Source organism: Phaenicophaeus curvirostris, chromosome Z (genome assembly GCF_032191515.1).
Source record: "Phaenicophaeus curvirostris isolate KB17595 chromosome Z, BPBGC_Pcur_1.0, whole genome shotgun sequence".
Lineage (NCBI taxonomy): Eukaryota > Metazoa > Chordata > Aves > Cuculiformes > Cuculidae > Phaenicophaeus > Phaenicophaeus curvirostris.
The window spans coordinates 34,010,925-34,285,974 of NC_091431.1; the positions used below are offsets into that span (position 1 = coordinate 34,010,925).

At 38.8% G+C, this 275,050-nt stretch overlaps 4 protein-coding genes across 10 annotated transcripts; 2 read left to right on the forward strand and 2 right to left on the reverse strand.

The window, feature by feature from the left end:
- Positions 1–424: 424 nt before the first annotated feature.
- PPIP5K2 (diphosphoinositol pentakisphosphate kinase 2) lies at positions 425–50,672 on the reverse strand. Its single transcript, XM_069880413.1, has 33 exons — positions 50,565–50,672; positions 46,499–46,576; positions 40,133–40,169; positions 39,383–39,782; positions 37,664–37,859; positions 36,933–37,023; positions 35,990–36,075; positions 34,509–34,663; positions 33,753–33,854; positions 31,844–32,005; positions 30,631–30,752; positions 28,979–29,080; positions 28,349–28,435; positions 27,390–27,465; positions 27,191–27,300; positions 26,118–26,203; positions 25,377–25,502; positions 25,166–25,287; positions 21,737–21,919; positions 19,826–19,967; positions 18,527–18,750; positions 16,882–17,009; positions 16,569–16,683; positions 15,174–15,281; positions 14,972–15,088; positions 14,022–14,195; positions 11,552–11,725; positions 10,241–10,310; positions 8,028–8,147; positions 7,081–7,143; positions 3,140–3,271; positions 1,472–1,600; positions 425–813 (listed from the first exon to the last, which is right to left on the reverse strand). Exons 4-33 carry the CDS (start codon positions 39,527–39,529, stop codon positions 734–736), a joined length of 3,729 nt encoding a protein of 1,242 aa, XP_069736514.1. The 5' UTR covers positions 39,530–39,782; positions 40,133–40,169; positions 46,499–46,576; positions 50,565–50,672; the 3' UTR covers positions 425–733.
- Positions 48,268–75,262, forward strand: GIN1 (gypsy retrotransposon integrase 1). Its single transcript, XM_069881160.1, is given in 13 exon segments — positions 48,268–48,381; positions 51,135–51,952; positions 59,635–59,780; positions 61,591–61,655; positions 63,674–63,682; positions 66,698–66,805; positions 70,432–70,463; positions 70,465–70,729; positions 70,999–71,197; positions 71,291–71,377; positions 71,380–71,447; positions 71,895–72,186; positions 74,961–75,262. Coding segments are annotated over 13 exon segments (2,505 nt in total).
- Positions 75,263–83,990: 8,728 nt separating this feature from the next.
- On the reverse strand, positions 83,991–199,918 carry PAM (peptidylglycine alpha-amidating monooxygenase). Of its 7 annotated transcripts, none has more exons than XM_069880415.1 (26): positions 199,782–199,916; positions 167,740–168,255; positions 166,543–166,663; positions 163,376–163,433; positions 150,624–150,711; positions 143,535–143,620; positions 137,436–137,519; positions 124,448–124,496; positions 123,967–124,034; positions 122,234–122,314; positions 122,043–122,119; positions 121,653–121,756; positions 117,250–117,437; positions 116,545–116,613; positions 105,987–106,289; positions 100,994–101,123; positions 97,258–97,374; positions 96,745–96,817; positions 96,107–96,314; positions 95,279–95,479; positions 92,416–92,534; positions 91,343–91,442; positions 90,139–90,192; positions 87,590–87,793; positions 85,313–85,369; positions 83,991–84,793 (listed from the first exon to the last, which is right to left on the reverse strand). In XM_069880415.1, exons 2-26 carry the CDS (start codon positions 167,829–167,831, stop codon positions 84,612–84,614), a joined length of 2,913 nt encoding a protein of 970 aa, XP_069736516.1. In that variant the 5' UTR covers positions 167,832–168,255; positions 199,782–199,916; the 3' UTR covers positions 83,991–84,611. The 7 variants fall into 7 exon arrangements, with proteins under 7 accessions (XP_069736516.1, XP_069736515.1, XP_069736517.1 ...); XM_069880414.1 differs by having other exon boundaries at positions 96,101–96,314; XM_069880416.1 differs by lacking the exon at positions 90,139–90,192 and having other exon boundaries at positions 96,101–96,314; positions 199,782–199,917.
- A 16,358-nt stretch (positions 199,919–216,276) lies between these two features.
- LOC138733693 (skin secretory protein xP2-like) lies at positions 216,277–216,966 on the forward strand. Its single transcript, XM_069881161.1, has one exon. The coding sequence runs from the start codon at positions 216,277–216,279 to the stop codon at positions 216,964–216,966; it is 690 nt and encodes a 229-aa protein (XP_069737262.1).
- Positions 216,967–275,050: the final 58,084 nt, after the last annotated feature.

Genomic DNA, 275,050 nt, shown 5'->3' on the forward strand with positions numbered 1-275,050 from the left:
TGATATACAGGTACCTGTACACAAGCATGTACACTAAACAACAAAAGAGAAGGTGTATTCAAATGTTACAGGTCTGATGTAAACACAGACTAAAACTGAGGAGAGTTAAAAGTGAAAATAGATTAACTCATATCATCATGCCTAATTATTGCAGCTTGTATGATACAAAAGAATTCAAATGCAGAAAACATCTGCTTATCTTCAAAACCAGGCAGAAGAGATCTCTTTGGAAATGCAGTTAAATTAAAAAAAGCTTCTGTCAAGATGTGTTACATTTTAGCCCACAAAAGAAGTTCACAGGAAGATTATAAACTCCTGAAGTTTATAATGACAACAGACTGCCTTCATTACAGTGACATCAACAGAACCACTGTAACATCTGTAACGTATACCAACCACTACACCAGTATTTTCTTTTTGTACAAGTTTACAGTAAATATTTGAAGACACTGAAAAGGTTCATGAGCAGCTTTTCCATGAAAGGTGTGCAGTTCATCAAGTTGATAAATAAATGTTTCCTGTAATGTTTTAGAAAATGAGAAGAGACATTTGACATAAGTATGCAGTGTGCACACTAGTTAACCATGTATAAACTAAAGTGCACTATGAATTGCAGGCATGAATAGCTTTTGAAAGCTCAGTGATTTAGTTTGATGCACTCTAAGAATTGTTTAAGAAGTTGCTTCCAGTTTTGTCTGATCAACTTCATTTCTTCTCAGAAACAATTTCATCTCTAAGTTCTTTCTACATCTACTGACGCCTCGCCAACAGAGAACTTAACATTAGATACACAAACAGAAGATCCAAGGGTAGCTATACAAATAAAGAAAAAAAAGTATTACGTTTTACACTTAAGAATATCCATGTTAAAAAGCATCAAAAGCAAGAAAAAAAGCCATTTATCTCACACAGAAACACATACAAAGATACATAATATCTAATGAGATCAGAAATGCAAAGGGATTTTGTTCTAGAGGCCCTCAAAACACCAGGACTATCCAAAAGCAGACAATGTAGCTGGCTGACAGTTCAGACTGAATGTACTGATGACTATATGCCGTCATCATGTTATTGGCAGCTTTAGTCATAGCCTGGTCACAGAGCTCTGTGGTAAATGTTTAGAAAACCAGAAATTCTACCATTTAAATACATAAGTGAATGTCCTGTGCTTGAAGATATCTGGAAATACTGTCAAAAAAAACCCCAAAACGCCATGAATTTTCCAGCCATAGAAATTCTTTAAAACACTTCAGAGGATAAGATAAAGTAACTATTAGCACAGTTTTACTGCTAAAACTATTTGTGAAATGCTATTGAGTTCTCACTGGCCCATGAAATGATGCCACTTGCATAGCTAGGGAACGTTAAGAAACAGTTGCCCTAAGAAATTATGCGACATATAAGAAAGAATCCTGCTGCTGAAAATAATGTAATGAAGTTAGCCATTCTGCCTCTGACAGAAGTTACTTACATAAGTTTGGTTTCTCTGTTGATATCCTTTCAGGCAAAGTTTCAAGTGGTGTTGGCTGAATTTTTGCAGGTGTATATGTATTTAAAGAAATTTTCCTTCCTGACAGTGGAATCATGTATGTTGGAGAAGCTGAAATGAGGCAGGGAAAACATGATACACATCATTAATAATAAAAATACTCTCATCTGGGCAAAACATCCAAAATAGCAGCCACAGAACTTCGTAACAGTCCAGCAATGCAGATGCCATAGTTATACAATCTGCAGCTCAGCTACTGATTGACTGTTGACTCTAGTGTCAAAACTTCAAAGCAGGAAAGACAAATCAAAAGATCTTTATGCCTCAGGAAGTGATGTGATAACTTCAGGCTTCTCAGGCAGCTAACTTATATTTCAGTAACAGCTGCCTTGACAGAAGACCGGCAAAAGCACTAATGCTACTTCTCATAGGTTATTAAGATTGCACTGGGATCCATAGTGCATACAATAGATTATTCTGTAGAAAACTTCCACGTTATAGGAAAGCAGTACAACAAAGCACCTATGGCCTCAGTTATATCAAGTCTAATTTCCAACCACTCCTTTGTATAAAGGTGGCAACCGGACCACCACAGAAGTATAACAGTTTTCTAAAAATATTTTTTCATCTTTTGTACTCCAAATTTTGAACTGATTTTGAAAAGACTGGCTTCCTAATTACTGTAACAAAGCATTTTAAATAGCTAAGAACTTTAAAATACCTGTAAGCCTCCCTGAATTCTTTTCATCAGTATAATCAATTTTCTTCTCTTCCTTGTCAGATATAGGAGGCTCACCATATCAAATTAGTTGCTGATTAAAATCTAAACTATCTAAAACTAGAATAACTGAAAAAAAGGAATCCTATAACAGGAAAAAAAGGAAAAATTCTAACCTGCATAATGTTTGTATGAGTTCTAGCAAATACAAATTTTCTGATCAAAGCAGGAACCTTTAGACATTTCATCAAAAAGAGTAATTTTCAATCACTTGACATATGAATTGTAAGTGTCCTAATACATGGTAAATCTGACCTTACTAAAACTGTTTCCAAAGACAGCAGCAGGATCACAATGTCTTTTCCTAGACACAGGCACATGGATAGAATTCAGTTTGCATTTCATTTCAAGATCACTTAACCATTAAACATGCAGCACTAACTACTTCAAAAAAAAGTAACTGCAAGGTACTCCAAGGGTGAAATCCCAAGTAATATTGAAAGAAACAGGAAATAACAGTTTTAAGATGTGAAACACCTGTAAAAGGCAAGACTGCTCTGCTGAGATTACTACCCAGATAACAGTACAGTATGAAGTTGGAAATACCTCATGCTTACTTAAAAAGCATTCCTTGCCATTCAGCTAAGCACACTACAGAGAAATTCTTTATGTGAGGAAATAAACAAATTATGATTTTATTAAATCCTTGATTTACTGCCCCAGTAAACAAAGACTTTACTTCAAAGAATTATGACAGCATCCATACTACAAAAGGATACTGTGAAAATTAAAATTATGATTTAGGGACATACTTCAGGTTGTTTTTAAAGTAGTAGGCTTTAGTTTACTTGTTAGCTGTAAAATACTGGAAAGATTAACTAGATAATATTCAACAATTTTAAATTAACATAATTATGAACTAAAATCAGTACATGTCTCCTGTAGATTTTCCCTTGATGGAGCAGCAACAGAGGCAAGAAATTCATCCACCTGCTTCAGAGACAAGGAGTTGTGTAGAGTTTCCAAGGGGCAAATAGAAGGCACCATGGAATACAGTTCAAAACCTGAAAGAAAAATTAAAAAAAAAAAAAAAAGAGCTTTCTAAACATAACACAGGATTTATGCAACTGTATGGGAAGTGTGCATTATGTAATACATGATAAAAAGTACTTATTTTAAATCAGCACATGCAGACATAGTAGTCTTAAAATCATGAACAGTAAATATTATAGGAGTTTAACATGATGTGCCAGGGTATACTAAACTAAAGGTACCATGTAACATACCATGGCATTCAAACCCCTGTACACATAAAGTGATCTTAAAACATCAAAACTGCTCTCTACTCCCGAATCAGTTCATGAAAGATCACTTTTCTCTAAGACAAACTTAGGAAATCAATAAAAAAAGAATAATCGGGAAATGCTTGTATTTCTCCTAATCATTCTCATATCTGGCACAACACTAAATAGATAACTCACTCATGCAAGTAGAATAGGATAACTATGTTGTCAACTGTTATCAGATAAGAAGTAAAAATGCTACAACTTCCAAGAAATAAATTTGCAGAATTCACATATTCTATCTTCAGTATTCTGTGAAAACAAACTGTTGCTTTAGAAACCAAAGGAAAAACCACTGTTAGCACTTTTGTACCCTGAGGTTACATTTGAACTTTGTAAGACAGTTTTAGACCTACCTTTAGACATTTAAAAACAGTACTAAAAAGACTAGAAGTTTCATATATTAGAAGTTATTGGACTTCGCTTTTCTACAGTAAAATTGATCATACACAAACTGTGCATATCCATATTACTAACATACTAAAAAGCACTTAAACATCTTGGAAAAGAACTGCAGTTCTCTTAAGTGATGCAGGTTTGATAACTCTATGAACAGCTCTTCATCCAATTGCATTTCAGAAGAGGAAAGTATGTCCATTCATGTGTTCAACATACAGCTGTAACATTACAACTTTGCAATTCAATACCACAAATTTACAGTTGCTACATTTCTCTTAAGATATTTAAATGAAGAAACAATAGTGAGTGAAATAATGTTTAGAATTTCAGTTCAAGGTTCATTTATTATTATGGTCATTTATTATTATGACTGTGAACTGTTCCCTCCCCTAAAATAATAAGCGTCAACATTCTAGCATTCCCCATTCACTCCTCATTTAGTATTTCCCATAGACAAGTAACTCAAAATTTCAACCCTCAAATGCCTGTATTTATTTGGATCCGTCACCCTGGCCATACTCAAATCTGAAGGACAGTTGCTTCAAATATACAATCAAGTGAAGTGTACTTAAGTTGGCTTCATTTACATAACAAATAAAAAGTTGCATTTCATGGAAACTTCGTTTTCATATACAAAAGAAACATCACCACATACTTAATTTCTTGTTTCCTATAGAGGCAGTAGCTAATCTTCAGTGTAAGCACTATGATGTTTGGCATACATATTAATATCCTAAATAACTACGCACGCATGCAAAGCGCAAACCCTTTCTTTGCATTACAGTAAAATATAAGATTTATCTCTTTACTCTGACAGAAGTCACTATCACTTGAATGAGAATTTATTTTTTTAGTTTTTCAAAGAACATAGTGGGACAATGTCAGGTTTTTAGTAACTACTACTGTTATGGAAAACTAGAAAGGACTTTCACAATACCCCCGTGCCTCTTAAAAGAAGAAAAGGAAAAAAGTTTTCTTCTTTCAGGAATTTCCTCTCCGTAGGTTCTTGTTCAGTTAGGAAAAGCTGCTGTCATACAGCCATATCCCAGAATGTTGTAGTATCTTTGCATCTAAGGGATATGACCCTAGAAATCTATCTGCATTGCTTTATTTGAATATTTGAATGACAAATATTTTATGATGTTATGAGAAATTTTAATTTTAGTGATGAAGAAGCCTGACGGTATCCCTTTAAAAAAACCAATTTCCTGTAAACTAAGAGCCCTTGAATTTTGGTAATATATATTCTTAAAGCACTGTCCCCATAAAAAAGGCAAGACAATGAAAGGGTTAACGCAGCATCTAAAAAGCCACCCTGCTGCCTTACATTTAAAAGCTACAGAGACATACCAATGGAGCCTAGAAATTCCACAGATGAAAGGGACCAGCACCTAAAGAGGTGTGGGTATTCTACACAGAGGCCCAGAAAATAAGGTAAAGCACTGTCAGAAGATACTTGTTTCACCATGTTCCTTGAACTAAAAAGATGGTGGGGAGGGTAGGCTGAAATGAGCCAAGAGGGTGTGATAACAACAGAAAAATAATGAAAAACAGAGTGAAAGGGACAAGGAGAATCAAAATGATAGTCCAGAGGACAGACAAAACAACATCAATATGTACTTATGTTAGTACAGAACCCTTGGAAACCTGAAATATCCTTCGGTTTCACCAAAGCATGCATGCTCACACAGCATGCATTAATGTTGTAAAACATGTGTGGTAGCACTGCTGTATTAAATGAATCAAAACAATCGATGCATTCATTAAAATCAATTTAGATCATTTTTTACAGAATACAGTCACAAAAAAGATAGTGCTAAATGGAACATGATGTAATCATATTATTAGATATTGATACTCAAATGCAATTCTTACTTTCTGACCTTGAATGTTTTAGAATATTGTTTGCTTTGAGAGTAAAGATAAAAAGTGGAGTCCTAACATTCCTACTTGGAATAGGACACTAGATAAAATGCAACCTTGATGGTATTAATTTGGCCTTCCTATAGCAGTTTCCCTTCAAGACGCACTGCAGTGCACAAAGTCACCGTGGATTCCAAATGAATATAATAAAGGACTACTTTGCTTCTCAGCAAAGGCAAACAAAAACTCAGTCTTTTTTTTTAAGATCTTGTTTCTAAGTGAATACATTTTGCATCTAACACAAAAACGCTGATGATTTCCACTGCAGTACCAATAATATCACCATCACTGTACTCAGCCAGCAGTCACTCACTTTTTAAAACTGCAATTAGGAAATCTGGAAAAGCTACATTAAGATCTGGTCGATGCTGAAGGCTGGATCTGGTTTTCATGAACAGGATACATTTTGGACCTATTTAATCATGTAGAAAGTTAGGCACAAAATATTTTGCTGAGGAAGAGAAAGACATACCTCTGTCCTGTGCGTTAAACCAGATTTTTTTTGTAACTATGGTAGACTGAAGACAAGTTAACTCTCACTCTTGAAGCGCAAGAGGTCAATGTAAGCAACAGGCAGCTCTCTTGCTGTGACTTTTAGTGCAATATTTAAGTAATTTGCACATCTGATGAACAAAGAAGTATGATAAAGTAAAATCAATTTTTGCCCGATGTTAATTGTAGCAATTTAGCAGGAACGGAACCAAAGCTTCCTCTTTAGTTTTTTTAATTTAGCATCACTTCAAGAAGATATTAATAAACTCTCGTTGTCAATTCAGTCAATTCAATTTTAGAATCAGGAGACTCCGGGAAACAGCTCAGCAGAAGAAAGATAATGAAGAAGCAGCAGCTATCAAGAACTGTATGCTCAATAAAGATCAGATTTAACTCTGTTCTTATCTTTCACCATATGGTCAGATCACACAAGAAACTTGGGAGGATAATTTATTACAAAGATCACAATTAACAGTAGCACTTCAATTTTTTCAAGGATTTTTCTAAAGAATGAATTTTGATGTTGTATTTATACTAATGAATCATAAAGAAGGGATTTAGGATATCTAATGATTACAAATATATTTGGAGTTGTGCTTGAAGTTAGGAACGACAGACGGCTGGATGATACTATACACCCCATATTTGAAATAAAAATAAAAGGGATGAGGCAAGGAACCTTTTGTTTTTGTTTTTAAAATAAAAGCAAAACGTACCATTGGTTGGGTGTCGAGCAAATGAGATAGAAAACCTTTTAACAGCAGAACCGCGTGTGGTGTCTGAGAAAGAGAAAAACAGGTACCTGAAATTTGTAACAGCTACCAAAAGAGGGACATTTTAAAAAAGGAAAGGAAGAAGAAAGAAAAGATGAGAAGGTATTAGAACTGAGTGGCATGCAGAAGGGACCAAGGAAAAGGGCTGAAGTCTAAGCAGAGGTTAAAAAGAAGAGGATTTGGACTGTGGTAACTACAAGATGTGTCATGAAGTGTATGAAAACAAGCAGAATGAGCTGGTGATTCTGGCATACAAGGTTATATCAGGTTAGAGTTGAACACTGAATAGTGAACTGGAGGGGCAAAACAGCATGAATACTGTTTCAACTCAGACTTATAAAGGTGTGCTTTGGCATCTTTCCATTCTGAAAACTAGTGAGAGAGTTTCTTCTTTACCCCAGATTATCCAAATGTGAAAATCCGCTCTTTGTAATCCAAACCCCACCAAAAAAAGGTCAGGAATCCTAAAATTTTCACCATCAGTATTTAAGCTGTTAGTATATAATTTCTGTCATTCCTTGTATGTGCTCCAAGTTATTTCTTTCATTTCAAGATCAATAAGTAATGGTAAATCCTGAAGTTTAAAATAAGAAAAGAATTTAAACCCCAAAATTTTGGTTTACCTAAACAATGCCCTTGCTGAAATCTCCTGGCATGTATTACAAGCCTGTGAGCTAGTGTTCAATTCAAGACAGAAACAAGAATTAACTATGCTATTAAGTTAAACACAAGCAAGGTACGGGCAGTAAAGAAGCAATAGAAACTCATACAATTAATACTAAGGCAAAGGATTCTAGGATTCCATTAAAATCAGTAACCTAGAATTTATCTTTAGAAGTTTCATGTGGCACATGGGATTTGTGCGTGCATGTGCGGAAGTGTGCACATACCATCTATGAAGCCAGAAGAAGTCAGCTTTTTACGATGAGTACGAGCATAATCCTGTAGGTTAGGTGCACTTGAAGAACCCCCGAGCACTGAGGTGCTAAACAGGCCCGCACAGTGAGACCCTGATGGGAGTTAGAGAAAATACATACAACAAACCAGGTGTTTGTCCATTCACATTTGGGATGCATGCAGCATGCAAGCACATGGCTCTTACCACACAAAAGGCAGCTTTTGGCAGTGCCTTGGACAGGTTCACAATATGCTTGTAATGTCAGAGTGGTACTTGTAGGATGAAACTATCATAATTTATTATGCTTCTACTCATGACATAGCACCCTCTGCTATATGTGCAAAGAGAGGACTGGCTTTAACAAAGTGAGTTCTTGTCCTGTTTTCACTTTTGGTAAAGAAAAGTTACCAGTTAGCATCAAGGTAAACATAACCAAAACAACAGAAAAAAAAAACGAGATGATGATGATGATGACGACGATGATGTTGAAGTTGTGTCCTTTAAATTCTGCACGTCTGAAACAAATATAAACTGGAAAAATACTGCTTATTGCTTTCATCCAAATCAACCTTTGAGATGACAGGCTGCAATGAAGTACTCCTATGTTTCCACAGTCTCAATATGGAAATATTTCCCTTCTAACCCCAATAAAATGTTAACCAAATTGGAAATACTCTATTCATATTTCAGCTGCCGTAATTTACAATATTGCAAACTGAAAATACCTAAAAGGTCCGTCAAGTTGAGCTTGTCTTCCTTTTGTAAGAAGACTTTTGTACATCTCCATGCAAGTGAGAGTACTTTTGTTACAAGTCATACATTCCTGCCACTAGGATGGGAGTTTTAACATATCACTGAAAGCCACAAACAGAAATATAAAAATAGCTTTTATAATCATCGACCATAAATGAAATTTATATACAACAATGAACACAGCGGAAGAAAATGTTGCATTTTTTTCCCTTTAGTTTTTACTATTAGTTGAAAGGAGAAACGGTTTTTCAATAAGAACATATCATTTACATTTTAGATAAGTAGAAGATTTTTTTTTTAGAAAACCAAATATCTATCCAGTGATATTTCCTTTCACTACTTTTAATGACCCATTAAGAGGAAACATTACTAGCACATGTGATCAATCACAGCCAAAATAAGTTGGTGCCTGGTTTGTGGCAAAAGCCTTTCACACCAAGTGTAATACCTTAATCTATGCACAGAAATACATCAACTTCCACATTGTGTCACACTGGCAAAAGAAAAGTTGTTTAACTTTAGAAAGCACGCAATAAAAAACACGACTTTGATAAACAAGAGCACCTGATGTATGCATTTTACAAAGGGAAAAATACAACAGGGAGGAAAGTATCACATAAGGATTAGACATACAAAAAAATACAGATCTTAATGAAGAAAAGAAAAGCGACTTCTAAGTTTATGGATATACCTTATTCATTTTCTACACTTCATTTTTCTCCATGAAAAGACACATTTACAGAAAAAAAGTGTAATATTGATTTACAGTAGTGCAAAATTTCCTATCTTTGCCTATCAGTCATACATACACCTGTTTTAAAGAAGCAACACTGAAAGCTGTTCTTTTAAAGAAGAACAACTGAAAAACACTAATTGAATTAAAATAATTTGAAACAAATCATTGAATTATAGCATGACTTACTCTAACACTGAAAGAAAGAAATGGATTTTAGGAGAGGAAATGTCTGCAAAACCCCTGATAGTTTCAAGAAACTCGAGGCTTTTTCTCCATCCCCCTACCCTCAGTAAAGCACCTCCAATTCCATCAATTGCCCACAGTAGGAAACATTAATTTTTCAAGAAAAGTGTTTTAACAGTTTCCAGTGCAGGTCATTTCAATCCAAACGATTCTTGCAAAACCAAAAACTCAAGTACTTAACTACATTATCTTAAAAAACTACTTTATGTTAAAATAATCCTTTGTACCTGTTGCAAGCACAGCCAGTAGTCTGGACAGTCTCAAATAGTTCACTCTTTTCAGTTACAATTTATTTAAAAATGTTTGCTGCAGAAAAACTGTCCAGTTCATAAGCAAACACTCAGTATATATTACAGATTACAAGTACTATCGGGTCCCATTAACATAAAAACTATTCAAAGAATGTACAACTGTGCAGAACAATGGACAAATGAAACCTGCTAACAAACAAAATTTCAATTGTAGGCACGTACCTAGACCACTCTGCTTTTGTTCCAGAATAGTTCTTGGTGTTCGTAAGTTACTATTGCTTTCTGATAGGACCTGAATATAAAAAACAGAAAAATATAAAAAACAGAACAGCAGCATGAAACATCCATTTAACTTGATACAGCAGCCTGTTTCAGACAGACAAGTGTTAATAAGCTGTATGATAAGTGTTAGTAAAAATATGTACAGGAAACACAAAAGATCATGCAATATCCCCTTCTGAAGGGAGTCCATTTCACATGTGAGTTCCTTGCAATGAAGTGGTGCAAAGCAAGCATTCAGAATGAGAAAGGACGCAGACCAAGACAGGTATGAGAACAGGTATTTGAGACATTTTATTTCATTTTACCGAATGCACTCTCCTAAACTGCGCCTGTATTGAAAAAAGGAGGGGAGGGAAGGAAAGACAGACAAGCTATTGAGGACACCATACAATCACTGATCCATGCACGGCCTCAATCAGTGTAATCTTCAGATGCTCACAGCCTTTACTGATATAAACTTTTCCTATGTAAACAGTTTTAGAAATTTCCACAATAAAAAAAGAAATTATGAAAATCTTCAAATAAAAAGGATATGGTTAACAGAACACCATCCATTGTCATACACGTAAACAGTATCTTGACATAATAAACCATGTTTAGGTCTTCACTGGTACTTCAAAAAAATTTACAGTTTCTTCTTTTTCCCTGCCTTTCCCCCCCAGATATTTAGAAAAACCCTCAAAATATTGTACAAGCCAATGGATGATGTACTGTGTTAGGAGTTTCAGATACCTCCAGACACAGAAGGCAAGAATTATTAGTGCTAGAATTTGTTCCCTGCAACAGTTAATACCAGGCCACTGAAAATATGATATATGCAAAACAAGTTTTGAATAGCAATATGAAGTACAAAATAAATTATTTTTAATGGTATTGGTTGCAATCATTAAAAAAAAAAAAAAGTTTTTTCAATTTACCTACCACCAAATTAAGCAATGCTGTTTTTAAAGTCTTAAAGGACAACTAAACCAAAGCAGAAATCTGTTGCATTAGGCAGTAGACTAAATCTTTTTTACTGCAGTAACGTTTGAAATTCCTATCAAGAAACCAAATTTTTAGGAAAACATGTAACGCATTCAGTGGAAAAACATGCACTTGCTCTTTTTCCCCCAAACATCCTCGGGAAGTAATTTTAAGAAGTGGAAGAATTTGCTTCAAACATAATCCATAACACGGGATTAGATGTCCTTAAAGACAGTTGGTTGCTGCTTGGAATGCATAATAACGTTTAATGAAGTAAAGTTTAAAAACCTGTTGCCATGAGCCAAAAATACTGGATGTGAAAGCCAATGATTTAGGGGAGACAGGGGAAGAAGTGATTTGTTCCCCTGATCTGCGTCTTCGACGCCCAGTACCCACACCACTGGTGTAATGCAGCCAGGTACCAATACACTCTGGGCTAGACACACTCAGGGGGCTCTCTTCCTGGAAGTGAGAAAGGGGGCAAAAAACAGCAAAGCATGCAAAGTTAGATTCAACAGAGCCAAATGAACAGAAAAGAAAAAAAAAAAACAAAAAAACCCAATCTTCTTGCATCCTTCTATATACTGCCTTGAAAACTATTAAACAGCGAATAGGGAAGAGTAATATTACAATATTAGAAGTTATCAAATCCACTTATATCTTTTAATCCAATTATATCTTTTAATACAACACTTAAATAAAATTTCTAGTAGACTTAGATATGAGAGAAAAATAATTGCTATCAAAAACTGATTAGTAAGTTTAAGAATTTCCCATATGTTGGAAACAACATCTGTGACCCCTGACATACTGTTTAATAGCTTTCCCCCTCTAAGTACATTAAACTTTCCTATTTCTTACTTAATAGTTTTCGTTTTCAGTCTATAACCTTATCTAAAAGATTCTCATTTTCCTAAGTGCCTTTGAGAATTTACAGCTAACTCACTAGTAGTAGTACCAAACTGAATAGTCTTAAAAAAGACCTAAAAATTATCTGATGCAGGACACCTACTAAGACTCCAAGGGAGGACAGTGTCCGGCTGAGTCCCTCATGCCCTACATCATTAGCAATCAACACATTTTGCAATACAGAATTTGATTACCAATGCTGCTGAGCTTTACTTTCTCATTTTAATTTTCATTACTCAGTCACAGTTGCAATCTGTCTGTAAATATTTTTGACGATACCCCAGATTAAACCTTCCATATGATATCACACCTGACAAGGATACTTTCAAATTAATGGACATAGGTGAAGAGAGAATTGCCTTACAGGAAAAAAAAAAAAAAAAGGTTCAAAGCAGTTGCAGTTTAAGCTGCAATGACTTTTTCTGAAAACTTGTAGATACCATTTGGCTTAACTATTCCAAGTACAGGTTTGGCAGATTTCAGTAGGCCAGACAAAACTTTCAATTCTACTTTTTCATAGTACATACTTTCTTTAGATGGGCTATTTTCTTCCAGCAAATAAACAGACAATGAATGCTGAAACATATTCTATCTAAGTGTATTTTATCTACGCAGTCCAAATTTAGCAATGTATGTTACTGGTATCTTTTGAAGATAACTTCTACATAACTTAAGGAAATGAAAACGGTTAAAAATTTGAAGTAACGGACTACGTAGTTGTGTGCAAGTGAACTCATAACTAGGAGGGGAGTTTGCATGATCATAGTGAAAACAGCTTTTAAAAATCAAAATTACTGATGTTGTGAGCATTTGTGTATGATAAAACTTGGAAATAGAAAATGTAAGACATTCACATTTATTATCTTGGTTAATTTATGGAAGTCACGTGAAGTTACACACATATCCTTACAGAAGGGAACCATGCATCTTTTTCTCTCCACACTACCAATAACTAAGTTATATGCAAATCTTCAATACTTTCAGTGCATATGAACAACCCACTCCCAACACAAACAGGAAAGGAAAAGCTTTTGTTGTGAATCTTCATTTCTGATGGTTCTGAGCAACTGAAAATGAGGCAACAAGAAGCTGTTAGTCTGCTTCTAGCATTAATATCACAGAAGTGCCACTATGCACCATCTGAAGCTTTGCCACTTCACCTTACAAATGATTTCAGTGATTCTGCTGTGCATTCCTCCACCTCTGTGACATTAAAGCCATACCTGAGAAGCGCACCTACATGTCATGGCCTTCAAGACAGGAGACTAGACTGTTCCAATGTTATCTAAACAATTCAGGAAACATAAAATCCCACCCCTTTAAAACAAACCTTCCAGTTTATTCTCTTACCTTCAGATGCTTGACAAGTGCAATCATTTTCACCCCACATGAAACAAATACAGCTGAAGACATGTCTCTCAACTGCGGTACCTCCCCTACCTCCCCCAGTCCCCCTCTTCCTTCCCAGGATGATCACCCTGAAGGTTTGCTTAATTCCCAGTAGCAGGTGTCTTGTAAGGATGAATACAAAAGCAATGTATGTTAGTTTGAAGATGTAGGCTTAGAATGAAAAGGTCTTCATTTTCAAATATCATCTTTTCTCAAATGGCTTAAAAAGGAAAAAGGAAATAAATCTAACGCAAAACAGTAATTTCTTTCTTTCAAATATTCCTCCAGACAGATTACTGCCAAGGTCGATTTCCCACGGAAAAAAAGCAACCTTTTTGTGAGGCATAACTTCTTACTGGTTCTATGTAATCAAAAGCAGAGTTACACTTGTTTCTGTTTTGTTAAAAGCAAGCAAAAGTTAATTTCTGTGAAAGACATTATCTGGAACATTAACACTTACTTCAACTGAACCAATCTTCCTTGATCTTGGAAGGGGTGACTTTCTGTGTATGTGAATCGGGTCCGATACCAATGGTTTGAACATCACTACTGACCGATCTGTTTCATCTCTTCTGGAAGCATGTGCCTCCTCATCACTATCATTTCTATGAGAGGTTTTCTTTGAGCCTTCATTCTACAAACCATACATAATTAATTTTTATTGTAGCTGCACACCTTGCAACATATCGACAGAAGTGGTGGTTAAATAAATCTTCCGTGAAAAAGCAGAGCAAGCCAATTTTGAAAATACAAGATGTAAATCACATTTTATTGAACAAATTGCTCTGGACTTCAAAAATCTATGTGTATTTGGCCCTAACCAGCCACTGGTTATGATAGTGTGGTCGTAAGTAACCATACTGTTCAGCCAACATAACCTACTCCAGATTTCTAAAGTATATTTTTCATACTATTTATTATAATAATAAAATTCTTGCCCCACTAGTCAACAGAAGAATTCCAGCCAAGATTTCCTTTCATTCACCTCTCAAAAAGCAGGTGGTTAACTCCACAGAGCTTCCCATACATCTTTGAAAATATCAATCCTTCCTCAATAATCTGAATTCATAAACATGCCAAACTACTTCACTTTCTTAAATATTTTTCAGTTGCCAAAATATCACTGATGTGACACTGATGTTGGTATCACTTTTCTTAAAACGACTACGTCATATTTCTAGTAAAAATTCTGGCAAAGCAACTTAAGGTCCAAATTACCTGTGCCCATTAACTCAGTGTCCATTTAAAATGGAATAACACAGTGATACTGTCTATTTTACTAGATATTTTTCTACCAAAATAAAAATCATATTTGTATTTTTCACTTAACATCTTCCCAGTATTTATTTTAATATATCCAAATCCAGAAGAACTAACTTTTGTTTTAAAATTAATTATAATAATTATTACCTCTCTGGAGGCAGGCCTGTATCCATATCCAGCTGGTAAATTTTTATCTTCCTCACAGCCTTTGGCTCCTGGACTAAAGTGCAGCTCTACATGAAAACGTTCTTCCGAAGAAAGTTCCTGCAAAATATTATTAAATAGGTTTACACTTTAATACACAGCTTAGTATTACTTGTTTCTGAAGATATTTATCCATTTTAAATACCTTGTTTGGATCCTCATAAAGCATGATAACAATCTGTGTCATGTAATTGAGTTCATTGACAACATTTAAATAATCCATAGCTCGTTTCCATTGTTCATCTTTTGACTCCTTATGAGAAAAAAAAAAAGAAATCAACAAATAAAACCCAGCTATTTTCTTTAAAAAGGCCGATGATCTCCCTTTTCCCCCCATTTACATGGATTATACATTCACAGAAGTATGGAGCTTTACACAGCTAAGGAAAAAACAGATATACAACCAGAAAAAAAAGTGACTTAAGTTCCTCATCAAATTAATGAAAAGTGGAGATCAGAACTTTTCATATTTTATTTCAGTGTATCTTTTGCCAATGATGATATACATTATGTAGAGAAAGGCATCATTTTAAACTCTCTTGATGGGAACTGTTAGTTTTTGCAGTAAACTCATTTCAACTAGTATACTGCGGAAAATGTTTCCAGATACAGCTCTACTAATTAAACAGATAGTAAGTAAAGGCTTCTAGCATACAGAGTAAAAATCACCATCACAGCCTGAACTATTTAACACGAATATTCACCTTTTTTCATACTGTAGAAAAAATATATTTAGTAACCGACCTTAAAGAAAACTTAAAAGTTTACCAGAGTAAAACTAGCAGTGTATCTTCTTTAGCACATGTCAGAGATCTAGGAGTAAAAATGCTTTTGCCATCAGTGAGTTTAGTCTCCATTACCAGAAGAACGCACATCAATACAGCCATTTCAGAAGTTAGTATACTAATCAAGCAGCCATGCAGCCACATAGGCTTTGTGGTGCTGCACTTATCCTCTCCAATAGCTCAGCTAGGTAATTTCTGAATCTGGAGACCTTGCCTTTTTAAGTCCTTGGTTTCAAAGCTGATCAGATGGAGAATAATACACCACCTTCAAGGCACAGTAGTACAGAAACTAAGACAATCCACTAAACATGAGAAACTTTGCATTACATGAACATTCTTGAAGTCATGCAGGGAGGTCCTGACAAAAATACCTAACCAGTCCAAAAGTGAATTCAAGAGAATCCTGAATGATAACTTCAAGGAAAAAGAGTTGGAAGAATTGCAGGTGACAACATAAGACAAAAAAAAAGGATTATCTGCCCTTTTCAAATCTCCTTGAGAGCATAACATACAGCTGAAAACATCAGTGGAACTTAGCATTGTTTTAGAGAGCATGATTTCCACCAGTGTGCACATGAACAACCTGAAATACATCTCTGCACATACAAAACAAAATCAAATGTTTGAAAACATGTAATAAATTTCAAAGCCACTTAAGAAAATTAAGCTTTCAGTTGATACAATTTTAGTAAGATGAAGTCCTTTTGGTTCCTCTCAAAATATGAGAGTTTCAACAGAAAAAATGTTCAACTTACATCACACAAGGCACCATAACGAAGGGTGGATAACAGGGAGTGGACATGAGACTCACTGGTGAAATATAGCCGTGTACGAACATGGCGTTCAGGGGACATAACACCCCTGGAGTAACTTGAAAGAAAAGCAGAAAGTCTCATTAGACCATAATTAGATGTGACTGTATTCTAGAAATAGTTTTTAACAAATAAATACATCACATTTTTTAAATTACTATGAGTTAGTAAGACATTTCAAATACAAAAGCTATGAAATATCCCCCTTAAATCTTCCAGAAATTAATTTAACCATGTGAAAATGTAAAAGACTTACAGAGGGTGGAGCTTATTTACAGTATCATCATCTTGAGTCCTCTGAAGGTCAGAACGTATTTTTCTAACTAGAGGAGTGCAGTAACCTTTGGCAATCTCTAGTTTCTCAGCCTTAGAAATACCATATTCCTGTGCAAGAAGAAACTGACTTAAAAATTCAGTAAAGATTCTAATTCAAAGCTTGTATATGAAAGCCAATTACTCATCTATTAGTTTGCTCTGTCCGCAAACTGTTGTGGTTAACATTTTCATTACATTTGATTCCTGATGCACCTACAAGCAATAAGGGGTTGCCTTTTTGTTGTTTGATTTGATACAGAGAAAGAGTTTTGCATTCACTAGTTAAACCAACAAAAGTAGATTCATCTTCTGGTATAATGAAGCTTTCCTCTCTTCTCCCCCCACATTTATAAATACATGATGAATATAATCACACCTGATTTCAAGTAAATTTGGGGTTTTTTTTTTAAACCGTCAGTACAGAGACACAGACATATTACCTCTTTCATATGCCTACTTTAGTGTGGGGTAAATCACCCAACAGAAGATCTCCTCTTTACCTCAAATAATACCAAAAATGGTAGTTAAATACAAATGGAAAAATACTATACTGGTTACAGTATCTACATTGTTTAAAAATCTCCTCTTCCAGAAGCCTCATGCTTCTTGGTCTCAAAAGTATTCTCATCATTATGATGGATCTTTTCATTACACTAGAAAGTTTTCCTATGCATTATGCAGGCTTATCAAGTTTTCTTTGGTCTTCTTCCTTCAGTATGTGTCCTCATTTTTACCTACTCAGTACTCTTAACACTCTATTCAAAATGTAAGCTCAACAGGCCCATGTAACACAACACATACTTAGTACTATTGATCTTTTTGCCTTCCTTGATGCCAGGGGGTTGTCATAGATTGTGAAAAGAATAAGTTCCCTCACTTGCTGCATACAATACAAGCAGTAGGTCTCTCACAACAGCACTCTGTAACTGCATGGACACTTGAGGAAAGCTTTAATCTTTTCTGTCCTGTTATCACAAAACAATTTAATATCCTGCAGCCCACAACATCTTCGAAGTAACCTGAGATTAACAGTACATGGAAGTTTAACTTCACTGATTCTGGTCTGAAATTCTATAAAATTTAATGTGTCCATTTTTTTCAGGGGCTGTTAGCATTCTGAAGCAATAAAAAGGTCTTTTTACACTTAAATTGTTTAAAATAAGCGAAAATAAACAGACTGGGATTAACACTGTCATTTGCACAGAGCCTGAAAATGAAATTCCTACGAGCAGAGAGTATTAAATTAAATGTAATTTTAGAATACACAGTTGTTCAAAGGGACTCCACTCAAATCTATAAAGGATGTCTGAGACGAACCACTTTAATCCATTGTAGTGAAGGAAGCAGACATACTTACAGTTTAAATTGCTAGAAAAATTCACTTTGAACACAAATTCATGATCTATGAATCAAATCCGCTTTACAAAAAACAATCAGCTAGCTACCAGAAAATAAAAGGTAATGTTAAAGGCTTCTACTGCAAAACACAGGAACATTCAGCAGAAAAGACAGCCTAGAAGTTTTCACAAAATACAAAAAAGTATTTACTCTACGATTTATACTATCCAATAACTGAAAATGGTTACCTGAGGGATTACAATATCAGCTAAAGCCTTTGAAAGCCTGTATAATTCCATTGTGTTTTCTAATTTTAAGGAGCCATTGTGCTGCACATCGTATTTTATACAGTCGTAAATATCAGGAATTTTGCTAATATCATATCTTCCATTTTTTGTTTTGAAGTCTTTTTCCAGCTTGGCCCATCTGCGCAGCATCAGTTCCAGTGTTTCACTGTGGTACAACTGAATATCTGGGAAGATATATATATCACATAAGCAATAAGAAATCAACTGACAAAAGGGCAATTTTAATCACATAGCAGTAACAGTTAAATACAGAGGGATAAAATGGATCAAGTAAGTTAACTGCACTATTCTAAAAGAGTGAGCAGGAGCGCACACGGTCAATTTTGCTGCCGAAAGCATTGCAGCAACATAGCTAAATTAATATAGTAGAAAGCTACGCAGTGCTAACAGCCCTCTAAACAAAGCTACAGCACCATTAATGAAGCGTTCTATGACAAAGATCATGTACAAAAAAGTTAACAAGGAACAGCTGTAAGAAAATTCTAGGAGGAAGGAAGAGGAGCAGGACAACATCTTGGTTTTAGAACTGACCACTTATTCCATTTGTCTCTCTCTCAGTCTCTCTCTTGCTTGTGTCAACAACAAGAGCCAAAAGACTGGTAAGAAAGGATGCCCCAGGACAGAAGATCAGACCACACAGGCAAAACTCACTGATGTTTTCTACAGGTGACACATGGACTGCTCAACCTCATAACAGAAGCTGTTTACATGCTATACATTGCAAAGAACACTGAAAGCAAATATTCCAGCATTTAGCTAGTACAAAAAATGCACTGTTGTCACTTCCAGCTCTATTTTTCCAGTGTCACTGGTTCACCACCATTAATATTAGTGAACCATCATTATATGCAATACTACGACACATCATAAAGCAAGCAACAGATCTTCAGCAAAGATACTTAAATATAAAAATGCACCTATGTAACTTAGCTTTGCTATCATCTGCTTTTTCTATTACTTTTGTTCTGCTGAGTTTCAAACAAGACAAGAATTTCTGCAGACATTTGAGGACTAGTCTGGACATCTGAATGCCACAAAGAGCCCTTGCCTGCAATACGACCATGTTTTCCTCCTGTTTTTTACATTTTAGTAATGCATACAGAATCAGACTGTGAAAATTCCTAATCCACCGTTGGTTCTGCTAAAAGTGAGTTTAACGAAATGAGTTTAATTGTGTCACAATTCTCTCTCAGATACAAGCAAGAGAAACTAAATACATCTATAAAAATGTTTAAATACCTGCAGACTTTGGATCTTCCATTCTTTGCCTGATCTGAGAAGTCAAGCTCTGGATGAAGGAATAGACCTTGTCACATGTCTTTACAGGATTTTTAATAACCTGCATTGATTTTATCAATGAGATGCTCCCAGATGGAGTAAGCTGCAATTTGAGATAAACACAAAATTATCTAAACAAACTGACTAGATTTGAAAGAACTGGGGAGATAGGATGGAACATATGAAAGATTCCAAGTATTGCAGAAGAAGCATTCAGGCAGGTGGCTGTTAATTTTTGAAACCATTTGTCAATAATCTGCTCCCTTTGAGGCATTAGGAAAAGAAAATATATCGAAAGGTAAGATTTCGTAGAGATACAAAGGTGACAAGAAATTCACAGGGCAACTAGTTCTATATAGTAAAGATGAACATTTGCAGGAGTTGCTAAAACTCCTTTTTTGTTACAAGACAGGAAAACTGGAAAGACATTTAAAACTTTGTATGTATTTAGCAGCTTTCCATAACCTCCTTTCAAGTAACTATTGGATTCAAAAGCCTAAGAAATATTCTGTAAGAAATGTTATTATAAGGCTACATGTCACACAAAATAATTCCCTAGTCCTGCCAGCCACACCATTTTTGATACAAGCCAGGAAGCTATTAGCCTTCTTCTTCATCACTAAAACAATACAGTCAATATCCATGAAAGTAAGGCTTAGCCTCATTTTTTCAGAAGCCTGCATAATCCAAAGTAAGCAAGTAATGATATTAAATAACAGTTTATATACATAACAAACGTAAGTATTTGCACTTTCTCCAGTTTCCTCAAATGCATAGGATAATTAGGATATGGAAAACTTCTACATTTTACCTAATGGTAAGTAGTTCCTACCTCCAAATTATGACCAAGTAAATCAAAAGGAAAAGTACTGTAGCACAGAAAAAAAACCCATATTGTTTTCCCAAAGCAAAAAAAATTATTATCACTTTATAATCTCAAAGGTCAGTTACTTTCAGTAACTGTCTTGGAAAAGCACGTTCTACTATTTTCAGCCACACTTAAGATCCTATTATATCCATTTAGCAAAAAGAAGAGGGAAAATAAATAAATCCTTGAGATCTTGCACCCTTGCACTTTTTCCAAGTACTGCTGAATCCACTGCTGGCCATGGTTTGGATGATACTTTTTATCTGTATGTTTGAACAAATCCACATGTGGCATACATGCAGGGTGGTAAAGTTACTTTTCAACAATTTGCCCTCAATACCTTTTTAAAAACAGCATCTTGAGCTTAAGGCTCATCTGAAGACTTGTATTTAGTTGTTACAGCAGACTGAGTAAGGACAATTGAAAGAGAAAGAAGTTCCTTAACAATAACAAACATTACTTACATTCAAAATCAGGAACAATCCTGTGTGCTCTGTACTAAGTCAGCATAAACTATATTAATAAGCACTAAAATAGCATATTAATGAGACATTTCCTTTCATGATTAGAAAGCATTCTACTGGTTTCAGCATCTTAGTATTGTTAAAGTTAAAAGGGCCTTTTAGCAGACTAATTATTGAAAAAACTGCAGTGGGCAGGCAATGCATTTTATAGTACCTGACACTGTCAAAGTAAAGATTACAGAAAGAGTAAACAGTACTTTCATTTCTTGAATAATTAAAACATTTTTACTGGAATAGTGAAAAAGATTAAAGAATGAGGTCCATATCGACTCCTACTTAAAAGTTTGTAGCTATTCTGATTACTCAAAATGCAAGACAACTTAAAGTACCTAATTTCACCATTTCTACAGTTTCCTTTGCAAACTATTTGCAAGCACACATATAATTTTTCAAAATAGATACACAAACCCACTGCTCATTACTTTTACAAAAGAATTTCTAAGGCTATTTAATTTCATAGGAAACTAATCATATGCTAACCTTATCGTAGTCATCAGCAGTAAATTCTCTGTCTCTTTGGAGAATTTCATGGAGCCTTGCTTTAACACGATGCTGACAGCTGCTTAAAGAATCACTGTCACTGTCCAACAGACCATTCATATTAGCACTTTTTACCATCTGGACAAGAATAGGAGTCAGCTCACCCTCTAAGGCCAATAGTCCCTGAAGGAAATAATACAATTAATCAGGCAAACAGACAAAGATGAGAGTACAGCAGTATCTTGGAAAAAAAACCAACCAACCAACCAAACCACTAATTTAAATTCAAGATTCACTTGCCTATGGGTTAGATAAGCTGAGACTTGGCAGACAATGCAGCTGTTTGCATAGAAATGGCCCCAAAACTCTGCCTTGACGTGCAGTATTACTACAGCTGGTGCAATAGTGACGGTGACATGTCATAAAGCATGCTCCCCAGAACCAGCTTAAGTGACCCTAGCATCTCAGCGGTGCCTACATTGCTCCTGGGAGGGTACAGCTGTTCAGGCCTTGGGCTGCAGTGGGTGCATGGTGCCTTCTTCCTGAGGCTAGGGGCAAAGCAGCCTGACTTGTGGGCCACACAGTCTTCTGAACACATTAAGTCACCAGATAGTAGTTAATGGAAGAGTTAACGAACCTAACATCTAGGAGGACAAACAGGAGACAGATTGAGTCTTTGTAAAGAAATAAATGGAAAAACATGAGTCTGAATACTTGCAGAGCTTTAAGTTCAATAAGATGACAGAGATGTGGTGGAATACCTCACAAGAATGGAGTTTTGCAACAGCTAGATACAGGGCCTTTAGGAAGCCAGGAAGGCAAGGAGGCAGAGTTGGCCTCTATATAAAGAACAGGTTTAAATGCTAGGACTTCTGCTTTCAAACCAGTGACAAACAAGCTGAGATCTTATTATCTTATTTGCAAGGATCAGAGGACAAATAAACACAGCGGTGGGTGGGCCTGTGCTACAGACTACCTGATTTCACAAGGAAATAGAGGAAGCCTTCTTAACACAACTGGAGAAAAACTTGTTTTCCATGGAGGCACTTAGCTGTAGGTGCCTCATGCGTGGGCAGTATTACAGTGGACAAACAATATGGATTCCTGGAAAACATCCAGGACAATTCTTTGACACAGGTTACCAAAGAACGTATCAAGCATTCCATTGGAGCTCTTTTCTCAAGGCATCAGGAATGTGGAGGTCAATGGCAGCCTTGGTAATTGAAACCTGATACTATGACAGATCTTTGGAGAAGTATGGAAGACAAACATCTGCATTGAAAGCTCTAGACTTCAAATGAGCAGACTTTAGTTCGTTCATGGAATCCTATGCAGGAGTGTTCGGAAGGACAAAGGTGCCCAGGACAGCTGGATGATCTCCAAAGACAACTTTCTCAAAGCACAAGAGTAGTCCACTCTGATATACGTAGTTACAGATAAGGTCAGCATAGATGGAAAAAAGAAAACACAGAAGGTGGAAGCAAGGATGGGCTTCTTGGGAGGAAGAGAGACATGACCTGAAAATGAGGACTGGAATTAAAAACCTGGAGAGGCTGTGGAATCTCTGTTATTGGAGACACTCAGAAGTCGACTGGATATGATTCTGAGCAACCGCATCCATACTAGCTCTATGCTGTGTTGAGTTGGACTGGATGACCCACAGAGGCCCCTTGAAATCTAAGCTTCTTTATCACCCTGTATTATTACTGAAGCTCATTCAACTAAGAACTATTTATGTAACACTTGCACTATGTCCTCTCAGAGAATTGAAAGATTTTTACCACTGCAATGAGAAATAAGTGAACAGATTATTAATAAGAAGTATTATGCATGCAAAGGGTTATTTGGAAGGAGCAAAAGAGGAACTTGCCTAGCACAAAGTGAAGCAAAAGAATACTTTGCCAAGCATTATAGACATGTGAAGTTCTGAATTTCAGAATTTCATGGTTTTTATAAATAGTTCCTGTAAATTCATGTTTGTACTGAAGAAACTCGAACAGTTCATGCTTTATAAACATCACCACAAATGTTTATAGTTTCACATAAAAAAATAAACGTAAAATAAAGTGCCAAGATGTAGCACTGCTACCATGTCTTACTTATTCGATACTCGTGTTGACAAGCCCGACGTATAAAGTCTCCTATAACAATTCAAAAAATCTTTTCTATAAATTTGAAAAAAAAAAAAGAATGTATAGTCTGTACAATTTTTCATTAAAATATACGTAAATTAATTTATCAATTACACATTTCTAATAGCTTCAAACCCTATAATTTCCTCTATAAAGTTACAAATCAATGAATGAAAGACTGTTTCAGTGAAGAGTGTGGCCTTTTGAATTCCAAATCTTCTGGTACAAATTGCTGAAGTGAATGAAAATTGCAATTTTTGCTCATGTAAAATGAACACATTATCTCAAATCAGTTCTAATGTCTGTGCTTTAATCAACATACAGACACAACCGGTCACAGAAATTTGACAAAATCTAAGGAAAGTAAGCCCTAAACAAATAAGCAAGGTGAAAACTAAAAATGTTGCAAATCACATCCTGGGCTGTATCAAAACAAGTGCAGCCATCAGGTCGAGAGAGGCAATTCTGCCTCTCTACCCGACTCTTGTCATACCCCACCTGAGTACTGCATCCAACTATGGGAAGCATAATAGAGACAGGGACCTGCTCCAGCAGATGCAGAGGACTGCCATAAAGATGATCAGAGGGCTGAAGCACCTCCCATACAATAAGAACAGGCTGAGAGAGTTGGGGATGCTCAGCCTAGAGAAGAGAATGCTCCAGGGAGACTTTAAAGCAGCCTCCCAGTACTTAATGTGGGCCTACAGGAAAGATTGGGAGGGGTTCTTAATCAGAGAGTGCAAGGATCGGATGAGGTGTAACGAATTTAAGCTGAAAGAGCACAGACTTAGATTAGATATCAGGAATATTTTTTTTTCTGTTAGGGTGGTGAAAGAGAGGGTCAGGTTGCCCAGAGAAGTAATAGAAGCCTCACCCTTGGCGGTGTTCAATACAAGATTGGATGGGGCGTTGACCAACACGACCCAGTGCGAGGTGTCCCTGCCCATGGCAGAGGGTTTGCAAGCAGATGACTTACGAAGTGCCTTCCAACACAAACCACTGGGTTAGATTCTATAATTTTGGAGGTTATTACTGGAAAGAACTAAGGTACATTGGTAGGTCTGTAGAGTTAAAATCTGTCTGCACCTGCTCAAAGAACTTCAAACGCTTGGCATAGTAATTGGATATTTTTTCACTTAACTAAATATTCTTTGAAAATACACTTCTTTGAAAACACAGCCTCATAATACCCTGTGGACTCTTAATAAACCATAAACCTTCCCCCAGTATTCAAAATAAAAAGCAAACTTTAGAACATCAAAATTTTTAAAATTGAAAATACAATTTCTCATATTACCTTTGCAAAAGCTGCTGCAGTCATCTGAACTCGTCCCTCATCAGAAGCATAGATTTTGAGATCATGTCGGTAAGTGCTATGTAATCTAAGTAAACCACATCCAGGAAATCCAGCATAATCTCCTACCAAACAAACATTTTGCTTAAACTCCCATTTTGCACTTGATTAACTTCAAAAAACACATTGTTTTTTTCTTTTTTTTTGTTTTTACCTTGTCCACCTGGATACATACACCTGAAAGCCCTTCCAAGCTCCTCTGCTTGAACCCTGCCTGCAGGGGTCAATTCTCCTCCCCATTTTAGAACCAGAAGCAAGGATGGCTCATTTCTTCTATTATCTAATTGCACACAGAGAGAGGAGATTAGTATTAAAGTATATTGTAAATATTTTTTCCTTTTTTTTAATATGAACAAAAATATTTCAGCTATGCAGGGCTTCAGTAAATACTCAGAAAATATAGAATTGGAAAACTAAATGGGCACATGAACAGAGAAACCTAAAGTAGCTGAATTACAGAGAAAACATAAATGAAAGATATTTACCATGAAGTCTGAAACAAGTAAATTGAGACCGAAAAATTAAAACAAATTGGATGCCAAATACCCTACAGTTATTTCAGTCAATAACCACAGGTCAAGGTCAATGAAAGCTTATAACATTTTTAAAGATAGCAGTAAATTATTTTTCCCATCCCAGCCCCAAAACACTGTTTTTGGTGAACCACTTTTTACTTTACTTTTCTCTTACAAAAAAAGCAGTTAGAATACAAATTTATTACACATTTTCAAGTGCATGATTCAGCAGATTAAGAGAACGTGAATGTCTGCCAACAAATACTCATTCAGAACAACATATTCCTTTTTTTTAAACATGAAGCCATGTTATACCACTAGGCCGTGACTATTTAAACACACGTAATAATAAGCAATTAGGTGGAAAAGTAATACAGTACCTTCCTCTTCACTGGAAGTCTTTGGGCAACCATGAGGAAGATACGTTAACTGAACTTTGCGATTTATGCCTGAAAAATGCCCATACCTGAAGTAGGAACCAGGAAAAGTGAGAGGGGAAAAGGGAGAGAAACACTGTAAATACCTTCCTCCAAACCTTTTATGCCCCCATAATAAGACATAATAAATGTATGCTGGTCATTGATTTGTGCATTTGACCACCATGTATTGAAGCAGTGCTTAGAACAAACCTAACTCAACAAGCACAAAATGAGTACAGAAACATGAACCATTTTATAATGAACCACTTAAAAATATTACCTACGACTTTTTTTCATAACACTGAATATAAAGCTGGAAAAAACCCCACTTGCAGATCGCATGAGTAATTAATTCATCTATTCAGATCCACAACTACAGTAGCTATCAGCATCCAGAATCAGATCTGTCAGCATAGTTAACTGGCTAACAAAATAATGTTTAAGTTCTCAAGCAGGGAATGCAATAACTGTTTTAAATTTCAGTAACTCCTCTTCGCCCTGATTTTTTTTAAATTAAAGTTATCTACTACTGTTTAGAGTTCCGAGACCCTAGATCTTTAATAAGCCTTGAAGCCTTAGGTTTTTGGTTTGTTTGGGTTTTTTTTAATTATTAAATATTTCAGACTTAATAAACAAAGCCATAATTACTTGCTGTAAGTAGACAGCACACATGGTATACTATCTGGCTCCATCAGACTTTGTTATGTCACACACTGCGAGAAGCAGACTCTGCACTCAAATATTTGAAGTTTAAAAGACAAAATTCAAGATCAAAGAAAGCAACCTTTTCATGTAGAAAGTACGAGACACTACAGAAAGCAGCAAGTGCAATTAAAAAGATGAGAAAAACAGAGAGTTGTCCCAACTCTCCTTCATAATCAAATGTGATATCCTTTCTCTTGATAACTCCTGTGATTGAATTAATATATCATTACATATTTGATAATCATTGCAATCCAAGCAGTAACTGGTTGAATAGGTCAAAACAGCAGATACAACCTTGTTGCTATGAGGCCTGAAAATTACACACTCACATTTCTAACACAGTCTTTAGCTGTTCCAGTTTTGCTTTACTTTCTTCAATTTCAGAATCATTGTTTTGCCCAAGTTCTACAAGGAGTTGTCTTGCTATATCAAGCACTTCCTAAAGAAAGGAAACACAGGATTTACTTAAACAAATAATACTCTACTTAAAAAATACCACAGAAAGAAAAAAAAAAAAGACAAACTTGCCTGCAACTGTTTTGGTTTTTTCAGTTTTAGTTTTCCAGATTTATATCCATCACATTTTTCAAAGAGATCAAAAAACCTTTAAGAGAAAAAATATTGATTAAAAAACACAGTTAGCAAGTTAAAATATCACTTGAACAAGTGACTCTTAAAGTGGTCTGAAATTAACACCTTTACACTATTTCAAACTCACATTAAGATCTACACTAGAGGTCAAACCAACATTTATTTAAATCTCGTTTCCCAAGAAAGTCTCTAATACATTACAGAAATAAGAGCACTAAAAATGTTCTTACTGACTTGCTAAGAGTTTAATAAAACCAAAAAGATATTGTATCTATCAGATGACATAGTATTTAAATATAGACCTATGTCTATTCTTCATCTTCAAGAATGATGCTGAACAGAAGTAGGGTACCACATGAGCAGTCCTGCAGATTTACAGCATGTATCTCTGAATGCAAGAGTCTAGTACCAAATTAAATAATTACTTTTTACTGAAACTGCACCTAATTCCAGGTCAATTATGTAAGCACTTTATGAATGTTAACATAAAAATGGTATCTACCAGAAATTCAGAGTTAAAAGTAAAAGATGAAAAAGTGGTCAATGAGGTGAGAGTTCACACAAGGACAGTTATGATAAAGAGAGAAAAGCAGAAGGCACGGTCAGATGACGAACCACAAATATTCTCTGCTGCATTATTTTGAATAAAGACATCCACAGAGACAAATACATTTTCATTAAAATCAAGCAGACTGTCAATAAGGCACAGCACGTGACGAAGGAACTCTGCACAAATCTGACAGTCTTGTTAGAAAGACAGGTCCATGCTTGTTAATTAGCTGCAACATCAGTTAGATTTAAAATACAACAAAACAAAAAAGAACTTGCATGATGCAACTCCTATTCAATTCATTGTCTGCATATGCCCAAGAGGAAAGCTCTCTGATTCTACTTACTTCTGATGTTTTACTTCCATCTTCATTTTTTGTTTCGGTGTTCGGTCCCCATGGCGTATTACAGCTATAACACATCTAAGCTCCATCCTGAAATTCCAAGAGTTATATTTTATAATTCTACATATGAGGATCTTCTATTTAATGTTAAAACCACCACAAACCGACTATCGATGAAATTGTAGTTATCTGACATAACTACAGAAGTGATGGAAGGATATGCAAGAATACAAGGTTACAAGGAAAATTATGTAAGGTAAAAAATATAAATATTGATTTTAAGAATCAAGTAACTACAGAAAATCTATTTAAAGTAGTTTTTAAAACAAACTTGAGGTTCATTAAATGAAAAAGAATGTTTATTAGAAGCACATATTAAGTTGGTGCAGGAACAATGATTAGCAGTTAAGGAAGCTAGCCATAAAAAACTACACTTGAAGATCTGCTGTTCTATACTCAGCTTGACTAACTCTGATTGCTGGTATAGCAAGTGTGATTCCTTCCTTGTTTTCATCACACAGAACAAGTGTTCACAGGCCAAAGTGGGCATACCTTGTAAAAAAGAAAAAAAAAATTCACACAAAAGTTACATGAGGAGGTCGCACAATTCATGTGTAGCCATTACTTTCTTACATTGTTCCAGAAGTGGTTGGTACAATAGGGATGTCTTCAGCTTCCAAAGGAATTGACCATGGTATCTGAAACTGGGGAGCAAGTTCTCTCATTATGATATTTCTAAAAAAAAGGGGTTAAAAAAAACCAAAACAAACACTTGAGTTCAAAGCATAGCTTATACAACACACAAACTCTAAAGCAAACAGAGACTATACACGTGCACTTTTATCAAAGTGGTTTTAGAATACTAGCAGTCATGAGTCTCTAGATGCATATTTTTCTTTTAATTGTATAATTAAAACCTACTTAAACAACAATTTAAAGCTACTAAAACTGCTACAGACACAACATTAGCCTAATGGCCCTGGTCTTGTAAGAAACCCATTTTTCAACTCCAGTTCCTAGAAGAGTTTCTTGGATAAGATTTAGTCTTGTCCACTTAAATATACAGATATCTGACTCCACTGCTTGACTGAAAATCCCTGATAATCAGCAAGCCATTCTCATCAAAGGGTAGCTGGTGCCTTTAGTGGTAATGTCCCAAAAGTTTCTGTAAAAGAACTGGCAAAATAGGTAGTCTCTGGTGACAACTACAAAATAATAAAACTGCCTCCACCTACGGAAGGCTGTTAAATCTTGCTAATGTTCTGTTTTCCAAGTATTTCATCAAAATATACCTAACTTCAGACTAATAGACACATAAGAAGCAGTAACACTGAGGAAAAGAACTGTGATTCTTTAAGTAGTGTAAGTCAAAATTTGATTTCTAAAAAGCTCAAAAACAATGTGCTGTTACTTAAGACTGCAATGTAAGGAATAAAGCGTAAGGAAAAATATTATGAGGTAACTTTTTCCAGAAAATTCAACAGCTATAACAATTTGAATAAAGAGAAATGAAAACGTGTCTGAGAATTGTAACTTTAACTCAAAAAGTGGCCTAAAACAACTGGACTGCAGCTGTTGCCCAGGATTTCAGCTTAGCTCTTCTTCCATTTAATAAGATCCCAGATCATTTGATAATGCAGAAAGTCATGATCTATCTCATCAGTGTAATCTTACTGTAAAGCCAACCTAAATGGCCAAAATGGGATCAGCCTAACTGGCCAAAATGGGATCAGCCTACTTGGAGGGCAACATTTCGCTGGCATAGAGCTACTAACACAGTTCCATAAGATCCCTCATTATATCTCTTTTTGCTCCCAGTAGCAGAGAGAAGACAGTATAACAGAAAACAAATCAGTTTGGATTTACCAGTATGAAGTCCATAAATACAAAAATATACAGCTTCAGATCAAGGACAATGTACATAAATTTGGGCACACGTTAAACAGCAGCAAGCATAATCATCTCATGGTGCTTCTCTGTTTCAAAAAAATCTGAATTACCTTTAAAAACTTAATCTGGCTTTCAAAATACTTATTCAGTTAGCTTTAAGTGTTAACAAAACACTCAGATTCAGAGGTTTTGGGTTATTTTAGAAGTAAGTAATTTATTAAGGATTTATTTATTTATGATTATTTTTAATATTTTATTATTTAATTTAATGACTTATTCTATGTGATATTTAATTTTAAATAGTTAATTTAACAGTAAGAAGTAGTACATAATCTGTAGCAAGATAAAATAGAGTGAATAGGCAAAACTCCTGAAATAAATCAGTAAACTCTTACCCCAGTATCTTAGCACAATCATCATAGTATTTCATGGAGTTTTTCACAAAACTGAAGCCATTGACATCACAGACGTAGGACTGTCCATTAGCACGCAGCAAATCAAAGCCACAAACTGTTTGCTGTTTTTAAGAATACAAGTTGAAGTCACTGATCACCTTTCTTAGGACTGTTTATTCTAAATAAACTTTATATATTAACATGGCATTCATCTAAAAACACGAAAAAATTATGACAGATTTCATACGAAATACCTTTCGCCAGTTCTGTGTTAGGTTTGCTCACATCATGCAAACTTCTTCCTATTTTTAACTTTATATCCCCAGTTTGATATAACCTTTCCTACATATCCCTAGCAGTATTGAAGGTAGAGTTTATATGTAAACAATCGTAACCTTGAAGTCTTACAGCATAAGCAATGATGTGCCTACATATTCCTTATTGTGACAGTGTTTTCCACTACACATAGTTTAAGAGTGGGAGGCAAGACGTGACAAAATAGCAACAAAAACATTTTTGTCCAAATTTGAATTTGACATCAACATAATACTGACTTTATTAGTACAGGATTCTAGATGCTATTCCAAAAGATTACTTTTTTAGATCTCTTAAGCCTGCTTTGCTAGGTGACAGATATTCAACCCCATAGGCTCCAGAATGCCGTCATAGTTACACACAGGAGACAGACTGAAAGACAGCCTTTTAGTAAGACAGGTGAAAGAAGGGTAAGAGACTAAATATTTTGAACAATGGTATCTTAAAACAATACAAAAATGGAAACTATAAAACACTTCAAATAAGGACCTAGTCATGTCACTAACAAATTAACATTTCATTAGGCCCGAAGTAAACATTAGGTAACAAGAGTTACAAAAACTCAGCTACTGAAATGAGTTTTGCTAAACCTTTAACAAAATGTTTGAATGCATTATATATAAAACAAACACATCATGAACTAGTAAAGCACAATAGCAACATGTGAATTGAGGAAACTCATGCAATATAATCAACCCATCCAGAATTTTTCAATTCATTAAAGGAAGAATTCTTTTAGGTTAAAAAAACATATGTGGATAGGGAAGTTCAAATTTTCACTTCCCTAGGAGTGCAGCAATTATCACTGCTAGCTCTGTGCACTGAAGACACGCTGGAGTTTCATGTAATAACTGATTGACACCAAATGCTGAATCAGATACGAAAGTAATCAGCTTACTTTAAAGGCAAGGCATACTTTCCAAGCAATTAACTTCTCTCTTGCATTCAGGATGACTGGATACCTCACTTCTTTTCCTTCACTATCTCGTTCTACCTTGCCATCCAGGGCTGGAGACTTCCGAGCTTCAGCATGTGCATAGTCTGGACCTACTGTGTACACCTTGATTGGAAAACAGGAACTCTTGATGAAGTGTAACTAATTTCTATTACATATAGGCATAAATTTTGCTAAATTTATCTCAAAATGTTATAATGACTTTAAATGATACTAGCAGCTTTCATCACTGAAAAGGTCACTCCAAAGTACCCTCCTCAATGACATTCTCTGCCTTCAAAGAACACACATAATTTACTGACAACCTAAGACAAACCACAAGGAGAAAACAGGTGAAGCACATGTAAAGAAAAAAAATTATTATAAAACTTGATGAATAAAAATTATTTAATAACTATGGTGGTAGAGAGGTAAAGAATAATATTTTCCTCTCCAAAACACCTGCAGAACTTGGAGAGGAGGTTAATTTGAGAGTTATTTCAGTTTACTTGATTATGGAAATCTGGCTGCAGGACTACCTGATTCTTTTCATTAAAAAATACTCTCATATTTAAGCAGCATTAAATAAAGCAAAGATCTGCCCAGTTTTAGCATGACAATGCAGGGGCTTGAGACAACGACCATGTTATCGACTCTGATGCAGTTTCGATGCTCACTGAAACAACTGGGATATTTGCTAGACAAAACTTGCCAGCAGCTCTCAAAAATAGGTTACTGTCACTTTAATTAAAACCAAAACTCTATTCTTTGATAAAAAAGTATTTGACTAAACCGAATGACTGCAAATACTGCCAATTTTGTCAATTCAGGTAAGAGGACCAGTTGAATGAAGCTGCGTATTATAAAGCTGAAGTCTTGTTCCTGGAAGAAAAAACATTATCTATTTTGGGTGTTAACAAGTTCTCAGCTTCTGCTTGAGGACTACAATACAAGTAGTTAGAACAGTCTCCACCCTCAAGTAATTTGCATCTCTTCATGTTGCAAGAAATTTTTCTTTCTGGAAACAGTTTGTACAGCCCTTACATAGATATCTGTAAACTCAGAATAATCTATGTTATACTGTGCAGCACCCAAAAATCTTATGAGTGTAACTTATGGAAACACAGAAACCTAAAGAATGGGGAATTCGCCTGCAATCATTCCCCTCATGTATCACCAAGTGGAAGAAGTTGACTGCAACAGGTAAAAGGTCTCTTTGACCTAAGATTTCGTCTAAAGACAGTGACCTCTAATGCATATTGCAAGACAACTGTTTTATCTTTTGTGATGGCCTTTGAAACAGCCATAATGAACATAAAGGGCAAAAAAGCAATCTCCCTACATAGCTGGCTTAACATCTATTCTGTTACTGTCCTACTTTAGCAATCTTCCATGATACCTAACCTTTACATAAACGAAGAGTGAAAACAATTATGTATAAAGTCAATGTATTATTTTCTGCAACTTCATATAATTCTTGTAAGTAACTTTTATTTATTAATTAGAATACCAAAATAGTTGGTAAAATCTATTTCAATTACAGATTTCCTTGCAACCTTCAGACAAAATAACCTAGGTGGCATCTATCTGTTTACACAGGAAAATACATGCTGCTCTGCCACTAGCACAACACAAAAAAGACACACGATATCCTGGGCAATAAGCCTGCAGTAGCTGACTAACAACATAACTGAAACTACTTTACAAGAACTGTGTTTAGCTAGAGTAAGAATTACATTTTTTATTTATGAACTCTATCAAAACTTCATTAAAATTAATCCTCATGGCAAAGATATAATTTCACCTTTAGAAGTACAAGCCCTTGGAGCACTTGACAGTCCTAAATATAGATATGAATGTGCACTTATCATACCTTCACATCAGTGCCATCAGTAGGCATGAATTCTTCATAAATATAGGAGCCTGTTTTTCTCACACTGCTTTCAGGGGAATAAACGCTGCTTCTGCTGCCAATCTGAAATGAATACCTTTTATTAATAAATTGTTAATAGCTTCAACTATCAAGCCGCACCAGGTAGATTCAGATTAGACATCAGGAAAAATTTCTTCACTGAAAGGGTTATTGGCACTGGGACAGGCTGTCCTGGGAAGTGGTTGAGTCACCATCCCTGGAGGTATTTAAAAGACGGGTAAATGAAGTGCTCAGGAATACGGTTTAGTAGTACACAGGTATGGTTGGACTTGAGGACGTCTAATGTCTTTTCCAAGTAAGGGTTTCTATGATTCTATAAAACTCATAGTCTACTTTCTGGGAAACTTAAAAAAAATACCTTAAAATAATACACCTGTACTGAGAAAACACTTCTGTACCAAACAAAGCAATGTTTTGATCATCCCCAAAAGTTTTTGATAAGATTCTACAAGTGCAAGTAGTGTATGCTTCTTTTGCCTCTAAGAATCTGCAGTCGCTGACAATCTACTACAAGGAACAAGGGTCTTCATTTAATCTACATGTTCTCCAGAAATTAATTTCTCTTATCTGCCACTATTCCTACACAAGCAGGACATGACAAAACAGGTCCCAGCTAATATATAGATAGGACAGAATTAATCTACAGTTCTGCTAGACATCTACAACTTCTCAGTAGCATTAGTATAATACCCTCACCTTTCGAAAGAGCCTCTGGCTTCCACCTCCAGCAGATGTTGGGTAATAAATGTAAACATTGTGGTCCTCAGCACTAACTGGCTTTTCTACAAAAGGCTTTTGAAAAATTTCTCCATTCACTTCCACATGATCTTCTCCTTCAATCAAGCTGCACTCTGGAGAAAAAGTGCAAACAACAAGAGATGTTATAGTATGTTCATGGAATGAACTTATTAGAGATTTGGAGTAATTCTGTACATTGAAATGAAAAGATTATATTAGGTTTTTGGTTCACTGCTTTGTTACTGACTGCACAAAGACTTGATGAGCATGTGCTGAACATGTCTGCTTTACCATGTCTACATTATGTCACTTTGATACTGTGTTCCAGGATTTCTGTTGATTCCCTTCGTGCCAGACAGGAAACCATCTCCTACAGATGCATAAGCGTGAACAGGTGAAATTGTTTTGGAAATGTTCTGAAGGCGGGGGTGTGGGGAGGCTCTTAGTTTGAAATATCAGAGAGCCATCACATGGACAGTGAACATGATGTGGTGTCAGATGCAACAGCACTTCTAATAGGCTGAGAATTCTCTCATACTGTGTGACTGATGCACCTTGCAAAGAGAATTAGGTTCTCTGGAAACAGAAATCTCTTCAATACTGATGAGCTGTATGCAGCTGCTTTTATTTGACTCTTGTAGAACAAACAAGTTCTTTATCCCTTAGATTATGCAGACATTTTAACCTAAAATTCTCTACCTCTTAAGATTTACAACACAGTAATACTTCAATTTTCCTTGTTTTTTCTTCTCTCTTACACTTGTGTCTTGACCTGTTGTTTCAATCTCCTGTTGTTGCTGTAAGCTTTCCTTTTAATAGAAATCACCATTGCATTTGTTTTCAGTTATAGAAAAAATTAATCCAAATTTATACTGAGAGCAACCATCTGCAGATCTGTCTGGACTAGATTTTCCTTAAGTGACTGCTTGTATTTAGAAGACTAAGTATTCAATAGTGTGACTTGTTTCTGTCAATATTACTTTTTCTAAGTGGAATTACTAATTATTGTGGGTAATGTAACATCATGCATGCTGCTGTCTTTGGGACTCTCAGTTTGATTTTGGAGACTATAATGGCTACAAGACGTCTGTGACCCCAGCCTTCAGAATCATGCTTTTCACATGCATATTTGTGCTGCCTTTGGCTGGGATTGAGTTAATTTTCTTCACAGCAGCTAGCATGTTGCTACATTTTGAATTTCTGACCAAAATAGTCCTGATGTTTTAGTTATTACTGAACAGTGTCAACTCCATTTCACATGCTGCCCCTCCAGCCACTAGAGGTTTCCACAACACTGGAAATAAATACTGGAGGAGGAACCAACCTCTGCACCAACGAATTAATTGTCTAACAAGTGAAATTCAGTTTTCCACTATGTATGTACTGTTCTCCAGTGGAAACAAAGAGATGCCAATGATACTTTAGTCATAATTTGTTACCTTGGGGATTGTTTGGATCACGGTTTAGAACTGCATAGCGAGGAAGTAAAATGCCTTCAGCTTTAAGAATACCATACACTTCTCTCCTAGATGAAAAGAACAAAAGCTGCATAGTAACAGTAAACACTGCCAATATTTCTTTTTCACAGTCCATGCGTAAGGCAGGAAAAAAAAACATAATTTTTTTTCTTTAAATCACACAGGATAAGATTACATATATAACACTCTCCTTACTAATATAATGCTTTAAAAGTCACTGACACAGCTAAATCTTTGTAGTGATCTTGTCAATATGGGTAAAATGTAATTTTACCTATAAAACGTCTAGCAATTCAGCAGCAATTTACATAAAACAGTTCTCTTGTTACCAGGAAGACGTGAAAAAGTTTATACAGGAGAGCAGCTGGAGGAATCCAAAATAGCAAGTTTGCTCACTGTGCAGAAAGCTCCAGTGTTTGTGTATTTTGCTCACTATTGTCTTGTTAATATTTTCTATGCATGACTACAGCTCCAGAAGAAAATTTGAATAACCACAGAATCTTTTAATATCAAAACCTTCTGTTCCACTTAATAATAAAAACTTCTTCCACTTAACACACTTCTTGTAATTCTACAATTATAGGAGACTGTTGCTATACATACCTATGCTAAGCATATTTTTCAGAGTTTAAAGTTTATTTGCTAAGGTTTAGACATATGTATCATCAAGTTTCTAGTTCAGTAAATCTTCAGATGAATCAATACAGAAAGAGTAGAAGGAAAAAACACACCTAAAGACATACCCAAGAAAAATATGCTTGCATTAATAAAACATAACATTCACTGTAATTTAATTTAGACTATTGTACTATATACTGGAACTGTTGCCATGCAATACCAACAGATTCTCATAGTCACCAACTTAGAAGTAGCTTGCTGTTTACAGGCAATTAGCATTCCTTACCTGTCTTGTATGTGATACTGCATATTCAAGTCATTGATTATGAATGGATTCCTGAGTTTTGCATAGGCAACTGCTTTGTCCAGTGGAAATCCTAAAATATTTATTAAGGCAAATAAAGTAAAACTACAAGACATAACAACACAACTGAATAGTTTAGAATCTTCATATTCAAGCTTCAGAGTAAAACCAGAAATACAGCTCAAGTGGGAGCATGCACCCTGAACTACAGACATACATAACATCAGCTGACGACAATCATCAAAGTACAGCCTAATTTCAGTATAAGCTGACAAAAGCTGTGGTCCTGTCTCCAGTTCCCTCCACAAACACCCCATTTCCATAGGGCCAAAAAAAAGACTTTTATTGTCTACCTGAAAATACAACTTTCAGCTTCAACCTGCTCAACTCTGTTTTACTGCCTAGCCCCACAAAAACCCCTAGGTATTTACAGATCTAATGTATTAGATCACTATTTCCACTAACTCCATAAATATTTACCAATGGAATAGCTATTTTAAATACTATGTCAGGCACAACTTTGCCAAACAATATAAACAATATCTTTTTAAATGCTTGTATTTTAAAAATCAGTTCAGTTATATTAAACAAGACAGATTAATCTCTTCCTAGGAAAATCCAGTATAACTACAAGACAAAACGAAAAGAAAAAAGACCTTTGATTTATTAAAGTATTTAAATGTAAAAGCTATTTAATGTATTATTACATTTACCTTTAGAATGGAAAGAAATGAGACAGTCACATAAAGGCCAGTTTTCTACTGGCTCATTCAAGATGACATCCTCTTCAAATACTACCACAGTTAGGTATTTAAACATGGAGAGGCGTTCAAGAATTTCTTTCATTGGTTTGGACTTAGATTTCTTAGCCATTGAACAAATTCCAACTGCAATTTGTCTTTCTGGTGGCTGAAAGGGTTGGAGGGGAGATTATTATTTTTAAGCTTTCTCAAAATACAACACAGTTTTAGCAGCATAATACTACAGCAGATATTCTCATAGTACCTTTAGTTTAACTTTTCATCAGGTAAATTGCTAGCAAGTAACAAAATGCAGCATGACAGCACACCACACTACATCCTTAAGAAAAATACCTCCAAATTTAATCAAATAGCTCTACGCTACTTTTTGCGAGTATCATTTCAGGAACAAATATACAAGATCAGAATCTAAGTGGGGAATGTAAAATCTCAATGAAATAATATTTATGGCTTACTCCAAAATAAACTAGCAATTTGTTTTTAAACTATTTAATTTTTCTACATCTACTTAGTAGTTCCAAGACCTCTCATCTTATTACCTAATATTTAAAGTGTTCTTTCTTGTTTACTAGTTTTCCTTTTCAGAATTCTCTCCTAGATTTCAGAGCTATTTTGTGAATAGATAGTTTCATTTTTCTTCCATATGCTCTGTATGTTCCTTCAAGTAGGAAGCCTTTAAATATTTCCTGATCCCAACTGCATTCCTAAGTACAACACCCAACTTACTCCTCTGTCTACCAAAAAAACAAACAACCCTCAAACCAAGAACAATCCGTTAGTTCAACTTGTGGGTTTTTTAAAGCAGCCAATTACCTTCTCTTGCTAAAATACATTGACTGAATTGAGCTCTCTGAGGAACTAATTTTGTACTACTCTGCATTTCCATTTTACCTTTAACCACGGCAGTGTGTTTTATTAACACCTCCTTTCATTTACATTTTTTAGACATGCTTGCAATCAGTGAAAATTTAATATGACTATTCCCTAAAGTGAAATGTTACAGACTAAAAGAACAGCAAAATACAACTAAAAAAATTACATACCATGATGACCCATACATAATAAAATCAAGCGTGTGCCTTAAAAACCCTAAAAACTGGTAAACACAATACTAAAATACAACTCAGAACACTCTACAAGATCATAAACTAAAGTTTAACTTAAAATTAATTTAGCCTGCACTTTCTACACACCAAGACAAGAAAGAAGATTGAAAACATGTTGGATTTTAATGAAACCAGCATTCAGACAAATAAAGAAAAGCTGACAAAAGAAGAAAAATGGAAAAATCAAAAGTTAAGTCTGTGGCAGTTGATAACACATACAAAGGAAAACTGCTACTAATTTTCCAAAATAATTATAAAAAGGCTTACACAGTCAATTTCATTCAAAAATCCAAATCAAGTCTGCAAAGCTGGCACATTAACCTCAGCTTCACTGAAACTCTGTATTAAGGTCAAGCATATCTACTCCAAAGTTCAAGTTACACTTACTTTCCAAGCGTACTGCGCTCCAAACATAACAACTGACAGATCACTACCTGAATATAAATAATTTCCAAATTCAGAACACCATTTAAGTATTAGATTTCAGGTGATCTAATGCTACTTCAAAGTGAAATAACACTGGAGAACATACAGAACAGTACAAATATGCCTCTGCAGTACATACAGAGTCATACTCTTCCTCTTCTTCTTCCCCATGGTCATAGAAGTGTTCATAATCTGTAGATCTGGCTGAATCCAGTAATTCTTCTCCATCTTCTCCACCCACGAAGAATCTAGGAGGATCGTTCTCTGTTGCATTAACAGACATCATTACAAGATCTACAGAGATCTATGTAGAAACTGCAGCCACTTCAGCAACTGAGATACTGGGCATATTTCACGCTGACTCAGGAACATAAAAGTTCACTGCTCTTTCATGTTGATTGTGTGGTGTTGCCACTGCGATGGCGTTGTCTGCTAGACACTGTTTAACTGGTATCATCTGCTCATTACTGGCTTGAGTTGCTGGTCTAGGAAACCTACAATATGCCACTGCTTCCCCTGAGATGATACAACTTTTTAACCTAAAAGAAATATAAAAACAAACAACAAAAAACCCACACTTGATAAAGGTACATAAAAATAAACCCTTCTCATTTAGATAAAGCATTTGGACATTTACACACCCCTGAGTAAAGCACCAGAAATAAAACCATGCACATTACATGCAGCCTACACCTCTATCTGTATGTTTAGAGCAGGAGGAATAATTTTAAGATATTTCCAAACTTCTGATGCGGACAATAAATCTCACAAAATTAAGAACTGTCAAATGCATTATTTGTAACTTAAGAAGGGTAAAGTGTAGCATGTAACTTTTATACAAAAATTAAAACAACAAAAATAACCCCCAATATTACAATATTTAACTCACCATCACTTTCACCTGCTGTTTTTTCCTCAAAAGTTTCCTGATCAAAGGCAAGGAAACAAACAAAAAACGCTAATGAAAACTTTACAGCCTCCACTAGGATTATTCTTAAATAAAAACCTATTCTTTCAAGAACTGACTGAATCTGTAGTGTGAAAGCAGAATGTATGTGCCAGCTTGATGTTTGCTCGTTTACTTCCAACAAAGCATTGCTTTATTTTCACAATGAAAAATTAACATTTACAGAGATGCACACCAGCATTGCCTTTTGTCAAAAGTACTTCTAAGCACTAATATACCAGTGAAGTAAGCACATTTTAACCTTGTAACCAGTCATGAAAAAAAGAATAAATCTTGGCCAAATAATTTCTATACAGAAACAAAGATTCACAGCTCAAGTCTTCTTCGATTTTAACTACTAAATCATTCTTGATCTAATTTTTGTGTGGCTTTATACCACTAATTATAATGTATTTGAAAATTAATAAGCAGTTACTTGTTTAGAAGCTCATCTGACCAAACGCATTAAGTTGTTCATTAGTCAGATCATTATGTAAGTGCCATTCAACAATGATGTCTCAGCAAAACTGAATTTGTCTGTCAAAATGACTGGCTGTTCTATCAAACAAAGTGAAGCAATAGTAAATTCCCAATGGTGATCAACCATTCAGCTTCTTGTGAAAGAAGGTGGTAAACAGAGCAAAAGTTACCCAGAAGAATTTGTCCTAAGTCAGAGAGCAATAGGTTAAGCGTGGGTAAACAATGCAGCTGTTTCAGATCTAGAAGCAGGAGATGAGGTCCACACGACAGACACATAAGGATTCTGGACTGACAGCAGAGGATTAAAAAGATTCATTTCTTAAACATATCTGTTATGTATCTGCTCTCCTTTAATTCTTCTCATGAAAAATTACTTTCCCTTATAACATCAAACTGCAGCCACCTGTCCTTCAATCAACAAGGAAATGAAATTTCAAACACCTAATTCACCTTGCTTGTACAGGAGTTAGAAATTAGGTACTGAGAAAAATCAGTCCTGCTTATGAAAGGGTGGAGAAAGAGTACTTCTCAAATCTTATTTCTAGCAAGCTTCAGAAAGGACAGAGGTTATTGCCAATATATGCTGACAACTGAAACTGAATTTTGAAATTGTATTCAAAACAAAGACATCAAAAAAACTGGTAGGGCCTGAAACAGAAGTTTAACAGTTCCTCTTTCATCACCTTCCCCTCCAACTGCCCAAATTAAGCAAATTGGAAACAAGTGTCTTAGCAGCTTTTTAAAACCTAATGTTTTCTCATAGAGAAGGAAAAGTAACCACTTAAGGCAGATAAGCAGGTCATCAAATGACCAGGGTTTTTAAGCTTTCTTTCCCCTACCTAGTCCTAGAGTGCACTTTGTAAAAGCAGCAGAAGTTGTCAAGTTTGTGTCCCATCACTGACGAGTTATTTCATGAAGACCTTTGGCATGACCTGAAGCTCTCAGGTGGTTAATTACCAAAGCAAGTAGAAGCCATACAAATACAGACTGAAGGGAAAGCACAACACATCTGTCTACAAATGACACAACTATATAACCTGACAAGATTAATTCCCTAACAAACCTATCTGAAACTGTGTTTTTCTACCTTCTTGACTCAAGAACCTGGAGGCTGTTGATGTTATAGTGAAGTGACAGGGCCTGATCAACAGGACTGAAACTATACAGGTGACCCATGGATGATTTCTATTTAGACCTGTTAGACAATTTTTACATCACACTTAAGATTGTGAATGAAGGAATTAGTCAGGACACGAATCCTCCATGGGTCAGAGGATCGAATCAAGCTACAGGGCCCAGTCAACAGGCCTAAAGTGACGTGGGTGATCCATGGATGTTTTCTATTGCATTACCATGTGTTCTCTTCAATCTGCAACTTTTCACATTACTATTAGCAATAGAATTGTGCTGTGCTATTGTCAGTGCAAGAAAGGGTGAGAAAGAGAGGCAGTAAGTAGCTGGGGCCAGAGACTGCATTTTTGGGGTGATGCAAGTTGTTTGTTCAAGCCAAGACCCTCACAGCAATAGTGGGGCGACCTCACCTACTAACGGACGCACTGCATGGGGTTCCCAATTGTTGAGGTAACCTCGCCAAATCCACACTGTGAAAAAGGAGCACACCCCCATATCCCCAGCAACTGGATCTGGATGACAATAAGAAAGCAATGAGTGACGTATCTTTCTTAATCGCTATACTAACTCTCTTATGGTAATGAGAGAGTTAGTATAGTGATTAAGAATGGCTGTTGGATGAGGGAAAGGCTGTGGATGTGGTCTTCCTGGACTTCAGTAAAGCCTTTGACACAGTTTCTCACAGCATTCTGCTAAGGAAATCCTCGGCCTCTGGCCTGGACAGGCACACACTCTCCTGGGTGGAAAACTGGTTGGATGGCCAGGCCCAGAGCATGGTGGTAAATGGTGTTAAATCCAGCCGGAGACCACTTACAAGTGGTGTTCCCCAGGGCTCAGTGCTGGGTCCAGCCCTGTTCAATGTCTTTATCAACGACCTGGATGAAGGCATTGAGTGCACCCTTAGCAAGTTTGCGGACGACACTAAGCTGGGTGGAAGTGTTGATCTGCTGGAGGGTAGGGAAGCTCTGCAAAGGGATCTGAACAGCCTGGACCACTGGGCAGAGACCAATGGCATGAAATTTAAAAAGGCCAAATGCCAGGTCCTGCACTTCGGGCACAACAACCCTGTGCAGTGCTACAGACTAGAAGTCCGTCTAGAAAGGTGCCTGGAGGAGAAGGACCCGGGGGTGTTGGTTGACAGCCGACTGAACATGAGCCAGCAGTGTGCCCAGGTGGCCAAGAAGGCCAATGGCATCTTGGCTTGTATCAGAAATGGTGTGACCAGCAGGTCCAGGGAGGTTATTCTCCCTCTGTGCTCGGCACTGGTGAGACCGCACCTGGAATCCTGTGTTCAGTACTGGACCCCTCACCACAAGAAGGATGTTGAGGCTCTGGAACGAGTCCAGAGAAGAGCAACAAAGCTGGTGAAGGGGCTGGAGAACAAGTCTTATCAGGAGCAGCTGAGAGAGCTGGGGTTGTTTAGCCTGGAGAAGAGGAGGCTGAGGGGAGACCTCATTGCTCTCTACAACTACCTGAAAGGAGGTTGTGGAGAGGAGGGTGCTGCCCTCTTCTCCCAAGTGACAGGGGACAGGACAAGAGGGAATGGCCTCAAGCTCCGCCAGGGGAGGTTTAGGCTGGACATTAGGAAAAAATTCTTCACAGAAAGGGTCACTGGGCACTGGAACAGGCTGCCCAGGGAGGTGGTTGAGTCCCCTTCCCTGGAGGTGTTTATGGCACGGGTGGACGAGGTGCTAAGGGGCATGGTTTAGTGTTTGATAGGAATGGTTGGACTCGATGATCCGGTGGGTCTCTTCCAACCTGGTTATTCTATGATTCTATGATTCTATGATTAGATGCAATGCCTATACAAGCTGTTGCTGTTAACTTGTTGTTGATCACTACTAATAATTTGTTTTCTTTCTTGCTGTAATGACTTGAGTAAAATTTGATTTCACAGACTATTTGAGAATTTGCGCTTTTTTGATGATTTTTACTAAAAGCTCCTGTGGTAAAACATATTGGTGGCAAGTACATGTGTCAAGTGGATCTTCCACTGTGGAAAACAAGACTTTGAACAGTCACATAGTCTGCTTAGAGCTAACAGATTATTTTCTGCAAGGTTTGTTATGTTGTTCGCATGTCTGAAGGTGGATGAATTACTAGATTGCTGCTCCACGCAACTGTCACTGGGCCCCAGAATTTACAAACAGTTTCTAAAAGTAAGACCAAAGACATAGGATCACAAAAAGATACTGACACTTTTTAGGCTTGTGAACTACTGCACGGACTCAGAGAACTGCATATAAATTGGTATTCTGACTGATGATGGTTACCAGCTTACCTCCCAGATAGCAGGTGCCATAAGTTACTGTCATTAGCCGCATAAATTTGAGTCAGAATATAATGAATAAATAAAATACAAATAGGGCTATGTTTGAATCACAGATTTTGGTAGCCTCCTAAGCACTCCAAGTCCAGTGTTCATTCCAGCAGTGCATTACAGACTTTTCTAAAAGAACATTTCTCCACTTTCCACAAATATATTACAAAAGAATTCTACAAGTATATTACAAAAGAAAAAAACCCCAAAAATGTAGTCCTTACTAAGTGTTAACAGATATTCCCACATTTTTCCTGGCATTGGTTTCAGCATTTCCCATGTTTCCCAGGTTTACTTAAGACTATAAAGATTAGCATTCCAGTAACTGTGAGCAACAGACCCGCTCAACATAGCAGAAGTTGTCTTGAACAGTCATGTAAAAGGGGCTGCAGGTTTTAACAGAATGCTATTAAAAACATACACAACTTCTCTATAAACAGAAGCATTTCACTAGGTTTTCTTTTGTGCTGCTACAGCTATCAGAACAAATACACACTGCCTCTACTGTACTGTAATGCAAACTAATGGAACAAAGCTAGAGTAAAAATGCTTTACATTTGTTATTTCAAGAAAAAAAAAACCAACATCATGCATTAAATAGCTATAAAACATTCTTAAATTACAAACCAAAATCACTTAGGAAAACAAATTTTAGAAATGCCATTATAACAAAACCAAGTACAAAACACTTTGTGACATTCACATTGTGGAATTTAACAAACAGGTAATTGTACAGGAAGTGTGATTGGTACTCATCTGTTACAGGATTCTGCAAATATATATATCCATAACAACAAAAAAGGCTAATCTCCTGCACCTTCTCCCCGTATTGCTTCTGATAGGTGGCAAATTTTAAGTTAGTATGTCTCATGTGCATGTGCCTTGAGAAATGGTTTTTTTGAAAGGTTTTTTTTTCTAAAAGGGGACTGATGAATGGCAAATGTCTGAGCTTGTGTCTTGATAGGTAGAAATTGTCTAAGCTTGTATGCCCTATAGTGGCATGTGCCTTGAGGGATGTTTACCTAGACGGGGACCTGCTATGCAAGGAACAGGCATCCCACAAGACAAGATAAGGAAGCCTGGAATCCACATTGCTGCTCCAGCAGAAAAAGGATTGTTTTTTCTCAAAGTTTGGGCTACACCCTCTTACTTCCAGACTTCACCTTTGGACCTCAGGAGGGTGTCCTCAGACCACTTAATGGACTGACTGTGGATACCAACACAGTGTGAAGATATATTAATGACTCTTCGAAAGGGAATCATAGAATAACCATAGAATCATAGAATAACCAGGTTGGAAGAGACCCACTGGATCATCAAGTCCAACCATAATGAATATATAATATCTATTCGGGTGATTAAATGAATATGCATTGATCTGTAATATAAAAGACAAACAGTTTTCTTGCTTGGCATGCGTGCTTTTGGAAGATCAATCCCCCATGCATCCAGCGCTGCTAATAATAAAGGGAATACCTGATTAATAATGAATAACCAGTTGTTATTGAGTTATTATCTTGGAATCCTTGCTCAGCCGCACCTAGACTCCCACTTTAGTGAGGAGTGTTAGAAAGCAAGGGGGCTTGGAAACTCTGTTCTTTGAATCACTCCTTTTAAACTTTTAGCTCTTCCTGCTGCAGGGATATTCGAATTGCATCCAATATCAGTTTCTCCTAATTCAAATTAAGTAGTTAAAACACAAATGATTTTATTATTTTTCAGGTAGCCTTTAGTGAGATGACAAAAAACTTTCAACATCTTCCTGCTATACCTAACTTTTTTATTAGCAGTACATTTAAAAGCAAAAATGTTTGCCTTACTCCTGCTGAGGCATTTTACTTGTTTTAAAATTCCAATTCTGCAACATAATTTATGGTATAACAAACCACCAGTGACAGCCAGTTTGTTGGTTTGCTAGTGAAGCAGAAAGTATGGGGAGAGAACATGGGGTGAGCAGAGGGGATCCAGAAGAGGGAAGAAGAAAGAACTCGAAGTCTGAACTTCAAGAGAACGGACAGCAGAAACTGCAATACCGAGTGCTCTGCACGGATGTATAACAGCTTTCTAGAGATGATTAAAAGAAACCCAGTATTTCAGATTTAAATGTGAGACTCAAGGCCCATACTCAAGAACCGCATTTCCTCAGGTCCAACAGATGACAAGAAAAATAAAGAAGACAGGAGAGGCAGAAGGTAGAAAAAGAGTGAAAGGATGTCAAAAAACAGAAGCTGCTGAAAACAAGACTGAGTAAACCATACATGACTTGTTTCTTGCTGTACCTTACACAGCATAATATACATATCCTCTCCAACTTACTTAAATATTTAATGTCTGCTAGGTCACATAATCAGTAATACAAGCCATTAAAGTTTACATACAAATGTTGTTCTTCTCTACCACATATCCTGGGAGGTGGTGAGTAGCAGCTGTCAGCACATTACTGAGATGGACTATATCTAAAAAAAAAAAAAAGTAAACATGTAGAGCAGCTCTATCCCAATATCTTTCAACAACAAAGAATATTACTGTTTTAACCTGATAATACTTGGTAAATAACAACAATAAAAACCCAAACCAAATGAAACAGGGATTTAATAAAATAAGAACAACTCTTATCTCTCCCCCAACTCCATTCAAAGGCAGTTGACTTGATTCACTTCACCCAGGAGGCTGCAACCCATTCAACTCTCCTCCCAGGCTCTCCCAGGACACAACAACTTGCTTCACTGCATTCCCACACAAGGACAATCACATCTTCAAAAGAAAAGATGAAGAGTAGCCTTCCTTTATTTGTCACTCTTAGACAGCCACTTGGTTGTGCCTACAAGCCAAGCACAGCTCTCAGACTGTCAGCTGAAGAGCCATAATCTATGCTAAATAACAACTATGAACATGCTATGTTCCTTTTGTTTGCAGGAACAAATATTTTGTACGCTATTCCAAAAGCATTACTATGTAGTACTTCATGCATTACTCTATAATAGAAAAATTATAGCAACTCCCATTCCAAAACAGGCTACTCACCTTTCAGTTTTGCTCTGAGGCTTGAAGAAACATTCTGAAAAGGAGCTGTGAGTCTTCCTTGCCAGGTAAGTGCTTGTATTGTATTTACATGGCAAGGCTTTGGTAGCAGAGGGGCTGCAGTGATGGCTTCTGTGAGAAGACACTACAAGCTGCCCCCGTATCAGACAAAGCCAGTGCCAGATGGCTCCAAGACGGGCCTGCTACTGCCTAAAAGCTGAGCCTCACAGTGATGCCAGCGGTGCTTATGCAATAATATATTTAAGACCATTGGGTTTTTTTTAAAGGAAAGAGCTTGCTGCTCTGGATTCCAGGCAGAAGGCAGGCACCCGATGTGCAAAATCTTACCAGAGAGACACTAACAATCTCAAGCAACAGGAATCCAGAAGTACCCACCTTACTGACACTTCCTACTGAAAAAAACTCTCATAACTGTTACTTATAGGGACACTTGCATTTCTTGAAATATTATGTAGCTAGGCTAACCAACTAATTGCAGTTGCCTAAATCTTGTCTCCAGACCCGAATTATTTTCCAAGAACTGTGCCACCTAAATGTTTGTGCTTGAAGCAGGATTTCAGTCTGACCCTCCATGGTACAGCAGCTTAGCCCAGGGGACTAAAAACGTAAGGAGTTGTACTGTGCGTGAACAGGACTAAGTTCACAAATCAGCTTTCAGTGAGGAAACATGCCTTTTAGATTGTTGATGCCTGAGTTTTCTAGTTTTAAGCCACAACATCTACAGTTTTCAAACAGTAATTACCTGTCTCATTTCCCCACACCTGCTTTCTTTCCTAGTAATTATACAGTTAATTAAGCAAAATATTTCCAGTCATTTAGAACTGCCAAACTTAAAGCAAAATACATTTTCAGTGCAAGTATCTTAATTTTTCACTTATTAAATTCTTTGTTTGTGTTGTAGTTCGAGGTAAACTAGTCAGTTTTGAGACTGAGTTACTGTAAGCAACTGCATTTCTCTGAAAATTAACTGCATGTTTTTGAGACAGTATCCTTCTCTAAAAGGATAACACAGGGCACTGATATGCAAAAAGACCAATGCTTATACTTAACCAAGGCCGTCCTCAAGGTGGCAGGAAGGGGGCTGCAACTGCACGGAGAAGCGATTATGGCAGGTGAGCCTAAACTGACCAACAGAGTGCTCCATCCCATATACGTAATACTTGGTATAAAATTGAGAGACCACGAGGGTCTCGCTCTCTTCTGCGATGGCCGATGTCCAGTAAGGACCTCGTTATTCTTGTTGCTTCTGATCCTGGACCCGTGTGTTCCTGAATCTATTTCCTGAGTCCCTCCTAGCTGTGGATCATTCCCTGGTGTATTTGGCTCTGCAGTATTTGTGGTGACATACAGTCGTCAAGGGGTGGGGGCGTGATCTCATGTATTTGTATATACTTCACTGTTTTCTAATTATTTTCATTGTTATTATTACCATTATAATTTAATTAAAGCTGTATTTCTAGTTTTCAACCCCTTTGGGTCTTTTTTCTTCTCGTATCCCTCTCCGTTTTCATTGAGGGATGGGGGAGAAAAGGATTTTGGAAGCTCAATTACACAGTTTTTAGCAGCTGAAATTTAGCTGGGTGGGGCTCACCTGTGACAGCTTCCAGAATTTGTTTTCCCCAATATCACACCAGCAGAAACATCACTTTTCAGCACAAGTAATGGCATCTGCTAAAACTGTCACTATCACAAAGCATCTTTCAACTCTTTAGCAGTCACAGAATATAAACTGTAAAATGAACCATTACCATTACTCAACAAATATGTCAGAACAGCCTTAACAGTCTAGAAAAACCTAGATATCATTGTCTTCCCTTCAAGATAAAAAGACAGTATTTTTTTAAACTGTCAAACACTACTAAGAACTGACATCTCACATATGTTAAAAGTGCCTCCTGCAAAACCACAGAACAGATAAACATCACATTCATTAACCTCCAAGGTCCTTTCTAAATCAAGGCATATTAAATACAACACTTATACTTGTGGCAATCTTCACAGAATCATTCAGGTTGGAAAAGACGTCTAATGTCTAATCACCAGTTCAACATCACCATGCGTACTAAACCATGTCCTGAAGTGTCACATCTACACGCTTTCTGAACACCTCCATGGATGGAGACTCCACCAGTTCCTCGGACAGCTTGTTCCAATGCTTGACCACTTTTTTCGTGACGAAATTTTTCCTCATATCCAGTCTGAACCTTCCCTGGCACAACCTGAGGCCATTTCCTCTTGTCCTATCACTTGCTACTTGGGAGAGGAGACCAGCACCCACCTCTATGCAACCTGCTTTCAGGTAGTTGTAGAGAGCAAGAAGGTCTCCCCTTGGCCTCCTCTTCTCCGTGCTAAACAATCCCAGTTCCCCCAGCTGCTCCTCGTAAGAATTGTGCTCCAGTCCCTTCATCAGCTTTGTTGCCCTCCTCTGGACAAGCTCTGGCACCTCAACGTATTTCTTGTAGCAAGGGACACAGCATTCAAGGTGTAGCCTCACCAGTGCCGAGTACAGCAGGATGATCACTTCCCTAGTCCTGCCAGCCACACCATTTTTGATACAAGACAGGAAGCTATTAGCCTTCTTGGCGACACAGGCACACTACTGGCTCATGCTCAGCCAACTGTCAATCAGCACCCCTGGGTTCCTTCCTGCCTGGTAGCTTTCCAGCCACTCTTCCCCAGGCCTGGAGTGTTCCATACAGCCATCATGATGAAGTGCAGGACCCAGCTTGAATGTTTCAAAGAAGGCTGGCTTCTAAGCTTTTAGAAATTCCACTCAGATGTCAAAATAGCTTTTCCATATTCTCACAAAGAATTTGCTACTTCAACTTTATAGCGATGAGAAAGTTTCCATAAGATAAGAAGTTTTTTGCAAAGAAAGCTTCTGGAGGCCTGATCTGTTCTAACCACAACCACCAGAATGATGAAACTCTTCCACAGAAAGAATCAGACAAGACAAGCAGTATAAAAATCAGTAGTTCTCAAATGTTGAATAGTAAAAAGGGATAACATCAATCAAATCCTTATGCCAAAATCACTTCAACATAGCAAGAATAGTTTTGTTGTTGGTTGAATCAAAAATCGTTGAAAGTGGTAAGGTTCAGCTTCCCCTTGTCATTTAAAATTGCGTAAGTTTTCACCACAACAAAGTAAGATTTAATTGGAATTTCGATACCCCAGGCAAAAAAAAAATGTTTGACTTGCTACTAGAGTAGAAAAATCATGTATAAGATATGCAGAAAAGATGGAAATGGTGCAGCTTAAGCAGATGAAGAGGACAACACTTAGAAAGAAGGATGCAACGTGACGTAGAAATACTGTAACAAAAACTATAAAGTGTACAAATAACTTTCCAGCTTAAGGTACTTGCTACAAGTGGTTTAGATAGGACAGGAAATCACTTACTTCACGGTGGTTGCAAAACTGATCTCCTTCAGTCTGCCTGCTTGGGTGAGGAGAGGCACGTTACAAAAACAACTACTACGGGGCAACAACAAAATTGCCAAAACCCTCGCGTACTCAGATGTTTTCAACACTCAGTCAAGTCTGCCAATTCAGGAAAACAGCACTAGAACAAAGAGAAATGTTAGATAGGCCACTCTATCTCTACATCTCTCCCATCTCAGCTTCCAACAGGTTATTTTCTAGTTACTACAGGTAAACAATCCTCAGCTCTTGGACTGCTGCTGCTTTCCCTTCCTAACTTGATTACAACGTAGGCAGCAATCTCCTTTTCTCCAAGTAACTTTACACTGAATTTATCATCCGTTTTTGGGATGTTAACAGCGTATCCCAAATACAGCGCTTTTAATAGCTACCGTATCACACCCCCGCACCACCCTGCCCCTGTTTAGGAACGCTGCCTCTCACTCCACACACGTCTCTGTACTGAAAAGCTTCACCTGCTTTTACGACAGCGCAGCACGCTGCAAGCACTAGTCCCCGCTGTTTCAGTAAAGCGGTTTCCGAGAACAGCACAAAACACGACACGAGATCCGCGGAAAAGCCGGACCCGGTTACGCGCCACGCCCACCACGTTCCGCCGACGATCGCGGCGCACCGGCCGCGCCTCAGGTCCGCGCGAAAGACAAAGGGCTCTCCCACCCCGCCCTCGGGCGCCGGACGGGCCGAGCGGCTCCCGGCCCCGCTCGTCGTGGGACCGCCCGCCCCGCCGCCCGCCGCCCCGGCTCCGCAGGGCCTCGGCTCGGCCCGCGCCGTCCCAAAGGGGCCGGTCCCGGCGGCGGAGGGCAGGCACGGGCCGCGGGAGCGATCGCCTCACCTACCCGCGCGTCCGACCGAAGAGGCGCCGCCGCTCGGCGCCGCCGCTCGGCGCCGCGCGGCCCCGCGTCGCCCCCTCCGCCACTTCCGGGGGCGCCGCGGCTCCGGCGGGAAGGGGCCGAGCAAGCGCCGCATACCTCTGCCAGAACAGGCGCGCGCCCGGGTCCCGGCGGCTGCCGGCGGCCTCGCCGCAAAGCCGGGGAGGAGTCGCGGGGCGGCAGCGGCGGGCAAAAGATCGCGCCGGCACACCTCCGCGCGTGCGCGAGGCTGGCGGCGCCGGGCGGGGGCCGCGCCCGCTCGAGGCTCCCGCGCGCCCCGCCTCGCCCCGCGCGGTGCACGTTGGGGGCTGCGCTCTTCGGGACGGGGGTCGTTCTGGATCGCTGCCCGGGTGGGGCGGTTGGTGTCATCCCTGAGGGAGGCGGTTGCCGGCGCCACGGCAGTGCTTTTACTTGCTTGCCTCTGTCGCCAAGGCAGCGCTGCTGCCATCTGCAGCACGGCTTCCATCCTGACCGCCTGTGTGTGGTGCTCTCGTGATGCCAGCCAGTGGCCCGTTGGGTGCTGTCTGTCTTGAAAGTGGAGATACCAAAAAAAAAATCATAGAATCATAGAACAGTTTGCGTTGGAAGAGACCTTAAAGATCATCTGGGTCCGAGCCCCCTGCCATGGGCAGGGGCATGTCCCACTGGATCTGACTGCCCAAGGCCCCATCCAACCTAGCCTTGAGCACCTCCAGGAATGGGGCAGCCACAGCTTCTCTGGGCAACCTGTGCCAGTGCCTCATCACTCTCATGGTAAAGAAGTTCTTCTTTATGTCTAGTTTAAACCTGCCCTTCTGCAGTTTATCCCCATTGCCCCTAGTCCTGTCATTGCAAGCCTCCCCAGCTTTCTTGTATGCCCCCTTCAAGTACTGGATCTCCTCAGAGCCTTCTCTTCTCCAGGCTGAACAACCCCAACTCTCTCATCCTGTCCTTGTCTGGGAGGTGCTCCAGCTGTCTGATCATCTTTGTAGCCCTCCTCTAGACCCGTTCCAACAGTACCATATTCTTCCTATGTTGAGGATTACAGAACTGAACAGAATACTCCAGGTGAGGTCTCACAAGAGAGGAATAGAGGGGGAGAATCACCTCCCCCAACCTGCTGGCCACACGTCTTTTGATTCGGCCCAGGATACGATTAGCTTTCTCAGCTGTGAGTGCACGTTGCAGGCTCATGTTGAGCTTCTCATCTGCCAGCACCCCCAAGTCCTTCTCTTCAGTCTTGTAAAACATGGGACAAGGCATGGTAAAAACAGTAACACAGCAAGTACACGTAATAAAAAGAAGCCTGCTTTCTTCCACCAAGCTACCTCTAAGAGATTATCCCACCACCTGGAGTCTAACATAGACTTCCATTTCTGCACTGGTGTAAGAGTCAGTCAAAGGATCGATTTCTGTCTCAACATTTTCTCATTTTTAGCCTCAGAACTTGACTGTATGAATCACAAATGCAGGCCTCAGAAAAATGGCCAGAGCTGGTACGGAACGAATGCTTTGTACCTAACTCCTTATCTCAAAAATGTTTTGTACTTGTCTCCAAGCCTCCCTGCTCCCTACCATTGTGAAAGATCCATGAAGCAAGGAGGAAAAGACAGGAAGATTAATGACGGGACTTACCACAGACCTATAGCCAACAGAGCATGTGTGCAAGGTGATGATGACTACTGGCCTTCATCAGGAGACCCCAGGTTGACCACTGCCACCAAAAGGAGCGCATGGGCAAGGGGAGGAGACCTGCAGACACTCCTCTCTTGGCATGTGTGGAGATTGGCACATCCCCACAGGCAAAGGTGGGTCACAGGCGTATTGACTAGCATAAAAGACAGCTCCAAAGCAGCTGAATGAGGGGGAACAGAAGACCAAGACAGAAGAAGACCCCTCACACACCATGGGATCACCTCCATCAAAGACTGAAACAGCAAAAGGCTTTCTGGACCAGGACTCCCAGAGACGCCGGACATCTCTGGACCCATGGTGGTAGCTATAAACCCCTTTTCCTTCCCTCTTCTCCCCCATCTCTTTCCTTGTTCTCTGTCTCTTTCTATCGTAAGTCGCTTTATGAGCACAATTAATAAAGCGCCAGTTTAGATCGAAATTTGAGTCCTTTGACTCTTTGAATTATTTGCACTCTGAAATCGTAAATGAAACGAACTATCACACATCCACTTATGAGTGGACCATGACAACTGGGGCGTGCAATTTTTTAAATTTCAGTTGCAAGGTTCATTACTGGTTGGCCACTATCACCTATTTTAAGGCAACAATCAGAAGTGTTCCATTTTCCACACACAACTCCTTCTGCCAATAAATAATCTAAAGCCAGTCTGTTCTGATGTATTGCCCCTCTCATCTGTGTTTCCTGTTTGGCCAACAATTGGAGGTCGGCTGCTGTCCGATTACTAATTAATTCTACTACTGCCTGTAACCTAATTATTCTATTCAACATATAAATAGGTGTTCGATAGCCCCAACTTCCATCTTGTGCCCAAGTGGTGGGTCCATACATCTGGTTAAGTCTTTCTGGGGACCATATGTCTTCTTCCCAGGTTTGGGTTCTTCTGACTGTTTTTCCCTCTTTAAGTTCTCGAACAAGGGAATTCCTAGCTCTCCCCCCTCCTCCAGGGGCAACATAAAAAAATCCAGTTGAATTATCCCTAATTTACAACTCCCTTCCCAATTTCCAGGTAGCTTCAAATAAGATCTTTTACCACAAATCCAGAAAAACCCATCAGGGGCTCTCCACCAGTTCCTAGAAGTGTTTCCTGTGTTTTTCTGAAACTTCAGGATCCTTGGTAACCCCTGGAATGGATTATTTCCAGTACAATTAAAAACTCCTTCCTCGGTGGACTTGGTACAATTGTTATTATCTTTGGAGAAATAACATAGGGGTTTTTTCAGGCCACCAGGTCCCATGTGTGCCATTGTGGCTGTACACCTGTTTACAGGGGGTCTCTTCTACCCACTCTCCATATCCTATACAACTTATGCACTCTATACCAATTACTTCAGAACTTAGGATCCACCCCAGTGGTCTCATCCTTTCTTCTGAACTGAGTGAATGATTCCGTTTTAGTATTTGGAGAGGATCCAGACTGGTTCCTTTCCAGGGCCACTCTCCATTCATTAAAGGACCTCCGCATACCCGACAACCATACACATTTAGTTCCTTGGCTATTCTTTCAGCCAGATCTACAAATAAATTCTTGGCAAAAGTGGGGAATCCTCGTTGCATTTGCAATTCCTCTCTGATTTCATTATATAATTGCTTACTGTCTTTTGATTTTCCTTACTGGACAGAGTTTGCTAATTGCCATATAACATTCTTTTCGAACTGTTCTTTGTATTGATTTTGGATTCCCCCACCATCTGATATGTCCCAATGTCCTCCCCTGGTGAAACATATCCATTCTTCTCCCTTAGGACACCCTATTCACAGCCTTGCTCCTCCTTTTCTCAAGTTTCTTTCCACCCACAATTGTATTTTCCCCAACTTACAAGTGGTTAAGCTTCGTGAGTTGTAAAAATACCTACTTATGTGAGTGTGGTAACTAAGACTGGAAGCCCCCCTTGCATGCAGATGTTGGTAACATTTACAACATTCATTTGGAGAACATGTGGTGCAACTGGAGGTGAGCATAACCCAAAGTAGTAGAGTCCAGGCAGCCATCATAAGCCAAGGGCTGGTATAGCATATATCTCCATTTCTCAGTGCCTATTGGATTGCAGCCAACAGCAGAGTTTGAGGTGCTTCTTAGCAGCAGATATAGAGGCTAACCCAGTCTTGCCCTTGGCTTAGTGCACATTATATACCTGAAATCACCTTTTAGATTTTCAAAGGGCTGCCACTTCCAACACACTCTACTGTACCATCAGTCTCCCTTGTGGTTATTCAGTTTAGCTAGTCCCTTATTATTACAACAAGAAACAACACAGGTAACCGTACTTACAGATTTCACAAACCAATTTTACTCGCCCTTGACTTGTTCTGACTTATCGCCTAAATGTTAGCTTCAAAGGATCACCTCCTGGTTTCAGAGTCCACTCTCTAGAAAGCAAGGCCACTGGTCCCTTCACTCTAGTGACATGAGTCCACCCCTTCCCTTTAGTCCTTATGGCTGCTTCCGTTGTCAGTAGTATCAGGAAGTAGTATCCTTCCCACTGCGGGGACTAGAGTATTCTCCTTCCAGGATTTCACTAGAACCCAGTTCCCAGGCTGTATCTGATGTAGGCTTGTGGGAGTGGGATGCGGACCTGAGTAACGATGAAATCTCAATATGAGTATAGTTGTTCTCCTTTATTCATAAACACAACACTCCTTATATACTTATTCTAGCAGAGCACAAGCTAATAAACAACTTACAATTGTTCCTACTGTACTGTCCACACGCCTTAAGTAGTTACAAGATTGGTTAAAAGATGTTAAGCACTCGAAGGGGACTGGTACAATGGTCTTGACGTTTTAGGGACTTTCCAGGCTGAGTTCAGTGCTTTTGTTACGCACTTTCTTCTACCAACATACCAAGGTCAGCTTAAAGGGGAACGCCAGGCTTAATCACAAGTGTTGAACCCTGGATTATTCATTGCTATCAAATCATGTCCTTGGTCGTCGAGCCATCCTTCCACATAGGCTGAAATATGGGGGTGCTGTTTGGGGCAGCAATCCACTCTTTCTTGAATCTGCGAGAGACTGAGTTATTCCACACAAATAGCCTTTAAGGTACATATCACTGATTTAAGGGATCAGCACACACTCTTCTCTCTCTAGATATGGGAGGCCGAACAACATTTCGTATGGAGACACCACCAAGTCTTTCCTTGGGACGGTTCTGATTCATAATAAAGCTAAAGACAGACACTTGGTCTATGGTAGTTTGGTATCTGTCATTAGCTTGGTAATGTGTGCATGTTGCCTCCTGACAATTTCCCAGACCAAGCTGGCAGGTACAACAGTTCATAGAGTCATAGAATCATAGAATCACCAGGTTGGAAAAGACCCACTGGATCATCGAGTCCAACGATTCCTATCTGCCCCTAAACCGTGTCCCTGAGCAGCTCGTCTATCCATCTTTTAAATACCTCCAGGGATGGTGACTCCACCACCTCCCTGGGCAGCTTGTTCCAGTGCCTGATGACCCTTTCTGTGAAAAATTTCCTTCTTATATCTAGTCTGAACCTCCACTGATGCAACTTGAGGCCATTGCCCCCTGTCCTGTCCCCTGTCACTTGGGAGAAGAGGCCAGCTTCCTCCTCTCTTAAACCTCCCTTCAGGTAGTTGTAGAGAGCAATAAGGTCTTCCCTCAGCCTCCTCTTCTCAAGGATAAACAACCTCATCTCCCTCAGCCACTCCTCGTAAGACTTGTCCTCCAGTTCTGCCGTCTTTAAACTGTGCCCACTTCTGGGAAGAGACCTGTCCTCCAAGTTCTTGTATTAATTCCCAATCACAGTTGGAGTATCTTAATATCTTCCTGATTTTCTAAGATTTCATTTCTGTTACTTAGGATTAGAGCTAAAGTTTGCTCTTCTTGCATTCTTTCTGCTGTCTGTTTAGCCTCATAGTCAGCCAATCTATTACCTGTTTCCTAGTCAGTGTTCCCTCTCAGGTGCCCTTGACAGTGCATGATTGCAACTTTAGTTTGTAGTTGTACTGCCTCCAATAGGTGAAGTATTTCTTCAGCTTGTTTAATCAGTTTTCTTTGTGCCATCAGTTACCCTTGTTCCTTCCAAATCACTCTGCGAGCACGAACAACTCCGAAGTCATATTTAGAATCTGTCCAAATATTTATCTTTTTCCCTTTCACCTGTTCTAAGGCTCTGGTCAAGGCAATAATTTCAGCCTTTTGAGCTAGAGCCTTAATTAATTCTCACTAAGTAGGTTAGGTATTGAGGTGACAAAATGAGTAGGGACATGGGAAACTAAGTATCCAGGAAGGAAGCTCACTTAATGTTGTCTTCTTGGGCAATTCTCTAGCACACTGCTGAAGCATGTAACAGTTTGTTGGATCAGGATTTTGATAAATATATTAAATGTCTATGTCTATGTGTCTACATAATGACTTTTACTGTAGAAACTGCCATTGCAGGACAGAGGATATTATTTCTGTTCAGTTGAAGTATAAATTGTGCTTCTGTGCAGATGTATCATACTGCTGTGCAGTTAGAACCAATAACTATGTACTATGTTATGAATGTTCAGTGTATCAGGCAAGAGTTTCACAAGCAAGAAGTACTGGAAGAATAATGATTGTACCAGAGCATCTTTTCTTGCTGTGTGTAAAATTCTGTATCGTGACAAAATGGTCTGTCCTCCCAGTGGTTAACAGGCAGTTTTGACTTCCTGCCATGCCTGAGTGACTGGAGTAATGGCCCTCAAGAGAGCCCTGAATGAAGCTTGAATATATCCTCAGTCAGATAGGATGGTTTAATTGCTTTTCACCTGCACTCTTTTACTTCAGAAATGCTAATTATTTGATTGATTTGATTATTTGATTGACTTGATTGTTACTGAACAACAGAAAAAATTAACTTTGTCACGGTGGCCTCACTTTCCTTTTTACCATTTGTTACCCAATTTACCAGCTCAATGGGTTGCTTTAGTTTGTGTTACCAAATGTAAATTTGCAAGCAACTACTGTGCCAGCCAAGACCCCCTAGAAACAGTACTCTGTTCTGGCTCCGCTCCTTCCCTGCTCTGAAACATGTTTTTATCTCATAGACAGGATTGTAGTAGAGAAAAGTTTATCTGTGCTAGTTCTCTTAGGTATGACAATTTTACTTTACCACACTAATGTTGTTATGACAAGAGACTTGGCTGTTTTTGAAAGCCAAGTCTAGGATATGCAAGATGAAGTACTCAGCTGGGCCAAGGTCTTGCCACTGTTTGAATGTGAAGCTCCTGGCATGCATTTGACATTGATAACACATATGCCTGGCTTATGTAGAATATGGTATTCTATAAATAACAACATTTTATTTTGAGGGAGAAATGGAATAAATAGAATCAAGTATAATCACTCTTCAGAGCTCTTTATCTCCTTCCCATCCCAGTATAGTAGACATGAGTGAGAATCTACAAATTGAAAAATAAATATCCTAACTTACACATCTGACTTCCAGATAGCGTCAGTGTATAATGAGATAAGGCGGATTTCAGATTGACTGGATGATGTCACTTTTCCATAATTATATGCCACTTAGCAGATACAGCAGACAAACTGATTACTCTTTTTAGCAGGCTGTACGTTGTTACATTGTCTAGTCTTGGGACACTGGTAGGATAAGGAAGAAATTTGCTTAATGCTGTGGATAACCAGCATTCATTAAGAAATTATGACATGGCAGACCCCAAGCCTGACCCCACTCTTGTAGATGTCAATTTGAGCATGATCAAACTGCCATTCCATCTACATCTTCATTGCTGCTGGAGCAGATTTGTTAAAAATAAATCACTGAAATCACGTAGAGGTTGCATGAATATTTCTGCCTGTGAATATTTGTTCTTGTCGTTAATAGCTAAGTATTTTGCTTCTATTCTTGCTAGATTTAAACTTTTCCTGTACTAATGACGCATTTTACTAATTACATCTTAGTTTACTAATGTGATCTCTGAAGTCAGCCTGTGTCAAGGAATGAATTGTTGCCTTACATGCAGAGTCTGGTTTGGAGTTTCAGAATCTTAATTCTCAGATGAATAAAAAAAGCAAAATAAATTTATATCAGCTTCTATATGGGGAGTTATTTTTTCCTATTTGTCTGTGGGGATTTTTTATCTAACTAGGGTGGCTCTTTGACACATCTAACCTCTAGCACACCTGCATTTGATAGATACCCAAATGTTTAAGAATGAGAAAAGCAATTTCTTTCTCTCTGGTGTCATTCCCTGAGCTCCTTTCCTCAGTGAATGTAGCAAGTCCCCATTGCTTGGAATTTTTAAAATATAGGTTGACAAAAACAACTTTGCATAGAACCAAAGTCATGTTTCAAGTAGTGTTCCTTATTGCTCAAATTGATGGCATGGGGATATGGTGCTGTGCATTGGATAGTGTAACAGCCTCTTAGGTGTGATTTTATTAGGATACCTCTCAACTACAAAGAAACCAGTAAAAACTGGAAATGTGTTACTGTGATAACTGCTTTATCTAATAAATACTGTGTATCTTGTTCAGGTTAGCAGTGGTCTGCACGGATAAAAATGGTGGCCTCCACCTGAAGCAGACAGCATACTACAAGTGAGCAGGGGAATATCATCCCACAACATTATCAAGTGAAAAAAGTGGAACCAGGAGAGGAGCCAAAAAATTTGTTTTCAAAGGTAAAAATAAGACTCTCAAACTACTTTGAAAATAGATTTTTAAGTGAAGATTTACTGGTATGAAGAAAGAAAGTGGGGTCTTGCACTGCAACATGCTGCGATTTTGATATGCAGTCTTTATGAAACAAACATCCTAGTTAAGTCTTGTTAATGTGTAACAGGATGTTTACATAATTGGAAACTCAGTCTGCTTTAGTTCTTTCTAGGAGGAATTTGTGTATCTAAAAGCCATACCTTGTTCTCAATACCAGGGAAAAACATAGTGTCACAACCCGGACCCACGAGCCACACACTCATGTCCGGCCCTGACAGAGGGGAAAGTGGATTCGTTTGTCTGTGTGGCGATCCGGAGGCCAGTAAGGTCACTCCCAGGGTGACTATCAAAAGCACTATTTATTTCTGGCTCCAGCAAGCATAAACATACCAACATACCAACATACCAGGGCGCACAACAAAGACATGAGGGGGTGCAACCACCCAAAGTTACAGAAATGAATCCCCGAAAACAACCCAGGCTTTTTCCAGGCTGCGTGGTCCAGGCTGGTCTGATCAAAGTGTGTGAGAGCGAGCATGGAGATGAGAGTGAGACTGTCCCCCTGGTTCTTTGAGAGTCCTTTATAAGGCCAGCCTGACCCACATCTGCACGCGCCTCTTTGGTGCCCCGGAAACGAGCAGGTGGGGGGTAGCGGGGGCAGCAGCCATGGATCATACCCTCCCGCCACTGAAACCAGCTCTGGGGCCCGACTTCATCCCTCGCTGGGGCCTGACTTCACCCCAGCGAGGGAGAGCTGTGCCTGCTCCTACGTTGCTCCCCCGGCTGAACCTCAGCACTACAGACAAGCTGGTGCCACAAGTGGGTAGTCCTCAGACAAAATGTTTAAGGCAAAGAGATAAACATAGTCTGACTTTACATTCCACCCCGTGGAATGACTTAAACATTCGTCACAGAACTCAGATTGAAAACTCGGGTCCATGCTGTCCGTAGTGGTGACACTTAAGGGTGCAACTTGCTCAGTCAAACCCGCTGCTGCATCACCTCCACTCAGCCACAGCCAGCTCTGGGTCTGGAGCCCAGCCAAGCAAGGAAGAGCAATGCCTGCTCCTACATCATCCTTCTGTTGAACCCTACACACAAACAGGCAGTCTTCAGGCAAAATGTTTAAGGCAAAGAGATGACTTTACACATAGCCATTGCAATTCTTAAATCAAAGCACTAGAAAAAGGGAAATCCAGGTCTGCAGCTGTAGACAGGGAGTGTTCAGTCCATTTGGAAGCTCTGTGTGGCTGGGCAGAAGTGCCAGAATGGCCATCTGTCACCTTAGAGTCTCCTGGCTCTTCCCAGCATTATTACCTCCCTGTGAGGAAGCATATGAACCTTTGTAGTCTGCTGCACTTTCTCAAAACCATCAAACCTGCCAAGCCTATGTATAGAGAAGACTGGGAAGAGCTAAAGCTGCGAACTGCAACATCGGTTTGCTGGCAGGAGAGCAGTAAGTCTCATAACGTGACCTGCCTTTCCTTTCTAACCCAGCATTAGCTTGTGTTTCAGGCAAATTTTCTGTGGGAACATTGTTTGCATTCTGACTTACCCTTGTAATGCCTCATGCCTGGATTAATAAACATAGGTGAACAATTGCCTTTTTGGAGGAAATAATTAAAGTATTTGTAAACAAAAAGCTACATTTAAGAAGAAGAGAATTTAAGTTGATTTAATAAATTCTGTACTGAAGCACGCCCAGAAGTTTAGTAAAATAAACAAACCACTTGCATATAGCTTGCTGGTACTTTTCTTATTTCAGAAAATAAATGCTCTTTGTTGGAAAAGACAGAAAACAAATGCGCCTGGTGATAGTTTCAGATGAAGAGAAGAAAAAAGTTGCTTGAGAAATGACGGAAGAAAACGGGACAACACATAACGATCAATGTGATCCAAGTGAAGCCGTTTTATTTAGGGTTCGTAAAACTGTTTAACTTTAGCCCGCCTTCAACAGTTACCTTCCTAATTTGCATAACACAACAGAGTCGTTGTAACCTTTTATAACCTTGAGGACCCTGGCTATGGCTTCCCAGCTCCACCCAGCCACAGTGCTTGGGCTGCTCGTTTTATGTTGCTACCCAACAATTCCCCCGTTTTCTTTTTGAGCACCCAAGCACCATTAAAAGCATCAAAATACTTAATACAATAATGGCAATCAAGATAAACAATCCTTGCTTTAACGCTCCAACGAGCCATTTTCTTGACTTGTGACACAGCTTCAAGAGCTGCAACTCCTGGGGCTAATAAACCGGCAAAAAATTTTTCCTCAAAACTCCAAAAACGTATTGTATACTTGGTGTAAACAACGTTAACTTTCCCAAATAACAAGGTCCACCAACTGGTTTGCTGGGTATTCCACCCCATGCTCTGTCACCACAGATTAGAAAATATCCGGGTTGAAGAGCCTCTTCAGAACCGTTATTCCAAATTCCCTTTTCTGTCAAAAGACCACCCCAGTTTCTTTTTCCGATGTGAGGTCCTCTTGCTCCGTCATCTTCCTTTCTTTCCAGGGCTTGATCCACTTTTGTGGCACCCAGCGAGGTCCAGTATGTTAGGACACAAGCAGAACCTCTTCCTGTCATTTTTAGTTCAACAGGTCCTTTCCATTCACCTGAGTCCCAGTCTTTGTATTGTACCTTGATACCTTGCTGGTCCTGGTTATTCAATCCTGATTCCAGTGATTGATGATGAATTACGATTGGAGGGCTATTCCTAGTTCCAGTAAGGCGCAAAAAATTTAGCACATAAGTCGCTTTTGCAATTCTTTCACTAGGGGGCAATACATCTCCTCCCCTTTTTTGTTTTTGCAAAAGGGACTTCCAAGGTTGCATGAGAACGCTTAATGATTGCCTGACCCGTTGGAGAATGTGGGATACCCGTATTACGACGGATTCCCCATTGAACACAATAATGTTTAAATTTTTGAGAGACATAAGCTGGCCCATTGTCTGTTTTTATCATTTGAGGTATCCCTAATGCCATTACAGCAGCATACATGTGTTTAATTACGTGTTTTGCAGATTCCCTGGTCTGTGCCATGGCCCATATGGCCATAGAAAAAGTATCTACTGAGACATGCACATATTTCAATCGCCCAAACTCTGAAATATGGGTCACATCCATTTGCCATAACTGTAAGGCTTGAAGCCCTCTGGGGTTTATTCCAAATCCTAATCCCATACCTCGTTTTTGACAATCTGGACAAGAATTGATTATACCTTGTGCATCAGACAGAGGAATATTAAATTGGCGTTTAAGTACTTTAGCACTTTGGTGAAAAGATTCATGTGAGGCTTTGGCTTGTAAAAAGAGATTTGTTCGAGGATCATTCCAAACTGCAGCAACAAGGCGATCGGCATGATTATTCCCGATTGCCAGGCCAAAATTAGGTTGATGGCTTCGTATATGAGTAATAAAATACTTATGCTCTCGTTGTTCCAACAGGTACAGCAATTGTAACAATAAGGCATACAAAACTGCATTTTTAACTTCTTTTATCATAGCCCGTTCTATTCTACAAACAGTACCTACAACATATAATGAATCAGAAACTATATTAATAGGCTGTGATGTATATTGTTGAAATACCCAAGCCACTGCTTGTAGGTCCATAGTTTGTAATTAATCACCTGGCTGTGTAAATATTAGCTTCTGGTTCCATTGTCCTCGCTTTTGCCAGGTAATAGCAGTCCTACCAGATTTCTTTCCTGCATCTGTAAAAAAATGTAATGCCTTTCACTGGCGTTTCAGATCGCATCAGTATCTGTTCAAAGGTTTGGTTTTGTATCAAAGGAATCAATTTGCTAATACGTGTTGCTAATTTCTCCCATAAAATCTGCTAATGCAATCCCAATAGGTTCTGAATGTTCCATAAGCCAATCCAAATATCCTTTATTAATTGGCAGGTAAATTCGTGAAGGTTCAGTCCCAGACAATTCCAAACATCTTTTCCTGCCTTTCATAATCAATTGACCAAACAGCTCGAGTCTAGCGTTTATAGTATTTTTCGGTTGATAGGGTAAAAATATCCATTCTATGATTTGAAACTTTTATTCTGTCTGTCCCAAAAGGCCAAAGGATGTTTTTGATCTTGACCAGAGTTAACAATACTAGCTCCAAAGGCTTATCTGCCACATAACGAGTTACATTAGCTTTTAGAATTTTTTCTATGATTTTGTCCAGCTGCCCATCAGTGGCCGCTCCCCAAAATTTGATACCAATCGTGTCCCCATTTGAGACAACATGTCTTGTCCTAATAATGCTACCAAACACCGTGTATTTATTTTGTAGTCCTTTTCATGGGCATCGGTGGCTACCCATGCATATAGATTAAGTGGGGTTTGGGGTTTTTTTTTGGGTTTGGTTTTTTTTTTTTTTTTAGTAAGGGATGCCTCTCTGAATTTGGGAGGCTCCCCTGGACAGGCTGTCCTGGGCAGTATTTTGATTTGCTGAGGGAGAGAGTAGCCAATAAATCCTCTTGTTTGGTTTTTTGTGAGCAGTGCAAAGTAAACCCAGTAGCTGCTTTTTGGCTAGGCTAACCATAGCTCCACTGGTTTTCTCAGCCTGGGGGGGCTGGTCCTCTTTCTAACACGAACTATAGTAGCAGCTATTAGTCCCTTTGTCAAAGCGGTTACAGGCATTTTCTTTTCTCGAACCGGGGGGCAGCTTTTGTCTGGGGGCTGCCGCTTTTTTGCCAACTAACGTAGGTCAGATGGGGGCAGGCTAGGCATTAAATATCGGGGAAACCCCTCTCCTATTCCAGGAATAGGGATTTCAATCTCATCATTCTGCTCCCAAAATCTATTTCCTCTACCCCAGCAGAATCCTGCTTGAATCACAAAGCACAGCGCTCCCTCAGGCTCCTGCAATCCAGCCCGCTCCCTTAGGACACATGCATTTGCTTTCTCCCCCTTATCAATAACAATTGGGGGTTGGAGTTTGAAATCAGGATCTGCACCAAGAGCAAGATCAGGTTCTGCCACCCCGTCATTAATAATGATCAGGGGTTGGAGTTCGGGATCAGAATCGGGAATAGGATCCGATTTCATCACCCCCTCCGCCCCAAAACAATGAGCCTCATGCTGCGAACTAGAAAAACCCGTCCGACAACACCCCCCACTGCCGTTCGAAAGCGGCGATGTGATGCCTTCTGTTTCACCAACAGGACCCGCTCGAGCCACCCGCTCGGACTCTGGGGCTGCATCCAACGGACTGTAAGGTCCCTCAAGTTCTTGCTGAGAAACTCTAATCCTCTCCTCTCCCTCATAAGCAACCTCTATTTTAAACAAGGGTCGGAGCTCAGGGGCACGATGAGGCCGCATCCTCTCACCCCAACAATAAGTGGCAGCTTCCTGATCACACAAATGCTCCCAAGCTTGATAAAAGGCAAGGCGCTGAGATGGGGATAATAGTAACATAACTAATTGCCGAATATCTGCAGGACAAAGGGTATGACCCGTAAATATAAAATCTAATAAACCCTGTGTAAATGGTGATTGCAAACCATATTGCGTACAAGCAGCCTTGACTTCTTTTAGTAATTTCCAATCGAAGGGTTCCCATTCACTCGCCCCTGTCTGTGTATTTAACAATACAGGATACGCTTCCACAGTTACCCCTTCTAGAACCGCGTCCCTAATTACCCCCTGCCAACGCGCTCCCGGTCCCCGCCACCTGGTCCCCCCAGTCCCGGTATCAAACCCCATCGATGGTAGAGCCGGTGCAGTCGGTTCAGGGCGTGGCTGCATTCCTGGGTGATCGGGTGGAGGTGGTTCAGGTGGACGGCTCTCCTTTTCCTGGCGAAGTCGAATTTCTTCTAGCTTTGCCAGCAGTTTATCAAATTCTTGTCTGAAATTGGAGCACTCAGGAGAGGGCGACACAGGACGTTCAGAGTCCTCACTAAACGAATCCTCAAAGGAATTAATTGAAGGACTTTCTGGAGGAGGAGGCCAAGGAGGACCTTTATGTCCTTCACCTTCGGTAGCGTGAACCTCCTCATGTTCTTCCACTGGGGGAAATGGGCGAGAAGGCCAGTCTTTGGAAGGTGGTGGTGGTGCCTTCGTGGGTAAATTACTTTCATGGAACGATAATGCAGATGCAAATGAACCACCACTGTTCTCTTGATTCCTATGCAGACCAGCATAAGCCGATGCTGCAACTTCTCGCTCGACTTTCATATCACACAATGTCTCTTTAACTAACCGCCAAAGAGTAAGATACTGCCAAAGGCTCTTATTTCCTTTCGAGCATTCATCAAACAGTCTTTGTCCCATTCTCTCCCAAGTTTCTTCTTCGAATAGGGCAGTGGTCGTTGTAACAACGCCGCTTCGATAAGCCCATGTTAACACAGACTGCAACGCAGTTTTTTCATAAGTAATTACTCTCAGTGAGAGCATATGTTAGAGGAGCTTCTGCGCAGATTCTATCCGCGCCTGCCCCATCTCCTCCCCGACCGCTCGCCTGGCCAGTGGCGAGTTTCCTCAATTCTTTAAGCTGCGCAGCCCTTAAAAATTTTTTCCCGAGTGCCGGGGACAGCACTCACCTACGGTCCGCTTTTCTGTACCCTCTGCCGCGTCTTCAGTCGTTCAAGGCAACTTCGGCAGGCCATCTGAGGGTCCCTGTTCGGGTGCCATTTGACGGAAGAAAACGGGACAACACATAATGATCAATGTGATCCAAGTGAAGCCCTTTTATTTAGGGTACGTTCTGCTTTTATAAACCTGTTTAACTTTAGCCCGCCTTCAACAGTTACCTTCCTAATTTGCATAACACAACAGAGTCGTTGTAACCTTTTATAACCTTGAGGACCCTGGCTGTGGCTTCCCAGCTCCTCCCAGCCACAGTGCTTGGGCTGCTCATTGTATGTTGCTACCCAACAGAGAAATGCCATGAAAATGCTGCTGGCATTCGTCATGGTATATCAAGGACACTGAATTTAGTGGACTCTAATTACTACTGGACCTCTGTAACAAATGATGTCAAGCAGTGGGTATGGTCTAATAGATACAGAACTTTTTTTAACGTAGTCTGTTACAAAAATTTTGTAATTGTAAGACTTTGATACAGCAAGCACACACATCACTTCATGCTGACAAAATGAAAGCTTAAAATCAAACTTTAAATGGTCTTATTGCCAAAACAGTGTTTCTTTTTTTTTTTTTCTTCCTTTTGCTACAGCCCAGATGTCTTGCATGTTGCTATGTGTTACCCAGTGGCAGGGAGCCATACTGACTTTAAACATACAGGGCACATCTGCTATTTAAGAGGGATTTCTCTTGCAAGGACTCATATCTTTGCTAGGATACAGTGTACCATGCCAAGGATGTGTGTCTGGAGTGGCTGCTGGCAGATAAGAATATGAAAATGGTTCCTCTACAATTATGTGTGTTCAGGAAACAGCTAAACAAATGACTGCTTGGGAAAGTTCTTCCTCCTCCTTCACTCAAAGATATATGGATACGATCCCCAGGCAGAATCTGATCCTTGAGGGAACTGCATGTAAATGTCCTTTATGGCCATATTACTGTTGCTATCAGCTGGCTGCGTCACCTGAATAGTTTGAATTCATGCGTAACTGTAACATAAACTGAAAATGAGTCTTTGCTTTCAATTCAGACTTAGACAAGTAGATAAAGCTGATCTGTGTTATGCATGAAATATTACATGTACTACCAATATTTTTCAGCCACAGCATACACAGCAGAAGCAAAAGGGGACTTTCTTTGGATCCCAGCTGCCTCATACTTCCTTTAGTATTTATAGGTGGTAATGTATGGTACTGTTCTCCTGGAGAAACTGGCTGTTCATGGCTTGGACAGGTGTTCTTTTCACTGGGTAAAAAACTGACCCAAAGAGTAGTGGGGAATGGAGCTAAATTCAACTGATGGTCAGTCACAAGTGGTGTTTCTCAGGGCTTGGTTTTATGGGCAATTCTGTTTAATATCTTCATCAATAATCGGGATAAGGGGATCAAGTGCTCCCTCAGTAAATCTGCATATGACAACCAAGTTTGGTGACAGTGTTAGTCTGCTTGAGTGAAAGAAAGCAATACAAAGGTATCTGGACAGGCTGGATCAGTGGGCCAAGTCCAGCTGTGTGAGGCTTAACAAGGTCAAGCACCTGGGTTACAAAAACCCTATGCAATGCTACAGGCTTGGGGACAAATGTCTGGAAAGATGCCTGGTAGGAAAGGACCTGGGGGTATTGGTCAAAAGCTGCCTGACCATGAGCCAGCAGTGTGCCCAGGTGGCCAGGAAGGCCAATAGCATTCTGGCTTTTATCAGAAACGGTGTGGCCAGCAGGACTAGGGAAGTGATTGTCCCCTTGTACTCAGGACTAGTGAGGCTGCACCTGAAATACTGTGTTCGGTTTCTGACTCCTTGCTACAAGAAAGACATTAAGGTGCTGCAGCATGCCCAGAGAAGGGCAATGAAGCTGATAAAAGGGGCTGGAGAAGTTCTGTAAGGAGCAGCAGAGGGTACTGGGATTGTTTACTCTGGAGAAAAGGAGTCTGAAGGGAGACCTTATCGCTCTCAATAATTACCGGAAAGGAGGTTGTAGTGAGCTGGATGTTAGTCTCTTTTCCCAAATAGCAAGTGATAAGACAAGAATAATTGGCCTCAAGTTACAGCAGGGGTGTTTGAAATCAATATTAGGAAAATTTCTTCACATAAAGGATTGGCAGGTATTGGAATAGGCTGCCCAGGGAAGTGGTTAAGTCACCATTCCTGAAGGTAATTTAAAAACATGTAGATGTGGTGCTTAGGGACACATTTTAGTTGTGAACTTGTCAGTGTTAAGTTTGCAGTTGGACTTGATGATCTCGGAGGTCTTTTCTAACCTAAACAATTCCATGATTCTATGATTTATGCTGTGGACTTGAAAAAGCACAGTACATTCAGGATGAGGAAAGTTCAGCTATGAATTCCTGCACATAGTCTTCTTCTGGCCTTAAGTGTTGTTTGGTTTTGTTTTATTTTTATGCTGGGGCTGAAAAACCTAACATTAAAAAATTATAAGAAAGGTGGTAAAATTAATTTGTTTTGCATTGCCTGGTCGGACATAACTTAGGAATGGTAGAGATTTATGATCAGAGAATTACAGAATCACAGAATCACTAGGTTGGAAAAGACCCACCAGATCATCGAGTCCAACCATCCCTATCAGTCACTAAATCTTGCGCCTAAGCAGCTCATCCATCCGTGCCTTAAACACCTCCAGGGAAGGTGACTCAGCCACCTCCCTAGGAAGCCTGTTCCAGTGCCCAATGACCCTTTCTGTGAAAAAATTTTTTCTGATGTCAAGCCTGAACCTCCCCTGGCAGAGCTTGAGACCATTCCCTCTTGTCCTGTCCCCTGTCACTTGGGAGAAGAGGCCAGCACCCTCCTCTCCACAACCTCCTTTCAGGTAGTTATAGAAAGCAATGAGGTCTCCCCTCAGCCTCCTCTTCTCCAGGCTAAACAACCCCAGCTCTCTCAGCCATTCCTCATAAGTCCTGCTCTCCAGCCCCCTCACCAGCTTGGTTGCTCTTCTCTGGACTCGTTCCAGAGCCGCAACATCCTTCTTGTGGTGAGGGGCCCAGAACTGAACACAGGATTCAAGGAGCGGTCTCACCAGTGCCGAGCACAGAGAGAGAATAACCTCCCTGGACCTGCTGGTCATGCCGTTTCTGATACAAGCCAAGATGCCATTGGCCTTCTTGGCCACCTGGGCACACTGCTGGCTCATGTTCAGTCGGCTGTTAACCAACGCCCCCAGGTCCTTCTCCTCCAGGCAGCTTTCCAGGCAGACTTCTCTTAGTCTGTAGCACTGCACAGGGTTGTTGTGCCCCAAGTGCAGGACCTGGCATTTGGCCTTTTTAAATCTCATGCCATTGGTCTCAGCCCAGCGGTCCAACCTGTTCAGATCCCTTTGCAGAGCCTCCCTACCCTCCAGCAGATCAACATTTCCACCCAGCTTAGTGTCATCCGCAAACTTGCTAAGGATGCACTCAATGCCTTCATCCAGGTCATTGATAAAGACATTGAACAGGGCTGGAGCCAGCAGTGAGCCCTGGGGAATACCACTCATGACTGGCTTCCAGCTGGAGTTAACTCCATTTACCACCACTCTCTGGGCCCGGCCATCCAACCAGTTTTCCACCCAGGAGAGGGTGTCCAGGCCAGAGGCTGAGGATTTCCTTAGCAGAATGCTGTGAGAAACTGTATCAAAGGCTTTACTGAAGTCCAGGAAGACCACATCCACAGCCTTTCCCTCATCCAGTAGCCGAGTCACTTTGTCATAGAAAGCAGTCTGGTTAGTTTGGCAAGACTTGCCTTTCATGAACCCATGTTGACTGGGCCTGGTCATCTGGTTCTCTTGCATGTGCTTCATGATAGCACTCAAGATCACCTGTTCCATGACTTTCCCTGGCACTGAGGTCCGACTGACAGGCCTGTTGTTCCCTGGATCCTCCCTGCGACTCTTCTTGTAGTTGGGCACATCAGGCAGCCTCCAGTCAAGTGGAACTTCCCCAGTCAGCCAGGACCACTGAAAGATGATGGATGATCCTGCTGATCTTCTTGAAACTTCAGCATCGCTTTTTATTTATAATGTCTTCCTTGATTTTTGCACTAGGTATATGCTTAACAGCACTGCCAAGTGGTGAACCTCTACAGCACTGAAAACACGTCCTGTCAAATCAGAGGTCCCATGGACAGCAGTCACTATAGACCTAATGGGACCTTTCAATGGTACTGACAGAAGCTGTAAGTACATCATAATTATGATAGATTTGTTTACAAGATGGGCTGTTATCTTGCCACTGCATGACCCTTCAGCAGCTGAAATTGCTAAAGCAATCATATATGTGTTTTCCTTTTATGGGCCACCTCAAAAAATGCCTGTTGATCAAGGGAAGGAGCTGGTTTATCGGGTAAGTCTTTATGTGGCTGATTTCCTTTTTTTTCCAAGAAAAAATTAGATTTTTCTGTGTGTTGGATTTGAATTTTAGACTATTCTTGAGAAAGACTGTACATTTATTTTTCTTTAATTAAAAAATGAGAAAAGAAAAAAAATAGCACATACAGAAAATGACAAAGCAATTACTTGCAATTGTAATTGGATGGAAAACTGAGTTTGTTTATTTGATCCATGACACAGAAGAGGGAAACCTCCAGTAATTGCATTCTTTTTCTTTTCAAGATAAATGAAGAACTGTTCGCACTGTTTGGAATGAAACAGATTGTGTTATCCTACCCTCAGACAGATGACATTAATGAAAGAACATGCAAGACAATCAAAGCTTTCCTTAACAAATACTGCAGTGATCATCCAAATAACCAGGATGAACATTTGTCTGCTATTGCCTATGCTTTCAATTTGACAGATTTGGTATGTGAAGGTTCTTTCCCTTTTGACTGAAGTACAACAATGTATCTACAAAGCTGTATGCTAAATTTCCTTCCTTTTTGGTCCGCATTTAAATGGGAGATAGATCAAAACACCCCCTATTTTCAAATGTTTAATCATAACCCGCATGTTGTTGAGACTATGAATACATGCATGGAAGGAGAATACAGTATGGCAAAATCTTTGAAGCAACTAAAAAAGCCAGTCAAACACTGTAAGAAGAGAAAACCTCGAATTGCCACGTAAATGTTATATGTTCATATTTTACTAGTAGAAGACTGAAGGTGAAAAAGATGGAAAGGCTTGAAATGTAATGTGTAACTAACCTTTTAAAGCAGTGTGGGGTTTGGGGTTTTTGTTTATTTGTTTTTTTGTTCCTTCACCTGTGATCCCTACATTCCAACATACCAATTCTTATGCATTTGGAGGCAGTAACCTTAACAGAGACCTGTTGCCAAGAGATTCATATCTGACTTAGAGGACTGCATACCTATGGAAGCTGAAAACCATTGCCTAGGGGCTGTTGGTTTATGAAGATAAAATCAATTTATTTCTCCAGTCCTAAGTATGATGAATCATGCACATCCAAAACTACTTACTGGCATGCTTCTGCATTATTAACCACTGTTATTAAAATACATGAATACTTATGGAGAAAGAAAGTGTAATTCATATGTGTCTATGCATAGGTTGAGAAAAGCACTTCAGATGAACAAAAAATCATAAACAAAATCACTGTCAAAAGGAAGCCAAAGCAATTAAATATCCTTCAACTTAAAGTTGGTCATGAAGTCCTCAGGCAAAGAAAAAACTGTTGGAAAGGTGGTCATTACCAGTCAGAATGGGTTGGTCCTTGTGCTATAGATTAAATCACAGATAATGGCTGTGCAATATTAAGAGATGTCACAGGATCCAGGCTGAAAATACCTATCAAGATGGCTCACCTCAAGCTATACGTAAGAGGGTCCAGTGAAAAGGTATGTATACGTGTCTGTGTTTTTATATATACAATTTTGGTGTGGGTTTTTTTTCCTAAATTTTGAGTCAGGTTTTGGTGTTAGGTTAGGTTAACAGAGTAAACAAATATTCACTTACCAGCGTGAATCAAACTAACACTGGTAGTAGTGAAATAATTGTAGTTTTCAGTAGCAGGAACAGTGAGTGTAAGTGGCTTCAATCCTATGAGGAGCATGAAATAGAGCTAATGAATCATGGTTAAAGTCCACTAAAAATCAGATTCCATTAAAGTTGCTTCTAATCTGTCATTTGGCCCTGTTCATACTGGCTGGTGAAAACTTGCCAGAAATATCATCAGGCCAACCTATATTCAAAGAGCATTTTCTGACTGTGTTTCTGTTTTGATATAAACAGGATTCACATTTATTTTGCTTTTGCGGTGGAAACCTAATGTGTGGTTTGGGTTTAGTGGGTTTTTTTTTTTGCATAGTTTGATTGGTGCAGATGGTACACGTTTAGATTTTTTTTTTTTTTAACACCAAAAGCACCAGAAGCTGGTGAAGGGGCTGGAGAACAGGCCTTATGAGGAACGGCTGAGAGAGCTGGGGTTGTTTAGCCTGGAGAAGAGGAGGCTGAGGGGAGATCTCATTGCTCTCTATAATTACCTGAAAGGAGGTTGTAGAGAGGAGGGTGCTGGCCTCTTCTCCCAAGTGACAGGGGACAGGACAAGAAGGAATGGCCTCAAGCTCCGCCAGGGGAGGTTTAGGCTGGACATTAGGAAAAAATTTTTCACAGAAAGGGTCATTGGGCACTGGAACAGGCTGCCCAGGGAGGTGGTTGATTCGCCTTCCCTGGAGGTGTTTAAGGCACGGGTGGACGAGGTGATAAGAGGCATGGTTTAGTGATTTATAAGACTGGTTGGACTCGATCTGGTGGGTCTCTTCCAACCTGGTTATCCTGTGTGATTCTGTGATTCTGTGAAAAGAATGTCCTCCAAAGCCTTAAAATAGAAGCACTACAACAAAGAACCAAAGACTTGGGTAATCAACTGCCACTTTTTTGTTACATATTCAGTATGTCCTGTTGCAATGCTGCAGCATTAATCAAGCAGTGGCAGGTGGTTTTGTTCCATTGATTCTGTCTTTGAGTTACTGCATGCATTTTGAGGAAAATGAGTACTTGGTGTTTAGGATATTTCTGTCATAAAACAAACTGCTTTTTGGTTCAGGGTTCCTGAAAAGTAGAACAATTCCCACCCTTTGGGCATGTATTGTTAAGCTTTGGTTCTTCAAAGTGCATAAACTGCCTTAAGATTGTAATTTCTTCTATCCACTTTAAAATGGAGGCATTTACAAAGCTGAAACTAATTCTGGAATTTCATGTGAGAAGCTAGTATTTATGCAAGTTGTCAGCTGCACATTTTGTAGCCAAGACGCTGGTATCATGGTACATTTCCAGGACGGTACTTGTACTGTTCAATGATTACTGTGTGGCTTCAGTGGGATAAGAGGAGAGAAACTGGGCTGTGAATGATGTAATGAATTACATCTTTTTAATCTGTAAAGAAACATGTATATCTTTGTAACAAAGGGCTTTGCTTTATTAGCAGGGATGCACTTTTTTATCTGCAACTTACTTATTGTTCCTATTGCTGTGGTAGAAGTTTAGTGGCTGTCCCACCAGACCGGTGGCATAACCTTGGATGGGAACAAAGCAGTTGCAGTGCTCTCTCTGAAATAAATGTGGAAAAAGTTCGTCTTAGATGAGGATGTTTGTGGTCTTGCCTACCAACTTTGTAAGTCTTGAGTGTTTTGCTTACCTTGCTCCAAAATTCAGAATTGTATTTTCTGTATCATTCTTTAGATGTGTGCATTTGGGAGTTTCAAAGTGGAAAGGCAAAGCCTGAAAACGGAGTGCTCATTTTTCACATGAGGAAAAAATCATTCACAGGTGTGAATCGGCAATCAGAAGCAAGGTATCTTTTCATAGCCTTTTGTAACACTCTTCACATAAAGATAAACCCTGAGTCAGTGCACTAATAGAGCCCTTAGAACAGGTATCACAGTATTCCAGCCTGAATGTACCTGGGTTGCTTGCTAACTGGGTGTCTTCACAGCCAACCAGAAACCACACAGGACACCTTATGCATACTTACATTTATGTGTCTGAAGCAATGTTTTGTTTTTCTTTTCTGTTATGGCTTAACCCTAGCTGGCAAGTAAGCACCACACAGTTGCTCATTTACTTCCTCCAGTCCCAGTGGGATGGGGAGGAGAAGGGCAGAAAAAAAAGAAACTCTTGGCTCAGATGAAGACAGCTTAATAGGACAGAAAAAGGGAGATAGAATAATAACAGCAGAATACATAAAAAAAGTGATGCACAATACAGTTGCTTACCACCCAAAGACTGATGCCCAGCCTGTGCCCAAGCAGTGATCACCTGCTCCAGCCAGCTCCTCAGTTTATATACTGAGCATGGCATTGTATGGTATGGAGTATCCCTTCAGCCATCTCAGGTCAGCCGTTCTGCATATATTCCCTCCCAGCTTCTTGTGCACCTCCCTACTGGCGGACTGTGGAAAGCTGAGAAGTCCTTCACTTAGTATGAACATTACTTAGAAACAACTAAAAGCATTATGTATGTTACCAACATTGTTCTCATACTAAGTCCAAAACATAGCACTGTGCTACCTAACATGTAAATTGTTCTGAAAAGTAAGTTAGCACCTCATGAACATTTTGAGTATGGCTTTTGGTAAACTAAAAGGGTCTAATTTAATGTCTACTTTTCTTTTACAGACAAACATTACTTTTTACAGGGTGCAGTAGTTGTTGATCACAATTATATTAGCTTACCTGAAAGATCCCATAATCCAAGCCAACAAGACTCTGTTGCTGAAGGGGAAATAAATGCCTATACAAGATATATGTCTTCTGGGCAAATGCCACCTGCAGCCTGCAAAGACCATGAATCAATGCATGGTAAATATCAGCCTAAGCTGACAGAAGATCATTGCATTGAATCAAACAATGCAAAGCTGGAGCAATGGCCTTCACCTTGCTGGACTCTTCAGACCAAGATAGAGGATTCTTCAGCATAGTCTTACATCACACTTCATTGCTGAATGATTTGTAACTTCTATGGCAGACCAAAAAAAAATTGTAACAGCTCCAAATTCCTTAGCCAAATCCATTTTACTGCTTTATAAATATAAGAGGATTGCAGGTTAATTTTTATGCATGTTAAGAAGGAGTTGTTCTGTTACCAAAAACACAGGCACAACCTAGTAAAAGCACATGTTCTCATCATGCATTTGAATTTCAGATTTTGTTGTAGAAGGGCAGTGTCACCATGCCTTACTGTTAACTCCTCAGGACACAACACATCATTTCACTGTGATGACCTTTTCATTAACTCTTAGATGACTTATTCCTAATGTGCAGAGATACTATGGGATGAATGTAATTTAAGCAACTTCATGTGAATTTTGCCTCCACAGTTCTTTTCCTGTTATAAAACAGTTTCCTGTTCTGAGAGGCTGCAAACTGTGACTTTTATGGCTTTTGATGCCTAGTCTAACCTACAGTTCTGAAATTTCACACAACAGTAGAACTGCCAAAATCAAGTACATGATATGTTTTGCACCTGAACAAACAAGGCCTTCAACTGCTCTTCACTTATCAAATCCAGTTTTAATTTCTTGAGCAGTCTTGGCCTTGGGCCCATTCATCATTCATTTGTGCTTTCTTCACAAAGATCTGTTTTCCCTTATGTTGCATCTTCCCAGAGCCAGTACAGATTTGGAAATTTCCACTGACAGTGGTCTAGGAAAGTTGAAGCACTGCTGTAACTTGTTCTTTGGATTTCCTGATTAAGTTGTTACTGGTCTGTGGAACACTGATGAATGCAAATCAATTGTTTTTTTAGATGACTGATGGAACGAGGAATTTAATTTAGAAATTTGACATATTCTATCTGATACTGTGTAAGTTTTGCTTATCTCACTCTCTGAATGTGTGCATTCTCTCTCATCTCTGCTGCTGAAAACTGTGGGACTTGTAACACAGGTAGCAGGGAGCTCTTTTTATTAAGAGTTTTCAAGTAATCTTGGGTAACAAGATGGGATCCTCAAGGCTGATTAGGCATGAATTTCTCTACAGGCTCTGTACCTAACGTACAACATGCCTTTAATATCATGGGCCACAGCCGTGTAAGAAAAGAGCTTTGCACTGTGACAAGTTCCTGTCTTAAAATACCTAACACTCAAAGTATTTTGTGACCTCTGAAAATCCAGTCCTACACAAATACTTTTTCTCTACTGAAACTGTTTCAGAAAGAGTCCTGAGAGGCAGTTGGGGATGCTGGCTTAAAAGGTTTCTCCTCTTTATCAGCTGCACAAAGCGCTTGGAGATGAACAAGCCAACACAAAGCTGGGGGTTGACAAACATACAGAAGCTAAGAAGCCTGTCTTTGTTAACTACAGTTATCCCCAAATGGTGCTGTCCTCTGAGAAGGGCTGACCTTCATAGTCCTCAGACTAGAGCAGTCAGGGAAGCAAAAAAGTGGGCTAGGTGAAATGGATTGTCTTTAATAAAAAAAAAAATGCTAGTAAATTTCCTCAAACTAATTACAGTAGTAAACCACCCCCCCCCCTATATCCAATGACATAATCAGTAACTGTGCACATTGGCCTTACTTTAGTTTAATTTTTTTCCCAATGATGAGGACTGTAGCCATGCAGTTTTGTTGTTTTTTTTTTTCCCCTGGAATTAGCTTAAAGACAGTAATCTATTTGGATGCTGTGTGCCACAAGTGCTGGAAGTGTATTTCATGATAATGACATGACAGGCTAAATTGTTCCTATGCTAATTCTTAACAAAGGCCTAGGTTCTTTAAGTCAACTCCTTCTTCCCTGTACATACCGTGGTTTCTTCCACGATGATTATTGCCTGATCTGACATCTGGTAGAATGGAATTTTTTAGGTATATTGTGTGTGCACATGCATGCTATTTGTGTGTGTATATATATATACACACACACACACACACACACATATATATGGTGTGTATGAAAAAATAGTGTCAGGAATAAAATCAGAATATGAGATCTCTCTGCAAGATTCTTTTCTGCTTTGTTAGGTGTAAAAGAAACTTTTCTTGCAACTGACTTGACCATATGCAAATAAGAAACTGCAGAGCCATTTTCTGGGGAAGCTCCATGGCAGCAGAAGTACTATGTAATTGTTAAAGCCAGAGTGGAGAGAAAGGAAGTGGAATGGGAAAAGAAGCATTTAATATACAGTTTACTGATGGTCATTCAGGCTTCCTCCAGATTTTGATATATTGTTCTAACAGGCAGGCATTAGTGCCTCTTCAGTCTACTTAAATGGGGGCCTTATCTGCATATGGGAGACTCACTGAAATAAAATAAAGGGGTTGCAAACTAATGACGTGAAAATAAATAGAAACTGAGAAAAATCCCACCAGGAAACCTGAGAAATTGCAAGCAACACACCGTGTGTGTAAGCTTAGAGAAACCCCTCTCAGACTTTCCACAGCAGAGGGTTGTTTAGTGTATCCTTGTGACTGCGTTGAGTCATGACTTGCCTACTCTTGGTTTGTATTTTAAACAATCTGGATAAATACACCAATGTCCATCTGCAGACTTTTTCACTGGCACACTGGTTTGATTTATGACAGAACGGTAGCAAAAGAATGTTGTATAAAGGATTGCTTAGAAATTCTGTTTTCTAATAGACTTTGTGCCCCCTTGTGGCAAGTTGTTGAGAGGGGAGGACTGGAAGGAAGTACAGCATGAAAGAAAAAGTGCAAGTTTCCTTATACCTCCCAGCACAGAACTATGAATGCTTATCCTTCAGGCTGCTAGTGCCGCTAACTACGAGCTCACAGTTTGATGAAAAACACCATAAAAAACATCTGCTATTGAAAACACTCTATAAGAACACTCAGAATGTTTTACCGTGGAATGAAACCCACACCTCTCTTGTTTTCAATACTTCTCAACTTTTGAATAGCACTTGCCCATTCTGTGTTAAAAGTGTTCTTACTCTCCAGCTACAGCTATTTTAAAATTTATTCGCCTCTCTAGACTGAATGTTCCCTGCTGGAGGGTATCAGTGAGATATGATTTGTTTTTCACAGCAAGCAGTTAACAGATCTTCTGAATACAGCACTTTTGAGAGCCAGATAAGCTAGTGTCAACATCTTTGCATAGTAACCTTCTAGGTATTTTTATAATATGTAATGCAACATATTTTTGTGGATTGGAGTGGATGCTTTCAGTTAACTTACTGGACTAGCTGAAAATATAACTAGCAAGCCCTAGAATGGTGGAAACTCAGCAAGTCACATCAGCAGCTGTCATCGTTTGTTGGCCTGAGGGTATGCTGCCCACCTGTGAATTCAACAGAAGGAAATGCCATGTTGAGACCAGATGATTTTTTAAAGTAGAAGGCTAAAATTGTCATAAATAAACAGGATTTGGCCATGTCCTCTGGAAATGGGTATTACACATTTCTACACATACTAGAAGTTCTGTTGTCCTGCTGTGGAAATCTTGGTAATCAAATTATGTAGACATGGCCAAATCCTGTTTATTTATGACAATTTTAGCCTTCTACTTTAAAAAAGGCTTTAATTTGAAAAGGAAAGCTCTTACAGATACAAGTAACCAAGCAGTAACTTAATCTCAAACAATTTGATTCAATAACTATTAATCCTGAGAGATGCATTCCCCAGTCAGTTTTCCTTTTGTCCTTTCTACTTGTACTCAAAGACCACATTTGCACTCAGGTTGTCTGAGCTGCCATATATTTGTCCCATTATAGCAGGCATTACTACAGGCTCTGAGGACGGGTCCATGTGCTTATCATTTTCCCACAGGGGTCTTGGCTGCAGTAATGTGCAGTCCATCTTACCTTCATGCTGTGTTACAGTGATGATGGAGGCAGGAGCCTTGCTGCATTGGTAGCAGAAATGGGTAGACCATTAAGTGAAACAGCCTGTAGGAAACATAGTACTCACAGTCTGCCAGGTAGTGCTGGCCCACTACAAGTTGCTATTGCGATGGTCCACAGATCGCTTGGATACAACATCCGGTAATTTGCCAGTTGTTCCTTGTGTGGTCCTTTTCTGGACAAGAATCTGACAAGCAGAGCTGGAGTACTCAGAGCTTCAGCTGGAGGCAAGCAAGCAACATTGCCTTGAATATATAAAGTGATGTGTAAGTGACTGGATTAAAAGGGAATAAATCAGATTTCTTAAAACTGGTTGATGTTATTTGACAATTTATGCCTTTAGTCTCTCTGTGCCTCACTACCCGCTTCTGCACAAAGTGAATAGCAACACATTGGTTCCCAGACATACTGAAAACAGTATTGCTGGCTGGCATAGCAATGAAAGCCTCAATAGAAAAGCCCACCAGAAAACAAGTTATCTATATTTTGTGCAGAATTTCTGTGATATGCAATGAATAATACTCAGGTTTTCCCACCATATTGATTTTGAATATTTAGTCAGAGGTGTCATCCAGCACTTCCACACATGTTAGACTCAGGAAAAGGAGAGCGGACTAAATAGAAACAGCGCAGGATTTGTTGTATAGTTATGGTATTGTAATGGCAAACTTAGTTTTTTAGACTCTTAACTTCCATGTATTTGGCGACAGAGACGTTACGGATTTACTGAGCCTTGACTTTCCCTGCCTGCTTTTGTGGGCACACGGTGGCAGCCTGTGGGCGCAGGAGCGCACCCTGCACACCCTGCCTCAACCATGAGCTCTGCTTGCAGAAGGTGCTGCCCAATGGGTTGTTTCTCTGAGTCTTTCTTTCCCAAACTGCATTCTCAGCAAAGTTATCTACTGGTTACAGCAAAAGGCATAGCCAGATGATAATTACAGAAGCATAAAAAATTTTCTGAGAGCAACATGACCTGCATTGTGTGAAGGCAGCATGACTGACCTTTCACATCAAGTTAGATACAGTATAAAAAAACCCACCTGCTTGTACATTAGGTAGCTGATACTAGAGCTGCCACCTGTGGCAAACATTCAGTTCAGCTTTGCAGCCTCCTAGGAACGGTTCACCTTTCATTACTCTTTGAACTTGGTTGTTGTGAGCTGGATTTCATATACTGGCAAAATGTCATCACTTCAGTTCTTATGTGTGGCTCAGGGTCTGATCTGAGACCCAACTCAAACACAGCAGAATTGTGGAATTCAGTCCTTTTTAACACAAATGATTTTTGTCTTGTGCTGAAATTTTAGGTTGCCATGGCTGAAGAATGTAGTAACTTATTAGTTACTACATAAGTAGTAACTTATGGGTGGAGTATATCAAAGCATTGAGGAATGCAGTGAACAGGGCGGCACGCTGCTCTTAAAACCTACATAAGTAGCATCAGGTTTAGCCTGTATGGCTGGGTGTGTGGGTTGCCCTATGCTCATTCTGACACAAATCTTAAATTCTAATTAAAAAAATTATTAAAATATTTCTCATATATTTCAGTTGGAAAAATAAATGTAGTTGGTAATCAATAATTTCCTTAGTTTGCTGAACTGTTACCACTGACTATTTGTTAGGAACAAATTGCTCTGCTGCAAGTTGTACAATAAAATTAGACAGATCTTCATTCGCAGATGCCATGCTTCACATGCAACTAATTAATAGGAGACACTAGTGGAAAGGAGATAAAGAAAGGAGCAGTGTCTTCATAACCTGTAGTATTTAGAAAATTCTAGTGTAGCTTCCAGGTTGACCTGTATGCAGCTCTCCCTTGTATGTCTTCAAATATGTGTGTAACAAATCCACCTGGATGCTCCTTCAAGTTTTCCAGCCACCACATCCCGAAACAGCAAGGTCATGTTTTGCTTGGGTAAGTAGCTGCCACTGGAAATTTTAAATCCCCCTCTACACTGTTACCTCTCATCATATCTTCTGCCAGTAATGTTTAGCTATTTAGATAAGTCTAAATTTTTCACAGGTATTGGAGAGGAGTTTGAGGACGTTATAGTATAAATTTTGATAGCAAATGTTGATAATTCACAATGGAGAAAAAACAATTTCACATTTAAGAATCAAAAAACAGGTAAAGGAAAATCAGGATGTGACAGAGGCAGGGTTTACTAGCATCTGTTTTACATAGAAAATACAGTGGTCTAATTTCAGTCTTTACTTTTAATTGACCTGGACATTTAATTCTGTTGGGTTTAGTTTTTGGTTTGTTTGTTTGATTAGTATATTATACGAATCCACACAAATTGTGAATTACATCATAACACAATTTTTCAAATTTAGAAGTATAACCCATTTAAATGGTAAAGCTGCTTTTGAATTGCTCAGCAGTGATCTGCTTCCCAAAACCTGTATTGGTAATACATACGTAGTCTTTCAAACAAGTTCCCATATGTGTGTTTGAATGGCAAGATGGTGCAGAGATTACTGACCCATACTTAACTCCCTGTAGCATGACAGACATTACAGACCTGAAAAATAATATTTTTCTGATAAAACACAAATAAATCTAGCTTTCACAAGGAAGAAGCTGTTGCAATTTACTGATCTATAAATCCTCATTAAGCACAACAGTGTACTGCTTGATTAGAGAACTCTGCCTAATCAAGATGCTTCCCATGGAATTATTTTATACCTAATGATACTTGTGGCATGGACAGCTGCTTAATTGGGATGGCAATTTCATTTAATTGGGACATCTTCAGCTGACTTGGGTGACAACCTGCATATTATGGTTCAGCGTGTCCTTCTCATAGCAGCTTGAAGTTGCCCCAGTCTGCCCTCACAAACAGTTCCTCACCTGTTCCAGTGTCTCACCACCCACAGAGTAAAAGAATGTCTTCCCCAAACATAATCTAAATCTACCCTCTTTGAGTTTAAAACCATTGCCACTTGGCCTGTCCCTCCAGGCCTCAGTAAAGACTTTCTGTGTCTTTCTTACAGCCCTGCTTTAATTATTGAAAGACCAAAATAAGCTGTTCCAGATCACTCTCTTCTCCAGGCTGAACAATCCCAACTGTCCTAGTCTTCATAGGAGAGGTCTTCCATCTCTCTGATAATTTTTACGGCCCTCCTCTGGACCTGCTTCAACAGGCTTCCGTCTTTCCTGTGCCGAGGACTCCAGAGCTGAACACAGTAATTCAGGTGAGGTCTCACCAGAGCAGAGGAATCACCTGCCTTGACATGCTTTTTATGTCGCCCAGGATTACTGTAGAGACTGACCTCTGAATTCCAGAGAGTAGATTATTACTTACGCTGAATTAATCTGTTTTACCTTTCAGTTAAACTGTGTTGAGCTACTTTCACCTCAACAAAGCATTTTTTTTAACCAGAAATAATCATCAGGAGGCAGATGCATATTATCTTCATCGAGCCAATACCATGGAAGCAGAGTAAACGCAACATCAGATGGATATTGTATCAGCTATCCAAATATTAGGGAAATATACATTTACTCATCACTTCTGAGGAAAGCCTGTGATCTTTTAGAATCGATGCTACATACACCACCTATGATAGCAGTGCTACCACAGGTTTCAATTTCTGTCACTGAAAACTTCCTGTAAACGAGCAGGGGATCAAGGCCACAGCTAAATATAGCAAGGTCTTGCTTTCAAAAGTGAGACAGAAACAGGCCATTCTGATTGTAGCATTAGGAAAACAGAAATTAGCAAGAAACTTTAAAGAGTGCATACTATAAATACAGTCAAATGAAACTGAATTCAGCAATTTAGAAAGCTATCCTGGAGAATTTTCTATACTTCAGAAAAAAACAACGTGAAAAAGACTTAAATTTTTGTTCCAGAAAAAAGGAGATTTCTTAAAATGTTGCTGGGGAGGTAGGGGAGGAAAATCATATCTTTTGCTCCCCTATCATTACTCATATTCCCTCAAAAACCACCTTCTAAAACCTGCTGGAACAAGAAACTAAAAGCGTGTTTTTCAAGCTCAACACTGGCAATAGCCTAAAACTTGCAATGATGATAATGAAAGCTGTTTGTCAAGCAATAGAACAGGCTTCCCAGGGAGGTAGTTGAGTCACAATCCCTAGAGTTGTTTAAAAGATGAGAGCTTGTTGTACCTGGGGACACGGTCAAGTGGTGGTCATAGCGGGACTGGATTGATAGTTGGACTCAATGATCATCTTAAAGGTCGCATCCAATAGAAACCATTCTGTGATTCCGTGAAACTTGCAGTAATTACAGCTGTGTACACTCTGTTTGTCATAGGGGTTTTAAAAGGAGATTAATCATGCTCTGATCCTCAAACTATACTGATAAATCATGATGTCACACAATGATTCACACTTCAGATGACTCACAGCCTGAATAACGGCCTAGCAGGTCTTCTGCGAATCTCCTGTTCAATGAATAAACATATAATCAGATTGAGAACTGCTGTTGTATGAATGAAGAACGAAGTGTGGAAAAGCAGGAAAATCAGTACTACAGATCAGGTATATTAGATGCCTGCCCTGACTAATTTGTGTATTTAATTTGAGACACAGGCTCCACGTTTTACTAAAGTAAATGCTGTGAAGTTTTACTTTACAAGTAAAATTCCTCTTTTAACGTTTAAGGTTGACTTTGTATATGTATGTAAATTATTAACCTTTAAAGAAATCCTTTGTGACATAATAAAAAAAAAAATTCCAGTTTCCATACAAAATAGCACTTCTTCTCTGCTGGTAGAAGACATGAATGTTTTTACTGTTTTAAGTGGGCTGAGTAACTTCTACAAAAATTTTATACAAAAAACTTTAAAGTGTAAGAAAATTACAAAGTACACTACAACAGCTAATGCTCTGCGAATACTTTATTACACAAATTACATTCAGCTTCTGAAAATAGTGTTCTAACAGTGATACTATCTAAAAATAAGACATCCCAGAAACACATCAAGTTAGGAGGAAGAAAAAAAAATTAAATAGAGACTTTTATCTTTCCTTCAATGCAATATAATGTTAGTGATTTTAAAAAAATAGAAGATTTAGCAGCTTCATATTCTTGTGGCACTGTATTTTCTCTGCAACAGGTTAAGGACAGAATAGGAAAGGCACAAAACAGAAACTGGCAACTCAATAGTTGTGGGAAAAATATTTTGATGAAGCAGATAGTAAGACTTATTTACAAGATCCCCAAATTCAGATGAGAAAACACTACTGCTTTAAATCAGTGCTGCAATTAGAAGACTGTTTTCTGAATTAAGATGTTCACATAAAAAACAATGGCACTGATAAGGAATTTCTATACTTAAATAACCAGAACTGAAACCAAACAAAAATTAAAGGAACTAGTGTACAGCCCCACATAGACTAGTACAGTTTACAATTAAATACATAAAATCTTAAACGTGCTTAAGGGGAAAGGAATCTGACATTCTGTGTTGAACATATAATGGAGAACTCAAAGGCTGGTTTCAGGATGATGAAGGTGCTGGTGGGAGTGGAGGTGCTGAACACTCTTCCTCTGAATCTGTGCTGTCATCTTCATCTTTTTCTTGATCACTTCCTTCAGTGCTCAGTCGGTCAAACCCTTTTCGGCTGTAGCCTTTGTGACTTGCAAAGAAGTTCCCCAGGTTAAGGCCACCACTGCCTTTCCCTGTGGAAAGGAAAGGCTTGTCATAAGATTTGCTTTACTGTACAGGGGGAATAAAACTCTATCTACTTATTCAGTAGAATAGTGGAGATAATATTTTAAGTGTCTTTCCAGAAACTGTTTTTACAGATCAGCACATGAGCCATAAAAGCTAAGTATAGAGATTATGAAAGAGGAAGGAAATTAATCTTTGAAGCAGAAGCTTCAAACTATATTTTCAGCAGCCACTGTTGTATTAAGTCATTACACAGGCTTCTTGTGTTCCCATCAGTCCTTAGTCTTGAAGAGCTTAATTTCATTCACTCATTATAACAGATACTGTACTCCCACACAGCGTCTCCAGCAGACAGGTAATGGTGGATGAAAAGTATTGTTAAAGACAGTTCCACAAAGCACCTGACGTTTGCCTCCAATCTTTCCTCTGAGAGAGTTCTATCAAAATTGTTATTCAAAGACAAGTGAATATAGGAAAAACCCTCCAATTACTGCATTCTGGAAAGATCTCCAATGACTTAGACTTACCTTTAAGTTTCCCTAAAATTCTGCCTGAACTTGGATCAAGTTTGTGTTCCCCATCAGCTGAAAAATAAGGTAGATTTCAAAAATGAGCTAGGAAAGTCATTCTAATTATCTGTATTGTCTCATACAAAGCACAGACATTCAATAAATTGGTACTTTTCAGCTTCTTGATTAAGATGAAATTATAATTCCTAACAAAATTAGCATACCACAGATGTTCAATTTATGCCAATTCAGCCACTAAGATTTGTATGCAGGTTATTCCTAAGAATTTAATTCCCTCAGCTCTTTACTTATGTTGGTGTCAAGACTTTATAGGAAGTACAAGAAATTTGTCAGTTATAATGTGCACAACTACATTCCAGAACATTGCAAAATATAGCTTGACATTTGATATGCTGTTATTTCCCTCCAGAGAAGACTGACTTTCTGAAGCACAGTGATCAGTAAATTTCTTTATATGTTTTGCAGGAACTTTCTCTCCCCTGTTATAAACTACATCCTTCTCCCTGGTAACTCTTTACCTGAAGGAAAATTAAATGCCACAATCAAACTGTTTTGTCCAATATACCACATAGTTTCCACAAATCTGTGCCAGAACCTTACCAATGTAACGGTATCATTCTTTTTGATACAATAAATTCAAGCATTGCTTGAATCCAAATGGAATGCAAAGACGCTTGTACAGATCATATCCACTAATGACAGTGCTCCAGTAGTCGAGACTGTTAGCACATTTGATATGCTAAACATGTTTGAATATAAAGAGCCAAGATGCTGCATATGAAAGCTGCAAGTAAAATGCATTCAATCTAGTTGTGCAGTTAGAATCATAGAATCACAGAATAACCAAGTTGGAAGAGATGCACCAGATCATCGAGTCCAACCATTCTTATCAAACACTAAACCATGCCCCTTAGCACCTCATCCACCCGTGCCTTAAACACCTCCAGGGAAGGTGAATCAACCACCTTCCTGGGCAGCCTGGTCCAGTGCCCAAGGACCATTTCTGTGAAAAATTTTTTCCTAATGTCCAGCCTAAATCTCCCCTGGCAGAGCTTGAGACCATTCCCTCTTGTCCTGTCACCTGTCACTTGGGAGAAGAGGCCAGCACCCTCCTCTCCACAACCTCCTTTCAGGTAGTTGTAGAGAGCAATGAGATCTCCCCTCAGCCTCCTCTTCTCCAGGCTAAACAACCCCAGCTCTCTCAGCCGCTCCTCGTAAGGCCTGTTCTCCAGCCCCTTCACCAGCTTTGTTGCTCTTCTCTGGACTTGCTCCAGAGCCTCAATATCCTTCTTGTGGTGAGGGGCCCAGAACTGAACACAGTATTCAAGGAGCAATCTCACCAGTGCCGAGCACAGAGGGAGAATAACCTCCCTGGACCTGCTGGTCATGCCGTTTCTGATACAAGCCAAGATGCCATTGGCCTTCTTGGCCACCTGGGCACCCTGCTGGCTCATGTTCAGTTGGCTGTCAACCAACACCCCCAGGTCCCTCTCCTCCAGGCACCTTTCTAGACGGACTTCTCCGAGTCTGTAGCACTGCACAGGGTTGTTGTGCCCCAAGTGCAGGACCTGGCACTTGGTCTTGTTAAACCTCATGCCATTGGACTCAACTCAGACAGTTAGATCATCGGAGTTACTTATTCTATTATGGTATGTCCTAGCTAGTGGACAAACAATGACTCTGTTATTTGTCTATTCCATGTAGCTTTTCTTCTCTTATCTTCATAAAAGTATTCATACCATACAAAATAACAAGTGTAATAATTAAACTCCCACTGCAGTCTACAGGTTTCTCGAAAATAGTATTATATATTAATACTTAAGAACACACTGCAAGTACCAATTAAAGTTCTTACAGCAACAGATGGAGGTGCATTTCTGACTCACAAAATGCACAAGGTAGTACTGAACAATAAGATATAATCTCTTATAAATGTTATCTGTTTGCATTTTGCTTATACCTTTATAATACCTATAAAGTCCTTTGTTTGCAACAATTTAAAGAGCCCAAATTGAAAATCAAACTATGCTCAGACTATTACAATTTATTCACTTTAGACAATGTGAATATTCTAGTTATTTCTGAGATATCAATTTTCAGCTTGACACCAATTAATGTACGCATGCAGCTTCTTAGTTTGTATGAAGCATCGCGGTAACTGTTTAGAAGGGTAAAGAGACAGTAGCTCTCTCTTCACACCCTTGTCCATCAACATACAGTGATATTTTGAACCGGAATAGTAAAAGCCTGTTCTCTAGAGCTATTCATGATTACCTCCACACAGAGTTGTCTTCCTCCACCGAATAAATACTAAAATTGCCAGCAGGACAACAACAGGGATAATTACAAGAGTTGTAATAAGAACAAAGGAAACTCCAGTGCTGGCCTGTTGGACCAAACGTTGCTTTTCCTGCTTCTTTAGAGGGCCTGTTGATTCTGGGTTGTTTTTCAATCTGGCTTCTACAATTGTTTCTCGTTCTTTAAAAAAGAAGACAATTTCAATATGTAAACCATATGCATCAAGCAACACAGAACAAGGTGATATGAGAAGAACAAAGTAGACCACCTGAAGCATTGAGCAAAAGGAAAACAAAAGACAATTATGGAGACATTTTTAGTTCTTGCTGATGTTTTCCTGAACATAAGGCAGAAAGAGTCTGAATGATACTACTCACTAGCAAAGATGCCCTCCCCATTTCTCAAATGGAGAGAGGAGAGCTGTCAGGGAGAGTTTTGTCTTAAAAAGTATCTATCACTTAAAAGACAGGAAAATCCCCCAAAGATCTATTTTTACAAATAGGTGTGTGATGTAATAGCAATTAAATATCTCCTTTGGATAATAACATTTGCATAAGAAATACAGAAATCCAGTACACACTGCATAAGAAATACAGAAATCCAGTATACACTGTATTGCCATACAACAAAAAGAAAAACATGTAATGTTCTTTCTAGTAAACTTCTGACAAAGGGTTGAATTTTCAAAACTGTTACATTCTGTAAAAGAACTTGGGCTCCGTAAATCTGGAGAGTTTTTGAAAACTGCACTCAATCATTCCTGACTAATTTGTTACCAGAAGAAAACCAATTCCAATAAAACTCTCTATTGTTGTTTTGTATGTGCATAAAAGATCACGTTTTTTTGCTAACTTTTAATGAGTAAAACCATCCACCTTTGAAGTGTGATTTTACTCCACCTCTTAAGAAGTAGCTGCATCAGAAATACTCTGAATCAACTCTGTTTTGATCCTGTATCAAACTTTAAATGGTATACTATTCTGAAAGAATAGTAAATGCTTCAGTTTACATTTAACACTAATACAATGATAACAATGATACAGTGGTAACATGCTGTCTGTGCAGCAGTTATAGCCATTTTCCTTGCCCATCTCTGCCCATCTCTCTCCACACCCCACTTCATAGCAGTGCAAGCAATAGTAACAGTCTGTCATCAGGAGGCTGTGAAAGTGCAGGTTATTACTATCCATTTATTAAGCAGAGGATGACACAAAGACCATTTGCTATCTGTTTTCTTCAAGTGGCATCGAAAGACGTTCATTTCAATCTACGAACTCAAAGCATTTTCAGAGATTGTTACTTTGAAGTCCTTTTGTGATATGATTGCATTTTTCTCTGTAACAGCAGAAGTGTGAGCTAGCATGGCACCTTGCTACAGAAAGCTGAAATGCATTAATATATACCTACATTTGTTGTACTGTGGATGCTGTAATGTCAACACTTCCCTTTTAAGTACTTCAGAAGGACTGATGTACCAACAAAGATGAAACAGAAAGATTACTGTTTTGATGATAAGGATTTCATTATTTTATAACATCAGCTTCCTTTATTTTACTTTTTACTATATGCTTGTAATTGGCAGTTGGGACCTTTTCATATTTGTCTGCATATACATGCCTACAGCAAACCACACAAAGTCTGAATTCAACCAAAGAAAACCAGTCAGGAACATTTGAACATTTTCTAAAGACCTCTCCATACCCTGGACTCTGGTACTGTTTTTCTGGAAGGCAAATGAACTTCTCCTTTTCAGCATAAAAGACCTACTACTTTCACCATCCTGAATTGCTATTTTACCCTTTTCAATCTTCTCTACATGTGTTTTTTATTTCCTTATATTAAGCTTCTATATATTTTTAGTTCTTTTACCATTTTTTTTAAGGTTTCCTGCAGGTAAATTGAAAAAAGAGAAAGCAGCAAATCTAGGGAAATAAACATAAATAGAAAAAAAAAAATTATTTTTGCCATATAGTGTGACTGGCAAGGCTGTGTGCTGAAAGACTATGCAGAACGATGAACTAGCTGGCCTCTTCTCTGAAGTGACAGGGGAGAGGACAAGAGGGAATGGCCTCAAACTCCACCAGGGGAGGTTCAGGCTTGACAACAGAAAAAAAATAAGCCTTTTTTGGTGGCTGAAGGTTGTGGAGCAGGCAGAAGGGTGCTGGAGAGTATCTATCAGTTATATTTCACAACTGTGTCTGCATCTAAGGGAGCTGACACAGATATCAATCTGGACCATACCAGATGGTGGTAAAGAATTAAGCCACTAGCTAAATTTTTATCTTAGTATCTGTGAAGCACGTATCATCATTAAAAATGAAATGTTTAGATTAGGCGTAAAATAGAACCTACTAGATAGCACTGTTACAAGCTGCTTTCTAGTGCTTTTTATGCCACCTATTTTAACTATACCTACTGTATAAAATGATTGTGAAAAATAAAACAACAGTAAAACTAATTAACAGTTTCCCATCTAACTAGGTGAAAATATTGGTTCCTTCTTTTCCATAATGAGTTAGACTAACCTTTTATCTCCTGTACCTCAATACCAGCCTTTTTAACTGACCGATGTTCCATTTCTGTAAAACAAAATTACTCTTCAGGACAACTGACATTTCAGAAAAAACACTCAGTGACATTTTACCGCTAGCTTTCTCAAATGTACAGTGCAATTCCACAGTAAACAATCCCATCAGCATCTGAAATTCACCAAGGAGATTTTGTGGGCATGTAAAGGTTCAGGAATTTCCTCATCTAACATGGAAGTGATTAATAATTCCATTATTTTTGGTTCTCATGTTTCTTTGAATAAAAGCCTTGAAGCATTCTTTTTCAGGTTCCTATATGCAGAAATTGCCATATCTAGTCAGAATTACAATTCATCTGGTTCAGTTTCCTGTTACTAATAGTAGCTGTTACCAGATGTCCCAAAGGAAAACCCATGAATTATAAACAGACAAACATGGAATAACTGAGTTAGTCAGAAGTTCATTTATAACAGTAGGCTCTTACTGGTTGGCTAACACCCTGAAGCCTGAGGCTTTACCCCTCTCATGTATTTAATCCAATATAATGTACCAGTGGATTATATTCTTATTCCTGCAAAATACCTAATCTCTCTCTAAATCCTACTAAATTGATGTCTGATTAATCAGGTCCCTCTCCCTGAAGTCAGGCTCCTTCGCTTGGGGGTTACGAGTTTAAAACTGGGAAGTGTTTCCAGCTCATGGAAACAGAACTTCAAATTAGACCAGATTTATTTTCTAATGATGAATACTCCCAATTAAATGAATATGAACTTTAAATTGTCTTGTGCTTTTACTTTAGCCCCTGTGAGTTTCCTGTATTATAACGTAAAAGAAAGCAACTGACTTCCCAACAAATGATATGTTAAAATTACTAATATAGTAAAGAGTCATGCTTTTGTTTAAGAAGGTACTGACACAACAAGTGATTGATCTACCACGAGGCAAATGCATTTTGATTCCTTTTGTGACAGATGAACCCATGCGTTCAGGAGTCCCCTTTGACAGAGCTTGCAACAATATTGAAGAATGCTCTTTTAATGAAAACTGAGCAGTAGCACACAACTTCTGCAGGCAGAGCATGTAGCGTACTTATATCACTGTCATTAAGCCACCAGGTTCTTTTCCAGTGGTACCAGATAAGCAGTACTGATGCAATGATACAAAATGTGAAGTTGTGACATTAAGGACAAAAAGAACATACTTTCTGTGGATGCAAACTTCCACACTGCTCTGGCATGAACATCTCCAATGAATACCGTTTTATCTTCTGAAGCAACAACATCATGTGGCATCTCAAAGCTCTGTGGAGATAAGCAGTCACAGATTACTCTTAGGTGTCTACACATTAATGAAGCCTCCTTCACCCTACTTGAGACTGGTCATGTTCAGACCTTAGACTGGTAAACGCAGCAGTCACTGGCATGAAGGTCTAACATAAGTGAAGAGAATGGAATTCCATTTCTATTGCATGTTTGCCTTCTCCAGGGATGACACTTAGATTATTAGATGTAATAACGCTAAATAGTTATGTTCTTGCATTCAATCTTATCCTGTGAAATAGATACTTAAAATAATGAACCTTGGTTTCAACACCACATATTTAGGTTTTGTCAGAGTTTGTATGCCACACAGCTATTTGCAATACTCAAAAATATAATGCTTTCTAATACAATTTAAAACTGGGCTGCAAATAACAGAGCATACATAATACCTAGACACTGGAATCTTAGCACTAATTCTTTAGTCTAAGATAATATATGGAAAAATTTTTTTTAAATATACATAATTTTTATGTATAATACTGCATGAATGACATTTAGCCTTAACTTCCACACTTTTCTTCTCTAAAGAAGAGATGTAACCATACAGTTTAATTTTATTTCTGCTTAGGAGATAAATTTCTACTTTCTGAAGTATTACTAACATCTAAATATACGAAAATTTCAAGTCATTCATTCTTCTCTTAATTCAGCTTTCAAGAATCACATGCTTGCAACAGGGTAGATTTACCTTAACTGAATATTTGATCTGTAGGAATCACCTTCAGGGTAGAATAATTTTTGAAGTCGTACCACATGTAGAACTAAGACCCCAAATTCCAGTGTTTTTATTAAGTTAATATTATAAACAATTCCTTTTAAATTATAAATTAAACCTTACATTATAAAACATCTTACTTCCTGTTATAGTCTTATGACAATTGGAGAAGTAGGATGTTACTGACATTCTCATATATATAACTAAAAGCACCAGGCACGCTCTGCAGTACTCTACCTTTCTAAGTGGAATGAAAGTATCAATTATTTCTCCAGTAGAGAAGTTCATCACAAATCCTTGCACTGGTTCTGCCTCTCCAGGATAAGGCATTCCATTAATTGCAAAGAGTAGACCACCTGCAAAACCAACAGATTTGCTTTAACAATTCACACATCGCAAACTACAATGAAGATAAATTGTAATAGTATAGATGAAAAAAGGATGCTGAGATAAAGACAGACAAACAGAAAAGTATCTTAATGGGAAACTAAATCACAAAAGAGTAGTAAGGTATAACAGGTGATAGTTAAGAGATGCACACTTTGTCGAAATGAGAACAACAAGGGAGGCAATATTTTACAGATTGTTTAAATGAAAAAAGAATGTGAATGGGTTAAAAAAATCTGAAGAATGCTTTGCTTAATCTGATAATGGAAATTTCCTTAAATTCACCAAAAGCAGAAAGTACGCTAGGGAATCAGTGGGACTACTAGATGATCTTTAAGGTGGGAACTAGATATCTTTAAGGTCCCTTCCAACCCAAACTATTCTATGATTCCATGACCACAAAAGGAAAAGGTATGAAAAGAAGATGCAGGGATGAGGGATCTGTGGCAGAACAGTTCAGCTTTTGTTAGTGTTTTTCTGTTGAATATGTTGGGAGGTTCTAACACTCAACTTTTTTTTTTTTTTCTAGCAAAGAGGTCAGCAGAGCCAGCTTGACTGGAAGAAAATACACAAAAGGTCTTAGACAAGTTGCAGGTTAATACACTAGGGCTGGATGGCATTCACTTAAGCTGAGAAGGAACTTGAACGTGGAATTGCAGACCTCAGGGCAAGCTGGCAACCTAGCACTGCTAAAAGCCTCTCTTCCAGAAGACTAGCAAACTGCAAAAATAACATCCATCTACAAGAAGGGCTCAAAAGGGTGCCTGGGAATCACACTTCAACACATCTGGCTTCCACCCCCAGTAACACCGTAAAATCCATAATGAAGAATAAGAAATGTAGCCTGTTGGAAACAAGTTAGTATGGCTTCTCAAAGGGCAAGTTGTGCCTCACCTCCTAACAGGAAAAAAAAAAAAAAGCATGCAGATAGATGAGATTTTGTAGACATATTTGGATTTTCAGAAAGTTTTTGAAATGGTAGTGCATCAGAGGTGATTACAGCATGTGAGTTGTCACAGGGCCAAATAAAAGATCTATTAATGAACAGGAAGCAAAGAGCAGAGCTTGAGGGCAAAGCCTCTGATTTTTCAAGATAGAGAAATCAGAGCGTAGGGTGATTCTGCAGGGATCAGAGCCAGAAACAATTTCAATAGTCTTCATCAGTGACCTGAAGAACAGGGTGAATAGTGACATGTCCCAGTCTGAGGAAAGTACTGAGTTCTGCAGAGTAGCCAAAAGTCTGATGATACTGAGAAAGTCAAGAAAAACTCTTCGTAAGAGTAAATTAGTTGTTAAACAGGTGGCATCAGAGCTTTATCAAATACAAACGTAGAGCGATGCTTCTGCAATAAAGTAACCTAGATCATGCCTATGTGATATCTAGCTTGAAACTGGCAGCTACAACTCAGGGAAGACATTACTGAGCCATCACTGACAGGTACCTGAAATCTTTGGCTCCATGTACAGTGGCAGCCAAAATCTCAACAGAGTGTTGGGCATCATCAAGAAGAGAATTGGGGATGGAGGGGATAGTTATGCAACTATGCAGAAGCTCAGCATGTCTGCATCTTGAGTAATAAGTGCTGTTTTACTCTGCATCTCAAGAAAGTCCTAATAAAGTTAAAGATGCTAGAAGAAAAGGCAACTATAATAGTCAAGGGGATGAAGCAATTAAATGGCTTACAGAGAAAGACTAAACTGGCTGAGGTTCTGTGGTTTCTCACCAACTTCCAAAATATGGGGACTGAGAAGCCCTCAATGAAACTAAGTTACATTTTTAAATTAAAACAAAAAAAATGGTAGTGAACTTCTGGAGTCTGTAAATGCAGGAGGTCAAGGAGGCAGACACTACAGGCCACTTCGAAGTGGGATTAGGAAATCTCACAGGCAACAGGTTTATAGAAAGACAATGTGAAGAAGAGGTCAGGAGCTATTTCCTAACACCCTTAAATAAAGTGCTTGTGGATGCATGGCAAGGAGGAGAGGAACAGATCAGAAAATGCAGCCAGGCTTACACATTCCCCATTGAGTGCCTCTCAATGCCAGTGTCAGACAGAGCATTGGGCTGTAGGTATCAAGTATGTCATCCATTACAGCTTTCCTATGTTCTTGGCAGATCCAAGAGACATAACCCCAATATTAAATTTGATAGCAACTACAGAGTCAGAAGATTGACATTCCTTGTACAGTTCTTAACATTTACATTACTGCCAGTATTGGTATTAGAAATCTAATCCCAAAACATAATACAGTAATTTTTAAACCAGATTGTGCTATTAAAGAACACAACTATTTCAAACCATATGCTTTCAGATTTTTTCTTTTGTTTTATGAAACCCAAAACTTTGCTAGATAGACTGAAAGCTCTTTATCTGGCTTTCTTCAATGGAGCTTGAAATGAGCATTTTAAAACATAATTACTAACCAATTACTGACAGTGCAATCACTAGCAAGCAAACGTCATCTACTTGTTGACATTGCATTTACAGAGTCTAATCAGTCATTTCTCAGAAGCAGAGATTATTTACAAGCTTCCCTCATCCTGCAAATAGGAAAAAAGGATAGCTCTAAAATTTTCCATTACATCAGCTCTACTTTGAAAGAGAATAAATATTTGGCGTTAGATAACCTAATAGCACTCTTCATGAAGTAACACTGTCCTGTGACACAGTGGCATAGAAAACGAAATAGGAAGAACAGGCAAAAAGATTACCTGGAACATATGAAACTGCAAACAACTCTCTTCCAAATGATTTGTGCTTGATCTCTCTTACGAACTCCCCGGTCCCTAATCTGAAGCACTGAATTCGACCATTTTCCCTGTCTGCAACACATAGCTCGCTGAAGTCAGGGATCAGGGCTAAGCTGTGAGGGATATGAAACTGTCCAGGTCTGGCTCTGCCTAAAGATGTCTCTGCAACACAAAATATCCAGGTTTGTGTTAAAAATACACACGGAAACCACCGGTTTTGCTTACAAACAGCAATATGTCACATAACACACTATAGCATTGGGAAAACTATAAAGTCAGCTTGGTAGCTAGCAAGGTTTACTCATTTAGGTAAGTAAACCGTGGTATTCTTTTGTGTTGACTTTGTAAATCCAGAATTTATTAATTTGTGAACATAAATCTGAGCTAGGCAGAAATGTTATTACTCACCAAACATAAAAAAGATAGAATGTTGGCGTAAATCCTGTAAAAATGGTAAAGACTTAAACTACGTGAACAAATGTTTAAGAAGAAAGAAAGTTTTTTGCATCAGAATGTTTTAATGATAACCAATACCTTTACTGAAAGCATGCTAACAAAATCCCTTTTTTAAATTTTTCAGTGACTACGTAACTACTACAAGTAGCTGTACAAACAGAAGAGAGGAAAGTGGAATGCAACGACAAGGCTGAAATTCTACTAGGGCCTGGAAGGTATTTTGGTAATAGAAATTTATAAATAGAAGTAATAAGAACATCAGCAATCTCACGGTTCATGACGAGTTCATGAAAGCAGCAGTACAGATAAAGTACTAAGAGCTCTAACCTGTACCTTCTCCCCACTGCATCATGTACAATCCATTTGGAGAGAACTGAATGACTCGACTGTTACAGTAGCCATCAGAGACATAAATACTGCCAGTGATTGGATCCACAGCCACGTCAGTTGGTTGACAGAAATGATTTTTGTCACTGCCCGGTTGCAAGGCCATTCCTAAGATCAGTAATGGTTCTTTGACATCTGCTCCCAGTTTGAAAACCTTGTTTTCATTCAATTGGAAAAGAGACGAGATTTCAGTTATGAAAGGTGAAATATAAGAGGGATGACTCCCTATGGAAAAATATCTATTACTATGTGTAAAATAATTGTACACACCAAAAACAGCCTTAATATATTGACTATGACATCTACTGCCACTCTTTCAACAGTGCTGATTCTAGGAAATTTCTGCATGAAATATAAATTTCCTGTGATTACAACAAACAAGTTAGTTACACATTATGAGCTTAAGTACATAGGAGAACTGATGAACTAAGACACAGCAGAAAAAAAATTATTCTTTTTCAAAAGAATCATTGTTTTAAACCAGACACTTTCATTTCTGAATACTGTATGCATGTTGCAAATTACTCAACACAACTATGTTCCATGAAGGCCACAAGGATCAATTTCTGTACGCAAAAACATACCTGATGGAGAGCTACATCAGTGACCCAGTAGTAACCATTTTTATCTATACTCAAACCATGTGGTAAATAAAATCTGTAAGCATAAATGTAAAAGGAACAAGTTAAAAACACCTTTCAGGTAGAATGATGTAGATGTGAGTGTTTCACTTTTTATCTACAGATTAGCAAATGCTTTACATACTAACTACCTGTACTATTTTATAAAAAAGATAATTTCACAGAATAGAATTTTCTTGACAGTAGTATCTCAGCTCTGAAATTAAGTTATCTCCGGTATCACACTCAGGCTAATATTTAGTATGTTTAAGGACAATACACTACACCCATAAGCTCTTTGCAGAGACGGTAAAGATGGCAAATCATTTCTATTTGTTGTTGATCTTGTAATTTTTATTAATTTAGATAAATCCAGAGGCTACAATCACACAAGACAGGTGAAAATGGGTTTGGGGGCTTTTGGGAGTAAAATATGCAAAAATGCTAGTTCTACTGATAAAAGCAAAAATAACTTACAGTCTTTTGCCCATGGAATGAAGGAGTTTTGCATTACTTGGATTCAGGACAAGAATTGTGTTCTGTTCAATTGGTCCAAGTCCTCTTTGCTGATAAACAAATTTGCTGTCAAAAGAACTACACAGAAAGATTGGAACAGAAAGTCAGCTTTAGAAGATTCCACTGAAGAACAACACACACACAATTTAAACTGAGTTTTGTAATTTAATTACAGTGTGAGCTTACTGGCTTCTTTTTTTCTTTAAGTAAACCTTATTACGTTACTGTGCGATTGTAAGAGTAACAGTGTTAGATGCCTGCATTTCCTACTGAGGTTATGACTTCCAAACTAAAGGAGTTCTAAATCAACACAGCAACAATTAAGACAATCCTAAAGGAAGAAAAAAAACCTCTTTTTTTTTCTTTTTTTTCTTTTCTTTGCTGTGGCAAATCAGAAATGGGAAATCAAGCAATACAGTATAAGTAAAAATATAGCTAATAACCAGGGCATAATTGACAGTATGAACAGGTGTACTTCATGCTGTCTAAGGTATTGTATGCATGCTAGAGTGTCTTTTTTAAATTTTTTTTCCAACACAATTTTATATTTAGATATTTATACAAAATTTACCACTGTAAGATTCAGCAATTCACGTTCTTATCCCTTTCAGAGTGTGCTTGCAGGAGACTATACAATATGATATGTATTTTTCCTAACCCTATAACTCGACATTCAATTTTCACGGTACGTGGAATGTTTTAATAAACAATTTTAAACATGTCATTACTTCAGGCATTAAGAAGCAGATCAACTTTCCAGAACACATTTACTCTGCATAAAATCATATGCTTAAAGAATAAAAAAAATACTGCTGTCTGTACCCTTGTGGAGAAGCTGGCTATTACTCTAAGTTGTTGAAATCTAAGTTCAGGATTTGATGAAGGCATATACAGTATAAAAGTTAGAAAACAGCATTTGACTTGAATGAAAAACATGTGGATACAAGACATGCTCTACCCCTCCTACCTTGTATTTTTAAATCTGTTTGTTAATCCCCAGAGAAATCCGGCTATGATCAATGCAACTTGGTAAAAAAGAATATACTTCATAGTCACTGAGAAGGCTATGAATAAAGCTATCAAAACTTTACTTTACATTGTATAGTCTAGCAGCCTCACCTTTTCATAACATTAAATAGTTACATGTCTAGAATTTTCAATGTGGAAAAGCAGTGGCTTCATATATAAGCAGGAAAATCTATGACAAAATGTGCTTAAGATTCAGCACGAACTGACTAAAAAATAATATTTCGATACTGCCATTATACATGGTAACTATCTGTAACTAATTTCTGATAGAAATCAGCAAATGCTTTTCACTGTGCACGGCTAAGCAAAAAGAGAGTTACTAAAACTCTCTGAGTCTTCCTAAACGCTCTGTCACGATGCTATAGAGAGATGTAGGGTAAATAGTAGTGGCACACAATGGCCTACTGATATAGACTTGACATGATCTGCTTGTTTGACTATGGTTCACAACAAGTGTTTATTTCTTTACCATTACTGCCAGCAATCTTCCATAACAAGTTCTCTTGGTTTTCAGCAGTTTTATTCAAAAACCAATGTAATACTTGTAAGGACTTGATCTAGGTATGGATGACCACAGCTGGAGAACCAACACTGGACAGTCTGAACTAATGTTATTATTAATCACCACAGCTAATAACAGAAAAGAATCTTAGCGATAATAAATACTGTACAAAAAAAATCCACTCAAAAAACAAGAGTATATCTGTGGAGAATTGACTAACTAGACAACTTAAAAAAAAAAAAAAAATCAGCTTTCCTTATTCTGATTTTTGGGGTTTTTTTTGGTGACAGTGCTGTCCAGACTTCTATGTATTCCCTGTCTAACAACTACCCAGCTCTTCTGGGAACTGAGTGCTTTTAGTGTAAATCAGAGATTGTATGGTATTTTATGCTAAGGAATCTTAGTGAACTTTGAAATCAGCTTATAGGAGTGATCTTCCATGCATCTTCTCCCTGTCAAATATTGTCTTCTAGGAGGAAGCCTGCTGTGCTAGAAAATCACTGTTGCTCTTTCCTTCCCAGGGTCTGAGACTAGTTTCCCAAGTACTCAATGTTCCTTGGTTTCAAGTGATAAATGAGGACATAAGCTTAAAAGAAACAAGACCAAAATCAACCAAATAAAAGCCCTCAACACTTATTATATGACACACTCCTATGCAGGATGGTTTTCTAATAGGTTCTGCAGTTTGTCATCAAAGCACAATTAAAAAACACTGCATATGTCACAACTTCTAGTTTCAGCTCTGATCTTACACACCCACACCATAGTAAGCTGAAGTTCAATCTGTGTCTCACCATGGCATTATGAGCACTATGCTCACTTGCTGTTTTAGGGAACACTGATTTTGTTTGTTTTCTTTAAAATTTGCAGACTCTCCAAATACTGCTTAGTCTCCCACTCCAGATTCATGCTCTAGGCTGTGGGTGTATCTCAGATGCCAGGCACTCATGAATACAAATTTCAGAAGTAGGAAATATATACAACTGTCAGTCCATTTGCAAGTATTTTTTTCAATTTTTCTTCAATGACAGAAATAACAGCACTTATGTTCATGTGTAGGAGGATGAAAAAACCCAATGCCAGCTTTTACTGGAAGCCTGAGTAATACAAGTTACAGCATGCGTCATCCTTTCAAATTTCACAGTCTATATTTATATACACGTCAGACTGATACAAAGCATGAGACATAAATGATGACCTTATCTTCCACATTATGTTATTTAGCTAAATGCACAAAAAATTATTTTCCTCCATAAAACAGTATTCTTAGCATAATTTGTTATTATAAGATTGAGAAAAACTGTCCCTTCTAATTTTCAGAAACTGTTATCTTAAGATGAATTCATCAGGAGTGGAAAAAAACCCCTACTGTTTATTCTTATAATTACATATGTGGAGAACAGAAGCTTAGAAAGAAGATTATAAAAGCACATAAGTACTACAGGTTAATACTCTCTGTCTCCAGTGTTACGTTACAATTTCATGGATTTTTTTTTTCCAACGTGTCCACTTAAACAGTTAGACACACTCAAAAGCTCAAAAACATAAGGACACTATACTTTATTTGGAATGTTCTATTCTTAAAATAATATATCATGGAGTATATTACTTTACAAGCACTGGAAAAATGGCCACTATGAAGTTTGGACATTTTTGTTTGTTTGTTTGTTTGTTTTGAATGACACTAAATGCAGAAAATCTTATCAAATAAGTACAACAAAGCCTGTTTTGAGAGAATGCTTTATAACAATCAAATTTTGTTCAGTCATAAAGACAAAAAAGAATTAGGATACATTGCAGCAGGTATATCATACCAAACCACCATGCTCCCAGGCTCATACTCCTGCTAAAAAGCATAGAGAAGCAGGTGTAATTAATTTCAATGAATATCATACTAACACAGTTATATAGTTTAAGGACCTTAATGTACTATGTTCTTTTGCTGCGGAGACACAGTCTTACTGTCTAAAGACCTACTAAACCCATCACCTTAAGACTGTCAGTCACCACATCCATTCTGAGTCTCCTGAAGGCAGTTTCAGGCAAAACCCTGAATTTTAAATGGACAAGGAACTGCTATCTATCTTTTCTCTCCTCGAGAAGATATACAAACACCACGCACCAATTTGACCTCCTAACATGCCATTTGGCAGATTATCTACTTACTTTTCATCCCAAACATGATCACCTCTGTGGAAGATAACCAGGTTTTTTTCAAGGTCCAGAGCCAACCCAGAAACTTGACCTAGTTTCAGGTCTAACCCAGGCCACTCCACAACCTCTTCTATATGGAAATCTGACCAAAGAAACAAACAGAAGACAAACATTCATGTAGCATATTTACAAATTACATAGTTAACTGGCTTTTGCTATAGACTGTTGGGAATTACAGCAACATTTTCTTGCATGCAGTATTTCCAATAATGCATTGCAATTTAATTCCAAGCACAGGTTTTTTTTAAAAGTAAAGCATGCACAAGCACTGGTATCCCGTTATATACAGGACGACAGAAACTTCAAAACTGTTATTGACTCCATTCTTTTCTCTATCATATAAGGATACAGGTACACTATAACTTTTAGGAGACCTGTGAGTACCTTCCACCTTGAAGGAGTACAGAAACATACAACTACTACTACCCAAAAATCAGCAACCAAATTTAAATACTAACATATCAGTGTTTTATTAAAAAATGTGTAACAAAGACAATGAATCACTAAACCAACTACATATCAGAAGTGGCTAATTAAAGACTCTTTTCCCAAAAAACTTCTAACACTAAGAAAAAAAAATATGAGGAAAGAATAAAAACAGCAAGGAAAAGTAAACAAAACAGTTATTCCATGAAGTTTGCCTGTGATGTTTCTTACAGCCAGCATATGCATTAGTGCTGAATAGTGTTCATATCCTAATGTAAATATTATAGGCATGAATAGGAAATAGATGTGTAAATCTGAGAGAGATGAAAAACGTTATAATATCTGTCATTTTTTATGCCATGCATGCTGTTTTCAAGAATACATATTCAATAGATTTTTTTTTTAACACAAATCTGACTTTCACACTAAATCAACACCATAGAAGTGCTGTGAAACAACACTAAAATGTCAAGATACCTCTGATATTTGCCTTAAGTTGTAAAACTCCTCAATTAAAGGAAGCAAATGTGGCTTCAACTTAAAGTTACAATTAAAAATACAAAAATATGTTTACTTCAATCTCTGTTTTATGTAAAAATAAACACTAATTAAAGGCATAAACAGCCCCAAATTTGAAAAAGTTGCAAAGCATTGTATAAAAGGATTAATTTCTTATAAACAGACTGCTTAAATGCTCTTTGGAAAAAGTTGGTCTGTGTTACTCTGGCAGTATCAAGAAACAATTAAATAATATCCCCAAAAGCAAAAAAATGGAATGGCAAGAAAAATGGCACTAATTCTGATTTAAAAAAAAAAAAAAGAAATAACCTAAAATGCCTTCTACATGTTAGGAAATCTATTGCTCCTTCCCTTCTGCAAGTAATTTATTCAGCATAATTCAGGTACTTCTAAGACGTAGACTTTTTATGTAGGTATCTATGGCTAAACTGAAGGTGAATAGAAAGCATATTGCTTTCCAGTTATGTGAAACTAAAGCTGTTTCACTAGTATGCAATGTGTTTGATAGTATCACTAGTGTACTTTGCAACGCTCAGTTCACCCGAATTTTCTATGTTTTGAAGCGCTCCTAAAATCCAGTTATCGAGGTGTCATCTAGCTAAGTGAAATGCATATCCCTATGCACAAATTGCCAGGGCATCAGTGCTTTGAAAGAAGGTAGATCACAGACTTTAACACATAGCTCCCAAAGAATCTGAGGGAGTTCAGCTGGAAGTGATCTTCTAATGAAAGGAAAAATGAGGAAAGAAAAAAATGCCCTAAATCTTCCAGTGACCTGTGCAACCCAGGTGTTCTGATAAGCACACCCACCCCTTCCATTTCACTTATAAGGATAAGGTAGAGGGAAAATAATTTTCTACCATCTACATAGCAGAAAAACACTGTTGAAAACCTACTAGAGGCTAGGAGATATTTTACATTTTAGTTTTATACCAAAGCTAGAGCAGGTAGGTCTCTATTAGCCTAGTGCTCTTCTAAGGAAAACCTAAGGCACTCAACAACTGCAGCAAATCCAAAACCAAGAAATTCCTGTGTAGCAATTTTAACTGAACAAAAGTTTCAAGCTGTTAAAAAAAACCCTACACATATTCTTACTTCTGTGCAATTCAGTTGGCAACAGCGAGTGCAGCACCAGGTATAATCACAGACGTTAGCATTTTGAAAGGAATAAAAGGATGGAAATCCAGTATCTGCTTCCTCACTCGCTCATTCCATATTGGTCTAAGTTAACTTGCACATTTAATGTTGCAGTACCCTTGGCATTTTTAAAATGCAGTTTCTCAAAAGGCATGAACTATGAAATACAAAATGTTTATATTTTTACATAATGGACTAAAAGAATTCTGATAGATCAAAACAATACAGTGAAATATAGTCTACACACAAGAACTCCAGCCTCTACACAATCTTTAGATTGTCTCACACTTTTCCAAAACTGGCTTATTATTTTTATATTTTTTTTTCCCTCCTGAAGTCTCATACTGCAAGTCCTTTGATACAGGTTTCTCTTAAGGCAACCTACTTTTTACAAAAACTTGTTTACTAGATTTTTAACTTCAATTGTCTAACACTGATTATTAATTCCACACAAAACTAAGTATTCTTTGGAACAGTTACACGTGAAACCAAAGAAAATTATTTTTCCCATTAGAATAATTTATGATTACTTTTTCAAAAAACATATAAGCACCAGGTTTTTTTATAAATGAGATTTCTAAACCAGATCTCCCACCTTGCAGTCCAGACTAATTCCTTTCATGAATAAAACCATAAAGAATTACACAGATTTAGAACAAGGAAATCAGCCCCTAATTAAGTTAAAGAACAAAGCCTTATTTATTTGCAAAACTGTAATTTGCTGTCCAGAAAATCCGGATTGTCTCACTAGCTAGCCTTTATCATTAAAAATTTTAGTTGTGTTGAATTTACTCCCTGTTACCAGAGTAGTCACTTAAACCTTGACAAATATAAGCACTGCAAAAAGGAGTTTTAAAAATTAGAAAATTACACTGTTAGCCTTTATTAGAAGGTACTGGTTGTAGTCAAGTTGAAAAACCTGACTGATTAGTGACCAGTCTCAGAGTAATAAGACAAAAACATTGCAGAAGAGCAGCAGGATCACTTGCTATTTCAGATCAGTTACATGTTTAAAACTGGAATATTTGCAAGACTTAAAATATTACCTTAACTCCAGTAATCTTTAAACAGTTAAATGAAGTTAATTTAACAGCAACCAGAGTATTTTCCTAAGAAATTCTGAGATATTTTAAAATTCAATATAGTACAGTACAAATTTTTTATTTAAATCAAGACAAGTTAAAACACATTATGTCTCACTTCTTCTGAAGAGGAGAACTCCATTGTGGAAGGTTCTGTTCTTCTAACACAAACTAGAAACTAAACATGTACTTTAATACTTTACTTATAAAAGCTGTTTTACCAAAACAAGATGATAAAAGCTTCTGCAGTTCAGGACTTCTGTAGTTAGCAGTATTACAAACATGAAAAAAAAATAAAATCAATGCTAAGTAAGATAATTTCAGTTTTTCCTTTTGCTGTGACTCAAAATTACATAATTTCAGAGCGCATTTATTAACTGGTCCTCCATCAATAAAATTCCCCAAAATGAATATATAGCTTCTAGAGTAGCTGAGGAAATGCTTTCTGTAGTCAGATTTCAGGCCACATGGTGTGCCAGCTAAGCCATTTATTCATTTCACTGACACTCCCTTCTCTGGATCAGTTAGAACAGAAGGGAAAAGTCTTTTTTCCCCTTAACACACTAAATCCTATTGGTCTGAACAGAACCAACTTGTTTTGCAGAAACACTACACACTCCTCCTTCAAGCATTCAATTCCAGTATTGCTTATGGATTTATGATTTTCATTTATGTCAGGCACACATTAACATCCCATCTGAATTTTATGCTTATGCCAATATCTTGACAGGCTCTCACTTAACTGACTAGCATAACATAACATTGGAAAGACCTCATCCAACAAAATACTGGAAAGTTTTCCGTTAAATACAAACCCAGAATTTTGCTGAATTTAAATACTATAACAGAATCTCATATAAGTGGAGACAATATGCATTAACATTTTGAACTGAAATAAAAATTACATGGATGATGAATAATGCATATTTGTTCACAACACTACTTGGAAACACCAGGCTAGCTGATGGGAACGTAAAAGCAAGCATGCGCTGCTACAGTTTACACATACAGATGACTCGCATGCATACATACCAGTTTCTTTTATGAGATACTTGACACATGCTGTGTTATCTGGCTTTCCACATTAGCAAGTATAAGACTAAGCACAACCATACCACAAAGACCAAAATGCAAGTAAGACAAACACAATACTTTCTTGGTTTCTGCTGTCATAGAAACCTGAAGGGAATGAACTATAATCTTAGTATAATAATCAGCCTGTCTATATATGGACAGCCAAGTCCAACTTGAAATAAATATGCAGAAAATCTCACTTCAAAAGAATTTTTCAGGATTAACTATAACTCTTTCTGAATGAAAGAAAAAAAATCTGATAGAATTACAGCAATAAACTTTATAATATTTTTTATCTGACAAAACAGGCTAATCAGAAAATTCAAAATGTTTACCCCAGTGACCATTTTACAGTAGTTACTTGTGCTAAGAAAATTCTTCACTTCGCAGACTACTATATCTTATGTTAACTTTCTTTTAGCATAATTGACATCAAGTCATTAAGTAATAACCTTCAAATTAGAAAAACTACCCTATGTTTAAAAAATACTGGTATTGTGTTATTGGTATACATTCTTTCTTTACACATGGAGGAGGGAAGAACTTCACTGAAATATTCCTAAAATAGAGGGAGAAGATTTCCACTATTAGGAAAATTGTTACGTAAAATACTTCCAAGCATCAACTAGTATTCCCTTCAGATTTTGCTAATGTGGATCACAGCTCTTACAATGCATTTCACTGTATAAAATTAACCCCTAACCCACCTCCTGTATGTTCTTTTTCCCAGCTTCCCTCACCATGTTTAGGCTGTTGTAAAGAGAAATGTCTGCTCTCTGGTGGTCTCAAAGTAGACTCTAGTCTGTGAAATTTGTGAATTCTGTCTCTGACAAGAATAGCATTGTCCCTCTCATCATAATACGTGATCTCTCTGCCAAGATCCTTCTTTTGGACTACATTAGCAATCTCAGCTAAAAGATCTGATTCTGCCTTTTCTGTAGGGTTATGCTTATGCACATGCATGTCTTCCCTTTCTCCTAGCAGCTTGGAAAGGAGTGAATAGAAATCACCTGCACAGAAAAGAGAAAAGATAAGAGGAAAGGAGGAGAAAAAAACAATTATAACAGATTGTGTAGTTTTAGAAAGCTTAAGCAAAGTATAACGTAACAAAGCTATTCAGTTAATTGTCAAAAGTGGTATACAAAGGAATCGTTTCAGCCTTAGGAATTGAATGAGCCAAGTCTCTGCTATGTAAATATTAACGTCAAATCTTTATCAACTTTAACTTACATATAAATGTCCACTTCTACCTGACACACTGTCACCAAAAAATCACCACCTCTGCACAAATGTTCTTGGGAACAAGGGTCGGGGGTAAGTGTGCAAATTTCAGAACCAGCATTTATGATGGAATTACCTGGATTTGGCAGGCTACTGCAAACTCTGTCTTTATAAAACAAAGAGGTAAAAATCCTACAGTTTTATCAATTTATTCTCAGTAACATGACACAGTAAGAGACAGTCATGATGCATTCCAAAATATCCTACTTTGAATTCTGTCATCACGTAAGAAGCGTGGGCTGTAAGAAAACAAACTTTCACATTTGCAAACAGATTCCATAAAGCGTGCTGTAGAAAGGAGACACAGTAGTAAAACAGAAGTGATCCATTAAAATTTCATTTATTTATCTGGTCTGAGTCCAACCCTTTCTCTTCCTCCAAAAAGTGGCATCCTTTAGTCACAATATCATCTGGCAAAGCAGGGAACAGTATTTTCACAAGCTGCGTGCCAGCAACATAGTTATCATTAGAGCTTTCTTAGGCACTACCAAGCACACAACGGCAACATCTCAAAGCAAACAACTGAAATTAGGAATGCAAATTCTAGAACCACAACTTCCTTCACAAAATACTCAAACCATCAAACAGATTTTGATGATGTAAGTGTTCCATTCTTTTTGCAGAATTAAATAAAGTGATAACATGATGACAAGTATATCCTTCTCTGGGGATTCTCTGCTAACCAGCAGGCACCCAAATTGTTAGAATTTATTAACTAAATATCTAGGCTGCCTGAAACTATTATCAGTTCTGTTGAATACAACTGCACCATTTGAACGGAAAGAGTCACGCCATATGCTTAGAGATTTATAGCAAGTAGGTATACTTACATTTCATTTTAAGTACAAATCACTTTTAATTAAAACATAGTTTTATTTTATGACAGGTTTTATAAGATATTATTTAGAAAAGAAAAACTGTAAGAAGTGAAGCTTTCTTCTGGGTGGAAAACTGGTTGGATGGCCGGGCCCAGAGAGTGGTGCTAAATGGTGTGAAATACAGCTGGAGGCCAGTGACAAGTGGGGTTCCCCAGGGCTCAGTGCTGGGTCCAGCCCTGTTCCATGTCTTTATCAATGACCTGGATGAAGGCATTGAGTGCACCCTTAGCAAGTTTGCAGACTACAGTAAGCTGGGTGGAAGTGTTGATCTGCTGGAGGGTAGGGAGGCTCTGCAAAGGGATCTGAACAGCCTGGACCGCCGGGCTGAGACCAACGGCATGAGGTTTAACAAGGCCAAGTGCCGGGTCCTGCACTTGGGGCACAACAACCCTGTGCAGTGCTACAGACTAGGAGAAGTCTGCCTGGAAAGCCGCCTGGAGGAGAAAGACCTGGGGGTGTTGGTTGACAGCCAACTGAACATGAGCCAGCAGGGTGCCCAGGTGGCCAAGAAGGCCAATGGCATCTTGGCTTGTATCAGAAACGGCATGACCAGCAGGTCCAGGGAGGTTATTCTCCCTCTGTGCTCGGCACTGGTGAGACCGCACCTGGAATCCTGTGTTCAGTTCTGGACCCCTCACCACAAGAAGGATGTTGAGGCTCTGGAACGAGTCCAGAGAAGAGCAACAAAGCTGGTGAAGGGGCTGGAGAACAGGTCTTATGAGGAGCAGCTGAGAGAGCTGGGGTTGTTTAGCCTGGAGAAGAGGAGGCTGAGGAGAGACCTCATTGTTCTCTACAACTACCTGAAAGGAGGTTGTGGAGAGGAGGGAGCTGGCCTCTTCTCCCAAGTAACAGGGGACAGGACAAGAGGGAATGGCCTCAAGTTCTGCCAGGGGAGATTTAGGCTGGACATTAGGAAAAAATTTTTCACAGAAAAAGTCCTTGGGCACTGGAACAGGCTGTCCAGGGAGGTGGTTGAGTCAGCTTCCCTGGAGGTGTTTAAGGCACGGGTGGACGAGATGCTGAGATGCATGGTTTAGTGTTTGATAGGAATGGTTGAACTCGATGATCCAGTGGGTCTTTTCCAACCTGGTGATTCTATGATTCAAAACACCCCATCCAGAACCAGAAACCGCCACTTGCAGCCTGGGAGACAGGAAATGACGTCTTTTGGACATGACCCTAAGAAGGTCTGTCATGCTTAGAAACAGCCCTACAGTTCAATAATTTCGAGTAGGATTCCATTCCTCACCTTTGGAAATGAAATATCCCAAATGAAATCTTCTGTCAGAAAATAATTACTGAAGTAACAGGGCCAATTTCAATTAAATGAACAAAGCAGAAAATTGTTAAGCTACATAAAAACGTTAATTATTTGCTTAAAAGAATTACTAAGCTAGAATGCTTCATAATCCTAATACTGTCATTACAGTAGTCCACCTACTGATTCCGAACAAATAAAAATATTCAAAAAGAATGATATAGTAGAAGTTTTGGATAAAAACCATATTTATTCTGAGAAATTACATTAATCAGGTTCCCTAAATACTTAAAGCATGCAAGAATTATTGTTGATGTAGGAACACACCTGGAATTTCCTTTACTTAGGAAACATTTGGTATTAAAATAGTCTCTATTGGCCTAAACTATCTTTTGGTGCCATTTAAAAATAAAGTTAATATGTAAAAAAGTTTTGGTTTTATGCATGGCTGGAGACCCCCAGATAAGCAAAGCCCACTAACCTTTCTATATGCAATCATTTGCAACATAGAGGTCTGAACAGTAAAATCAACGCTCTGCTTGATGAAACTGTGAAAAAAGTCTCCAGCAACCATGGTGCTATTTTAAAAAGGAAAACTTTTTTAACGCAGCTTTAGTGAACTTTGCCCAGTGAGCCCCTTTCTAGTTCTGCATCAAAGTCTGATTAATTAACTTGTCTTTCCTGGTCATAAAATGAACAATAACATGCTACAGTTTGTATAAAGGTTTCATATTCCTAGCTCACAACTCAGACGATCAGTCTGTTTGAACAATGAAGCTGGCCAGCTTTTTGCTTCAAAGACATCGCTTTCTACCTCTAATGTGCAATGGTTGCCACAGAATAATTAACTTATCCTCTCAAAATAGATAGGGCTTGTTGATTATATAAGAAGCAACCAAACAGAAAAGTGCTTCAGTTTACCTGTCTGAAATTCACTTCTCTTAGTACAAAACAAACTGCAAAAAGACAGGACTCAGGGAAGGACAAGAGAAAAAGGGGAGGCAAATCCAGTTTTAAAGCAACAAAAGCCTAGTGAACAATTTTTAGGACAAGGTGCTTTCGTAGAAAATTTTAGTGGTCTTTACGGGAGCTATTATGTAGGGACTCAACTCCAAATGGGTTGATCAGTTTTTGTATTCTCCTAGCGCTGAGTCTATGATCATAAGGTATAGGAGGAACCTTCAAACAGTGGAGTACTGTGTAAGGACTCTTGACTATGGCTATAGAAGACATTTTCCAGGTTGAGCTCGTCATGTTAGTGCTTTCATTAAGCACTAATATTCTTAACAACAGTTAAGAACATTTAGGAATTATCTGAATGTATGAAAAAGGGTGTGCCTCAGTGCAAGTGGTCTGAAGTGAAACTGCTCTGTAATTGTGTTACCTTAAGTAAATGTGTTGCAGAAAATGAATATGAAATCTCCACACCCTATGTTCAAAATACGTTCATGAAGCTTACACATCTGCCCAGCATCTCCACATGCTTCACACAAGTAGCAGGTGGAGGTTTTCTATCAATTTCTTGGCAACTGGACACAACTCAGAGTACTCACAAATCAGAACAGAAGTGTGCAGACATGAAAGGTAAGAACTGAAGTTTCCTGATTACTCAATTTATGCAACTGTTCCTAAACTCCACACATTGAATGAAGGTCACATATTATTTGGGCCATTTTTTTTTCGGCTGTGTTTGGGATATCCAGGCAAATTCCAATAAATTTCTAAGCAGTGCATTTTTCAGAACAGTGCAGAATCCACTACAGATAGCTGGCAAAAAGCAGACTCATTTTGTTTCTGATTAACAGTTGCTTCTTGCAAAGATATATCCAGCAAACACAGTGCACAAACTAGTGCTGCTGCTTCATAGCAGTCTTGTACTTGCTGAAATAGCTCAAGCATGTTGCTTGCCTGAAAATATTCAGCGGGAAAGGAACATCAGAAAAATGCACCATCTTTTTTGTCTGAGATGACAAAGCCTGGCCTAGGTATGAGTAGGAAAAGACATGGGTGAATGAGCAATTTGATACGTTGAAATAACTGAGGTCTGACAGTGTAGTCTCAGGGAAGATGACTGATTAGGTCAGTATCACAGAGGATACTCATATGCACTTCTTATGTGTAAGCAATCAGGACACCTCCTTCTATATAACATAACAAAAGATTATTTGCTAAGAATACAGTGATAACTGTCAAGACCAACATCGCCAGAACAAAACAATGCATACGCATATTCCAGTAAGTTTAAACTTAACTACTATAGCAGTTCTACAACATGGAAATTCTTTTACAGAACGGTGCTTTGGAAAACAGTCATATAAACAAATAAAATCATGACATTGGTGACTTCACTGCAAACCATGAACTGCACCTCATCTGATTTAATAAAAGAACAGATTAGTTAAAGGTTAATAAAGCAGTTTGGAATATTGACCACTAAGGTCTGGGTAGAATCTCAGTCGTGTTGAACTATCTATGTCTAAAATCAGTCCTTTTTTTCCAGCATGATTTCTCCAACTTGCAGTGAGCAGTTGCTCTCCACAGTCCCTTCACACCATTGCGATGTTGGAAATACCAGTTTCCAGACTGGATGAAATATCTAGCCACAGTGCTGCAGATTCAAGCTATGAGTTACACAGAAAGTTCAGCTATAGTAAGCATGTCCACAGAGTTTGAATGCCCAGCTGTTAAGATATATATGTGAAAAGTCATTTCATTGCATTTTAGAAAAAAAGGCAAGAACACCCTGGTGGTGTCTGAGAATTCTCATCTCCAGAATATGTATTTGTGTCATAATGTCTATACAGTTTCACTGAGACACTTCAGATAGGCTCCACACTCTGACACTGGCTTTCCAGACTTCTGTTAGGAGTCAGTCTGAACAGGACTTAAAACATGAAGCTACTACTGCAGTCCTCTGACAAAATGATGTCTTAGCAGGAAATAACCAGAACTGATGGATTAAGGGCAAAAATCTAGCAAGCAGATATCTGTGTTAAGAGAGGACTGGTACTACAAAGTTTAGCTCTGTGTTGCCACAGCTTGGTTGGTGTGAATACTTGCATTGAAAATCTCCTTTTCTTGAGCATCTGATCTGACATGGAGCCAGTGTATGAGTTCCTCCAAACTCATGTCTCAGTCTTACTAGGATTGTAAAAAGAGAGAAGTTTTCACAGTTGACTTTGGATTTCCTAATTATCTCTGAATAGAGTGAAGTGTTTTCTGAGACATGTTTCTCTTTTACCAGGATGTACTTCTGTTTAGCATGTTCATCAGGCAAAAATAGTCCCTGCTTTGCGCTTTTGGAAGTGCTGAAAATAGGATCCAAATGATATGGATTCCAACTATGACATCACCTCATCCTAAACCTCATCCTAAACCTATGTAGCATGTTAATAGTCACATCATAGAACATGTACATCAGCTAAAGAACTACCTCCCTGATGAAGATACGTAAATTTGACTGCAAATATCACCTACAAGACTGTGCCACCATGAATAAATGCTGGTAGAAAAGAAGGGGAGAAAGACATAGAAAGACAATGTAAAAGCAAACTAAACATAATGTCTATTCATTTGAGGTGGCACTGCACACAGTTTGACATAATAGGCCAAAACAATTTTGGCTTCCGGTCTGCCACTTTTCTGCTTGCGAGTCCAACCACATTGATTTAATCTGTTGGTTTGACAAACACATTGGAAAGATTTTTGAGAACTAAAAAATAATAAAGTAAGCTGTTTTCTTTTTGAAAGGAATTTGAGAAGCTGGGGGGAAGGAGGCTATATATAAGGAAGTGAAAACAGTTAAACTGCTCTAGAGACTTTTGGTCATTATGAAGCAATAGGCACGTTCAGCATAGTTAACTTGATGTGTTTGAAGAATAGGAACTGGACCCACCCTCAAGGCATTTCTAAGCATCTTACAGACCACAAAAAGAAGATGGAAGAACAGATAAAAATAAAATCAATAGCCGTTTTCTTCTAATTCTGCATGTCCCTAAAAAAGGGCTTTTGCTACTATTGCAATGTAAACACACTATTTTTATTTGTTAGGTTTTTTTCTTTCAACTGTAAAAATGTTTTAATGTACAAATGTTCTGAGAGTCCAAGCATAGTTTATAAAATCATTAGGTTAAAGGAGTTTGTCATTGGGAAAGGGTGTGTTAAAAGTAAGAATGAAAGAAGACGAAAGAACCTTCAGAGAGGATTACATTTTGTTACAGATGTGTGTTTTTCATCAACAAATCAGAATCTGAGACTCAAAATGCAAGCTCATTTAAGTTTCCTAATTGCCCTCTTTCCTTTCTTTCCTTCCTGACCAGAAATAAATTCCTGATAAGCATCAATCATTTTGTTACAATAAAATATATTTATCATCTACTGCTAAATGACTAGCAATAAACACAACAGTTCTACTACACAGGATATCGCTGCGCTCATTCAGACATAGTACACACATTTGTAATTCAGGCACACAGTATGCCAGCTCCACCTCAAACTTCTATTTGATAAAGTATATACTTGTAAATACGTTTCTTCTCACAAGAAGACATATAGGAGACTATGTTTATTAAAGAGTAGCCTTGCTATCTTCAATTCACTTTATAGCATTATCATGCTTTATTTATTTTTTTTTGAGATAAGAATATTATAAAAATGGAAAACACTTTGCCAATAATACCATCACCATAGTTTCTAGTGTGTTTTGTATCTGTGCTATGACCTCATAATTTCTCTGAACTCTTCCTATTCTAGCAGAATGTCCATGGCCCACTTATTCAGACACATTAATGATATTATATGCAGTTTTCACAGTTGTTCATTGATGAGTAGTTTTCTACATTACAGAAAATATCTAGGGAAAGCTGCTTTATAATTGTAAGGTCTAAAAACATAAACTAGATGTTAGAGAGTGAAAACTGAAACATTCAATTTAAAACGCCTTCTCTCCATGCTTGTTATATTCTTTTCCTACTTAGGTATGCTACCAATAAAAACTGCAATTTTTTTTTGCTTAGATAATAGAATCATAGAATAGCTTGGGTTGCAAGGGACCTTTAAGATCATCCAGTTCCAACACCTCCCACTATATGAGGCTGCCCCTACCACTCTCTTCATGAAGGGATTTCTTCTTAATGTCTAGTCTAATTATGCCCCTCTCCAATTCATAGACATTCCCCCTCATCCCATCACTACATACCTTTGTAAAAAGTCCCTCTCCAGCTTTCCTGGACACCTCTTTCAAGTACTGGAAAGCTGTCATAAGGTCTCCCTGGAACATTCTCTTCTCCAGGCTGAACAGCTCCAACTCTCTCAACCTGCCCTCATACGTGAGGTACTCTTGCCCTCTGATCATCTTTGTAGCCCTCCTCTGGACCCATTCCAACAGTTCCATATTCTTCTTATGCTGGGGTTTCCAGAACTGGACACAATACTCCAGGTGGCATTTTACAAGAGTGGAGTAGAGGGGCAGAATCACCTCCCTAAAGATGCTGGCCACACTTCTTTTGATGCAGCCCAGGATACGGTTGGCCTACTTGGCTATAAGCGCACGTTGCCAGCTCATGTTGAGCTTCTCATCAATCAGCACCCCCAAGTCCTTCTCTCAGGGCTGCTCTTAATTACATCATCTGACGTTCCTTTCTATACTGTGCTGAAGATGCTTTTGTAAAGATTATGAGCAATCTTTTTCTATCCAAATCAAAGGCTCATCTTTTATTTACAACTTCGAGTATGATCTTTCAGTGTTGAAACAAGCAAATCCTTTGCTGTTTTGAATCTTCCCAATTATACTTCTCTAACTGTAAATTTGCTATTACTATCTTTCAGTAGCATTTTATTCCAAGGTTCAATTCAATCACATTTTTTCTTACTTTTGTACTGTATTTAAGGGATCTCATATAATCTGAGTACCATATGTACATTCCTAGCCAAAAACATCTAAAGGTTCTCTCACATGTCTGGCCTTAATCTAAAAATGTCTCTAACACTTCATTCTAGGCACCCAACATCAATACTGGAAGGTGAACTTGTCTTCAATTTCAAGCCTCATCCTTTCTCCATCAGCCTATGAAATTTTATCACCTACCAAACTGAACTCTTCTCTTTTTTTACAACCATATACAAACTACCAAAGTTAAAATATGACAGAATTTATTTTACAGCGGAATATAATTCAGGGCTACATGTGCTGGCATAAAATACACCAAGTCTATTTGGTTGACTGTGCTACCGTAGGTTTGCCATGCAACACTGTAAACAGAAATATACCACTTCATTACCTGAAAAATCAAGGACCTGTCTACACGCTGGTTCCCTTTTCCTTCCAATACCCATCCTGCAAAAACCCGTAGGCCTACCTGCACATTTCACTCTAACTTTTTCTTTTTTTTACTATTTTTTTAAGAAGGAAACATAAAAGAGAGGAGGCAGAAATAGGAAGAGCTATATTTTCTCCTTTCACTTAAATCTATCAGAAATTTCTATCCCAGATACAAAAAATCTTATTCAGTAAATCTTTTTTGCAGTGAGCTCTTCACAGAAATGCATGAGTAAACAGCAAAATATGCAAGACTGAAAAGACACCTTCCTCATCTTACAGATGCAGCTGCAAAATACTTCCAAGCTGCGTAACAAAAATGTTGTGTAAAAGTATTTTTATCTCTGTGTGTGTGTGTGTGTGCTTGCACATACTAGTAACATACGGGTGAAGCAGCTTGTCAACATAAATTTTGATACAAATTTGTGAGCAGTCGGCTCATTCCGCTCTGGAATAGGTTTTAAAAACCCTAGAATTATATTTCTTTCTAAAAAAATTCAACTTGGATTGACTAAAATAAATATCACATATGAAACTGTAAACGTTATCTCTAGTAGTTTAACGTACTTTCAGCTAGGCTGCTCTTACAGTCTATAAGCTAGTTGTTATGTAAGTATGACTTAATTATTTGAGTTAATACGGAAAAACAAGCAGATTATATATAAAATCTAATCCCTTTGGGAGATGTTATCAAAAACTCTGAATGCTGGCCTAATCTTTGCTCTCATTAAAGGCTAAAGAATATTTGTCTTTGATTTACTTAGTCCCTGAACATCAACATTTTTCAATTAAAAGAGTGGGAAACTGTAGCTGATGGCATCTTCTCATCAGTATCAAGAAAAACATTGACACTAAAGTAATATTTATCTAATAGAATATGATCCCCAAGAACTTTAAACAACAGTCTTATTTTAATATATCTCTGGAACATGCATTTCGAGAAGCTTTATAACAGTCATGGATTTTTTTCCCACAATTAAATACTGCACACGTTTTTGCATGAGTTGTCATGTGTCATACACACGCAAATGTGGTGAAAAAATAATCCAGAATTAAACATTAGCTGCACTCAACCCACTGCATGTACATCCAAAATCGGAGCATAAAAATGTATTATTCCCTGATGTATACATAGTAATACAAACACTGAAATAAACAAAGAGCCAATGGCAGGCAGTCACATAAAGAATACAGAATAGTTATATGCTACAGACCTACATAGAGTTCATTCTTTAAGATTTCACTTACAGATAAATTACAACCTTTTTTAGCAAATTAGACCAGGAGTAGGAAAATCTAATGACATTAGAACACACCAATTAATTTTACCTACAAGGCTAGAGATCAGCGGTACACTAGTTTTATTTTTTTATATACATTCAATCATATTACCAGTACAGAACATTGCAAACTGCATAAATTAAAGATAAACAGATTAAAAGCTTCATAACTCATTAACAATCAGGATGTAATTTATAGGTATTTTAGATTACTGAGCCGCTTAATTGACACAGAAGTAAAAAAGTACATACCCTGATCCAAACTCTCCTCTTCTTTTTTGGCCTGCTGCAGCAAAGAACTTTTATCAGTATCCATGGTTTCTGAAAAATTGATTTAATATATGATGTTAAACTCTGTATGTGAACAAAGTTGACTGTCTTCCTACTCGAGAAAAAAAAAAGCCTTTCAGAAATGAACATATGGTATTTTTACACAGCTATAGTAATTGTATTAAACAGTGCAGCAGTAAAACACCTGGAATAAAAAAGGATTTCTACTTTGGTACACAGGCATACCAGCCAGATTACTTCTGGTTAATACTGCTGGTACAACTTATATGCCTACTAGTGCTCAATATAAACATTTAATTCCTTCTGTAACAAGACAGCTGGATCCAGAAAACTATGGAAATGTTATGATTCAGCTTTCTATTAAGAAACAGTTAATAAGAAGTACTGATATTTGGCATAAAAAGTGATCATAGGTACATAGCTCATGTAGCCATAAAAACATGCTGGAAATTGAAATATAGTTAACTATAGGAAGAAATGGAGAAAAGCCTATGGCAGACATTTCCACTGAAAATGAGAGCAGAACCCCGTGACAGTCTATAATTAGTGATTTTAACTTTATTCAGAATTGGATTTACTTTTCATGAAAATTCAGCATATCTAAGACAGACAATCACATCCATGAGCATAGAAAGACTCGAATAAAATTGATTATAAGATGTCCACCTTCATGATGTCCGTGTGTCATCTTTAGCATATCAGACTTGATTGTAACAGGAATATTTGCCTCCTGTGGTATATCTCTGAACATTTCAGGGTTTGCATTCTGTGTGCAGGTCATATATGAGACAGCATGCTTGGCATCCATATAGTACATAATGTAAAAATTACACATTTCATCATTGGCTGTTCCTCTATACAACACAGAAAAGATGCAGCAGTTAGGAAAAAATGAGCTAAATAAAGCTGTTATACAATTCACCCAACTTGTTTAACAGAATATAAACATTTCAATCTAACTTTTTAATAAGTCCCACATTAAAATATTTAATAGCTTCATTACAGTGAACATTAGACGTTTCTTTCCATTTATACTAGAGAATACAAGTTTGCACAAAATTCCTGGGTATCTCTGAAATTCCTAACAATTTGCTTCTGACTCTGCAGAAAATTGCATCAACTACTCTAACTGCTCTTCCTTTTGATTTTCTCATTTTACTCCTTGTCGCTTCTAGTGTATCATCAACTATGCACGTTTCAATGACATAAACCAGAACTGTATCATTCATTATGTCTGGGGCAAATCTAATCTAAATTTGTTGCCAAGAACAGCTATGTTTCATTTCAGCAGATATCTTTTATAACAGTTTTTTCCCCTCTATGTCAAGTCCATACATTTATTGGTCAATCATATGGGTTCTAATGCTTCTGCAAGGAAAACATGAGCACAACAGGAATGATTAAACACTAGCAAAATTCAGTTCTTGGATAAATGTTTTGCATGTATTTGAAAGAGAAGTGGCTCTTCCCTACTGCTAATAATCTTGTCTTCAGAAAAACAGCTGGTATGAGAAACAATTTTTTTGGAAAAATATTACTTTTTGAAGCTCTTTGCAACCTTGAACTGTTTCTGTTTCTTTTTCCCATGCAGTACAGGTTTGATGGGAATGGGTCCTTTCCAATCTAGTGATTCTATGATATCTTTTATTTATAGCTACAGTCCTGACAATGGAATAAGCTAGGACTTAAAGAAAGATTCACAAAACCATTTACATTATGATTTTTTAATTAGCTTTTACAACCAACCTGCGAGCCCACACTCATGAAAATAAACCAGGGTGGCCTATTAGCTGTTTGCCAAAGACATCAGTACTGACTTTGCCAGCAGCATCTTGCAGCATTTATTTATTCACCATAGCAACAACAATGACACCAGCCAGAGGGGAGACAGGGGAAACATGGGAGAAGAGGCTGTTTCAAAAGGGCAATAGGTATTCTTCCATGCACTGAGAATTTAGGGTCCCTTGGAGACGACAAAAATCAGACTCTGACTTGGCAAACTCTGCTTAAGCTTTTAGAAAGTAGTAACTTCGCTGTTGGACTCCCAGTATGTGTCACTATAATTGCCTCCTCTTTAAAACTCCACTAGAACAGGGTACGTGGAACCTACATGAATTCAGGTTCACTTGACACGTTACTGTCTAAACACTCCAAAACTGATAATTTTAAATATTTATAGTTAAAAAAAAATACTGCTAGCAACAGTTTTAGTAAATTCAAAGAAAACCCACAATCCTTCCATTAGATATCTGAACTCCTGATTTGTGCATGAGTTTAAATAGTAGAAAACCTGATGTACAAGTTAAAAAGAAATAAAGAAAAAATATCCTGTCAATCACCTTTACAGCTCTGCTACAGATATTTAGAGCGATATCCAGAATTTGCTACAGTGAAACAGAATGAAACTGAGGGTTTTTCATCAAACAGCAAGATAGTGTAGTTAAAGAATCTTAAATACTGAATGAGATTGTTTTGCAACAGGCACATAAACCTCTTTCGAATGATACAATACCTGTTAAACATATTGTGAAAGGGAAAGATACAGGCTGCACTCTTTTCTGTCTGTTAAGAGTTTTAAACAATACATTAGATTGCAACTGGAAAAAAGAGCAAACACCATGGCAATGGTACTTGCCTTTACAAATATGTGATCTTTACACTGAATGGGCTCTGGTTCTTAGATATCCCCTTAGTGTTAAGTACTATATAGCTTACTGGTCTATTTCAATTCTAATGTTTACTCTGAAACACAATTACGTTTTTTGTTATAAACATGCAGTGGCTGCCTGCATAGACTACTTACTGGTAGCAAAAATGAGAAGAAATCTTGCTTTATAAATTAGGAATAGCTGACATTCTTATTTGAGAAAGGATAATTCAATCGTTTAATTATCAAAAGCTTGAACTTGAAGAGAAATCCAGCTAAGTGAAATGGACAACTTATGGAACTTTTGAAGAAATGACTCCTACACCATCTCTGTACACCCATATCATTAAGTCTGTGTTCACATAATTACCCTGAACTTGTATACAGTCAATTGCACAAGCAAAATCAGGTTTCAATCCTGAATTTTGGTTTGCCAAGCTCAACACATTTAAGAGGCATGCCTCAGTGCTAAACAGGAAAGGAAGCAGGATGAAAAATGTTAGTGCGAACCACAGGGGTCATGAGAAATTGTAAGATAATGGAAAGAAATTAGTCTAATTAAACAAGTATGTGAAAAAAACCCAAGACCAAATGTGTAAAGAAACAAACAGCACAGTAAGAAAGGACAAAACCAAAAAAAGAATCGATCCTCCCTCCCCAAGTTAGACAGTAAGTAACAGACTTGGGTCAAAAATGACACTTCATTCATATAAAAGGGACTACTTGACTATCACAGAACTTATTACACAGTTTAGAAAGTATAACATTGAGAATTTGTCATCTTTTAACTTAAGTGAGCACACATTATGAACGGTTAACCTTTAAATGATAAGCTTTGTTTTAGCTCTGCCTTCTACACATATTAAAGATAAATCACATAAGGAATTCAAGATCTTTTTTCAGCCAGTTTGAGAAAAAAAACACAGGCAGAAAATTAAATACAAAGACTGGAAAAGCGAACAGGCAGACTTGATCTTTTGCATTTCCCATTTTTTTCAGTGTTTATATTTGGCACTAAAAAGCAAGACAACTGCTCCCTTTCAGGGCAACATTTTCCAAGATTTCAACAACTTTCATTTAATTTATTTTAGCTGTATCCTTCCTTGTACCAAGCATTGTTGAGAATGCATTCCTTTTCATTCATTCATTTCACATTATGGTGATAATTATTTTCCAAACATATATACTTCCATATTATGCATCAGTTTTTGTACAATAGTTTATGTATTTGCCTATGTCTTTTCACTCAAAATTCATAGGTAGAAATTATGTAACAAATATGTAAAGGTCTGCTTGTTTATTTAATTTCTGTTCCTATTACTTCCCCATTGAAAACATATTAGTACCTTGATAAAAGAAGACCATAATTGTCCTAGGATGGTTTCTTAAACTGTAAGGATTATTCAACAAACAAACTACTTTGGAGAATGTTAAAGAAACATTACAGAAGCTTTTATAACTTGCATAAAAAGGTCTAATGTTTTGGATACAGTTTTTCAGTATTATGGCTTTTCTAAAAACCTCTTCTCAAACAAACTTTGCTTCAGCTGCTACTCACAACTACTCAACTACCCAAAGAAAGGTGACAAATTTGTGTTGAAACCTTAACCCTCTATCAAGATGTTATTTTAAAGTGCTCAGTGCACTAAAAAACTCATCCCTTGGGGTGCTGCAGCACATACTTCCAGAATGGAGATGTCTCTGTAGGGTCTCTTCACATGTCTACATATGCAGTAAAAAAGTTCAAACTACAGTTCAAAGAATGAAGCTAGTTAAGAGAATATTAATATTGCACCAGTTTTTACAGTGATTTTTGCCTACTTGATCTGACAGAAGTCTGTCATCTTCAGCTGAACAGCATGACTGAAAAATACATTTCAGATTTTCCTACTTATCATTACTATTCATTTCTGTTTTCACTGTTTTTCATAAATGCCTGTATATTTTTACATTGAAAAAAAAGGTGACTGGTATATTATGACAAAGTTTAAAGGCTATATTTTATGACAGGTTAAAATTTATCAGAATTTTTTAAGATTTCATACATTTCTTTCTGAAATAACAAAAAGAAATTGTGAAGATTTATTATTCTGTTTTAAACGGTAAATAATTTCAACTTATTAAAGCACACACATTTTTGGATTGATATTCTGAATCCTCTAAGTGCAGAACATATGAGCAAGGTGTTAGGCAGTATAGCTCCACCTGCGATGTGTTCTGAACACTTATTCAAGTAAAGACAATGAACACTGTGTAGAATTAAATCTTTAGCAGATTAGACTGCAAAACAGAGCATTCTGGCAGACTTTAACAGTTCACTGGAATTATCATGGAAGAAAACATGAAACGTATACACTTCAAAATAGAACAAATACTCTGGAAAAAACATGGTTAGGAAATGGAGCAAATAGAGAAAAATTACCCTATATGCGTCTCTGTAGTTCTGCCTTCACCACTGAACACACATCTAGCTGCTAGGATATCATCATAGCTAACATCTACAAGATGTTCTACTGGATAGAACGCCTGAAAGAGAGGATAATGCACTCTAATTAGTAAAAGCATCTCATACTATTTAAATCAACACACACACAAATGACAGAGCTACACATCTAAAAAGCAATTTTGGTGTGGGTTTTGAATCATAATGTAATGATGACAATACTTGACAGTATTAACTTCCAGTGGCGCAATAACACATACCAGTAGAAACACCATGATGCAAATCTGTGGGTGCATGAGTGCCAATTCAGCTTCTCAGTTTAAATAAAGATAATTAAGATTTACATTTAGAATTAAAGAAACAACCAACCTGTGGTAGCTGTGGACTCTGCCTACCAATCAACGTCCATTGACCATTTCTCACTCTGTATCCACTCACTACTTTACCTACAACATACCAATTCATACATGAACATGAGACATCCTTCTAAAAAATCTGTTGTAGTACCAGCACTTTTCTGTTAAATGTTTGATATTCCTATGTTGCAATAAAAACCTTACCTAGTTTGTGTGTATGAACTCTGTAGGCAAAAAGGTGCATTGGAAACCTTTTGTAATGGCAGGCAATGTCTGCATCAACCACTGTTAAAATATGATGGCAATAAACACAGAAAAATGCATTATTTATCAAAGAGAGGAAAGTTACACTACTGTATTTCAGTCAGTATGAAAGCAGCTTACAAAAGGTACACATACACTGGACAATAGACAATTTCAAAAGACACTGCATAATATCTCATATTTCTGCAGTGTCTATCTCAAGACACCTGTAAAGAAAACCTAATTAAATATAGCACAAGTCACTTGAATATTACCTGCTGTGATGATGTACATACAAAATAAGGCTGAAACTCAGCAGCACTTTTTCTAAAGTACACTATTGCTATTTAACAAAGAAAAGTAATACATTTGCTTACAGACTACACTGATGGACACTTGGAATAAACACAGCTATGGTAAACAGTCTACCTAGGTGAAAACTAAAATAAACTGATATAATTCTAAACTGATACAACTTATAACAAAAGCTTGCTTTTAAGATGTTGTAGTCCCAGGCCCAGTCTTAAAGATATAGGACTAGGTGAGGAGTTAGGCAGAAAACTGCTGTACAAACAATGTCTGCAGGCTACTACTAGCGTTACATATAGCTAAGGAAGAGACTAGCGAGAAACTCCTCTGCTGATGCCTCTCTGAGAGGCATCTAGAGATTGCCTGTATTTTTTCTATCATAAAAAACTTCATGCTTTACTGAAGAACTACAAATCTGATTGAACATGAGAAGAGGCAGTTATCAAAAGACAAAGATGTATTTTTATTCCCCCCTCCCAGATCCCTCTAGCTAAAAACTGATAAATTTTTTTGAGTTGGGGGGGGAGAGGTAAGTTTGGTAAGTCTTCACATTGAAGAGTAAAATATGTTAAGTTTCAATTCAAATTAAAAAAGATTTCAAGTAGGTGAACTCATCAAACAGTTGAAGTCAGTTGAACATTTGACTACCACATCCTATTTAGGCAGCTAACTATAAAGGGTTAAAATGTAAACGCTATTCTCAGATTTCTAATTTAAAATTCTGGTGTAGCACAGGAAAACTTAAGGTCAGTGCTAAACTTCCTTAAAACATAATACTTCATGCTAGCTTGAAGTAAAATTGGGACTCTCCAAGCTGAATTTCAGATGAAGTCCACCGAGTAGGACTCTGAATAGAAACCACATGGAAATTTTCTTTTACAATGCTTTATCAGCATTTTGACCTTGTAAGCAACTAGAAACAGAGCAATAAATTTTTTAATGAGCAGATCCTTATTGAGAGAAATTCATTTATTTAAACTGAACTCTTAGTAAATCACAAATGCAGATGAGGAAGAGTACAAAAAAAAATCATGGGGTATTTTGGTGGGGGGTAAATAAGAAAGCTGGTAAGGCATTTTTGATAAAATAATATGATGAAAATAAATCAAAGAAATACTCTTAAATGTCCTAGAAACTTCAGTACAGCACAGATGATTACTGTTCGTACAATATTGTTTCCTACAACACTGACTGCCTTTGCTGATTTAGTCACCAGGAAATACGATGCCATTTTAAAATTGTAACTTTTTTCATGATTTATTTAATTAAGCAATTAGTTTGCCCATCTATTCAGTTAAGACTATGCTATATTTTCTTCAGCAGTGAGCAGTAAAAATAAATCAGAAGCTGAAATTACATAACCACTTTGTAGAATTATGACTTACCTTTCTCGCCTGGTGGTATTACAGTGTTCACAGACATCATAAGATACATTCCGGCAATCAAAGGCTGCCTGCAATTCAAAATCCAAGCTCTGCTAAACAAGTCCTTTGTAAAACCCAACTGCAAGTGACACAATACGTGATACCATTTCACACCAGTATTTCCTAAGAGTTGGTTTATATCTGAAACTCGTCTACTGAGAAAGAAGCTGTTATACAGCACTCTCCTTTCCTTACTTTTTTCATACTAAGCTACAGTTTTTAATGCATCATCTACAAAGCATGGGAAAGAAGACAAAACGGTCAACTACATAATTGCTGGCCTTGTCCCAGATTTCTAAACAGGAACCTCATAAACTGGATTAATTTAGTATGTATTATTTTCATTTTACATGTTTTTTAAGGAATCTAAAGGAGGGGTTTCAATGCCCTCTGTTCTGATGAAAAAAAGTCATAACACTTACGTATTTTAAAAAATACTTACTTTTGATGTGTGAGATGTAAAGTAACACCAGAGCAGTCACTGTGTTTATCTGCACAAATCACAAAACAGTTGATATGTTAGCAACTGAACCCATCTGAAATTATTCCACGTTAATAACATTCTTCTGTTATATAAATAATACCAGAAGACAAAATAAATTTTAATCTTACTGGTTGCAGCAAAATGTTCACACGTCATCATTGTTATGACCAATTATCAAGGTAGATGGTGGCTTCTCCTATCCAAGGGCAGATCCACAAACTGTGGTAAAAGTTTTACTTTGAACTATAGAATCACAGAATCCCTAGGTTGGAAAAGACCTTTGAGATCATCAAGTCCAACCGCAACTAAGGAAGTATTTCCTAGATATGTAGTATCAGAGGTGACAGATTCAGGTAGAGGCTCATATTTTGGAGCAACTATATGCATTCACGTATTCAAGGCAGTGGGGATTTTGCAACAGTTACATACTCCTTATCACCCCAATTGTCAGGAGAAGCAGGGAAAATGAATAGGACCTAAGAGACATTAAAGCATGCATGCACACAGGGATTAAAAAAAAAAGAAAAAAAAAAGACCCAGGACCATCTCCAAGATATTATTTGGCAGGCATTTGGCAGTACCTGGGACTTCTATCCCAGCAAGGACCAGCCTATTAAAGATGAATAAGTGAAACAACATGTATTATTTGTGCAACAAGCTTATTGGTATTTAGGAGCACCACTTGAAATAGAAGTATAAGACACTGAATCAGAGATCAAGTATGTGTAAAAAACTATCAGAGGAAAAGAAATTTGAACCAAAATGGGAAGGTCTTTACACTGTATTATTGTGTACTTACTAAGCAATTAAAGCTACAGGAAAAGACTCCTGGATTCAACATTCCCATATGGAAAAGGTGGAAGAAGAAACACCCTGAATCTATTCTTCTCACCTAAGAACCACAGCCGATCTGAAAATGGAATTTCTTTACTTAGGGTTTGAAATTTCTTTAACTTGCATATACCATTCATCCACCTCTCCTTTTCACTGCAGAAGGCTTCACTTACAATCCGAATACCTCTGTTTGCTGTAAAAGGTCTTTAAGTGTTCTCTTTTGCTGCACCTTCCTCATCTCAATCTGAATTTTTTAACTAAATTTTTGGCTATTCGTATAACACAGGTGATGCTGCAGAACTCAACTTTACTAAGTTTAACACTGTTATTGTTAACATTGTCATGGTGATCAGGAGAAGTCCCTGGTGACTGGAAGGAGGGTAACATTGTCCCAATTTTTAAACAGAGTAGAAAAGTGGACCTTGGGAACTACTTATCTGTCATGGAAGACCATGGAACAGATCCTCCTAGAAGCTATGCTAAAGCATGTGGAGGACATGGAGGTGATTAATGGCAGCCAGCATGGCTTCACCAGGGGCAAGTCATGTATGACCATCTTAGTGGCTTTCTACAATGGAGTAATGGACAGATCTGATGCATCTAAACTTCCGTAAAGCCTTTGACACGGTCACCCACAACATCCTTATCTCTAAATTGGAGAGATAGGGATTTGATGGGTGGACGGTACAGTGGATAAGAAACTGGTGGGATGGTCATATTCAAAGACTAGTGGTCAATGGCTCAAAGTCCAGATGGAGATCTGTGACTAGTGGTGTCCCTCAGGGTCCGTACTATCACAGAATCACAGAATCACAGAATAACCAGGTTGGAAGAGACCCACCGGATAATCGAGTCCAACCGTTCCCATCAAACACTAAACCATATCCCTCAGCACCTCATCCACCCGTGCCTTAAACACCTCCAGGGAAGGTGACTCAACCACCTCCCTGGGCAGCCTGTGCCAGTGCCCAATGACCCTTTCTGTAAAGAATTTTTTCCTAACGTCTAGCCTAAACCTCCCCTGGCGGAGCTTGAAGCCATTCCCTCTTGTCCTGTCCCCTGTCACTTGGGAGAAGAGGCCAGCACCCTCCTCTCTACAACGTCCTTTCAGGTAGTTATAGAGAGCAATGAGGTCTCCCCTCAGCCTCCTCTTCTCCAGGCTAAACAACCCCAGCTCTCTCAGCCGCTCCCCATAAGGCCTGTTCTCCAGCCCTTTCACCAGCTTTGTTGCTCTCCTCTGGACTCTCTCCAGAGCCTCAACATCCTTCTTGTGGTGAGGGGCCCAGAACTGAACACAGTATTCGAGGAGCGGTCTCACCAGTGCCGAGTACAGAGGGAGGATAACCTCCCTGGACCTGCTGGTCACGCCGTTTCTGATACAAGCCAAGATGCCATTGGCCTTCTTGGCCACCTGGGCACACTGCTGGCTCATATTCAGTCGGCTGTCAACCAACACCCCCAGGTCCCTCTCCTCCAGGCAGCTTTCTAGACAGACTTCTCCCAGTCTGTAGCACTGCATAGGGTTGTTGTGCCCCAAGTGCAGGACCCGGCATTTGGCCTTGTTAAACCTCATGCCGTTGGACTCTGCCCAGCGGTCCAGCCTGTTCAGATCCCTTTGCAGAGCCTCCCGACCCTCCAGCAGATCGACACTTCCACCCAGCTTAGTGTCGTCCGCAAACTTGCTCAGGGTGCACTCGATGCCTTCATCCAGATCATTGATGAAGACATTGAACAGGGCTGGACCCAGCACTGAGCCCTGGGGAACCCCACTTGTCACTGGCCTCCAGCTGGATTTCACACCATTTACCACCACTCTCTGGGCCCGGCCATCCAACCAGTTTTCCACCCAGGAGAGTGTGTGCCTGTCCAGCCCAGAGGCTGACAGTTTCTCAAGCAGAACGCTGTGAGAAACTGTGTCAAAGGCTTTGCTGAAGTCCAGGAAGACCACATCCACAGCCTTTCCCTCATCCAGTAGCCGGGTCACTTTGTCATAGAAGGCGATCAGGTTAGTCTGGCAAGACCTGCCTTTTGTGAACCCATGTTGACTGGGCCTGATCACCCGGTTCTCTTGCATGTGCTTCATGATAGCACTCAAGATCACCTGTTCCATGACTTTCCCTGGCACTGAGGTCAGGCCTGTCAGTCTGGTGTTTAAACATATTAAACATAAACATATCTGATATTAAACAGCACCTATGACTGGTGCAGTTTAATATCTTTATCAATGATATTGAAAGCCAGATTGAGTGCACCCTCAGCAAGTCTGCAGATGACACTAAGCTGAATCATGTAGTTGCCACATGGGAAGGACGGGATACCATCCAGAGGGACTTGGAGAGGCTGGAGAAGTGGGCCTGTGAGAACCTCATGCGATTCAACAAGGCCAAGTGCAAGGTCCTACACCTGGGTTGGGGCAATCCCTATTTCAGTACACAATGGGGGATGATGTCATTGAGAGCAGCGCTGCAGAGAAGGACTTGGGGATGCTAGTCAATGAGAAGCTCGACATGAGCGGGCAATGTGCGCTTGCAGCCCAGAAGGCCAACCGTATCCTGGGCTGCATCAAAAGAAGTGTGGCCAGCATCTTTAGGGAGGTGATTCTGCCCCTCTACTCCACTCTTGTAAAATGCCACCTGGCGTATTGTGTCCAGTTCTGGAAACCCCAGCATAAGAAGAATATGGAACTGTTGGAATGGGTCCAGAGGAGGGCTACAAAGATGATCAGAGGGCTGTAGCATATGAGGACAGACTGAGAGAGGTGGGCTTGTTCAGCCTGGAGAAGAGAAGGCTCCCAGGAGATCTTACAGCAACCTTCCAGTACCTGAAAGGAGCCTACAAGAAAGCTGGAGAGGGATTATTCATACAGGCCTGTGGTGATAGGATGAGGGGGAACAGGTATAAACTGGAGAAGGACAGATTTAGACTAGCCATGAGGAAGAATTTCTTCACCATGACAGTGGTGAGACACTGGAAAAAGCTGCCAAGGGAAGTTCTGGATACCCCATTCCTGGAGGTGTTTAAGGCCAGGTTGGATGAGGCCTTGGGTAACCTGATCTAGTGGGATGTCCCTGCGCATGGGAGGGGGTTGGAACTAGATGATCTTCCCTTCCAACACTAACTATTCTATGATTCTATGATTGTTAGAAAGTTTGCACTAGTGATTTTAATGAAAGTTGAGAAATGTTTGCTTACTTTCAGAATATTTTATTTTATTACTTAGAATAAAATTTTAAATTTAAAAATCTAAAATGCAACTAGTAGTTTTGTGCCACTCAGTTTTTCAATTTACAGTTGAAAGCATCATCTTCCTGTCTTTTAAATATTGCTTTTTCAGCCCACAACAATAAAACCAAACCTGTCACATGCCAAATGAGTCATGTTTGAAAAATCTAACCCTTACTATGTCATAGTATCTCTTTTAAAAATATTGCAGCAGGAGGGAAACAACTCAAATATATTTCACGCTACTTAAATTTTCAGAGAATTGAAAAAAAAAAATCAATATTTTCATCTAAATTGAGCAATTTCAAAGTGAATTGGAAACAGTGGGAAAGTTACTATTGCTGCTATATGAGACAGGAGAAATGTAAATCTACTTCTGGCACAAGAAGTGTCAATCTGCAGTGTCAATAATGGACAGATCATAGAATCATAAAATCACAGAATCATAGACTTGCTAGGTTGGAAAAGACCTTAGAGATCATAGAGTCCAACTGTGCCTGTCCACTACTAAATCACAACCCTGAGCACCTCATCTACCCCATCTTTTCAGTACCTCAGGGGATGGTGACTCAATCATCGCTCTTGGGCAGCCTATTCCAGTACCCAATAACCCTTTCAATGATGAAATCTTTCCTAAGGTCTAATCTGAACCTTCCCTGGCAAAACTTGAGGTCGTTTCCCACTTGTCCCATAGTCTGTCACTTGGGAGAGGAGACCAACACCCATCTCTCTACAACCTCCTTTCGGGTAGCTTAGCCTCCTTTTCTCTGGGCTAAACAACACCAGTTCCCTTGGCCGCTCCTCATAAGACCTGCTCTCCAGCCCCTTCACCAGCTTCTTTGGACACGCTCCAGGACCTTAGTGTCTTTCTTGTAGCAAAAGGCCCAAAACTGAACACAACATTCAAGGTGCCGCCTCACTAGCGCTGAGTATGGGGGCAGAAGCACTTCCCTGGTCCTGCTGGCCATACCATTTCTGATACAAGGCAAGGTGCTATTGGCCTACTGGCCCCACTGGTGCACGCCCTGCTGACTGATATTCAACCGGCTGTCAACCAAGACCCCCAGGTCTTTCTCTGCCAGGCAGCTTTCCAACCACTCTTCTCCAAGCCTGTGGCACCGCACAGAGTTCTTGTCCCCAAGTGCAGGACTCAACACTGAGTCTCATTGAGCCTCATCCCACTAGTCACAGCCTGCTGATCCAGCTTGTCCAGATCCCTTTGTAGAGCCTCCCTACCCTCAGTTCCACCCAGCTTAGTGTCAGCCGTGAACTTATCATTCAATCCTCTCATCCAGGTCACTGGTAAAGATAGTGAACAGAACTGGACCCAACACTGAGCCTTGGCAAATAGCACTTGTGATGGGCCTCCAACTGGATTGAACTCCATTTACCAGAACTCTTTGGGCCCGGCCATCCAGACAGTCTTTTACCCAGCAGAGGGTAAACCAGCAGGCCAGTGACAGCCAGTTTCTCAAGCACAATACTGTGAGAAACTGCGTCAAAGGCTTTACTGAAGTCCAGGTACACCGTATCCACAGCCTTTCGCTAGTCCATCACGCAGGATCACCTTATCATAGGAGATCAACTTAGTATGGCAGGACCTGCCTTTCATAAACCCGTGTTGACTGGGCCTGATCGCCCGGTTGTCCTGCTGCATGCATTGGTGTAGATGCACTTCACTTGGGCTGTTGATACTGCCACTCTCCTGTGGGGAATAGTCTTAATTCCTAAGCGACTACTCGCTGTACTTTCTAACTCATCAACAACCTTTGTGTCTTGCCGCCACTTGAAGTGCTACCTCCCACTTCCAAGGTGGCAGACCAAAGGGCCTCACTAGCACACCATCCCTCAGGCACTGGAGTGCCATTCGCAGGCCAGTTTCTATCAAGCCCGGTTTTATTGATTGATGAGCCCCGCTAGTTTCTTGGTAAGCCCCTTGGGGACAAGTCCACCCCATCCTTTGTCAGCAAGTCTGCTATCATGCAGGCCAACCCATGGTCATAGAACCCAAAGTTTTACTCCTCACACCAGGCTCAGAGCCAGGTATTTATTTCCTGACTCTATTCCTACTCCTTTGCTGATCGTTCCCTGTAACAGGATTGACAGAGAAGAACGGTACCTGTGCACTGGATCCCTTCACCACGCATCCAAAGGCCCTGAAGTCCCTCTTATTTGCCCTCAGATGTCTTGTTGGATTTTCATTACTCCCTGCTTGGAAAATCAGTAGTGGATAATAATCCATGGGCCTGACCAGAGCTGGGAGGTTTTTTTTTTCTTGCATCTCTAACCGAGACCCCAGGTAGGCAGCAGACTTCTCTATGTAATGGGTCTGGTCTGCATATTGAGCCTTGTGTTCCCTTTAGAAGGGAGCCTCTATGACAATGACCCATCTTTTCTCCTTAACAGAGGCCGTTTTGATGGATGGCTTATGGTGTCTTAATCTAGGGAATGTTTCTAGGCTTTGAGACCCACCATGCTAATTAAGGTTTGGTTCCACTTGTGGGCCTTCGTATCTGCTGTGCAAGGGAACATGGGAGGCTGAGGTTAAAGCAGAGGAGGCACATCAGCTGCACTGGGCAGGAACCTGCTGCCATTCCCCTCCATCTCCTAAATTTCTCTCTTCAGCTGAATGGAGAGAGGATGGGAAGGCTAACCCATCAATCACTCTTGTGTCTTGCTGTCATTTCAAGTGCTACACCCCACTTCTGCTGACGGGCACACCATCCCTCAGGCACTGGTGTACCATTCCGAGGCTGGTTTCTATCAAGCCTGATTTTATCGACTGATGAGCCCCACTAGGTTCTTGGTAAGCATCCTTTTGCTCCTTTGGGACAAATGTACCCCATCCTTTGTCAACAAGTCTAGTATCGTGCAGACCAACCCATGGTCAAAGAACCCAAAGTTTTACTCCTCACACCATGCCCAGAGCCCCTGCCTGCTTGCCCTGCCTGTACAAACAGCCTCACCACACCCTTCTGATGCATCACACATCTATTTGCCTGCTCGTGTTCGCTGCACTCCTGCCTCTGGTGTTCCTGCTTCTCAGAATGCCACCTCCCCACCAACCGCCCATCTGGGAGCCAATGCTTCTGGGATTCAGGAGCCGCCTGCCTCACGCTCCCTCTACGGCTTCCCTCACTCCAGGGGGGACACCTTTCTGCCTCGATGTAGCTCATGACTGCAGAACTTTCTGTCCCTGCTGCCGATTCTCACTGATTGTGACATACTGGTCAAGACTTTCAGAAATTCCATGACACGTAATAATATTATCTGTGGTTATATTTAGTCATGATCGAGCTAAATACTCTTTTAAGAACCACAGAGTTATGGTTGAAACGGTTTCCTTGCTTCTCCCTACAGCTCAGCTCCTTGAAACATCCCAAGCTGCTGAACCCTCCTGAGTGCTGGCAGGCCATGCTGGTTTCAGTGAAAACTCTTTTCAAGCTTCACTGTGTGACCTAAGCAAAAATATCCTTAAACAATGCACAAACCATGCACAACCTTAAAGACCTTTCAATCTTCTGCTCCAGCTTATCTAACTACTTTGATTCTTTTGCTTCAGCTATTCAGCAAATATGCGGTGCTCTGAGATGAAGAACATACTAGGTACTATTTGCCATGTGGCAAAGACCAGAAAACAGCATTTTTATATACCTCAGAAGCAGGTTTAAATGAAAGCCAATTGTCCATGCAGTTCCCGACTCAAACAAAACCTGAAGCTGTGCTTCTGACTGCCTTTTGTGTGTCGCGCAAATATAACACAATCATATTAATTATTATCTGCTTTTATTTGCCTATGTTAAACAAAATCAACATGCATATTCTGGTTTAAGGTCTTAAATATATAATTTGTTTTCAAAACTGAACCAGACAATTTTGTAATGGTAATTCCAAGTTTAACTGCCAAGAAACTGTCAGATTAGTTAAAAAGAATTGCCATCGCTACTTCTATTAGCTGCGTTTTCTAAGAGAAGTATCTTAAATACTACAACTATCCAGAGTTTGTCAAATGAAATTAAGGAGAAGCCAAATCATCCTGAACAGAAGTACTGTCTTTTAGTAGACTGATTTTGCTAAAATTTCATATGCGAGTCTGACAGGCCTCCTGCCAGTCTCTCTATGCATACCTGCAATCTTGAACTCTTAAGTTACACGCATGATAATCTGCTATCAAAATTAAGACTTCTATGGCTTCTTAGATACTTAAAATTCTGTGTTTTTTTTAAAATAAGATTTAGAAAAATAAACACTTCAAAACCTATTTTCTTTGCAACCCGAGTACATGGATTATAAATTACAGAGCACACAGTTCAAACTATTTCCTCAGATTCTTCAGTGCTCTACTTCTTAAATTGAATAGGAACAATATAGCATTCAAACATATCTGCTAGAATACTTAAATGCTTTCACTGTAACAGAGTGGTGCTTTTTACGAAGCTCCAAATTCCTTGTTATTTCAAAGTCAGTCCTTTAATTTGTACCAGAATGATCACGTATGGTCTCAGAACTGGCTTTGCCTCACTAAAGATAAGAAGTAGCCCCAAAGTTGGAGTACAACCTCTGAGGCAAGTCCAAAGCGAACACCCACTGAGATGTAACTTTGTACAAGGTATATTTAAAAAGACAAAGGCATGCAGAACAAAAATGAACCTGAAGTACTGGAAAAAAACATAAAAGAACAATAGCTGAATATTTTTTCCACAAGTCAAAGTGCTTGCTCTTGCTGGTCTGTTCACTCACCTAAAAGCAGTTAAGCGAAATTCTTTTTATAAGTGTAGAACAAAACTCTTACCTTCAGTCAGTTTGTGAAAAACAAAATACAAGCACAGACTCTCCAGTGGTACTTTCACAATTTACATCCCAAACAGAAGAGAGACAAACAACTGTTGATCCTAGTCTGGTCTAATTCTTTTAACAAATAAATATCTTGTAAAGATCGCAGATGACTGATTTGCTGACAGCATATCACAACATATGATAGACATGAATATATGGGAATACGAATCATAGAATGCCAGGTTGGAATAGACATCAGAGATCATCTGGTCCAACATACCACGTGATATATAGTTTAAATGAGATGGCCTGGCACCCCATCAGGCTGAGCCTTTAAAGTGTCCAGTGTACAGGAATCCATCACTTCCCTGGGGAGACTACTCCAATGTTTAACTGTTCTCATGGTGAAAAATTTTCTTCTGAAATCCAATCAGAATCTCCCCAGGAGCAACTTAAACCCATTACTCCTTGTCTCTTCCATGTGACTCCTTGTAAAAAGGGAGTCTCCATCCTCTCAGTAGACAACCTTTATGTACTGGTACATGGTAATAACTTCAATGTTAAGCCTTTTGGGTATCAACAAGAAGCACACCAAATTCAGAGTTCAAAGTAGGCTACAACCTAAGTAATAGTTTACAACTCACATGCTTATGAAAAAAAGGTTTTTAAGACATCTTAGCAGCTTCACAGCCAAAAGTAATTACTTTCCCCAACCAAAACCAACAAAATTAAACCCAACACTGAGAACCCCACACCCACATCAAAAAAGCTGGTATATCTGTGATGTGGGTGTAGGGTAATGTGGGTAATATAATTCTGGTAGGGGATGAAATCAATCTACTCCCAGTGAAGAAGCAGGGGTTAGGAGAAGGAACTGAGAATGCAAACATTATGCGTGCCTTATGCAAGAAAAGACAGGGAACGAGAAAGGGAACGAGAAAGAGGATTAAGTCGAAAAAGGATTAAAGACTTCACCAAAAGTTTGCTCCAAGTACAACGAAAAAAAATTAATTGCTTCAAACAATGCAACCATTACACTGAAAATGACAGAATATGATTACCTTTCATACAGAAAAAGTTAAAAGAGATATTACTAATAAACTTCATTATTTTGATCCTGGAGGATAGGGTCTGTATTCTTAAATGTGCTGGAAAAGACTAAGATATTAATACACTGTGTTAATACACAACATTAATCTTCGTTATAGAGAGGACAGGAAAAAAGAAATTCTACGTATTAGAAAAAACTCATATATTTAAAAATAAGATCTAAAGGCATTTATAGGGAAGAATAAATTCTGAAAAGTATGATAACTGAATTGCATATCCATATGTCCCAAGCTGAAAGCTGACTGGGTGCTCTTATATATCTTATGATGACTAGATTCACTTTTGAATCTGAATCCAAAACACTAACGAACACATTAAAAAGACAGACTAATGTCTGACAACTTTTTACTTGTCACATAACTGTACCCACTATGAATCATAACTCCAAAATAAAATTGCTTTTGCAAATATAGACAGTGAGGTCAAATAAAGCAACTCCTATTTTTCTAAGATGGCTCTTTGAATATACTCTCAATTTTTTTGTAGAATATTTTTTTTGTTGTTTTTCAGCTTATATTTTAATTATCACAGAATCACAGAATAACCAGGTTGGAAGAGACCCACCAGATCATCGAGTCCAACCGTTCCCATCAAACACTAAACCAAATCCCTCAGCACCTCATCCACCCGTGCCTTAAACACCTCCAGGGAAGGTGAATCAACCACCTCCCTGGGCAGCCTGTGCCAGTGCCCAATGACCCTTTCTGTAAAGAATTTTTTCCTAACGTCTAGCCTAAACCTCCCCTGGCGGAGCTTGAGGCCATTCCCTCTTGTCCTGTCCCCTGTCGCTTGGAAGAAGAGGCCAGCACCCTCCTCTCTACAACCTCCTTTCAGGTAGTTGTAGAGAGCAATGAGGTCACCCCTCAGCCTCCTCTTCTCTAGGTAAGAGATAGGTATCTAGGTAAGTATTTCACAAACTCTGCCAGAGGTGTACAGAACACATACTGCATGGCACTGGGAAGCTGCCAGGTACAGGGCAATTTCTCTGCTTAAATACAAGTATAACCTGTGGTTCATTTACCATGGCATTAGAGAAGGATTTCAGAGGCCATGGGCTCAAACTATTGGTGTAATGCATATTCCTTCCTCAATGCTTTGCTATTATTTAGCTTAACTCCCCTTTCAAGTCCAACATTTTGACTATCACTTAGGCCACGTGGATCTTCATGCTCTCAATCCCAAGTTCCAAGGGAATTATGACCCACAGGTTTTTTTTGGCTCTTGAAGGCCAGAGAGAGGCCCTAATCCTAAAACTGCACAGAAGACATGAGTCAGAGTAAAAATAAGAATTCCTGCATCTCAAAGGTGTTAGAACAAGGCATTTCAGGCTTAAAAAACAAAGAACAACACAAAATATAAATAAAAAAAAAAGCTTGTACCGAAAAAATCTCACATCACCAATATCTCAATGTGAATTAAGAAATCCAAATTTTGTTAAACCAAGCACATAAATTATAGGCAGTGAGGTGGACTGAAAACTGGCTGAATGGTCAGGCCTAGAGAGTGATGAATAGGGTTGCAAAGTCTAGTCAGAGGACACTAACCAGCAGTGTATCCCAGGGAACAATACTGGGTCCAGTCCTGCTTAACATTTCCATTAAGCAGCTGGACGATGGGGCAGTATACTGCTGGCAAAATTTGCTGCCATCCAGAGGGATGTCAACAGGTTGGAGAAGTGAGCTGACAACAACCTGAAGTCCAACAAGAAATGCAAAACCCCGCACCTGGAGAGGAACAACTCCAGTCACCAGCACATGCTGGAAACCAACTCAGCTGGAAAGCAGCTCAGCAGAAAAATCTTTCAGGGTTCTTGTGGACACCAAATTGAACACGAGTCAGTAATGTGGCCTTGCTGCAAGGAAAGCTAATGGTATCCTCAGCTGCAATAGCTAAGGTATTGTCAGCAGGTCAAGGGAGGTGACTCTTCCACTCTGCTCAGCACTCGTGAAGGCACAATAAGCATGCTGTGTGAAGTGTTGGGCTTCCTAGTATGAGAGGCATGGATGTACTGCAGAAGAAGTCTAAAGGGCCACAAAGATCATGAAGAGACTGAAGCTTCTCTCCTCTGAGGAAAGGCTGAAAGAATTTGGAGCGTTCAGCCTGGAGAAAAGGACTACGAGAGATCTTATCTATGTACCCAAGTACCCGAGGGGAAGGAGCAAAGAAGATGGTGTCAGCCTCTTCTCAGCACTGCTCAGTGACAAGACGAAAGGAAATGGATACAAACGGAAACAGAGGAGGTTCCCTCTGAATATAAGGAAACGCTTTCACTCTGAAGGTGACCAAGGAACGGCAGGGGCTGCCGAGAATGTTTGCAGAGTCTCTGTCTTTGGAGATGCCCAAAAGCCACCTAGACATGGTCCTGGGCAACCGGCTCTAGGTGGCCTGGTGGGTAGACTAGATGATTTCCATAAGTCCCTTCCCACCACAACCATTCTGTAATTCTGTGAAACACTCACTGAAAACAACAAGCTTATTAGCAATGTCTCAAATGAGTGTTTCATCCTTTGTTTTTTTTGTTTGTTCGTTTGGGTTTTTTTAATGAAAAGATCCTGTCTCCACTAGTTACAACTTTTTCCAAACACATATACTGTGATTGACTGGCCAGTGCATGTCATCTTTCTCACTATCTACTCATGTAAGGTGGACAGGTTAACGGTGTTTGCACGTATTTGTTTCTTCTTTCTTAAAGAAAAGACTGAATTAAACAGGGAAAAACAAGTTTCTCTTTACATTTAAAATTATTAATCTGTATTTTCATTACTTTAAGGTATTTGCTCTATATTTTTTGAAGAAAAAAAAATCTATTCAAGTTTCAAATGTTTATAGAGATAAAGCAAGCTTATTAAGAAGTCAAGTTAATATACAAACCTTATCACAATTTCCCTATTGACCTTTACCTTCGTGGGTGGCCCTACCAGTAAAATTCTTTGTTAGAAGTAATGTAAATATTTTTGATGCTGTAACTGATAAAACATATATAATAGATTTTGAAAATACATACCTCTAAATGCACTGATATCCCCATAGTGTACCTGGAGCACAAAAAATCTTCCACCTGTTTCTCCTCCAACTCTGAATCCAACACCTAAAAGAAGGAAAATGCACCATTTTCAGAAAATGTGAGATGGTTCACCATTGCTAACCATATCTAAAAATACAAATCACAGCAGTGGCCTACAGTGAAGGGGTAGAAAACTTCATTGAGACAAGTGAAGAAAACACTGTCCTGAAAACTGGGAAAACCACCAGCACAAAACATGTTCCCAAACAGACTAAGAAGCAATGACCATAACTATGCTATTAATGAACAGATACCTGCATTGAGCAGAGAATTTTCTCAATCAAGAATGCAAATATTGATGTATTACATATTAAAACAAAATAAAGTGAAGTTTTGCCATCCTTGTAGGATTTGCTAGAACTTTCATTCCTTGTACAATCTATGAATGATAAAAACTGATTAATATGGACTTACTGAGAACACAGAGAGAATGAAAGGATAAATAGATCTGTAATAAAATATTTTAAGATGTAAACTAACATTGTATGCAGTAAAATCTTGTGGAAATTATGAAGCTATGTTACTTGTTAACAGAAGTAAGCACAGGCACAGAAGAAAACAGAGGAATCTGAAATAATTTGAAAAAATATTCAAAAGAAGCAGAGAAAGCAATTTGGCTCAATCAGCGTATATCGGCGGCAGACACAGTAAGTGCTGCTGCTGGGCACTAGATCGAAGCAAAGGAGCAGTTGGCAGAGCAGGGGAAGCCCAGGAACCCCCGAGGGAGCTAAGCAGGCAGCTCCCCGCTCCCAGGAGTGGCTCCTACATGGTAGCTGACACAGAGGGTGTGGTCGGGAGATTTAAACAGCCCCCTGGGAGCACCAGCAACCACAGCATTGCCAAGAAGAGCAGGCAAACGGGTGTGTGGCATGTTAGAGAAGTGTGGTGAGCACTTTGCGCAGGCAGGGCGAGTTGGGAGGGCATGTGAGCTTGGCCAGGAGCAGTAGAGAACCATGGTGGCCACTCAGCAGAAAACTAGGGCTGCTCCAAGCTCCATACCAGCCGTGACTGATGCAGACTCCCAGACAGAGCCTCAGTAGGTGGATGCTGCCACCTAGATTGCAGGCCACAGGACGTGTTGCCCTCCTTCTTCAATATCAGACACCAGTAGGGAATTCATTTGTGGGAGTTGTGCTCAGGTGGAGGAACTCCTTGGACTGGTGACAGCACTCAGGGAAGAGGTGAGCAGGCTGAGGACCATCACAGAGTGCAAGAGGGAGATTGACCATTGGAATAATACTCTGTGCTCCTTGTCTCAGACCCAACAGGTGGGCTGTATGAAAAAGGCCTCCCCATCCTCTCTCCATTCAGCTGAAAAGAGAAATTTAGGAGACAGAATGGAATGGCAGCAGGTTCCTGCCTCATGCAACAGGCATGTCTCCCCTGCACAATAGATATGAAGCTCTGGAAGTGTGACATATCCTGCCCCCCATTCCCCAAGCTGCTGAAGAGGGCACAGGATGGAGAGGAGCTAGGTGAAGGTCTGGTTGCCACTCCACGCCAATGGCCATTACAAAGCCCATCTGTGCAGCAGGGATAAGTAGGAGGGAATGGGTGATTATGTCTCTGCCATTGGTTTGCCTGTCAGGATAACCAAACTGGCCCATGGTCACAGTCCTCCTCATCTCACATACCAAGCAGGTACGTGTAAGCATGAAACAAAAACAAAGGCTCAGAGGTGGTCCTCAAACCAATCAAAAGTACTAATAAGATTTGTATGAATTTTTGTGACGGAAGCATCCTGATATACGACCCGGGAGTTCTTGGAATTCCTACACATGGGTGGAGGTTGCACTACAATCCACTGTCACCCCCATCATCGGAACCACCGAAGATTGGGCCGACTGGCACCTCAGATGTTATCACTCCAGAATGGACTATAAATAATGAGAGGACCAAGCACAAATCGGAGCTCCTTCTCAGCTGGCCTGAGACGCCCCTGCACCAACATCGTCCACAACCCACAGACACCTCACCAGAGCATTTGCAGAAACTTCACTCACAGCAGCTTCGAGGAAACATCTTAAGGACTCCAGCACCGAAATCCGTACAGGTTGTACAGTCTTTTCCAACCATTACAGAATGCTAATATTGGCCTAGACGTAATCTTATATTCTTGACTTAGAATTGTAACATTATAGTTAATAAACTAAATGTTTAAATACAATTCTGGGTCCTACTCTGTCTACCTCGGTGTGTGACAAAGTGGAACCAAACCTCAATGAGGATGGTGGGCCCCACAGCCTTGAAATCTTCCCTAGGTTAAGATGCAACAAGCCTTCCATTAAAATGGCCTCTGATAAAAAGGAAAGGCAGGTTATCATCATAGCAGACTCCGTCCTAAAGGGAACAGAAGGACCAGTCTGCAGACCAGACTCACTACAAAGGGAAGTCTGCTGCCTCTCTGGAGCCTCAGAGATGTAGTGAGTAAACTACCAACTCTGGTCAGGCCCACAGATTATTATCCACTGCTGATCTTCCAATTAGGTAATATCAAAATCTTGACAGAAAACTTAAGAGTAATTAAAAAGGATTCTAGGGCCCTGGGAAGTATGGTGAAGGGCTCACAGTCACAAGTTGTTTTTTCCCCTGTCATCCTACTACTGGCAATGACAAGGGAAAGATTAGGACATGTTAGGAAATAAATAACTGGCTCCAAACCTGGTGGGAAGAGACAAACTTTGAGTTCTTTGATCACGGGTTGGCTGGCAAATCACCAGGTTTGCTATCAAAGGACAGGGTACACCCGACCCCTAGGGGCAAAAGGGTACTCACCAAGAAGACATCAAGGCTCACTAATAGAGCTTTAACCTAGATGTGAAGGGGGAGAGGGACATAACCAGGCTTGACCAAAAAAAGTCCAGGAAAAGTACTCCAGTTTCTGACCTCTTCCTGTCAGGAAGAGAGGAATAGTACTTCAAATGGCAGCACAGAAGGGTTAGATAATTCAGAAAGGAGTTGCTTAGGAATCAAGACCGTTCCCCTTAGGACCGTAGTGGGATTAACAGCCCAACTGAAGTGCATCTACACCAATGCACGCACCATGGGCAACAAAGAAGAAGAACTAAACTTTATCGTAAGGCAGGAGGACTATGATTTAATTGCTCTCATGGAATCGTGGTGGGATGACTCACATAACAGGGGACAGGACAAGGGGGAATGGCCTCAAGCTCCGCCAGGGTAGGTTCAGGCTGGACATGAGAAAAAAATTTTTCATGGAAAGGGTCACTGGACACTGGAACAAGCTGCCCAGGGAGGTAGTTGAGGCACCATCCCTGGAGGTATTTAAAAGATGGGTGGATGAGGTCCTGAGGGGCATAGTTTAATGGTTGATAGGAATGGTTGGACTCAATGATCCTGGGGGTCTTTTCCAACCTAGTAATTCTGTGACAACTGAAGCGCTGCTATGGAAGGCTACAGACTTTTAAGGAGGGATAGGCGAGGAAAGAGAGGCAGTGGGGTAGTCCTCTGTGTTAAAGATAGAATTTCAACAGCCTCGAACTCATTGACGGTGATGATAGTGTTAAATGTCTATGGGTGAAAATCAGACAGGTTCACCTAGTAAGGCAGATATGGTGGTGAGAGTCTGCTATAGACCATTCAGCCAGGATGAAGAGGCTGACAAGTCATTCTATAAGCAACTGGGAGAAGTCTCATGATTGCTAGCCCTTGTCCTCCTGGGATACTTCAACTTACCACGTCTGCTGGAAGTTTAATGTGGGGAAGACAACTTCCTGACACAACTGGTAAGCAAGCTGACTAGGGAAGGTGCCCTGCTGGACCTGCTATTTGTCAATAGAGAAGGACTTGCGGGAGATGTGACAGTTATAGGACACCTGGGGCATAGTGATCACAAGATGATAGAATTCTCAGTTGTAGGAGAAGCAAGGTGGGAGGTCAACAGCCACCTTAGACCTCTGGAGGGCAGACTTTGGTTTATTCAGAAGGCGGCTAGATCAAGTTGATGGGAGACAGTCCCTAAGGGCAAGGGAGCTCAGAAGGGCTGGATGCTCTTTAAGAAGGAATTTCTGGTAGCAAAGAGCAAGCCATCCTGTATGATGGAAAATGAGCTGGCAGGGAAGAAAACCAGCCTGGCTGAGTAAAGAGCTCTGGACAGAAATCAGGAAAAGAGGAAAATATACAAACTCTTGAAGAAGGGGCAGACAGCTCACGGGGACTACAAAGATGAAGTGAGATCTTGCAGAGAGAAAATCAGAAGGGCTAAAGACCTCGCAACAAGAAGGATGTTGAAGCTCTGGAGAGTGTCCACAAAATGGCAGTGAAGCTAGTGAAGGGGCTGGAGAGCAAGTCTTATGAGGAGCAGCTGAAGGAACTGGGGTTGTTTAGACTTGAGGAGAGGAGGCTGAAGGGAGACCTTATTGCTCTCTACAACTACCTAAAAGGAGGTTGCAGACAGGCAGGTGCTGGCTTCAAGCTGCGTCAGGAAGTTTAGACTAGACATTAGGAAAACTTTCTTCACAGAGAGCGTTATCAAGCACTGGAACAGGCTGCCCAGGGATGTGGTTGAGTTACCATCCCTGGAGGTGTTTTAAGGGTGGGTACATGAGGTGCTTGGGGACATGATTTAGTAGTAGACAGGTACAGTTGGAGGTGATGATCTTCAAGGTCTTTTCCAACCTAATGATTCTATGATTCTATGAATTTCTTCCTGTTCGATCAGTGAACCCTACTGCCTATGGCAAAGCCTACCTATAAACGAGACTGTAGCCTTTCTGTGCACAAATACATTATGAACGCCCCTGTCCTGCCAAGCCTTCTATTTATGGGCAGCTTAGAGACAAGAACATTAGGACTAGCTGGGGTTTAACAGCAAAGTAAATAACAGGCTTCCACAGAATCCTCCAAGCAATGTTTTCTTTAAGCTGACATTCTGATAACCAAATCACATAACTTTTGTGCTGATAAGTGTATAAATATACTGTTAAAAATAAAGCTCTACATGATAGCTGTGCACTGCTCCTGGTTATGAAAAGAGGCAGTAAAAGATTGAAGAGCTTTTTTTAAATTCAAGGTATTGACTGAGCAAGTATAGCAGGTATTTCTAGGACTCTTAGTGGCTATTAGAAAGAAATACTTCTCCCTGTCTTCCAGATGAACTACTCCAAGTAACTTAAAGAATGTTGATTGAATTCAGCAAAGCCATCTATCATACAAGAAAATGGGTATATAAACATGTTGCTCAACCACATCAAAGCATCAAGAAATTAAAGGCATAAAAATTGTTAAGTATATTTAAGACACAGAAAGAAGTCAATTCAGATTAAACTCACTAGTGCTTTCACCAATACAAATATTTTAATGCAATTTCTGTGCTGCTGTAAGATATATAAATAGTACCCTTCAAATAACACAGAGTAGAAAATGCAAGATTAATGCTATATAGAATATAGCATTACATTATGACAGTTCTCTCCCTTAGCCTTCTACTCCCCTATTGAAACCCATAATGTAATAGAATCACAGAATCACCAGGTTGGAGGAGACCCACCGGATATCGAGTCCAACCATTCCTATCAACCTTGTCCACTCGTGCCCTAAACACCTCCAGGGAAGGGGACTCAACCACCTCCCTGAGCAGCCTGTTCCAGTGCCCAAGAACCCCTTCTGTGAAAAATTTTTTCCTAATGTTCAGCCTAAACCTCCCCTGGCGGAGCCTGAGGCCATTCCCTCTTGTCCTGTCCCCTGCCACTTGGGAGAAGAGGCCAGCACCCTCCTCTTCACAACCTCCTTTCAGGTAGTTGTAGAGAACAATGAGGTCTCCCTCAGCCTCCTCTTCTCCAGGCTAAACAACCCCAGCTCTCTCATAGTAAATGATAGTAAATGATGACCAAAAACTCCCAAGTATGTTAGCTAGTATAATACACTAATAATTTATGAGGTTGGTATTTATACAGTTTCCATCAATTAAACATAATAAAAATATTATAGAAGGATCCTAGATATGCCAGGTGCTTACTTCCATGTCATCTTCTCTCCCTTGCCCCTGTATGTAAGTACTTCACTTTAAAGGCACAATACCTTTGGGTAGCCTGGTGGGTGGAGCGTTTCTTGCCCACGCATACAGGATGTTTGACTTGTCTTTGCATGTCCCTTCATCACAGTCCCTAAAAATACATGGAAAGAGAATGAAAGGATATATATACACACACTTTAATTCTGAAATCAGAAAACGGCAGGTGAACTACATGCAAAAGCAATACTTCTAAGATCTGTGAAGATGGTTTGGATGTGTGTTGATTAAACAGAATTCTTTTAATGTAGGCTGCTTTCCCAGGCATCATTACAACTTCCATTTTTGGTTTTTTCCTCCCTCTACCTTAAGATAGTGTTAGGCAGAGTCAAAAACATAACAGTTTTGATAGTCTCTGCAAGTCTAGTAATCAGTGGTGAAAAAAATAAAGGAAAACTTGATGTCAAAATTGATATTTAAAATTTTAAAATCATTGACTTAAAAAAAAAAAAGTTGTTAGGAAGCTGTACAGGAACCAACAGGTAGGAGGTACTCATGCTCTTCCCTTTACTTAGTGCCTGCTCACTGCTTTAAGTTTTAATTCCACTCCACAATGTCTTGTTTTTCACAAGCAGAAAAATCACAACACACACACATAAAACCCTAAACAAACAAAACAAGTGAAAAATAAAAAGAAACCAGAAGTGTTTGCTAAGTTACAGACCACAAACAGGTCACAGATACTTAACAATAACTGAAAGCTCTAGAGTTGTCCTTCCCCTCTGCACCTAACTCCTTGTGAGTGACAGAGCTAAGTGCATAGAAATCCCAAGGACTCTTATTCTAGATACCTTGAATCTGCAAGAACTGGTAAACTCAGGGCACAGGCTCTACCAAACATGTAAAGAGCCAGTCAGATGCAGTTGTACATACAGCACAATGTACCTGGACCACATCCAAGAGGGTGTTGACTGCTATATGTAGATGCGGGCTACAGGATGATATGCAACAAAAAAGGTATGCTAAGGGGCTTTCCAAACAGCCACCCAGAAGACACTTCTCTCTCTCAATCCTCTATTAGGAAAAAGGGTTATTTACAGAGTATATTTCTACCTTCTTCATTGGCAAAGCATTGCAGTACTGAACACAGAGTGCAGGTCATTCTACAGGTGCAACATACACAGAAAGCCTCAACTTGAAACTACTGAGACTACATCAACCGATCCAATCCAGATGCAATGAAGGTCGACACCCATGCCATTTCAATCCAAAACAAAATGGTACAGTGCCTCAGCAAGACATTACGTGCTTCTGTGATCCCAGAGAGCCTTACTGCAATTTAGCTGCTGTGTTTTCTTCTCACAGGAAATATTGCCATAATCATCAGACTACCAAGAGACAAGCCACTTCTTCCTTTTCACTAATTTTGCTCATGACACATACTTCTAAATCGTCACAACTACTAGCTTGGTCATCTCCCCCTCCAAACAGGTCCCAACGGACAAGCAAAACTTATTTCAGGATAAGTGAAATGTTTCATGACTGATGACTGATACAGCTGCAGGTGAAAGCTACATAACTTTCAACTGCTACAATCTAAAAAAACCTAAAGACTTCCAGGATCTAACCAGATATTCAGCTGCACATTTTGCAAATGCACTGAACAGACTGGTCAGGAGGAACAGCACAAATGCAGCTTCACCACCACACTCTGGGCAGCTAGATTTCGTTTATACCACAATATTTTTTAGACATGTGTTACCTAGGTAGAAGAACTAGACAGACTGTTCCAAACTTTCCTCCTGAGACACTGGTTGACAGAGGGGGAAGACTGCTGGGAAGAAAGATTAAATACATACAGCGCTTTTTCATTATGCTTCAAAAAATTGTCAACATTCTCATTTAGCCATCAGTCCTCATCTTGAAACTCCAAGTTTTCAGAAAAACACAAACTCTGAGAAGTTCTGTTAAGAAGAGTTAAGATAACAGAGGAAGAGATTTAAAAGGAGTAAGCTAGTAAAAATTTCACATTTATAAACAAACATAAAAGTTTAATCAACCATTGAAATTCATAGCTTATTTACATGAATTTTTCTCAGGAAAAAAACTGAGATTCCAAATAGAATGAGCAGCATAGAATACCTTAAAAATGGACTATATCTGCATATTATGTGATATTGTACTAACAACTAATTTTGACTCTGGTCAACACCTGGGGCCGAGTCATGTGGGGGAGGGAATGGAAATAAAGATCGCCGACCACTTGCTGTGTCTTTGCCTTTTACAAACTCTCCTGGACTTTCCAAATGGATTCCCCTCAGCCCTGGGGTAAGCTCAGGAGCTGGGTTTTTTAATGGTACTGAGGTTTTGACCGATTACCTGGACTGAAAGGAAAATATTTCACTTTGTCAGCAAGACCAGTATTTGGCTACCTATTTAGGATATTTGCACTGTTTAGGAAAGCAAAGAACTTCTACTTCTCTTTCATACTTTACTCCTCAATTCTCACCAAGACGTGTAAAAAAAGAAAATCGAGGTGAGTAGGAAAAATAATAATCTTTAGTTATCGTGCTGAATGCTGCCAAACATTCTGGGTTAGTGGCAAAAGTAAGACACTACACTTAGAAATACAAATCTTGATAGTGTTCCTACTCTCCTCTAAGCAGTGTAATGCAAGTATTTCATTGAACCGATCTTGATATCTTTTGCAACCTTTACTGAACTATTGATATCGAAAGCTTCCAAACCAATGTTCTCTTGCCAACAGAAACAGCTAGACCAATAGAGGAATTACTGGGTGGTGATTTATGGTTTGTAGTTGTACACTAATTTAGATTAGATAACTACTTAAAGCTGCCCTGTCTGAGCTCTAAACAAAAGCTGTATCTGCAACTCATGTCATTCATGGGAGCTCATTTCAGTATTAGGTTTGATGCAGTGTGAGACCTGTCTTCCCAGCAGACTCAAAAGTTCTGAATAATTCAGTATTGTTTAAATAATTCATGTAACTCTTCATTATCTATGGTGAATCTGAACTTTTGACAAATCAGCTCAGGCATACTAATTTGATTTTGGAACTGTTTAACAGCTCTAGCAGAACTTCTTGTAATACTGCTGAATGTCTCTTAGGGCCAATTATGATCAAGAAACAGAAGCAGCTACACTTTTTTTTTGAGGGGCACTGAGTAAAACCTGATCAAATAGGCCCTAGGAGCCTATTCTATTTCTTAGGAAAGGCTAGGTATTTCAAGAAGGGAGAAACACCCATGCAACCTTTTAGCATTTGTTCAGATCCAGATTCTAACAAGTTCCAGTTAATGCGTCACTCTGCAGAGCCACTGCAGGTCCCACATCAGTAGATGGCTTTTCAGGAGGCACGGGGCATTTGCATAAATAGCATCAAGTCACCAGAAAAGCCAGCACGCCAGAAAGTGTCACAGATCAGTGCTCAGTGCTCCTATGGCCACAGAACAACTAATCCTAGTAGCGTTATTTGGCTGCTGTTATCTTCCTCTCTCCCTCTCCTCCACACCCAAAACTAGCCTGTTTAAAACTTAACGCCTCAGCAAAATGGATTTTGTCCTTGCCTTCTGAATGCTCCTGCAGGACTGGAAGGCTGTGGCACCTCCCCTATGAGGACACGCTGAGAAAGTTGGGCTTGCTTAGCCTAGAGGAGAGAAGGCTCTGGGGAGACCTTTTAGCAGCCCTCCAAGACTCCAAGGGGGGCCTGCAGGAAAGGTGGGGAGAGACTCTATATGGGAGTTTAGCAGTAGGACACGCATTAATGTTTTAAGCTGAAAGAGTGCAGATTTATATTAGATATTAGGTATTATTTTTCTGTGAGGATGGTGAAGCACGGGAACAGGTCACCCAGAGAAATTGTGGATGGCCCATCCCTGGAGGTGTTCAAGGCCAGGTTGGATGAAGATTTTAGCAAACTGATTTATTGGAAGGAGGGCTGGAACTACATGATCTTTAAGGTCCCTTCCAACCCAAACCATTCAACGACTGTTTTCCTTTAGTGCACCTAGCCCACATTACGATGTTATGAAACAGCTCTTGAGTTTAAATGTTTTTACAACTGATTACAAACTATCTGATTATTGTTGCCCAGCATTTTCATGAAGAAACTACAATAAAGCAAAAAAGCCAACATGGTATGCCTTAAATGAATAAAAATTGGCTATGTAAAAATGTTGTGCATGTGAACAGCAAGGGAAAGGTCCTTGCTAAACAAGACTTATACTGGTATCCTTAAATGCTGGTTCTCAAACAATCATTCTTTTGGAAGAGCAAATGATGGAAGAGCAAGTGAAGCCATCACTCACAACACTACATGGAGCAAAAAAAAAAATCAAACACGAAAAACAATATGAAAAATAAAAGACATCTCACCATAGAATCGCGAGGTTGGAAGAGACCCACCAGATCTCGAGTCCAACCATTCCTATCAAACACTAAACCATGCCCCTTAGCACCTCGTCCACCCATGTCTTAAACACCTCCAGGGAAGCTGACTCAACCACCCTCCTAGGCAGCCTGGTCCAGTGCCCAATGACCCTTTCTGTGAAAAATTTTTTCCTAATGTTCAGCCTAAACCTCCCCTGGCGGAGCTTGAGGCCATTCCCTCTTGTCCTGTCCCCTGTCACTTGGGAGAAGAGGCCAGCTCCCTCCTCTCCACAACCTCCTTTCAGGTAGTTGTAGACAGCAATGAGGTCTCCCCTCAACCTCCTCTTCTCAAGGCTAAACAACCCTAGCTCTCTCAGCCATTCCTCATAAGGCCTGTTCTCCAGCCCCTTCACCAGCTTTGTTGCTCTTCTCTGGACTCGTTCCAGAGCCTCAACATCCTTCTTGTGGTGAGGGGCCCAGAACTGAACACAGGATTCCAGGGCCGGTCTCACCAGTGCCGAGTACAGAGGGAGAATAACCTCCCTGGACTTGCTGGTCACGCCATTTCTGATACAAGCCAAGATGCCATTGGCCTTCTTGGCCACCTGGGCACACTGCTGGCTCATGTTCAGTTGGCTGTCAACCAACACCCCCAGGTATTTCTCCTCCAGGCGGCTTTCCAGGCAGACTTCTCCTAGTCTGTAGCACTGCACAGGGTTGTTGTGCCCCAAGTGCAGGACCCCACATTTGGCCTTTTTAAATTTCATGCCATTGGACTCAGCCCATTGGTCCAGCCTGTTCAGATCCCTTTGCAGAGCCTCCCTACCCTCCAGCAGATCGACGCTTCCACCTAGCTTAGTGTCATCCACAAACTTACTAAGGGTGCACTCAATGCCTTCACCCAGGTCATTGATAAAGACATTGAACACATACTACGTTAATTATATACACACATGGAACAGGCATTTGTAACAAGCTTATATAAGCGTGTCAAACAGGTACAAACGCAAATGTTTCACGCAGATCAGATACGATCATATTTTTAGCCTTGGAGATAGCCATGAGCAGAGCGAAATGAAATACTGCAAACAGTTGCGACAGGCATGTGAAACGATGAGACACTGAACTAAGAGATTTTGTTTTGTGAATGTAAAGTCTTACACCTCAGAAACTATATACAAACACCCCAACAGGATTGAATTAAATCTTGCATATGGAAAATTGGATTTAAATACAACACTAATTACATGTTTCATCATTTGACAGGTTGCTGCTAAGTACAGCAATAAGAAATAACAGGATGCACAGACTGCCACTGGTTAGTCATCTGCTGGGCAACTGTTCTTCTCCAGCAAGAGTGACGATATATCCAGGAAGCTCAAACAACTTGAACCCTAGTCTCAAATCCAGGATTTGAGATTGATTCAGCTTTGAAGACCCTTATGACTTTTCAGCTTTTGATCCATCTCTGAAAGCTCCAGAACTAAACATTTCACTTACATCTTCCCCTCGATGTCATTTAGGCATTATCTCGTAATCTCAACACAAGCACCTTATCAATCTCTAAAAATCTAATTCTATCGTGTACGCATTACTTCAGGGCTCTAATAAAACTCCTTCCAGGTACAGGAAAAAATACAAAAAACCCTATAAGTACAATCTATTCAATTGTAAATAGAACACTCAAGATTTAAACTGTTTTTAAAAGCCCACAATAGGAACAGTTTTATGTTGGTATATTTTTTCGTATTAAAATACTAAAAAAGTATATTCCAGCATATAAGATACAATAAAAAGAACACAGAAAAGGTGCCTGCTGGGAAAATAAATCAATAGAAATTCTGTGCTTTCTTAGTTTTACTTTGATCTGAACTTAAGCACTGCTTTTCTAATAAGACAGGATTACAACATTTTCAGTATTAGAACTGTTGGTTCATAGTTATTTGAGAGATAAAACTTCTGATAGAAATTTGTTGTATATTCAAAATATGAATCATCTCCCCAAGCTATGCAAATACTATTTAAATGTTAAACTCATATTTATTGTGGAAAATGTTATACTACACTTCTAAATCTAAATTCCAGCTCTAGTTATCTTTCTGATAAAGATAAATTATAATTACACAACTCCCATCTGAAAATCTATATTAAAATTGTTCCACAGATCAGAATAAGTCACATAAGCTTTGCAGTGTCAGCAAAAGTACCTTATCTGCTGTCTCTTGAAAATCTGAAGAAAACCTGCAAATTTATCAGACAGACATTCATTTACAATCACTTTCACCTTCTCTTCACCTTGGCTCCCCAAACCTCTTTTAGTGGCACTGAGAGCTTCTCTCTGCCATCACTGCTTAGACAATCTGAAGGGCAAGTCAACTACCAAATCACTCAACAGAAGCTTCTTCAGCTTATCCTTCACTGGATACCTAATACAATATTACTTCGTCCAGAGAAAAGCAGCCAACTATAGAGGAAGGCTAGATACCTTGGTATCCAATAGCATCCTGCCCACTACAGCTTGTGTCCTCCTTGGAGACAGTTATTCATGAATAATCAGAAAACAGATCTTTTCTCCCACCTTAGAGGAGTTAGTTGAAAAAAAAAAAAGAAATACTTCTAAGTGTGGAAAGATTGCAATGTTATGAATTTATTCTTCCTTCAAAATTTTTCTACTTTTCCAAAAAACTGAGAGACCAGAAAAGGTTTATGCGTGGGAGCAGTTAACAGAAAAGTTATGTACAATAACAAAACCAAATTGCAACTCTCACCAGTAGCTTTTAGTAGAAGATGGTTCATTACATCCGAAGAGTAACATATGATGGACGGTGTCCATGCTGGCATGAGGCTTAAAGTCAACTGAAAAACAAAATGATAAATAAAAAAACCAATCCTTACTCTCACCATAAGTTAGGTAACTAAAAGCATTTTGCTCCATTTTTTCTCTATAATATTAGAAACAAGGCACGTATACACTCATTTACTTACCTCCTACGTTACATTTACAAGCCTTCCTTAAATGCCCATTCAACACCCTGTCTCCTAATCTAAAACACTGTACCTCACTTAGTCACGAAGAAAGAGAAATTCCAACTTCCCACTCAAACCTGCTGTGTTTTTCCCTAGAAGTTAAATATGACACAAAACATACCAATGTATCCCAAGGCACAAAATTTTACGGTAACCACTCTAATTTCAAACTAACTTCAGAATTTATACTTGTAATTTAGAAATACTTTCCTACTACTTTGGCACTTCTTCATCAAAAATACAAACAGTAAGCTACAGTTAAGAGCAACTAACATCTTAGGCATTAGTTGAAGTGGTATCTTCTTCCTGTACTCCACCTGGTTTACATTTTTTCTGTGTCTTTCTTTGGACAAGAGTTATAACAAGGGATCATGAGTTATTCTAAATAATACGTCAAACTCTTCGGAACGGAAAACAAGATTTGCTCAAAGTTACCACAATCTCATTGCCCAAATACTTCTCATTATTAGAAACTTAAATGGAGGTGAATGTTCAGCACTTAAATGTCTGTTCTTTACCTCATGCCACAAACAAAACACTGGATTTGTTTCTCAAATGTTCATGATCCTATTTAGTATAGGAAAAGGTTACCAACATCACACAAGTAATATTTAGCATGAATGTACAATTATGGCATTTCTGGAAATAAAACAAGCTAAATTGTGTATTTCCTTTTATTACTACTGAAATGATGCGTTAAATGTAGGGAATTCAATGGAATTTTTCTTCACCTAAGAGAGAGGAGGACCTTGGAGGGTTTTCAACCTTATTCCACAGCAGAATTTCCAAACTCTAGTCACTCCTGTCCCTACATGTACATAAACACTAAACAGCCTTCAGATAACTCTTCCAAGAGTCTTAATATCGGCAGATGGCAAAGCTGCAAACCACTGAAAACACTGCACTTGGAAATCAGTATACTACTATGTGGCTGAGGCAGGGTTCCTGAAGTGAGTGATGTGGATTACTGTCCCAGTTTTATAAGGGGGGGGGGGGGGAATCAAATAGCTTCTATCTCTATTTTTGGGACTGAGGTCTATTGTGAAAAGTGATGGAAAACAGCCACAAGGCAGGCAAATAAAATTCCAGCTGGAAGACATAAGGCATTAAGTCAGATTGTGAGGATATGGGGACACCAGAGGTGAGGGCTTGGTTTGGGAAGTAAAATATGCACCCACATGGCCTGGAAAGTACTTTCAGTACTATATACGAATTCAGAAGTGCTAAACTTGCCAGCATGAATAAAGTCCACAGACTACATAACAGGTTTCTTCTTTTCCTACAAACAAATTCTATTCATTTCACAGCTAAAAAACTAACCTGCGTTACAGAAAGACTGCCCATTTCAATTAGTAGTGAAATTAAACTTAACTCTTGAATAGGAAACAATGTGTGATTTTATGTGGACTTTAGTCTTCAGGTGTTTCAGATGTTTTAAGCTGCTCATATCAATTTAAATGAGAGACTAAATTTCTGAAGGAATTAATAAGAAGTTCACAGATGTGAAATCCAATAAATTTAATTGCTAAACTTGATACTTGTAGAAAATACGTGGTAAGGAACACCTAGAAGCCTTCAATAAAGATAAAGGTTACGCCTCTTGCCTGCTAAAACCACCATGAGTCCTCCTGGTTAACTGTTTCTCACTGTTTCTTTTTACTTCTCTACTGCTCTCATATCTTGTGCATTCCTGTAATACGCATCACGAAATTTTAAATTCTCTCTGCACAGTGCCCACTACAATGATATTCTAGAGCATGAATGGGTCCATTATGCACTGTTACAAAACTTAACTACAAATACCTCACTAAATACTACTCAGTTAACAAAGCAAAACTGGACTCTTGCGAGAGGCACTTGCATACACTGTTTTAGTTCACACATCTCATCATTGCTTCTGACACGAGTTGAAAAACCTCTCAGTCTGGCTGTGATCTTAAGAGAGCTTTGTAAAGTCAGTTATTCTGTTCCTTCATAGTTATTTTCTTAGCAGTATATCCAAGCTATATCAGATTTGCAAACAGAGGATCAAAAACATCCTCTGTTATAAAAGCCATACACATTAGCAAGAGATTCAAGTCAAATGCAGTGCCTGTCACTACAAACGGCTAAAGAAATACCAAACAAAAGCCTTATATTCCTAACTGACAGACAAAATATTATAATAATGTTAAGAACATCATTCAATAGTTACCTACTTTTTATGCATAAAGCAGTGCTACAAAACATTGCTAAAGCAACAAAAACAGTTTTGGTACGTATATACACTAATTCTGAATGATATCTAACTTTCCTGACCAAGTACTACTTTTAATTACGAGCTTCTTCAAGGAACAGGAATGAGGAGAACATGACATCAGTTTAACCTAAACTAGACACTTAAAATTTTTTAAATTATTTTTAAATTATTTTTTTTTAAAAAATAATATAAGAAGTTTCCTTTTGAAAATAACAATTCAGTGATATAAAGTTAATATCCTTTTTTAAAAAGAAATTATCAATATATCAGTATCAACAGTTTCAGATTACAGGGACAGAGGCCTTAAAGACATGCCTTATTGCAACAAGGGACTTCCCATCCTCTCTCCATTCAGCTGAAGAGAGAAATTTAGGAGATGGAGGGGAATGGCAGCAGGTTCCTGCCCAGTGCAGCTGATGTGCCTCCTCTGCTTTAACCTCAGCCTCCCATGTTCCCTTGCACAGCAGATACGAAGGCCCACAAGTGGAACCAAACCTTAATTAGCATGGTGGGTCTCAAAGCCTAGAAACATTCCCTAGATTAAGACACCATAAGCCATCCATCAAAACGGCCTCTGTTAAGGAGAAAAGATGGGTCATTGTCATAGAGGCTCCCTTCTAAAGGGAACACAAGGCTCAATATGCAGACCAGACCCATTACATAGAGAAGTCTGCTGCCTACCTGGGGTCTCGGTTAGAGATGCAAGAAAAAAAAAACCTCCCAGCTCTGGTCAGGCCCATGGATTATTATCCACTACTGATTTTCCAAGCAGGGAGTAATGAAAATCCAACAAGACATCTGAGGGCAAATAAGAGGGACTTCAGGGCCTTTGGATGCGTGGTGAAGGGATCCAGTGCACAGGTACCGTTCTTCTCTGTCAATCCTGTTACAGGGAACGATCAGCAAAGGAGTAGGAATAGAGTCAGGAAATAAATACCTGGCTCTGAGCCTGGTGTGAGGAGTAAAACTTTGGGTTCTATGACCATGGGTTGGCCTGCATGATAGCAGACTTGCTGACAAAGGATGGGGTGGACTTGTCCCCAAGGGGCTTACCAAGAAACTAGCGGGGCTCATCAATCAATAAAACCGGGCTTGATAGAAACTGGCCTGCGAATGGCACTCCAGTGCCTGAGGGATGGTGTGCTAGTGAGGCCCTTTGGTCTGCCACCTTGGAAGTGGGAGGTAGCACTTCAAGTGGCGGCAAGACACAAAGGTTGTTGATGAGTTAGAAAGTACAGCGAGTAGTCGCTTAGGAATTAAGACTATTCCCCACAGGAGAGTGGCAGTATCAACAGCCCAAGTGAAGTGCATCTACACCAATGCATGCAGCAGGACAACCGGGCGATCAGGCCCAGTCAACACGGGTTTATGAAAGGCAGGTCCTGCCATACTAAGTTGATCTCCTATGATAAGGTGATCCTGCGTGATGGACTAGCGAAAGGCTGTGGATACGGTGTACCTGGACTTCAGTAAAGCCTTTGACGCAGTTTCTCACAGTATTGTGCTTGAGAAACTGGCTGTCACTGGCCTGCTGGTTTACCCTCTGCTGGGTAAAAGACTGTCTGGATGGCCGGGCCCAAAGAGTTCTGGTAAATGGAGTTCAATCCAGTTGGAGGCCCATCACAAGTGCTATTTGCCAAGGCTCAGTGTTGGGTCCAGTTCTGTTCACTATCTTTACCAATGACCTGGATGAGAGGATTGAATGATAAGTTCACGGCTGACACTAAGCTGGGTGGAACTGAGGGTAGGGAGGCTCTACAAAGGGATCTGGACAAGCTGGATCAGCAGGCTGTGACTAGTGGGATGAGGCTCAATGAGACTCAGTGTTGAGTCCTGCACTTGGGGACAAGAACTCTGTGCGGTGCCACAGGCTTGGAGAAGAGTGGTTGGAAAGCTGCCTGGCAGAGAAAGACCTGGGGGTCTTGGTTGACAGCCGGTTGAATATCAGTCAGCAGGGCGTGCACCAGTGGGGCCAGTAGGCCAATAGCACCTTGCCTTGTATCAGAAATGGTATGGCCAGCAGGACCAGGGAAGTGCTTCTGCCCCCATACTCAGCGCTAGTGAGGCGGCACCTTGAATGTTGTGTTCAGTTTTGGGCCTTTTGCTACAAGAAAGACACTAAGGTCCTGGAGCGTGTCCAAAGAAGCTGGTGAAGGGGCTGGAGAGCAGGTCTTATGAGGAGCGGCCAAGGGAACTGGTGTTGTTTAGCCCAGAGAAAAGGAGGCTAAGCTACCCGAAAGGAGGTTGTAGAGAGATGGGTGTTGGTCTCCTCTCCCAAGTGACAGACTATGGGACAAGTGGGAAACGACCTCAAGTTTTGCCAGGGAAGGTTCAGATTAGACCTTAGGAAAGATTTCATCATTGAAAGGGTTATTGGGTACTGGAATAGGCTGCCCAAGAGCGATGATTGAGTCACCATCCCCTGAGGTACTGAAAAGATGGGGTAGATGAGGTGCTCAGGGTTGTGATTTAGTAGTGGACAGGCACAGTTGGACTCTATGATCTCTAAGGTCTTTTCCAACCTAGCAAGTCTATGATTCTGTGATTTTATGATTCTATGATCTGTCCATTATTGACACTGCAGATTGACACTTCTTGTGCCAGAAGTAGATTTACATTTCTCCTGTCTCATATAGCAGCAATAGTAACTTTCCCACTGTTTCCAATTCACTTTGAAATTGCTCAATTTAGATGAAAATATTGATTTTTTTTTCAATTCTCTGAAAATTTAAGTAGTGTGAAATATATTTGAGTTGTTTCCCTCCTGCTGCAATATTTTTAAAAGAGATACTATGACATAGTAAGGGTTAGATTTTTCAAACATGACTCATTTGGCATGTGACAGGTTTGGTTTTATTGTTGTGGTCTGAAAAAGCAATATTTAAAAGACAGGAAGATGATGCTTTCAACTGTAAATTGAAAAACTGAGTGGCACAAAACTACTAGTTGCATTTTAGATTTTTAAATTTAAAATTTTATTCTAAGTAATAAAATAAAATATTCTGAAAGTAAGCAAACATTTCTCAACTTTCATTAAAATCACTAGTGCAAACTTTCTAACAATGATAGAATCATAGAATAGTTAGTGTTGGAAGGGAAGATCATCTAGTTCCAACCCCCTCCCATGCGCAGGGACATCCCACTAGATCAGGTTACCCAAGGCCTCATCCAGCCTGGCCTTAAACACCTCCAGGAATGGGGTATCCAGAACTTCCCTTGGCAGCTTTTTCCAGTGTCTCACCACTGTCATGGTGAAGAAATTCTTCCTCATGGCTAGTCTAAATCTGTCCTTCTCCAGTTTATACCTGTTCCCCCTCATCCTATCACCACAGGCCTGTATGAATAATCCCTCTCCAGCTTTCTTGTAGGCTCCTTTCAGGTACTGGAAGGTTGCTGTAAGATCTCCTGGGAGCCTTCTCTTCTCCAGGCTGAACAAGCCCACCTCTCTCAGTCTGTCCTCATATGCTACAGCCCTCTGATCATCTTTGTAGCCCTCCTCTGGACCCATTCCAACAGTTCCATATTCTTCTTATGCTGGGGTTTCCAGAACTGGACACAATACGCCAGGTGGCATTTTACAAGAGTGGAGTAGAGGGGCAGAATCACCTCCCTAAAGATGCTGGCCACACTTCTTTTGATGCAGCCCAGGATACGGTTGGCCTTCTGGGCTGCAAGCGCACATTGCCCGCTCATGTCGAGCTTCTCATTGACTAGCATCCCCAAGTCCTTCTCTGCAGCGCTGCTCTCAATGACATCATCCCCCATTGTGTACTGAAATAGGGATTGCCCCAACCCAGGTGTAGGACCTTGCACTTGGCCTTGTTGAATCGCATGAGGTTCTCACAGGCCCACTTCTCCAGCCTCTCCAAGTCCCTCTGGATGGTATCCCGTCCTTCCCATGTGGCAACTACATGATTCAGCTTAGTGTCATCTGCAGACTTGCTGAGGGTGCACTCAATCTGGCTTTCAATATCATTGATAAAGATATTAAACAGCACCAGTCATAGTACGGACCCTGAGGGACACCACTAGCCACAGATCTCCATCTGGACTTTGAGCCATTGACCACTAGTCTTTGAATATGACCATCCCACCAGTTTCTTATCCACTGTACCGTCCACCCATCAAATCCCTATCTCTCCAATTTAGAGATAAGGATGTTGTGGGTGACCGTGTCAAAGGCTTTACGGAAGTTTAGATGCATCAGATCTGTCCATTACTCCATTGTAGAAAGCCACTAAGATGGTCATACATGACTTGCCCCTGGTGAAGCCATGCTGGCTGCCATTAATCACCTCCATGTCCTCCACATGCTTTAGCATAGCTTCTAGGAGGATCTGTTCCATGGTCTTCCATGACAGATAAGTAGTTCCCAAGGTCCACTTTTCTACTCTGTTTAAAAATTGGGACAATGTTACCCTCCTTCCAGTCACCAGGGACTTCTCCTGATCACCATGACAATGTTAACAATAACAGTGTTAAACTTAGGAGGCTAAGCTACCCGAAAGGAGGTTGTAGAGAGATGGGTGTTGGTCTCCTCTCCCAAGTGACAGACTATGGGACAAGTGGGAAACGACCTCAAGTTTTGCCAGGGAAGGTTCAGATTAGACCTTAGGAAAGATTTCATCATTGAAAGGGTTATTGGGTACTGGAATAGGCTGCCCAAGAGCGATGATTGAGTCACCATCCCCTGAGGTACTGAAAAGATGGGGTAGATGAGGTGCTCAGGGTTGTGATTTAGTAGTGGACAGGCACAGTTGGACTCTATGATCTCTAAGGTCTTTTCCAACCTAGCAAGTCTATGATTCTGTGATTTTATGATTCTATGATCTGTCCATTATTGACACTGCAGATTGACACTTCTTGTGCCAGAAGTAGATTTACATTTCTCCTGTCTCATATAGCAGCAATAGTAACTTTCCCACTGTTTCCAATTCACTTTGAAATTGCTCAATTTAGATGAAAATATTGATTTTTTTTTTTTCAATTCTCTGAAAATTTAAGTAGCGTGAAATATATTTGAGTTGTTTCCCTCCTGCTGCAATATTTTTAAAAGAGATACTATGACATAGTAAGGGTTAGATTTTTCAAACATGACTCATTTGGCATGTGACAGGTTTGGTTTTATTGTTGTGGGCTGAAAAAGCAATATTTAAAAGACAGGAAGATGATGCTTTCAACTGTAAATTGAAAAACTGAGTGGCACAAAACTACTAGTTGCATTTTAGATTTTTAAATTTAAAATTTTATTCTAAGTAATAAAATAAAATATTCTGAAAGTAAGCAAACATTTCTCAACTTTCATTAAAATCACTAGTGCAAACTTTCTAACAATCATAGAATCATAGAATAGTTAGTGTTGGAAGGGAAGATCATCTAGTTCCAACCCCCTCCCATGCGCAGGGACATCCCACTAGATCAGGTTACCCAAGGCCTCATCCAGCCTGGCCTTAAACACCTCCAGGAATGGGGTATCCAGAACTTCCCTTGGCAGCTTTTTCCAGTGTCTCACCACTGTCATGGTGAAGAAATTCTTCCTCATGGCTAGTCTAAATCTGTCCTTCTCCAGTTTATACCTGTTCCCCCTCATCCTATCACCACAGGCCTGTATGAATAATCCCTCTCCAGCTTTCTTGTAGGCTCCTTTCAGGTACTGGAAGGTTGCTGTAAGATCTCCTGGGAGCCTTCTCTTCTCCAGGCTGAACAAGCCCACCTCTCTCAGTCTGTCCTCATATGCTACAGCCCTCTGATCATCTTTGTAGCCCTCCTCTGGACCCATTCCAACAGTTCCATATTCTTCTTATGCTGGGGTTTCCAGAACTGGACACAATACGCCAGGTGGCATTTTACAAGAGTGGAGTAGAGGGGCAGAATCACCTCCCTAAAGATGCTGGCCACACTTCTTTTGATGCAGCCCAGGATACGGTTGGCCTTCTGGGCTGCAAGCGCACATTGCCCGCTCATGTCGAGCTTCTCATTGACTAGCATCCCCAAGTCCTTCTCTGCAGCGCTGCTCTCAATGACATCATCCCCCATTGTGTACTGAAATAGGGATTGCCCCAACCCAGGTGTAGGACCTTGCACTTGGCCTTGTTGAATCGCATGAGGTTCTCACAGGCCCACTTCTCCAGCCTCTCCAAGTCCCTCTGGATGGTATCCCGTCCTTCCCATGTGGCAACTACATGATTCAGCTTAGTGTCATCTGCAGACTTGCTGAGGGTGCACTCAATCTGGCTTTCAATATCATTGATAAAGATATTAAACAGCACCAGTCATAGTACGGACCCTGAGGGACACCACTAGCCACAGATCTCCATCTGGACTTTGAGCCATTGACCACTAGTCTTTGAATATGACCATCCCACCAGTTTCTTATCCACTGTACCGTCCACCCATCAAATCCCTATCTCTCCAATTTAGAGATAAGGATGTTGTGGGTGACCGTGTCAAAGGCTTTACGGAAGTTTAGATGCATCAGATCTGTCCATTACTCCATTGTAGAAAGCCACTAAGATGGTCATACATGACTTGCCCCTGGTGAAGCCATGCTGGCTGCCATTAATCACCTCCATGTCCTCCACATGCTTTAGCATAGCTTCTAGGAGGATCTGTTCCATGGTCTTCCATGACAGATAAGTAGTTCCCAAGGTCCACTTTTCTACTCTGTTTAAAAATTGGGACAATGTTACCCTCCTTCCAGTCACCAGGGACTTCTCCTGATCACCATGACAATGTTAACAATAACAGTGTTAAACTTAGGAGGCTAAGCTACCCGAAAGGAGGTTGTAGAGAGATGGGTGTTGGTCTCCTCTCCCAAGTGACAGACTATGGGACAAGTGGGAAACGACCTCAAGTTTTGCCAGGGAAGGTTCAGATTAGACCTTAGGAAAGATTTCATCATTGAAAGGGTTATTGGGTACTGGAATAGGCTGCCCAAGAGCGATGATTGAGTCACCATCCCCTGAGGTACTGAAAAGATGGGGTAGATGAGGTGCTCAGGGTTGTGATTTAGTAGTGGACAGGCACAGTTGGACTCTATGATCTCTAAGGTCTTTTCCAACCTAGCAAGTCTATGATTCTGTGATTTTATGATTCTATGATCTGTCCATTATTGACACTGCAGATTGACACTTCTTGTGCCAGAAGTAGATTTACATTTCTCCTGTCTCATATAGCAGCAATAGTAACTTTCCCACTGTTTCCAATTCACTTTGAAATTGCTCAATTTAGATGAAAATATTGATTTTTTTTTTTTCAATTCTCTGAAAATTTAAGTAGCGTGAAATATATTTGAGTTGTTTCCCTCCTGCTGCAATATTTTTAAAAGAGATACTATGACATAGTAAGGGTTAGATTTTTCAAACATGACTCATTTGGCATGTGACAGGTTTGGTTTTATTGTTGTGGGCTGAAAAAGCAATATTTAAAAGACAGGAAGATGATGCTTTCAACTGTAAATTGAAAAACTGAGTGGCACAAAACTACTAGTTGCATTTTAGATTTTTAAATTTAAAATTTTATTCTAAGTAATAAAATAAAATATTCTGAAAGTAAGCAAACATTTCTCAACTTTCATTAAAATCACTAGTGCAAACTTTCTAACAATCATAGAATCATAGAATAGTTAGTGTTGGAAGGGAAGATCATCTAGTTCCAACCCCCTCCCATGCGCAGGGACATCCCACTAGATCAGGTTACCCAAGGCCTCATCCAACCTGGCCTTAAACACCTCCAGGAATGGGGTATCCACAGCTTTGCAGTACGAAGTTATACTCATTGTCCCTCTACAACCATGACTGTATACTCGTTTTAAATCTTTAGGGGAATGTCAAAGCTGAAGTCTTAATTCATATAGTTTCAGAAAATATTTTCTACTTGCTAACAAATGAAGAACTACTAAAAGAGATGCTCTTTCTTCCAAGGACCTTATGTTTCACCCACATACACCCAAAATACCCTGCTGCAGGTTCTACAAATAGAACTCTGTTCCACATTGCCTTGGAGGATAAACAAGTGATTCTTGTGTATGTACACCTCCTCATGCTGAAGCTCTTCAGAACACAAACTGTCATCTTGATACAGGACAGTACATTTATTACTTTGTAGATGCTTCTACCAAAGTAAAACAGTAATTAATGATAGTTAATTACATTATTTACTGGCAATGTAAAGAAGGCAGATACTGCTTAAACCATAAAAATCTAGACACTATCCTTTAAAAAAGAAGTATTTAATTCTCTCTATGTCAATCTTCTATGCTTATTTAAGCAACACAAAATACATGTCTAAAAATCAGTTCATTGTTAGCTTCACAACACTTAGTTTTAAGAAGTATTTAAGGTAAATCTCCAGTAAGCATCTCATTTCTTATATGATGATACCTATTGTAAAAACTACCCTTTACTGAGAAGAAGATTTAATTAGCTGTTTAGGTAAGATAAGATAGGTGAGTTTACACTCTTTCTATTCTCTACAAATGGATATGTTTGAGTCTAGTCTTTGCAATGATCAGGTAACTTCTGTTGATTGTAAAGACTCCAATCTGACAAATCTTTTCTCCTGAAAACACTTCCCAGTGACTTTACTGAAGCTAGAGGGAGCTGACCACATGCTTACAACTGACCATATGCTTATCCATTCTGGTGGAAGGGACCAAAGAAAAATAAAACTCAAGCAATTTTGTTTTATTTTCAAGGCATCCAAATAGTTGTAAGCAATCCTGGGAAAACATTATCTAAAGAAAAACTTACTCTGTGAAATACGCTCATCAAGTTCCTCTTACTCCACCTGGCAGCTAGAATGGTTTTTCTCCAGACCTTACGCTGCTTTGTATAAGCCAAACATGGTGATCACTGGAAAGGTGACCAAATTCAATAAAAAATGGTGAAGAACATGTAAGCACCTAAAACCTAAAGGTTTTGCAGTCTTCAGAAGAAAAAAAAAAAATGTGTTGCCTTGCATGATTCACATTGAGGCTTTGCAAAAATACTACTTCTAAGTAAATTCCTTTTGTAGGTCTTTTTAAACATACCACTGAAAGAAGTTTATGCAGCTTTTAAACATGTAAATACTAAATGACAGAACTAAGTGCACAGTAATCTAATAAAGAATCTAACTACGCGGTTTTCCAACTCAGTGAAGCCATAAATGAAAATTGCTTAAGCAGGAGGTTAGTAGTATGCCTTTCTATGAATCATTTGAAAACAGAACTGTGTTGCACACATTGCACAGCAAGTACAGTTTATCAGAGAATGAATACTCACTCCCTTGAATGCTCATTTTTCTTTCTGGGTTCAAACTCACAACCAAAATATGAAGTCAGGTTCTGACTTCTTTACAAAGCACATAGGCAGAGAAAACACTTAAGAAAATTTACTCTATTTAGTTACTATAATGCCACATGAAAAATCTAAGCACAGTATTCCATTCCCGAGGGACGTCCACAAGGAAATCCACATGGAACAATAGTCTCATAACATATTACAACTAAAACTACATAGGATTCCCACCATATTTATTTTAAGTACAGATATTCTCAATTGCAACAAAAGAGTAAAGGAAGCAAGGTGTAGGTATTTTAACTTCTCATGTTTTTCTTTTCATGCCAGTTTATAGCATGTTCTGATAGTGAAAACTATCTTCAGTCAAACAAACAAACTTGACCAACTGTATGTTCACAAGCAAGCCAAAATAGAATGAGAAGTACCTCATATACCTCCTGCACAGATGATGTTTTACTGCATTTGTATTATAGTACTTACAGCTATTTGTTAGCCATCACATTCATGCTCCAACATTAAAAAAAAAAAAAAAGAGGGGAGAGGGTCTGATTGTTACTCCCCTCACGCCCCGCCCCAGATAAGTAAAACCTTACTGCAGTCAGCACTGACTATAAGTGCAAAGGATTTACAGCCTGTACCAGCAGGTAAAAAACCAGCCTGCTCAGCAGAGCAAAATTAAGTATCCAGCCAGAGACAGAAAGCCAATACTTTACAAATAAGGCTGTTCGCTACTGACTGCTGGAGGAATCTGATTGCAGCTCCTTACCTACTATTACTCTCGAATCTTTCCAGATACAGTTTGTTACCTTGACTCTTAAGTAGCTCTCTCTAGTCTGTTTCTGCATTAGCCATGATGAAATCATTTTGGAAATTGACAGTCAAAGATTAAGGCAATATGAATAAAACAGGAAAAAAAAATGCTGAGGTTCTTCAAATTGTATTGCTTAGACTCTTTCAGTTAACCAGTACTCACCTACGTAAGCTTCATCATCCACCGGCAGGGGTACTGACATGCAGAGGTATGTATCTGACTATTAAAAGACAAAAGAACAGACACTGCCTTTAAATTTTGAATATTCAGAATGAATAAACAAAGTATCAAAATTTTCTATGCACTAGCCAAATGGATTTCTATTTATAGCAGTATTTCACTCTATTCCAAGATTCATAAAATTGGACGACAAAGTTTAAAAATACTGTGCCTTTAAAACAACAATCACAGAAATATTTATTTTTGATTCACGCATCTAATTCTTCATGATAATGCAAATATTCTTTCCTGGATATTCTAAGGAATATCACATGTCCTTTAAATCAAAGAAAAAGACCAGAATCAATTAAAAAAGAAACAAATTGATCAGCGATTTTGTTGATTAAGCACTATACAGGACTAAACATTTTCCTGGATGAACTGGAGAAACAATCTACACAAGATACAGTGCAAAGGGAACTCCAGTCAGAAAACTTATCAAATCTTCATGATGCTAGTTGCCTTTGTTGCCTAGAAGACTTTCATTTTGAGTTGAAAATCATCAGCATGTAAGCCTTGCAAGTATTCCTGGATTAAAATATGAACCAGTTAAAATGTAAATACAGTAAAAACTCAGAGCAATGACCACAAAAAAAAAAAAAAAAAAAATCCGTGTTTTCTATCTACAATTATCTTGGTTAATTATGAAAGAACCTGCATTATAAAACAAAGCGCTTGACAACAGTAAAACCTAAATACAGCAATCCTATTGAAAGGAAAGCTCTTGCTTCATACTTCAAAAAGAACAGTCAGTAAATCATTGTAATGATAGAAAATTACATTTTTTAAATGCATTTGAATTAAGCAAACAAAAAATTAAGTCAGTCTCACCTTTGTCAGCTAGATGAAAGGTGCTACAAAAACACCACCTAGAAAAAACACCACCTGCTGTACTGAGATATTTGGCTAAAGATGATATAGGATAACTAGATTATTATCATAAAAAATGAACTCACTGATGTCGTTTATTTAATGTAAGAGCAATTAGGCTATAAGGTCAGCAATGTAACTGTTAGGTTGAGAGCTACACTATTAACTATTTCAAACCGTTTTCAACTTTTAAGGTTGTTTAAGAAAGGACAGATGTCAGCATTGGTATTGCACTACACCTATGTACTCAAAATCTAACAGGATTTTTGCTTTATAAGGACTTACTAAACCGCAAAAGATAGAACTTCTACAATTAAAAACTTCAAAACTAATCTAAAAGAAGACATTACAAATAGGAGCAAATGATAAATGCAACTGAGAAGGAAGGACAAGTACAATCATGATAATATGTGTTTATACAAAGCAGTGATGTGCATAGATAAGAAAACATTTTTGGTACATTTGCTAGAAGGTAAGAAGGACGAACAGAGGTCAGCCAATACAACTGTTGTGAATACCTTTGTGTACTCTACAGAGTGTACAGAATGAACATACTAAAGCCTTCTGGAAATTGAAACGGAAATATTCTATCTTTTCTATTTAACTGGGGTTCCCTCTCAAGATAATCATCCCCTTCCATGTTCTCTCTGCCACAAAAAAAGAAGTAACAGAACTAACAGCACTAGAATCACAAAGCTGTTGGTTATCTCCTTCTGTGAACTGCAAGAAAAAGACAACTGTCTCTTCTGCCATTGCTTACTGCTGAGTAAATCAGTGTTTCACTTGTCTAAATGAGAAGCATGTTTCCTTTACAGCTACATATGGGACACTGTGAACAGAGGAAGGGAAATAAGAAGGCTGGGTGAGATCAAGTGAGGAAAATAAAACCTAGACTTAAAACGAGTTACCAATTATTTTCACTTATTTTTTTAGGAATTAACTTGGCAAGTTGATTCATGTTTCCTGTCTCACCATCTCATTCCCCCAAATCTAAAACAGACCATAGCATTTCACTCTACTGTGAGCATAAAGGCTAGGTACTATTGGTACGCATGAATGTGAAAAGTATTAAGCCTTCTCTATTAACTCGCACAGTATTTTGTTGGTGGTATTGGGTTTTGGTTTTCTTTTTTTAATAGGAATCTGAAGCGACTGACTCCTTCATATGTATTTCATTTGTCTTCAACTAATCGCTCCTCAGGAAAATCAATAAAATGTAATTACAGATGCGCACCTGGATGAACAGAGAGTATTTTCCACTCTTTCTGAAAGTGAAGTTTAATATTTTGCTGCAGACAAATAAGACCTGGCAGAAACTACATTTCTGTTTTGTACTCACTGCAATGATACCATTTGCTCCATACTACATGTTCCAAACGGGTGCTCCTCAATAACCGAAACCCTTATTTTCCTTTCAGTATTTTTTGAAAGTGCTATCTGCAACAATGAGTCATCGTCTACTGCAGCACATTCTGCTTTTTCCAAGCATCTGCAGCCCTCTAAAGAGAGATGTAGGGTCTTTTAATGACACATATAATCCCCCGAATTGCCTTGCAGCAAAAAATACCCCAAGCCATTAATCACTGTTTATGTTGCTTAATGAAACTATATGTGAAAATGACAGTAAAATCTCAGATTTTTATGTGACTCTTAAAATGCTAATGCTAATGTTAAGAATCTAAACTATTGTCTTCACTTTTACTCACTTGGATCAGCAGAAGACAAGCAACTCCAATCTTGAATAGGTATACCAATGTTTATATGTAGCTTTCCTGGAGTATTTTAATTTACTAGGTCAGAAGTATTACCCTCATACAATGCTTTTTGGTTGTTTTCCCTGAGTTTGTTAAAGTTGCACCAAAGTTCAGTTTAATGTAACTAAAGGCAATTGAGGCGTCTCAGATGAGGCATCTGAAATTTGGTGTAAACTGCAACTCTAAATAAATGTGTCTTTCTTACTGCTGGAAGTATTTCAGTTTATTAAAAGAAGGAATATGAGTTTTATTAAAGTTCAGCAATTCCATTTATGACACCCATGTTTTACAAATAGAATTAATCAGATGAAAATACCTTTCTCTCATTTTAGATTATTCTTCTGTTTCCTACTTTTCTTTAAAATTACATAAAAGTTACCCTGGGATTTTTGTTCATTTTATGTGAGTGATCTGTAGGGAAGACTTTATTTTCCTAGCTTATAAAAAAGGAGTAATCAGCAAAAAGAAAAACTGCATTTCTCTCACCTGCTTAGGCGTTACCCCAGGCATGCGAATGTCCAATGCAAAATCTGACAGACCAAGTGAAATCACTTGCCGGTCGCTTCCAAGGCATTCATTGGTAAGAGATCTGGTCACATCTTTATACCTTAAAAACAAGGAGGAAAATTTTTTAGAAATATCGATTTCCATTATGTCTTTCTAAAAAGAAGGTTATTCAGAATTACTAAAGAAGTTCAACAATCCTGAGTAGCTCCAGGAGTTATCTGGAAATTTCACTCCTTAATGAGCTAAGATAAAAATCTTGGTTATTAAGCATTAACTGAAGCAGTTCCTCTAAGTAATCAGACAGACTAGTTTATAAAACATTGTCTGACAACGTAACCTGCTATTTCATCTAAATGATTGTCTACGATACATGGATATAACAAGTAGAGAATTAATTCACTAGAAAATGTCAGACACTGTTAAGCATTCAGGACAGTTCTGGGTTGTTGTTTTTTTGGGTTTTTTTTAAGACTATGTGCTTGATGTATAACGCAATACTTTATATGAATATCAGTGTCTGTATTGAATGCAATGTAAAAACAGTTAGTAAAAAAAATGTAGAACACAAAAGAACTAGATAGTAAGACATCTGAAAGGAGATGCAACATTGATACTAATTCTGAATATGTATATTCATGTGTATATATACATATATCTATATATAAACATAGAAATCATATGGTAACTACAGTGTCCAATATACCTCCCGACCATAAAATACTTCTTTTGAGAGTTAAAAGGCTACTTCTCCTGCCCACACTACATTAAAGTTTACTTATACATTTATACATTCACCGCTATCCCCACCTAATTTTCCAGCTTTAAAATAGTTGATGTTTTCTCATTAAAACATAATATTATACTGCAAGCTAACTCAAGCAGTTAAAATACATTTCTTTCTTTTGTAGACTCAAATACACCTCTGGTGTTATCTATTAATTGCTGTTTTGTCATAGTAAATTCACATTATATAGGACAACCTATAGAAAAAATAAGAATTTCTTTCTTCAGTATGACAAAAATGCCACTTAAAAATTTCAGAAAGAAAATTCAGAGTAAGTGAACAAAACCAAACAAATATCAAACACAGGCTTATCTAGGACATCCTCCTTCATACTTCCATAATATCCTAAATGACTGCATGCATTCAACACAAGGTCTTCCTGCGTAACCCACCTCCTGAAGACAGAGAGTGGGTTTCTAAAACCCAAACACGTGTTTTGAAACACAAGAAACAGTATTAGCAGGTTGTTAACAAGTCCAGCCATGTCCACCCTGCAGTTCCTGGACTGATTAAGGGAGCAGAAAAAAACCAGTGCAGTTCTATCAGCTGCGATCCTAAAAATTAGATGGCAGCAGCAGTATCAATTCTCTACTTCATTATTATGTGCTCTGCAGGCATACTCTAGCTTCTGACAGACCATCTGTCTTAAAAGGTGATGATGCACTGTAAATCAGGAAGGTGGATGACGCTATGTTGTCTGTATTATTAGATGTAAAAATCTGCTGAAGTATCTTTCCTTGCAGGTAGATGACACCGTACTTCCATCCACTTAAGGACCTGAAAAGAAGAAGCACTCCTGATGCTTTATCCCCAGGTTGTGCAATTAAATCTGCATGCTACTCTTCAATCCACAGGGACAGAGACTCCAAGTGGCATTGCAGAAACCAGCATCAGTCATCCTTCACAACCTGTAAAAATAGAAGCAAATAAGGGATGAGTAACACATTACAGCAACAGTTCTGAGCAAATCCCTGTTGAGGCATTTTAGTACATTAGCAAGTCCTTTCCCAAGCTTTAGCCTAATCAAACATCGATTGCACCAATCTGTTGATTCCTCCTTTTCCCCTTCTCCCATTCATAGAGGGTCAGAAACAGACACATTTCATATTAATATATATAACAGACTCTCAAAACACATTTCACTTAACAGAAAGAACCATAAAAGTCCTTCAATATGCAAAAGGCAAAGCACTAAGTATTCCACACAGAAACACTGGTACAAGATGTTCTACAAGCAGCAAAAAAACCCCCCAAACACTGGCATGTGTCAACATTTATCAAGTATCACTAAACATTTCTGCACATATTGCAGGCTGGGAGAATGTTTTACTTTTAATGCAACCTGTAACACACCATTATGTCATTAATGTATGTGTTTCTTATGAGCTTTAGTTATTTTTTATATCCACTCAAGAAAAATGACAGGAAAATTTCAGAAATACTGTCACAAGAACTACTGAGATCAGTCTCAATTCCGTTAGCTGAATACTCTTCTATCCTTTCATTTAGCAAGGTTATACCAATGTAAACCAATAATCTCCTCATTGCTTATAATTTTAACTGTTCTTATTTTTCAGTTTTAGTTGATGCAACATTTCAGGTTTTTTTAAAAAGTATGCTAGAATTTGAGCATTCAGATTCCGATAGAATAAAAAATATAAGTCGTAATATAAACAAAAATCTTTAAAATGTATTATGCAATTTTTTTTTTTAGATAAATAGTAACAGGAAAAAAATACCCCAAACCAACTACCTCCCAGGCCCTGGCACACACAGTCAAAATAATGCCTGAAGGATGAAATAGAAAAGGTTTCTTATATGAAACAACTAAAATTTACATGCTTTATGAAAAAAACACTTCCATCTCAGCACGCATGTAACAAAATGGCTTCTTACAAAACAAATGTGCTTATGCATAGACTAAGAAGCCATGTTGGACACTTGCCTGCTGTTTAGCAGCTAAGCTACATTTGCATTCAACTATTCATAATATCTAAAAGTTTGATTATGTTAATGACTACTGAACGGGCATATTTTATTCATTGAAGAGTACACAAGAGTCACTCACAAACAACTAAAAACCAACTTTTTCTCAGTGTTCAGCTTTTGAAGAAACACACCAAAGCTGTCTGAAATGACTCATGCAAGCACCAATACAAGCCTAATTCTTTCTTTACTGTAAGTTTTCATACCTTCATTTCTGTGATCTAAACCATCTTCTCAGTGAACTATGGAAATCTGCAACACATATAAAGGACTGTACTATAATGAAAACCAAAAATAAAGAAAAAAGACAATATGCTTCACAAAAACTTAAGACAACTGTAAAAACAGAAGGCCTCGTTGCTTTTACTCTTCAAGGTATAATTATGTAACAGTAACTGTTCAGCATCTTTGTAAACCCCTTGGCTGGAAGTGCTAGTGCATTTTCGTTTGTATTACCCAACTAAGCGTTTATTTTCAGGCCATACTGTAAATACACTTGACAAGTAAAAGCTCTGAAGAACACATACAGATGGAAACGCTGGATTTCAACATACACAGAATTACAACACTGTGACTTATTTTTTTTTAATCTGAAAAGATATTTTCCAATGACTACAAACAAAACGGAAAAAAAGACTTCTTGCCTGCAAGTCTGTTACAAACATCTACCCAGCATACAAATTAATAAAAGAAAGCCACTGACAAACCTGATCACTAATAGTCCCTTCTCATCTGAGATACGAGAGTTACTTTAGAGCAGCTTTGAATTCTCAGTGCAGAGTTAAGCATGGTAATAGCAAAAATCACCACAGTACATTGTAATGTTACACAGGAATATCTAATGATTCATGGCTTTAAGCTTGCTGACCACAAGAGAGAAGAGCCAAAAAACCCCAAGATAATTACATGGAATTACATTAAAAAAAAAAAGCAAATAATTAAATCTGTAGTGAGATCAATCATGGATGCTTAACATCCGTCCATTCTACTAGAAAATGGGCCAATTTAATCTACAAGCTTTGTTTTTAACTACAGTTTCATCACTCAGGTGGATATGTATAGAAGTTTAATGGACCCAGTACTTAGATCAAATCGCTGCACAACTATGTTTAACATTTCAAAGAAAAAAAGGGGAAAAAGAAAAGAAAAAAAAAATTCAAAACCAAAAATGGCAGCACTGACCTGAAGAGACTTCAGCGTAATTCTAGATATGATGCAATAAACAAGAACACCAGACAACAAAGCCCTGGGGGTCCTCACGGAGACCAAACAGAACAAATTAAGTTAATAGCATTCTCAGCAGCAATGGCCAAAGTACTGTCAGCAGGTCAAGGGAGGTGATACTTCCTCTCAACGCGGCACTTGTGAAGCCACACCTGGAATGCTGTTTCAGGTACTGGGCTTGGTAGTACCAGAGACATGAACGTACTGGAGAGAGCTTAAGGAAGGGCCATGAAGATGATGAAGGAACTGGAGCATATCTTTCCTCTGATGAAAAGCAGAAAGAATTGGGAGTGTTCACCTAGGAGAAGAGAAAGCTCAAGGGGATCTTCTCAAGGTATATAAATACCTGAACATAGGGTGCAAAGAGGATGAAGCCAGGTGATGGCTTCTTTAACATCTTTAACAATGATCTGGGTAAGGGGACAAAGCACACCCTCAGCAACACCAAGCTGGGTGGAAGTGTTGATCTGTTTGAGGGAAGGAAACCAATACAGAGACATCTTGACAGGTTGGATTGATGGGCTGAGGCCAGCTGTACGGAGCTCAACAAGGCTAAGTGCCAGGTCCTGCACCTACCCTCCAGCTTGATTATGGTGATGAGGAGATCGAGTGCCTGTGGGTTAAAATCAGAGGAGCCCAAAAGAAGGCAGATTTTGTGATGGGAGTCTGTTACAGACCACCCAGCCAAGAAGCAGCAGCTGATAAGCTCCTCTATGAACAACTGGGGACAGTCTCTAGATCGATGCCTCTTACTCTTGTGCGAGACTTCAGTCTTCCTGATATCTGCTGGAAGTACAATACAGCAGAAGGGAAGCAGTCTAGGAAGTTGCTGGAGTGCGTGGAAGACAACTTCCTCGCACAACTGGTGAGCGAACCAACAAGGGAAGGTGCCCTCCTGGACCTACTGTTCGTGAGCAGGAAAGGTCTTGTGGGGGATATGGTGGTAGGAGGATGCCTGGGACAAAGCGATCACGAGATGATAGGGTTTTCAGTTCTAGGTGAGGTGAAGAGGGTGGTTAGCAGGACACTAGCACTAAACTTCCAGAGGGCAGACTTTGGACTGTTCAGAAGGCTGGCTGGCAAAGTCCCATGGGAGACAGTACGTTAGGGCAAGGAAGCCCATGAGGGCTGGGCACTCTTCAAAAAGGAAATCCTAGCAGCTCAGGAGAAAGCCATCCCCATGTTCCAGAAAAAGAGCTGGCGGAGGAAAAAAAAAAACCAGCTTGGTTGAGTAGGGAGATCTTGAGACATATCAAAACGAAAAGAGCTTTGGAAGAAGGGACAGGCCTCTTGGGTGGACTACAGAAGGGAAGTGAGATTGTGCAGAGAAAAAATCAGGAGGGCTAAGGCCCAACTAGAAATCAGATTGGCAAAGGTGTTGAAAGATAATAAAAAGTCTTTCTATAAATATATTAACAATAAAAGGAGGACTAGGGAGACCATACAGTCCCTATTGGATGCAGAAGGAACAACTGTGACAGGGGATGAGGAAAAGGCTGAGGTACTTCATGCCTTCTTCGCCTCAGTCTTTAACTGTAAAGAAAGTTGTTCCCTCTGTGTACAAACCCAGGAGCTAGAGGAGCATAATGAGGCTCCCGTGATCCAAGAGGAGGTGGTCAGAGCCTTGCGAGCCTGACTAGACACCCACAAGTCTATGGGGCTGGATGGGATTCACCCAAGGGTATTGAAGGAGCTGATGGATGTGCTGGCCAAACCCCTTTCCATCATCTACCAACAGTCCTGGAAGACTGGGGAAGTTCCACTGGACTAGAGGTTGGCTGATGTTGTGCCCATCTACAAGAAGGGTCGCAGGGAGGATCCAGGGAACTACAGGCCTGTCAGTCTGACCTCAGTGCCAGGGAAAGTCATGGAGCAGGTGATCTTGAGTGCTATCATACAGCACAGGCAAGAGAACCGGGTGATCAGGCCCAGTCAACTTGGGTTCATCAAAGGTAGGTCTTGCCAAACTAACCTGATCGCCTTCTATGACAAAGTGACTCAACTACTGGATGAGGGAAAGGCTGTGGATGTAGTCTTCCTGGACTTCAGCAAAGCCTTTGACACAGTTTCTCACTGCATTCTGCTTAGGAAACTGTCAGCCTCTGGCCTGGACAGGCGCACACTCTCCTGGGTGGAAAACTGGTTGGATGGCCGGGCCCAGAGAGTGGTGGTAAATGGCAAAAATACAGCTGGAGGCCAGTGACAAGTGGGGTTCCCCAGGGCTCAGTGCTGGGTCCAGCCGTGTTCAGTGTCTATCAATGACCTGGATGAAGGCATTGAATGCACCCTTAGCAAGTCTGCAGATGACACTAAGCTGGGTGGAAGCGTCAATCTGCTGGAGGGTAGGGAGGCTCTGCAAAGGGATCTGAACAGGCTGGACCAACGGGCTGAGTCCAATGGCATGAGGTTCAACAGGGCTAAATGCAGTGCTACAGACTAGGGGAAGACTGGCTAGAAAGCTGACTGGAGGAGAGGAACCTCTGGGGGTATTGATTGACAGCCAGCTGAACATGAGCCAGTAGTGTGCCCAGGTGGCCAAGAAGGCCAATGGCATCTTGGCTTGTATCAGAAACGGTGTGACCAGCAGGTCCAGGGAGGTTATTCTCCCTCTGTACTCGGCACTGGTGAGACCGGCCCTGGAATCCTGTGTTCAGTTCTGGGCCCCTCACCACAAGAAGGATGTTGAGGCTCTGGAACGAGTCCAGAGAAGAGCAACAAAGCTGGTGGAGGGGCTGGAGAACAGGCCTTACGAGGAACAGCTGAGAGAGCTGGGGTTGTTTAGCCTGGAGAAGAGGAGGTTGAGGGGAGACCTCATTGCTCTCTACAACTACCTGAAATGAGGTTGTGGAGAGGAGGGTGCTGGCCTCTTCTCTCAACTAACAGGGGACAGGACAAGAGGGAACGGCCTCAAGCTCCACCAGGGAAGATTTAGGCTGGACGTTAGGAAAAAATTCTTCACAGAAAGGGTCATTCGGCACTGGAACAGGCTGCCCAGGGAGGTGGTTGATTCACCTTCCCTGGAGGTGTTTAAGGCACAGGTGGATGAGGTGCTGAGGGGCATGGTTTAGTGTTTGATGGGAATGGTTGGACTTGATGATCCAGTGGGTCTCTTCCAACCTGGTGATTCTATGATCAGGAAATGCATTAAGAAAAATGGAAGAACTGGAAGAAGCAAAAAAAGTACAACTCCAAGGGTCAGAATCACTGTCACTCAGTCTCTAAGATCTGCCAATTGTCCTCAGTGCCTCCAAGATGATTGAAACGAGCAAAGATCAAAGCCTAAGCAGACCTGATTCTGTCAGATCAACTTCTAGAATAGTTGATGTTTTAAATAGTGAAAACTCAATGAAAACAGGAGATAACATGCAAGGTAAAAAGATGCAAAAAGGTTTAACTCCTATTTTGTAATGCAATCTTATCAAGCAGCCTTCAGTTAAGATGTGCTAATCTGCCAACAAGGAGAGTTGTCCAAAGACTTTCTCTCCAGTCACATTCTTCTCCACTTTCCAGAAGTAAATAACACAAATACTGCCCCTCAAAACAACGCACACTAATGTGTGGTAGAAATAAATACCTGGGAATGAAGGAAATTTCACAGAATCACACAGAATTGTTTAGGTTTGAAAAGACCTTTCAGATCACTGAATCCAACCATAAAACTAACACTGTCAAGTCCACCACTTAACCATGTCCCTAAGTACCATATCTACAAGTCTTTTAAACACTTCCAGGGACGTGGACTCAACCACTTCTATAGGCAGTGTGTTCCAATGCTTGACAACCCTTTCAGTGAAATAATATTCCTTAATCTCCAGTCTAAACTTCCTCTGGCACTAACTGAGGCCGTTTCCTCTTGTCTTATCACTTTACCTGGGAGAAGAGACCAGCACCCAGCACTACAACCTCCTTTCATGTAGTAGTAGAATGTTATAAGGTTTCCCCTCAGTGTCCTTTTCTCCAAAGTGAACAATCCCAGCTCCCGCGGCACCACCCCCACCGTGCTTTTCACAAGACTTGTCCTGCTGACCCTTCACCAGCTTCACTGCCCTTCTTTGCACGTGCTCCAGCACCTCATTGTCTTCCTTGTATAAGCAGCCCAAAACTGCAAACAGTTATTTGAGGTGTGACTTCACCAGCACAAAGTACAGGGGCACTACCACTTCTCTGCTCCTACTGGCCACACTATTTCTGATACATATTAGGATGCTATTGGCCTTTTTGGCCACCTAGGCACACTGCGCATCCCCAGGTCCTTTTCTGCTAGGCATCTTTCCAGATACTTTTCCTAAAGCCTGCAGGGTTGCATGGGGTTGTTATGGCCTAGATGCAGGACCAAGAACTTGACTTTGTTGAACCTCATACAATTGGCCTTGGACCACAGATCCAGCCTGGCCAGATCCTTCCATAGAGCCTGCCTTCCCTCAAGGAGATGAACACTCCCACCCAACTTGATGTTACCTGCAAACTTACTGAGAGGGTGCACTCAATCCCCTTGTCCAGATCATCAATAAAGATATTACACAGAACTGGCCCCAACACGGACCCCTGGATAACATGAATTTAATACTATACTGTAGAGATACATGATGGTGAGTTTCAGACCAAAATAAAAATAATAATCTTTTAAATTTTATAAATGTAAATGAATTTCTGAATTCTAAGCTAAAATTTACAAGGTGTGATACACAATTTAAGGCAAGATTTTTATACATTTCTCCATCACGAGACAGTAAACTATTAGATATAAAAATGTTTATGAATGAGGAATTATATTTCTATTAATAGAACAGAAATATGTAAGTGAACTACCTCACAAAATCCTTTCCTGCTCACACTAACATAAATGTGTCTGTGCCTGCTTTACTAATGCATTAGAAGATTTCCAGCAGAAATAAACTTTTATAACTCAATTTTTCATTACTGCACATCCACAAACTAGGAAACCCTGTAGTCAAACATTAGAAAAGTTGTATGAGTCTTTTAGAAAGGCAAATTTTGGAATGAAAATCTTTTAATTTTTTTTTCTTCATCATCTCTTACAATTAAGAATGGTCACAATTTGCTAACGTAATAATAATCACTAAATAGATAATAAAATATTTCATCTCTATGAAACAAACTCAAACTGCTTGAAACACTCGCTATTTGAAGAATAAAATGCAGACTTCCAGTTTCTTCTCTGGGAGTCAGATAGTTTTCAGATACCTGAAGATCAGAGTGAGTACATACTAGTTCTCTCATTCTGCATTTTAATAGCACTTGAAAAGCATTTTATTCACAAGAAATCACCTTTTAATCCTTCTGCTTTGACCAAGTATCAAAAATGTTGTCAAGGACAATCAAAATCTTTCATTGAAAGATGACATCTTAAGAAACTGCTGATGTCACATTCTGAAAAAATGAACAAGTGTAATGGTACTAATTACTTGCTTAAAAGGAAAAACACACGAGAAGCCTCCACTTTCATTTTAATATCCTGATCACTATCAGCAGCACAATGTAATAAGGACAAAGGTTCACTAACGTGTACTTCATTTCTTCCTTTGTTATGCAAAATAGAAAATACTAAATAGAGAACGTTTTTTAGAGCTACTATTAGTCTCCAAGGATAAACCAAAAGAGAGATCACTTAAAATATTTAAGTTCAATTACACATCACGTATTAACTATGAATTGAATTCATGGTATGTCCCTTCACTAAGAAGGACTTAAATCAGGCTGCCTGAACTCCTTGTGTACAAGTTACACACTCAAACAAGAGCAAAGCACCATTCTTTTCAGTCAAAGTGTGTAGAACTTTTGTTAATACGTTGTATTGCATTTACATGGCAAGCCTTTGGTAGCAAGGGGGCTGCAGTGATGGCTTCTGTAACATAACACCAGAAGGTGCCCCCAGCCCTCTGCAACAACATATTTAAGAAGTAAAAAACACTGCACAGCAGCTGGGAGAGAGGAGTGAGAAAAATGTGAGCAAAGCAACCCTGCAGACATCAAGGTCATTGAAGAAAGAAGACAGAGATACCCCTGTTGGCCCATGGAGAAGACGGATGGTGAAGCAGGTTGCCCCTCTGCAGCCAATAGTGTGGCAGATATCCACTAAACAGCCTGTGGATGACCCCAAGCCAGAGTTTGTATATGCACTCCAATGGAACAAGCAGTTGCTGAAAAGCCCCACTGGATTGAGCAGGCTCCTGGTAGGACCTGCAACCTGAGGAGGGGAACACATGCAGGAGCTCAGTCCTGGCAGGAGCTACACCCTATGGGTGACCAGTGCCTGAACAGTCCATTCCTGAAGGTCTGAACCCTTGAAGAGGACCAACGCTAGAGCACTTCACGAAGAATTGCAACCTGTGAGAAGGACCCACATTGGAAAATGTTGTGAAGACTGTATCCCACGTGAAGGGCCCCACAATGGAGCAGGGGAAGAACCTGGGGAGAAAGCAGCGGCAGAAAGAAAGCATTATGAATCATAGAATCGCCAGGCTGGAAAAGACCTCTTGGATCACTGAATGCAATCATGCCTGTCAGCCTCTGGCCTGGAGAGGCGCACACTCTCCTGGGTGGAAAACTGGTTGGATGGCCGGGCCCAGAGAGTGGTGGTAAATGGTGTGAAATACAGCTGGAGACCAGTGACAAGCGGGGTTCCCCAGGGCTCAGTGCTGGGTCCCGCCCTGTTCAATGTCCTTATCAATGACCTGGATGAAGGTATTGAGCGCACCCTTAGCAAGTTTGCGGATGACACTAAGCTGGGTGGAAGTGTCGATCAAGGAGGTTGTAGAGAGGAGGGTGCTGGCCTCTTCTCCCAAGTGACAGGGGACAGGACAAGAGGGAATGGCCTCAAGCTCCGCCAGGGAAGATTTAGGCTGGACATTAGGAAAAAATTCTTCACAGAAAGGGTCACTGGGCACTGGAACAGGCTGCCCAGGGAGGTGGTTGATTCACCTTCCCTGGAGGTGTTTAAGGCACGGGTGGATGAGGTGCTAAGGGGCATGGTTTAGTGTTTTGATAGGAATGGTTGGACTCGATGATCCAGCGGTTTCTCTTCCAACCTGGTGATTCTATGATTCTATCTGCCACTAAACCATGCCCTTGAGCACCTCGTCTACCCCTTTTTTAAATATCTTCAGGGAACGTGACTCAACCACCTCCCTGGGCAGCCTGTTCCAGTGCCCAATGACCCTTTCTGTGAAAAACTTCTTTCTGATATCCAATCAGAACCGCCACTGGTGCAGCTTGAGGCTACTGCCCCTTGTCCTGTCCCATCACCTGGGAGAAGAAGCCAGCACCCTCCTCTCTACCACCTCGTTTCAGGTAGTTGTAGAGAGCAATGAGGTCTCCCCTCAACCTCCTCTTCTCAAGGCTAAACAACCCCAGCTCCCTCAGTCACTCCTCGTAAGACTTGCTCTCCAGCCCCTTCACCAGCTTTGTTGCTCTTCTCTGGACATGCTCCAGAGCTTCAATATCCTTCTTGAGAGTGAGGTCCCAGAATTGGAGGTGTGGTCTCAAGAGGTGTGAAGGCATGTTATAGGGAAGAAGGACTTGATGCTGTGGGCCTTGTTGACATCGAGCAACTCGGACAAGACTTTGAAAAAGAGAGCTAAGAGATAAACAAGAGCTAGTTTGGTGTCAACAAGGCCCACAGCATCAAGTCCTTCTTCCCTATAAAACGTCTCCACAAACAGGGTCAAGTACAGAGGGAGAACAACCTCCCTGGACTTGCTGGTCACACTGTTTCTGATACAAGCCAAGATGCCATTGGCCTTCTTGGCCACCTGGGCACACTACTGGCTCATATTCAGTCGGCTGTCAACCAACACCTCTTCTCCTCCAGGCAGCTTTCTAGCCAGTCTTCCCCTAGTCTGTAGCACTGCATAGGGTTGTTGTGCCCCAAGTGCAGGACCTGGCATTTAGCCCTATTGTATCTCATACCACTGGTCTCAGCCCAGCAGTCCAGCCTGTTCAGATCCCTTTGCAGAGCCTCCCGACCCTCCAGCAGATCAACACTTCCTGCCAGTTTAGTGTCATCTGCAGACTTGCTAAGGGTGCACTCAATGCCTTCATCCAGGTCATTGATAAAGACACTGAACAGGACTGGACCCAGCACTAAGCCCTGGAGAACACCACCTGACACCAGCCTCCAGCTGTATTTCACACCATTTACCACCACTCTCTGGGCCTGGACATCCAATCGGTTTTCCACCCAGGAGAGGGTGCTCCTCTCCAGGCCAGTGGCTGACAGTTTCCTAAGCAGAATGCTGTGAGAAACTGTCAGAGGCTTCACTGAAGTCCAAGAAGACCACATTCATAGCCTTTCGCTCATCCAGTAGCCGAGTCACCTGGTCATAGAAGGCGATAAGGTTAGTTTGGCAAGACCTGCCTTTTGTGAACCCAAGTTGACTGGGCCTGATCACCCAGTTATCTTGTATGTGCTGTATGAAATCACTCAAGATCACCCGCTCCATGACTTTCCCTGGCACTGAGGTCAGACTGACAGGCCTGTAGTTTCCGGCATACTCCCTCCGACCCTTCTTGTAAATGGGTACAGCATCAACCAGCCTCCTGTCAAGATGAACTGCCCCAGTCAGACCGAAGAACTGAATGCAACCTCCACTTTCCTGCACTGCTCAGGAGCAAGAGATAGAAGAGGTGGTAGTGAAATTCAGTGTGTGATGAAGGAAGAGGTGCGGGAAGGTGTTTGAAGACTTGTTCTTATTTCTCAGTATCCTACTCTGTTTAATAGGCAATAAATTAATTTCTCCAAATGGAGTCTATTTTGGCCATGGCAGTAGTTTGCAAGTGATGTCTCTGTCCTTATTTTGTCCCACGAGCTTTTAGTCTTAGTTTTTCCCCCAGGTCTTTTTGATAAGGGGAGACCAATACAGAGCTGGCCAGCTAAGATCAACCCTCTACATACAGCTATTAGTCTTATTTTAATTCCTTCACTCTAATCAATATATATAAGGGAGTAATTAGGTGAACAGGTGAACTCACAGAGCACAGACAGCAGAAAATGGAACACAGCTCCTGCTCCAACTACCTGTAAGCGCAGGTTATTATAACCTGGTTATTCTATGATTATTTAACATTTTACTATTTCTTTAACAATAGTAACTTCATCGAAACAGATAAATCACAAGCTAAGTACTTAGAGAAAAAGAGAGGGTCACCTTTCTCTCTCCCCAAAACAGATTCAACAGAAGCAAGACAAACAGCAAACCATCAAACACTTAAGAAATCTAGGTAAGAATAAAATCTCCCTGTTTGTGTATACTTTAGAAAGGTCACAATGTAAGAGAGTTTACTTTCCATGACACTGGTGTTGAGTTTGGCTTTTTAGAAAATATTGAGGTTACAAGGTCAAATCCCTTGAAAAAGGACAGTCTGAGGAGGCGTCTGCTTGCAGACTTGACATAACTCCCTTTTCCACGTTTGCTTGAAAGCACAGCATTTTGCCCAGTTCATTTAAAGATACGGAATTAAATCAAAACAACACAAAAATCCCATACACGCAAACAAGTGAATCCTGGTTTTCTAGTGCAGACTTCAGACAGCACAAATCCCAGCAGAAAATACATCTCATTTGTACTTTCAAGCAAAAGCCTAACCTTTCTCTCTCATCTATTATTCATGAATTGCTTCAAACTTTTCAGGAGATTTCCTGAGGCAGAATCTCCAAAGCCACACTTATTGATGCTCCACATGTTAAGGCACTATTTTCCTAAAGATACAAATAAACTAGCAAATAACGCTCAACTAGAATGAAACTTCAAATGCAGCACCTTTTATAAAACAGAAAAAAAGTCTAGAAATGAGCAAATTATCTTAATAAGAGGACTGTGGTATTTACTTTGGTAACTGAAATAGATATGGGTCTGGGAATCTCTTGAAAAAAAACACAGTCATATACATAAATCTCATGACTCTTAACAGTACAGTCCTTACTCTTAACAAGAATGAATGACAGTAATTCATTCAAATTCATCAAAACAAATTGTGTAAGTCTATCTTGCAGCAACGTATTTAAGGTTGAAATTGTTCCGCAAACAATGAATTGCCAGTGCACTTACAAATAGTCCAAACCAGAAACCTTTAATATATTAACTCAATTATGAGCTGTAATAACACTGCTCTACTAATTTGAAGTAAACAATTCTACATGACGAAATGGTAGCAGATAAAAGCCCCGCCAAACCTATTCCCAAATAAAATTAATTATTAATATTCACTGCCTGTGAAAACTATGCTGTAAAAACAGAGGTAGGAATAAAAGAGGACAGAATTTCCATCCACCCCCCATCCCCCCAACTTTTAGAATATTGTAAAAATTCAAGGCATAGCTACCTACAACTAAAACCAGTGGTTACTAATTCCAAATATCAGATGATAAAGTTTGAAGTTAGGAACAATCCATTAGAGATAACCTAGGACTGTTGAATTAGTTAATTGTCCAGCATTACAAAAGAACTCTTAGAATCATAGACTCATAGAATAACCAGGTTGGAAGAGACCCACTGGATCATCAAGTCCAACCATTCTTATCAAACACTAAACCATGCCCCTTAGCACCTCATCCACCCGTGCCTTAAACACCTCCAGGGAAGGTGAATCAACCACCTCCCTGGGCAGCCTGTTCCAGTGCCCAATGACCCTTTCTGTGAAGAATTTTTTCCTAATGTCCAGCCTAAATCTTCCCTGGCGGAGCTTGAGGCCATTCCTTCTTGTCCTGTCCCCGCCCTGGTCACTTAGGAGAAGAGACCAGCACCCTCCTCTCTACAACCTCCTTTCAGGTAGTTATAGAGAACAATGACGTCTCCCCTCAGCCTCCTCTTCTCCAGGCTAAACAACCCCAGCTCCCTCAGCCACTCCTCGTAAGACCTGCTCTCCAAACCAGCTTTGTTGCTCTTCTCTGGACTCTCTCCAGAGCCTCAACATCCTTCTTGTGGTGAGGGGCCCAGAACTGAACACAGGATTCCAGGACCTGTCTCACCAGTGCCGAGTACAGAGGGAGAATGACCTCCCTGGACCTGCTGTTTACACAGTTTCTGATACAAGCCAAGATGCCATTGGCCTTCTTGGCCACCTGGGCACCCTCCTGGCTCATGTTCAGTCGGCTGTCAACCAACACCCCCAGGTCCCTCTCCTCCAGGCACCTTTCTAGACAGACTTCTCTTAGTCTGTAGCACTGCATAGGGTTGTTGTGCTTAGAGTATAAGTTCATCTCAGACTCAGCCACAGACCAGTAATAAAACTATGATAACAAAAGCTGATAATTGAAAACTAAAGGGGAATAACGGATAAAGAGAAATTATGTACATATTGCATTTTAGTATTTTTTTCTATATTGAAGTTGAGTTTTACAGTATTGGCAATACAGCAAACAGCCCAAGAAGCTAAAGTTAGAATTTGCAACTAACATCATAAGGTAGAAGAATTACATACACCTAGCCTCAAGTAACTCCTTCCTTTCAGAGTAATACATTATTATTTTCAGCCTACAAAGTTAGAATCTTAAATTCAGAAAATGAAAATGTATAATTCCTAAGCTTACTACCACCAGGTTATAAGAGTAAAGATTCTTAACCTGGTTAAGAGAAAGGTTTAATGCAGTAGCATTGTGCACAATTTTCTCAACCCACTAAAAGTTTGTTTGAAATCGGCCAAACTGGAAGGCTACTTCAAAATCCTCCAATATCACAAATAACAAGGAAAAGAGATGGATTTAGTCCTTCTTCCTACCTGGGGAAGGGCTGCAGCAGAGCGGTGACTAGACTTCTATTCAATCCTTTCTGCTGGTTCAGCCCCTTCAATACAAAGTCCTGTCCCATGAACAGCAGCTGTGAGGGGACAGTCCCAGGAGACCTGGAATCTCTGGCAGGGACTTCTCAGGGGAAAGAAAATGAAGGTACTGAGCAATCAAACTGTGTGTGGTGGTAGGTAAGGGCAGAGAAGCCAGGGCATGCTATCCTGCTGTTCACAGCTATAAATCTAGCTTACAAGATCCAGACATACACTAACAGAAAAGGACATGATGAACAAGCCACATACAAGGTTTTCCAAAGCTCTTCTGTGAAGTGTTGAACAGTTTTCAACTTTCCTGTTATGCAGCACTGCTGCTCAGTTCAGGTCATAATTTTTAACCCTCAAGACTGTGCCACAGTCTAACAAGTGTCAGAGAGGAAGGCAGTATTCCTTTACCTGGATATTTACTTGCACCATTTTCCAGGTCTAATCTGATTAAATTTAAAATAAAATGAACGTGAAAGGAAAACCAGTTAGCCTATTTTTTTTTCTCCATCAGTCACAGGTTTGGGTTTGTAATCAGAATGTCTTCAGTCTGATTAATTTTCAAATCTCTACATAAAAATCAGTTTACTGTGATAGGCCACACATTTTCAGACATGGCAGAAATGCCTAACCTTACAGTAAGAACATTAATTCCTAGACAAACTGGAAGTTGGGGAACAAACAAGCAATTCTGGTCAGAAGTCCTAGAGATCTACCACATCTCTGGGCTTGTCAAGAGATGACAGGAACAATCTTTATCAAGATTATCATCAACCAATATTTTTTGAAAGTTAAAAATAAAACCATTGCAAGTCATGAAAGGGTATTAGAGCTACCAGCTACTGCAGACCACAGACTCATCACTTTAATGTTAAAAAAAAAAAATCACAAACATTTCTTATTCACTTAAGAATGCCTTTATTTTTGCACAAGTTCTTCAGTTAGCAAAAAAAAAAAAAAAAAAAAAAAGAAAGGTCCAGGCCTGACAGTTCACTATTCAAAGCAATCAGTATGTGGAACGTAATTCAAGTTGTCTGCACAAATATCCACAAGCCAAGTTTCAGAAAGGCTCGCAATTCTTTCATGCCAAATTCTCCAAGGCAATCATCATACTGAATACTCTTAAAAGTAAAGCCTATAGGAAGGAAATCAGCAGAGACATGATTTGTCCACAGGAGCAGAAGTCTAATCCCACAAAGTCAATTAGACTACTCATGAGAAGGGTCACTCATACCTATGCTTCGAAACCTGGTCACAATCCAGGCTGCATAACCATAACCAGCCAGTAAGCACATACATATGTTTGCAGGAATGTTGGGATGATATTTCTTTGTAGTATAACAGGCACTATTTTTTCTGGTTTCTATTTTAATATGCAAGTTCCCATAAAGGAAAACTTCAGGTGCAGGTCAAGCTGACAAGAATTAAGTCACTCATATGCTGTACAGAAACAGCAGTAAGAATCTTTTTTAACTTGTAGCATTTTTTACACGTCTACTGCTCTAAGTCATGAACAGAGTACTTTGTTTTCCTATGTTTTGTTCCTCTTGGGACAAGAGCGCTTGTTGCAGGAAAAGAAAACATAAAAATAAGTACAGAATTACTAAAATGCTCAATTAAGAAGTAATATAAAGAGTACTACATACTGAGCTAGTTACAGCTTTTCTTCCCCTTCATCTGCCTCTAAAGTGCTAAGCAAAACATTACAGAGTTTTTAGCATAAGTTACTTCCATTTTCAGCACATTTTTGCTCAGAAGTAAATTATTTAGGCTGAGTCCCAAAACCTGAACCCCAAAAGACTTCAGAGATGCAATAGCTGAAAGACTACTGTTAACAGATACTCATGCCAACCCAGTAAGCATTCCCAATTTACTTTGTTAACACATTTTACAATCATCTTTGTATGCCTATGTAATGGTTTATTTGAAGTCACATCATTTGTGATGAATACAGTATTATCACAGAGCATTGGTTCTCCACAATTGCACTGGGGAGGAAATGAATAAACAATTTCTAGCTAAAGCCTTCAAGGAAGAAATAGTGTCCTATACCATCAAAGACACCACATATACCACTTGATATAAGAATTCACCACAGTACCTTATTAGATCTTCATAAAACATGCTAACACTGGGGTTTTTTCAGATGAAAGTTGAACGCAGGAGCAACTGAAACAGTTTATAACTGGTTGGTATCTCATCAGAAAATTTACTAATAGACTTCTTGTGCAGTGGCATAACGGAGACATTTAGGAGATCTTTATGTATGGTGTTTATAAGATTAAATAAAACTACTTATTAACAAGAGAACATTGAAGGGAATAAGAAAAAATGGCCATTACCTTGTATTGAACCTGTTAACTTTTTCCTGTATTACACCCCTCTCTTCCAGCATTCAGTCTAAGTTATCGCCATGCTAGTCTCTGGCCCAGGGGATTGCCAAAAAACACCTCCTTTAAAAAAAACAGGTGCAGGTACCAGAGAGACACAGACTCCAGGGAGTGGCAGACAAGTACATGTAAGTTTGTTGTAACTTGTATTGAAAGCAGGTAGCAACTCAATGTACTTATCTGGTTAGCACTTTTGCTATAATTAACCTAAGCTATTCTTTCTGTACAGTGCTATCCTTAAAACTTTATTACATTATGCAACCACTACATGCCACTATCAAGTAAAGATTAAGGAAGTTTAGTAACGTTTGTAGAATTTTATGTAGATGGATTCTGTTACTATTGTGAAGTTAAGAGCTACCTTAAAGAATATTAAGCTGAAACTGTCAGTTTAAAAAATATTTAGTAAAAGCAAACAAAACAGAACCAAAACACAACAGACATATTTTAGTATCTTAACCTGCAAACAAACAAGCTGAACTGCAATACTGTTAAAGTTGTACCTATACAACTTCAGGTAAGTAAGCATCAAATGGGTCATGGCTTTTCAAAGAGTAACCTAATAGCACCTTACTTTTTCTCTGGGGTTTGGGGTACACTAAGTAAAGAACTGTCAGTTTCAAAGGCTTCTTCCTCCTCAGTGCAACGGAAGTGATTGCTTTAACAAACAGCGATGTTACTCTTCCACTGAAGACAACTACATGAATGTAAAAACTCCTGCTGGAAAACCAATTGCCTTAAAGTTTGCATACAGTAAATGAAATTAATATTCATGGAGAAACCGAACAATCTTTACCATTCCATACTACAGTGCTACACCCTGAGCGGATCTATCATTGCATACCTAGAAGTGTAACTCCCAATTCTGGTCTGTATGCACTGCTTGTTTCTTTCACATAACCTACCTGAATCAACAGGTTAAATAAAATTTTTTGTAACTGCACAACAGCACGCATGCAGCTCCGTGGGCACCATGAGACAAACTGTCAGGAGCCCAAGCTGCCAAGTTGTGTTGGATTTGCATGGGATTTCAGTCATAGATAAAGGCTTACTTATTAGTTCTGTATATCAACAAAATGTCACCATCAGTCACACAGCTATAGTTTCCTGCAGGTAACATGCTGAACTAAAACAAACTATCTAGATCAAGTTGAAAGAAGATCAATTTTGAAGAAGCAAGCTCTGGTGCCACCATTACCCCTGCAACCAGATGCCTCAGAGGCCACAAAATGTTTTATTATTTACTCAGGTTCCACGCTCCTATTAAAGGCAGCCAAATAAGGAGACAGCTGCAGACAGAGTTTAATTTTTACAGAAATTAAGAAGAACATTTAGGCAGAATAAAAATGGCATAGGAAAGAAAAAAACCAAAAGCCCACTGTTACGTTGCATGTACACTTCAATCATTTTTAACTTAACTGCTAGATGGAAGGAAATCTTCATTCCCTTGCCACATACCCAGCCACACAAAAGAACTTGCCAGAAACTGGCAACCAGTAGTTGAGTCATCTCAAATCTGTTTTCAACAGTTTTAACAGATTCTAAGTACATTTGTGAAGAAATTACCATTCAGGTTTTAAGGGGAACATAACAACAGGATGCTGCGAGCATTCTCTACTAAGAACAGTCAGCATTGATTCTAATATTGCTTCTTACTTTCCCCACATCTGAATTTTCCTATTCATGCCCTTCTCAAACCAAACAATTTTATTTAATCTCTAATGACTTATCCAGTACTTTGTGTTTTGTATCAGGTACGCCAAATGGCAAAACAGCTGCACTGTTTATTAGTCTTAGCACTCTAATTTGACTACAGAGAATCAAAACAGATTTTGCATAAAGCTGCAAAGAAAAACATTTTCTATACACTTAACATCTTCAGCAGTCAGAAAGGCCTGATATAATTTGATGATCATTGTGACACTTTTGGTAGGGGAAAAAAATACTAAAAATATCCTCAAACACAGCTATGCTAATGCAAGATATACTTAGCACTACACAATTAAAAGCCAGTACTGCCTTCTTTCACAATACTGATAGCTTTCAGCAGCTGTTGCTGATGTGGCTAGAAAGCTGCCCAGAGGAGAAGGACCTGGGTGTGTTGATCGACAACCAACTGAACACGAGCCAGCAGTGTGCCCAGGTGGCCAAGAAGGCCAATGGCATCTTGGCTTGTATCAGAAACAGCACAACCAGCAGGTCTAGGAAGGTTATTCTCCCTCTGTACTCGGCACTGATGAGAGCGCACCTTCAATTCTGGGCCCTTCAACCACAAGAAGGACACTGAGGCTCTGGAGCATGTCCAGAGAAGAGCAATGAGGCTGGTGAAGGGGTTGGAGAACAAGTCTTACAAGGAGCAGCTGAGGGAACTGAGTTTGTTTAGCCTTGAGAAGAGAAGGCTGAGGGGAGACCTTATTGCTCTCTACAACTACCTGAAAGGAGGCTGTGGAGAGGAGGGTGCTGGTCTCTTCTCCCAAGTGGCAGGTGATAGGACTAGGGGCAATGGCCTCAAGCTCCACCACTGAAGGTTCAGACTGGACATCAGAAAGAAATTTTTCACAGAAAGGGTCATTGGGTACTGGAACAGGCTGCTCAGGGAGGTGGTTGTGTCACCCTCCCTGAAGGCGTTTAAAAGGCAAGTGGATGAGGTCCTGAGGGGCATGGCTTAGTGATTGATAGGAATGGTTGGACTTGATGATCCAGTGGGTCTTTTCCAACCTAGTGATTCTGTGATTCTGTGCTGGAGACAACAGATGCACAAAGAAGCATCTTTGCACCATGTGCTTTCCTACCTTCCTGCAAAAAGACAACTACAATTGCCCTTCCAAGATACTACTCTAAAAATACATGCAGCGTGTACCTGAAGTTTGCTTTTCTGTTAAGCATTTGTTGTTTTAAAAGAGAGGAAACAAGGTAGTCATAAAAATCCATTACCAAGCAGAGTGTGAAACCAGGTATACAGCAGCAGTCCTAACTCTAGTTTTGTCAGTCAATGTTGTACAAACTAAGAATGAGAAAATAAATACCACCCATAAAATAAATCGACAAATTAAAATCTGACAACTTTCTTTCTAAAAAGTTGATTTATAAAGCAAATCTGCCAGTTATTCATAAAACTTTATTTGTTGATGCAAACTATACAGACGCCAAAATACAATCAAAAAGGTCATTTTCTTGTTCAAATCAATTGTACCAGAACAAACACTTGCAAAATTGTTTTTTACCAATAGCTATAAACATGTCCATTAAAGGCCAGAAACCAGAGATTTTCTTCCCACACCCTGTTGTACTTCACCCATAACAAATCAAATGCTTGTTTGTGTATTGTGCCTACGAGATTACAAAAAAATCTTCACCCTTAAAACAGCTAGCTGAATTCACTTAAGAAGTCTTTTGGTGGTTTTCATTTGTTTGTTTTCAACTGGCAGTTTGTTTAATTCAGGCAAGTCAGTTCCCAATTATGCACAGAACTCTTAGTGCACCCCCTCAGGACAGGAGAGAGGTAACATACCGCAGGGCTATAAAATTGAATAGTTTTGTGCTACTGAAATGAGAACACATAGATGACACCTAAATAATACAATCTATCAACAGACTCAACAGCCCAAATTAAAACAATGCAAGTTGCAATTTTAATTTTCCAATGACACCTACTCTTTATGGTGGAGGGTGGAGGGTTTCCACAGTTAATAGGTCACGATTTTAAGTTCAGCTCATTTTGAAAACTGTACTACACCGTAAGTAGTAACAGCAAAGAACTATTTCAATTTTCACTGCTTGTGATGGTCATGAATGTGACCCAAGTTGAGAAAACCAAGCTGCTCAAGAAAACTGCTCCAGCTTCCCAGCCCAGACAGCAACTTGCTACTTGTAAGTTAAAATCTACGAAAACAACTGAATTTCAAACAGGGAAACTGCAGCACAACTGTTTTAAACTTCATCTACAGCATCTCTTCCATGTCTGCTTTGATCACGAAGAAAATACTTATTCCTTGAAGTTTAAAATATTGTACTTCAGAGTTCATTGTACATTTCCTTGAAATGAATACTTTTGTCTTTGATCTTTTGCCTCAGACTGTCAGCTCTGAATTGTTTCTACTTAACACCAATCCTTAAAGATGTCCAAGAAAGTACAAAAAGGACAGAAAGATTTTAATAGTAAAACAAAACTTGAGATTTGACTACATAAGAGATTAAGAAACAAAAAATGACAAAGGATAAGTTTAAAGACAACTAAGTTCCCTGCTGTGGAAAAAAACATTTACACTTCTATGAGTTTACGAAGAATTTTTCATCAGTGCAAACTTGATCTTAAATTCTCTCAAAAACTTATGAACATTTTCTTGCACAGAGAATTCTGAATTTTACAAAATATTATCTGCAAAACAGAAAAAAATTAAAGAAAATCTACAAAGAAATAGTCCATGGTATTGCCTAAAAATTGGAAACATTCTCACTGCTATTTTACTGTACTACAAATTCTCCACTTAGTAGAAGCCACATTAGACACTAAATGTTCAAAACAATGTTAGTGACCAATGGCATCATTAATAATTGCCACTTCAGTAAATATTACAAGTCCAAAATTTCTGTCTTACCCAAGAGCATAGATTTGTTTTCCATTTCTCTTAAGTAACTTGGGGCAGGGGATAGATATTTAACTAATTAAGATTATTTTAAGTTCTCTAATAACCACAAAAGCTTCTCCTGAGAACACCCTTCCGATTAGGCCAATGACAGATTACACTTATGTTCAGCGCCAACACTGACAGAACTCAAATATACTTCATCTATTGAGCTCTACTGGTGTTCTAATTGCTACAGCAAAACCATCTATTATATCTACAATGGCTCCACTATTTTTTGACATTAAAAGATAAACTCTAAAGGAGGTTACCATGAGTACCTATTGTGCACTGCGTGTAGAGAAAAATGTTAAAATAATGCAATATAGCTAAAGCTTAACAGCTTCCTAAGAGAAGTTTTCTCTTGATGTGTGTGTTGAAAATACCTACTTAAGTAAATTCTTTCACTCAAAAAAATAATAATACAAGTTTTAGGTGTAAATTTTGCAGTCAAGTGCAAAACAATATTACATCTGAGTATTAGTTTTCTTTTCCAATTTCACAGCATCATTATCAAAAATACAGGACAAAGTTTTAAAGGCTACCTTGTCACCAAAGAATTTCATGATCTGTTATCCCACATAATCACGAGAAAAAAAGTTAGACGACGTAGCTTGCCTCTGTTAAATTCAACATAACACCACAACTGAGCAACATTCAATCCCACCTGAAGAGTAAAGCACATATATGTACCACTTAAACTGCAAATAAAGTGAGGAAAAAATGATAGTACACTACTGAGTCACAAAATCATTCCAAAAGAATACTGACAATGAAAAGTACAAAACACTCATAAAACCTAGTTTTTTTTGGTACTTCTGTATAAATGTGGATATCTCAACAGGTATATCTAAGAGACTACTTCACAAGTAGTTTCTAAATTGTACCATTTACTAAATTGTACTCCTAATGCTTCCATGATACAAGGAAGTAGCTATTTACCACACAGACTGGGAACTGAAGCACAAGTTCATCCAAGCCATAAGCTACAATCACGTTCACCCACACTGGAGCACTGTTCTCAACAAATCACCACACCACTTCTAATAAAGTCACACTGTTCTCAATAAAACTCACAAAAGCTGCTATATGCCACAATCTTCTATATGGTAACTCCTGTTAGTAGAGAGCTACTACAACCAACAAGTAAAATGAAATGTAAACTGCATACTTAATTCCTTGAAAGAATATAGATTTAACACTTCATTAGGTCTCATGAACAGAATTGCTGCAAGATTTCATATTTTTAGGCTGATGAATTGAAAAATCACAGTTTTGCATCAAATCAAACTCAAGTGTTTCCCCAAACAAAAAAGAAATACCAAATATCACTTTCTCGGGATAAAAGAAGCAGGTTCAACTTCTTTTACTGTCTGAAGTATGGTGACCTTAACATCTCTTATCTTCCAGGACACAATTTTCTATTTGACACTAACGTACATGAAACCAGACCACTGTCTTTCCGGAAATCACAAGTTAGGGATTGAACTGTTTCTTCCTTTTTGTTATAGAACTAATGGCATGCTTACCTGTTTGGGTTCTGCTGCTTGCTTAGAGGATGACAGATGACATCTGGACAAAAGAGGAAACTTAATTAGCCATCTATCTCCTCTGCGAACCTCGTGCTTCTTAAGAAACTGGTCAATTTAAGAGAGAGAAGAGCTACTGTTATTAGCAGATCTGCACTCATCTACCTTCATACTCAGCCAAACTGATTAACTGTTTCAGGACTACTTAGGAAATTGAGCTACACCTTGCTTTGATCATTCACTGAACCGTTACCAGACCTAAGAGGTCTATAGCAGTGATTACACCAAGATGGCAGAGAGGCCAAACTCAGAGTTATCAGCCAGGGAATGCCTGAGGCAGCCCTGTTTCCAGGTAAGTTTCCTCCAAGCAGAAAAGGGAGGGAAGGCACACTACTAAATATTTCACAACTCTTCAGATCTAGGTTAGGATATTCTAGGGGAACCTCAACGAAACTTCACACTCTCACAGCTCTTCGATTGATTATAAGGCCCACTTTAAACAGTAAGTCACTGCAACTTTGACATTCTTGATTGAAGCAAAAAGCCTAGCATAATGAAAATTTGCTAGTTAAAACAAGCAGCAGCAATAAGTATTGTGAAATCTACACTAGAATACTACAACAATGTTAAAGAAACTTACCTCTGAGAATAGGATGCCTCAAGGCCACTGAAGCATGCTAAGCTGGCCAGAGCTAGTTTTATGGTTTTGATAGCAGAAACAAGAGTAGGGAGACCCCAGTTCACCAAGAGGACACAGTGCTGAAGAAGAGAAGATGAAGTAAATGACCACCAGAGTCCTATGAGGAACACCACAGACTGTAATGCACATGCAGGAGGAGGCAGTAAACCATGACAGCGAGTTCTCAGAAAAGTAATGAATGTGATTCTTGGAATTTATGTGAACATGTATGTTTAACTCATATACAAGTTGTATAACCAAACTCACTTGGCGTGCATATGTCTGCATATTGTGAAGAGCAATATCCTATCCAGCACTGCAGTAAAAGAATATCTGCTCAATCGTCACAATATATGACTACCAAGTTTTAATCTCAGCTTTTCACAGCACCATTCTTCACTACTTTTCTGAAGATCTTTCTCCTTTCCTGCCCTTAAAATCCCTATGTCACTTCCCCAAGGGGATTTCAGCAATAAAGCACTACAGAATAAACTACAACCCTCTTTTCATTAATATCTAAAATGATAAAGCAAAAGCCCTCAAAGCCTTCAAGCTACATTAAGGATTTGATGAAAAAAAAAAATCAACCAAGCAAAAAACCTCCACAAAGGTAGTACAGTTATTGTAACAGCAATACAATCCCTCTTCACTAGCCCATCAGCAGTGTTTCTCTGCATCCGAAGCATTCCAGTAACAGAGCAGATGATCCACTATGCTCCTCATGCACTCAAGCTTCTTTCAGTTATGTTTAAAGGACAGAAGCAGCTGGTAAGAGACCTCTTTCCACAGCATCAAACAAAAGGTTCATCAGCCTAATTCCACCTCTCAAAAACGAACCAAAAAACCCCCCAAAAGAACCCCCCAAAACCCCAACCCGCCAAAAAAACAGAGCTACTGGCCTTGCTCAAGTATCAGAAGTCAGATACAGAATTCAGTCTTGCAGAGAGGTCCGAGACCTTCAGCCAGATAGTCTGGCTTAGTTTTGAACTTAAAAATCCCTCCTGACTCCCACTCTTTTCTACTGAAAATCACTAATGGATTTACATTCAGAAAAATTAAAATCAAATTCATTCCCAGCATAAACTGTGCAACTGAAATGAATATATTTTCAGCCAAGATTCTTGCAACACCTTCAACACCTTCAACTGAAATCCTTTTACACAGATATTAACTCTAGTGCACTGGAAAGAAAAACGAAACAAAAATAACAAGACAAACCTCCCATCTACAAACTCCGAGGTAATATATGATGGAACTGCAGGAACAATAGTACCTTACTGAACCATAAATTAATGCCTCTGCTAGGTGCACAACACTGCTTCTGCTTTGAGGTTTAATAGTCAAAAGAGTGAGACCAAGAAGGCAAGTTAATTGTGTGACTTCAAAATTTTGAGTTATAGTCAGAAGAGGAAAAAAAAAAAAAATTTGTGAAATCCTACTTCCCACTCAAGCAGAACAAGCTAAATATACCAATATTCCTAAAGACCAGACAGCAGTATTTTTAGAACAGGAGAACATATTTTGGAAATAAATGCACTAGAGGAATGCAAACATGTTAACTGTCAATATGGAATGGAAGTATTTATTACCCCCGCCCCCAAAATTCAGGAATCCATTCATAAAAATAATACTAGTCCTGCCTGTTTTATTATTGTCTTGTTCCACACATTTACAAACACATACCTATGGTTCCAAAAAAAAAAAAAAAAAGAAAGGCACCTGAAGAATTTTATGCAGTCAATTTTCATACAGCTACAGAGGGGAAAATTTGTGTCTCAGGGGCACAGTGGAAGGCAGGTTTCTGGAATAAAGCCAAAATCATGAAGAGACACACAATTGTTCCACATGGATTTTTCTACATTTGTATCCCTCCCTGATTAAAGGAACCAACCGTACCAAATTATGTGAGAGCTTATCCCCAAGTAATTTATTTTGAAAAGCATTACACACATCAGTTTAGTAAATCTTAGCATGATTAGGACACAACTTTTCTCCTGTTGACTAAAATGCAAGCCACATAGCCTTCATCTCCCCATTCCACATTATAATGCAATAAAAAAATGGAAGAAACTGAGCAAATATGACTGATAAATTCTAAAGGACTACACATTCCCTCCATTTTAATTAATTTACGTGGGGAAAAAAGGCTGAAGCTCCATTTTGTTATGCAAAGTAGCGTAAACCTTTGTGTTGGAGGAAAACCTGGCCAGATTGAGTAGGCCAAGAAAGGCAAGTTGGCCACAGCTCCGTGCCCCCACACCCAAACTTAGTAAGGCTAAGCACGTATTCTCACTAAACACATACACACAATGCACACAGAGATACACCACACATGTAACCATAAACATGGCCAGTGATACAGATCAGACAGACACAAAAAACACTAGCAGCCTCATCCTGCTATGCTCTGGCTGTGCAGGATAAAGGTCCACTGACAAGAAGTTTCACTGTATGCAATATGGGTACCTCCAGCAGCTGGGTTCAAATGCTCATTCCGTCCAGTAGCTGGTCCCTGGATCCCTGTGTCCCCAGTTTCCTGGTACCTGGACACCTGAGGCCACAGGTGCACTGCCACTGCTGTCAGCAAATCCTTGTGGTCTCATCCCTACAATCCCCTAGACCTACAGTCTGGCATCTGGCTGGCACCCTGGTTCCCTCACTAGCCAGCTTCTCCCATGGCCTTGGGAGAAATGCAGATGCATGTGGCCACTTCACCTACTCAGCAGCTAGTCTGGTTTTACTTTTGTTGGCCATCATAACCCCGACTCGCACACCCATACTCACTCCAGTTGTTGATGCCAAGAACACACAGGGCCTCACGACCCAAGGACCCACTCCAGCTACTGGCACTTAAATCCATTCACTCTGGTCTCTCCAGCCACTGCACATGGTCTCTCCAACCTTTGGTGTGACTCCAGTGGCTTCACAGAACAAGTGCCCTCCCCAGGGAAAGAGTTAGGAAGGAATTTAACAAATAAACAGAGGGAAGACTGTGCTGTAGGGCATAGGCAGACAAGAATATGGACAAGCATACTATTTGCACAACTGGCCCTTTTTTAACCCCTCATCCCTCTATTTTCTCAACCCTCGTTCATCTCCCAACCACCTCACTCCATTCCTTCCCATGACTTTGGTTCCAGCCCTACACATCCCGTAAGTAGCCCTGTGCAAACCCTGTCCAGGGTGTGTCCTACATGCCTGGGTGGCATCTCCCCCTGAGCTTAAAGCACCTCCCACGTTGATCCACCTTGATGGATTTCACAGCTGGACACCAGTCAGCCCTGGGAGGCTACATTCCTCCTTTGAGTCCCTAATATGGGGTACCACCTACTGCCTACCTTTGTGCTCTTGCACTCTTCAGAGTTTGTGGAGACAAACCTTTGAAGTGCTGATGGTTCCTGTGAAGGGCCAGAGCACTGCCACAGCAGGATGTTATTTGGGTTCTCCCATCTACCACTGCTTTTCTGCTCTTTCACAGGTCTGCAGACCACCTTTTATCACAACACTTCAGATTTTAGTCAAAGAGATAGAAAATAAATTTTAACATTAATCTTGCTGCAGTAGCCTTCTACCCCACTCCTGCTTGAAAATTTTCAGGGGTGAGGGAGGGTGTTATAATTTAAAACCAGCACGCTCCTACGGTCAGATCTTGAACTGAATTCCTGTGTGCACAAATGAGGTCAAACATTTCTCCAAGATCTCCATTTGAATAACAATTTTCCTAAATTTTAGGGAAAACATTCAGAAACCATTCATTTAAACCACCTAAATCAATTAAATAAAGTCTCCTGAGCCAAGCAGCTCTTCTACATCACAGCTGCGTTTGAATAGATACTGTAAAAATGATAAAAACCCAAACCAACTCTACAGCGTGATTCCACTTTATGGCTAAGCTAATTAGGCAGCGTGTGCTCAGAGCTCATGCTCCATGGGGCAGTTGATACCATCCTCTCTATCGTGACACACCTCGTGAGTCCCCAGCTTGAAGTCGAATAGGTTCATCTTGCTAATTTGGTGGAAAAGCTGTTTGTTTTGTTGGAGATCAGGTTTCTGTCACACTGATCAACTCGATGAACTCATCCTATGACTGCTGCAAGGGAGACAAGCACCAGGGGAGTGATGCCAAGAAAACCAAGAGCAAGACTAATCTTTTTAGCAGTAGCCATATGATGAACAGGCTTATCATCATCAAAATTACCTTTACACAATAAGGATTACCTTTACACAATAAGGATTACCTTTACACAATAAGGATTACCTTATACAATCTCGTTCTCTTGTTAAGTAACAAGAAAGGGTTTCCAATTTACCCTATTCCAGCCTTTTTTTTCTTTAATAATTTCTCCTTCAGTCTACTTTTAATGTAACTATCTCCATCTCTTCATTCTCACTATCCTTTTGAAAGTCCCTCTCATTTTGCAATGTCCTTCTGTATGCCAGTATTATAGACTTGAAAAAAGCATGTTTGTGGGTTTTTTTTCTTCAAAGTAGTCTTGATCATTACTCACAGTCCCCCCATAACACTACTTGCTTTCTGCTTTCCTGCCAAAGATTAATAATACCACTGTAACAGAAGATCTCAAGTACCCTGGAGGGGAAAAAAATCCCCTATAAATAAATAAAGAAAAAGAAAACTACTGTTATGTCATTAGACAGAAAAAGTCTTTAAAGAAACAGATGTCACTTTTTCCTTGCTACCTGTATCACTTATTGAATGGGCATGTCTTATGAGCAAAAGTAAAAAATTCTTACAACTGCTACTCAAAACCAATACTAAATAGCTTCCATAGGGTACAGAATTCCATTTTTCCTCCTCTGTCAGAATGCAAAGCAGGAAGAGCTCTCAAAAAGAATGTTAAAAAAAAATCCCTCACAGGAAATGACAGTTGTCGGCAACTAGCTGAGCACAGCTTACTTTTCCTTGCTTTTTTTTAAAGTCACTTAAAGAACTGCTCAGGATGTAACTACGCTGAATTAAAATTAACTAGAACTGGAATTTCATGTCCACCTATGTACATACACAAATTGTCAGCAAACCAACAGTGTGATCTGTAGGCAGATCAATAGACTTCACAACAGCATTCAACAAATTTACTTCAATGGCCAAAATGTGGGTTTTTTTAAAAAAAAATCTAAACAAAAATATTTGCTGCCATTCAGTGATAACCATGTAATACTGCTTCCATACACAAACTAACAGAAAGCTGTCTAAAAGCAAATTTAGGGAGTAGTAACCAACAGCTAACTGTCATTTTAACAAACTTAGAATTATTTGTGGTATGCTGCTTTTACTTGAGACCATAGTGCTAAGCAAATGCACGTGCCAGAGAGACAATACAAACACAAAAAGGTAATTAATAAAATGGTGAGTTTTGGGACAAGAAATCAGTCCAAAAGATTACGACAGTATTACCTGCTAGCACATACTACAAAAAAAATAAAGTGAAACTACTAATTGCATTTCAAAGGTTAAATATTAACAACAGTAGTTGTTAATAACCCACATTTGATATAGTAAAATTAAAAATTCCATTTCTAACTGAGTAACTTTATTACTCATTTAACAACTTTAAAAAAATGTTATAGAGAACTTCGACTCATGGCTGGAAAAGGGTCCATTAACATTTAAATATAAAAATTATTCAATATTACTGATAACTGGACTGGTAAAAAATGAAGTATTTTAAGTTTTTATTTCTTATTGCACATTTCAAGTGCTTATTCAAGACAGATAAACAGGTGACATTTTCTATGATAAAACATCCTATTAGTTTTTATCTTGAAAATGACAATATTTATCATAAATTTAGAAAATGGTTTTGAAGAATAAGACTTGCATTTTTTCAAAGTATTTGGTTTTTTCTTTTGTAATTCAACTTGCATATCAGCTCTGTATGGACAGGTTCACTCTGTCCCACTGAAAAAACATGTCAAAAAGTACACAGAAAACTTAATAAGAACAACTTACAAAAATGAAATCCACATACCCACATACACAGTCTGCACCACTTACATGTATTCTAGATACACATTTTTTTTCTGTAAATGAAATCTTCACTTTTCTTCTAAAACAGTTTCTGGCTTGTATTTCTAATATTTGGCATCAATTTTGTTTGCATATAAGCCCACCATCAAGCCACTCAACTTCATGAGAAGCTACATGAGATGCATATTTCTACAACTTATTAACATTATACAACACTGCTCAAATTAAATTCAATATAAAAACTACAAATTCATCGTAACTGGCTCTTTTTCCAGAGCCTTCGGGAGGGGAAATGGTGAGTTGATATTTAGTCTTAATTTCTTCTGCACAATTATGAGAAATTTTCGACATTTAACAAATGCTTCAAGCTCTGACTTAAATACCTTCAGGGCTGCCAGTTTTTTTCCCAATATCTTGAAACACAGCTTTAAAATAATTCAAATTCTAATAGTTAAACATAGTCAAAATAGTTAAATATTCTATTCCTAAACACTTTATGCATCTTTTTGTCCTTACTTGCTGGGTAACCTTCCAGACTAGAACATCTAAATCATAAAATAAAGGAGCACACTATGAACAATACAAGATTGTGTTTAGTACATAAAGACTTTTTTTTTAAAGAACAGATACGCAAGATAACAGATACCAGCACTGGAAGGGGACCTGGCTTCGTCAGATTACTTAGAATTTTCTTCTCTATTACCATCCAAATAGCTAGGCGGCAAAATAGAGGAAAAAAAGTGGCACACATCTTCATACTAGAAAGTAAAAAATCCTCTACATACACTTAAAAATATCCAAGAAAAAACACATTTTTCACTAGACAGCCTTCCCCGCTCTTCTAATGCAATACATCTGTCGTGATTAACAGTATTTGTATATCTCATGTTGTGTGTAGCATTCGACTAGCTAAGTGTCTTAGTTATCAGTGCATAGTAAGCACTTTGCTTAAGAAATGTCAACAGACGAGCACATTCCCAAAAAAGACCTAGTGTTGAAGTTAACCAATGGACATTATGGTCAGAAAGCATAAAGCAAGGAAAGAAAAATATATTTGCGCATTTGCATAATTCATTTGTATGTTGTACACTTAAGGGCAAGGAGCTGAGTCATGGGGAAAGCAAGGGGTAAACTGGTGGGCTTGTGTAAAACATACCTTCTTACAAAGAATTTCCTGCAATGCCGAATTCCCTTTCAACAAATTTGTTTCACTTACACTAACAGTTTTTTCCCACACTCCTATCACAATCCCAAAATTCTTCTACTTTTAACCACTGAATACGCAGATTGTTTTATAAGTAAAACCCTGGCAAGTTTTCAGAGTGAAGAAATCAAAATACAATAAACCCAAAAATGAAGTTATAAGGAATTAAAATATTTTAAAAGGACATTTGTTACAGTTCTGCAGCCCAGCTCCTGCAATACTGGGGCTTTTTGTTTTATTTTGGAGTGGTTTCATTTTTTGTTGTTTTTTTGCTAAAAGAACCAGATATTTACATGCTGACCGTGACCTCTTGCAACCATGCTAATCTAAAGCAATGCGGAAAACTGAACCAGGAAAAGGAAAAAAAAAAATAAAAAATCCAACTGTGAAACCAGCTAACAGCTTAGCATCTCAGCCTTACAAATGAGCATGGCTTGCAAGGCCAAAATGAACAGGAGCACCCTGAATTTCTCACAAAATCAGTTCCTTCAGTGTTTTATTATGTTTTTTCACTATTCAAAATAAACAACAGCACATTTCAATAAGAATGCACATTTCCTTATACAAGCAAAATTACATGCAGAATAATTGCAAAAGAGTATGCTCCTCCACTGTTTTAAGATGCATATAAGGAAGAAAAACGAAAACAATGTGAGTTGGGGGTTGTTGCCTTGTTTTAATAAAAAAAGCTTAAACATTCTCTTATTAATGCTCCTATTACATAATTTGTGTTTCCTCTTATGATCTGAAAAAGGCTCTGGGAATTTTAATTAGTAAATCTTCCTAATTACTAAATAAACCATTTTTTAACTTCAGGCATTTTTACTTTGCCTTTTTTTCCCCCTCCATATTGTTGAAGATCAGCTAGACTTTGATGAGTTTAAATAACACAAGCTATGCAACTAGGTCATCAGAAGCACACTTAATGCATTTAGTGAACAACGCACAGGAAGATAAAAAAGCAACCCTGGCACTCACAGTGTAAGGATACATAAAAACTATTAAATATAAACCAAAAGCCACCTACCTTCTAGTCTCATGACTTCCTAAAATGCCCCTAGATAATAGAATATATGGAGAGCTGCTTACAATCTTTAGCAAGGGCTGAATCATCTTCATGCAGATGCTGTGAATAGCCCATGTATGCATACTGACATCATCAGTAAAGACTTTGAGGCAGAGGATACTATGGTAACCATGCAATGTGCTGAGAGAGAAGCCTTTAATTGCTTTAACAACTTCCTGAGGCTTGTGCTACAGGGCCTTCCATTTGCTCAGAAGGAAATGAGGGTTGTCACAGAGACAATGAGTGTGACACTGTGCAGAAAAAAAACAAACCACCGAATCCTGCATCTATTAATTGTGATGTGACTTCGTAAATGACAAGTGTCATAGCCTGAATCCATTACTGAAATTTTCTGACATTTGCAAGCTCTGCCAGGAGTCACAGGTTCAGAAGTAATACTGTCAGGTAGCAATTTCATCGTTTTGTTTTCTATATTTGCACATGTTGATATCAACACATTGATATGTTCTCTTCTTCAAGTCACAGCACAGTTTTAAGTATAGGGTGCTCTTCTGTGCTAGAGGGTCAAATACCATTCAAAAAAATATCTAAAGCACTAATACTAAGTACAACATGAACTGGCATGCTATAAAATTAGGTATTTATTCTAGTATCATGAGCCTCACCCTCAATGACTATCTGAAAGACAAAGCTCAAGTAAGTATTACCGTAAGCAACATGATATGGCCAGTGGTTAGCTGAATAAGGTTTTAAGCTTTCCAGATAAATGTAGTATTAGTTCTTCATTTTGCACACAGATAGCTCAGCTGGGCTTGGGTTTTTTTGTTTGTTTTCAAAACTAAAGAATAACCAAATGATTAGCAGTCAGAATTACACAAAACCAAAACGAAACTGCAGGGGACGGAGGGGAAAAAAGGACAAAAGAAACCACCGAGTCACACTGACTTTAGTTTTCAGTTCCAACGAGTCTAGAGTTTTAATTCTTAAGGGCACATAGGGAAGGAAATAAGTGCCTATAGGTCTGGCTTAACTATAACAGAGTTATTAGAAATACGTTTCACTGCTTTAACAAAAACATGATACAAATTAGAAAACAATGATGCAGACACACCAGTTTTGAATTCCCTAAGCACTCAGAAGTTCCACTCACTGGTCATTTCCCCAGATAATGCTCTGCCTGAGAAATACGATCAACTCACAGCTATTCTTTTAAAAGTGTACTATTTCCCCAAAAAAGACAGAATCAACAAATTCAACTCTTGGGTTTGGCTCAAAGCTGCAAGTTAGAACCTTGAAATTAATTTTATTTTTCCTTTAAAGATCAGAGATTGAATAATCTGACGGTTTCTATTTCAATCTAATCCTAACAGCCCCTCCCCCACAACTATTAGATATTTAAAAAATGCACATACACACAAAAAAACCCCTAAAAACCCCCACAAACAAAACCAAACACAAACAAAACCAAACTCCAAACAAACAGAAACTCCAAAGGTGGTTATCAATGCATCAATATATGAATTTTTGCAAGAGTAATATTTACAGTGCTTTCATTAATTTCTGTCATACTTGGAGGTCTAAAACCTTCACTTGAAAATGCTGATCATGAGATGGTAGATTATGAACACTGCTAGGCCAAACACTTTCACAGTTAGTTGTCGCTCAATATCACTAAAGCTAGCATTTTGGGTGTTTTGATTTTTGTTTTAAAGAAAGCACACTTTGTGGTGCCCTTCTCAAATACAGGTGCAAAATGCTTCAGATACTTCACATACATAGCCTGTTTTTCACAGCAAACTTTCTGCACACATACCTGGTTTCAAAACCATTGATCCAAGGTACAAAGGAGTGTATGGCTCTCCATTCACAGTCTCTGTTGCTTTATGCTTTATGTTACACATAGTTCAAGGAAAAGAAAAGGCTCAAAACAGAAGCAGAAAACATTTGAAGAATTGTCTTTATCCTAAAGATATATAATCAATTAAGTTCCCTTGAATGTAGAAATGTAGCAATGTAGAAAGCCATGACTAGGATTTTTCTTGTTGATTCTCGTTTGAGACCGCTATTTGTTCCCTAAGAGACACTAACAGCACTCACATATGTGGATGTGTCGATAAAGAAACAAACCATAGCTCAAAAGAGCAGTTAAAAGAAGCAGAAAATTGTACCCACTGTATTCCCTCCAACTCCACCTTTAAACGTTGACATGAAATACTACTTACCTACTGTTATAGGGAGCCTAAAAGCCAAAAGGGCTACTAGAACGTCAACAGCAAAGGTTCTTCTAAAGCCAGGGTGTAAGAAATGCAAGGATGTTCACCATCTCCAATCCATTCACAAATGAATAACTAAAACAAGGTGCTCAAGCCCTCTGATCATTTCAGTGGCCCTCCTCTGACTTCACTCTAAAGGTCGATGTCCCTACTGCACAGAGGAAATTAACATAATACTCCAGGTAAGGTCTCATCATAGCAGAGTAGAGGGGAAGAATCACCTCCCTCTACCTGCTGGTCACACTTTTGATGCAGCCCAGGATATGGGTGGCTTTCTGGGCTGCAAGCAGACATTGCTGGCACATATTGAGCTTCTTATGCTCTATAACTCCTATAAACCAGCACCTCCAAGTCCTTCTCTTCAGGATTACTTTCAATCCATTCTCTGTCCAGTCTGCGTTTGTGCTTGCGATTGCCTGACCCAGCTGCAGGACAACCTCAAGCACAAGCAATGCTTGAACAATAACTTTATTTTGTATGGAAAGTTAATACTATTAGCTAAGAGGGTTTGTATACAATGTCCCTTTTTGAACTCCCATAGAAACCCTACTAATTTAGGTCAGATGTAAGTACTAACAAGAAACAGAAGTAAAAAGAAGAAAAAATGCCAAATAACAGTTTAGCAGGCTTCTTGGAATCTTCATTTGAGCTGAATAAAGTATGGATTCCAAAAGGAGAAAAAAAAAAAAAAAGGTAGTCACGTTATTTTTATGACTGTGGACAGGCACAAGGTTAAGATATCAGCATAGGCTAGAATGGGACTGCAAACAATGCAAGCACAATACATATATTCTTTAAGACCAAAAAGTAAAGTACTAAAAAATTAAGGCTAGTGTACACAAAAACAATCTTGACTCCTTTTTTGCAGACACTTGTAATGGTTTCCTCATTTGTGAAGATTCTAAAACTATTAGACTAAGACTCCATAACCTTCCCAAAACTTAATTTCTGCAGCAATAGGAAGAATGAAAAGAGTAGCTCAATCACAACAGCATATTCTGAAGTTCTGTTCTTAAGAGACACTTAAAGCTACTTAGTCCCACCTCTTCTGCAGATCTCTTCTCCCACCCACAGTTTCTGTGAAAGAGATGAAGGATACACACACACAATTTACCATCATTTCCCCAGAACATTTTCAACAACTTTTACCACCCATAAGCCTTTTAAGTCAGTCACTGTTAAACAGGTAGGTACAAGACAAGCTATAAAACGAACCAGCTTATAAAATGATTATTTACCACAATTTAGAAGATTGCTGAAAATGGTGAGATTATTAGCAAAGCAAGAAATTATAAATTGGCATTACACACAAATATATATACTGTTACTATGATGGAATGTAAGGGATTATGAATATCAAATTCAATTAGAAAGCATTTAAAATTACGAGATCATTGTGCTTTATTTCACACATGTACGTCTGCAGCTGAGGGTTTCTCTACTTTTCTATGACATATTGCCAAAACAGACCTGCAATTCCTCTCAACGTACGATTCCTTGCCAGAGAACAACACATAGAAAATTGCTTTTGACAAGTATTTGTCATTTAAGCAGAGCTTGTTTTGGGAGTGTGCAAAAAAATAAAAAGAAAACAGAATCAGTGAAAAGATTTTCTTTAAAGTAGATTGGAAAGATTGAGCATGCTAGAAGATGCAGGACTTCAACAGGTCTTCAACCTTTTGGCTTATCTTCAGATAAATCCATTAGAAGATACTTCAATGTACTTACATTAGCCCTCCTTTAAACACAGCAACAAAACCTCCACATGCAGCCCAGCTTAAATGAAAACAAACTATTCCATGTAAAGTGAGTTTGAGTTTCACCAAAACCCAGCAAAACAGCTCCAACAAAGCTATAAACAACCAATATGATGCTGATGCTACTGCTCCTAAAGATTATCAGGAATCACAGGCTGCTTGGAAAGCAAAACTATAAGCTAACTAATCATACAACATGAGCTAGCAGATCTACTACAGTAAATTGTATTTTGTCTTTGTTTTAAAGAAGAGTTGTAAAGTGCTACCTAGCAGTACCACAGTAATTGCTGAAGTATTCCCCTAATGCTACACAGAGGCAAAACTTAACAGGTTTCTTCTCCAATGATGAAAAGGAGGATGGTTGAGGCATTCCTTCAGGCTGCATGCATGACATCAACATCCAAATACCTCACCTCTAGAAAGTTCCAGCATTTGTATTTGAGAACTGACACTGCTGTGTCAACATGGCACTTACAGTACCACAGGGTACCTCCTAGGCAGCTGCTTGGTCTACAAAACGAACTTCAAGAAATACTCGAGAAATTCACATTAGAATTCTAGCAAAATCAGAGAAAAAGGACACTTGGACACAGCCCATAAGAACATAAAGAAGACAACCTGATTTAGAATTTGATACAAAAGAAAAACGTATATCAGAGTATCATCACAGTATCCTCCTACTATGCATATTAGTCTTCATGTCCACAGTGTAGCATGATTGCTTTGTATTTTGCATAACTGTTGGAAGTTTCATTATACTACCAATCAACAAGTTATTTTTCTAAATGCAGATACATGACAGGTCTCACTTCCAAAATAAAGTTGTGGCTTGCAAATGATTTAGTAAGAATCACAACACTGGCTATGCTAGGTCTAATCATATCTGATTCTGTGCAATTAAGCTGAAACAATCCGATTTTCCCTAATCCTCCCTTGAAAGAAGGAAAATAAGTAGGGTACAGCTCACTGGAAGTTATAACTGTGTATACTTAAGATTTGTTAGAGACCTCAAAGATTAATAGCAAGGAAAATATCCTGACAGCTCACACAGAAAAAGGGAAATGGCCTTAGAAGTTTCAGATATGCAAGATACTAATACTGCTTTTAAGATGAGAACTCATTTACCCCTTTTCAGAGTCTGCGCTAACCATCCCTTGTTGGGAAGCTATGTTACATCAAGAACAAAAATCCTGACTGCAATAACATTTGTTCTAATTGGGCTCAGTGGACATTCTTTGAGTACACACAAACAAATGTTTGAATTCAAAAAGCAGGCAAAGAACAACTGAGTTACTTCTGTAAAAAATGCATCTGACAAGCTGCAAAGGTTGAAGTAACTCCCCATCCACCTGCCTTATGCACATACCTTGACCCAAGTATCACATTTTCACTAAAAGTACATTCTTCTCTTATTCATCAACACCAGACTGACACTCAGAAAATACTGCTCCAAGGCAAAGAGCTGACTGCAGCTGTATTCTCTGACATACTAGATGAAAGCTAACCAAGAACAGGAGCTGATATTGCTATCAGCAACAACAACCACTACTGAAATAAGTACTAGGTTGGTACAAAAGTTATCACCATTTTTAACCATCAAGTTTAAAGCAGTACGTCTTAGCCTAGATTAAAACTTATTAATTGAAATAAGAACCATTAGAATCTAAGCATTTTTGACAACAAGAAAAAAGTCTACTTATTCTGGTAGCCTGCAAATGACAAATTCTTTGAAGGTGTTTGGAGCTGCTGCTTGGTTGTGTAAAATGTTCTCTTTGGGAAGTTGTTAAGATGCCTGAATATGTAATAATCAGTGGGAGAGGGGTCTCATGAGTAAGCTGGGTGAGGTAAGAGTTTCACAGCCCAGCTTGTGCAGCTTCTGCGCAGTCATTTTGCAAGACGTAGTCAGGCATCGTTATGGAAAAGAACTAGTACTTTTTGATTGACCAGTGTTGGATGTAAACATTGCAGTTCCTGATGCATTTTGTCAGCACCAAGAACTTCAGTGACAAAGGTGGGTTTAATCCACGGTTATCCCTTTTTTTCTAGCATATTTGTCCATCGAGATTACCAATAAACCTTAGTGAACACAGATGGTATCTTACAGCTGAAACTGCCAACATCCCAAGAAACACAAACTTTGAGAAACTTTCATATTGTATTTCACAGTGAATACAAATCCTTCAAAAAGCAATCAACAATAATTTATAGTCTATTCTGCAAATGTATTTAGCAAAATGTGTCCACTAAATGGATAAGTCAGAACAGAATCTGAATTAAAGAAGTCAATAGATTAACTAATGAGAACACTGTTTATAGCAGCAAAAACCTGCAAACTGCCTGAAGACAAGAAATTGCATTTATGTAAATAAAGTTGTGTTTGAGATTAATTATATCATTAATCCTTTTTGTTTGCAAGTCATTTTCAGAAAACACTTCAGCTTGGCATTAGTGCATGTGTAATATTTTATACAAGCCACCTTCAACATTTTGATGTTGCTTTTGTATTCATAAAAAGAAATACTTAATTTGAAGTTTCAGATGCTTTTTTTTGTCAATTACTTCTGTTAAAGCTTATTTTCCAATGCAAACTCATATTAAAATCTTTTTGACACCGCATTATTCTTTAACTCCTTACTGTCATACAGGTTCCTAAAAAAACCCAGTTCCTAAGCTATGGAGATCTCAGAGGCAAACTTATATCAATCAATAGAATATGCTTGCCCAAGGCCAGCTGCGCTTGATTCACCATTAGGCTCTAATACTAGATACTACAGAACAATGTTAATCCCACCAACAGGTAAATTCCCACATGCAAAACCAGCTGTTTGTGGGGAGTATGATATGGCAACTGTAAAAGCCCCAGCGCAGACTTTAGGATATCTAAGCACTAATGTTGACTTTGGAGCACTTTCTTAATACTGGTACAGTACGCTAAAGCTTTATTTCACTTTACCTTTGAGATAAAAGACTGGTGTCATTGTTCTTGCACTAGTAATGTATTTTTCCAGCTTTAATTTTACACAATTCAAGTATCAGAGATGTCAATAAAACAAGAACAATTACTTGTGATAAAAATGGATTTCCCTAAAGATAGATTTATACTAGGTCTGTAGATCCATTTCCTTTCACAGTTTCCAGATCATTTAAAAAATAAATTTAACTGGGTTGTCTTGGGGACACAGGACTACGCACAACAACAAAACTAGTTAGCAATAGCAACTACCCTGAAAGATGAAAAAAGTAGCAAGCAAAAAAACCCCCAGTCTACACAAAAATATTCTTTCACTACTGTATTAAGATATTTTTTAATCAGAACTTAACAGACTAAGTGACACAGTTCTCATGGGACAAGTATCCTTTAAAGACCTGATAATCATTTAAATCCCATGTTATTCTACAAAAAAGTTCAAGCAATCCTGATGACATGCCATCAAAATATGCCACCAAACCTCTCAACTACAGTACAGTCTAACTCTGTGGTTATGGGTTCATATCCAAGTGTTGCACAGCTAACAAGTTTTATACTGCTGACAGTGAGAATAAACCCTTTTTTTAATGATAAGGATATTTCCAGTAAAGCCAAAGACTAGTTACACAGAAGTATTTATTTATATTTGGACCAGTACAGAAAAGTAACAAATAGAAATTAATGTTTTCAGCATCTTCCACAAGCTCAAAGCTGTAAAATACAATATAGTTAAAACTCATTTGCCTAATGAATCTGCTGAGAATATCAGCGAGTTTTCTACTACTTTATTATCTAAAAAGTGAAAGAGCAGGTGCTAGAAGCTAATTAATCACTCCCAAGCAGCAAGCAGAGGATCTTCTTGGGAAGACAGAAAAAACAAACATTTCCACAGATCAAAGACCCTCTCCCACGGTCAAGCAGTAATTGGAGACTAAGCACAGACATGTGAGGAAAGCTACATCACTTCAAAGTAAGTTTTCCAAGAGAGATTGATTCTACTCAAAATCATGCTAGCAACTTATTTCTGAACCAGCAACTATTGCAAGGAATAGTTACAAGTCATGAAATGAACAACTTCCTTGCTACATTACCCGTGGAATAGCTTTAATAGCAGGCAAAAGGACAGCAAAGAAACACCACAGTATTAAAAAGAATCATTACTACAATGGACAAACAAGACCCACAAGGCTATCACAATAGTAGAACTATACCAAACAAATCGATCTGACTTTTGCAAGCGACCAACACCCACATCCAATTCCTTAACAATTTTGCTTCTAGTCTGATTAGATTCAAAAGACAACTAAGTCAAACAAAGAACTGAATTGATCACCAATTCACTACACATGAATCAATGCAATATAAATAACGTAGTATTGCATTGTCTATCTGCATTACCCTCACACATACTTAGGAAAAAAAGGTGAAGTATCAGATGACAGTGAGGCTTCCATTAGATCAACATCCAAATCACAGCTGTTTTTTGAAGACCACATACAAAGAGTAATGGGTCTCCAAATGCAACTCTGCTTTGTTTTTTTTTTTTTTGCCACAAGGATACAGGAAGATTTGGTAGCTATTAATTTTGTTCAATTCAATTTCTTCTGAAGATGAAAAGGATGACATTATATAAAAGCAGTTAAAAAGAAACAATGAGTATTCTATATTCCATGGTGATTTTGTTTGAACAATGCTTTTCAGAAAGAAAGGTGAGAAAGTTTGACTGCAACATGCTCTTTTTCATGGCATCAATCATGTCTCAGCTTTTTCAACATACAACATTAATGTATAAATACTCATTAGATGCACTTCTGCTTTCAAAAGTTACATAAGTCTATTCTTTTCTAACACTAAAAACAAGCCTGCTTCTAAATGTTCCGTTCACTATCTCCTCCTTAAACACTGGCCCAATAATTTCAAATTCAACAAACTACAAGGCATATTGGTAGCCCTGAGGAAGATGCTGAATTTGTGGTGTTAGTGATCTTAGGCAAGCTACATCTCTCTACCAGGCCTCATACTTAAGGCTTGGGAAGTCTGCAAGTTAGCACAGTCAGCTGCTGCAAGGGAACTTGCTGGAGTGCCCCATGCTAGCCTGTGCTCTGTGCTGGTGGATATCACAAAAGAGACAACCTTCCTGCTTGTCAGGGGAACATACATGTGTACGTTCTGAGGATATAACCTCTGCAATTGAAAAAAAAGTTACCCCAAATGAGATTGGTTTGGTTTTACTCCAGTATGGAATTCCAGAAGACAAGACGGATATGAAACCCTCAATTTATGGGAAAAATACAAACAAACAAAAACAAAAATAGACCACAAAAAGAAATCAAGACAGAGGATAGACTACATTCTCTGTTCCTCCATTCACTGGGGAAAGGAGAATACACGAGCACTACTCAACCCAATCTGGTGGCTCACATCCAAAACTCTATCTGGATCTTCCCCCAGAAGGCTGCAATGGGTAGCTAGGGTCCCATAGGGAGGTAACAAATCATATATTCCACCAATTGTACACTGGAGCATAGCCTGAGGTAACTGTACTTCCCAGGGACCCATCCCTATACCTGAAAAAGAAACTAATCAAAATCAATTCCCTGAGGACAGGGAGGGGGGCAGCAGAAAAACCTGCTTGTTAAATTTCTCTTCTATTACAATTAGGGTCCTACCTGCCTTTTATGGCCAAACTGCAGTTACCTGAAGTATGTGAATATATTACTAGGTATGACTTGTTGGTAGTTTCATGACAACTGGGGCTAGTGTTTGTCTGGTGTTCGTACTATCACTGTGGGGCACGTAGTTACAGTTCCTGCTTATTCGGACTCTCATCAAAACAGGTTGCATCCAAATAGTACAGGTTGACAAGAAGCTACAGAGAGATCACACAGGTGATTATCCCTCTTAGAGACTAGAGTTATTCACAGGGCTCATTGTCCCATTCAGCAGTCCCATCTGGCCAATGACAATATCTGGCAGCTCCCAGAGAATGACAGCTGGTTAACAACCACTAAACATGTGTGCCCCATGCCTAGAGAACTAATATGCCAGTTTTTAGGAGAAGCCTGTACTGGTCAACATCAACGTATGAGAATGCCACGAACAGGAGCTTATTATGAGGCTGGTCAAACATGGGAGAAGGCTGCCCAGATAACCTGTGGAGTCTCTATCTACAGAGACATCACTGGCGCAAAACCTAACTGAACATAGTAGTGGGCAACCTGATTTAGCTGGCTCCGCTTATACTGGTGGGGTTATATTACACGATCTTCAAAGTTTTCTTCCCATCTCAATCATCTTGTGATTCTGTACTAATCTCACAAGGAGAAACTGGAAGAGGCAGTCAAAGAAAAAAAAAGTATCAGTAAGCACATCTTTTTGCCAAAAAGAAAAAACTAGAAAGCACTTTTTAACTAACATTCTCATAACTGTCACATGTAATAAAAGACATGGTATATAGGAATACCTTCTATAGGAATAGCTAGGTTCTCTAAAATTAAATTATCACAAAGTTCTTCTGAAAGGATTATTCTAAACTGACATGCTTAAAAAATAATAGTTTTACGATCAAAATACATCATTATTTATATAAAAATGTCAGTAAGCAAGCAGAAAGCAAAAGCTATTTTAAGTCAGGATAAAAAAGATGCATTAAAATCCACCAGAAATCCTTAATCCTTTCCATAATGAGATTGAGATTCTTAGTACCATGCAATCCAGCTCCTTAACTTGGGTTCAGGGCACAACAAGCTTGAGAAAGAATTAAAACCAACTGAATTTAACCAATCTGCATAAAAACAATCCCTGGAAACCCAAAGAAAATAGCTTAGAAGCCTGGTTTAAATCAGCAGTGCTCCACTGCGAACACTAGCTTTCATTTTTTTTTTTCCTCTTTAAATTGACTGCTGTAAGTATGCAAGGCTGACTTGATTAGTTCTCAAGTTCCTTTTCTCCATTTCTGAAAATATCCAGCTGTAGGGTCCATGAAAAAGGTTCAAAGAGTAAGGAACTCTGTTAAAGGAAGCTGACTTGTAAAGCAAAGTAATTACTCACACTCCAGAATCAAAAACAAAGGAACAAGCACTGTTGTTGTAAATAAAACACTGGACTATAGCCATCTTCAATACCTAACCAGATATAAAAGTGTATTTTTTACATTGAGCTGACTCGACTAGGAAGGGGTACAGGGAGGAATCACAGATGATCAATGGGTATCTGCTTATAAAAGAAAAGGCTATGGCTTCCTGGAAAGCTGTAAATGAAGGTGCATATGATTGTGCATCACTGATGCTGGATTATGTATGCATGTTAACCAACCTCACAGAACAAAAAAAATCAATGATCAGTGATATAATCTTTTAAATAATGTTAACAGGTCTTTGTTAACAGAAGACATGAGCAGTAACACATTTGCTGCAAAGGGTTTGATAGATGAGCCAGATTCCGGTCTGTCTTTCCTGTCTACCTCACTTCACATTAGCATAATCGTCCATCTAGTCTTTCACTCCTGCCTTTTGATCAACAGTACATATTGAACAAACCCTTCCTCTGTTCCAGTTTTCCAGTAATTCACCTGATCTAGATCCTTATCAGCCCATCCCCAGACTCCAAAGGGTTCTTCCCTCTCCTGGTTGTACATCCCCCAATAGTACCTAGAGATGCCACATTCTTCTGCACACTGGCTTGCTTCAGGTGACTTACCTTTATCTCAACTCCTTTTCTCCTCGGTTTACCTACTTCTCCTCAAGTTCTCCTCGAATCTCATCTTCTCAGTCTTTTATGCTCTTCACAGCAAAGCAACACCACAACCCTGAATAGAAGACTTAATCATCAACACTTAACAGTTTTTCAACACTATAACCTACAGATCTCAAACTTATTGAGGAAGTATGAGACAGCCTTAAGTGTACAAGGCTGACTATCATCCCGCAGTTTAGAAGCGTACCTTGGAGCCACTTCTACTTAACATTTACATACCTATTCATGAATTCATTTTTAGTTTCACTGAGGGTGCTTTTAATAAAACAGAATGAAAGAGACGGGGGAATTATCAGATTCTAAAGTAAAGAATAATCAGAGACCGAGGAAAATGAAAGAGGAAGTGGCAGAAGAAACTGAATATAAATTTACTTGCACTACCTTGGCAGATGATACCATCTTTCTTGGATTAAATAAATGATCCTTCCCCAGGCAAAATAAAATACAGTAAAGTTGGCTAGGAATGAGGGGAAATTCAGTATATTTTAATCCATGCTGCTACATAGAAAATTATTAAACTTGAAGAAACTGAATCAGAAGATGTAAAACACACAAACAAAAACACCAATTACTATGACAGCGGTTACACAAAGACAACTGCAACTAGCATGGAAGCAGGAGTGAAGTCAGAGTTTCATTAACTATGAGTGTTTCAAAAACAGTCTTAGTATTTCAAGAAGTGAAACTGGCACAAAATATAGGAAAGAACCTATGGAATCTGCTGAAGCACGGCTGAGGAGATCCTGCTCATTTACAGCAGGATCACACAGCCATAAAAATAAATGGATAATTGTGTGAATCAAAGCAACAGTACTATATGGGTCAAACACTTCAGGGTCTTCTGCTCCTATCATCCAGTTTATCAGCTGGAAAGAACAGATGTATGGGGTGATTACAGGATCACAGCTACCAAGTTGCACTTAAAATAACAAACAGCAACAATAAAAAGTAATTTTAAAGGGTATTTAGTAATTTAAACTTCTCTGCATTACAGATCTGCTTATAAGCACTGTCACCGTCTTCAGGTGCAACATCATATACAGCCCCAAGAATCCTGTTAAAGAAAGATGTGTTTGAACTGTAGGCAGTAGGAGAAAGGGCTACTAGTATCATAGAATCACAGAATATCTCAAGTTGGGAGAAACACATAAGGATCATCCAATCCAACTCCTTGTTGTTCACAGGACCACTCAAAACAAAAGCATTTGAGTAAGAGCGTAGTCCAGATGCTCCCTGAACTCTGAACAGTCTCAGTGCCATAACTGCTTCCCTACGGATCCTATTACAGTGACAGACCACCTCCTCAGCGAGAAGCCTTTTATTAATGTCCAGTCTGAACTTCCCCTGGCACAGCTCTATGTCTAATATTGCTGGTCACCAGAGAGAGGAGAACAGCACCTTCCCCTCCACTACCCTTCTTGAGGAAGTTGTAGACTGCAGTGAGGTCACACCTCAGCCTTCTCTTCTCCAAGCTGAACCTTACAGGCTCACAATTTTCCATTGTGAACAATCCAGCCTGGATTGTTCGGCCTAGCAACATAAAGTCTAAAAGTAAACATGAGTGCTCTCTATAAATAAACTGAAGTATATATCAATCACAGGGAAAGAATTAAGAATTAAGCTACTGAATGATACTAAACAAGAATAAACAAGCATATAAAGGCCGCGAGTAATTTAGGCTGGAAATTAGACATTTTTGAAACAAGTTCGAAAAAAATAAAATTAAAAAAAAGTTTTCACAAATTTTAAGTTCAATATAAACATTTCTTCATAATGCCTTTCTGTTCAAGTATGAAAGATTAAAAATCTCTTCTTGTTCTAAGTATGAAAGACCTGAGGCGTACACTAAAACAGAAGACTGAAAACAAGTAGGACACTTACAATATCCAATGAGAGTGTCAGAAGCAAACTTTTTTTAAGAAGTTATTTAAGCCTTGATTAGCCCTACACACGAGGGACCATGACAGAGACAGAAGATTTTAAAACACACTAAACTTTTTGCAACATTATTCTTTTGTAGAGATTTATGCAGTAAATATTGTATTAGCATACTAGGACCATGAATTTATAACAGCACAGGTTATAACATCAGAGGAGGAGTAAGAACAGCACACCTGATAAACATAAAGAGATCAAGCAGAGTCATAAAATCCAAGAAAGATTACTGATAACAGAAACGAACTGGTAGGCACTGGTGCAGAATAAGACTACAACATGTTGATTCATTATTTCAAAAATACCCCTAGTCTGATTCAGCACCTCCGGGCAGTGTATAAGTAACACTCTGTTCTCTTTATGTTGGTCAGATGAAAGAAACTGAATCTGAATTACAGGTTAAGACTGACAGGACATTAAAAAAGACCCCTCTGCTTATCACAGAGAAATGAAGGCAGTTATTCCTGTATGTTGTAAATCCTAACTATGTTTCAGTAGGCCAAGCCATTTAAGCATCTCAATTTTATACATTCTCACTGCCTGACAACAACAATTAAAAAAAAAAAAAAAAAAGAAAATTAAAGAAGAGCAATATCAAATAGAGAGGAAAGAAAACCACCATGCACTATCCTAGGTATCAAATGCCTCAACGGTTCCATCTCCTTCCAAACTACGGTTTTAAGTAGTCAGAAAATACTTAGTTGTGCCTTGGGAAAACACTCTGTATTTATTTTATTGATCCAAGTTCTACAACCTGAAAAAACAAAACTTTAACGAGGCTGGAGAATGTCCAATGTTTCTTTCTGTCACTTCTAACATTAGACTGAACTATAATGCCTCAAGTAGAGATTTTTTTTTTTTTTTAATTCTTTGTTACGCTTTGACTATACAAACTGTCAGTTTAGACCAGACTGGTTGGTAAACCATGCCATGCTAGCAAAAATCTGGTCAGAGCAGCCTGTACCAGCTATCATTCTCAAGATACAAGACTACTGATATGGTATAACCTGCCATTCAGAATATAGCAGATACGGTATAAACTACTGTATAAAGCATTTCATACTAATCATTATAAAATGTTTTCAGATCTAACCAGAAATATTTTTTCTAACCTGTGTGGCTTGATGTATGATACTTTTCAAATTTTTTGTTTGTACTAATAGCTTTTTTGGATAGTAGTATTACATGTGTGAGCACTCAAAGAGATTTATTTCTCTCAAACACCACCAGTGATGTTCAGAGCCAATTAAATGATAAATGGAAGACTGACTAGTTATAAAATAACTTTCAAATATAGCCTTAATTTCACTGTACATGCCACTGCTCTTGAGTATGCAAAATGGATTCTTCTGTCGATCTGTGAAATAAGGACTGCAGAGACTTGGCTCCCTTTGAGCCACGACTACACGTAAAAAGGATGCAATACGCTGAGAACAATTCTGCCCCCAATATATGTGCATTTTACACCACAGCTCCTTAGGATTCATGTGTAAGGAATCAAGAAGAAAATGCCTCTCGAGCTGAACATTTTGTGGTATCAGCTACGTGCATGGAAATAACTTTCAGAAGAGCAGATTCAATTGTATCTGTTCTATTTGACACTGGGCAGCCTAGAGGTTATCTCACTTGACAAGGAAACAGATAAAGCAACAAAATGGTCGGTTTGTATTCTGTAGCAGATCTCTGAGATTATTTTGCGCCTGCCTGCACATATGCTTGTGCAGACCTGTGTCTCGGTTTGCTAAAGGAAGAGTTGTGTGCTCTGCATCTGCCCCCTTTTTTCACCGGCACTACTGATGAGACTACCACATCAAAGAAACTAGCTGAGTACATAAGGATTAAATTCAACTTGCTTTCCATTTTCTTCTGCAAGCATTAGTTGTCAAAAATACATCAATCTTCTACTAAACCTATTTTAAAAATTATCTCCTGATTTCAGATCTACATTATAGAATAGATATATAATAAAGAGCCTAACATACAAAGCATCTAAAAAAATTAAGTTTGGTTAAGATTTTGGGACTGAACTATAATCTTCTGAAGGCTAGATTTACTACTGATGCTTTTAATGCCACAATACCGGTAAAGACACAGAATGAATACCCCAAATCTAAGAGCAAACAAAGGGTTTTATTCATATCAAGTGACATACAAAGAAGAGACCCAAGATATTAAAATGCCTATCTTCTTAAAAGAATTCCACTTCCATGCCAAACAAACACTTAAGTCTTTAATAAGTAGCTTAAAAATTATAATTAACACCACAAAATCCTCTTTCTTTTATTGGAATCTGTAAAAATGCTCATCTGCAAGCCCACAGGAGGCAATCAGAAAATAATCTATGACAAAACATACCAACTCGTCAATGCTGCTACCTCTGTGTTGGTACTTCACACAACAGCCTGACAACCTACAGTGGTTCCACCATTCCAGAAGGGCTTGGGACCCACCCAATCATGCATTAACTCTCACAGCACAGCCATCCACCCGCTAGCAAATGAACTATCATCTAGGCCGATCAAAAACACGTGCAAATCAAAACTACAAGGGACTAACACACATAGCATACACCTATCAAAACGATCGCAAAAGATCTAATATAGGAGTTTCAAAAGAATTAACAGAATAATCAGCGGAGGCTTAAAAAAAAGCCCCAAACAACTAAAAACAACAACAAAAACAAAAAAAAGCCACTCCCACGGACTAACGGGAGCCATATCACCGCGACTAAAAACAGCTGGAAGTCGAGTCTAGCAAAACGTCAACACCTGGCGGCTCTGCACGGGCGAACATCTAGAAACGCAGAAATGACAGCCTCAGCCGAGCAGCACCAAGCTCCGCGGCGGCTTGGGCTCCACAGCCTTCAGCCATCTTCGCCGTCGGCGCAGCGGGCGGCCGGGACGCTGCCCAGCCACCGCCTCCCGCCCGGCCCGGGGCCGCCCGGAGGGCTCACGGAAACTTCGGCGGTAGGCGCGCCCGGCCAGGGGACCGCAGGGCCCCCGAGCGCACCGGCCGGCCCGGCCCGGCCCGACCCTCGGCCGGCCCCGCGAGACGGGGCCACACTGGAGCCGGCAGGGAGGCGTCCGCGGCCTCCCCGTCCCCGGGCAGCTCCGACCGCCGCACCCGCGGGGAGCGGCCCGGCCCCTCCAGGCGGAGAGGGTGCCGGGACCGCGGCCGGTCTGCCGCGACCGCGACTCCCGGTCCCCTCTCCTCCCCCCGGAGCCCCCCGCTACCGCGCGGAACTCACGGGAGAGCGCCCAGCCCCGCCACCGAACTCCCGGCCCAGAGGCCCCGGCGCTGCAGGCAGCGACGACGGGAGCTACCGCGCTCCCGCCCCGAGGTCCCCCCGCCTCGCTTCCTGCTGCCGCGTCCGCCCCGCCCCCGGGCCCGCCCGGTCGCATCCCCACCGCCCCGTCTCCGCGTCCCCGCCCCTGGAGCTGTGGGCGGGGCGTTTTGGGGGTGACTGCGCGTTTCCCCGAGGCGGAGGGTGTGCGTAGGGTGGCGTCCCGGTGCGTCGTTCTGCCCATGGGGCGCCGGATTCAGGCGGGCACCCGGGTGGAGCCGGCGAGCCTCCGGGAAAAACAGGGGTTTCCCTGTGAGTGCGCTGGGAGGCCGCGGGCCGGCGGTGTCGGGGGCCGGAGAGGCCGCGGAGTCGCGAGCGGTGGGAAGCGAAGTGAGGGAACCTGTCTGCGAGACACCCTGTGAAGCGGAAGGGAGTCCGGCAGCCGGTCAGCGGGTGCCTGGCGGGCGCTTGCTCCTCGCACAGAGGCAAACACAGGCTGTTGCTAAGGTTGGGAAGTTTGCTCCGTGTAGAGCGGAGGGATTTTCAGTGGTGGAGTAGTGACAGCTCCTGGGTGACCCCCAAGAGTTTCTCGCTAAGGATAATGGGGAGCCAGAGGAAAGCAACCTCCGAGGGGTGGGTGCCAAAAATAGTGCAGGCAATTACTGGCCGTGAAGGACACAAATAAGACGTGCTGATTGTTGGGAGCTTGTTGAACTCCAATGTGTTTGAGTAAGATTGTGGTCTCAATGGAATTCATAACATACAAGAGGAAGATGAAGCTTGAGCGTATCTTACAATGAGCTGTATCTTATTGTATATACCCACGACATGTGAACATTGCTCCGTATCGCTGGCTGAAAGGTTTACACAGGCATAGGTCTACTGAATAAGACCCTAATCTGTACTAGTAATGAAACATGCATTTGTTTAGCAGGACTGTCTTAACACTGCTTTAAAATATCCATACGGCAAGGCATGATTCTGCCACCTCCAGGTTAAGGGAATACCTTTATAAATATACCTGAATAAAGTGGATCTACTCACTTTGTGAAAATAAATTTGGATAACTTGGCTTGTGACACATGTTTCAGTATTTCTACAAGGGCTAGACATATTATCATGATGAAGGATTTTCCATGTCCATACAAAATGTAACATACACAGACTTCGTTAGTTCTTTGAAAGCCTATTCACATTTCACAAATTAAAGCACATCAGTGTTTCTTTGGTTTGATTTTAAATGCCTGGTCCTTTGTCTTCAGAAGGTGAAAACTTGACTGTGTGGGGGTATATGACTTTGCCATCAATTAGTGATTAATGTGTCCCAAAGATGTATTCATTGTTTGATGATAGGCAATAATAAGCTCTTTGAAGAGAAATACTGATTTGCAGAGTCACACCAGCATTTCACTGAGAGTTGTAACAACTTAAGTGAGTTTCACTCACTTAGATTTGTTCCAAACTTCCCTTATACCTGGCTTACAAAACTGAATGCTCTAATTGCCAAGGCTAGATGTAAGGTTTCAAACCTTAATGTGAGCAAACAGAGCTGCTGTTGTGGAATGACAAGCTGATACACCCATCTGTTACCTAGGCCAGAGCTTCCCAAGGGCCTACCCCCACTTTTCATTCTGACTGGGGTGGTGTGGCATACAGAGAGGTGTAGCGTCACAGACTCTCACTCACAGGAGGCGCCATCCTCTTCTACCAATGTTTCCCATGCTAGCTGGTCTTATGCAAATTCATTAATTGATGCAGGTGAATTTGTATTCTCAAAGCAATCTTTGTAAAGGAAAGGGGGGAACAATTTGGAGCAGGAGCTTAGAATAGTCCTTAGGATGTGAATGTTTCTGTATTGAAGAAGGTCCTGTTTCATGAGACCCTACAAAGCCAGTCGTTTTTATAAGTGTAGGACAACCAACTTACTTATAGGTGTTAATAAAAAGAATCTATGTATTTGAAAAAAGGAAATAAAAAGCATTGAAGGATTGTATTATCAAGTGGAAACACAGCAAATTTGAGGCCCACTAAAAGGATATTCTTTAAAGTTTAATTTCTGATTTTAGAGGGTTTTTTTTCAAAAGATATTAAATCTCAGCTTTTTGTGGACACTTTTGTATTGAGGTCATTAATTTGAGTAGAATCTGCCAACTCTTATATTTTTTCATTATGGTAAACATAATCTACCTCAGATGTCAAATCTGATGGAGTTTGATGGCTCTCTAAATAATTCTGCTTCATATACCCCAATCTGCTCATGTTCCTTTCCTTACTTAGTAGTCCTAGTATGCAAAAAAAACCCCACTTTTAAACACTATTTTTTTACTTACGCTGTAGCCTCCTTGTGTGAAGTGCAGAAAAATAAACAAACCACACACAAGATCCTGTAAAGTACTAAGCTTCCCATAAGGCTGTAAGTACATCTCATCTTGCATGATTGGGTATCTACTTTTACTTTAATTACTTTATGATTAGAAACAAAAGTATTCTAAATATTCTTTTTTCATAAAAGATCACTTATTGCAATGATTTTGTGGGAAATAAAACCGTGGGTGGAGGGGTTTCTTTGGCTTGCAAATCCTGTCTCCTGCATTAGATCCCAATTTAGCAGGGACTTTTGGAAATCAGATGCATGCTAGAGGAAATAAATTTAGACCTTTGACGTGGAAGATTTCTTTGGTCAGTGTTTATGATTACATGGTAATGTACTTGGGCTTCTTTGTATGCAGTAATAAACTTAAGCTAATGTCCTGAGCATTAGCTTTGTTTGCATTATGGCAAACTTGAAGATTTTTGTTACCCCTGTCTGAGCCATGCCAGCAATCACCACCTGCCATTTCTAGATGTTTAAGAAAGTATTGTTTGAATGTGTCCAGAAATCTTTTGACTCATGCAGTCCTGTTGCTTACAGGACTGTAGCACAATAATACTTACTGGCTAACAACAATAATAAATACAAGATCATAAAGGTCAGTAGCATATATCTTCATATATATGCTACTACATATATATATATATTTTTAGGTAGTTAAATACATGGATGGATGGATGAATGGATTGATTTCAGGCTTTGCTTTGAGCACTGTTTATTTTTGCCAGAGATACTTATTTCTTTTATTCTTCTGTTTTTTTAGGTGAAACGAAATGCCACCCTTCACTTCATTCCCTAGCAGATATAAAAGCACAGGAGAGCTATGTGAAGATTTAACTTTGCCAATGGAGCTGCATGCTGGCAGTATAAAGGATTAAAGTCTTTGAAGAGCTCTTTTGAGGATATAAATCAGCTCATGGTCTCCTTCAGACTGCAATCTTATTCATTGTTCTTTCCATGTTTGGCTTTTTTAAAGCACTTACCAAGATAAATTTCAATTTAAGAAAGACTCTCAGTGATCTGGATATATATTATATTGGTAGGTAACACAGCTATAATTAGTGCACTTTTTATACTTCAATATAATGCAAAATACTATAAAACAAATACCTTTACACTGGAGGCTTAAATTATCCAGGCAAACAGAAATATATCACAAATCCAGTTACCTCAGCTAGCACCTTAACAAGACTGTAATTACTGCATGCAATAAATGGTCTGTGCAGATGAGGTAAGCTTTTGGGGCATTGCTGCTTATATAGTGCAGAAGTTTTAATCTCTAGATCTGCCAGACCATTGCTTACAAAATAAAACAATAAATCATGTCAATGTTTTGAAAATTATTCATAACACTGTATGAATATGCCATATTTTACATACCATTGAGAATGGTGTCTGATAAGACATAGTTTCAGGATAGAAAATATTTATTGTTGTATCTATCTTGCCTGTTTCGGTGTTGCTATATTTCACTAGCCTTTGGATCTTAAAGCACGAGAGAAATGTGACATGGTTGAACATATGTATGAGTGATTACTGGTGTCTCAGTGCAGGTAATTGAGTTAGTTGTCATTAATCTGAATGTGCCAGCTCAAAAAAAAAATTATCTACATTTCTCCTGAGGTTTTTTAATGTGTCTGTAAGTAACTTCACTGTTGCCCCTTTGCTTCTTGGATGTCTATGTAGGTCTCACTGAAAGGTTGGGTTTTTTCTATGTACTAACCATTTTTTAATCTGTTTTGAGAAAATACTTGCCAGAAGTCTATGGTAATAATGAAAGGATATTTGCTAAACTGTTAAGTATATTTAAACTAGACCTTAGACTCCATCTTTAAATTTTCCTCTTAAGACTTTGGTGTAGGAAAACAGTCATGTAACATTCATTGCTTGTACGTAATTGCATTAAGCAGCAACTGGTGGCAGTTCCCAGCTCACCCCTAAATTCTGCGATATGTACTGAGAGACCCGATGACTAAGTTGCGAAAATGGTGTCTAGTGGGATACACCACTCTAAAAGGTTTATTTTTGCTAGGGCAAGGCAGAGAAAGAGAGGTAACAGTAAACTTTAAAATATTTTGAGAAAATCTAGCAGTAGTCTTTTCTGCTTCTTGGAGGGGTTGTGCTGCTGCTACATTCTGTGTACTTAAGAGGTACTTCCATTACTCGGTTTTAAGATAAAACTTCAAAGTAGTCCCAGATTTCAGAAAAATAACTGCAGGCATACTGAAAAGAAGGGAAGTCAAGTGGGTTTTTTTGTTACAAAACCTTGAAAGAAGAGTAGTTATTGACAGAGGAGATGAAAGAAGATAGAAGAGTAATGATGCCAAATTGTCCTTTGCATACATCCCCTAATTGTAAATGATTGTTTGCCTAGAACAAGACAAAATCTTCCAGCAAGGTCTACCGAACAAACAACAATTGTTTAACTGACTTCTGGAGGCCGTTTATTGTATGATAACATTGTTTTCTAAGGTAACTGCAGTCAGGTACACTTGAACAGAGAGGCATTTCTTGAAACCAGACCAAATCATGCTGTGGCAGCTGTGTATAAATAAGCAGATTTATGTTTTAAAGTGTGGGAAACAAGAACTGAAAAATAAGCAATTGAAAAAGTGGCAACATTTAGCCATGATTTGTCTAAGGGTAAGTTTGCCTGTGTTGTACTGGGCTTAGAGTACTTTTTTTATGGGCCAGGTCATGCATTCATGCCTTTTTAAAATCCAGATACTCGGATTTGCTATGGGCGAGTTCATGATGGGTTCCTTCCAAGCTAATCGTTACACACAGACAATGAAAACTATTAAAAAATGTCATATTCTGGACAAAGATGTAGCCTCAGAATGAGAGGAAGATTATTCAGCCACAAATATGTAACACGACAGAGTGTATGTGCCACAACAGGCAGTGGGTTGCAGGGCGAATGCCAGCTCTTGCTTTGCTTCACTCAGTGAAATCAATCATCTGTTAAAAATTGATAAAAAAGAATGAAATTGTGACTGGTAAGAGAGACAGTGAAAGAAATAAAATGGTTCTATTAAATATTTACTTAGTACTTTAAGTTTATTACCAAGTATTTAAATACTAACTAACTGAGCAGTGTAAAGAAGATGAGGCATTTTTTACCCTATTCCTACCATGGTCCACAGACTCTGGTAAACTCTCCATTTCTCTAAGACCAAAAATAAAGATATCCAATTGTGGATATAGAACAAACCAGATCTGCCAACTCACCATAGTATGTGAGGGGTGGGGTGGGGAGGGACAGTGGACTGAATAGTCTTTGAAGGTCCCTTCCAACCAAAACCATTTTGTTATTTTGTGATTCCACAATTCTATGATTCAGTTATTTTAAGATTTAATTACATTATTTTTCCTTATTTATCATTAACACAGAATTTATTTGTTCCTTAGAAAGCAAAAGAGTCACTAGGAATCATGTCAGAAAGCAGCATTCTCAAACTATTTCCCTTTTCCAGAACGAAGGAGGCAGGATCCCACCAACATGAAATGTTTGAAGGTGATGTGCAAGTTGCTCTTTTTCAAAAAGACAGCAACCAGTTCAGACATCCTCTTTCACTCTGACAGCTTACAAAGGAACCCATCTGTTGATTGTGGTCTGTAAAGAAAGATATCTAACCATTTTTTTTGGACACTTACAGCATTCTCTCTAAACAGATCCTTAGAAATGCAGTTAGTCCTTAAAACAGGAACACATCTCTCCGTTTCTTGTAATATATTTACTCATCCCCTGGTTCACTTCCTTTGTATCTCATCAATACTTGCTTGCAAGATTGAAAAACAGCGGGGGGAAAAAGTGCTGAGATCTGGCAGATGGCCTTTAGGTTAATGATTAGCAGAGGTTATTATCCCTCAAATGAACAATGATCACCTGCAGAGAATGACTGCAAGCCATTGAGTGATTTAGAATATGTTGGGGATGTAAATCCACAGCAGCCACCAAAGCCATTGTTTTCCTGGCTCACATGCAGAACACTGACTGAGGTATGTGAGCTTGCTTGAGTTTTCCTCATACATGATGTGCTTGTTTCTGTAGCCAGTGAACCCAGGTTTCCAGAAACAGAATCCTTTCTCTTGATCCTGCAACAGAGCAGATAACAGCATGTAAACCCAAGTTTTACTTTGTGAGAGACAACTAATTTGCTTTTCAGCTGTTTTAATTTCTAACACTGGCAGATACAGCTATTTATGTTATGTGTCTAGAGTTCTCTAAAGGTAAACAGAAATATCTAACTCCATTATGAAATCCATTTTAATGCTACTGTAACCTGTTTATAAATTGCCTTTTTGTATGGGGAAATCTTAACAAAAATGCAGTTATTGCTTTTAGTGCCTGTCATTGTTAAAGGTGCTTGATAGTTTTTCAACCACAATCAAACTGACGTTTGGGGGTTTGATATTTTTTTTAATGACATGAAATCAAGATACCTACCCCTTGTGAGATACCTATCCTTGTCTTGTAGATATCAATGTTTCCCCTCTGTTTTTTCCAGCCCACTTGGAAATAATAGTGTTTCTTTTTTTGTAAGATTTGCTATCAATCAACCTTACTTAAGTGGAGAAATTATGTCCAACTCATTCATCAGACGTTGAAATACCTGCTGTATTGTAGGAGAATATTCACATGGCAATGAAGACCTGTAACGTATATCCAAACATAACTGTCATTTGAAGTACCACATTACTTCAATTGCTTGGATTTCCTTTGGTATTGGATGAAAATTCCTGAAAGTTCATGAGCAATGCAAGTGTGGGAATGGTTCAGGAGTGCTTTTATGCTAAATATTCTGTGCATTCAGAGTATATGTTTATATAAATGCTTGTGCTAAATTCCTCAGCCTCTGTGTCAAAATGGTATTTGCTTGCATTTGAATAAAACCACATCTTCAGTCAAAGCAAGGCAGCAAAGCCTTCTATATTTTCATCATAGCAGCTACTTATTACGGATGTAAAGTTCAAGCAGGAGCCACAGTTGTGCAAGTTTATGTAGACTGCTGGCTGACTGAGCCATCAGAACAACTAACAGCAAATCTTGTCTTTTTTTCGAAGGTTGGTAAGAAACATTAGTCAACAACTTATTAATCTCTTCCATGTCGTGAACTGTTTTAGGAGAAACCTAGATGCTTCCTCCACAGCCAGCCACGTCAGTCCTCCTTTGCCAGTTGTATAGTGTTTCTACTGAGGTATTGGAAAGTATGCAGAGGGATGTTTCTGCCGTGGTTCTAGACTGCTCAAAATGTAGAAGGTACAGTGGTACTTACTCAGACCCCTTGGGAAAACGGTAGAGGAGCCCCGTGTCCCTGGTTGCACAGTAAGTGAAACATACAGTGGGTCAGTAGAATGATGTGTGCTTAAGCAGATCCTTTGGATCTTCACAGAATCACCAGGTTGGATCATCGAGTCCAACCATTCCTATAAATCACTAATCCATGCCCCTCAGCACCTTGTCCACCTGTCCCTTAAACACCTCCAGGGAAGATGATTCAACCACCTCCCTGGGCAGCCTGTTCCAGTGCCCAAGGACTCTTTCTGTGAAAAATTTTTTTCTAATGTCCAGCCTAAGCCTCCTCTGGCGGAGCTTGAGGCCATTCCCTCTCATCCTGTCCCCTGTCACTTGGGAGAAGAGTCCAGCTCCCTCCTCTCTACAACCTCCTTTCAGGTAGTTGTAGAGAGCAGTGAGGTCTCCCTTCAGCCTTCTCTTCTCCAGGCTAAACAACCCCAGCTCTCTCAGCCGCTTCTCATAAGACTTGTTCTCCAGCCCCCTCACCATCTTATGGAAGCAAGTGAGAAGAAGAAAATACCCGTGGATGCAAACTGCTGTTATGCTATTTTTCTTGGATTCAGGAGCTGGTAGTTAAGTAGAGGTATAGTGAAACACTTAAGTAGCATCAATGTTTGTCATCTGATCAAAATATGATATGGCTGAAACTTCTCTGTGTTCAAGTGATGCTGCAGTCATAATCTCCAGGCAGGAGGTCCCCCAGGAAGTAGTCTTACAGCTAAATATGGCACCGGCACCCCAGCATGCATGTTTAATAGAAAGTTGTGTCATAATTAATTAAAGAAAAAAATGAAGTAAAATATACACTATTCTTTTGAGAAGATTCCGGTCTCTAGGTCCTTACGTTTACAGATGAGTCTTCAGCTCTGATTCTGGCATATAAACCTTGGAAAACCGAAAGGTTCAAGATGTCTTACTCTCTGTCCTCCTTTCCTTGTATTACCTATAGGCGAAATTTAGAAGATTTCTCGATCAGCATGTAGATCTTTCAAGTCATCATTTCATTAGAAATTTCTTAGGACGCCTAACTCTTTCTCATATCATATATGGAGCTCAGGAGGTTAATCCTAACTAATCCTAAGTTTTTAATTCCATTAAGTGCAGCACTTAACTGCTGGGTCTGTCCTAAACCTGTATAATATTGCATTTCTGCAAGTTATTTTCCCTTATGTAAACTTTCCTTCATACCACAGATGTAATCACAGTTTTAGGAGAGAAAAAAGTAGTTTTATTAAACCACAATTTTTAAAAATAGGCCTCTTGTTTGGGATGGTAGAGTGACAAAATACTAACACAGTCAGTTTCTTTGTGAAGTTTGTAGAGTAAATCATAAAATGAAGTATCTACATTTACATTAAACTCTAATAACTGCAGAGGTGGAGTTGCATAGTTCAGACAACCTACCATTAAACTCTTCATTTTAACTGCAGAGAGAAGGGCAGTGGAAAGTGCAGTGTAGAAAGTTATTCTATTCATAGCTGTGAATTAGTGTGACTATTAGAATGACCTTTATGTTAGAGATAAAAAAAAATGTTACAAGAGAGGTGTTGCCCATAGTATAGTAGTCTTCACTGGTTAAGAAAGCAAATACTCATTTTCTTAAGCAGCAGTCCTATTGATGAAATTGCTTACTGATTTCTCAAAAAACTCAACCTAGACAAGCCAAAAAACAGATGAAACGCTGTGAGAACTGAGAAATGGCTTTAACTTTTTGGCAAATTCTCTGAAAACGTATTTGAAGACTTCCAAACCATTCCTAATGAGTGCCCACTTATTTTTTCACTAAGGTTTGGGAACAGAAAATCTCCTGAAGAACTTGAGTCTATGTTTTCTGTTTTATTATGCTGAATTTTTCTTAAAGTGAAAGAAATAGTTGTGTTAACACTTTGCAACGACTTGAAATAAGCCTGATCTCACTCCCTGAAAACACATAAGTGCTGCACTTGACATGTTAGGAATCTTGACTTATTCCTGCCTGCAAGCTTTCCTTAATAAAGATTCTTAAAATAGATGAAGTTTATGAGAATATAGCTGATTTCAGTCCTCTGAATGCAAATGAAAAGACATGATTTTGCAAATAACATATCACTTCCATGTCTTTGTCTCCTGAGCTGTACTATTACCATCAGTGCTAGTTTATATTTATTTTTGCAAAAAATTTTTGTTGATATTTGCTTTTATGAAATTAGAAGTTGCTGGAAATATACCTCATTTCAATTGCATTGCTGTTCCTTGGAAGTTCTTCTCAACACTGCGAGCATTATGTTTTTACAGAGAAGTATGATGTCTCTTATTTATTCATGTATCATAGCCAGGTCCTTTCATGAAAGTAATTTGAAAAATCTGTGTCATGGTTTAGCCTTTGTCTGGCCGATTTTGGCAGCTAAAACCAAGCAGTTCGACTCCTGCTTTCCTTTCCCCTATCACCCAGGAAAGGGGAAGGGGAAATGAGAAGAAGAAGACTTGTGGGTTGGGAACTAAAACTGCAGTTTTAATAAATAATAGTAGTAATAATAATTAGAATGTAATAAAACTGGATTCAGGAATGTGCAGACCTGGGATCAGGGGTAAACAGACAGAAGATGTCCTCACTGGATATCAGCCATTAAAGAAGAGAGCGAGACCCTCGTGATATCTCAGTTTTATATTGAGTGTGACATATATAGGATGGAATATTTTCTTGATCAGTTTGTGGACACCTGTGTGCCCCTCCCTGCAGGTGTGACTTCTTAATCTTTGACTTATGGCATTCCACTAGCTCAAGGATGACCTTGGCTAGTATAGGAATAAGCATGAGCATTGGCCTTTCTGCATACCAGTGCCCCGTGTTATCGCTTCTAGAGAGAACAGTGTCTCTCTAAAAAACATGCAGTTAACTTTCAGAAAATTAAGTTACTTGGACAAGACTTAGCTAAAATCACAAAACTGATTCTGCTTTAGCTCAGCCCTCAACAATCTGTTAATTATACAACGTTAATAGACTAATGAGTACACAGGATAAATGGCCAGGTTTTCCTAAAGCTTGGAGGGAGCTGCAGGGTGTGAAACAAAGAAACTTACACTTAACAGTTTAACTTAACCATTAAGGCAGGTACAATTCATTCAGTGCTGGGGAAGACTTGGGATTTGTCCTCACAGTGCTTCTGCCACTCAGTGATTTCAGAGAACTTTATATACACAGAATTGTTTCCATATCCATATTTTCCCTGAAATGACAAGCACACTTCCTTCCTGAAACCTCATTGCATGTCCAGGGGGAGATGAGATCAAACCCACCCCGAGTTGTTAAGGTGAGGCCATATCTGAGTGGTCAAGCTCAATGACTCTGGTGGACAAGAAGATAAGGGTCGTTATCATTATCTTAGTTGTTAATCTTGTTTCTAGCACATTGCAGTTGACATTCCATCCCACCATTTACAAATTACCATTTCAGGTGTCTGAGGCCAGCTCAGACTTCCTACTGAGTTATCCCTAGAGTGAGCTACACTCAGCTGGAACAAACTGTCCTGAAGGAACACGTCACTGGGACAGGGGGATTCACTATTATAGACTTTGGATCAAACCTATAAGGTTAACAATGTATGTGCAATGCATATGCCCACCATCTCTCAGTTATTGCTGTGCCACCACAAGTATAACTCATGCTGGAGAATTTAATTCCAGAATCCTACTATGAAATTCTGTGTGAATCTGTGTGGTTGCACTGCTGTGCTATGCTGAATTTAGATTGTAATTTTTACTTTCTCTAGAAATCAGTTGGACAGATTCCTTCAAGTGTCCCTCTAAAATCATGGGATGAAGGTAGTCCGTAAAAATAAAATGTTGGGTTTGAAATGCATTTTAAACCTTTTTTTTTTAAAAATTTGTAGCTGAGGTATTGAGCAGAAAGTACTAATGTCATGTATATCCTTCTGTCAGTACAGCCTGTTTGACACGAAGAAGTATAAAGGTAACCAAATTATTAGCAGGAACAGTAATTCCTCAGTAAAATCTAAGTGTCTTTGTTGTGAAACCTTTAAACATATAGAATCACAAGGTGTAAGAGAGCCCAGAAAGCCACCTGTTGCATTTCACTCTCTCAGAAGGGTTACTATGCCTAATATGAATACTTTTTTAAGTTCTTTGGAAGATTATAACCGGTATAGTTTCATAAGTAAATAGTGTTCAACCATCATGCTTTAATGCTTTTAATTAGACAAAAATTTAAAACTGATAAAGTGAACTGAAGAGATTTAGGATAATCCAGATAGAAACTGGCAAACTCTGTTGGTTTTAATAGATGTACATCACAATCTGTCAGAAATTTATATGACCTGCCATAGACAAAGAAAGAAAAACAAATATGAAATTTGAATACTCACAAGCAGCATTGGCAGACGCCTATTTAAACAAAAATTTAATTTTCAGTTCGATGTATTGGATTCTCATGGAAGGGAAAAAAAATTAACCGACTATTCCTAGAATAAATATGCAAACCTCAAATGTTGCAGAACAGCAGTGCCTGGATTATTTTCTGGGGAGACTTGTGCATTCTAAGGTTCCCTTGTGATCACTTGGACTGGAGGTCTTTATTTAGTGCCATGGTTGCCAGTGGCCAATGTTCTTACATCAAACAAAGGATAATGTATGGGAAGTTGTGCACAAAGCTAAGCTCCTAGATCAGAAATCAAGGATCAGTTCCAGGTTGCTTAATGTGCAGATTGCCATAGAAACATAAAACAATGAAAGGTTAAGATTATTTAAATATTTTAAATATGTGATGAGATCCCTAGCAAAATGCCATACGAAGTGATAAAATCTCAAAATCACATGAGTTTTTAAGAGGAAAAAGAACGTAGTTCTGCCATTATCTTTGTCAGTGGAGTAAAGTGAAACTTTTGGAAATATTTTGTAACCACTTCTTATTTTCCAAGACATTTTCTTTGTAAATATAATTTTTCTATTGATTCAAAGGATGGAGTTTCCAAGCCCCCTTGCTTTCTAACACCACCAAAGTGGGAGTCTAGGTGCAGCTAAGCAAGGAATCCAAGATAACAACTCAATGGCAACTGGATAGTCGTTATTAATCAGGTATTCCCTTTATTATTAGCATCTCTGGATGTGTGTAGGAGTGATCCTCCAAAACCACGCATGCCAAGCAAGAACACTGTCTTTTATCCTACAGGTCTATGCATATTCATTTCATCACCCGAAAAGATATTACATATTTCTTCCCTTTCGAAGAGTTGTTAACGTATCTTCACACTGTGTTGGTATCCACAGTCAGTCCGTTGACTGGTCTGAGGACCCCCTCCTGGGGTCCAGAGGTGAAGTCTAGAAGTAAAACGGTGCAGCCCAAACTTTGAGAAAAAAACAATCCTTTTTCTGCTGGAGCAGCAGTGTGGTTTCCAGGCTTCCTTATCTTGTCTTGTGGGATGCCTGTTCCTCTCACAGCAGGTCCCCCTTTAGGTAAACGTCCCTCAAGGCACATACCACTATAGGGTATACAAGCTTATATTGATACAGATGAAGACACAAGCTCAGACATTTGCCATTCATCAATCCCCTTTCAGAAAAAAAACAAACAACATTTCTCAAGAGTATTATATTGGATATGGGTATTCACTTGTGGGGAGATTAAAATAATTTGGTTTTCCTTCTCCTGTTCACAAACACTTAAACATCCATGTGGTGGGCTGAAGTGAGAACAAACAGTGCACAGCACATGTCGTTCCTTATAAATGACATGACCTTTGCTACCTTTTGAAATGTTATCCTGGAAAGATTTAATCAAAGGATTAAAGAAACCACCCAGCCACTTCAAACTGATACCGGACAGTTTGTAAGCACAAGATACTGTAACAGCGGCAAGATTGTTAAACACTTACTTTGCATCTCTCTTTACAGAGAAGATCAATTCAAGCCAGGGATCACTTAACACGTAATGACAGAGAATAAACTAGCTTATGTACAGGTTAGAAAATTGCTTCTTAAAAGCTTAGATCCAATTAATGCAGACAAAGCATGCTGCCCTGATGGCATGAATCAGTAAGTCTTATAGGTTACAAGAGAGAAAATAAGCAAGGCAGAAGTTTTTTCTCTTGCTTTGTGATTTGGTTCAGGGGATTGGAAAAGAGAGAAACAGATCTCATTATTTTAACTTTTTGAAAAGACAGCAAAATCTAATGATAACATGAATTAACTTCAGAGTGAATTCTTTCATTTTGAGGGAGCTTTGGGGTCTATCTTAAGGAATGCAAAGAAAAGATGGTAGATAAGAAGGGAAAACAACTACCAAAAGTCACAGAGAGAAATTTAACTTAAAAACCTGCCACACTACTTCAAAAGTTATGAAGTACCTGCCAAGTACTTGAACATCAATAAGCATGATAGACTGCAGATGAATAAAAGTAAATCTGACTATCCAGATTTCCTGTTTAATCCATGTAAGTAGTCCACTCTCTTTATGGGATCAGGGTGGGCTCATTAACTAATATGCCAGCTGCTGGCCCTTTTTTTGAGAAGTCATCCTGCTACCCATCATATACATTACTCTGGCAGTGACTGGGAGGAAGTCTCCACCAGACAGGATAATCAGTTTTTAACATTTTCAAAAATTTATTACAAAGCAGTATTTAGAATATTAGTACTGACCTCCTTGGTGTGAGAAAGGAGCAGATATTTGGATCAGTGGGTGAAAAGCACTGATACAGGCATAGGCCTCTTCTCAGCTGGTCTGACAGTTCTACTGGATGTATGGTACAAAGTGCAGAGCTAACTAGCCCATCTGTTTTAAAGGCATTTGGAGACAAAGATGAATGAGTCATGAGGAAAAGCACATTTCTCACTAAATGACCAGACTTTGCATGTGTGCATTCATATCCACTGTTACTATGTTCTCATTTTAATTTTATTGTGACAATTGCATTCTCAATGTTTTGTTGTGGTGCCTTGATGCTTCTCTGAAAATGTGGGAGAAATGACTCATGAGCACAATGAGTCAGTCTCTTTCTATCCAGTATGTGATTTACTTCCAGCTTGTTCCATTCAGTTTCAGGCCAGCAGAGGAAAAAGCAATGCGCCAATTATTTTTTCAAAACTTGCAGTTTACACAACACAGGTAGTTTTTGTGAAGCTGTTCTGAACAACACCAGGAGAAATTAAAAGAAAGCTGTCCAGCTGTTCTGAATAAACCAGAAGCGAATAGTTTTTCTTTAAGATGACATAAATACACAAGAATACGAAGAACTCAGCAATAGGTATGAGTGTACCATAGTTAACAGAAGTGGAATATTTCACCCACCTCCAGAATATATTTGTTTTAGACAATTCAGGAAAATATCTCAATGCTGTATCTCTGGGTTGATAAAAGGTGATGTATTAGAGTAAAAATTTAGGTCATCCATTTAGCCTAGTTACAAAGCCCAGTGCCAAAAATCACTTGTGATGATGTCAAAAGAGGAATGTATTTTATATTTCCATCATAGTTCTAAGTTTGTTCTGCATTGATGTGACACAGATAGATAAACTAACACAATGATCAAAGACTAGCAAGCCTACTTTTTTTGTTAGCTTTCAGCCTTTCTTGCTTCTCTCGCACCCTTTCTCTCTCCACATCCTTCCACAGTCATGTCTACTCCCACTCCTATATGCAGTGCTGGTCATGAGCAGAATGAGTTCACACTTGCTACATGTCCACATGGCTTACCAGCCACTGAGGTGAGACTAACAAGCTTGTAGTTACTGGCGTCATCCCTGCTGCCCTTCTTAAAGACTAAGACAGTATCTGCCAGCTTCCAGACAGTTGGTACCTCCCAAGATTCCTAAGAGCATTGAAAAATCATAGAGAGAAGCTTCACTGACATCAGCCAACTCTTTAAGTAACCTTGGATGCATCCCATCAGGGCCCATGGAATTATAGGGGTTCAGCTGCAAATTCCACACAAGTTTGGGGCTATCTGGGAGTTTATTATTTGCACAGTCTTGGGCCTTTAGCCTAGGACTGGGAGGGGACAAGGGGGGGTGGTAAAGCCCATAATCAGTATTGAAGACAGTGGTGAAAAAAGCATTGAATGTCTCCACTTTGTCTATATCCCTCTTAATGAGGTGTCCATGTAATGGGCCAATGTTATTTCTGGCCCTCCTTCTGGTATTAACATATTTTAAAAAGCCCTTTTTATTATCCTTCACAGTGCTGGTCAACTTCAGCTCTAACTGAGCTTTGGCCACATGAATTTCTGCCCTACAGTGGTGAACAGCAACTCTGCAGTCCTCTGTTCTGGCACCTTTTAGGCACTGGAACAGGCTGCCCAGGGAGGTGGTTGAGTCACCTTCCTTGGAGGTGTTTAAAAGATTAGTGGATGAGGTGCTGAGTGGCATGCTTTAGGGATTGATAGAAATGGTTGGACTCAATGATCCAACGGGTCTTTTCCACCCTAGTGATTCTGTGATTCTGAGCTGTGCCCAAAGCTTTGTCCATGGCCTTTTAAATTCTGTGCTGTTTTGAGGGTAGGAATAAAACCCAACATTCAGCAGCACTGTCAGATATTGAGAGGTCTCCATTATTTCAAAAGGATGTCATATTTAGTTGACACTTTATACGATGAGCTTATCAGATTTATGTCTTTGGATATGAACCCTAGCATAACCTGGCCTTGAGCCCAGACACTAAGCTTCAGCTTAAAACTTGATTCAGATCTGACTTTGAACACCTCCTCAGCTTCTTGCTGATAATACAGTATGGAAAGGGAATTATCTTGTAGCCTGGACAGGTGGTTCATCAGTACAAGGATGATGCACCTTGTCCAGTATCACTGAAATATCTGATAGGGAAAAAAGGGAACCAGCCCTTGAAATTCCCATATTTATGTGTATTCCTACCATTATTATATTCTTTTAGAATTTTGTTTATCTGTTTTAAGGCTTAACATTGTCATTGTGACATATATATGAAAAGATTTAAAACTATCAGTAGCATTCTCATTTTGGTGTCCAGCTGTAGATGAAGTTTCTAGAGATCTATTCAAATTAGTGTTAGTACATATAACTTGCTAAAGGCTTCCACAATGTTCGCAGTTTGTTTTCAAATTAATTACTTCAAGCCTTCTTTTCAGGTAACATATTTTATTTTTATTTCCCTTAGCAAAGGGAATTGCCTTCAACATTTTTTCTCCTTTTACAGAAGAATAAACAAAAAATTTGCATTCTCACCCCTGCCCTTTTACTTTATTTCTCTTTTGACAAGTTAACCTGTGGGCACCTCCAAATTGCTGCCTTCTCATTACTCATGACATGATGAACTAGTGTTTCCTTCTATTCCAACAAGTAAAAATCCAAAAAGGCCATATGATGAGACTGGTTTTTGACACCGTCACAATGAATTGACATCAAATACGGAAGATTTCTAGTCTCAGCTCTGTTTCTGAAGTGAGACACATGGCTCTTCTGTTTACTCATTGTTGCACATTCAAAACTTGTGCATAGTATCTTAAGCCTTTTAAGGCACTGTCTCATATTAGCTCAAGTGGTAGAAGCCTTGATTCGTGTTAAATATACTTGCGATCCTCCCTGTGCCAAAAGACACTTTTGGCTGTATTGAGTACTTTCTTCTCCAGTCTGTCAGCCCAAACACTCTACTGTGGAACACAGTGCCTTTATATACATATGCCTTAAAATTTGCAAACTTGTTATGCCAGTGAGATTCATAATGTTAAGTCATTGTAGTAGAAAACTACAGGATCTATGCGTGAAATGCTGCCTCTCTGTGACAAAGTAGTAGATGTGGGTTTAGCTTACTTTGACATTATTTTCCTGTCTGCTGTGTTGTACATTCATGTATACCTAAGTAGAGGAACACAGTGGCAGAACATACATTGTCAGGTACATATTGGATATGTCAGGAATTTTATGAGGTTGGCTAGCACTACTTACTCATTTAATTTAACAGTCTGGTGACCTGCTCATGCCATTTTTGTCATGTGCTTTAGCACCCTATCATAATTTATCTATACAAGAAGAGAATCACAGATTAAAAAAGAAAATAATAGTGCCTGCAAATATTTTTCAATAAGCCAAGCAGTGTAAGCAGAACACATTGATTTTCTACATTGTTTACAAAAGTTTCCATCAGGGGTATGAGTATTAAATTCTACAGGGTTCCCTATAATCAACATTCATTTCACCAAGTGTAAAAAAATGCATGTTCCATCTCAGTGATCCAAAAATACAATTGAATGTTGTACCATCAGTTTCTGCAGCTTAGACAGGAGCCTCTTGACTTGATTTCCAACAAACGTTGCTCAGAAATACTTTGAATTACCCTGTAACAACAGTCTATACTGCTAGCTGTCTTTAACAATACACTAGAAATGCTAGCGTGGCAGCTACAGAGACTGGAAGTGCATCAGATGCAATGCACAGAGCCTTAGGAAAAATAGGTAAAGAAGTATCATCCTAGGGTTAATTGCAAGCTTTCTGGCTGACTAAGAAACATTATTATCGGAGGCGTTTGCTCTTTGTCATGAATTTAAGTGCAATGCTGCATATAGGAAGACATGGCTACAAAAGAAGTCTCTGTTGGTGAGGTATTTTAGTGTAAGGATCATAAAATTTGACACTGGATATTTGATACCATCTTCTGTGTCTTAATAAGAGATTTCTGAAGGCAAACCGTTTCAGATATCTGTATAACTGTCTGCAGTATCAGCAGGATAGCATCAGGCAGAAGTGTAAAATAGAGAAAAATAGTGATCTTTAATTTCATATAAGAATTGAGTTGTTTTTCTCAAAATCTACATAACTGTAGATTATATTTGATTTTGGGTAAATATCTCTCTCTACTTCCAGTAAAACAAGGTATCTTTTTAAGGATAATAAAAAAAGATAATAAAAAATAACTTCATGTTTTATATTTCTATTGCAATACTTTTTACTATTTGCTTTTTGTTTCACTGCAAGCACTATTAGTTTTTAAAATTTGCTCTTGTATGAAGGGACATTGCAACAACGTGTTATGCTCCTGACATTGCTGCATTTCAGTAGAAAGTAAGCAAGCCCTGAATAATGCAGTCAAAGGAAAGGCAATTCTATTATTACTTGTGCTTTAATGCAGGCCTATCCTGAGCAATATGCTTTTGTTGCAATAAAATAGATGTCCAGAAATCTGTATTGATGAAGTGCTTTCTTTTATTTTGTTTTGTACTTGGTTATTTTTGAGCATGAATGAATCACTGAATGAATCACAAGAACTGATATTTAGTGTCTTAGTCATCCGATGAATTAATTTCTTTGTTACGCAGAAGAAAATATGGAACTCCTCCAGGAAATCAGAAGAAAAAATACATGCCATTTTAAAATAATTTGCCTTATTTTACAATGGCTTGACTTCATGAGTTTGGGCGGGTTTGTATTGAAGGACCTTGAAAATCTAACTGCAAAGCATTTTATCAATGCATACTTTACTGGTTTACTCAGCAGCTCTGGAAAACTGCATGAGATTTGGAGCAGAAAATAGTCCAAAAATCCAGCGATTAAATTAGCCAGAAGGGCCCCAAAATCTCTTGAAGTCTTTAAGGTTAATGTACTTACTGTGAACAGGATTTATTGGACTTCGTATTTTTACAACATCCTTGAAAACTTACAGCAAGAGTAGCTGATGGATGTTTAGTTTCTGAGATGCAGCTTTTATTAATACTTCGCATTACCCATCTATTCTAATTAGAAGTCCTTCCTGCTGTTCTTTGTGTGCCATTTAATGTTACTATGAGATATTTCATGCCATAAATGACTGTCATGGTAAATGGCAGTCTTGTTCATAACCTGAAAGTAAAAGACAAATATCTAATTTGTTGGTTTAGCAAGCAAATTGTTTGAAACATAGGAATATGTGAAATTCCTTGGGAAAAATTAATCTTATACAGTATTAAGAAAGTTATATAGCAATGTTTGTAATCTAATTAAAAAATATAAAACATTGTCAGACTAGATTTTTGGCACAGTAAACCCTGAATGGAATTTCAGGCATGACCTATATGAAAACAAGCCTTCATATTTGTTGGGTATTATACCTTGGAAGAATAGTCTAGAAAAAGAGCAACAAGACTGGTATATTTTGCTGAAGCTGCTATTACCTTAAATTTTTTTGAATTGCACATATTTTCTTCAGGAATATTTGAAATGCTAATGAAAAAATCCTATATTTAAATTTAAGTATCAATCCAGAATCCATGGGTGAGTCTACAAAAAAAAGGGGGGGGGGAAGAAACCATCGCTATTTTTCTTCTTTGAAATTAGGAAGTTTTGACAAGAAATGCTTTCCAAATGTGTGGAATTGCTCTTTTCTATTGCATTTGCATTTTTTTGTTGGGTAAGAGAAGTTGTTTTTCTGCAGTCAACAAACCTGCCTAGTTTAGTTCTTACTTACTTAGTAGTTGGTAGTGAAGAAAAATAGCTGTTTTTCTTTTCAGTTCAATGTGAATTTGTCTCATGTGAGATGAATTTTTAAAATGCCTAATCTGCACTACAGTAGCACCCCTGGAGGCAGAGAGGTTGACATTTGTGCTGCTGTACTAGTCTTATCAGCCTAAGAAGAGGAATTTATCTGACATCACATTTAGACTGATAAATACGATGCTAATGGGAAAAAGAAATCCTTACACACTGATAGAATGTATTTACTGCTCCAAACCCACCATGGCTGTAAAGTCACATAAAGGAAGCAGAAACAGAATAGTTGCAGGGAATAGGCTATGCAAGGAGATTAGACAAATAAAAGACAACTATGTCCTTCAGAAGTACAAATTATGTTCTTATCTATAAGATTACTTTTTCTTCCTTTTACATACATTCTGTATCACCTACAGCTACTGTAAAAGCCACCTGTGTGCAAGGATATATCACAGCAGACCCTGGCTCTGCAGCACAAATCACATTGAACTTCTTGAGGTAGATCTGCAAATGAAAGAAGATTGTGCTTGTGTTTCTCCTTCCTGGTATTTACAAAAAACAACAGCACAAATATGAACATCTAATGTTTGAAACAGAAAATCACACAGCTGATAGTGGGACTGGGAACTACTGAAGCAGGAAAAATACAAAGTTCAAATGAGCAGAGATTCAGTGGCATTAGTTTGATAATTTAGTCCAAGAGAGAGTATTAGATATCTAGCAGCAGATCTCTATTAAGGGTCACATGCTAGAATTTCTATTTTCCACCACATTTTTCAGGGTCAGCAGTTTCAGGCAGATATTTGCTTTTTGATATTTTTAGTTCAGGAAAGTATTCTTCTTAGTTGGAAATTAGAAAATACAAAGGACCAGCAACATTTCCTAGTATCTGGTTCAAAAAATAAGCGACAAATCATGGTACAAACTCTATGCAAGTATTGATAGTAGGAAGATCTTTGACAGTAATCTCTTCTGTCCAAAATAAGGAATTATTTCACAGAGATTAAGGGCGACATTTTCAAGAGCTTATCTGAATGTAAATAATCAAGTAGCCAGACAGCTGGGGATACAAACAGGGATTTTCAAAGCAGGTGCACTTCAATTGCACATGTGCTTGATCTTGGGTGTGCAGTCTCAAGGAAGTGTGAGATAAGGATGGGACGCACAGGCAGGTTAATCTGTGTTTATATATCTGTTGTCAGAAGTGTGGTGTCTAAGCCTTGTTATAGCTTCCTTTTTTTCCAAGAATGTCACAGAAATCTGCTGAGGTGTGTTGGTCCCCGCCCCTCCCCTCCCAGCGTTTCATATCTAGTAATTCCTCTGTGGAGTGATTTGTAATGGCAGTTTTACAGCCTTCAAAGTCAGCTCCATTGAACACTTAGGAGTCCTAGTGCTGTGGCTGGGTGGCTTTCTTCTCTTGTCTTGAGTTGAAATGTGTTGTCTAGCAACAGACAGCTCTCTTTGCCATACTAGAAGAAATATGATGCTTATTTCTCCTGTTGTCTCCTCTCTATTTTTTTACCTGCCGCAAAGAAAAGAAACTCGCTAAGTGTAGGAACTATTAGTGGAGAGTGCTCTATGTATTGAATCACTGACATCGATGCAATAATTTTAGCTGTGTTGAGACTATACACTTGTGCAGTAACTACGCACCTCTATCTGAATTAAATGCTTTTATACCAGAAGATAAAAACTGAGAAGGAAGTAGTCTGTAACACAATTTCAAAAAAACTAATTTCCTCCAAAGATTAGGGTTTCTTTTGGGGATGAATAAAAGTTTTATCAGTAGTTATCCAAAGAAAGAATATACAGACCATGCAATTGTTCAAACAAAACCTTGTGATGGCAAATAGACAGGTAACAGAAACTGCCTCCATACAAAGTATGGAGCCTCCTCAGCCTCCAGTGTCTGCAACTCCCCCCTTCAGGTTTTAAAGCGCAATCAAAACAGTACAAATGTTGCTGTGTTCTAAGAAAGTTTACACATGGCTGTTATGGAGGAAATCTTTTAAAATATAATTCTAAATTACTACACCTTGCAGCAGTTCTTTGTGTTTAACAAAATAATATTGTGTTATATCCACACCATTTAAAAAAGGTTGGCTACATTACTGAATGCAGCATAAGAGGAGTGTGATGAGAATTCTGCCTTCTGACCCAGGGGTAACAGTAACCATAACTCAGTGTTTCCTCAGGCCAGCAACTGAAATAAATGCTCACCTAGTGGACACTTACTAGTAAGACACTGTGCAGGACAGCATGACTGCTAATCCTTTCTCAAGCCTAGGGCAGCAATGAGCATAGATCATCCTTAAGATCCTTTGGCATACTTTTCCAAGATACCTGGAAGATCATGTGTAAAATCAGCTGCATCTGATGACATTGCCTCCTCTTCTTAGTAAGCAACAAAAGAAAAAGGCTAAGATAACATTTAATACGCAATTGCTTCTTAAATTTTAAATTATAAATGAAAAAAAACCCCCTGATTTCAGTATTTTCAGCTCCTATCCATAAAACTAGTTGTTACATGAAATTTAAAGGCAAATTCACTGCCTAGGTGCTTTTCAGGACTGCACAATTAAAGTTTATCATTTTAATTAAATCTCTAAGCTCATGCTTTCAAACACATTTGAATTTGAGTGCTTTGCATTTATAGTGCAATTAATACATGTTTTTGGCATCCTATCTCTTTTAGCATCCCAGTGGCTCTGCTTTGTAAACTACATAAGTTGCAGTAGCTGCCTAATCTGATAAGACTTTAAATATTACTTAGACAATGACAATTCTATCCTTGCTTGCAACTATGTGACTCTAAAGTGTTTCAGTTTACTTTGATATTTCTTTAAATGTTAATTTCAAAATCTTTCTAAGCAAAGCTGCTGCCTCAACAAATACAGTAGCATGACTGGTTTGTGTATAAATACACCCATGGCAAAATTGAAAGAGGAAAAAATTAACCATGTAAAAAATGGCTGAGCAAGATTTTCAAACAGCAGTTCTGGATTTGATTTAATGAGTTTCAGGGACGTAGGTGGCTACACAAGTCTGCATATCCATTGGAAACATCCCTGTATTTTAACGGTAACTTCCACTACAAATGCAAGGAGGACACCAAGGGTATATTCATGCAAGTGCTTTTCCAGCTTTGGCTGCTCTGAGTCTTGCTCTGGGTACCATTTTCTTTTCAGAATCTAAATTAAGCTTGAAATAAGGCAGACCTATGCAATATTTTAATGCCTAATGCCCTGCTCAAGAGAGTCAGGTCAGCCTGGGGAACTTACTTATATCCTTAATATAACATGTGCCTGAATAAATGGGTAACTAGAGGTATATACCTAAAAGCACTTTCTACTTTGCATAAAACTAAGAAATAAAATGTTGACTGTGATTTTGAAATTCTCTGTTTCTATCCACAATGTTCTTGCTTTAGCATGATAGTGTCTTAAGGAGAAATACAACATCCATACTTAATCAGAGAAGCCAAATACTTAGTAGTATCCATCCACAGGGAGTGGCAAAGTGCCCACTGACATAAAATTCAGTTTGCACAGTTAGTTGCACAGACAGCAAATAGCAAACATATGCATTTTCATGGAGCTTCTGATTAAACCTTAATCCAGAAGAGCAAGCTTTAAAGTAAATAGGAAGAGATAAATTAAACAGGATAAAAAGACATGTTTCTGTGGCTTGAAACCAAATGAACACCAAAGCCACAAACAGCCTCACAACCAATTTCATGCTAATAGGCAAATGCTAGTAAAGTAAGATATTTTATAAAGATTTTCAGTAGAGGTACTTACTTATACTCCAAGGGCTTGTAAGACATAACTTTTTCCTTTCTCACAGGCAATGGAAATGAAAGTCATTAAACTGCTTGTGCCAGAACATGTGAGTTAAGATAGAGTTATTCTTCTCCTTTCTCTCCAAAGCTACTGTGCTAGCTGTCCGTATGTCTAGCTTGCATATTTCTGGATGGAACTAAGATCTATTGTGTCCTGGGCACTCCTGAAAATTTGGTAAGTTTTGGTGTTGAATTCCCTATTTTTTTATTACAGGCAATTAATGTCAGGAGTCTATTATCATGCCAGCTACTGCAAGCAGCTGTAAACCAGCCATTTGACATATGATAATAATAATCGTGATATATATTCAATACATTTCACTGAGCCCTCTGGAAATCAAACACACATCAGGAGTAAATTAGAAGGCAAGAAGGATCTGGGAACACAAGCCTCTGAGGCAGTACAGGAGCACTGAAGTGTGAGGAGACGATAAGCCAGTCACCAGTACCTTCTGTGTGTCCTTTACCTCCTTTGCAAATTACTGCAGTGGTTCAGAGGAAGAAACAGAACCACATCCCTCATGAAGGACAGACCAGGTCCCCTCTTGGGGTATTTGAAAGTCTGGTTTCTACAGGAAGGAACGGTTACAAAGTTTCTGGCAGTTGCACCAGTTAAGGTGAAACTCATCCCTCTTGCCATTTTCCAGTCAATTCCAGTACAAAAGAGGAAGTACCTTCTAATGTGCTCTTTCATGGTTTCCTTTGGCCTGAACGTTAAGCATCTGTTGAAATGAAGACATAACTGCTAGATACCTATTTTGCAAAGCAAACAGAAAAAATATTGCATAACCAGAAGTTCTCTGGAAAAACGTTGAAGATGTTGTGAGATAAGGCCTGGTAGTCTGAAGCCACAGAATGGAAGGCATATCAAAACCCTGTCAAAAATAATTCCATTTCTTGTCATGTAGTTGTTGATTAATGTCCATAATTGTTCATTAATGTATTGTTGCACTGGTGACTTCCTCAAGGGCTCTTGACTTAGTAATACAGCAGATGGCAAGAAGATGCCCACCCGCTCTGTAACATCAGTTAGAAACATGATATATTGCTTCTGTAAGGACTCCTTTCCAAACAGATGTAAATAATCTATAGTTATTTGTCAATCCTTTTTGAGTGCCTGCTTTTAGTGCATCTTTTAGTGGCTGCAAATTATTGCCACACAAAATATTTCCTTTCATTTCTATGTTGAGATGGCAGCAAGCAAGGTGATCAAAGGTCATGAATAATTCTGGGCTAATGCCATCACTTCAGATTGGGTGTTTGATTCATAAACCTAATTTTATGTGTTAATGAAAGTTGTTTTCTGGGAAAGCCTTTTGAAGTTCAGAATGATTTTCTTGCAGAGAAAGTGGTTCTAGCAGACTATATTTGTTGTATTATTTTCCCTCAAATATATAAATATTTTAAATACTAATGTCTATTACAGTAAATCACTCTTGAAAAAATAGTACAGAAAAAGGTGATTCATTTAATAGGGATGAGTATTCACTCGAATCACTGAAAATGTAAGAAATGTCAGAATTAGACTATATTTTGGTATATTCACTGTGATACTGTCTTTACTTACATGACCAGATTTACTGACGCACATGGAAAAAATGGCGGAAAAAAGCTGAGATATTCTCAGAGTGGTGGGAACACAGATACTTGGCACTTACATAAATCTTTTCTCTTCTTTCAAGAGTGGGAGAGCTCTTAGAATTATCAAATCACAGAGCATCTTGAGCTGGAAGGGACCCATGAGGATCATTTATTCCAATTCCTGACTCAGGGCAAACTAATAGTTAAATCGTGTGTTGTCCAAACGCTTCTTGAACACCAACAATCTTAGGGCCATAGCCACTGCCCTGGGAAGCTTGCTTGGAGCTGTGACCACTTCCTTGAGGAGCTTCTGTGACTGCTTGACCACCCTCTCAGTAAAGAACTTTTTCCCAATATCCAGTCTGAATTTCCCCTGACGCAGTCATTCTCTTATGTCTTGTCACCAGACACTACAAAGAACAGCTCATAGGATCATAGAATCATAGATTGGTTTGAGTGGGAAGAGACCTTAAAAATCATGTAATTCCACATCCTCTGCCATGGGCATGGACACTTCCCTTCAGATCAGGCTGCCAAGGCCCCATCCAACCTGGCTTTGAACACTTCCAGTGATGAAAATATCATTCATTAGCAAATCAGATATAAAATGCTTCAGGCCAAATTTTTTGTAGTGTCAAGTGGCAAAGAAAAGTAGTGCTGCCAGGAACCTGCTTCAGTGATTCTCTGATAATGCCATTCTTCAGAAAAACCCAGCCTTTGCAGGAGCCCAGAGACTGTTGTGAATGCTTGAACCATGGCTTACATGGAAGAGAACGTTTGTCACCTGAAAGACATATGAAACATGAAAGACATGTGGGATTTGGCAAAATTACCCTGTTACATCCTAGACCAGGTGACTTAGCAGAACATGGTGGTGAATTTACAGCTAGCTCCCGGACTATCACATAAACCTACCCTTGAAGCTTTCTCCTGTTTTACCTTTTTCTGTTGAGAGTAATTAGGAAGAGGGACTTCAGAAACTAGAAATCCGACTATGTTCTTGGAAACCTTTGTACAGTTTTCCTGGTTGCTCATGTAGTTCCCTTTCTACCTCCAGCCACTGACAGCATCACCAGTGTCCAGAATCTAGGTGCCAAATTGCAAGGCAGAGAAATGAATGCTCATAACTGGTAATTTTCCATTACTGACAGGGGCAATGTGTTGATAAAGGTGAGCAAAGAAAGTAACTGCATTTTCTTCAGATATCCAAGCACAATAATTTTCTGTACCAAATGTGACATTCCTAATGGCAAGAATGACTGAGACCTTCTTTAAGGAGGCACACAATGGAAATTCTCTCAGGCTCTGTCTAAGTTAAAACTATTTAGGATAACCATGATTTTATATCTAGTGGTCTGGGGAAAGGCAATTAAGGTCTCCTGACAATAAAATGCACTGTTGAGACAGGGCTTTACATAAAAAATGATCCCCACATTGTAAAAAGGAACTTCTACCTGACTATTTTGAAGACCAGACTTTCACTTGTTTGGACCATGTTGAGCTATTCAGTGACATGAAAGAGAAATTTACAAGCATCTTTCAGTAATATAGGGCCAAATTCTGCTTATGCAGGGCTCATTTTCTTACTTTTTCAGGAACATAATTAATTCTGTGGTATTTCAGGGACTGATACATAAATTGATGTCATTACAACAGCCTTCTAAGGAAATTTTAGTTTATGAAACCTAGCAGAATAATTAGTATAATAATCCTACAAATTAATTTAATTTTATAATTGACTATAAGTAATTTTTCATTTGATTGGTTGACAATTTATTGTGTTTTATACATTTGCTACTTGGGCTCAGTAGCAAATGTAACTCTGTACACGTGGCCTATAAGTCTGTTCTCCTAGATCATCCTGTAAGTGGTACAAACCAGGAATATTATTAGCTTTTGAATACACAGTTTGAAACTTCTGAGCCTCTCGGTGCATACTGTTTTAAAGCTGATCAGTTTCCCTGGTAATTTCTATTCTCTAAAAATTTCTAGTCTTTCTAGTGATCTCCCCATTGTTCTATCCTATAAACCTTGTTGGATTTCTCCAGTTGTATCCTAAGAGTAGCCCTACCAACTTAATGGAGGTCAATCTTACTGAGGTTAGCTCATCTGCCCATTTTTCTTTGAGAGTTAATTTATTAATTAGAAATCCAAGACATCCACTGAAGAAGATGGGAGATGTTGCAAAAGTAAAGTTGGGTTATGGTTTTGATACCTTGTTAAAATCCAGTGACATGATTTCCTGAATGTAAAATATTGGAATAAAATTTTTTCAATCTTGAAATAGCCTCAGTGGTTCTGCAGTACGAAGTAATGTGTTTTTCTATTACACACAGAATAAAGCTTAGTTCTATTAACAGTACCCTAAAAGAAAATCCTGCTAAAGTTAAACAATCAAAGAAGATAGGTGAGATGTGACTTTATGTAGTAAACAGTGATTGAGGAAAGAAGAGAAAACAGCAGGAGTCTGCGTGAAGCAAATTAATTCATGCTGGAGTTTCATGCTCTTGAATAAATTAAATTGCCCACTTTGTAATCAGCATAGCTCCCTGTCATGTCAATTCTTTACTTCATACTTACTCTCCCTTATTCAGCATGATTTGTTTTGTATGAAAGTCCCCTAATTTATGCTTCCACTATATTTTAAAAAGTTTTTCAATATTCTTTTCTTTGCATTACTTTGAGGAAATCATCGTACAGCTATGACCATTCCTTTTTCTCACTGTTGAAAATATACCTTACTCTCATCCCCTGCTTTCTTTTATTTCTTCTCTCTTTACTTTCCATAAAAGTGAAGTGTGAGAATATGCCACTACTGTATCTATGAAACACAATAATAATTCATACCTTTTTGCGAATTAACATTTTTAGCATAGGGTGCAGTAGTTGAAGAGTATCAAGACCATCAACTTTTAAACCAGATACAGAACTAAAATTCAATCGAGGACAGACCTTCAAATGTAAAGACACAAACAGATAATGAGCTTATGTAAAATACTAATTCTAAACACTCCTTGGTTTTGAGCGGCTTTAGAACTGAAAGATGATTTCCAGATCTTAAATTAGCAACTCATTAATATGCAACTGTTGTGACTGGAATCAGGCAGTATTATTTTGCTTCATCCAGCTGAGACTTTAAGTTTGACAGCATAAGTGTTATCCATTTTTCTGAAATGGTAGCAGCAACTTCAGGGAAAATGTAAATACTTGCTATATGCTGGAAATGGAGTCTGGGATAAATCAGAATATTTTGGAAATGGCGTAAGTATTAGTCTTCAAGATAAAATAAAAGCTTTGTACTTTATGCAGGTTTTTCAGCTTGCTTTGCTATTAGGTATTGTTAAAATAAAACTGTTATACATGTATTGAATTTATGTGCATAAATTATTATAATTATTTGTTCTTCCTAATCAAAAATCTCTGCTAAACAAGGCAATAGTTTGGCTGACAGGAATATAGAAAGCAAATGATATGGTCTTGCCAGAACTGCATTTCCTAGAATCAGGCCCTGATTCAGGAAAGCATTTAGCAAATGACTAAGTGTAAACACATTCTTCAGTTTGTACTCCTTTGGTTAGGGATTACCTGAAGTATGTACTCCACAGAATCACAGAATGACCTGAGTACGAAGACACCCACAAGCATCATTGAGTCCATCTCTATGCCTGCAGAGGAGAACCTCAATATTCACACTATGTGTCTGAGGGCATTGTCCAAATGCTTCTGGACTATTTTTGGGTTTGGTGCCATGACTACTTTCCTGGGGATCCTGTTCTAGTGCTCCATCACCCTCTGAGTGAAGAATCTTTTCCTAATACCCAGCCTAAACCTCTCCTGGCACATCTTCCTGCCATTCTCTCAAGTTCTCTAGTTGGTCACCAGAGAGAAGAGATCAGTGCCTGCTCCTTCTCTTTCCCTTGTAAGGAAGCCATAATATACTGTGAGGATGTCCTTCAGTTTCCAGGCTGAACAGACCAAATGACTTCAGTTGTTCTTCATACGACTTGCCTCTAGACCCCTCACCAACTTTGTGGCCCTCCTCTAGACACTCTCCTGTAGCTTCATATCTTCTCTGTATCAGAGCACCCAAAACTTCACGCAGTGCTCAAGGTGGGGCCGCACCAGTGTGGAGTAGAGTGGGGCAATCAAGTCCCTCAACCAGCTAGTGATGCTGTGCTTGATGCAGCCCCAGGCACAGTTGTCCCTCTTGGATGCCAGGGCACACTGTTGGCTAATGTTCAACTTGCCATCAACAAGAATCCCTAGATCCCTTTCCACAGCACTGCTTTCCAGACACTTGCTCCCCAGTCTGTATGTATGTATATCCAGGGTTGCCTCATCCCTGCTGCAAAACCCAGCATTTGCTCTTGTTAAACTTCATGCAGCTGACAATTGCTCAGCTCTCCAATTTGTCCAGATCCCTCTGAATGGCTTCTTTGCCCTTAAGAGTGACAGCAGCTTCTCCCCATTTTTGTGTCACTTGGCCAGTAAACCTTCAAGTCCCGCATCCAGGTCATTTATGAGGATGTTAAAAAGTACTGGTCCTGAGATGGATTCCTTTGAAACCCTGCCAGTGACTGATCACTAGTCCAATGTAACTCCATTCACAATGATCCTTTGAGCCCAACCCATCAGCCAGTGGTTCACCTACTGCATTATGTGTTTATCCAGCCATCTGCTGATCATTTTCTTTAGAAGGATACTGTGAGAGACAGTATCAAAGGCCTTGCTGGAATCCAGAAAGATTATGTCAACTGGTTTTCCTTAGTCAGCTTGGTAGGTAACCGTGTCATAGAAGAAAATTAATTTTGTCAGGCAGGACCTTGCTGGCTGGGATCAATGACTGTGTTGTCTTTCCCATAGTTTTCAGTAGCTCCCAGAATAAATTCTCCATAATCTTACAAGCCACTGAGGTGAGACTAACAAGCTTGTAGTTACTGGCGTCATCCCTGCTGCCCTTCTTAAAGACTAAGACAGTATCTGCCAGCTTCCAGACAGTTGGTACCTCCCAAGATTCCTAAGAGCGTCGAAAAATCATAGAGAGAAGCTTCACTCTGACATCAGCCAACTCTTTAAGTAACCTTGGATGCATCCCATCAGGGCCCATGGAATTATAGGGGTTCAGCTGCAAATTCCACACAAGTTTGGGGCTATCTGGGAGTTTATTGTTTGCACAGTCTTGGGCCTTTAGCCTAGGACTGGGAGGGGACAAGGGAGGGTGGTAAAGCCCATAATCAGTATTGAAGACAGTGGTGAAAAAAGCATTGAATGTCTCCACTTTGTCTATATCCCTCTTAATGAGGTGTCCATGTAATGGGCCAATGTTATTTCTGGCCCTCCTTCTGGTATTAACATATTTTAAAAAGCCCTTTTTATTATCCTTCACAGTGCTGGTCAACTTCAGCTCTAACTGAGCTTTGGCCACATGAATTTCTGCCCTACAGTGGTGAACAGCAACTCTGCAGTCCTCTGTTCTGGCACCTTTTAGGCACTGGAACAGGCTGCCCAGGGAGGTGGTTGAGTCACCTTCCTTGGAGGTGTTTAAAAGATTAGTGGATGAGGTGCTGAGTGGCATGCTTTAGGGATTGATAGAAATGGTTGGACTCAATGATCCAACGGGTCTTTTCCACCCTAGTGATTCTGTGATTCTGAGCTGTGCCCAAAGCTTTGTCCATGGCCTTTTAAATTCTGTGCTGTTTTGAGGGTAGGAATAAAACCCAACATTCAGCAGCACTGTCAGATATTGAGAGGTCTCCATTATTTCAAAAGGATGTCATATTTAGTTGACACTTTATACGATGAGCTTATCAGATTTATGTCTTTGGATATGAACCCTAGCATAACCTGGCCTTGAGCCCAGACACTAAGCTTCAGCTTAAAACTTGATTCAGATCTGACTTTGAACACCTCCTCAGCTTCTTGCTGATAATACAGTATGGAAAGGGAATTATCTTGTAGCCTGGACAGGTGGTTCATCAGTACAAGGATGATGCACCTTGTCCAGTATCACTGAAATATCTGATAGGGAAAAAAGGGAACCAGCCCTTGAAATTCCCATATTTATGTGTATTCCTACCATTATTATATTCTTTTAGAATTTTGTTTATCTGTTTTAAGGCTTAACATTGTCATTGTGACATATATATGAAAAGATTTAAAACTATCAGTAGCATTCTCATTTTGGTGTCCAGCTGTAGATGAAGTTTCTAGAGATCTATTCAAATTAGTGTTAGTACATATAACTTGCTAAAGGCTTCCACAGTGTTCGCAGTTTGTTTTCAAATTAATTACTTCAAGCCTTCTTTTCAGGTAACATATTTTATTTTTATTTCCCTTAGCAAAGGGAATTGCCTTCAACATTTTTTCTCCTTTTACAGAAGAATAAACAAAAAATTTGCATTCTCACCCCTGCCCTTTTACTTTATTTCTCTTTTGACAAGTTAACCTGTGGGCACCTCCAAATTGCTGCCTTCTCATTACTCATGACATGATGAACTAGTGTTTCCTTCTATTCCAACAAGTAAAAATCCAAAAAGGCCATATGATGAGACTGGTTTTCGACACCGTCACAATGAATTGACATCAAATACGGAAGATTTCTAGTCTCAGCTCTGTTTCTGAAGTGAGACACATGGCTCTTCTGTTTACTCATTGTTGCACATTCAAAACTTGTGCATAGTATCTTAAGCCTTTTAAGGCACTGTCTCATATTAGCTCAAGTGGTAGAAGCCTTGATTCGTGTTAAATATACTTGCGATCCTCCCTGTGCCAAAAGACACTTTTGGCTGTATTGAGTACTTTCTTCTCCAGTCTGTCAGCCCAAACACTCTACTGTGGAACACAGTGCCTTTATATACATATGCCTTAAAATTTGCAAACTTGTTATGCCAGTGAGATTCATAATGTTAAGTCATTGTAGTAGAAAACTACAGGATCTATGCGTGAAATGCTGCCTCTCTGTGACAAAGTAGTAGATGTGGGTTTAGCTTACTTTGACATTATTTTCCTGTCTGCTGTGTTGTACATTCATGTATACCTAAGTAGAGGAACACAGTGGCAGAACATACATTGTCAGGTACATATTGGATATGTCAGGAATTTTATGAGGTTGGCTAGCACTACTTACTCATTTAATTTAACAGTCTGGTGACCTGCTCATGCCATTTTTGTCATGTGCTTTAGCACCCTATCATAATTTATCTATACAAGAAGAGAATCACAGATTAAAAAAGAAAATAATAGTGCCTGCAAATATTTTTCAATAAGCCAAGCAGTGTAAGCAGAACACATTGATTTTCTACATTGTTTACAAAAGTTTCCATCAGGGGTATGAGTATTAAATTCTACAGGGTTCCCTATAATCAACATTCATTTCACCAAGTGTAAAAAAATGCATGTTCCATCTCAGTGATCCAAAAATACAATTGAATGTTGTACCATCAGTTTCTGCAGCTTAGACAGGAGCCTCTTGACTTGATTTCCAACAAACGTTGCTCAGAAATACTTTGAATTACCCTGTAACAACAGTCTATACTGCTAGCTGTCTTTAACAATACACTAGAAATGCTAGCGTGGCAGCTACAGAGACTGGAAGTGCATCAGATGCAATGCACAGAGCCTTAGGAAAAATAGGTAAAGAAGTATCATCCTAGGGTTAATTGCAAGCTTTCTGGCTGACTAAGAAACATTATTATCGGAGGCGTTTGCTCTTTGTCATGAATTTAAGTGCAATGCTGCATATAGGAAGACATGGCTACAAAAGAAGTCTCTGTTGGTGAGGTATTTTAGTGTAAGGATCATAAAATTTGACACTGGATATTTGATACCATCTTCTGTGTCTTAATAAGAGATTTCTGAAGGCAAACCGTTTCAGATATCTGTATAACTGTCTGCAGTATCAGCAGGATAGCATCAGGCAGAAGTGTAAAATAGAGAAAAATAGTGATCTTTAATTTCATATAAGAATTGAGTTGTTTTTCTCAAAATCTACATAACTGTAGATTATATTTGATTTTGGGTAAATATCTCTCTCTACTTCCAGTAAAACAAGGTATCTTTTTAAGGATAATAAAAAAAGATAATAAAAAATAACTTCATGTTTTATATTTCTATTGCAATACTTTTTACTATTTGCTTTTTGTTTCACTGCAAGCACTATTAGTTTTTAAAATTTGCTCTTGTATGAAGGGACATTGCAACAACGTGTTATGCTCCTGACATTGCTGCATTTCAGTAGAAAGTAAGCAAGCCCTGAATAATGCAGTCAAAGGAAAGGCAATTCTATTATTACTTGTGCTTTAATGCAGGCCTATCCTGAGCAATATGCTTTTGTTGCAATAAAATAGATGTCCAGAAATCTGTATTGATGAAGTGCTTTCTTTTATTTTGTTTTGTACTTGGTTATTTTTGAGCATGAATGAATCACTGAATGAATCACAAGAACTGATATTTAGTGTCTTAGTCATCCGATGAATTAATTTCTTTGTTACGCAGAAGAAAATATGGAACTCCTCCAGGAAATCAGAAGAAAAAATACATGCCATTTTAAAATAATTTGCCTTATTTTACAATGGCTTGACTTCATGAGTTTGGGCGGGTTTGTATTGAAGGACCTTGAAAATCTAACTGCAAAGCATTTTATCAATGCATACTTTACTGGTTTACTCAGCAGCTCTGGAAAACTGCATGAGATTTGGAGCAGAAAATAGTCCAAAAATCCAGCGATTAAATTAGCCAGAAGGGCCCCAAAATCTCTTGAAGTCTTTAAGGTTAATGTACTTACTGTGAACAGGATTTATTGGACTTCGTATTTTTACAACATCCTTGAAAACTTACAGCAAGAGTAGCTGATGGATGTTTAGTTTCTGAGATGCAGCTTTTATTAATACTTCGCATTACCCATCTATTCTAATTAGAAGTCCTTCCTGCTGTTCTTTGTGTGCCATTTAATGTTACTATGAGATATTTCATGCCATAAATGACTGTCATGGTAAATGGCAGTCTTGTTCATAACCTGAAAGTAAAAGACAAATATCTAATTTGTTGGTTTAGCAAGCAAATTGTTTGAAACATAGGAATATGTGAAATTCCTTGGGAAAAATTAATCTTATACAGTATTAAGAAAGTTATATAGCAATGTTTGTAATCTAATTAAAAAATATAAAACATTGTCAGACTAGATTTTTGGCACAGTAAACCCTGAATGGAATTTCAGGCATGACCTATATGAAAACAAGCCTTCATATTTGTTGGGTATTATACCTTGGAAGAATAGTCTAGAAAAAGAGCAACAAGACTGGTATATTTTGCTGAGGCTGCTATTACCTTAAATTTTTTTGAATTGCACATATTTTCTTCAGGAATATTTGAAATGCTAATGAAAAAATCCTATATTTAAATTTGAGTAGAAAACTGGTATAGGATTCATTGAACAGCTTTGCCTTTCCTTGGCAAGAAATTGACAGTGATGTCTATCAACATGTCTATCTATTTTGCTCAGGAATGGCAAGCTATGCTAGTCACTAATTACTGCAGGGACCTGAGGGCACTGACAGACCTAACTGTCCCAGTTTAGACCCAGTGGGTCTCCCCTTAATTGCCCTCAGCTTAATACCTCATCTTAGCCTCCCAGGGCTGTCAGCCTTTGACAACACCACAGCAGGGACCTTCTCCAGCTCCTCACAGTCCTGCCCTGATGGTCCATGGGCCCCATAAAGCCAGGCCCACACAATGGCCCACGTCTTGGCCCAGGATCTGCCTTTCCTGGGAAGGTGCCCAATGCCCTGGGCTGGGGCTGCCTCTGGTGCCCCAGTCTGCCCTGCTTCTGGCTGGGGTGATGGGATAGCTTTGGCTACCATGAGAGCTCCTGCCACTCCTGGCCCCTCAGCCCCAAGGGAGTCACCTATTCTTGCAGAGCCCTGTTAAAAATAGATACATTGACAGTGTCTAAGCTTTTTTTATTTTTAACATATTTATGATTTTAGTGAAAAATGGGAGAATCACTTGATAAGATTAAGTTGGAAGATTCCATGTTGGCAATTTCCTCTCTGCAGCAGGTCAGACATGATGAGGACGGGTCCTTATCTTGTATAGGTTCTGCTTACTGAAGGACTTTCAATGGTGCAAGCAGGCAGCATTTCTGTACTGGAGATGGGACAGAGGGAGCAGAGTTCACCAACAGTGGCCAGGAGATTAAGACAGTAGTCAGAAGAGGTGGAACTCACAGGCAGAACAGTAGAAAATCAGAATCACAGAATCACAGAATTGAACTTATTTCTGAAGTATTTTCTAGACCACAGTCAGAGCAGCTGTTTCTGAGAAGAGATAATCTGCTTCTACTCTTATACCTCCAGGGGTATTCTACAAATCTCGACCTCTCCTTTGGCCAGAGCATCAAAAGAGCCAGATGTTATCCTATTCCAGGCAATCTGCTGCTTTGTGTTGCTTCTGCACAGAGCTGCCTTGTTTTGCTGGTAAAATGTCTCAATTTTCTTATCTTTTCAATGTATTCCCAAGGGATCATCAGAAACACATCCTGTTTCTCTTTGTGGGCGGCTTTCTTCAGGTTCCATTTGCTGAAAGCCCTGAAAAGAAGTAGCTGACTGCTGGCACATCCTTGCTGCATACCTAGGGATGAATTATTGAACACTCCCCCCTATCATACCATAGTACCAGCAGCAGCATGGTGAAATAACAAAGATGGCCTTTTCTCAAAGACCTTGCTCACACTGTCCAGGAAAGAATCCACAAGGCAAACAAAATCTGGCTGACTTGTAAAAGAAGCAGCGAGTCCCAGATCTATGTTACAATTAGGGAAGTGCATTATTCTGGGACTGTCAATGCAGGGAAGTGGCGTTACTGTGCTGTTACTAGGCATAGGACCTGGATTCCTTCATAGACATTAGGAAGACACATCTGCTATGCATGGGCTGCCGTGTGCATGATTCAATGGGATATCTGAATCTAGTAACTGTGCAATAGTTCTGTTCATGCTTCATTTCTCCCTTGTACTGTTGCAGAGACGGATGTAAATAAATAATATTGTTTTCTTCTTTAAAGAAACAAAGGAACTTACACAGTAAAAGCTTAGATCAGCTGTTCAGTAGGAAGGACATAAGGGAGAAGCAAGAGGGGTCTGCTGTGCAAGGGAATCAGGCACTGAGGGTGTCAGGGAACCAGGCAGGAGACCAGATTGCAGCCCCAAAGTGCCTGGGGTAGGGGTAAAACAGGAAGCAGTGACAATGGCCACGGACAGCCAGCAGCACTAACACAGATGTTGTAATGAGGCAGGTACTAACTGATGCTGGGAAGCTGAGTTATTGAGTCAGGGTTGGATGCAGGGATGTGCATGTCCAGGCACAGCAGCACAGGGATCTGCATGTCCAGGCACAGCAGCACAGGGATCTGCACTATAGCTCAAGCCAGGGCCAGAAGCTTGAGCCACGGGGAAAAGGGACAGTCCCAGAAGCTCAGCTCCTGCTCATGGGAGCTCTGCTCCCAGTGACTTGGAAGCACATCTGTGCCATCTCAGAGCTGGTATGCACAAAGGTGGGCAAACCCAGAGAAGAGATGGATATACAGAAAGAGGTTGTAGAGCCTGTTGTTGCACTAGAGGCTGAAAGTGTGTGCTAGTGGTTCTAAAAATGTTGTGCTTTAAAAATGACTAGGGTAGTAAACAAAAAGCTCATTTACAAAAATCTTAACAAGCTGATATTGAGAAGGATTACATCATTATATTCATAAATGTTGGACTGATAATTCCAAGATGCATTAATGAATCCATGGACTGAAAAATTCAAGATGGATTTATCAAACACCTGAACATCCTGTTCAGTCTCACATATGGCAGACTGGGAGACCGGGAGTGCCAGGAACTGAAGAGGACCGTTTGAGGAATACCAAGAAGGGAACTAAAAATTAGAAATAAATATGGGTAACATAGCATTAATGTATGAACTAATATATTGAGAAGTAGGAACAGTTAATTAAATCATAGAATCAAAGAATGGTAGAATCATAGACTGATTTGGGTTGGAAGGGATCTTAAAGATCATCTAGATTGAAGTCCTCTGCCATAGACAGGGACACTTTCCTCTAGATAAGGTTGCTCACAGCCTCATCCAACCTGGTCTTGAACACTTCCAGAAATGGGACAGCCACAACTTCTCCGGGCAACTTGTTCCTGACAGTAAAATTTTCTTCCTAATATCTAATCTAAGTATCCCCCTTTTCAGCTTAAAACCATTACCCCTCATCTACCCCTGTCACTACAGTCCCTGATAAAGAGCTCCTCCCCAGCTTTCCTGTAGTCCCCTTTTAAGTACTGGAAGGCTGTTAGAAGTTCCCAGAGCCTTTTCTTCTCCGGCTAAGCAACCCCAACTCTCTCAGCCTGTCCTTGTAGGTGAGGTGCTCCAGCCCTTTATCATCTTTGTGGTCCTCTTCTGGACTCACTCTAACAGATTCTTGTCCTTCCTGTGCTGAGAACTCCAGGAATGAGCACATTACTCCATGTGAAATATCATGAGAGCAGAGCAGAGGAGCAGGATTAACTCCCTCGTCCTGCTGGTCACAGTTCTTATGATGCAGCCCAGATTATGGTTGGCTTTCTGGGTTGCAAGTGCACACTGACAGCTCATGTTGAGCTTATCATCCACCAGCACTTCTGAGACCTTCTCTTCAGGGCCACTATCAATCCACTCTCTGCCTAGTCTGTATTTGTGCTTGGGGTTGCCTGACCCAGGTGCAGGACCTTGCACTTGGCCTTGTTGAACATCATGAGGTTAGCATAGGCCCACCTCTAGCATATCAAGGTCCCTCTGCACAGCATCCCTTACTTCCAGTGTGCTGACAATGCCACACAGCTTGGTGTCATAGGCAAACTTGCTGAGGGTGCACTCAATCCCACTGTTCATGTTCATGACAAAGATGCTGAACAACACTGGTCCCAATACCATATGTTGTGGAACATCACTAGTCACTTGTCTCCACTTGGACACTGAGCCATTAACCACAACTCTTTGAGTGTGATCATCCAGCTAATACCTTATCCACTGAGTGGTCCATCGATGATATCCGTGTCTCTCTAGTCTAGAAACCAGAATGTTGTGTATTGAATGTGTTGTGCAATTCCAGGCTGATGATATCAGTTACTCTTCTGATATTCACCAAAGCTGTAACCCCACTGTAGAAGGCCACCATTTGTCCTTAGTGAAGCCATATTGGCTGTCATCATTCGCCTCCTTTTTTTCGATGTGATTCAGCATATAAAATAATAAATTATTTTCCATATGCCTGTTAAGTTAGACCTATCTCAAATTTGCTCTTTTCCAGAAACAGATGCAGCTTTGTCAGAGTGACCTGCTCTAATGTGATCCTTTTAAAGGGCCACTTAAAAGGATGATGTCATATTGTGGGAGAGATTCTGCCCACCAACAAAAAAGCAGTATCTTCTGTTGACAAGGGGTGATTCTTCAGAGTATAAGTTGTGGTAGTGTTTTCAATTCGTGCCTACCTTACCTGCATCCTTCTATTCAAATTTTGACTGGGAGATACTAAAATGTTTTCCATTTAGTTTATACTTACGATTTGAAACTTTCTCTGCATGTGTGAAAAAATATTCTGCATTTAGAATACAAAAGCCTGTTTAATATAAAAACTTCAATAGCTGTAAGCAGAACATATTAATTCTAAAATCCAGTAATTTTATAACTGGTTAAAGAACCTTCTGAGAAATAGTTACGCATTATCAGGCTTCCAAATGCTCTGCATGTAACAAATATGCACAGCACAACCGGCTGTATGTATGGGCTTCGTTATATGTATGGAATGACATATATTGCAGTGACAAATCAAATATATATGGCAGACACATTAAGTGATTGCACTTTAAGAAAAAAAATCTTTCTTCAAGAATCTTTGTTAATTAGCCACTTGGTCTTTTTACTGGCTGTTCTTCAGTTCACTATTTAAATCTAGAGATTTTTAAACTGAAATAATAAACTTAGTGTCTGAATAATTATGTTCTTTAGAGGCTAAAAGTAATTTCCTTAAAATAAATACTCTGCATGTAGATCTGTGTCATGTTTCACTAATATGTAATTTTAAAGCAGAACAGTGTCTTTGCAGGGAATCCAGCCTGTCACTGGATGTTTTAATTTTCAATGTCTGTTGTCATGGCAACAGACATTGACTCTGGTACCCACTGTGTTCAACATAAATTAATTTAAAGGCATAGCATCTTGAAACATTTTATTTTCTAAATCCCTCCCCCCCCCAATTTTTCTTAGATTTATAGCAGTTAAAAAATAGCTATACTTGAAATAACATTAAAATGAATTGTTTCTCAGCTGATTATTAGTTTTACTTGCAAAGTCCAAAAGATTGAACTTGATAAATAATATATGTATGGAAAATAGGTCCTCCACTTCTTGTGGAACTAATACTTTTCAAATAATGTAACTGATATGTTTTAACCATTCTTTGCTTTGAATCTGCACCTTAGACTGACCAAGTGAAATGTTTGTATTTGTGATTTCCTCAAATTTACTGGTTCTTTCGCAGTTTTGTCATGCTTCCATGAAAACTGCTAGTTTACGTGTTATGTCAGATTTATCCTATTACTTTTTACCAAAAGGTCTGTAAAGCATAGCTATGTATGCATTTAAAAGAAACTGAGTGTCATGTGTGAGAACCCTTGGGATCCACAAGGTTCTAAGGAGGATTAAGAAGAGCTGTTAAATGCTTGTGGTAAGAAAGGGAAGATGGTTCCAGCAGGCATAACAAAATTAATTTTTCTCTTGATCTTTGTAAAGTCAGTCGCTCACAGCTTAATGTACCCTCTTATATGTCTAACTAAAAAGAATAGCTTACAATGTACAGCATTGTGTAGGATTCTTCAGTGCAGGAGACTGTCAGTGACTCTCTATTGCATAATATCACTGACATTTAAAAAGAACTTCCACGGTTTAACCTTCCAGATCTGGATAGGTCCTACGTATATCTTTCCTTATGGTTTCTACAGTACAGTATACTTCTCACAGTACTAATGCTGAAACAGTTCTTTAAAAGAATGAGCTATGTTTCAGTTTTATTTTATGTTGAAAAGATTATTTGATTATTTTATAATGCGTGTGATCAAAATGTGATCCTTTCAGATAATGTGGGCATTGTAAAACAACTCTTTGAAAGAGTTAATTGCGTGTTTTTATAGGTAATCAAAGCCTTATTTTTATTATTTAATCTGGATATATGAAAAAAAAATCGCAGTTCAGTTTGAGCAATTATCTTCTAGATATTGAGTCTTACAAACTGAAGCACTTTACACTGCAGTAAAAAATGTTTTCAAATTCTATTTAATTTTTGTGTGGAAAACAGTGATTAATATTTAGCACTTTAGATATTACTGCTGAAATTCAGATGTTAAAGTCTGTTGGTGTCTCTATACACCTAGCAGTTGTAACCTTGCCATAATGACACATACACATGAGACATTTAACAAAACAGAAATCTGCTGCAGCTCCGCGTGAGTCATTTGCACCAGCCACATGCATCCATTAATACCCAGCAGACAATGAATACAAATCTAAGGTTCCTGTGGGAATTTGTGTTGCAACATTTTCTACAAAAATACTGATGGCTGCAAGCTGTCCTCATTTGGACTAAATCTTCCAAACACCTCTGTTTCTTAATGACTATGCTGTCACTCATGTTAAGTCTTTGGTAATGAGCTTGAAAGGAGAAACTCTCAGATAGCTGTTCTTATTTGTCACTGATGGAACAATTACGATCTTATAAATTATTTCATTTTGTTGACTGCTTGCTCCAGACCAGAAGTGAAATAGAATCTTCTAACTCCTGAATTACTGAAAGAGATTTGCTTTTCAGTTCAGTAAGCAGTAAACGTCATAGAGTTCACAGAAAAGCTGGAGAATCCTAAGGTTATTACACAAATGTGGATTTAAGCATCACATCAATAAATGCCTTCCATAACCCAGAACTTTATTTTCAAGTTCACTGTGGACATCTTTTTACTCAGTTGATGAATTCAGTTTTTTTTGATCCCTCCTGTCCTTGATGAAATATTACCAGTTATTTAATATTAGCCAGGTCTTGCCGCAGGTGTTGAGAAGATCCCTCAAAATGCCAAATAATCTAGTATCTTTTACTTGTATTTTACTTTTAAAAACATCTTTCTGATTAGGGATCTCTCATCTAATTATTCTGAGATTTTTCTTTAAATTGTGTACTAGTCTTAAATTCTCTTCCCATGTTAAAAGCAGATATACAAGGGGCGGCTGCACATACCATATGCCTTGGAAAAGAGTCTTGCTATGGTTTCTTAGCGAGCAGAGTCCAAGGTATTTCCAGAAATACAGAATGCAATCACTAGGAATATATAGTAGGTTTAGTCTTTAAAATTTCCCTAAACAAACCATTATGAATGTCTTTATTATTACTCTAGCTAAACCTTTCCCCAACCACACACGTTTATGAATGTATGCAACTAAATCACATAGCAGAAATCAATCATCCGATGATAGTGGTCTTATTTTCACTTATTTGGGAACCTAATGTTTGCCAACATATAGCTCAGTATTGACTTTTTGTGTCTCTTTCCAGGGGCTCTATAGAGATTTATGTTATATTTTTATACTCTTATAAAGTTAAAAAACAGAAGCATGGTTATAAATCTTGATGGTTTTGTGTTAGGTCAAGGTTACTGAGTTTTTAAATATGCCTAGTTTCTTCCACAGTCACTGAAATTTTTTTAGCCTTAATTACTAGCTAAAATTGCTTCCTTCTGATACCTAAATCGTATCAGCCTAAGTGAACAGGGCAGTCCAAATTAAGATGTAAGACAGTAAATTTATTTGCAACAGATTAAACAGTTTGTCTGCCAACCTCTGTAACATTTCCCTAAGAAATTCTTGAAAATGGTGTCCATTTTTGTACTGATCTTTCTTGGATTCGTTGATCATATTTGATCTGGCTGCAAGATTAATAATAAAATTTGCATAATCCTGAACTGTATTTTCCCCAAGAGTTGATGAACACTGAGAGAATTAATAATACTTGCCAGTTGCTCTGTGTTCTATGTTTTCGTGGAAACTAAAAAGAAGTCATCTTGAATTTATTATGTGTTTCCCCTCTTAGGTTGTCTGGTATGGTTACAGTCTTTTGAACAGTGCAGTCAGGAATGCATTTAATGCCTAAATGAGTTGAATACTTAGGATAGCAGCCCAAGTTCTTTCAGATGAGATTCACAACAATATTTTGATAATTTCTGTGAAATGAAAGAAGGCCCATATGAAATATGGAATAACAACAACAAAAATCAGTAGCAGTAAAATCAATAGGCATAGGTAGGGGACTAGGGACTGCTTGTCTGTTTTAGAGTAACCTGTACATTGCAGGGATACCTGTCCACATTCATATTTTACTTCGTGTTTATTGAGATTCAGAGTCTCATTTGAATTTTCCCCTGTATAATTGGCATCTATTTCAGAAAATGCATTTAACTTTTCTTCATTCCAGCGTTAATTTTCCTCAGCTTTCCTTGAACTTAGCAGACTTGATCTTCATTCACATCAAGAAACTTCTGGTCACTCTGTACTGTCTATGTGAGGTCACAGTGCAAGTGAAAAATCAAGGCTAGTGGGGTTTCTAGACGTGTTATATATCACTTTCAAAGAAATCAGAAATAAAATTGGAAAAACATTCTCACCAGTTATTTATTTTTTTTCCAAATATTGAATTATTTTTTATAAGGCTTCTTGGCAAAGACTATAAAAATGTGTTTTGAAAGCCATTAAAACCACTTTCCGCATTTTCAAACTGAGTGACATCCTTTAAAAAGCATTAACTTTAACAAGTTTACCTGAAGTAAAAAACTCAAAATGCAGCTTTCCACTCATGTTACGCATTAATTTCTGGCACTAGGAACAATTGATTCAGTAAAAATAGGTATGAAAAGGAAAGTCTGATTTATTGTACAACAATAATCTCTTACCCTCACAACGGTGATTGATAAGTCTACTATGTTAAAGATGTGAACCTGGCCCACTAAATACTGTGAAAAATTACCATTAAATTCATAACCAGATTGCAAGTGCTTTTTCTAAGCAGAGCTTGTTTCACATTGTTCTGTTTATCAGAGATCTGTTCAGTTTAACTGGAATAATCTATGGTCAAATAATGCTATATTACTTTCATATGGAGACGGTTCTACAGTCTTGCAAATCTTCCGGTCAGGAAATATTTCCCAGTGAGACAGCCTGTGTTTTCCTTACAGCCACATTAAAATATTTAACTTTCAGACCTTTTAAGGGGTTGTTTACTGCAAGGCTATTGTCACTGATACTTACAGAAAACATGAAGCCTCAGGGATTTTTGAAAAAATCTTAAAAGAGCTAGAAACCCATTTGTTATTCATATGCTTTGAAATAATAATTTTATTGATAAGAACTCATCAGCAGGCCAATCTACCTCAGAAATCTCTGTTCCAGTGTTTTGTATGCCTATGAAGGGGTCTTTGTCTTCTGCTCTATTATTTGCTTTCATGGTGGTTGCCAAAATTCACTAATCAAGCAAGAAGATTTAGAAATGCAAATCGTAACACGTCCAGAATCTTGAATACCAGGCTTATCCATAGATAAAGTAGAGGTCTTTATTTCAGTGGAGACATAGCAACATAAACAGCTGTGAATCATGTGGAAACTTACAGACCTTTAGCAAACAGTTGAACTATGTGGAGAACTAACCTTGGAAACTTACTGGGAAGCATTTGCAACACAATGGGGTCCCTTTTTATGATGGAGCCTCTGAAGCATCAGGCCTACTTAAATAACAGAGCAGACCCGTGTGGTGGCATTTTAAATAATTAAAGGAGATGAGGAGGAGCTGTAGGCAGCTATGTTCTAGGGCTGTAGATCAGAACTGCAAATAACCCTAGAAAAATGGCAAAAGGTTCTGTCAAAGTGGGGCAGCCTCCAAGAAATTTTGAGGTCCAGGTTTAGAATCTATTATTTCTATTTGAAGAAGAAAAGCCCTACTCTTCAACAAATAAAAGGGAAGAATTTTCTTCCTGTAGGCTTAGTCTGCTTACCAGTAAACAATTGTCACTATAAAGTACCCATGTTCACTGATCGATTTCATTTTTTAACAACCTGCTCTAACAGAAACAGTTAAAATGAAATGATATGCCAAAGATAAATGTCTCCTCTTCAGAAACATTTGCACTTCAGTGTTCATGTTCAGTAAATGTTTTCCTTTCTTAGCTTACATTCAGCAACTGGCAACTGTTATCGTGGGACAGAATTGAATGCCAATTACATTATCTCTTAATTAAAATATTGCATAGACTCTGATGGTAAATGTGGGGTTTTTTCTGTCCTGTTTTCAGGCTTAACTGCATGAATAGCCATGTAATTCAGAGCGGTAGCCTATGCATATCAACAGAGCCACCTTCTCCTTTTTTGACATCATCCCAGTCCTGATTTTACCAAAAGCAATGGATACACTTCTACCAACTTCACAAATAAAAGAAGGATATCCAACAAATAGGAATGGAATTCTCTGTTCAATTAGAGTGATTATGTTCTTCTTAATTTTCATAGTGCTTTTGATAATATTTTGCCACAAGAATAACAACCTATTCATCTCACTTATGTAGACAGCACAAAAGCATTGCATTTTGCCATTTATTTGATTAAAATAATTACAACTAGATTTTCTGTTTCCATTGGGACTTCAACTGAGAATTATATTCTTGTCATGTTAAACAAACCAGGTAACACAATATTTATTACAGGTTCAGCAATATAGGAGATTGCATGATCCAAGTAACTGCATCTTTTGCTTAGACCTAATAGTTAAAAATTGCCTTTATTTGTATTATAAATTTTCCTACTTGTTTTAAATATAATCCTAGTTATACATGGTGTTACTATCCAAAATCAAAGGAAAATATTTTCAAAGAGAAAATACATTTGCAAGATCTTTAACATTGCAGTTTTGAGAAATACATATACTTAGTCAGAGATACTTGCAGAGATAATTTTAAGTACCCTTACAGTCAGTAAATAAATGTAATTCTGTGTTGTCATTTAGTATAACTGCCCAAATATAGAAGATAGGTGCATTAGGTCAACAGAAGATGATACAGTTATGTTAGTCACAGATATCAGTAGCCTGCAGACTCTTATGTCAGTCTCCCAGATTTTGTTCTCTCCTCCAACATCTCATGATGTACCTTTTGTTCCTTGGTACAGGAATCAGCCATAAATATTCACTTTTTGTGGCATGAACCATTTCATCCTCCTCTCCAGGATACCAATTTTGAGAGCTACTTCTGAGATACTGTGCAGCATAAAGAACTATTATTTTAAGCCTCTCTTGTGCTTAGTCTGTAATATCTAATACTAGGAGCCATGTGGGATTTCAGAACTACAGGCTTCTCAAACCGGAATGAGCTTGCAGCAACCAGTATTACCTGAGATTAAACAAAGTTTTCTTATTCCCACATCAATAATGATACTCATATTATTAATAGCCATAGTACTAGTAGCAGCAGCAGTAGTAGTAGAAGTAATAATCATAATACTAATAATCATAATAATCTTCATAAAAATTGTAATTGTAAACAACGGAAGCATCTAAAATGGGCATGGGGCAATTTTTGGTAATTCCTGGCTTTGTGTAAGAAGGTCACTGAACAATTCTCAGACACTAGCTCTTAATAGTCAAAGTCTCCTTACACTTCTATATCACTACAACAATACTGACTTCAAGTGAGATATTCAAATTTTTATTAATGCAGTTGATAGGACAAAGAGACTAGAATCACTGTCCCACACAGCTAAGGAGAAGAGAAGCAGAGCAGCCTAATACTGTGTAATTCTATTAGCTCTAGAAGTTGTGAGGGATATTAAAAGAGATGAAGTACCCTGTTTTACAAACAGCTAATGCAGGATATAATGTCCAGACATCTACTGACAGATGCCTGATTTATAAATAGCAACAACCCTTTCCCTCCCCAAGTCCCCTATTATTTAAAGTTTGTAAAGATATTTCTACAGAAGTTCCCTTATCATTGCCTTTAATACGGGAGTAATAATTCCTTGTATTACTTCTGTGTGACAGATCACAGTTTTTTCATCTCTGTTACATCTTTATAGGATGTGTAAAGATCAAGCCTGGCATGGATGATCAGTGCTGGCTAATATTTTGCAACAGTTTGGACAATGCAATCTCAAGTCTTGAAGTTTTAAAAAATCTGAAGTCTCATTATATTTATTTAAACCACCTGAAATAATTCCTGTTGCTCAGAGATGCCTCCCCTCCCCTCCCCTCCCCTCCCCTCCCCTCCCCTCCCCTCCCCTCCCCTCCCCTCCCCTCCCCTCCCCTCCCCTCCCCTCCCCTCCCCTCCCCTCCCCTCCCCTCCCCTCCCCTTCCCTTCCCTTCCCTTCCCTTCCGGATAGGGCTGATAACTGAAGCAGTAAAATCTGGTGACTTTAAACACTATGGTCCCTGTGCTCACATTTTTGGAACTAGTTTGCGTACACAGCTCTCCAATTAGTTTTTTAACTAATAATTTTGTTCATATTACATTACTAAACAAACAATTTATTTAAAGAACTTTTTTCTTAGGAAACAACGCAAAACTTCCCCCTTTTAACTCATTCTTCACACCTGTGGACCCCAGTGGTTCCTCAGCTGACTCTAGCCAGTAAAAACTAATTGGTGCCATCTTGTGGTAAGTGAAGAAAATACAAACCAAATCCACCCTCTGTCACATCCTGCATAACAGTTCACAAAGTATTACTTTTTTTCTTCTCTTGCATTTTCTCTGCCCCTCCAGGCATGTTGTTTTGTAACAGTTTAAAGTTTACCTCCTTATTGATGTTCTTTTAATAAGGTAACTAGTACACAGTAATAAATAGATAGTAAAAGAATCCATCAAGTGGTGTCTGGGAGCCTACAAGACTCAGAAATGCCATGAAGACCCTTGTCCTAGGCTAGACTATTTTTTGCCATAGTAAATCTATTGGAGATTATTTTGTTGAGGATCACCTATGGAATAGTTGCAAGAAAAGTTTTCAGACAGAAATATCCATGTGGAATACAAAAGCCTGGCCCTTGTGGGAACAGGCTTGTGACATTCTGGTCATAATGCATAACTCTGGTTATGCATTTCCATCTTTTTAATATTTTCTCTTCCTTTATAATGAAGTTTTGTTAACAAATCATCCCCTAGCTGTTTTCAGGTAATCCCTTTAAAAATGAACCCTGCTATTTCAAAGTAGTAGTAGAAAAGGCGAGCTCTGCATTATGCTCTTTCCTCCATAAGCTCTTGCAGGGGTATCATGAGGGGAAGGTAATGCATAGCCCCCCGACTCCTATCAACATTCTTCTAATGTCAACACTTCTGCAAAGCAAATCAGTGACAAATCCTTTCTTCAGTCAAGGGTACATGGCAGGGATAAGGGATGAAACATATTCGTGGTCTCTCATGGCAGGGATAAGGGATGAAACATATTCGTGGTCTCTCAGTTCAGAGTTTTCCCCATTGCCAAGCTCAGCACACCGTATCTCTCTCATAAGGCTTCACTAGGCATGAGACTTCTCCTTTCTGTAATTCTGCGAGCCACTCTGTGAGAATCACTGCTTGTCTTAGTCTGCATTCTCTACAAAGACAGACAAATGGCATGCCATGGATCTACAGTATGAAATTGCATGCAACACGCAACAGCTAATTGGAAGAATATTTCAGACCTTTGTGTGCACTGAACTGTATATTGTAAATGCTTCCTAAATAGCTGATTATGTGCCTGTCAATGTCAACAAGCAATTTTGTAATCAGTTCCCTGCACCTGAAAACATACTGTACTATCTCATCTTGCTTTCAAGAATTTTAAAGTGGATTTAGACAGAGCCTTAAGTTGCTGAAACAGGTCTGAACACACAGTGTTTCTTTTGTTCATAGCACACAAAATTCCTACTCCCAATTCTCTTCATAGTCTCAACATCTTAATTGTGCAGATGGCAACTGTGTAATGAAAACTTAATGTTTGGAGTGTCTGCTTAGTGGTGCTATGATCATCATGGAGAAGGAAAGATAGAATATATCTGTCAGACTCAAGATCAAAGATGCAGCCATACTGAATAGTTTTTCTTTCCTGTGTCTATGCTGAAAATAAAAATCCCTTCTCTGAAATGACTGAAAACGATTATGAAATGAAGTTCTGTGTAGCAAGTAGTTGGATGAAGAATACAGGTATGATTATGAAAACATGAGGATTATTTGTTCTAATAGTTTATTGATAAAACCCTTCCATTTTTCATTTCAAGCAGTATTTTTCATTTAAAATTAGTCAATGTTTCACAGAACCATACAAAGCTCTGTCAAAATACGTTGAGATGTCACTTGATCTAACAGTGTCCTAAGTCATGTTAAACTGTACCTTCAGCATTTCTAACTGAACTGTATTTAACTTGGTCCTAAGGACCTCCACTGATGGACACAGTACAATAACACGAGGAAATATCTGCCTTACTATCCTACTGTTGACCTATTTATTCCACTGTTTAACCCCAATCTTTCCTACAGAAAATGTGCTATTCAGTTTGGACATACAGAACAGCTTTCTCCTTTCCTTTTAGCAAAAGCCTTTACAAATCTGAGGATTCCTTTGCATCTTAATTTTCTTGCATTTGTTCAGTCTTTCCTTGTAGATCACACTGTCTAGGGCCTTGAACATCTCCATAGCTCTCATCTATATTGAGTCATATCCCCTGAAGCCTGGTGCCAAAATGCTCTGTCAATGCCCAAATACTGTACTACTGCAGAAAGACTTTAATTCTGCAGAAGAGACTACTTCATGTTCTCAAAGCTTCTGCTTATTTCTAATGAGCAGAAACCTTTTCTTTCAACAATATGGCACTACTCACATGGTCAATTTTGCAAGCTACTGTGAAGTCACATGTTGTTCTAGGAAACGGTTGCCCAAGTGGTTGGGTCACTTTGTGTACTTGTACAGTTGCCAGTTTCAGCCTACACAGTTTCAGCCTTGTAAATTTCAGCTTTTAAGTTTTGTAGCTAGTTTTGGATCAAAGAAGTTCTCCAGTATACTAAGAATATTTGCATTCTTGCACAGTTCTCCTGTGCACTAGAAGGTCTAGATTGCAGCGCTGTCATATAAAATTAAAATTATCACGTTCTTCTTGTTTCCCAATGTGTATATGTATATGTATATGTATATGTATATGTATATGTATATGTATATGTATATGTATATGTGAGCATAAGCATACCTGTGTTCTATGATTTTGTTATACATATGTGCCTCAAGAAATACTATTTATAGCATATAAGCCACTCTGGTGTTAAACTCAATGGAAATGGAACATTATTTCTTTGATACCGGTTTTAGGAACTAATGAAAACAATATAAACTTATATATCTGAACTTTTCTTCATTTGCTTCCAAGATGCTTCTACGAAGAACTGAATTACTATGTACTTTGTAGTTAACTTCTGTCCTGTTCTGAAGTATTCTATTTGAAGCCAAATTAATAGAATTTAATGTCTATATATAATTATTATTGCTAAGTAGAGAACAGAAGATGACCTGTGGAAACATCTACTTGTCCTTGCAGTATAAATTACCAGATTGAAGTATTTGGCATAGCCGCTCCTTTCAGTAGTCAAAACAATGAATGTTTGATGACAGACTTTTCAAAGAAAGATCAGGGAAAAGCATGCCCCTTGTAAATAAATGTTTCATGACGTTTTCAACTACTGCCGAGGGATTCTCACAATTTATGCAATGTTTCATTGTGTACAGAAATTGTTAATAACACAGGATAAAAAGAGAGAAATCTGACAAGAAAAGTAATTAAAAAAAAGAATTACCTACTGAGGGGATTAAGGCAAATGTCTCCACAACCTACCTGAAAGGCTGTTTTCTTTCATGGCTTCTGTTCATTGTTTTAAATGAAGAGAGATCTGTGTATTGTCTTAGGAAATACAGATCAAACAGTTCAAAAAATAACATACCTCACTGAAGTACTGCCAAAAGGCTTCATAACCCTAGAAACAATTAGTAGTTTCAGAGCTTGCTCTGTCACGGTGATATTTTTTCCTACAATTTTTCTTTTTCTTGCTCTCCTTTTTAAAAAAATAAAAGAAAAATACAATTCAACAGCAAAAAAAAAATTATTTGCTTATTTTGCATACATAGAAATCTAGGTTTAAAAGTTAATTTCACATCAACTAAAGCAAAAAAAGAAGGATTAACTGCTAAAATCAGTGAAGAAAAATGAAAGAGGGAAAAAAAGTCAGATGGAAAGGCACTCAACACCTCCCACAAGCAGAACAATGTTCAGCTGCTTTCCTTGGAAGCCAGAACAACTTCCCTCCTTCTTCTACCTCCAGCTTTCACTGCTGAGCCTAACATGATAGGGTATGGAATACCCCTTGGCCAACTGACATCAGCTCTCCTGTCTGTGTCCACTCCACTCTCTTGACCACCCCAGCCTGATTACTAGGGGCAGAGGGAAGGGAGCAGAGGGGGGAAAAGAGAAATCCTTGACACTCTGCAAGGACTGTTCAGAAACAGACAAAATACTAGTGTCTCACCAACTCCATTTTAACCACAAATACAAAACACTTGATGTGAATAATCATATAATAAAAGGAGAAGAAAATTCTTCATAATTACTTATTTTAAAATGTTGCTGAAGAAGATCAGTTTGCTAACTGTAGGAGGTCAGCATGTGAGCTGGACACAAGCAGGATGCAGGTGCAGCCACAAACGAACTGATAAAATGTACTACTTCATGAATGAGGGGAACTCCGAAACACCACCTAAGCAGAAGAAACACAAATGGGAATGTGGGCACCACAGAGCTCAGTGCTTGCTAAAAAGTGTGAATGCTAAAACCGCTAATTTGCCTGTGTATATTATGGTAAAGTAATTTTTCACATCTTTCTCACAGCAGGGAAGGAATCTCAATTATGTTTTCAAAGACTGCCCTGAATCATAGAATCATAGCTTGATTGGAAAAGACTTTGGAGATCATAGAGTCCAACTGTACTTGCCCGCTACTAAACCATATCCCTGACCACCTTATCTACCCATCTTTGAAATACCTTCAAGGATGGTGACTCAACCACCTCCCTGGGTAGCTTGTTCCAGTGCCTGACAACCCTTTCAGTGAAGAATGTTTTTCTGATGTCTAATCTAAACGTCCTCTCATCCTGTCACCTGTCACTTGGAAGAACAGACCAATACCCTCCTTGCTACAACCTCCTTTCAGGTAGTTGTGGACATTGATAAGGTCTCCCTTCAGCCCCCTTTTCTTCAGGATTAACAACCCCTGTTCCCTCAGCCCTCCTCATAAAACTTGTTCTCTAGTCCCTTCACCAGCTTCGTTGTCCTTATCTGGATGCACTTCAGTAGCTCAATGCCTCTCTTGTGGTGAGGAGCCCAAAACTGAACACATTTTCGAGATGCAGCCTCACCAATGCCAAGTACAGGGGCACAATCACCTTCCTGGTCCTGCTTATCACAGGTCTGAGTTACCTAAACACAAAGAGATTCTACTTGTTAAACACATGAGACTGAGAAATGATTAGCATATTTAAATGTTTTTCTTCATCCTAGCTGCAAGGTTACATGAACACGTTTTACAATTCCTCCTTACTAATCTTCCATTATATTCCTGCTATCTAAGTAAAACATACACAGACTTTGCCAATATTTGAATATTTGCATTGTCTAAACACACAGTTTGGAATTTATTCCAAGCATGAATGGCCATCTCTTTATAATGCAATCAAGTTCTGAAGGAATGAGTGATTCCCTGTGCTTGCAGTTCTTGAGTTAAGTTCTCCAAGAATTGATTTTCTACAACAACGTAGCCTTAGCAGCCTGTTCAGTAGCATGCCTATCATTTTGTACTTGACGATTCACTGCTTTCTCTATCAGTACCTTAAAGTTTGCAAAATTGCTATTTAAAACTGCAAATGTTTATTGTGAGTCATGATTACATGACTTCCTATGCAACAACATTACAAGGTGTATATTCTGAAATGTTTGCCTTTGCATTCCTTTAAAAATTACCCTTGTTTTTGTTCAGGCTATCGAATGGAAAAAACAGTGAATGGGAAAACCAGTAAATGGTAGGTCAGTAGTATCTGTGGGACACTCCTCTCTTTCTTAATTGGCAGGACATAATTCATATAAAAGAGCAGAGTTAGTCTGAGGGTATGTGTGAATATGTTTGGCTCTGTATTTCTCACTTCATTTCTAAAATTATGAAAGACATTTCTTTATGCATTCAACAATTATTGTTCCTAATAATTCAATTGCCATAGTTTTCTAACATCAGAAATGATATCTTAAATATAAACTGAGTATTTAAAATGGATTTTCCTTGATACATTTTTATATTGGCTCACAAATATTTAGGCCGTGGAATTCGATGGCTTCAGAGATCTTGGATATTGAGGTACGGAACACAATCAGAACTCTCTATACCTCTTTAACCAGACTATTCCAGCATTTTGTTTTTAGCACATTATAAAATTCTGCATACGCATAGTCATGAGAGGACTGACAAAAATGCTCAGGGATTGTCTTACAATCTTGCAATCTTCACATACTAATTACAAAATTTAATCACATCCCACACTCCTTAAATTAGAAGAATATATACAATTTATCTACTTAAAGTACGTAAACTGGGTCATTTTTTTTTAAAATGTATGTTCTTTCCATTTTGCAGTGTCTGGGTTCCCAGAGGAAAAACCAAGGCTGAGAATGTAGCAACCAATCCCTTTTTTGTAGAAGAGTGGTGCAATGTATTCATGATTAAATTGGCAGATTTCTTGAAGTATAATGATACAAAAAGAAGGACTAGGCTATAATATAAATCAGAACAAATAAACAGAAAAGGAAAGAAAAAAAACGCACCATCATTCATTTTGGCTGCCAGGCCCTGCCTGATATTGTCCTCCACTTCTGTCTCATGGGAACCACTGGCCCTCACTGGGCCTTGGCATGGAGGAATAACTGTGCAAGGAAGTAGGAGGAAGAGGCTGCAGGTGACCCTAGATGCTATGGGTGATTTATCTTCTGCTGATGGAAGAACCTTGCCAGATTCTTTCTTCCCACGCCTGTTCCATCTGTCTTATGTTGTCCTGTCCTCTCATGGAAAGGACGTCCATTGAATAATTAATTTCAAAATCCAAGCAGTAGAAGAAAAGTAAAAAAAAAGCAGCAGAAAGCAGGAGTAAAAGAGAAAAAGCTTTTCTTAAGTTACTGTGCTTTGTTTTAATAAAAAAATTTGGAGTCATACCCAAGGTTCTCATGGATTTTTTGTTTACTTTCAATTATAGCATTATTACGTGTTGCACAGTTGTTCTTGGTGGTATTTAAAAAACATACTTATTAGAAACTGCCAGTTAATCAATCACTTTTTGTGTACCTTGGCAACATGTACAACAGTAGCAACGTAGCGCCTCTCAGCTGAAACAATGACAATTATACATACAAAATGTCAAGTGAAACAAAATGTCACATAAAACAATGGCAATAATAAATGTAAAATATTTGTTACAGCTGTATAGTTTCTATCAAACTCCTAAACAAAACATTCTAGAAGTTTCCTTTGCATGCAGTGGCAGAAAGACATGTATTTTAATAAACATTAAACATTGCCTAGGGACTGAAGAGAAAATTATTGCTGGTCTCACTGCAATACCTGTCCTAAGAGCTTCCAAACTAAAGAGGAACCTTTTCCAAAGATGGTATTTCTGTTAATCAGATTCTGTTAAGTAAAGGTAATGCCTAAAGCACATGAGCTCCAGTCCCTGTGCTTTAGGATCCAAGGAAAATGCTTTCAGAAACTTCGCCAAACTCAGACTTTAACATGTTTCTTTAGAACATTATCTTTGCTAATAATGTTGAAATCTTGGTAACACAAATGAAGTCTGCCTGCATTTTTTGTACTCAGAGTATTTGTAACTTAAGCTCACTAACAAATGACTAGCATCCAGTCCAGCAAAACTATTTCATTTAAAGTACTCCATTAAATATGTAAATAATATACCTATACAAAGTTTCCTCTGTCTTGAATTTAAGTCAGCTTATCATCTGTCTTGACAATGCCATTGACCAGACTGTCAGAGAATATATATGAAGATGGTGCCACTGAGATTGTCTATTTACCCCATCTTTGCTATGGTTTACTGTCTTTAAATCTCCAGGCAATTGTTTTAACTGTAGACTAACATAATAACTTATTTCTAAAACAGTGTTCCAAGCAGTGTTATTGATCTTTTTGTATTCACATTCACCACTTGGCTGCTACCCAAGCAGCTCTTGTGAAATTCCACTGGCTAAGTTGGACAAAAGTACTCAGCCTTATCTCTGGTTTCAAGCCAACTGAAACCTAAAGGAACTTCTGAGAATAGGCATGGAATGTTGAAACAAAAGAAAATTACTTCCTTGTAGCTAAAATATCTGGATAAGCCAAGTGTGGTACAAAGGAAGAAATTAAGTTAAATGCAGCAATATTTGTAATTTGGGAAGTTCAAAGACAATAGCACAAACAGCATTTTAAAAACACTGTTGAAGATTTCATAGAATGTGTAATGACTGGCTTTTAGTATTGGTGTAAGAAAGTAATTTTATTTAGGTAATAACAGCATGCTTATTTCTACAATATTTTACTGACTTTATTGGTTGGTAAACACACTAAATACAATAAAAATAATAAATCAAAGTTTCTGTTAGTGTTAGCAAGCATGAACAAGACTCAGCTCAAAACTGTTTTGGTGCAAAATTATGAAGAGTTCAGAGCCAGGAAACTGGCAGAGCAGAGATGGAAAGCCTTGTCAGGCCACTAGCAAGGTGGGGACATGGTGGCATGTCTGCTGATGACGGGAGGATTTGGTGCTCTTGCAATAGTTGCCATTCCTGACATCTTTGCTTCTCTCTTGGCAGAAAAACCTGCAACCAGCATTCCTTTTGAGGGGTTTGTACTGATGAAATAGTCATGAACAGTTTGCTGATTAACTTTACACATTCAGCATTTTCACAGTTCACCCAATTCTAACCAACATTTACTTATTCTAAAAACTTAAGTGTCAAAGATGAAAAGGAATAGATTTCATTCCTTTATGTCCAAACAAAATTAATTTGTTTTGTAGATGAGAATACAATATACACTTCTCTCTTTATTACATAATCACAGATACGCTAGCATAAATTTGCTTACCTCTATTGTTTGTTACATTTCTTCCCTTTGCTGAGGACTAAAGGTATGTTCTAATACCATTAACAGCATTTTTTTTTTGAGTTTTTTAAATCTAAGTTCCAATACCAAGCCTCTGACTGATCTTTAAGCAAAACCCCAAACATTTTGTTCTCCCCCAGTGGCTTTCATACAGCAACATACTCAGGCTTCTCTTTGACCCATGCCTTAGAACTGCATCTCTCAAGCTGCTCAGTCACTGACAGATGCTAGGTGACCCGTCTCATTGCTGCAAGCTTTATGAAGTTGTGGTGAAGTTGTTTTCTATAGCGAAAAGGCTAATTTCTTCCATCAGTCAGATCTCTGGGCATAGGCAGGCCCTTAACACACCACTGCAAGTTTAACAGTGCAACTGCTTTGCAGCTATCAGAAACACAGTGTTTTCAGACTTTTAAAAAAGTTACAAATTACATTCAAATAGTAGATGACTGGAAATTATTTTATGCTTTGAATTCCTTTCTCCTTTTGTAAGAACTTTTCATAAGGCAAAATTGCACTTTCAATTTTGTTATCGAAAACAAATGCTGTTAAATAGTCAAAATGGGAAAAAGAGAAACATAGATCCTAAAGTATTGCTTTATAATTTGTAAACCTTTTCCTAAATACATTATAAAGAAAAAATATTTGGGTCTAAATCAACTAAACTGGTTAGTCAGGTGATAACTTGCAAGCAGAAGAAAGCTAAGGCAGTAGCAGCAAGTTAGGTATTTTCAGAGTGTACCAATGTCTGTGAATATATAAACAAATTATTTCAAAAGCTGGATTTATTCTGTCATGCAGAATGTGGAAAGGGTAATAAACTTCTTGGCTTTCTCTCCCCCCAGCCACCACTCAAATTGGCAGTCCAATTTAGAGTTTTCTCCTCGAACTTCCAAGCATTAGGAAGGCAAAGTGAAATTCCATTTAGCTTTATAAACGTAAGACCCCATATGGCTACTATTGTCTTTCAGAATCAGTGTGTCGCTTTAGTTCTTTCGCTTTATGTGAGCCACATTTTAATACGAGTTCTTCTGTCTCAATTAGCCAGACATACAACAGCTATATTACTTGAAACAGGAACTTGGAAAATTCTCCGGCTATTACCTATTTTAGAAAGATTAAAAATTGACAGCTTGAGACATGCTACTAATTTATACTTCCTAGAATGTCATACTCTTAATATTAACATGAATCTAGTTTTAATTTTTTTAACAAAAAATGGAATTATGGAAAAATATCAGACTGCTTTTTCACACTTCCAAATGATTTTTGAGGATCAGAATTGTGAAGAGATAGCTGTGTATTTAGTTAATTATATATAAAATCTTATTACTTAACATTAGAAATGAATTTAATACTTAAAACATGGAGTCAAAACTTACTGTTACAAACAATTTTGGAAAAGTTCTCATTCAGACACATAGATTGAAAATAAAGCTACTTCTATATTTTTTCTTTCTTTCTTAATGGAGAAATTAAATAAAAGTGATTTAAAGTGAGCTTGAAATATTACATAGGAAACATTACATGAATTATGTCAATATTACATATTTTAAAAAATATTAAAATACTTAACAGGCAAAGGTGGTTTGACCCGTCTTACAACCATCTCAGTATAGATGAATAAACATACGAATCTCAGTATAGATTCATATATATATGAATTGAGAGAGTTGACAGTTGTATAAGTATGGGATGGGATATGATAACTCCTTCCTTTAAAATCACATTTTTTCTCTCCTCTTCTCCTTCCTCATCCTCCTCACATACAAGGCCATTATTTGCAGCAGATGTGTCCTAGATATTTGACTGATCATATTATTTCTCAAAGTTAGAGTCAGAATTTTTGAATGTTTAATCTGGTTCTAAAGGGGAGTCTGAATTTCTGTGGAATAACATTGACATACAGGGCAATGCATCAGTGAACGTTCAAATTTTATTCAGATGACATCCTAGTAGCAAATCCATAGTGTAGTGACTGTTTGGGTAAAAGTTTATTTTTTTATAACTTCTACTATATGTAGTTCTATCTCATGAACATGTAGAATGTTCACTGCCTTGCTGGGTTTAATGTTGTGGATTAAGCTTAATGTTTGTGGCTAAACCAAATAAATGTGATGTAAGATTATGATTTACATATTGCTGTATAACTTACATAATAGACTTAGTTCTAAAAGATTTCATATGTAACACTGCTTACAGTACAGTCCCTGAAAAATAAATGTTGCCAAGTTTTTCATCCCATAAAAGGCATCCAGATAATGAAACTGTTTTAAGGTTTTAAAAAAATTATTTTTAAATTTTGTATGTAGTTTGAAGATTTGTAATATTTTACAGTTAAATTTTATCTTTATGTTAATCTGCATGGGTGTGAGATGCAGGTCTGGAACAAATAAGAAGACTATCTAAGGTTCATTTAAGATTTCTAATACCTTATAGCTGGAGATAAAATAAGAGGACATTGAAACAGACACTGTTAAAATATT

Coding starts and splice junctions, on each gene's coding strand:
- PPIP5K2 (XM_069880413.1), bottom strand. CDS start 39,529: ATGATGTCTGTTAATGCAACAGAGAACGATCCTCCTAGATTCTTCGTG. Junction 29,081..30,630: donor GATTGTGCTAAGATACTGGG/GTAAGAGTTTAC, acceptor CCTTTTTTTTAG/AAATATCATAATGAGAGAAC. Junction 8,148..10,240: donor ACAAAAGCAGAGTGGTCTAG/GTACGTGCCTAC, acceptor AACTCCCATCAG/GGTCTCACTGTGCGGGCCTG.
- PAM (XM_069880414.1), bottom strand. CDS start 167,831: ATGGCTGGACTTGTTAACAACCTGCTAATACTGTTTCTTGTGTTTCAA. Junction 121,757..122,042: donor AGAGTCCACAGCTACCACAG/GTTGGTTGTTTC, acceptor CCTCTCTTTCAG/GCGTTCTATCCAGTAGAACA. Junction 101,124..105,986: donor GGAAAAAGAACATACAGGAG/GTGGGTTAGGGG, acceptor TTCTTTGGTCAG/ATTTCCATATAGAAGAGGTT.
- LOC138733693 (XM_069881161.1), top strand. CDS start 216,277: ATGACAGCCTCAGCCGAGCAGCACCAAGCTCCGCGGCGGCTTGGGCTC.